Source organism: Pan paniscus, chromosome 16 (assembly GCF_029289425.2).
Source record: "Pan paniscus chromosome 16, NHGRI_mPanPan1-v2.0_pri, whole genome shotgun sequence".
NCBI classification, from domain to species: domain Eukaryota; kingdom Metazoa; phylum Chordata; class Mammalia; order Primates; family Hominidae; genus Pan; species Pan paniscus.
In genome coordinates, this window is record NC_073265.2 from 59,818,358 (window position 1) to 60,078,655 (window position 260,298).

Below are 260,298 nucleotides of genomic sequence, written 5' to 3' on the forward strand. Positions count from 1 at the left end.
GGGTTTTCAGTTGGGAGAGAAGTGTGACAACATGACCCAACTTGTATTTTTAAAGCACAGTACACAGTGACTGCTAAGTGTAAATAGACTGAAGATAAGCAAGAGTGGATGTGGGTAAACTAGGTTGGAAGCTGTCTTAGTTTGTTTCCTATTGCTATAACAGAATACCACAGACTGGGCAATTTATAAAGCAATTTATTTCTTATGGTTCTGGAGGCTGGGAAGTCCAAGGTCAAGGGGCCATACCTGGTTAGGATCATCTGCTAGTGGGGACTCTGCACAGTCCCAATATGGTACAGGGCATTACATGGTGAGGGGGCAAGAGCAGGGCCAAATTGGCTTTTCTTTTTTTTTCTTTTTTTTTTTTGTTTTTGACAGTCTCACTCTGTCACCAGGCTGGAGTGCAGTGGCGTGATCTTGGCTCACTGCAACTTCCACCTCCCAGGTTCAACCAATTCTCCTGCCTCAGCCTCCCAAGTAGCTGGGATTACAGGCACGTGCCACCACGCCCAGCTAATTTTTGTATTTTTATAGTAGAGACAGGGTTTCACCATGTTGGCCAGGATGGTCTCAATTTCTTGACCTCATGATCCGCCCACCTCAGCCTCCCAAATTGCTAGGATTACAGGTGTGAGCCACTGCACCCAGCCCAAACTGGCTTTTATAACTGACCCACTTTCATAATACTAACCTATTCCTATAATAACCCATTAATCTATTAACCAGTGGATTAATCCATTCATGAGAGCAGAGCCCTCATGACCCAATCACCGTTTTTGTTTGTTTGTTTGTTTGTTTCTTGAGACGCAGTTTCACTCTTTTTGCCCAGGCTGGAGTGCAATGGCGCGATCTCGGCTCACTGCAACCTCCGCCTCCCAGGTTCAAGTCATTCTCCTGCCTCAGCCTCCTGAGTAACTGGGATTACAGGTGCACGCCACCACTCCTGGCTAATTTTTTTGTATTTTTAGTAGAAACAGGGTTTCTCCATGTTAGCCAGTGGTCTCAAACTGTTGAGCTCAGGTGATCTGCCCACCTCGGCCTCCCAAAGTGCTGGGATTACAGGCATGAGCCACCACGCCTGGCCCAAATCACCTTTTAAAAGCCCCGTCTCTTAATACCATTACATTGAGTTTCAGCAGGGACAAACACCCAAATGATGCAGAAGCCACTGTAGCTATCCTGGTGAGAGACACAGGTGGCTTGAACTAAGATGGTATCAGTGGAAATAATGCAAAATGACTACATGGAGGTATATTTTAGAGGTAAAATTTGATGATTGATTGATTGATTGTGGAGGGTGAGGGTTAATACTATGTGAAGGATGATCCCAGGCTTGGGGCAGGCTGATTTGGGATGAACATGAGTTCAGTTTTGGATAAGCTCATTTAGAGATAGATGTCTATGAGATAAACAGAGATGCTGACATAAGTAGCATGTAGAATTTATAATATGGCATTCAGAAAAAAGTTCTGGGCTAGTGAAATAAGTGTAGGATCCATTGGAAAGTGAATGGAACTGGAAACCATGGGAGGGGGTGAGATCATTTAGCAAGAAAGTGTAAAATGAAAAGGAAGATGGTTCAGGAGCAGGCCCAGAGGGTTCCAACCATTAAAAGTAGGTTGGAAGAAGAGAATCTCTAAAGGAAGCTAGGAAGAATTAATCAGATGTGAAGAAGGTAAAGCAAGAGAAAGGAGAAAGAAGGCCGTGTTTGGTGATGTGGAATGTTGCTGAGATATCAAGAAAGTTGAAGACTGAGTATCGCTCCTTGGATTCAATGAAGCAATTGATAGTACTGGTAATGAAGATTGAATCAAATTGAAGAGGACAGTCAGTCTGTCAGTCAGAAAGTCAAATAGTGTTATTAAACATGAGCCTGTGCCAAGCATATTTTTGGATACCACAAATACAACAGGAAAGAGATAGACACAGCCTTGCTCTCCAGAAGCCTATATTCTCATGAGAGGGAAGGAAGAAAGAGCAAACTTGGCTGCCGAAGGGAAGGATCTGTAAAAGAGATGAGCTTAGCTATAGAGGAAAGGGAGTACGCAATGAAGTGAGTTTCTAAGATGAAACCGAACATGTGTGGAAGATGTGGCCATTGCCAGGAAGAGGGGACACTTTCTCCACCCCAGCAAGATGGAAGAAGAAAGCGATGAATGCAGACAGACCTTTGCCAAGATGGCTCAGGAAGCTGGGAGGGTTTCCTTCTTGCCAGATTTTTCTATCTATAAAAGAGATGGGGGGTGTCCATTAGCTGAGGGTATAGGGGGTGGAATTTGAGGATGAGTGGTGAAGGAATGTAATGGCTATTTTGGAGAAGAGGGTGCAGTGAGCTAACTGAAATACATCATGAGACTTCCAGGAATTGTTGAGAATCCCAAGTGCATTGGTGATTTGTGAGTTTATTATGATGCCAACAGGACCAGTGGTGAGAGTTTCTGCAGCAACTCTTAGCCACCCAAAGGCAGCCTCAGAACAGTAGTGTTGGTCAGCTTCATCTGGAACTGAAGTTTAGCCAGGCACATGCATTAGGACAAAGGGGCTAGGACACTCGGGGTATTCGTCAGAGAGTCATCGCAAGGGGGGAACAAAATAATCGAGTGTAGATCAGGAGAGATGGGCAACATAGGGTCAACAGGAGGAAATTTGGGAGAGGGTCTGTAAGTCAGAGGTCTTGATGAGGTTGACGAACAGTTGCACTGAAGAAGCCTGAGCAGGTAAGCTGGAAGATTAGTCAAGGTTGGCTAGAGCATCTGAACTAGTGATTTTGGAGATCATGTGGTTTGGGATGATGACACTGACTCCTCTATGACCTGACCCTAGGAGTGGCTGGATGAGGTGGGAGTGACAAGTAGATCACTGGGGTCCAAGAATGAACAAGTCAGAGTGTTGGCTGGGCCACCCATGTAGAGGCTACAATTGCCTGTGATGGTAGGAGCTGATGGGGAGAGACTGATCCAGGACCTGCTGGGCAATCGCAGGAAACAGCTGGTGGGCTGGTGGGTGATCCCAAGGTGGAGAAGGACAGAGCCACATGGCAGAAGTCTTGAAGGAGGGGGGCGTTTTACAAGACACAAGGAGGCACAGTGGAGACAAAAAGAAGGCAGCTCCACTGGATCGGAGAGAATGCCCACACTTCATTCACTCTATGGCTGCAGGGAGATGGTGTCCTTGAGAACAGCCCAGCCTCAGTTAAGGATGGGATGGGGGCCGTAGGTGGGATTCTCTGGGAAGCAGACTGGGACAGGGTTTAGTGTTCAGGGTGTTTATTAAGAAATATTCTTGAGTTCAACACCTAAGGGTGTGATGGGGAGGAAGCAACATCGGGCAGAGAGAGAAGTAGAGCTGGGATGCAGGCCCTTGGCTAACCCCACAGGGAGCTCTGGAGGGAAAATGGTCCATCCATCAGAGTTGTCCTGCACTGAACCAAAATAACCAGGTTTTTATACCTTCACATTGATTAGACATCAGACATGGCATGCCCTTGGGCAAGGCAGCTCTCTGCACCTAAGGTGGTCTCCCAGGGTGCTAACAGCTAAAGGCAGGCCACTGGCCACCCTGCCAGCTGCTGGGGCAACAAGTCCCTCCTTGATGGAGAATCTGGGTGGTGCATCTGCATGTCCCCCTGCAAGTAATGAAGGGAGTCGTCTGTCCACTGAGCAGAAGCCCTGAGGCCCAGTCAGAGGGTGTGAGGTTTGGGAAGGAGAAGAGTGGGTACTGTCACGTGTGAGTAGTTGAACACAGTTCTAGAGCACTTCGGAAGCACAGCCCCCAGAGCTAGCAAAGCCGGGGGTGGCTGGAGCATGGCAGACAGGAAGTGAACAGACTTAGACTGCAGCCCACATTCTGCCACTAATTAGTTGTGTGACCTTGAGCAGGTCCCTTGACCTCTCTGGCCTTAGACTCCTGAACAGATAAATGAGAGGAAGAGAGAACCTAGACAATCTCTGAGGTGTATTCGGAGCCAATCTAAAGGAATCTCTCAACCTAGAAGGAAATCACTGGGGTGGGGAAGATTCTGAAGCCTGCTTTCCCCTCCCAGAAGGTCCCAAAAGGCAATCCAGGGCCACCCAGGGTGCTCACTGTGCCCAAGCCTGCCACTCCCCGCTGCTCCCTCTCTCTCAGGCTCTAGCTGCAAATTGGTTCACATGATGAATGCAAAGCTGCCTGAATCACTCATAGGATGGCTTGAGAAAAAGCAATTAAATGCTTTCTTAATTGTAGGATGGCAAGAGGTTAATGAGTTACTATAAAAACCAGTCCCTACCATCTGGTGGCTGTCACCAAAGCCCACATGCAGGGAGAGATCCCAATTTGTAAGACAGAACAACAGGATCACTCCAAGTCAAGAGAAGGGATGCAGGCATGAGGTGCTGAGGCTGGGGGCCCCGAGCTCCAGAGCCCAGTTAGCATGTCCCTGGCAGTCCCAAGTCCTAGCTGCAAGGCGGTTCAAAACCAAGATGGAGGAAAACACAGACAGGGAGCCAAACATTTATCAGTTCAGACCCCGTTTTTCTCTAAGATCCAGCTTTTGCAAGGGATGGCCCTGACAGCCACTTTGCTCACCATGAGCCAGGAGAAGGAGAGAGAGAAGTGACAGACTAAGGGAGAGCCCGGCCAAGCTGAGAGAGGGACGGACAGCGGCAGGGACTGGCAGGCCCGACGAAGACAAAAGACAAAACAGCCCAGACAGACAGAGACAAACGGAAAGGAGGAGAATTGAAATGCTCAGAGATGAAAACAGACGGTGACAAGTTGTGAACTTGAGAAGCAGATGAAAGGGCAGGTAATTTTCTACAATCAGAGACAGGAAAAAAACTTCTGAGGGTTTTGCTTTGTTCTGTGCAAACGTGCCTTCAGTATTCCTCAGCCCTCTGCGTTATCAAGAGAAATGGCCCTTCTCCCTCGGTGGACGTGAAGAGGAAATATAGAGCAGGTAAACCCCTCCTCTGCACACAACCACCATATGCACACATACACACCTTTGAGGACAATGGGAGCTTGCTCCTGCAGGTCTAGGTCTTTTTTTTTTTTTTTTCCCATGCCCCAGAGTAAACAAACAAACAAAAAACAGGGATCTACAGCTGGAAGATTCCAGCATCTCCATTTTCCACATTATCTTGAGTCTTCAATTTTCTTTCTCCTCCCTCCTACTCCAGTCCATTTGGCCAACTCCCTTCTCAGGAGACTGCCCCTGTGGTACTGGGAAGAGAAGTTGGACCAATAATCCATTCATTTTACGAGAGATTAGAGATTCCCCTAAAATCTGTATGAGAACTTAGGAAGAGGGTTGCTGGTGTTGCAAAATAAAATGAGAGTTTGAAATTCCTGATCTACACTCTGTATTCAACCAGTATAAGAGTTGACCATAATTGTCTCTTTAATTTCCAACAATATTCCAGAATCCCAGGGCTGTGTTGGGCCAGCCTCACCTATCCAGCTGGGTTCTCTGGGGACTCATGTCACCTCAGCCTCCCAGCAGAGGTATGCCAGGTCTTTGAAAAGCTGCCTGATTCTGGTGTCAGCAGCAGCCAGGGTCCAGCAGCTGCACAGCAGCAGTGCCAGTAGGCGGCATCCAGGACCCAGCAGGGTGCCAGCAACGGTGTCCTCACTGGCCTGTTCTGGGATATGATTCTGCCTTTTGTTCCTGTACTTTTGAAGGCCTGAGTGCTCCTCTTTCTGGTGATTCTGTGAGCCACTCAGTAGCTTTTCTGCTTCAAAACAAAAAGAGCCAGCATGCACACACATGCACTCATGCCAAGAGCAAGAAAGAGAGACGGAGACTAGGGGAGAGGGAGAAGTTTAGAGAGATGGAGAGATGCAGAGATGGAGAGAGAGAGACAGAAACAAATGGAGAGAGACAGAGACAAAGAGACTGGAGTGAGAGAGAGACACATAGAGACAGAGACAGAAGGAGAGAGAGACACAGAGATAGAGACAGAAACAAATGGAGAGAGATAGAGACAGAGACAAATGGAGACACAGAGATGGAGAGACAGACAGATGAAGAGACAGACAGAGACAGATGGAGAGAGAGACAGAGACAGATGGAGAGAGAGAGAAACAAATGGAGAGAGAGAGAGACAGAAACAGATGGAGAGAGACAGAGAGATAGAGACAGGGGCAGACAGGTGGAGAGAGATGGGGAGAGACAAGAAAGACAGAGGCAGAGACAGAGAAAATAAGACCCTAGTTCTTAAAACTCAGTCATTAAGTCATGGGCACTGGTCTCAACCCCTCATCTGCTTCCTCTGGACTGAGCCCCCTCTCCCAGCCACACTCCTTGGAGTCCCCGCCAGGTCAGACTTTGAGTTTTGTCCTCTGGCTTTACATCTCACTTCTCAGGCTGCAACCAATACCAATACCAATACCCCCTGCTCCTTTAGCAGCCTCCCTCCTACTGCTGCTCCACACCTCCCCTGACACCGCATGCCTGTGTACACAAACACACACAACAGTACACACAGCAACTCGCACACACACAACTCACACACACACAACAGCTCACACAACTTACACACACACCACAGCACACACATAGCTCACACACACAGCACACACAACTCGCACACACAACTCACACACACACACAACAGCTCACACACCACAGTGCACACACACACCACAGCACACACAGCAGCTCTCACACACACACACCACAGCACACACACACAATAGCTCACACACGCCGCAGCACACACACAAACCACAGCACACACACACTACAGCACATACACAGCACAGCATACACACCACAGCGCACACACACAACAGCACATACACACCACAGCACACACACCACAGTCCACACACACAACAGCACATACACAACAGTGCACATGCACAACAGCACACAAATAGTTCACACACACAGCACACACACACGCCACAGTGCACACACATACCACAGCACACACACACACCACACACCACAGCACATACACACCACAGCATACACACACCACAGCATACACACAATAGCTCACACACACTCCATACACACACACGCCACAGAACACACACCACAGTCCACACAAACAGCACATACACAACAGCTCACATATACCACAGTATGCACAACAGCCCGTGCACACCACAGCACATACACACCACAGCACACACACAACACATACACTCTACGACACACATACACACAACACACACCCCTCCCCCCCCCTACACACAAACATACACTCTTATTTTTGCCCATTCCATCTGGCATTTTCTGGAAGTCATTGCTGGAAGTTGACGCGTTCCACCCTCCAGTCCAGGCTGCCTGTGTTCCGTCCTCCACAGCAAGCCTGCGGGTGCAGGAAATGAGAGGCCACAGGGTTGTGGGCTGGAGACAGGAGGGGAGGGAGGGGAAGGCAAGCAGCAGTCCGAGTCTGAGCTGTCACGTGGAGACAAATCAAATGCCACCGCAGAGTTTACTCAACGAGTTTAAAACATGGGAAATGAGCACCCCAAACATTGGACCCAAAGATTTTCCTCTCAGTTACCACTTTTGAGGAGTAATTTCCACCCAAGTGTGGCGTATGCACAGCCAGGTGTCGCTGCCAAACCATTTGATGCCCCCGAATTCCTTTTGAGGCACCACCTGCCTTTCTTCTTTGGCGCAAGCTGGGTGCTGCTTTGTGAAGAAGGCAGCTCAGATGTCTCTTGGAATGAATACATCAGAGGAAAGAGTTCAGTTAGAGGACTGATCCTGAACATTTCAGTGAATTTCAATAAGCTCAACCCCGTGAGAAAACACTCAAACAGAACAAGCCACCCGCAGATGAGTCTAAAACAAAATATAAACAAATGCAAGATGCCGGGGAACATTCTGTGTACACCAGTGTCAGGGAGCTCAAGGTAAAAGACAGCTGGCTGCCGAGAGGTGAAGTTAAAATGCGTGTGTCCCCTAGACGTAGCTCCCTCAGTGACTTGCCATGGGTGGCTGCTACCACTCCTCTCAACCCTGGTCCTAACCACCCGATCACAAGTTCACACCGGTCAGATACCCAGGGCTGGCTGCTGTTGATGCGACTCCCTCTGACATCCTCTGGCGTGGCAGGTAAGGACTGGGGCCCTGGAGTAAGAAGGCTTGAGGTTTGAATCCTGGCACCATTGCCTGGGGACCTGCCTGCCTTCTCTGTGTGCCCACTTAAATGGGGATAGGAACCGTAACTCTCACCATATTCTTAAGGGGATTAGGTAAGTTGATCTGTATGAAGGTGTATCAGCCCAGGTTCAACCAAAGAATAGAACCAGTAGGAGATATAGATTAAGAGATTTATCTCAGGGGATCGGCTTATGCAATTGTGGATCTGGCTAAGCAAGTCTGGAATCTGTAGGGCAGCCCATCAGGAAGGGCAGGCTAGAACTCTCAGGCATAGGCTGAAGCCACCGTCCACAAGTAGAATTTCTTCTCCTTCATGGAAGCCTCAGTTCTACTCTTAAGGCCTTTCCATTGATTGAATCAAGCCCACTCAGATTGTCTAGAATAATTCCTTTTACATAAAGTCACTGACTTTGGACTTTAATGGCTTCTATAAAAGACCTTCACAGCAACACCTACATGAGTGTTTAAATAACTGGAGACCCTGGTCAGGGCAAGGTGACATGTAACACTGACTGTCACAGAAGGATTAGCACAATGGCTGGCTCATGGTAATTATCCACTCAATAAAGCTCAGCTGTGATTTTTTTTTTTTTTTTTTGAGGATTCTAAAGCATTCACTGATGAAGTTGACAAAATAAGTCAAGCATTTCCCCTTTTTAGTTCTCATCATACATGGCCAATAGCGCCCTCTTCCTCACTTCCAAAATCGTTCCAACTTCTTTGGAATTCCTCAGTTCCAAAGAAGGCTGAAGGCTCATCCCAAGAAGCCAAAAGGAAGGTGACTTATTTTTCAGACATTCTCAGCCACATTTCCTGAACACACTGTGCCAGACTAGCACCACGGTTACAGATACAGATGCAGGTACATGTTGGTCCCCACCCTCCTGGATCCTGGGTGCAGGGTCCCACTCTCCTTCTGTTCTCTTCCTTGACCAGATGCCTCCCGCTGGGCCTACTGCAGTACCCAGGGCCTCCTCCTACAGCTGTCCCACAAAGGCTCTGGACCAAAGGGGACAGGCAGGTAGAAATCCAGCCCATGCTCTGATTGGTGCATCTGCCCAGAGGGCCACCTTTTCTCATCACTCAGAGGAGCCATGAAAGCTAGTGATGGCCAGTGCAATGCCTGCATGGCATAGCTGAATTTCTACCGGGTCCTGACTCTGCTTGTCTTTGAGAAACAGGATGCCTGCAATAAAAAGTTCCCTTTGTAACCAGACCAACTGAGAGTGGTTAGAGCCAAGATAGCCCACCCTCAGGCTTCATTCTAATCTCATCTCCTTGCTAAATGATGCTCCCACCAGTGCCATGACAGGTTGACAATCACCATGACAATGACTGGAAGAAGCCATCAAAGGACAAAAAGGAAGGCAGCCCTTCAGCTCCAAGGCAGTTCACCACCCAATTCCAGAAAATATGGGAATATTCCTCCCCTGGCTTTTAACATCCAACTACTTCATGAGAGAAAATCCTATATTCTCACCCCTTCACCCCTCACTTGTTGAGAGGTCGATTTGTGAGCCAGGCTCCCGCTCCTCAATTCCATGGCCAATGAATCAGTCCTGCACTGCTTGACACTCACTTTCGGCTTTGTGTATATTGGCTTCATGACACCAAACAGGGAAAGACCCCATCTTTCGGAGGACCAGCTTTGTCCCCTGGCAGCACATATAACCACAGACCATTCTCCTACTGACAGAAGGGGGTTCCTCCAGGAGGCCACATTCTCTTTAAAAGGGAACGTCCCATTTCCAGCCACAGGGTTCACATGTGATGCAGTGAAGAGCATCTCTCAGCCTCCCAAAGCAATTCTCAATTCTCATCTACAGGGCCTCCTAAGCACCGATCTCGGCGGCCACTGCCCTCCCTTGCACATCCCCAATTCCCCCATCCTGTTTCTTTCCAAGTCTCAGAGAAGTGATGCTCTGCCCTGTGGCCATGGTCATCCCACACCTGCACCTGAGCCCGAAGCTGGTCTGCTCACAGGCATGGGGATAGTGCCCACTAACCTAGGATGAACCAGTCCCCAGATCCATGATGAGCCTCCTAGTCTACCTTCGTTCCATTCACGTTTGCCCCGATGAATCCATAAGTCCCCAGGAAGTCCCCCATGCCCTTTCCAGAGCCTGACTTGGGTTATGGCAAACCTGGGGTCCAGTCCCAGTTCTCCTAACTTACTAGTTATAAGAGCTTGGCGAAGTCAATTAACCTTTCTGAGCTTGAATTCCTCCTCTACAAAATAAGGATGATCATAAAATTCACTCCAAGGAGCTGCCATGAGAAACAAGTGAAATATTGCATAAGAACTGCCTGACAGCCAGGCGTGGTGGTTCACACCTGTAAACTCAGCACTTTGAGAGGCCGAGGCAGGCAGATCACCTGAGGTCAGGAGTTCGAGACCAGGCTGGCCAACATGGTGAAGGCCCGTCTCTACTAAAAATACAAAAATTACCCCGGCATGGTAGCACATGCCTGTAGTCCCAGCTACTCAGGAGGCTGAGACAGGAGAATCGCTTGAACCCGGGAATCAGAGGTTACGGTGAGCCAAGATCACGCCACTGTATTCCAGCTTAGGCAACAGAGTGACACTCCATCTCAAAAGAAAAAAAGAAGAAAAAAAAAAAAGAGCTGCCTGACACATGGTATCCAATCTATCTCCTGCCTGCCCAGCCTCTCTGGCTGATCTCGCTGCCTACCCTTCCTCCAACCTTACCTTTATCAGGTATGTGAAACCCACACTGAACCCATCTGACTTTATGATATCCTAGCTCCAGCCAAGTTCACCCCCCTTTGCCTCACCATGGCATTGGGTAAAAGAATGTGTTTGGCCTGGCATCTGGTGGGGAAGGCTTCCAATAAGCAAAGCTTGAATTCAGAGTTAGGATCAAAGTGGGGAACATGGAGAGTTTTGTCACAGGAACTCATTTCATGGGAGAATGAGAAGCAGGTGTAGTCTCCCCACTCCCCCCTCTCGTCTCCTGCCTCCAACAATATGGGGGTGGTGTAGAGGACCCCAGTCTATAGGGAACCCACGCACAGGAGGAAGCACTTTGCCACCTGCCAAGCACTGTATCAATGTTCGTCATGATTAGAACTTAATTCCTGCCAGCTCCTTGGAAACACAGCCCTCTAGGGAGGATGGAGCTGGCTCTTCCTACCTGGCCTTGGAGAAATCTGCTTCTCTTCAGAATCTGAGCACAGCAGCTAAAGAACTTCCTTCCAGATGTGGAACCGTCAGGACCCTCACCCCTTCTGCTGCAGAAAGGTCTAACCTGGGCAGGTTTTGAAATCTCAGCACTGCTGAGATCTGGGGCTGGATGATTCTTTGTGGTAGAGGGACTTTGTGTGCATTGCAGGATGTTCAGCAGCATCCCTGGCCTCTGCTCACTAGATACCAGTAGCACTTCCTCCCCAGTTGTAACAACCAAAAGCATTTCCAGACATTATAAAATGGGGAGCAATCACCTTTGACTGAGAAGCACTGGCCTAGGCCTGTCCAAGCTGCTTTACATGGCTCTCATGGCCCACTGTGGCCTGGCCACTGCCTTCCGGCTTCAGCACTTACCTCTGTGGCCAGGTTGTGCTGAACTACTCTGAGCTTCCAGCAGCATGCACCAGACAGTCCACAGAGCCCCAGGTGCCTGCCATGCCCGGAGCATCCCTGTGTCAAGCGGCTATAGATCTCGTGGCCACCAGCAAATGGACCAGGATCTCCACCCTGGACTTGCCTCCTATGCCATCCCCTAATCAACTCAGGGCACTTCAATTGTATGGTGACTCCCCATCCCTGACCAGGGTTGCTCTCTGGGTTTGGAGGATTGGAGCAGGATGTCATGGAAACAGGATACTGGGAAGAAAACCAGGACAGAAGCAAATGCAGCATGGATGGCATGGGAGGCAGAAGCTTCCTGGAATCGACAAGATGGCCAGTCCACCCCATCAGCCCCTTCCACGTTGTCTACAGAGGCAATAGGCCACTTTTTCAATCACGGATTTTGTTGTTGTTGCTGTTGTTGTTGTTGTTGTTTGAGCCAGGGTCTCACTCTGTTGACCAGGCTGGGGTACAGTGGCATGATCATAGCTCACTGCAGCCTTGGTGATTTATCTACCGCTATATAGCAATTCAGCTCTGCTTCCAAACTGAGATTTTTGTTTCTGGCATAAACTGGGTGTTATTTTTCAAGGATGTATTCTTATCACCAGATGAGGTCATTTTCTATTTTATTCAAGTCAATCGATAATGAAAACTAAATAAAAACAAAGGACTGAGAAGGCAGTTTTCTTTTTTAAATCTCACTACTTTTTTGGAAGAAACTAATCTATTCCCACTTCCCCTCCAGTCATCACCACCAAATTAACCTTTTTATTTTTTTGATAATGCAGACATATATATAAATAATATAGGTTATACTCACATATATTTTAACCAAAATGCAGTTATGCTACATCTTGCTGCAATGTGCTGTTTTATCACTTAACATTTAAACTTTATCTGTGACCCTTTCCAAGTGGGTGCCTCAGGAAACCCACTGTCTCATTCTAATGCCAGCTCTGACTTCTCACAGCTGTGTGACCTCGTGCAGGCTAATAACCTTTCTGGGCCTCTTGTGCAACATGTGGATGACAACATTGCCTACTTCATAAAGTTGTTGAGAGGGTTAAATTAGGTGACATATATAAAACACTCAGATCAGTGCCCAGCACAAGACAAATGCTCGGAAAACAGCTCTTACTACACGAGTCTACCTCATTTCTTTCAGAGACTAGAATTTCATTGCCTAGATATTCCTTAATTTATCTGACCCATGTTCTTTGATGGAAATTTAAACTTTTAGAAACTTGGCTCTTAAAATAAGCAGTAATACAGTGAATATCCTTGGACATATATCTTTATACATTTATGCTACGATTTTTGGAGGGTAAATTTCTGGAGGAGAGACCGCCAGATTATTCAGTAAGCACATTTTAGGTTGATATGTCTTTTACTAAATTTCCCTTCGAAGGTGTGTGGCACTTTACCAGCAGTGTGTGTGTGTTGTGTTCATTTCTTCATTCTCACCAATTCTTTTTAACTGGACAAGCAAAAACTAATGCTGCATTGCTGTTTTCATTTACATTTCTTTAGGCATTAGTGAGGCTATCTTGTAATTGTTTCCTCTTTAATGAAATGGTTGTATATAATGTGTGTGTGTGTGTGTGTGTATGTGTGTGTGTTGACCACTTGTCCATTTTTGCTGTTTCTGATCAATTTGAAGGAATACATTCTATAGTGTGGACATTCACAGTTTTCCTGCTAGAATATGTAGCAAATACTTTCTCCCAGGCTGTAATTTATGTTTTGATTTATTTAAGGTACCTTTGATGATACAGTTTTGGTTTTTTTCTTTTTAGGTGGTCCAATCTGCCAAACTTTTCTATTGTGGTTTCTGGGTTTGGTGTTAGATTAAGAAAGGCCTGGTCGGGCGCAGTGGCTCACACCTGTAATCCCAGCCCTTCGGGAGGCCGAGGCGGGTGGATCACCTGAGGTCAGGAGTTCGAGACCAGCTTGGCCAACATGGTGAAACTCCGTCTCTACTATAAATACCAAAAATTAGCAGGGCATGGTGGCAGGCGCCTGTAATCCCAGCTACTCAGGAGGCTGAGCAGGAGAATTGCTTGAACCTGAGAAGCAGAGGTTGCAGTGAGCTGAGATCACACCATTGCACTCCAGCCTGGGCAACAAGAGCAAAACTCCATCTCAAAAAAAAAAAAAAGTCCTTTTCCCCACCACTACCCTCCCAAAACACACACACACACACATACAGTTTGTTAATAATTTTATATTTAATGTGCAGTTCTTTAATTTATCTGGGACTTCCTATTGTGCACATTACAAGGTAGATGCCTGATTTTATCCTTTTGCATGTAGATAGTGATTTCTGCCATAGCTCAAAGTGTCTCTAGACTCCAAGTGGCTCCCCTATAGGACTAAGGCTCTCTGAACTTGAGTCGGTCTAGCCTGGGCAGGAAGGTGGGCTGCCGAGGAAGCAGTTCCCTCCCCCGTCCTTCCTCCCTTTCCATTTATTGTATCCAGCGACAGCCAGCGTTGGAGGCTTCTCCACTCAGACAGCAGGGGAGCAAGAGGGCTGCCGAGAGAGCTGTGAACACTACATCACTTGAACACAGCATTACGGGAATGGTCAGAGCCTGAGCTACAGTTGTCCTGGGAACGCAGTAACTTATGTGCCCAGAGAAATCATTTTCCTGGAAGATGCATTTTAGGCAGCACGGAGGCTCAGGTGACCCTTATATCATCTGGTCACAGGTTTCTGTGGATTTACGCATGCTGGCTTCCCACAACAGAAAGAAATCTAATTACCGGTGGAATAACTTACAGGTAAGGGGACCTCCAGTGGGCGCCCAGCCTGGCTGTAAATCCTCAGAGCTAGATCCTGAGGAAAGTGAGCTGGTGCTCGGACCTGGACACCTTGCAGCTCAGAGGACAGCCACCACCTCGAACCCGGGGCTGGGTGGGAGAGCAAATGGGTGGCAGAGCACATGTGGGTTTCCAGGGCTTGGAAAGGTAAAGAACATCAGACTGGGCCTCCAAATGCCTGGGCTCTTTCTGCTACTAACTGCCAGGATGACCATAGCTTCTCATTTAACATATTTTCTCAGTTTCCCTGTGCTAGATTATTGGTTAGCAGGTATTAAGCCACATCCCAGGGGCCATGTGATATACTTTAAATACATATCCCCAGTTTGCACAACAGCCCTGGAAAATGAGAATTAGGATTCCCATTTGACATATGTAGAAACAAGATCCAAGAGGTCAAGTGGATTCGTTCAGAGTAACTTTGGAAGAAAGTGGCAAAGCTAAAATTGCAATCCTCTCACCCAAGCCTCACACTGCAGCGTGTTCCACAGGATCCATGTTTGTGAGTGTGGTGGGCAGGGCCCTGTGCTGCTGGGGGACCTTAGAATGTGCATGAGGAAGCTTCCCTGGGCCTCTCACAAAGACCTTGGGGTGACTCCCAGGACTTCTCCCTCCCTTGGCCTCGGCGTGGCCTTTGCTCCAGTGACACGTATACAAGGCAGCCATGGCCTGGTCTGCACAGTTGCCCGGCATCCTGCTCCAAGGCCTTCTGCCATGCCAAGAACCACATCCTTCTCTGGCTATGCGTAAAGATGAGAGGGCCGGGCACGGTGGCTCATACCTATAATCCCAACGCTTTGGGAGGCCAAGGTGGGCAGATCATGAGGTCAGGAGTTCGAGACCAGTCTGGCCAACAAAGTGAAACCCTGTCTCTACTAAAGATACAAAAAATTAGCCGGACACGGGGTCGCACGCCTGTAATCCCAGCTACCTGGGAGGCTGAGGCAGGAGAATCGCTTGAACCCTGGAGGTGGAGGTTGCAGTGAGCCGAGATCGCGCCATTGCACTCTAGCCTGGGCTATAGAGAAGAGACTCCATCTTAAAAAAAAAAAAAAAAAAAAAAATGAAGAGAGTACGCAGGCCTGCCCAAACAGCCCAAACATTGGCAGGGGCCAGGGAAATTGACAAATGGGGACCACATACCATGTGTCTACATGTGTGAGTCACCACTCAGGCTGCCATCTCATAACACATGATGTTCTGCTGCTACCTTGACCCACAAATACCTTCATAACAATTTTAAAGGATGAATAAAGTTGTGGTTTTAGACTGAAAGTCTTAGCAATATCAAAGATGGATTCAATTATTGTACGTGTCTGTGCAGCCCATTGATGGATGGGCTGTTGATATTTGGATGAGTAATAAAATAGAGACATAATCCATATATTATTTCATATTAATATACACTTTTTGCCTTCATTTTAGCAAAGTCTTCAAGTACATTAATCCTTACAAAACTTTGTTCCACTGATAATAATTGTCAAAGATTTAAAAATAAAGTATAACTGTATTCAAAGAGAATAAACTGTGATTATACTTTTATTTTTTAAATATCTTAAAGTTATGTACAAATTGAATATTTTTCAAATATGATTTCAGCAAGTTATTTTTCTTCTAAAATATTCTAAATTGCTATAAAAAGCAAAATATAAATCATAATTAATGGATATGAATATTTTTAACCGAAGGTACTTAAAGCTGAAACAAACATTTAAAAATTAATTAGATATTAAATATTTTTATACAAATAAAAATTTACAATTCTAGTATTCAGTATATGTTTGCCAATGTTACACTTTACACGTCACATCTTGAGCTGCATACATAGTAATTTAAGAGTAATATGAATCATTGATTATTGCAAAATATGCCTCAGCATCCACGTGCAAGTGTTGTGAATTCTGTGTTCTTTCTTATCTCCAGAACCAGGAATTAGAACATGCAGAGAGGCAAGAAAATGAATGTTTGGCACTACTGGGAAACAATAATTTGTTATACAAGAATCTATTGCATTCAAGCTGAGAGGAAGGATTTGACAAGCTCATTAATTTGCCTTTTCTCTTACCCAAGCACTTCTGCTCAAATTCTCCCTGTTCTCCAAAGCAGTGTCTCTGAGGCTGTTGGAGTGAACAACACACAGCCTTCATGGTGTTTGATGCAGTTTTCCAGGACCCAAGGCAAGAAATGTGCAGAAGGGTTTCCCTGGGGTCTGAATGGTGATAGTCATGAGAGCTGGTCCTTAGAGTTGCAGGTTGTGCTGGGCTAGCATTGAGCTTCAGATTCTAAGTGTCGAGGCAGCCATGCGTTCTTTTGTGTGTGTGTGTGTGTGTGTGTGTGTGTGTGTGTGTGTGTGTGTGTGTGTGTGTGTGTGTGTGTATGTGTATGTGATATGCAGGGGCCTCTAAAGTATAAAGCACAAAGCACAGGCTCCTCTATTCAGTGGCTCCCAGTGGTGTGGAAAAACAGAGGGTTCAGAGGAGGGTTGGGGTCCCCAAGACCACACCTAGGTTTGACATTTCTTTGGAAGACTCAGGAGACTCAGCATAGAGTCACACTCATGGCTATGATTTATTATAGCAAAAAGATACAGCGCCAAATCCACAAAGAGAAAGGCCCTTGGGGCAAAGTCTAGAGGAAACCAGGAATAAGTTTCCAAGAATCCTCTCCCAGGGAGTTGCACAAGACAAGCTTAATTCTTCTAGCAAGGAGTAGTGAGAACACATGTCAAATGTCTACCAAGGAAGCTCATTAAAGACTCTGTGCCCAGGGTTTCTGTTGCCACTAGAGGGGGAGCTGGTTACATAGGCACCCCTATGTCCAGCACATACCGCAATTCCAGACTCTCAGAAGGACAGTGCTGTTCCACATAAAGCATATTGTTGGGACAGCTTAGGCACGGTGAGCCATTCTTATTAGGGAATGGTGGAAACCCTCCTGAAATCCAAGTTCCCAGATGCCAGCCAAGGGCCAACCTTTCAAAGCAGGCCTTTCCAAGGAGATCAGTCTCAGGCAGCTATGGTGACTCTCTGAACAAGAAGTAACTGGGGTTAAAGGTGGAGGAAGGAGAGCCCTTTTAATTTCATCCACCTTTTAAATTCCATTTCCTGAGGCAGAGGTGAAAGCCGTTGGCCTGAGCAGAATGAGCATTGGAGACCAGCTTCTGGCCTCACACAGATCCATCCAAGCTGTCACGTGCAGTCTGATGTGTTCATTTTCACCTGGAATAACATCTGCTGTGTACAACGTAGACCGTAATTTATTTATCTAGTCTCCTAGAGGATACTAACAGTATGACAGCATTTTTATTAAGCAAACCTAAACAATATGCTGTTTAAGAACGTCATAGGTGGTTATTTTTAAATGCAAGGGAATTCAGAGTAACTCTTATCTGAGGAAGGGAGGGAGCCATGGGCTGAGATCAGAGAGGAGCACACAGTTATTAGTAATGTTCTTAAGGTGGGCAGTGAGTTCACAAGTTGACTTTATAATTATAGTTCAGGCCGGGCGTGGTGACTCACGCCTATAATCCCAGCACTTTGGGAGGCCAAGGTGGGTGGATCACCTGAGGTCAGGAGTTCAAGATGAGCCTGGGCAACATGGTGAAACCCCATCTCCACTAAAAGTACAAAAATTAGTCAGACATGGTGGGACGTGCCTGTAGTCCCAGCTACTCTGGAAGCTGAGGAAAGAGAATCTTTGAACCCAGGAAGTGGAGGCTGCAGTGAGCCAAGATCGCACCACTGCACTACAGCCGGAGCAATAGAGGGAGAGTCCACCTCAAAAAACATAAAATAAAATAATTATAGTTCATAATTTCACATAAGTGATGAATACATATGTTCTTTCAAATGTACCAAAAATATGCACTAAAGCATTTTAACTTTTTTTTTTTTTTTTTTTTTTGAGACGGAGTTTCACTCTGTGGCCAGGCTGGAGTTCAGTGGCACAATCTTGGCTCACTGCAACCTCCACCTCCCGGGTTCAAGTGATTCTCCTGCCTCAGCCTCCCGAGTAGCTGGGACTACAAGTGTGTGCCACCATGCCCAGCTAATTTTTGTATTTTTAGTAGAGACAGTATTTCACCATGTTGGCCAGGATGGTCTCAATCTCTTGACCTCGTGATCTGCCCGCCTTGGCCTCCCAAAGTACTGGGATTACAGGTGTGAGCCACCGCACCCGGCCAGCATTTTAACTTTTTAAAATTTACCATCTGGGTAATGGTGAGGTGCCCTTCCTAACTATGGAATTCTCAGGGCTGGCTACCATCAAAACCAACAAACATAATTTAATTGACATAGAAACCCATTATCATCTCCAATCAAGTGACATCAAGCTTAATATTTTTTATTACTGGCTGCTCATTTTTCTCACTGAGGATCTCATTTTGTGAATGAATTCAATTTTGTGAATCAACTCAATTTTATTACTCAATATTTTATTGTTTAATTCTTAGGGGAATAACATTTCATTTTCAGTATCTTTATTTTTACAGTTATGCTTTATTTATGATAAATGACTCTGGTCTTCTATTTATGGTAGAGATGCAAATGCTTCCTTTTAAAATAAGTTTACACAAGCTAAAAGTTGAGACAAATTAAATACAAACATTAATCAAATGATGGCACAAGCAGTATAGGAATGTGACGATAGTTGTCAAAGAGTTGAACGAAAGTGCTGGACAACACTGGCTGGTATGCAAATATCTAGCATCCAAGTTATCTTTGCTAGATCCAAAGGGGGGCCAGAGAGTTACAAAGATGTGTATGTGTGTGCTTGTGTGCGTGTAACACGATCTTTTTCCTCAGAGAGTTTCCACCTAGGAAAGCAACACACTTACCAATAAGGAAACAGTCACTGGTAAGGCCTCAGTGCCAGTACCTGCAGGAGGCACACGTCAACCTGAAATCGGGAAAGGGCCAGGCTTTTAAGAAGACAGGTGTGAAGCTACAAGTCACAGTGCCTTTCAAAACTCTTCCTAGATATTAGGCTGCAACCAACCCTAGCACTTCCAAGAGTACAAACTTATGGATATCCCGTTGGCATCACTGGTTTATGGTACTGTATAGGCGTTTCTAATTTTAAAATAATAAGCCAGCAACATCCGGCAGGATGTAGTAGGGGGCTGTCCCATCTCTGTGCTGTGTATGTCAGGGCTTGCAGAGAAAAGCCCTACGAAGCACGTCCATCCTACCTGCCTATAGAAACGAAGAGCACTGTTCACCAGCTATGAACCACATGTCAAACACACAGACATACATAGTATGTGATGATCATGCTATGTAATGATACCAAGCTCTAAGAGGTAAAGAGCTCAGGAAAGGGATAGTTCACACTGCAGGAGACTGAATCCGAAAAGGCTCATTAGTCATTATGATTCCTATTGCCTAAAACAGTGCCCAGCACATAGTAGATGTTCAACTGATACTTGTTGTAGTAGCGAGTACGGAAGTGGAAGGATTAAGCTGGCCATGATGAGAGGCTGAATAACGGTCCCCACAAAGATCCATGTCCCCATCCCTTTCATGGAGCCTATGACTACTACTTTACATGGGAAAAGGGATTTTGCAGATGTGACTAAGTTAAGGCTTCTGAGATGGGGAGATTACCCTGGATTATCCAGATGGGCTCCTAATGTAATTATAAGTATCTTATAAGAGGGAAGCAGAGGAAGATTTCACTACAGGGAGAAGAAAAGGCAATATGACCACTGAGGCAGAGACTGGAGTGATGTGGCCAGAAGCCAAGAAATGCCTGCAGCCCTGAGAGGCTGGAAGAGGCCAGGAAAGAGAATTCTCCCCGGGAGCCTCCCAAAGAATCACAGCCCTGCTGCCACCTTGATCTAGGCCTATAAGACTCAGTGTGGATTTTTGGCCACAGAACTGTAAGAGAATAAGTTTCCGTTGTTTTAAGCCACCAAGTTCGTGGTGATTTGTTACAACAGTACAGGAGGCAAAAGCAGCCACGATCTGGGAAGAAGGTAGAGTGAGAGGGAGCTGTGAAAGCTGTCTGGGCAATGCCAAGGACATTAGAGAGCCTAGGGGTTTTGAGCTGAGGCCTCCTAAGATGCAAACAGAGCTTGAGAAAAATGAATCTGCCTTGGCTGTGCAGAATGGATCGTAGGTGGAGAGGCCAGAGGCAGGGAGCTCTGTCAGGAGGTTCTTAAACAGCTCAGAATCGCAGGGCTAGAGACAGGCCCCGGGATTAGCAGTGGAAAGGAGAGAAGGAGACCAGTACAAAAGAAATTTCAAAGGCAAAATTGATGGCGCTTAGTGAAAGGTTGAATATAGCAGATGAAGGAGAAATTTCTTCCAGCTGTTAGAGCAGACACTGGCAGAGAGAGGGAAATTGCAGCAAAGGGGGAGACATTTCTAAATGTTTCTAACAATGTTGAGCGGGTTAGTCTAAACTATAGCAGTGCCATGAACTGAGCTGCTCGAAGAGTTGGAGAAACAACTCGTGGATCAACCCTTTTTATGGCTGGCCGCCGGTGGCAGGAGGAAAATACTATTGCCTGGGCTCCTTGTTATAAAGTGTGGAAGAATTCTTTCCAGAATTCTTTCCTCCCTTGACCTCTCCTCCCAAGGCCTCGATTTTCAGTGTGGAGGTGGGCAGGGGAATGGAGTGGAAGAGAAGGAGAGGAGTGCAGATAGAAAGTAAAAAGGGAGGAAAAAACAATAGCATGGGTCAAACATGGCATAGATATATCCCAGCTGCCCTCTTGCCCAGGCACTGACCAGTCTCAACAAGCCCGTCAGAATGAGGTCGACGCCTTCACAGCTCCATCGGCAGAGCCCTCTCACTGGGTGCCACTTCCATCCCTGTAGACCTTGAGCGTAAACAACCTTCTTGCCAGAAATGCAAGTGGATTCCGGCATGGTGGAGGACTGCAGAGCAAGGAGAAGTCAGTGGATTGAGCAGGAATTGAACTTCAAACATCTAATTTAGGGTGTATCCTAAAACCAAGCACTACCCACAGCAGGGAGCACTGCCCCAGAATAGTAATCCGTCAACCCTAGAAGCCATCTCCAGAGATCTGGGCTACAGATTGGGAGAATGTGAATCACAACAGTGCCCTGCCCCATGCACTCTGTGATCACCGGCCCCCACTGGGGAATTCTGCCACAATGCCTCCACCAACTATATCGAGAAATTCTCTAAGAAGGCCACAGCTCTGAAGCCTGCCTTTGTGCAGGAGCTGTCAAGTCTCATGGTTCAGCTTGGCTTGGTAAGGGGGAGAGAAAAGGGAAAGAGTTCCCTGCATTTACCACTAGTTATTTACTGTGCATCTCCTGTGTGTCAGGCACCTGCTAGATGCTTAGAATACTCAGTAAATAAGACAAGCCCAGCCCCTGTCCCCATGATGCTGATAAATATTATCAAAAGCAGCCTTTGAAAAAAGCCTGAGTGGAAGCTTGAATCAGAACCAAATCTCTATTTTCCAAAATGATTGAACTGGCAAACATGCAAATGTTCTCAGGACCAAAACAGGATTTTGTTCCATTTGAGTCTCTCCTCTCTCCAGGGCCTCAAACAACCTGCTGAACAACAGAAACTCACATGGCCTGATCTTCTGACAAAGTCCTCTGACAAAGTCCCCTGAGGAATTGCTGAGATTACTGAGAAATCAATTTGATTACACCATTTTCCAGCAATATTACCCTCTTCCTTTCCCAAGCCCCTTCACAGATTCATCTGCTCATTTGACAATGATTTATTGAGTGCCCGGCCTGTGCCAGGTGTGGATAAAGGGTGTGGCCCTGCCCAGTGGGGCTGCCAGTCCACAGGTGCACACCATTTGTATTAGTCCATTTTCATGCTGCTGATAAAGACATACCCAAGACTGGGTAATTTATACAGGAAAAGGGGTTTAATGGACTTACAATTCCACATGGCTGGGGAGGCCTCACTATCATGGCAGAAGGCAAGGAGGAGCAAGTCATGTCTTACATGGATGGCAGCATGCAAAAAGAGAGCTTGTGCAGGGAAACTCCCGTTTTTAAAACCAGTAGATCTTGTGAGATTTATTCACTATCATGAGAGCAGCACAGGAAAGACCCGCCCCCATGATTCAATCACCTCCCAGAACACATGGGAATTCAAGATGAGATTTGGGTGGAGACACAACCAAACCATATCACCATTCGTCAGCTCTTGGCTGGGGGACAGGACAGGAGTGACAGCCCTGATCAGACAGGCAGAGAGCTAAGGGTAAACCTGAAGAGGAAAAAAGCCCAGGGTTGGAAAGTGGCAGAGCTGGGGGAAAAAAGCCCAAGATCCCTAATTCCTATTCTAACACGTTCCTCCAACACTCTGTCCAATTTGGCCACTGAGAAACTTTCATGGATGGGCCGTTAGAATTTACCAAGTGTATTCACATCCATGGTCTCAGTTGAGCCCCATGGCAACCCTAAGGTGTGCTTTTGCACCCCCATTTTACAGACAAGTAAATGGAGGCATAAGAAATCTCAGGATTTGTAAAGTTAACCAGCTGGTAGGTTGCCAAATTGAGGCACAAACCCAGGTCTTGTGATTTCAACGTTAGTCTCCTTTTCGCTGGACATCAAACTCTAGCTCTTTGTTCCTGGTATCTTGTCCCCCCACACCAAACCACCAAAAATCATACACACACCCCAATCCCCAAAATAATTAAGTTAAATTAAAAACAGAAATGTCTTTCTCCACTCTAAGATCTGGCAGCAGGCAGCAGGCAATTCTCCCGGGAACACTTAGTGATTTCCAGGGGGAAATCTGACCATCACTAACGTCCAAAGACTCCACCGTGGTTTCAGTTAGGGGCCGGAGCGCTCTGGTACTGGAGGCGAGGGAACAATGGACCGTGCTCCAGGAGAGAAGGTTGACCTCTCTCAGAACCCCCTCTGTTCCTGGCTAATATGTCAATAGCCTCTTAAATGGAACGTTATGTGTCTGGGATTTTACTGTCAGACCCACCCCTTTTTGGTAGGGTTTAGCTTTTTTTTTTTTTTTTCATCTAAAGTTGATTGCCTCTCTCATTATCAAAGCCACCATCCATCTGTTTCCACTTTCTCAAGGGCTGTAGCAAGGAATAGAGCTGGAAATGTGTTTTTACTTGAGGTTTCAGGATTCCCCCTCCTCCCTGCTTGTTGAGGGTTGTTCAAGTTTTAATGTTGTCACTGCAATATGATCTTCCAGTAGTGGGTGGCCCGGCTGTGCCATTTGAAACTAATTTACAGCTTCATCTGAGACTATCGTCACTTGAAATTAATTAACCAGAGCAGACCAAAAGTTTATATGATGGGGGGAGGAGGAGAGAACTTTTACCTCGTAAGAAAAGACTCCCCAGACTTTGCAAGATACTGTCCTTGGGTACAAAGAACAGTCTTTACTTTCCTATCTACCCACCGCTTTTTTGAAACTAAAACACACACATAAACCATAAAAAATTCAGGATGTTGTTTTCTGAAAGCTTTCTTTGGGAAGATAAGAACTCTGTGGCAGTTTTCACAGACCCAAGCCGTGGCTGTTACCAGGAAGAAAGGTGAGTAGACTTATCACCAGCTGATAGGGATTTCTGCACCCCATAATGAATGCTAGAGATGAAAGAATGGGGAAGCAGGAAAGAGTTGGGTGGGCTGGGCAGGTCTCGGGGCATTTACCACAGTGCCATACAAAACAGATTCTTCCCAGGCTGCAACGGGGAGACATCCGTGCCTCTCACATTTGGTAAGTATATAGTGACCCCTTGTTATGTGCCAAGCACTGTGGGTGAAGGAAACACCCTCAAGAGGCTTATATGTTTCATCAAAATGACAACCAATACTTGTAAAGCTCTTGGCAGTCTACAAAGCACTCTTACATACATTCCCACTTAATTCTCACCATGACCCCATGAGGCACACAGTACTATCATTCCATTTGATGAGGAAAGAAGCCAAGGTTCAGAGAAGGCAAGAGCTTTTCCCTGGGTCACACAGTTGGGAAGTGATGGAGCACGAATCCAAACCAAGGTCGGTAACAAAAATCAAATCCTCTTTCCACCAAACCTATAGCTAGGGCTTATAAACACAAAGCAACAGGGACAAAAGGGGCATTAAGTCTTGAGGTACCCCCACATGAATGTGATTAGGAGTCAGCAGGCATCTTATTTTTCTGCAATAAAGGGTTCCAGCCACTGCCATCATGAGATTTGAGCTAGTGATGTGGCCAGAAAAGGCAACTCTCTGACCAGCTCTAGGGAGTTCTGGGCCCTCAACCAGACATAAATCTGTGGGTGACAAAACTATGCACATCATTCTTGGCCTCAATTTGACTTTCTAAAGCTGAAACATGCAGAGTGTTTGGGCGGCAACAGATTATAATCTCTCTGCTCTTAAACACCAACGAGTATGTGAAAGTAATTTGAGAGCCATTAATGGATGCTTGCATAATGCCTGGCTCCTACTAAATACTGAAAACACACTGGCTCTGATTGTTATTCCCCAAATCCTCTCCCTCCTCGAGTCTCAGAGTTGGAAGGAAGGGACCTTAGACACAAAGATTGGTCCCTGATCCAACCAAAAATATGGATATCTATTATAGAATTATATAATCGATTGTAACAGCTAACATTGGGCACTTACTGTGTGGTAAGTGCTCTTCTAGTATTTTGAGCAAATTAATTCTCAGGACAACCCTATGAGGTCTTTGATTACCCCATTGGACAGATGAGGAATCTGCAATAGAGATCAGTGACATATCCTCTTGCCCAATCAGGATTCAAACTCAGGCAGCTTGCCTCCCAGGGAGAGCCCTTAGCCACGATGCTATTCATCCTGTCCAGGTCCTCCCTAATGTGCTGAACAACTGAGCGTGTAGCCTTTGCTTGCACATCACAGTAACGGGTGCTCACTACCCATGGAGGCAGGCTCCTTTTGCAAGACTGAGGATTTAAAGTGGAAAATTCATCTCTATGTTGAGACGAAGTTTCTTTTCTCTTTTTTTTTTTTGAGATAGAGTTTCACTCTGTCACCTGGGCTGGAGTGCAGTGGCACAATCTCAGCTCACTGCAACCTCTGCCTCCAGGGTTCAAGCGATTCTCCTGCCTCAGCTTCCCAAGTAGCTGGGACTACAGGCACCCACCACCATGCCGGGTTTTTTTTTTTTTTTTTTTTTAAGTAGAGATGGGGTTTCACCATGTTGGCCAGGCTAGTTTCAAACTCCTGACCTCAGATGATCCGCCCGCCTCAGCCTCCCAAAGTGCTGGGATTACAGGTGTGAGCCACCACACCCGGCTGGGCCTGAGATTTTGCATTTCTCACATGCCCCCAAGTGATGCTGATGCTGTTGGTCCAAGGACCACATTGTGAGGAGCAAGGGTCTAGCTCAGAGTAGGGCTGAGCAGGCCTGCCACCTATCTCTGTAAACGGTGTTTTATTGGCACACGTCTAACCCATTGGCTCCCACATTGTCTGTGGCTGCTTCCATGCCACAATTCAGTTGAGTGGTCGTGACAGAAACCATGAGGCCCACAAAGTCTAAAATGTCTGCCCCTTTATAGAAAAAGCTTGCCTGCCCTTGCTTAAAATGACCACCCTTCAAATTTTGAAAAGCTCTGCCCCGTCCTCCACCCATAGCCTCTGAGCCATCTCATCGCAGGCTGAACATTCCAGGCTTCATTACCCCTCCCATCAAGTGCCCTGGGCATCCTGGTGTCTAACCGTGAGCACACCCAGGTTTGCCAGGACCCCCTCTGAAGAAAGAGCCTCATCCCCCAGACACTCCACTATAGGAGTAACTGAGACTATTCACACCCTGATCCCAGGGTTGTATTTCTCTTCGTGGGAAGGTCAGCATGTGGCGCCTCCGTGGTCCTGCCGAGCCTTCTGCCCTGGGTCTCAGCCCCCGAAAGACATCCTGCCCTGCTCCCTGGCACTCTCTCCCTCCTCCTCTCCTTCCCACACTCTCTGCTGCCCCACTGGCTCTTCAGCTTTCTGCTGAACAGTTGACAGTAACTGCCACCGGATGCTGGTTACCACTCTGATACTCAGGCCATTAGGAAGTTGGCACCCAGGCCACTGCAGAATAGGCCTTCCATTCTAGAGGCTATCAGGGGAAGCTCTACGTGGTTCTGTCCTTGTGGAGTAGGTGTATCTGGCCCCCGGCTGCTCTCAGAACTAGAAGGCAGGATCTCAGGGCTGGGAGATTACCAGGAGTCTTATTAACCACTGCGTCTGTGACCTCAAGGCCCAAGCTCACTACATGGGCATCTCTAGTGACTAGACATGGCTCAGAGGGGTCTCCTTGCAACTCAAGGGGGTGGCCTTAAAGACACGGCCCTGCCCTTAGGCAAGGCAAGAAACCCCTTAGCTGGAGTGATCTAGGACTGAGAAGTTTCTGATATGCTCCACACCTTTTTATTTCTTGAGACGGAGTCTTGCTCTGTTGCCCAGGCTGGAGTGCAGTGGCGCTATCTCAGCTCGCTGCAACCTCTGCCTCCCAGGTTCAAGCGATTCTCGTCCCTCAGCCTCCCAGGTAGCTAGGATGACAGGCATCCACCGCCACACCCATTTTTTTTTTTTTTTTTTTTTTTAGTAGAGACAGAGTTTCACCATGTTGGCCAGGCTGGTCTTGAACTCCTGATCTTAGGCAAGCCACCGCCTCAGCCTCCCAAAGTGCTAGGATTGCAGGCATGAGCCACCAGGCCCAGCCCACACCTGCTTTTTAAAAAATTCGTTTCTGGCAGCTATTGAGCATTTAAAATGTGGCTCCCGTAAATGTAGTCCTGAAAGACTACATTTATTTTATTTAACTGTAAAAAGCCACACATGATGAGTGGCTACTAGATTGGACAGTACAGTATCTAGCTCAGGTATAAAATTCACACATCAAATTCATTAGAATTTGATCTAATTCTGTGACCTCAAGGACGGAGCTCACTGCATGGGCATCTCTAGTGGCTGGGCATGTCTCAGAGCAGTCTCCTTGCAACTCAAGGGGGAAGCTTTAAAGACCTGGCCCTGCCCTTAGAGGCAAGGCAAGTTCATTAGAATTTGATCATTTCTACTCTTTGGGGCTTGGTCAAAAATTTCCCCTGGGAGAAGTCACCTATGGAGCTATTCTGAGTCCCTGGTTCCTCCATATGAAACAAGGCACTAAGAATAGAGTTAATTTGGGAGGCCGGAAAAGGGGGCCCTGGAAGTCACAGGAATCCAGGAAAGAAGGAAAAGAACAAGCTCAGGCCAATTGGAGATCAAAAACACCAAACAAATAACTCTGCCAACCTGGGGACCCCGCTAGGACCTTGGAGGTGGCCAATCCAGTTGGAGGACATCAATTTCTACTTGATAATTGGAAGGAAGGGAAGGAGGAAGAGAAGGAAAGAAGGATGTAGGGGAAAGAGCCATTCCTCATTGTCCTGACCCTCAAGGAATTTGTAATCTAGTTCAAGAAACAGAATCACAATAGCTGAAACCGCTGGAGAACAATGAGGTGCTAAGTTGTGGCACTGCCGTGTCTAAAGCAGAAATCCCAGGACTGGGGACATGGGTGGGGGCTGAATCACACTGAAGAAGTGGGAGTGGGCTTGGGCAGGAAAACAAACAGATTTCATTTGGACTACAGGGAAAGAGAAGACACCCCGGACAAGAGGCAGGCTGGGACAAATGCAAGAGGAGGAGGCATCAGGGCTCAGTGGCAGCAGATCCCGTGCCCCTGATTAGGGTGAAGGGCTGGGGTTGGGGGAAGAGAGGATGAGGGTGGGGTGCCAAGGCGAAGCTGGGCTTGGGGGTCCTGGACAGCACAAGGGCGGGAGTTTGGGCTTCAGTCGTTTTCTAGCTTTCTGAAAAGGAAAAAGAAGTTGTCCAGGGCTCCTGCAGAGGCTCCTCCTGCAAAGTCCGTGCAAGCAATGCCAAGGGTCAAGGGGTGGGAGGAGCCAGTGGCTGAGCCGGTGGGTCCTAGCCCCCTTGTGCAGGATGCAGCTCCTGTGGCTGCTCTGAAAGCAAACAGCCCGGCTAAAACGTCTTTAGAACCACTCCGCACTGCGGTGAACCTTCCTATGCAAGCGCCCTCCCTTCTCTCTCTCCTTTTGAAGGTGTCAGACTCTGGCCAGCTCCAGCTCCTTGCCCTGAACCCTGCACCGGCGTTTCCCATTTGGCACATCTAATTCTGTGGTCGAGTCTGCTTCTCATAGGACCCAAAATAACAAAAGAGGGATAGAGAATTCTATTCTCTCCAAAGAGATTACATCCTCCTTGAGGGTTGAGGGCTCTCCACGACCAAAGCAGCCCCTGACAATGTCTGCCTCTGGAACACAGGAAGTGCTCAAGGCACAGGAAGTGGGGCTCAGGCCACCAGGAGCAGGGGTGTGGCACAGGCAAGCTTCACACTTTGCCAGAGCAAATCCCAATGATGGCCCCTGCCGGCAGCCTCCCCTACCCTGTTCTGGGCCCTCCCCTTTCTGGTAGTGACCCTCCCCAGTTTTGAGCAATGAGCACGCTCATACATCAAAGTCCCCTGGAGAAAGTGAGGCCAGCATGCTCGCACCTGAGACTCACCCCCACGCTGCTCAAATATGGGCACCAAATGTTGCAAACTTTTGATCCTGAAGCGATAACAGAAGTGTGAGGAATGGACAGGAGCACAAGGAGACCACAGAGAGGAACCAAAGCCCTGGTCATGTTTTTCGGGGAGCGGGGAAAGAAGGGGAAGTGGAGGGGGTAACTGTCACCCCCCAGTCCCTCCTCTGTCACAGGCTGCATTGCTGAAGAGGAGTCAAAGGCCATCGGGGAAGACACTTCCACAAACCTCACTCACCCACCAGGCTCACTAGCTCCATCCTTCAAACCCAGAATTCTCAACCTCAGCACCAATGATACTTGGGCTGGAGATCCCTTTGCTACGGGGGCTGCTGTGTGCATTGTGCCACATTTAGTAGCATCCTTGGACTCTACTGACCAGGTGCCAGGAACACTTCTCTAACTCCAGTTGTGACACCCACAAATGTCTTCAGATGTTGCCAAATGTCTCCTAAGGGCTAAAATCATGCTGGTTGAGAAGCACTGACTTAAATCATCAGAAATCCCACTTCAGACAGAATAAAATAAATACGTCTATGGATTGTGTCTCTTCCATATCAACCTCCTTACACTCAGGGCTAGCCAGATCTCTGCTAACCTGAAACTCCCAAAACAGCTCTTTCCTGGGCTAGGCCTGGAGGTTCCCAGCTCATCCCAAGATCTGGCACCTTCTCACTGTGCCCATCCCCCTTTTATCAAATCCCATCAGCTAGGCAGCCCAGCCAGCCCAGCAGACAGCCCCAGAGGTGCTGCCTGGATATAGTCTTCAGGTTGTCTCACTTATACATGCCAGTGGTTTCTGGCATGGATCAATAATATAGCTCTGCTTCCCCTCACTGCATTTTTTATTTTTATAGGTTTAGGGGATACAAGTGCAGTTTTGTCACACGGATATATTGCATAGCCCTCACTGCATTTACAGGAAACTAATCCAAGTGGGTATCACATCACACTCACTGCCCATTGCTGAACGCCTCTTGATTTATTTATTCATTCAACAAATAGTTATTGAGTTCCTACTAGGTGGCAGGCACTATGCTAGGAGCTAGGGACATAAGTGTGAATCCAATAGACACGGCCCTACCCTTCCCAGCGGGTAGAGGTGCAGGCTCTGAACTCTGACTCTGGACTCCAAGAAAGGTGAGAATAGATAGTGTAGGATATAAAATCTGCTTAGCATGGTGCCTGGCACATGGTAAGGTAAAAAAGAGCTCACCCTGTGGTAGGGGTTGACGTTGTTGTTGTTATTCAAGATGTTGCAGCCTCGTGGGAGACAGACCAATTTAACATGCAATTACATCAAGTGTGATAAATACCCTTGGAGACAGATGCATAGAACTCATTTGGGGGTAACCTATGAGGTTCAGGGATGTTTCTGCCAGGAAAAAGTGCTAGTAAGTTCAGATCTGAAGCTTAAGTACGAGTTAGCCCCTCTCCCCACCAAAAGTGAGGTGGTCAGGAGGGTATTTGCAGACAGAGGGAAAAGCATGTGTTAAGGCTCAGACACCAGAGCATCACAGCATGGCAGGGGTGGGCTGAGAGTGTTCAGCGTGACTAGAGCATGGATGCTGATGATGTGAGCAGGGCTCACACCAGTCACTCCTGTGAGCCATATTAAGGCATTTGGACTTGACCCCAGAGCAATGGGAAGCCATGAAGAGTTTGGCAAAGGAGGAGTGTGATCATATTTCATTTACAACATTCACTCTGGCTGGAGAGGGAAGAAACATTGGAGAGACAAAGTTGGCCACTGCTGTAGTCTCCCAATGAGAAGGGATAGTGGCCTGGCCCAAGGAGTAACAGCAGGAACAAGAAGAGGTGGATAGAGCAACAGATTTGTGAGTGACACAGTTTCAGGCACATAGTAAATGACTAATCACTAGCTGGAGAACAAGTACACAAGTGAGGAGTAACAGTTAGATCTTTGGAGGACCATGTAGAGCCTCAGAAGACCTCCCAGCAAATTATGTAACATCCAGCCCAGGGGGGGGCATCTATGGCCTCAGAAGATGAACTGAATGCTAGGCAGCTTCAGGAGACTGATTAGAAACAAAATAGAAGATGCCTTCCTCCCTACATAGGCAGTCTCCCCTTTGGCAGTCGTGATCTGTACTGTCAGAGAGAGAGGATGAATGAGGAATGTCAGGGCAGAACAACAAAGCGTGCCACGGCTTCAGGGGCTGCCACATGTGGAGAGGCTCAAGAAATCAGAGTCTGGAAAGGCAGGAGCTGAGAGGGACCAGATCAAAGGCTCCCAAAAGTCCTGCTGCAGTCACCTATGGCTGACCAATGACAGATGAGCTCACACAGGTAAAGGTATTACATAAGGTGTTCTGCAGGTGTTTGGGGTCTCCAGGATGGACTGGGCACAAGCACATCCCCCAGAGTGCAGAACTTCAGCTTGGAGCTTAAAACAGGAGGTCTGGGGGCCACTACAAGAAAGGCCAAATTTTTAAAAATATTAATTTTTAATGATGTAACAAATTCTCATAAAACATTTAAACATTACAGATAAGGCTAAAGTCCCTCAGCACCCATCCCCAAATCTAGCCCCTTCTTTGCCTCTCCCCAGAGGTTCCTATGTTTCCAACTTTTTTTTTTTTTTTTTTTTTTTGGTCTCTCAGGCTGGAGTGCAATGGCATGCAACCTCCGCCTCCTGGGTTCAAGCGATTTCTCCTGCCTCAGCCTCCCGAGTAACTGGGATTACAGGTACCTGCCACCACACCCAGCTAATTTTTGTATTTTTGGTACAGACAGGGTTTCACCAGGTTGGCCAGGCTGGTCTTGAACTCCTGACCTCAGGTGATCTGCCCTTCTCAGCCTCCGAAAGTGCTGGGATTACAGGCTTGAGCCACCGCGCCCGGCCCTTTTCTATTTATTTACGAATGGGTATATACATACCCAAAGAAAGTGTGTCATCTTGTAGGGAGTTTGCTTGCTTGCTAATTGTTGCTGTGAATTAATCTGTCCTTCTGAAATTTACTATTTTTCATTCTACAACATATCTGGAGATTTGCCCACATGGGTATATAGGGCTCTATGTCGTCCTTCCTAACCATAGCACGGGATCATATATTATACTATGTTGAATTTGGCCATTACCCCATCATGGGCACTTTATATAATGTGCAGAAAATCCACAATATCTTACCCTGTAAGGATACTCAGGGCCAAACACAGAAGTTTCTTCAAAAAGCTCAACATAATGGTAGAGTCAGGAGGGGCCTCAGGGCGAGAGGCAGGGGAAGTGGGGGTTAGTCCTCCAGCCTCAACAGGGAGGACCCCATTCTGGGCAATAGTTATTAATAAAATGGAAGGTTGAGAAGAGTTGCAGTGGGTGAGAGAGGACAGACCAGTTGCTTCATGCTTGTTCATGCTTGGCTTGACCGATACCACACGCTGAGTGGTAAAAGAAGGTTCTCCTGGCCTTCCCTGGGGGTGGAATTACAACTCAACACTGGGGCTAAACCCGATTTCAGAACTCAAGCAGAGAGAGCTCCTCCTACCATGTTGGCAGAAGGGAAGACGGGGGTGGATGCGAGTCAATAGTCTCCATAAATGTCTTCATTGGGCCACGGCTTACCTGCCTCCTCACCCACCCCAGCCACAAGCACACACTCCACTTGCTTCTCCAAGTTAGGGGGCCAGAGGGGAAGTGTGGGAGGCTTTTGATTGCCATGGCTTCTGTATTGAGTTCTCCTTCAGATCACACCTGAGTTTAGACGACTCAGCCCAGGCTGGATCCTATAAGACATGTCCCCCTTCACTTAACAGATGGGGAAATTGGGCTTTAGGAGAGGAGAAATAAGCCCAAATCACAAGCTAGCAAGGGGCCACAAGCCTTTTGACCCTCGCCCGCAAAGTAAAATCAATAAATTCCACCTGGATTCCTTTTCAGCAAAACGCCGTCAGACACCCGTAGGCAATTCTTTTCTAAGTGGAATCACTTGTGGCTTAGGCCTTTGATGTGACTCATCTGGGCAGAATCCCTGTAAACAGTGGGCCTGACCCGCGAGGACTTGGGGGCTGCTCGGGTCAGAGCCCCGCGGCCCCCGTCACAGACCCCGGGGATCTGGGGAGGGGCGTCAGGCCTCCACCAAAGAAACAGCAAAGACAGAGCAGCGGGACCCGGGCGAATCCGCGCCCGTCCCTGCCCAGGCTGCCCGGGTTCCGCCGCTGGGCGACCCCAGCATTTCCTTTGAAGTCTGAAGCTCTCTTATCCCCGGGCCCCTGCCTCCCGGTACCGCCGATGCGCAGCGATTGCCAGGCAGGTCTCCGCCGGGCTGGGAGAGCCGCCGCCGACCCTGTGCGGGCCCCTCCCCTTTGCCCGGGTGCGCCGCGCCTTTGCCCCGGTGCGCAGCGCCCCCTGCGGACCGAGCGTGGACCCCTTTCCAGCCCGAGCAGGGTCGCTGCCGCGGCGGGCACCAGAGGCCGAGCCCCGCGGGTGAGGACCCCTCCCCCGGCAGCAGCAGGTCTCAGGAGCGCAGGGTTTCAGCGTCAAGGGGTTCTGGGTTCCAGGCGGGACTGGACAACTTGGGAGCTGGGTAGCTGGGACGCGCTGGTCCCCTCTGTGAACGCGCTCCATCCGCAGATGGAAACCCCCTCCCCCCCTCGACCCCAGCCCACAGCTAACTTCCCGAGCTCTCTGAGAACCACAGCAGTCGAGGTAACGTCTTTGGCAGCTCCTCTCCTCCCCGTCCCCAGTCTCTGCACAGTGCCCTGTCACCCCAGGTAACCTCACCCCTCCCTCCCCAGGGCCTCCTGTCTCTCTCCCCGCAGCCTCCCCTAAACTCTGACCTGTACAACCACGGGTAGTTGTTGCGGAGCACTTACTTGAGAGTCAGGAGATTGGACACCAGTCAGCTCAGCCAGCCTTTTAGGGCATCGCTCTGTTCCCCAGGTTGGAGTGTCCTGACGCAATCCCTGTTTACTGCAGCCTCAACCTCCAGGCTCAAGCGATCCTCCCGCTTCAGCTCCCACCTCCGCAGTCCCCCAGTAGCTGGAACTACCGGCACCGGCCACCACAACCGGTTAATTTTTGTATTTTTTTGTAGAGACGGGGTTTACGCTATGTTGTCCAGGCTCCTCTCCAACCCCTGAGCTCAGATGATCCGCCTGCCCTGGCCTCCTAAAGTACTGGGATTATAGGTATTGTGTCCCGAATTGGTGGGTTCTTGGTCTCACTGACTTCAAGACTGAAGCCGCGGACCCTCGCGGTGAGTGTTACAGCTCTTGAGGTGGCGCGTCTGGAGTTTGTTCCTTCTGACGTTCAGACGTGTTCGGGATTTCTTCCTTCTGGTGGGTTCGTGGTCTCGCTGGCTCAGGAGTAAAGCTGCAGACCTTCACAGTGAATGTTACCGCTTTTAAGGCGGCGCGTCTAGAGTTGTTCGTTCCTCCCGGTGGGCTCGCGGTCTCCCGGGCTTCAGGAGTGAAGCTGCAGACCTTCCCGGTGAGTGTTACAACTCACAAAAGCAGTGTGGACCCAGAGTGAGCAGTAACAAGATTTATTGCAAAGAGCGAAAGAACAAACCTCCCACACTGCGAAAGTGGACCCCAACTGGTTGCCAGTGCTAGCTCGCGCAGCCTGCTTTTATTCTCTTATCTGGCCCCACCCACATCCTGCTGATTGGTAGAGCCCAGTGGTCTGTTTTGACAGGGCGCTGATTGGTGCGTTTACGATCCCTGAGCTAGACACAAAGGTTCTCCACCTCCCGGCTAGATTAGCTAGATACAGAGCGTGGACACAAAGGTTCTCCAAGGCCCCACCAGAATAGCTAGATACAGAGTGTTGATTGGTGCATTCACAAACCCTGAGCTAGACACAGAGTGCCGATTGGTGTATTTACAATCACTGAGCTAGACATAAAGGTTCTCCAAGGCCCCACCAGAGCAGCTAGATACGGAGTGTGAATTGCTGCACTCACAAACCCTGAGCTAGACACAGGGTGCTGATTGGTGTGTTTACAAACCTTGAGCTAGATACAGAGTGCCGATTGGTGTATTTACAATCCCTGAGCTAGACATAAAGACTCTCCACGTCCCCACCAGACTCAGGAATCCAGCTGGCTTCACCCAGTGGATCCCGCACCAGGGCTGCAGGTGGAGCTGCCTGCCAGTCCTGCGCCATGCGCTCGCACTCCTCAGCCCTTGGGCGGTCGATGGGACTGGGCACTGGAGCAGGGGGCGGTGCTTGTTGGGGAGGCTTGGGCCGCACAGGAGCCCACGGAGGGGGTGGGAGGCTCAGGCATGGCAGGCTGCAGGTCTCGAGCCCTGCCCCGTGGGAAGGCAGCTAAGGCCCGGCGAGAAATCAAGCGCAGCGCGCCGATGGGCCAGCACTGCTGGGGGACCCAGTACACCCTCCGCAGCCGCTGGCCCGGGTGCTAAGCCCCTCACTGCCCGGGGCCGGCAGGGCCGTCCGGCTGCTCCGAGTGCGGGGCCCGCCAAGCCCACGCCCACCCAAAACTCCAGCTGGCCCGCAAGCGCTGCACGCAGCCCCGGTTCCTGCTCGCGCCTCTCCCTCGCGCAAGCTGAGGGAGCCGGCTCTGGCCTTGGCCAGCCCAGAAAGGGGCTCCCATAGTGCAGGGGTGGGCTGAAGGGCTCCTCAAGTGCCGCCAAAGTGAGAGCCGAGGCAGAGGAGGCGCCGAGAGAGAGCGAGGGCTGTGAGGACTGCCAGCACGCTGTCACCTCTCAGTATGACCTACGTTGGACAATTCAGTTGCCCCTCTCAGAGCTATTTCCTCCTCTTTAAAAAAGGAGAAGATCTGCTTGGGTCTGGCACTCCTCATTCCAGTTCACTCTCCAAACTCCATGCAGAACTAGGAGCACGCATCCCTATTCCCCTTGCCCAGGGATGCCCCTGCCCCTCCTCCTGGACTAAATTAGTAAAGAGCACCACCAAACCTCATCACCCAGACTACAGAGCTGGGACAGGCAGTATAGACTCTCCTGCTACATCCTGAGAGTCTTCAGAGACGCCTCCCCACCCCCTACCTCTCTGCCTTCTGTCTAAGCAAAGCCACCCCCACATCGCTGCCGGAATGGCTGTGCAAAACACAGTTCAGACCAGGCCACTCCCTGCTTCAAACCCTTCAGTGCCTCAGCCTTCAGAATGAAGGCCAAGGTTCGTACCCAGGCAGAGAGAACCTTGACCATCGACCCCTGCGGATGTCTCCAACTTCACACCCCATCCCTTCCCACCTTAGACTGGTCCCCATAATACAAAACGGCCTGTGATTCCACACACTATCCCTCACTTACAGGGTCCCCTTTGCAGAGGACGCCCTCTTCCCTCCCCACCCCACCTCATGCCATAGACACACTGTCCTGTGATTAACTCCTGCTCCTGTGCCTCCTCCCCACCCCACCTCTGCTTCAAAGCCTCCTGTGCTTGCTTCGATTGCTTCCTCTAACCACATTATATTAAAATGTAATTCAGTGTTCTTGTTGTTCCAATTACTTATCTGTCTTCCCTTCTAAATTGTGAAGTCCTCAAGTGCTGTCTTATTCATATAACCCAGATGATTCCTGGGATCTCCCAGCCCACTTAGTTCTAGTTTAGATGAGTTTGCAGTAGACACGGCCAATTGCCCACCCAACAGCCATTTTCCAAGTCATCTTTAATGATAGAATCTTGATTTTGTTCAGGAAGACAATAAGCCCAGCTAAAATAGTCTCCTTCCCAGATTCTCTTACCACGAAGTGTGGCCACGTGACCCATATGTGGCAGAAGTCACTGGATGGCACTCCCAGAAAAGCTTTTCAAAAGAGGATACATTCATTCATCTGTCCTTTTTTCCCCTCCCTGTTCTTCTTTCCTGGAACATGGGCGAGATGTCTGGAGGAGGAGCAGCCATCATGCAACCAAGAGGACAGAAGCTGCACACAAAGGTAGAACAGCAAGTGAAAAGGAACCTGGGACCCTGGTGACAACTTCCAGACACTGTACCAGCCCCTTGATTGTTCAAACCTCTCTTTGGAGGTTTTTCCTCTTACTTGCCGAAAATTGCAATCATAACTGGTACAAACACAATTTCCTCACCCAGAAGTTCAAAGCTCTCCCCTACAAGATGTCTGCCAGCTCCCAGTGGGCTCACATTCTCCTGATCACCACTGACATTAAGCTCCTGCTCACTTTTCTCTTTAACTCTGGAACCTGAAGTGGCAAACCACTAGACTTCCATTTTTACAATTTCACAGGAAGCATTGCAGAGGGAGGTGGGTTAACTGAAAATGTTTTATAGTAAAGAGACAGACAGAGGCATGCCACATTGCAACATCTCACACATGATGAGACAAAGGAGTAGGAAGCCTCATTCTTAGAAATTCTTCAGCCACCCCAGCCCCCTAGAGAAAAGATCTTGACCACATCAGCCCATTGTGGTCCCCAGCCTCACACCCTCTGACTGCCCTCTCTCTCCCTCTCTTCTCCTCTGATCCTCCCTTCCCAGCCCTCCTATGAGTAAAAACCAAATTTTCATGTTCTCATGCATGGCAACTTAACACATCATTCCTGTGGCTTGGACTCCTATATGCACCCTCCCCCTCTATCCCAGTGGCTTACCACACTATTATTCCAAAGACAGTTGCCTCTCTATGGGAAACTGTTACTAGACGGTAGGATCAGTAATTTTTCACTCTTACCACATTTGTCTTTCCAATATACAGTAAAGGGACTCCATGAAGATGGGTCATATGAATGGGCCAGAAGGGAATCTTGAGACACCCCCTCGCCTGCCATGAGCCATCGCCAATACTCACCTATTTTAAGAGGTGCCTTGGATTCAGATTCAAAGGAATAATTCTCCTGTAGAAATAGCAGACCAAGTGAAAGGAAAAGTTGCTGTGAAGGCCAGGCAAGTGCAAGACGTGACAGATAAGCACAGCGATTCTCTGTCCATGTGCAAATCACATTAGTCTCTGGGCTCAGGTTTGCCAAGAAGAACTTAGACTGAAGTTAGAAGGAAATTTAAATCTCATCTGTAAAAAAACTAAGAATGATATGGACCTCTTGTAAACTGGGGATATTTTTTCATTCCAAATACTATGCCTGGTTGTTGGGTTTTTTTCCAGTCAATCTTGGTAAATTTATTTTATTAATCTTTTCAAAACACTAACTTTGAAGTGGTATTGTTCTTTTATTGTTGTTGTTTCTTTTGTTTGGTTGTTTTTGTTGTTGTTGTTGTGTTGTTTTGTTGTTGTTTGCTAGAGTCTCACTCTGTTGCCCAGGCTGGAGTGCAGTGGCATGATCTTGGCTCACTGCAGCCTCCGCCTCCCAGGTTCCAGCAATTCTGCCTCAGCTTCCCGAGTAGCTGGGATTACAGGCCTGCACTGCCACACCCTGCTAGTTTTTGTATTTTTAGTAGAGACGGGGTTTTGCCATGTTGGCCAGGATGGCCTCGAACTTCTGACCTCAGGTGATCCTCCCACCTCGGCCTCCCAAAGTGCTGGGATTACAGTCGTGAGCCACCACGCCTGGCCTGAAGTGTTTTTATTATGTCGACTGTATGCCTATTTTCTCTTTCTTCACTTATCTTTATTATCACCTTCCTTCACTTTCTGTTTTTATTCTAACTCATTAAGTTTCATGTATGCCTCATTAATATTCACCTGAATATTAATGAAGAAATGAAGAAAACCTTTCTTCATTTCTAATATAAGTGTTTAATGCTAGGAACTTCCCTGTAAATACTGCTCTGGTGGTATTATCATGTTTTGATGTGTAATATTTTCATTAATGTTCAATTATAAATATTTTCTAATTTCTATTATAAGTTTTTTAACCCGTGAGTTGTTCAGTGTTCCCTTTTCTAACTTCCAAAATAATGGGAGTTTATAATTTCTTTTCATTGTGGTTGTTGATTTCTAACTTACTTGCATTATGGTTAAATAACATGGCCTGTATAATAACACTCCTTTTGAAATTGTTATGGCTTGCTTCATCACTTTTCTCATGATAAATTTTCATAAATGTTCCACATGTGCTTGAAAAGAACAATGGGCCCTTTCAGAGGGTGGAGGGCGGGGGGCGGGAAAGGATCAGGAAAAATAATTAATGGGTACTAAGGTTAATACCTGGATGATAAAATAATCTGTACAACAAACTCCCATGACACCAGTTTAACTGTGTAACAAACTGACATGGTTTGACTGTGTCCCCACCCAAATCTCATCTTGAATTGTAACTTCCACAGTTCCCACGTGTCATGGGAGGAACCCAATGGGAAGCAATTGAATAATGGGAGCGGGTCTTTCCTGAGCTGTTCTCGTGTTAGTGAATAAGTCTCACAAGATCTGCTGGTTTTAAAAATGGGAGTTTCCCTACACAGGCTCTCTTTTTGCCTACTGCCATCCATGTAAGATATGACTTGCTACTCCTTGCCTTCTGCCATGATTGTGAGGCCTCCCCAGCCATGTGGAATTGTAAGTCCCATTAAACCTTTCTTTTCTAAGTTGCCCAGTCTTGGGTATGTATTTATCAGCAGTGTGAAAACAGACTAATACAGTAAATTGGTACCAGTAGAGTAGGGCGCTGCTGAAAACATACCCAAAAATATGGAAGAGACTTTGGAACTGGGTAACAGGCAGAGGTTGGAACAGTTTGGAGGGCTCAGAAGAAGACAGGAAAATGTGGGAAAGTTTGGAACTTCCTAGAGACATATCGAATGGCTTTGAACAAAATGCTGATAGTGATATGGACAATGAAATCCAGGCTGAGGTTGTCTCAGATGAAGATGAGGAACTTGTTGGGAACTGGAGTAAAAGTGACTCTTGCTATGTTTTAGCAAAGAGACTGGTGGCGTTTTGCCCCTGCCCTAGAGATTTGTGGAACTTTGAACTTCAGAGAGATGATTTAGGGTATCTGGCAGAAAAAAATGTCAGCATTGAAGAAGTGACTTGGGTGCTGTTAAAAGCATTCAGTTTAAAAGGGAAACAGAGCATAAAAGTTTGGAAAATTTGAAGCCTGACAATGTGATAGAAAAGAAAATCCCATTTTCTGAGGAGAAATTCAAGCCTGCTGCAGAAATTTGCATGAGTAATGAGGAGCCGAATGTTAATCCCCAAAACAATGGGGAAAATGTTTCCAGGGCATGTCAGAGGTCTTCACAACAGCCCCTCCCATCACAGGCATGGAGGCTTAGGAAGAAAACATGGTTTCATGAGCCGGGCCCAGGGTCCTGGTGCTGTGTGCAGCCTAGGGACTTGGTGCCCTGCATCCCAGCCACTCCAGCTGTGACTAAAAGGATCCAAGGTACAGCTTGGGCCATGGCTTCAGAGGGTGCAAGTCCCAAGCCTTGGCAGCTTCCACGTGGTGTTGAGCCTGTGGGTGCACAGAAGCCAACAATTGAGGTTTGGGAACCTCCACCTAGATTTCAGAGGATGTATAGAAACGCCTGGATGTCCAAGTGGAAGTTTACTGTAGGGGCAGGGCCCTCATGGAGAACCTCTGCTAGGTCAATACAGAAGGGAAATGTGGGGTTGGAGCCCCCACACACAGTCCCTACTAGGGCACCACCTAGTGGAGCTGTGATAAGAGGGCCACCGTCCTCCAGACCCCAGAATGGTAGATCCACTGATAGCCTGCACCATGGGCTTGAAAAAGCCACAGACACTCAATGCCAGCCTGTGAAAGCAGCCAGGAGGGAGGCGTTACCCTGCAAAGCCACAGGAGTGGAGCTGCCCAAGACCATAGGAACCCACCTTTTGCATCAGCATGACCTGGATGTTAGACATGGAGTCAAAGGAGATCATTCTGGAGCTTTAAGATTTGACTGCCCTGCTGGATTTTTGGACTTGCATGGGGCCTGTAGTCCCTTTGGTTTGGCCAATTTCTCCCATTTGGAATGGTTGTATTTACCCAATGCCTGTACTCCCATTGTATCTAGGAAGTAACTAATTTGCTTTTGATTTTACAGGCTTATAGGTGGAAGGGACTTGCCTTGTCTCAGATGAGACATTGGACTGTGGACTTCTGAATTAATGCTGAAATTAGTTAAGACTCTGGGGGACTGTTGGGAAGGCATGATTGGTTTTGAAATGTGAGGACTTGAGATTTAGGAGAAGCCAGGAGCAGAATGATATGGTTTGCGTCCCCAACCAAATCTCTTGTTGAATTGTAACTCCCACAATTCCCATGTGTTGTGGGAGGAACTCAGTGTGAGGTGATTGAATTATATGGGCGGGTCTTTCCTGCTCTGTTTTCGTGATAGTGAATAAGTCTCACGAGAGCTGATGGTTTTAAAAACGGAAGTTTCCCTACACAAGCTCTCTTTTTGCCCGCTGCTATTCATGTAAGATGCAGCTTGCTCCTCCTTGCCTTCCACCATGATTGTGAGGCCTCCCCAGCCATGTGAAACTGTAAGTCCCATTAAACCTCTTTCTTTTGTAGATTGCCCAGTCTTGGGTATGTCTTTATCAGCAGCATGAAAACAGACTAATACACAAACCTGCACATGTACCCTGAACTTAAAAAACAAAAAAGAAAAGAATGTGTTCTCTATTTCTGTGTAAAAGTCTATTAGGGCAAACTTCATCTTTGTGTTGTTCAAATACTCTAAATTTTTGTTAATTTTTTAATCGCACAGATTAATAAGAGAAGAAAATTAAAATCTATTTTGACTGTGAATTTGTAAGTTTTTTCTTATAGTTCTGGCAATTTTTGCTTTATATATTTTAATGTTATTTTTATTAGGTTTATTTTGGTTTAGAATTGTTACATCTTCCTAGTGAAGAATGTCCTATCATTATGTAATGGAACTGTAAGTCTGAAGTTATCCTTTTTTCCTTAAATACTATTTTTCTTCTATTAATATCACCACATCATTTATTTTCTTTGGCTTAGCATTTGCCTGGTATATATCTTTCTAGCCTTTTACATTCAGCTTTTATGTATGCTTATATTTTAGTTATGTCTCTTGTAAAAAGCATATAAACTGAATTTTGCTTATTTAAAAAATAACTCCAAAAATCCTTGTCTTTTACCAGAAATTTTAGTTACTTTACATTTATTGTGACTGTTGGCATATTTTGATTTATTTTTGTTATCTTATTTTGTACTGTACACATTTGTCCCATTTTTTTCTCTTTTTCTTATTTGGTTTCTCTTTCCTTGTCATTTTTTTGGTGGAGGGAGGGTGATTGATTTGTTTTTCTCACTCAATTTTTTACCTCTGTTATTATAGTAGCTACCCTAGAAAGTTCAACAAGTATGTTTAATAGTGTCTAAAGCTAATTAGTATCCTTACCCCTTTTCTGAAAAATTCATGGATTTTTAAATACTTAACTCTGATTACACCTCCCAACTTGCAAGTTACTGGGATCTACTTTTTATCCTATTTTTCCTTTAGCCAAAAAATAGACATTATATCTTATTTTATACAATCATTGCATATTTAGATATGACCATACATGTTCACCAATTTCTTGCCTCTTAATTCCGCTTTGTATATCATATCTGAGATCTGGGATCACATCTGAGATCACATTCCTTCTATAGGAAGTATATTATTTTAGAATTTCCTTAAGTGAAGATTTGCTGGTTTCAATTTCTTCATTTTTTGTCTAAAAATGACTTTATTTTGGCCTCCCATTTAAAATATATTTTTGCTGACTATTGTATACTCAGTATTGTGTATAAAACTGTATTTTAGACTGTTATTTTCTTTCAACAATTTTTCTATTATCTTCTGGTTTTTATTCCCCTTGCAAGGGTAATTGTTTTGTAGGTAATTCATCTTTTTCTGGCTGCTTTTGTAATCTTTTCTTTGTCTTTGGTGTTCTGCATTTTTCCAATGATATGTCTAGGGGTAAATTTCTTATCCTGCTTGAAATTCAGAGCATCCTAGTTCTAAAGTTTACTGTCTTTCAACAATTCTGGAGAATTCTCAGCTATGATTTTTCTGTCTTCTCTTCTGAAACTCTGATTAGAGATTACTCATCTTCCATGTTGCTTAACTTTCCTTTCATACTTTCTGTTGTCTTTTCTCTCTGGGATACATTCTAGGTAATTACTTCGGATCTATCATCTAGTTCATAATTCTCTCTTCAGCTGCTTCTAGTATATCACCCATCTACTCAAATTTTAGATTTCAATTGCTATTTCTTATTCCTGAAAGTTTTATTTGGTTCTTTTATAATTCATCTTGGTTCTTCCTTTGATATTCTATTTTCTTTTTTCCCTTTTCAAAGTACTTATGTTCTTTTATCTCTTTCTTCGCTTATTTTCAAGTATCTCTTTCATTTCTATAAATGTATTAAACATACTTCCTTAATACTCTGTATCCATTAATTCTGATATGAAAGTCTTTTCTGGACTAATTCTGCTGTCTGTTTTTTCTGCTGGCTCTTGCTCATGGTGTAATTTTTCATGCCTATTTTTTGATTTTTGACTGTGAGCAGAAATTCATTGGAATTTTATCTGTGGGGATTCTTTGAGCCTAGGGTTGAAGTTGTGTTTCTCTGGATACTTTACATTTGCTTCTGCCAGCAATTCAAACCTAAGACTGCTTTAAATTCAATTCTCTGTTTAAGGTATTTCAGACCATATAAGCAGAATGAATTTGGGCTGCAGACCTACAGGGCCAGCCTGCAATTATAATTTCACAAAGAATACTTTTTCTTTCCACCCAGTGTCCAGTCTTGTCAGGCAAGGGCAAGTGTGCCTGCTGTCCCCTCCTTCCTGGACATTAGACATTTACCTTTACATTAGAGACACAGCCCTTTTGAGTCCCAGCTCTATGTGAGGGTCTCTATTAGATTTATCAGCCTGAGTGGAACTAACATTTTACCTCCCATACCATACCCAGCTTTCAAAAACTGAAGTTCAAGGCCATTGTTTTTGGCATATACCTTCAAGGTGAACTGGCTTTTCTGCTAGCTTACTTATCTGCCTTCCCTATTATTGTTATGACTGTTGTTGTTATTTGTCTTCTTTTTCTTTTGTTTCTGTGCATTCATTATTTTCTTATCTGCCCAGCTCTTCATTTAAAATCTTTTTTTTTTTGTTCAAAACCATTTATCCAGTTGTCTTTTTTTCTTAACTGTTTTCTTCTTCTAGGATATAATTCAATGTGTCCAATTCACCAAACTCCCTGAAACAAAGTCTGGAAACATTTTTAGATTGGGCATAGTTGTCCCCAAATGGATTCATGATTCACATTATCTTCACCACCTAGGTCCCACAATCACTGCAGTGACTTTATCGCATTGCTTTCATGCCTCCTTCAGCTTTACTAACACCAGACCCTGTGGATGACAAGTGACTTTTATCTTGTCTTTGAGGAGCCCAGGAACTGCACTAAAATTGCAGAAATAACAAAGTTCTTCAGAACATCTTCTAATAGTGATCATGATAGCTAACTTTTAGTGGGCACTTCTGAATGCCAGGCATTATGCTAAATGTTTTGTGTGCATTATCCCATTTCATCACCACAACTGCACTATGAGGTAACACAATTATTATACCCATTTAAAATATAAAGAAACTGAAGTACAAGTGGTTACATAAATCACCCAATGTCACCAGCCAGGCAGGGCTGAAGTTTGAACCTTAGTCTGTCTGACTCAGAACCAGAGCTCTTAACCACTGGCTAAACTGTATGAGTAATGGCTCTTCGGCCACAATGATCAACAACTCACAAAGTGGGTGAGACTAGTATGGGGGGGAGGGGTGGCTGCAATGGAGCCAAAAGCCCATTGATCCCAGAGCACCTTCAGCCTTCAGAAGTCTTTAAAACTAGAGATGTATTCTTTTAGAGCAAGGCATTGTGTCTTCAACCTTTTACTTCCAGAACTGGCAGCACAGAATGATTATTAAAGGAAGACAGAAAAAAGACTATTAGGTATGTGCCTTTGCTATGTACCAGATACTGAGCCAGGTGCCTCCACATCAACCCTGTGAAAAGAATATTCTTACCACATTTTGCAGATGGAACAATTGCAGCTCTCAGAAGTTAAATGTCTTACGATGAGTGGGCCCAAGATTCAGATCCAGAACTTATTTTAAGCCCATGGTCTGTCTTCTACACAATACCGAAGATATTGAGGCAAAGGAATGAGATGTTAGCCACAAAGGTATGAGGATGAAAAGAGAATCAGAGAGACCAGGCAACCATCAATTAGGGGTTTGAGGTCAGCCATTGCCCCCAAACTACATATTGACAAGGAAAGGAAGGACACTTTTGCTAAGGACTGATCTTCCCTAGAGGAACTGCTTGGCTGGAGCCTGTTCAGCCTTGGTGTCCCTGGGAGAGGAGAGAGGCAGTCCTGCCCACAAAAGCAAGTGGGTGCTCTCTGGGACACCCACAGGTGCCCTCAGCCTCAAAAGGATATCCAGGTGGTGTCAAGCGCTCCCAGGGAAGCATGGATTCTGTCCTCACTCTCAAGTCACTCGTAGTCCATGAGCAGCTGGACAGAGGCCAGGAAAGGCATCTACAGGGGCAGGAATCTGCAGAGATTCAGCACACAAGGGCTGGACAGGCAGCAGTCGGATGCTGTTTGGCACAGCTGAGACAAAAGCTTCACAGAAAAGGGCCATTTCATTGTAGTTTAAATTATTTTTTATTTTAATATGCAAGAAAGAATACAGAATGGGACCAGGCACGGTGGCTCACGCCTGTAATTCCAGCACTTTGGGAGCCCAGGCTGGCAGATCACTTGAGGTCAGGAGTTTGAGACTAGCCTGGCCAACACGGTGAAACCTGTCTCTACTAAAAATACAAAAATTAGCCCAGCATGGTGGCGGTCGCCTGTAATCCCAGCTACTCAGGAGGCTGAGGCATGAGAATCACTTGAACCCAGGAGGCAGAGATCGCAGTGAGCCAAGATTGCACCATTGCACTCCAGCCTGGGTGACAGAGCAAGACCCTGTCTCATAAAAAAAGAAAAAAGAAAGAATACAGAATGGGAGGAATGACTACTCTGACAAATGGTAACAAAAATAATGCTAACCTTTAATGAGCCAGTGTGCGCCAGGCATGATGGTAAGCATTTTACATGAAAAGGATATTCCACATTTTGAAATCCCTACAGCCAGTGCTTAGAGCTGATATGAAGGAGAGACCAGATTACATGGTAATTTCTAAAACCTGAATTTTAATTCCAGCTGCAGCATTAATAACTGTGTGACATCAGGCAAGTAACTTAACCTCTCCTGGCCTCAGTTTCCGCATCTGTAAAATGGGTTTATACTATATCTGCCTCTCTCGGTTATTTTAAAGATTAAATAATTCATGTGTAGAATTTCCACAAATCAAGCATTACAAAAAATACTTGTTATTGGTAATATTGGTTATAATAGTAATTAATATTACAATAACTTTTATATCTAGGAATCTGTGTCGACAAATTTGGGCAAAAAGGAAATATTTTATTTACCAGCCTGGGTGGAAGATTACTATGCCTATTTTCCATAATTTAGCTTAAATGCTAAGTCTATACACCCTCTTCCCTTCTGCCAAGCTGGAAGATGTTTTAACCCCAGCCATTATTGGGGTCTCACTTCCTCCTCCCATGGGGCCTGAGGCACTGGGCATGGTGGGAGGAGGCTCTGGTTATCTGCCCACATAGACTTCCTCTGAGATGTATCTAGAAGCCTTCGCTGCTAGGACCCCCAAGGTTGGAACTCCCTAGCATCCCATGTACCCTGAAGTCAATCCTCCCCAGGGTGTGACACTGCCCAGAAGTAGGCCTGGCTAGGACACAAGAGCCTTTCTCATAACCAGCCTCCAATGCCAGGGAATTCTTCCCAGCCTCTTCTCCTGAGACACCAACTTGACTCTCAACCTCCCTTCCTTTCACCTCCCCCTCAGGCCCTCTGACCTTCTGCAGACTTGGCTTTGCATAGCAGAAGCCTTATAGAGATTTCTTTTTCCCACCTGGCCACGTAGCTCCCAGGAGGCATTGAAGTGCACAGTTACCTCCCTGCTTGACCGGGGGACAGGAAAGAGGGAAACCCAGCCAGGTACTGACACCATCTTCCCTCCTGTGGCCTCACCTGTTTGCAGAGCCTTTCTTCAGCTCCAGCTTGGCGGCTCCTCAGAATCAGCATTTCCAAGCTCAGCCTCATGCTCACCCTAAAGCATTTTCCTCTTTAGAGCCTATGGCTGCCATGCACCCTTGCCCAGCAGATAGAGATGCCGGCCACCTGAGAAGAAAATGATTAGAGTAGCCTTTCCCTGCAGGAAAGAGTAGGATTAGAGTAGCTCCCCAGCCACCCGCTAGGCTCAGGCCTCCCACTGCAGCCCTGGCCAGTCATGTTCAGCCCCTGATCTTTCTGCTTCCATGTGCCGCTTCTCACTTCCACCCACAGACCCTACCAAATTGTCCTACATTGGCTCTTAGCATTGAGTCTTCCTAGTCCACAGACTTCACCTGGTTCCTCAGCTACCTACTGAAGACCCAAAACTGATTCTAAAGTTTATATGGAGAAGCAAAAGACTGAACAGCTATACAGTATTGGAGGAGAGCAAAAGTGAGAGAACTTAAACTTACTGACTTCAATTCTTACTATAAAGCTACAGTAATTGCAGTAGTGTGGTATTGATGAAATAACAGACAAACAGATCAATGGGACAAAATAGAAAAATAGATCCACATAAATACAGTCAACTGATCTTTGACAAAGGAGCAAAGAAGCTTTACAATCAAGAAAATATGTCTTTACAACAAATTGTGTTGAAACAACTGGGTATCCACATGCAGAAATATGAATGTAGACACAGAGCTTCCATCCCTAAGAAAAATTAACTCAAAGTAGATCATAGACCCAAATGTAGGGTGCAAAGTTGTAAAACTCTCAGGAGATAACACAGGAAAAAATCCAGATAACCTTGGGTTTCATGATGACTTTTTAGTTATAATACCAAAGGCACAATCCATGAAAGAAATAATTGATGAGCTGGGCTTCATTAAAATTTCTGCTCTGCCAAAGAAGACACAGTCAAGAGAACAAGGAAACCAGCCACAAACTGGGAGAAAATATTTGCAAAGGACAGATCTGATAAAATACTGTTATCTAAAATACACAAAGAAATCTTAAAACTCAACAATCAGAAAATGAACAATCCAGTTAAAAACTGGGCAAAAGAGCTGAACAGACACTTTGCCAAAAAAGACATACAGATGAAAAACAAGCAAATGAAAAGATGTTCATATCATATGTCATTAGGGAATTGCAAATTAAAACAACAGTGAGATGCCACTACACATGTATTAGAATGGCAAAAATCTGCAACACTGACACCACTGAATGCTGATGAGGATATGGAGCAACAGGAACTCCCATTCATTGCTGGTTGGAATGCAAATTAGTAAAGCCACTTTGGAATACTGTTGCAGTTTCTTATAAAACTAAACATACCCTTACTATATGATCCATCAGTCGTAGTCCTTGGCTTTTATTCAAATGAATTGAAATTTTATGTGCACATGAAAACACAGATGTTTATAGCAGCTTTATTCATAATTGTCAAAACTCTTAGAAGCGACCAAGATGTCCTTCAGTAGGTGAATGGATAAATAAACTGGCACATCCAGACAATGGACTATAATTTAGTGCTTTAAAAAGTGAACTTTTTACTTGAAAAGTACATGGAGTGGCCTTAAGTGCATACACACACACACACACACACACACACATATATATATATATATTTTCGAGATGGAGTTTTGCTCTTGTCACCCAGCCTGGAGTGCAGTGGCACAATCTCGGCTCACTGCAACCTCCACCTCCTAGGTTCAAGTAATTCTCCTGCCTCAGCCTTCCAAGTAGCTTGGATTACAGGTGCCCACCACCACGCCCAGCTAATTTTTGTATTTTTAGTAGAGACGAGGTTTCACCATGTTAGCCATGCTAGTCTCAAACTCCTGACCTCAGGTGATCCACGCACCTCGGCCTCCCAAACTGCTGGGATTAGAGGCGTGAGCCACCACCCCCAGCCTAGTGCATATTACTAAGTGAGAAAAGTCAATCTGAAAAGGCTACAGACTGCATGATTTTACAGATGACATTCTGGAGAAGGCAAAACCATGGAGACAGTAAAATGATCAGTGGTTGTTAGGGGGGTAAGAAGGGAAGGAAGGATGACTAGACAGAGCACGAAGGATTTTGAGGATGGTGAACTATCCTATATGATGCTATAATGATGGATACATGTCATTATCTATTTGTCAAACCCCAGAGAACGTACAGCACCAAGAATGAGCCCTGATGTAAACTATGGACTTTGGGTGAAAATTGCATGTCACTGTAGGTTCATAGATTATAACAGAGATCTCTGTAGTGGGGGATGTTTTTAGTTGGGGGGCTGTACATGTGTGGGGGTGGAGGTTATCTGGGAACTCTCTGTACTCTCAATTTTTTTTTTTTTTGTGGACATTAAACTACTCTAAAAAAGAAACTGCTCTATTACAAAGAAAGAAAAGAAAAGAAAGTGACAGGCCCAGATCAGGTAGCAGTTAGCTCAAGGTTCCCTGTGAAAGCCAGAGGGTCTCTGTGGTGCATTTCAGATCTCATGGCTCTTACCCACAGGCACCCCTGGGGTAACCCTCAGGCCCAGGATCTAATGGTAAAGGTGGCAATGCTGTTAAGAGGACAAGTCTCCCATGTCAATATCAGAGGCTTCATAGGAAAAGAGTGGGACCCTGAGGCCTGGAATGGGGATATTTGGGTAAACAAGACTGAGAATTTGGAATCCCAGATGGCTTGAAACACCAAGGCTGGAAGAAGCTCCCTCCCCTTTGTTAGAGAAGAGTGGCCTCCTGCTGCATGGAGACCATGCAGAAACCTCACCTGACTCAGGTTCCTCCCCAAATGATGCCTGACCTCAAGATCTTCCCCCACCATCAATTGCTGCCTTAGGCCAATAACCAGGGTCAGGATACCACACAGTCCAAGCAGAGAAACACAGCCTCACATGGGAACACATGTGAGGGCGGATCTTGGGAGTTTAGGCTCAGTGTGGTTGGCTAAAGATAAGGCTGAATGTCTTTTATATTGACTGATGAGGGAGCACGTCATAACTCAGGGCTCAGTGTCTTGACAAGGACTCTGGAGCCAATCCTAAGATGCTACTGATGGCTTCTTCAGGCCTGGACTCAAGGAAGGACCCCTGCGTGGGAAGTCAGCACCCAGCTGCCTTGGCCCTCAGCCTATTTCCTTTCCCCATGAGACCCCACTTCCCTACTCCTCAGCCCCTGCCCCTCTGGACAGGGCCACCTCCAGCCACTGTCCCCAGGTGGGATGCCAGACTCTAGCCAACTCAGCCTCTAGGGCTGCAGGGCTGGGCCATCCAGAGGACCTCCCTGCTTGAAGGGGTACAAAGCCCCTCCCTCAGAATGGACCTCCAGGTTCAGTATTTGAGCACCCTTGCCCCACTGTAGCTCAGAGCTCCACCCTCTGTCCCCTTCTCCCATTGAAGACCCTCAGCCAGATGGACCTCTGCTGCCCCTGTTCCTCCCAAACACCCCAAAGGACCCACTGCCACCTCCTTGAGTGCTAATCAGGCCTCCAAACCCACCCGACAATCAGAGACATGTCTCGTGGAGCCCAGTCAGCTGTGGGTTGGCCTGGAGTCTTGTTTGGACTTATAGTTTTCAAAAGGTTGTCAGATGTAAGTTGTTCACTATTCCTTAGTACACAGCACACGCTCATGGGCCCATGCAAGGCCGCTCTATCTGGTATTTCTCTTCACATTCTTTTTTTTCTTTTTGCCCCATAACCCGGATACTAGCACCTTTTCTGCTCCTCAGCCCTTGTTTTGGGCCAGCACTCTAGTAGTTTTGCTATAAGTCTTCAAATTTGCATGCATGCAACCTGGTAAAATGAGCTTTATACGTGTGTGTTTTTAAATTACATAAATAGCATACTAGAAAAAAAAAAACTCTGTGGTCTAGGAGGTGGAGATGCTGGGATGTTTGGCGTAACACTGAGAAAGGAATAGCATTCTCAGGAGGGTGGGAATGGCAGAATGCACTTGTTATGTGAAAGCACAGAGCTCACTTTCTTTCCTCTAAGCAACCAGAGCCCATGCCCCCTGTAAGGCAATAAAAATGGCACAGGACAGGGGGCCGCCAGCACCCTTTAGGAGTTCAGTGGTGGTGGCTGTTTTTTCTGGGACAGGACAGGGTTGAGGGTCGCAGATGCTGCCGTGGACCTGGGGGGCCCGGAATCCTAGGTGGGGGCGATAGGATTCCAGACAGGCTGATGCTGAGGAGAGCATTTACTCAGCAGCAGGAAGTGAACAGAATGACTGTAACAGGCAGCAAGGCTGGAGTGGCAATCAGGCCGCCCCGACCTGCGGCAGTCTTGGTGATTGCCACCTGATCATGCTGTTCTTCTGAGGGGCACAAGAGTGTCATCTGACTTATATAACAACAACTACAACAAAAACCATAGAGAGCTGGCAAGCAGAAGCTGCCATCAGCTGCCCCAGTAGAGTACAATGGCTCTGTACACAGCTTCCAGATCTAAGTCAGTTTACAGACATGGGACCCACCACTTGAAGGGGAGGCCAGATCCCCTCGAGGAAGGACCCTGTAATGCCATCACAAGTATATGTGATAAATCATTTCCTGATCCCTTCCCAAAGAGTCCTGCAGCCAGTTACTTGATAACTGCACTGGAAAAGGAGAACAATCAGACTTTTAGAGGAATTCTGGACAGGGGGGTCTGAGCTGACACTGATACCAGGGAAGCCAAAATGCCACTGGGGCTGTCCAGGTAGGACTGAGGGCTTGTGCAAGGCAGGAACTGTGGGATGGTAGCAGGAGTGGACCCTCTCACATCATGCCCACGGTCTCCCTGCAAAATGGGGTCATAATAGTACTGTCCTCATAGAATTGTGAGAACTCAATGAGATGCTCATGAGAAAAGACCGCATAATCAGCTTGGCCAGTGAGATACATATATATATATATATATAGAGAGAGAGAGAGAGAGAGAGAGAGTTATATATAATATTTTATTTATATTTTATATAAATGTGTATATATATATATATATATATGTATATATTTGCTTTGTAGCTTTGCAGTAAGAAAACTGGTCCATAAACCATTCACAGAAAAGCCAGAAAGTTAAGAAATACTGGGCCAACAGTCATCTTAGTTTGCCAAATGAGGGCACCACCCTTACACCCAAAGTTTCCTACAGGAAGGAGCCATGCCTTCTCCTCAGCCTTGCCCAGCAGTCCCTGGCTCCAGGCAGGCTTGGTCCTCTGCTCTCCAATCTAAGAGTTTGTTTTCCCTTGGCATCAGCGTGGAATGGCTCACACCTGACTAGGAATCAGGTGCTGGAGGCCCGCCTCCTGGTTTTCCCCCAGCCAGCTGCATGATGCTGGGAAAGTTCCTCACCCCTTCTGGGTTCCTCAGTGTAAAATAAACAGGTAGATCAGAGGCTCACCAAGGCCTCTTTCATACCCAGAACCTACAGACTTACCTAGGCCAAACCCCAGTGAACGCGTCTTTGAGATCTCAGCATCTCTCAATAGAAGATGGGGTGAGCAAATCAAGCAGTTCAAAGAAACTAACCGTAGTTATAATTGCCTCCTTGCAAAGACCTTCAGAGTGTCTCAACTTACCTAACACGAATGAACAAATTGTTCCTGCTAGTGGATACCCCGCTAAGTTCTTGAGTACACACAAGCAGAGCAGAGAGGCCCTATGGGACGTTTGCTGTGGAGCCTCCGCTGTACAGTCCGCTTCCCCCCAGGAGACTTTAGCACACCTCTTTTCTCCCTTTCAGTCTGTGCTTTCAGCCGCCTTTTAATTCTTCAGCAACCCTGAACGTGCTGTTTGTGTCCTCATTGTGGTGCTGTTTGCCAGCCAGGCAGGCAGGGAGGTTGGGGGAGAGCTGGAAGCCACGGATGCCCCAGCGAGTCATGCTGTCAATTCTGTGCCTCAGTCCCGTCTAACCAAGGATAAGCCAGTACCTTGGCAGCCCAAGAAGCCAGTCCTTAGGCAGACGTCTGCTGCCCGCAGGAAACTCTCAGAGCAGCCACGCTCTCCTCTCAAGACTTTTGGCAGAGCCCCCGCCATTTCTTCATGTTAATAATGAAGAAAGAAAACCCCTCAATGAATGTGCAGTGAAATGAATCTGCAATTAACTTTAAATAAGCTTAAAATCCCATCGCAATGCCCTCCCTTGGTATTTTTATGGGAAATGGTTTTCAGTAGATATGCACACCATAAAGATCCTGAAACGTACGCTAGACAAAATCCTCTTAGGCATGCTAAAGGGTAATTTGGTTTTTCTCAAAGCTACATTAAAAAAATAATAATAAGGGATAGAAATAAGCCAGCTTTTAAGAAAATATTAACGGTTAACCTATAAACCATCCCCCAAAGCAATCTCCCTACTCAGGAAATTTAGCATATGGCTTTAAAAGCTTAACCCTTTTGCTTTTTCACATCTTTATGCATCTCTTACTTAAGCGGAATCACTTAAAATCTCTTATCACAAGGGGCTTAAGAAGGCCTTTTCTTATGGATCTAAAATCAGCAACAACCCTTAGGCCAGGGGGGTCATCCTTTTCGGGGTCTGCCCGGCTGCAGTTCAGCCCCACCAGCCTGGGAGCTGCAGGCCTGACTCAAGAGGAGCAGCCGCTCCAAAGCTACAGGAAGCCCTTTTTCTTCCCAGGCCTCTGGGACAGTTTCCAGCTCTGGTTCCCAGCCCACTGTCTGTCCCCTCCCCCTGTCTGATCCCAGGCCAAACCTTGGCTCCAATAATAACAAAGAGGCCCAGAAGATGAAAAGCTGAAGTCCTTTCCCTTCCAGCTGAAGCCAGGTGTGATGTTGGCAGGGAGAGGTTCCAAGCTTGGCCAAGCCAGATGAAGGCATGCTAAAGCAATAACCCAAAAACGAGCCCCACATGGGGCCGGATGCCCAGACCTTTCACTTATTTCACTATAAATGAGTTTCCTAGGGCAAAGTAATTTCTTTCTTCAAAGAAAATCGCAGTCAAAGGCCAAAGAAGAAAAGGCGGAGCGCAAGAGGGAGGAGGTGAACTGGGGACCACAGAAAGACAGCAAGAGAGGAGCCCCTTGGTGGATATTCATTCCAGGGCTTTCCGGAGAGCTCAACCAAGCCCATAAAGAACTCGCTGGCCTGTAAATGGGCACTCTGATGTTTGCAATGATCAGCCCCAGAGTTTTGTCCAGCCTTTGGCTGACAGTGTGTTTCTCAGCAGAGAGACAAGCTGTTGGGATGTTTTTCTGACCTCCCAGAGAGCTGAACATCCTGATGCCCTAGGGACTGGCAGGCTCCCCAGGGAGGTGTCCAGATCCTAAAGAAAGACTGGAAGGGTGGGTGCAGACTGCAGGCTAGATTTGAAGGCTGCTCTCTGATCTTCCTTAGCCCTTGGTGGCTGCTCAGATATAGGGACTTGAGAAGGCAGCCTCCAGCCCTGCCTGCAGGAAACCTTCAATCTGATTTTATAATCTCAGGGTTACCTATATTTGAGCTTCTGAACCCAACCTCAAAATGAAATCCAGATGCCATGCCAAGTGCTTCTGCCTGGTCATTTAGAGTGGACAGCGCTTCAGGTTAAATCAGACTTGTGGGCTGTCCATCAGCGTGAAAAAGGGCTGATGTTTACTATGGTGGCCAGAAATAGGGACATTTCTCCCATTGCCCTTGGAAATAGCTCATTCAGGTGGGCAAAGGTGGCCTGGCTGGTGGCTGCCCCACTTCCCAAAGCCTGGATCTTGAGCCGCTATCTGGAACACAGCACACTCAGCTCCAGATCAACCACCCAAGCCCTCTGGTGAGCATCAAGCTCTGAGGCCCTTTGATATTTAGAGATCAGTTGCACGGGGAGACTGAGAAGAACTGGATTCTGAGAAAGGGTGAAAATTGAAAGAATGTGGTGCTGGCGAATCTGTGCCTCGCTCCCTTCCATTCCCACCTCCTTGCCATGTGCCTCACTGCCCACTAGAAGCCAGGAAGCTAAAGAATATCTCTATGTGACACTTCTCTAGCTCAGATGTGCACCAGACCTAGCTTTCTCCCAGCAGGTGCAGATTTGGAGGCTGGGACATGCATGGGTCTACTGCACCTCCTGGCAAGCACAGCCACGGGGGCATTTGGTTTTTCAGCAGAGGGTCCCAGAGAGTCTCTGGCTCTGTGAGTGAAGCCTCAGAGAGGCTGGGGTGGAGCCTTGGCTGAGTTAGCAGGGTCTGCAGCAGGGCAGCATGGACCTGGAGCCAGAAGTTGTAGTGAGGCATCCCAAGCACAGCAGAGGCAGTAGCGCCTGAGGTGGGCCAGTTCCTCGGTGTTATTCTAGCAGGCATTTATGCTGGGTCATATGTGGAGAGTGACAGCCATCGGATGTACCTCCAATTCCTTCCAATCTTTTTTTTTTTTTTTTTTTTGAGACAGGGTCTCACTCTGTTGCCCAGGCTGGAGTGCAGTGGCACGATCTCAGCTCACTGAAACTCCCAGGTTCAAGTGATACTCCTGCCTCAGCCTCCCAAGTAGCTGGGACTACAGGCACCTGTTACCATGCCTGGCTAATTTTTGTATTTTTTTAGTAGAGACAGGGTTTCACCATGTTGGCCAAGCTGGTCTCGAACTCCTGACCTCAGGTGATTCATCCACCTCGACCTCCCAAACTTCTAATCCTTTTATAAAAGCTAGACTTCCTCTTTGAAATCCCTTTCAGCCTGAGTTAGCTAGGGTAGATTCTGTTGTCTGCAATTAATCCCCAAATGAATCAGAAGTGAAGGGAAGAAAGCATTTCATAAAGGAGTAGCCACTCTGTCAAACACTGCAGAGACTTTAAGAGGAGCATAGGAAAGCATCTTGGATTTGTCAGCATGAAAGTTATTGGTAACCCTGATGTGCATGATTTCCGTAGGAGGCTGGAGAGTGAATGGGAAGTGAGCAAGATGAGACAACCACTGGAGAAAACTCTTCTGAGAAGGGTTGCTGAGATGCAGAATAGAAAATGATGCAACAGCTAGAGGAAAATGTGGGCTCAAGGAAGAGTTTTTTCAATATGGGAGACTTTGGAGCATTTCACCTGCTGAAGCGATGCTGCAGAAAGAGAGGGAGATAAATAATGCAAGGAAAAGAAGATATCAAAGGAGAAAAGTCTTTAACCGCAAGGAAATAGGATCCAGAGTGAGTGGAAGGGCAGGTCGTTGAAAGAAAGAAAGAAACTTCTCCATGGTAACAACCTCTTGGCATTCAAAAGATAGAGCACAGACCAGCTGGGCTGAGGGCTTGCGTAGGGAGCTGAGAGGGAGAAGGAAGAAGAAATAAGAGGAAGCCAAATTGTAAAGAGCCTTGGATGTCAAACCAAGGAATTTAGACCTCCTCCTGCAGACACTGGTCTTTGGAAACAAATGCTTTCGGCCAGAGGATGACGTAAGAACAAATATCCAAGGGAGACCCAAACCAAGTCCACAGGAAAGAAAACCATCACCAGCCTAACTGACCTGGTGTATTGCCAGTGTGTGGGCTGGCATCAGGACAGGGGTCGAGTTTTGGATTAAGGAAAGGGCAGCATGATGAAAAGAGCTCCAGCTTTGGATTCAGATAAATCTGGGTTCAAATCCCAGTGCTATTAAGCTGTGAAACTTGGGGGAAATTATTCAACTTTTCTGCACCTCTTCTGTAAAATGTGAAGAATTCCTCCTGGAATGAATGTTGTAAAGATTAAATGAGATTACATACCTGGTCTAGTAAATGCTTAATGAATAGTAGCTACTGAATCTGAATTCCTGGAAAAGGCACCTGGGGTCCACATTTTTAACACCCTCTATGAGGTGACTCCACTGTTAGGCTGTGGGGCCTACACAAAAAAGAAAAGCCCAGAAAAACTTGTCTTGGGCTTTTCTCATGACTTGGTAGATAGTAGGTGGTCAGTAAGTATTTGTTGAGTAATTAGATAAATAGATAAACAAATAATAAATAGAATATATATAGATAGAACTGGCTGTAAAAATTTATAGTCTCAATTTGGAACATTAAAATTTAGAATGTTGGTCCAGTGTGGTGGCTCACGCCTGTAATCCCAGCACTTTGGGAGGCCAAGGCGGGCAGATCACAAAGTCAGGAGTTCAAGACCAGCCTGATCAACATGGTGAAACCCCATCTCTACTAAAAGTACAAAAATTAGCCAGGCGTGGTGGTGTTTGCCAGTAATCCCAGCTACTCAGGAGCCTTAGGCAGGAGAATCGCTTGAACCTGGAAAGCGGAGGTTGCAGTGAGCCGAGATCGTGCCACTGCACTCCGGCCTGGGTGACAGAGTGAGACTGCGAGACTCTGTCTCAAAAAAAAAAAAAAAATTAAAATGTTAGTCTGGCATGGTGGCTCACGCCTGTAATCCCAGCACTTTGAGAGGCCAAGGCAGGTGGATCACTTGAGGTCAGGAGTTCAAGACCAGCCTTGCCAATGTGGTGAAACCCCATCTCTACTAAAAATACAAAAATTAGCCAGGCGTGGTGGCACACACCTGTAATCTTAACTACTCGAGAGGCTGAGGCAGGAGGATTGCTTGAACCTGGGAGGTGGAGGTTGCAGTGAGCCGAGAAGGTGCCTCTGCACTTGAGCCTGGGTGACAGAGCAAGCCTCCATCTCAGGAAAAAAAAATAATAACAATAATCAGGCTCTTAAGGGCTTGGAGGCCAGATTGTGTCTCCTCCAGTTTCATCTCTTTGGGCAATTGGTAGATTTCCCCTGGCAGCCAAGGCTCCCTCTAGGAGGGCCCTGATGGTTGCAGGGGACTGTTGTTTTCACTTTTCAGTGAACATGACATTTTGAACCCAAAGCTGGAATATTAATAAAGTCTGCATACAGACTGGAGATCAAAATGACCTGAAATTCAGGCTCAATCTGGAACAGTAATTGTTCCTGCAGTTATTTTCTGCTGACTGCTTCACAGTGTCAAAGAATCTTAAGGAGGGTGGGGATACCTTTCAGATGAGCTCAAACTAGTTGGATTCCTCTGAGGCCTGGGATAAAGTTTCAAAATATTTTTCAAATTGTGTTTGCCTGCAGCAGCTCAGTGTGATAACAATTATCATATGTGTTGGAATCCTAGCAAGTCCATAAACGGGCTCTGCGACCTTGGGCAAGCTGCTTTAATCCCTCCAGACATCAGTGTTCTCATCTGTAAACTGGGTCAGGTGTGACGCCTGCTCTGGGAGAAGTGTGAGAAATACGAGAAACGGCGTCGAATCCCTTGCCAGGGCCCTGACACGTGGTAGCTGCTCTGTCCATGCTAGTGTCACCCTCCCACCCTGACCTTCTTCCCAGGAGCCTAGAGGGGTCAGGACAGGTTCTTCTCAGAAGATGCCCACCACTCAGAAAAGTTCTCTTGCCAAAGTTTTGTCCCTACATAAATTCAGCAAGCAAAGACTCCTCTGATGCTCAAAAGAGCAACCCTTTCTGTATCCTCACCTTGGGTAAGAGTAAGTTCAATATCAGCCCCTTGCTTTACAGGAAGAGAGACAAAGGCATTGTAATTTAAGTTCCTTTTAGGGCTACAAGATAACAATCAACATTTGCAAAAAGCACTGACATATTAATTTTTTAACCTTCAGGGATTATCTTTTCCTACAGTAAATGAACTACACAGTAAGTGTATTTTCTATACACAGAATTTCTACACAGTAAGTGAACTCATTTATTTTTCTTCCCTGAAAAGGCCTCTTATCCTTGGAATGAAGAATGCAATGCAATTCCCTTCTAACCCATCTCATTCCAGGATCCCCTTGGGGACATACCTCCGCACACACTGCTCAGACCCCACTAGCATCCATCCAAACAGTGCGTGTTCTTTTTTAGGATACAGTTGTACTTTTGTCTTAAGAAATAGAAGTACCAGGATTCCTGAAAATGTTTTTTTAGACCATGCATAAAATCTCATATGTGCTGAACCACTGGATTTCCCAGCCCCCACATGCCCCCACATGCAAAAATATACCCTCATTAGACTGTCCTGTGCCCCCAGTTCCTCCACTATGGATCTAATCCTTTGGGTTAAGCATGCTTTTTTATTTGGCTCCTGGGGAGCTGGGGAGTCCTAGCTGCTAATGGCAAGGTAGTAGGAGTAAATCCCTACTCATAGATGTACCAGTGCCACACATATAATTCCATGTATTTTTCTCAGTTCAGGCCAATTCCAGTCCCTGGAGTCCTGAATCCTTCCAGAGAGTTCCTCCCTTCTGGAGCTTCCTGCCTGTCTCTCTGAGGTCATGCTGAAGTTCTGGTTTCTAACAACACTTGGGGTAGGAAGTGGACTCCAACTGATAGGTGTCTACCTCATTTGCCTAATTCACTCCCCTAGTGATAGGCCCTTCACATCCTCCCTAAGGTAAGCAACGCTATGATGGACATCTTAGCACATGTAACCTCCTGAGGCTGTCTGGCAATCAAGAGCAGATGACTAGGTCCTAGGATACATGAATACCCAGTTTGACTGCATACTGTTAGACTGTGCTCTAAGACCACTAGCATGATAAGGGCTCCCGGCTCCTCAGTCTCAAGAACATTCGGCATTGCATGGCTTTCCAATGTTTGTCAACCTGATGGGAATAATGTGCAGCTCATTTTGGTTTTAGTTTTTCCTTTCTGAGATTGTCTGTGACATTGGGCATCCCTTTATGTGCTTATAACCAGTTAGGTTTCTTCTGCTGTGAATTGCCTGTTCATGTCCTTTGCACACTTTTCTATACTGTTCTTCATCTTTTTATTGTTGATTTTCAAAAGTCACATATATTCTGTACATGACTTTATTGCTATTTTCGCCAACTTTTGATTTTGAAAAATTTCAAACTAACAAAAAAGTTATATAGATATTATAACAGGTTTACCTATTATTAATATTTTTCCACACATTTTATTTTTTGAGATGGAGTCTCACTCTGTCGCCCAGGCTGGGGTGCAGTGCCATGATCTCAGCTCACTGCAACCTTCGCCTCTTGGGTTCAAATGATTCTCCTGCCTCAGCCTCCCACGTAGCTGTGATTACAGGCATAGGCCACCGTGCCCCGCTAATTTTTGTACTTTTAGTAGAGATGGGGCTTCACCATGTCAGCCAGGCTGGTCTCGAACTCCTGACCTCAAGTGATCCACCCACCTCGGCCTCCCAAAGTGCTGGGATTATAAGCATGAGCCACCGCACCCAGACTCCACACATTTTATATCACTTTCTATACCATAGCTATAGATATATAACACACACACATCACACACACATATATACATACTATATATATAGTATATATATATACACACTATATATATACACACTATATATATATATACTACATATATATATATAGTGTGTATATATATAGTGTGTATATATATATATATTTTTGTTTAATGTAATCCAGCCCCCAGCTGACTGCAATCCTCTGGGCCACATGATAAGTTGTTTTGTTTTGTTTTGTTTTTTGTTTTTTAATTATGGTAAAAAATACATAACATAAAATTTGCCATCTTAACCATCTTAAATGTATAATAATATTAAATATATTCACATTATTGTGAAAACATACAAATATATTCTGTTGAAATATTTAAAAGTAAGTTGCTGAAATTTTGATACTTCGCCACTAAATAGTTCAGTGTAGATCTCCTAGGAACAAAGGCTTTCTCCTACATAAACCATAATAAAATTTCCTCACTGAATACATTTAACATTTATACAATACTAATGTCTAATAAAGAGCTTACATTCAATGTTATCCATTGGTCCCAATAATTTTTAACATTGTAAAAATCACCTCCCAACCTGTGACCTATTTTTTAATTTCATCTATGAACACCTTCAGGTAACAAAATGTTTAATTTTGCTGTCATCAAATATGTTCCTTTTTTCCCCTAAGGGCAGAGGTTTTGAGGGTCTTACATATGACGTTCTTGGTTATCCCTAAATAACAAAGATATTTTTCAACAATTTCTCCTTTTAGCTTTATAGTTTCACCTTTAAGTTTCACCCTTAAGTCTAAGGGTAAGAAGTAAGAATTCAATGTTTTCTTCATAGTGAACAAGTTTTTCCAATGCCATTTAATAACCAATCTGTTATGTCCCAAGTTACGTGTGGCAGTCTCTTAACACTCCCATGTATATGGCCTGTTCTGGGACTTCCCATTCTTTCCATGTGTCTATCTGCCCATTTCTGCGCAGGAACCAGGCTATTTTCATTTCTGTGTCTTTGCCTTGTGTTTTCCTATCTTTCTGTCTGACACATCAGTGTTTCTCTTTTTGCTCTTATTTTTTAAACTTAATAGCTATTGGGAAACTTTTATTCATCTGTATAAATTCTAGGTTGTTTTAACATCTTCAGGCATTCTGCCCATGGCCAGCCATTGTAATAACCTAGGTACACAGCTGCCCTGCTGGCCCTGACCTTTCTGCCTCACAGACTCCTAAATTCTATGTGGCAGAGTTACACGTGATGATTCTGTTCCGGAAAATCCATTTCATGCCATACCACAAAAATCCCCAAGTTTCTCCTGAAAGTAAATAAAAGCAAGTACTTGCAAGGCACAGTGGCTCACATCTGTAATCACAGCACTTTGGGAGGCCAAGGTGGGCGGATCACCTGAGGTCGGGAGTTCAAGACCAGCCTGACCAACATGGAGAAATCCCATCTCTACTAAAAATACAAAATTAGCCGGGCGTGGTGGTGCATGCCTGTAATCTCAGCTACTCGGGAGGCAGAGGCAGGAGAATCACTGGAACCCAGGAGGTGGAGGTTGCAGTGAGCCGAGATTGCGCCATTCCACTCCAGCCTGGGCAACAAGAGCAAAACTCTGCCTCAAAAAATATAAATAAAAATAAAAAAATAAAAAATAAAAACAAGACTTTAAAGTGGCTGTGAATCTCAATTCACAAGTTCAGATATGTAAGAAAGAACACTTTTTTTCATATCCCAAAACTGAATTGAATTTCTTTTAGGAGCCCCTAGTCTGCTGGAGTAGCAGAAACACCATTTCAGTTAATTTAGGGACTCTTCCTACTTTCTCTGGGGTGAATTTACAAAGGACTTGCAGAGAACCAAGGCTCCAATGGGAGGGGTGATCTTTTAAGTCCTCAATATCATTGAAGCGTGTCACTAACTTGTCCATTGTCCCATCTAGTCCTCAGTCAGTGGTCCTTAAAAGTCTCTCTGCTACTTCTGTTCCACTCTCAAGCTCCTGGCAATCATTCTGTTCTTGTGACATAAGAATTGAGAAATGCTGTGAGATCTCATCTGCCTAGATGCTCCATACAACTGAAGCCATCAGTTCTCTACGATCTTGCCACCCCTTAAAGCCCTACCAGGAAACACAGACATAGGTGCCCGTATTCTCAGATCCCGCAAATCTGTCAGGGCCTCACCAGGGTTCATTCTCTTCTCCCTGGGACCCAACAACAGCTACCTGTCTGTATTAGTCATGGTTCTCCAGAGAAACAGACTCAATAGGAGATAGATAGATAGATAGATAGATAGATAGATAGATAGATAGATAGACAGACAGACAGATAGATAGATAATAGAAAGATAGATAGATGATTTCTTCTTTTTTTGAGATGGAATCTCGCTCTGTCACCAGGCTGGAGTGCAGTGGCACCATCTCGGCTCACTGCAATCTCTGCCTCCTGGGTTCAAGTGATTCTCCTGCCTCAGCCTCCTGAGTAGCTGGGATTACAGGTGTGCACCACCACACCCAGCTAATTTTTGTATTTTTAGTAGAGACAGGGTTTCACTATGTTGGCCAGGATGGTCTCAATCTCCTGACCTCATGATCCACCCACCTCAGCCTCCCAAAGTGCTGAGATTACAAGTGTGAGCCACCGTGCCTGGCCAAGAGATTTCTTATAAAGAACTGGCTCACATTCACACAATTATGGAGGCTGAGAAGTCCACAATCGGCAGGGAGGGCTGGAGATCCAGGAGAGCTGATGTTTCAGTTCAAGTCTAGAGGCAGTCTGCTGGAGAATCTTCTCTTGCTCAGGGGAAACGGGAATTTTTGTTCTATTCAGGCCTTCAACTGCTGGGAATAAGGCCCACCAACACTATGGAGGGCAATCTGCTTTATTCAAAGTCCATCAATTTAAATGTGAATTTCATCCAACACACCCTCACAGAGACACTCAAGATAATCTTTGACCAAGTATCTGAGCACACTGTGGCCCAGCCAAGTTGACACAAAATTAACCATCACACTCTCCTTGATTAATGCTATATCAACCAGGATCCAGTCAGGCATTCCAACACAGAAGCTTTATATTTTTACAGACGTAATTCACATACCCTGAAATTCACCCATGTAAGGGAGTTTTAGTATATTCAGAATGTTGTGAAGCCATCACCACTATCTAATTCCAAAACATTTTCATCAACCCCCACCCCCTACAAAATAACTCATACCTGTTAGCAGTCAACAAGGGGATTTAATATAGGGAATTGGCTGGATGGATAGCAAAGGACTGAAAGGAAGAAAAGGAACACCTGTTATCATGCAAACGTAGTAACTGCAGGAAACAGCCACCACTCCTAGGACTAGAGGAACAGAGGGAAAGGGCTGGGGCTATTAGAACCCAGAATCCTGGAGGACGCCCTCACAAAACTGGGACAAAGACTTCTCAGAAAAGGGTAACGGCCTGCTGGTATCGGTACCTCAAGAAACTCGACGAGGGGGTTCACAGAGCTGGGACCTAGATCTCTCAGGAGGGGGCATGAGCTAAATGCGGCTGCACCACAAGAGCTCAGAGGGAAGGTATAAGTTAGGACTTGGTCTTCTTAGGAGAGGGTGCTACCTGGATGCTGCTGGTAACTGATGGGGTGAGATGGGCTGATTGTGGGAACTTAGCAAAACGAAGGAAACTGGAACCAACTCCACTGCTGGGATAACGGTGACAGGAACAGCAAGCATGGGGAAGGAACATCTCTTCTCCATCTTCCTGTTGTCTGGTCTCCTTTTAGCATCCCCTAGTATCAGGACCTAACAGGGAGCAGCTGGCAACAAGGAAATTGGGTTGCAAAGTCACAGCCTCACCATTGCAGAGCTGAGCACAGAAGAGTTCTTAGGAGCTGGAGATGGTAGCTTTATAACACCATGCCTCCCTACTCTCTCCATCTAACCCCAGCCCAGGGAGGGAACATTCTAATCTGGAGGGTTGGATGACAACCTATCTTGCTCTTTACTCATCTTATTAGTCCATTCTCACACTGCTATGAAGAAATACCTGAGACTGGGTAATTTATAGAGGAAAGAGGTTTAATTGACTCACAGTTCTGCATAACTGGGAAGGCCTCAGGAAACTTAACAATTACGGCAGAAGGGGAAGAAACATATCCTTCACATGGCAGCAGGAGAGAGAAGTGCTGAGCAAAAGGGGAAAAGCCCCTCGTAAAACCATCAGATCTCATAAGAACTCACTCACTGTTATGAGAACAGCATGGGGGTAACTGCCCCCGTGATTCAATTACCTCCCACCAGGTCCCTCCCACAACATGTGGGGATTATGAGAGCTACAATTCAAGATGAGACTTGGGTGGGGACACAGCCAAACCATATCACCCATGATGTTTTCTTCCAAATAATTAGTCTCTGTTGCAAGTACTTTTGTAATATATCATCTTCCTGATCTAAGAGCCTATTAGCATGATTCCTAGAGACACCTGGGAAGCTAAGCTTGGTTCTAGCCCACAGCACTGGGTTTAGCCATACATGGAGACTGGGCTGTTTGGGCATGGGGAGGCAAAGGATGATAAAAGAGGATTGTCTTTGTGCTTCAGTGGATTGAATAGAATGGAATGTGGACTGTATGAAATATGTTGTCATATTCCATGTAATGCAACCCTGAGATTGATGAGGGGCATCTGGCTTATGTGAGGTGGTCCCCAACATATAATTACACTAACTGCCTGCAGGACTGCACCAGTTTTAAAGCTGGAAGTATCTTCCCAGATTAAGTAGGTAATGACAACAGCACCAGTTTTAGTAAATAGAGCTACACTCACCCTCAGCACATGCAGCTGGCACAAATGGAGCAGTCAAGCTTCTAAAGGTCTGATGTGAGCCCCACATGGACACTGTCATGCACAAGCATGAGCCAATCACGTGTGCACCTCTACCTGTCTCAAATAACATTGCTCTTCTCTCCAGCCTGTGTCCTGACTGCATGGCCCCTTCTGTTTACTTTAGATAAGTAAACACTGTTTGATTTACCCACGGAATGTCTGTGTCTGGATTTTCCTTTAATCTAAGTCCACTATTGACATTTGTCAATACAGTATAGTGGTCGTGTGGTTTTTCCATTACCTGATGGGCTTAAGTTTTGAAATGTAAAAAGTTGGGGTGTGGGGGGATGTTGTTTTTTCTTTACATTTTCGCAATCATCTCCTCTGCAGAAGGAATCAGCACAGAATGCCCTAGTTGCTTCACAGTAGAAGATGGAATGGAGAAGAGACACATCCCAGTTGTTTTTTTACAGTTTTATTTTTTAATATTATATACATCAAGTTCACAAACAAAAACGTGCAGTTACATCATGAGCATCCATGTAGTCACCATCCAGGGCAAGAAACAGGACATCATCAGCCCTCCAGAAGTCCCTGGGTGCTTTGTTGCTAGCATCAATCTTCTCTGTACATGTAGCCACCCTGTTGACTGTGGGATCTGGACTGTGTCAACTTGGCTAAAATGGAATTAGGCTTCCTGGAATTCCTGAGTTACTTGTAAAATAACTCAACTAGATTTGTTCCTTCCCTACTCCACCCCACTCCCACCACCTAATTTTTATTTTCTTTGCAAGATGGAAGGCAGAAGTGAACAGCAAGTTTTGTATCATAAAGGCTGTCACAGTTAGATGTGGTGACAGACAGACACAGGTGTCCCTGTCCTTGTCCTCCCAGGCTGCATATCCAGCTCTTCTTTCCGAGGCAGGCCACGCTGAACCAACAGTTTTCCCAGCTCACCACTGGATATTTGGCTGCCAATCCTCAGGTGTGGTAGCTATGCAGAGGCCCTAGTCTTCAACTGACTTCTTCCCTCCACCAGCCCTTCACAGTCCTACTCCAGCAGCCTCACGTGCCTGATTTCTGGATCTTCTAGAAAGCTCTGATGTGTTCACTCCATGACAAACAGACCTTCAGATGGTTGTTTAGTAGCTTTTCTCTACCTTTGAACTCTTTTTTGAACCTATACTTCCCCAGCTTCTCTCGTAACTGCATAGGGTCTATTTCCTCTAGTTAGAATGAATGTTGCATTCTACAATATTCACAGGGTTCCACTTCCCTGATGGAACACTGACTGATACAAAGATTTTCACAATAATTACTTTCTTCTTTTTCTTTATAGTGTTATTATCAATGAGGCACGGGTTCATAAATACTCTAGTTTTGCCTGTTTTTTTTAAGAATATATAAATTCTTACATATATTAATATATTATATATTATATCATTATATATTATTATACTATTATATAATATATAATATATAATATAATATATATCATTAATATATATTATATATTAATTATATATTATAATTAATTTATTATATAATTAATTATATAATTATATAAATAAATAAATATTGTATAATATATAATTATATAATATATATTATAATATATATTATATATTACATATTATAATATATGTAATATATTACATATATTATATATTATAATATATAATATATATAATATTATAATATATATATAATATATAATATTATATATAATATTATAATATACAATATAATATATAATATTATATATAATATTATAATATATAATATAATATATAATATTATAATATATTATATATTATAATATATATATTATTTAGTATGTCTTATTTTGTGTCTAGCTTTATTTACTCAACTTTATGTTTGCAAGATTCATCCATGCTGTTGTTTGAATCTGTAGCTTATTCATTTTCTTTGCTGTGAGAACTTCTTTGTATGAATAACTCACACTTAATTTTTCATTCTATTGTTGATGAGCATTTGGGTTGTCCATTTGGACTATTATGAATAATGCTGCCCTAAACATTCTTGCACATGTCTCGGTACATCTATGTATGCATTTTTGTTGTATATATATTTAAGGGCAGAACTGCTGAGTCATTGAGTATGTGTGTCTTTGTGTTTAGTAGATAAAAATCTAACTATTTAAATGTCTTTTTACCAGTCTACATTCCAATCAACATCGCAATTAGTATTACCAACCTTTTCATTTTAGCCATCCTGTCTGGTGGATGCCTAGGTGGACACTCATTTGTGTCTTAAATTGCATTTCCCTGATAATGAGGTGCATACATCTCCATATATTTATTAGCTATTTTGAAGTTTTTCCTGTTCATTTTTCCATTAGGTGTGTTTTGTTTTTTTCATTGATTTTGAATAATTCATAATATATTTTGAAAGTAAGTGAATGTATCTTAAATATGAGCCCATTTCTGTCTTAAGCATATAGTTTGATGAGTGCTGACACACATATAAATCAGTTGTTGAGGCTGGATGTGGTGGCTCATGCCTGTAATCCCAGCACTTTAGGAGGCCGAGGCAGGTGGATTACTTGAGGTCAGGAGTTCAAGACCAGCCTGGCCAACATGGTGAAACCCTGTATCTAGTAAAAATACAAAAAAAAAAAAAAAAATTAGTGGGGCATGGTGGTGCACGCCTGTAATCCCAGCTACTTGGGAGGCTGAGGCAGGAGAATCACTTGAATCTGGGAGGCAGAGGTTGCAGTGAGTCGAGATCACACCACTGCACTCCAGCCTGGGCGACAGAGGGAGACTCCATCTCAATAAGTAAATAAATCAGTTGTTGAATAGTGTTGGAAGTTCTGACCAGGGCAATCAGGCAGGAGAAAGAAATACAGGGTATTCAGTTAGGAAAAGAGGAAGTCAAATTGTCCCTGTTTGCAGATGACATGATTGTATATTTAGAAAACCCCATTGTCTCAGCCCAAAATCTCCTTAAGCTGATAAGCAACTTCAGCAAAGTCTCAGGGTACAAAATCAATGTGCAAAAATCACAAGCATTCCTTTACACCAATAACAGACAAACAGAGAGCCAAATCATGAGTGAACTCCCATTCACAATTGCTTCAAAGAGAATAAAATACCTAGGAATCCAACTTACAAGGGATGTGAAGGACCTCTTCAAGGAGAACTACAAACCACTGCTCAACGAAATAAAAGAGGATACAAACAAATGGAAGAACATTCCATGCTGATGGATAGGAAGAATCAATATTGTGAAAATGGTCATACTGCCCAAGGTAATTTATAGATTCAATGCCATCACCATGAAGCTACCAATGACTTTCTTCACAGAATTGGAAAAAAATACTTTAAAGTTCATATGGAACCAAAAAACAGCCTGCATTGCCAAGACAATCCTAAGTCAAAAGAACAAAGCTGGAGGCATCACGCTACCTGACTTCAAACTATACTACAAGGCTACAGTAAACAAAACAGCATGCTACTGGTACCAAAACAGAGATATAGACCAATGGAACAGAACAGAGCCCTCAGAAATTATACCACACATCTACAACTATCTGATCTTTGACAAACCTAACAAAAACAAGAAATGGGGAAACCATTCCCTATTTAATAAATGGTATTGGGAAAACTGGCTAGCCATATGCAGAAAACTGAAACTGGATCCCTTCCTTACACCTTATACAAAAATTAATTCAAGATGGATTAAAGACTTAAATGTTATACCTAAAACCATAAAAACCCTAGAAGAAAACCTAGGCAATTACATTCAGGACATAGGCATGGGCAAGGACTTCATGACTAAAACACCAAAAGCAATGACAACAGAAGCCAAAATAGACAAATGGGATCTAATTAAACTAAAGAGCTTCTGCACAGCAAAAGAAACTATCATCAGAGTGAACAGGCAATCTACAGAATGGGAGAAAATTTTTGCAATCTACCCATCTGACAAAGGGCTAATATCCAGAATCTACGAAGAACTTAAACAAATTTACAAGACAAAATCAAACAACCCCATCAAAAAGTGGGTGAAGGATATGAACAAATACTTCTCACAAGAAGACATTTATGCAGCCAACACATGAAAAAATGCTCACCATCACTGCCCATCAGAGAAATGCAAATCAAAACCACAATGAGATAACATCTCCACCAGTTAGAATGGTGATCATTAAAAAGTCAGGAAACAACAGGTGCTAGAGAGGATGTGGAGAAATAGGAACGCTTTTACACTGTTGATGGGAGTATAAATTAGTTCAACCACTGTGGAAGACAGTGTGGCGATTCCTCAAGGATCTACAACCAGAAATACCATTTGACCCAGCCATCCCATTACTGGGTATATACCCAAAGGATTATAAATCATGCTGCTATAAAGACACATGCACACGTATGTTTATTGCGGCATTATTGACAGTAGCAAAGACTTGGAACCAACCCAAATGTCCATCAATGATAGACTGGATTAAGAAAATGTGGCACATATACACCATGGAATACTATGCAGCCATAAAAAAGGATGAGTGCATGTCCTTTGTAGGGACATGGATGAAGCTGGAAACCATCAGTCTGAGCAAACTATCACAAGGACAGAAAACCAAACACCACATGTTCTCACTCATAGGTTGGAACTGAACAATGAGAACACTTGGACACGGGGGGGAACATTACACACCAGGACCTGTTGTGGGGTGGGGGAAGGGTGGAGGGATAACATTACGAGAAATACCTAATGTAAATGACGAGTTACTGGGTGCAGCACACCAAGATGGCACATGTATACATATGTAACAAACCTGCACGTTGTGCACATGTACCCTAGAACTTAAAGCATAATAATAATAATTATAATAATATAAATAAATAAATCAGTTGTTGAAAAGATTACCCATTATCTAATGAATTATCTTGGCAACTTTCTCAAAAAGCAATTACTCATATATATATATGAGTTCACTTCTCAACTCTCTTCTGTTCCACTGCTCTATATGTCTATATACCATGCTGTTTTGTTTATTATAGCTGATAGTAAGTCTTGAAATCAGAGAGTTTAAGTCCTCCAACATTTTTCTTCTTTAAAAAATGTTTACCTGTATAATGAACCTGCACATCCTGCACATGTACCCTGGAACTTAAAATAAAAGTTAATGAAAAAAATTGTATTTGTTATTTATGGTTCTTTGTCATTTCAAATTTTAAAAATCAATTGTCAGTGTCTGGTTTGAAAGTTTGCTTGGATTTACATTGCTTCATATATTAAACATCCCATTTTGGAGAGAATTGACATCCTAGCAATGTTGAGTCTTATGATCCATGAACATGGTATATATGCCTATTTATTTAGATCTTTAATTTCTCTCAGCAAAGTTCTTTAATTTTTACTGTACATATCTCTTGTATTTAATCCTAAGTTTTATGTTTTTGACATTGTATTAAATGAATGTTTTTAGGATATTTTCCACTGGTTTGCTGCTAGTATAAAATAACTATCAATTTTTGTATATTATACTTGTATCCTACAGGTTTGCTAAATTTGTTTTTTATTTCTAATAGATCTTTCATAAATTCCTTGGAGTTTTCTACATAAACAGTCATGTTACCTGCAAACACAGGCAGTTTTACTTCTATTTTTCAATCTGTATACCTTTTATTTATTGTCCTTGTCTTATTGCAATGGCTATAACCTCTAATACAATGTTAAATAGTAGCAGTGAGAGTTACATCCTTACCTTGTGCTCAGGCTGAGAGGTAAAGCATTCACTATTTCACTATCAAATCAACCATGGTGTTAATTGCAGGTTTTTCATATAGATGACCTATAGAAATGTGAGGAGGATCTCTTTTTTCCTACTTTACTGAGAGATTATTAATGGATTTTAAATGTTTTCACTTGCATTTTCCACATCTATTAAAATTATCATAGTTTTTCTCCTTTCTTTATGTTGTTAATATGGTGAATTACATTGATTGATTTTCAAACATTAAGCCAACCTTGCATTTCTAGGATAAATCCCATGTGCTCATGGTATATTATCCTTTTTATATACTGTTGGATTCAATTTGCTAAAACTTTTTTTAGGAATTTTATGTCTATGTTCATGAGGAATATTGGTCTGAAATTTTATTTTATTTTATCTTTGGAATATCTTTCACAGATTTTGGTATTAGAGTTATGCTAACTTCAGATAATTAAATAATTGTCCTACTTTATTTTCTTAAGGATTTTATGTAAAATTGGTATTATTTTATTTTATCCTTGAATTTTTATAGAATTTACCAATAAAGCTATTTAAGGCTGGAATTTTCTTTGTGAAGAGTTTTGTGTGTGTGTGTTTTGTTGTTGTTGTTCTTAAGAGACAAAGCCTTGTTCTGTCACCCAGGCTGGAGTACAGTGGCATGATCACTGCAGCCTTGAACTCTTAGGCTCAATCTTCCCACCTCACTTCCTGAGTACCTAGGACCATAAGTGTGCACCACCATGCTTGGCTAATTTTTTAAAATTTTTGTAGAGATGTGGTCTTGCAATGTTACTCAGTCTGGTCTCAAACTCCTTGCCTCAAGTGATCTCACCTCAGCCCCCCAAAGCAGGAAGTTGTTTTAAAAAAAAATTAAATTTATTTAATAGATATAGGCTACTCAGAGTTTCTGTTTCATCTTATGTCAGTTCTCATGAATTATATTTTCAATTTTGTCTATAGTGTTGAATTTGTTGGTATACAGCTATTTATAATATGCCCTTCTATCTTTTTAATATCTGTAGTATCTGTATTAATTAATTAACTTTCATTTATTCCTGGTGTTGGTCCTTTGTCTCCCCTCTATGACCAGTCTAACCAGGGATTTACCAATTTCATTCATCTTTTCAAGGAAACAACTTTGGCCTTGTTAATTGTTTATATTACCTGATCTCTTCTCTACTGATTTTTGCTTTTGTCTTTATTGTTTTTTCCTTCCACTTATTTTTGGTTTACATTGCTCTTTTTTGTTTGTTTGTTTTCTCTTAGCTCTTTGGGCATTGATTTTCAACACTTTTTCCTTTTCTTTTTTTGCGATGGAGTCTCACTGTGTTGCCAGGCTGGAATGCAGTGGTGCGATCTCGGCTCACTGCAACCGCCGCCTCTCGAGTTCAAGCAATTCTCTTGCCTCAGCCTCCCGAGTAGCTGGGACTACAGGTGCACACCACCACGCCCAGCCAATTTTTGTATTTTTAGTAGAGACAGGGTTTCACCATGTTGGCCAGGATGGTCTCGATCTCCTGACCTCGTGATCCACCTGCCTCGGCCCCCCAAAGTGCTGGGATTACAGGCGTAAGCCAGCACACCTAATAAAAGGATTTAAATCATTTTCCTCTAAACACTGATTTAGCCAAATCTCACAGATTTAGATGTTATTTTCATTATCATAATGTCTGAGATTTTTATTATTGTTATTATTATTATTTTGAGATGCAGTCTCACTCTGTCACCCAGGCTGGAGTGCAGTGGCACGATCTCGGCTCACTGCAACCTCCGCCTCCTGGATTCAAGCAGTTCTCCTGCATCAGCCTCCCGAGTAGCTGGGACTACAGGCACGTGCCACCACGCCTGGCTAATTTTTGTATTTTTAGTAGAGATGGGGTTTCACCATGTTGGCCAGGCTGGTCTTGAACTCCTGACCTCAGGTGATCCACCCGCCTCGGCCTCCCAAAGTGCTGGGATTACAGGCATGAGCCACCGTGCCCAGCCTAAAATATTTTTTAATTTGGGGGAATTTCTTCTCTGACCTATGGGTTATAGAAAACCGTATTGTTGAATCTCCAAAACGTGGGTTTTTCATAGATGTCATAGTTGTTGATTCTCATTTAATTCAATTGTGGTCAGAGAACATGCTCCAAAAAGCCCACATTTTGAATTTACCTCTCTGGGTTTCTGTCATCCTCCAATATGCTTCTTTATCATATCAGCTCACTGGAGCCTACATGTAGATCTTTTAAAAAAATATTTTGTCTGGTTTTCCTTATTGTGCTAATGGGGAGAATTAATCCAAATGATCAAGTAATTCATTATCAGAAGTCACTATATATGCTTTTCAAACATGTGTCAGACAAAACCAATTGTTTAACATAAAAGTTAAGTCATAAATCTTTTGGTGGAATTTTTCTGCCTGGGATAGATTGGCTCTTTCCTTAAAACATGAGTCAAATGAAGTTTGAGACAAAGATATTTTCTCCCTGTCCTAGAACAAACTTCAAAATCAAGTTAGGCATTCTTTTTACAAGAATTTCCAAGAGATGCTCAAATTGAGGTCCTTTTTCACAATTGTTCTTCATTGCCTATTTAGTTTATAAGAATGTCTTTGACATTAATTGCTGAGGAAGGAGAAATCTCACTTCTTCCTCTTCTTCTTCCATTCCTTAGTCTCTGTTTTATCAACCTAAAAAACTAATTTTGGACTGCATTCCTTTTCAACAATTAGATATACTATTTTCTAGAACTTCTACAATGCTCTATCTAGTCCTACAGTTTTCCTCAAACCCCGATGTCATTGTTAGGAGGGAAAGATTATTCTCCACTCGTTTATCATTCTATGTGGAGGGGCACCATTCTCTGTAACACTTCTGGCCTCACTCCAACTGGTGAGTTAGAAAAGAGGAACTGGGAATGTGCACTTCAGCTTCTTCTGTCCTCTCTCTCTGGAACAGGTTGCCCCAAAGAAGCACACGTTCTGCTATGCTCCTCCAAGAACAAAAATTCACAAGCTAATACTTTTGGGTGGGTATAATTATCAAAGTCTGATAGATTATTAAACCCAAATGTCAGGTTCATCATTAATAAGGGAACTATTCTGCTGGCTCCCTTGAATCCAATAGATATGCCAATCAGTTCTCTTCCTGAAGTGATCCCAAAGGAAAAGAAAGCATTATATCAAAAAGAAACCAGATGGATGGATCACCTGAGGACAAGGGTTCAAGACCAGCCTGACCAATATGGAGAAATCCCATCTCTGCTAAAAATACAAAAATTAGCCAGGCATGGTGACGGGCGCCTGTAGTCCCAGCTACTCAGGAGGCTGAGACAGGAGAATTGCTTGAACCCGAGAGGCAGAGGTTGCAGTGAGCCGAGATCACGCCGCTGCACTCCAGCCTGGGCAACAGAGCAAGACTCTGTCTCAAAAAAAAAAAAAAAAAAGAAAAAGAAAAAGAAAAGAAAAAGAAACCTGCCCTCATGTATTTATCATAGCACTAGTCACAATAGCAAAGATATGAAATCAACCTACGTGTCCATCAAGAGATGACTGGATACAGAAAATGTGGCATATTTACACATGGAATACTATTCCACTATTAAAAAAAAAAGAATGAAAACATGTCTTTTGCAGCAACAATGGATGGAACTGGGGGCCATTATCTTAAATGAAACAATTCAGAAACAGAAAGTCAAATACCATATGTTCTCACTTATAAGTAGGAGGTAAATAATGTGTACACAGGAACATAGAGTGTGGAATAATAGGCATTGGAGACTCAGAAGGGTGGGAGGGTGGAAGGGAGTGAGGGATAAAAAATTCCTTAAAGTGTACAATGTACATTATTTGGGTGATGGTTGCACTCCAAGCCCAGACTTTACCACCATGCTATACACCCATGTAAAAACACTACACTTGTACCCCTTAAATTTATGCAAATTTATAAAAAAGAAAAATAGAGGTTTTCAGTCTCCAGTGTGGTGTAATAGGACAGAACTGAACCCAAACCCAGCTTTGTGACTTTAGGCAGACGGTGGTTGTTCAAAGTCCCAGTTCCTTCCCTTGTGGAAACAGAGACAAACAATGACCGTCTTCAAGGGCTGGTAAGTGGGTGACATACTGGCAAGACTGAAATGTGGTGAGTACTTGATAATGGTAACTATTTTTTTGAGACAGAGTCTCACTCTGTCACTCAGGCTGGAGTGTAGTGGCATGATCTCTGCTCACTGCAACTTCCGCCTCCCAGGTTCAGGTGATTCTCCTGCCTCAGCCTTCCAAGTAGCTGGGATTATAGGTGCCAGTCACCACGCCCAGCTAACTTTTGTATTTTTAGTAGAGACGGTGTTTCACTATGTTGCCCAGGCTGGTCTCGCACTCCTGGCCTCAAGTGATCTGCCCACCTCGGCCTCCCAAAGTGCTGGGACTACAGGCGCAAGCCACCATGCCTGGCCTCTGATAATGGCAAATTTTTTTCTTCCAAAAAACTAGCCCAAATTTCCTTGATTATTTTAGGAAGTCTCAGGGAAGACTCTCAATAATACTGAAAACCAAAGAAACAGGAAGATTGGCAGAAACAAAACAAACAAGACAAAAACAACAGCGTTTAGAGAAGGAATGACCCAGTAAACATCTTCCATTTCTACAACTTGATGCTTTGCCAAAGGGCTCCTCTCACTGTCATTTGATTTGAGCCTTACAATTGCGCTATGAAACTGATGGGCCAAATACTACTGGGTCCATTTGGAAATGTGAGGAAACTGAAGTCAAGAAATCATGTGATGATTGCTCACAGCACCTCAGTGTCTAGTCCAATCCATTGCTCCTCGGGAACCCTCGACATGTTCTGGTCACTCTGAAATGATGGCCATCAAGATGCCACCCTCACACATATATGGCACTTTGCAATGTGCAAATGGCACATTTATTTTCTCACTGAGCTCTCACAGCAATGATTTCCGGCCATTTCACAAAGAGGAGCCCAAAGCTTCAGAGAGGCTAAGCAGCCAACCCCATATCACACAGCCGATGCAGAGGCTGAACTCGGGTCTTCTGGCAAGGCTGGGGCTCCCGTGCTCATGGATTTTAATTACACTAGGGCAAATGAGGATACTGAGGGCAAGTGAGGAGGTGGACTGGTGTCAGGGCGAGAACAGGATGCACATTTTTTCAGCCCTGGAGGAGCGCCGCACACGAGCAGCTCTGGCTTTTGTGGTCACAGCAACTGGCACAGCCAGCTCTCTGCCCAGGTCATTTAGTATAATCTGCAGCATCGTTGTGATTTATTGATAGCTTTTATTCCCCACTGGGACGGCATGAAAATAATCAGATGAATAATGAGCTTGTGAAGATGGATGCACTCTGAGCCAGCTCCCGCAGAAGGGAATTATACGCTGGGATTCTGCCTGGAGCAGCACAGGACGATGGATGTTGCTGCAGAAAGCTGGGCCTCATTTGCTCCTTTGGCAGTGAGTTGCTTCTCTCTACAGACACAGAGAGCTTAAGAGGTAATAGTGCTGGCATGTCCCTGTTCCAAGAGTGGAAATGAGATGAGCATTGATGGTCTCAGGGATGGAAAAACAGAACCTCATCCTGGGGGTTAGTGGTAGGAGGCATAGCTGCACTTAACCCTGTGGTCGCTAGCAGGAAGGCCACCCACTGTGAGGTTTTGCAATGGATGGGTAGCCACCCTGCATGATCACGAGCCTGGCACGTTCCTGCTGGTGCAGCCATGCTGTTTCAGTTATCTGTCGCTGAATCACAAACCACCCCAAAACTTAGGGCTTTCAAACAACAGTCATTTTATTACTCGCAATTCTCTGGGTCAGAATTTGTGTGTCTCAGCAGAGATAGCTTATCTCTGCTCCAGTTGTGTTGGCCACGGCAGCCCAACCAAGGCTGAAAGAGCCACAAGGGCCTCTCTTCCTCTCTTGCTTGCCTGGGGCCATGGTGCTGGCTATCTACTGGGCTGCCGCAGTTCTCCTCCATATCATCTCCCTCCAGCAGGACAGCCTGGACTTGTTTACATGGCGCTGGGTTCCCAGAGTGAAGGTGAAACTGCAAGTCCACTTAAACTCAGGTTCAGAAGTCCCAACCGTCACTTCTACACGTTGTCTTGGTCAAAGCAAGTCACGAAGCCAGCTCAGATTCAAGGTGGGGAGAAATAGGCTGCCCCTCTGGAAGGGAGGAAAGCACAGTTACTGTGAAGGGGTGGACATGGGCTGTGATTCACTGGGGCCAGTCAGAAGCCGATTCTGAGATGGAGCTTGGTGAGCAGAATTTTTGCTAGAGTGTCTTTGGGACGAACGCCCGTGGAAGGGAGAGCTCTGGAAGGAAGGAGTGGACAGGGAGAGAGATGGAGCTGTCATCAGGTTCACAGAGAGCCTCGGTGGATGCCGCAGGAGCAGTGAAGCTTCAATGGTCCGTCAGATCTGTCCCAAGGTGGGCCAAGGTGGTCAGGACCTCGTATGCCTGCACCAAGGATGTAGGCACCCTGGAAAGGGGCATGACCTTGGCTGAGGCAGTCCCTGAAGGCTGCCTGCCCACAACCCTCCCTGCATCTGACAGCGCTGCAGGCGGCCCTCACAATGTCCATCCAACCTTCTACCACACTTGCCTTCAAGAAGCTACCTTCCTCCCCAGCCCCACAGCTCCCTCAGTTCCCATCCATACCGCTGCCAACCCAGAAAATGCCAGATTTCCCCTGACGCCTCCTCCCATCCTTCCAGGTCCCACTGACCTCCTCAGCACCCCACGATGTCCCTGTACCCTCTCCTTCCTCCCCGAGCCCTCTCCCTCCTCCCTGCCCTAGCCCTGAAGCAGCCTCCTGACCCCATGTCCTCACTTCCGCCCTTTCCCCTTCAAAACCAGTGCTTCTGCAGCAGCCCCAGCCTTCCTTAGAAGACAGAAACATGCCCCCGAAGCTTTCCTGTTTAAAGCCCTTCCCTGATCCCCATCACCTCAAGGCCAAACCCCGGCTTCTCCACATGGCTTCCTGGTCCTGGCACATGACTCCAGCCGCAGCTCCCTTCACATTCAACCCTGACGCTCGGAGGCTTCCAGAGATCTCTGTCTCTGAGCTGCCACACAAGCTGTTCCAAGTGCCTGTGTGCTCTGTCCTGTGGTCCCCTCCCTGCCTCTGTCAGCACCCCACATCCCACTCTTCATGCAGCCCACTCTTCTGCTAACCCTTTGCCCTGGGAGCCTGCCCCAGTCAGCCCCGGAGCCCACCACATCCCTCACAGGCCCACCGCACCTCCGTTTCCCCATCCCGGCTCTCTGCACATAGGGCACAGGTGCCAGTGATGTCTGTCTCCCATCCATCAGGTCATGGGCCCCACAGGGCGGGCCCAGGTTCACTGCACCTCGGGGCCCAGAGCACAGCACCCTGCAGAGCCGCTGCTCAGTGCATAGCAGGGGATCCGCCACCTGTTCTCTGTGCCAGGCTGCTGAACTGAGAGCTGAAGGAGGAATGAGGAAGGGAAGAGAGGGCTGCAGCCTAGTCCTGCATTAGGTAGACAGGCCTCAGGAGAGGGGCACACTCCAGGGCCAGAAAGCTGCTCTGGAAAACAGGCCTGGCCCACAGACAGTCCCGTCCACAGGGCACAATGAGTGCTTCACCTGGCAGCCCAGGACAATGGAGGCTTGGAGGATGCCCTGCACTGGTGGACAGGCTGTGGAAGGCGTCACGTCCCTTAAGATAATACCCAGATTCCACTGTCTACTGGGATTTTCCCTGAACATGGTACAGACCTCAACATTTCGTGTTATGGGGTGAAATGCACAGTCCATCTTTCCCCTGCCCCAGAAGAACGCTGCCAACCCACAGTGCCAGAGAACTGCCTGTCATTTCTCCCAGTTCTTACTAGGGTCCATGCCCTGGCAATGCACTTTATGAGGATTATTAGCCTCAGTTTTCAGGCTAAGAAACTGAGGCTCAGAGAGGTTAAGCAGCTTACCCAAGGTCTCCAGAATTAGGAAGTGGTAAACGTGGGGTTTGAAACCAAGTCCTGTCTCCTGTCCACCATGAACACCTGACACTTTGCACAAGGCCCAGGCAGGGAAGTCTGCGAGAGTCAGAGAGTGAATGCCTATGGAAGCAGCCCACCACCAACGAGAAAAGATCACAAAGCTCATATTTCTAACCTCTGTGAGCCGCTCTGCCCAGGATTGAAAGGGAACTTGGAAACCATCCTGGCCAACTACCTCCATTTATATTTCATTTTATTCTGTGGGCCCTCAGGGCTATGGTTTTAATATTCATTTATGTTTCTATGTGAACATCTGGTCCACTGCTTTTAAACACTTCTAACTGCTGCGTCCACTGTGGTTTACTGCCCACTGCTGCAGGGACAGAGGCCCAGGTTACAGCTCGCTCCACAAACTCCACTGCAATGGACACCTACAGTTGTGTCTCTGTTTTTAAAGGTGAGAAAACAAGGTCTAAGGAGTGGAAAGAGGTTTGCGGCCAGTATTTATCCAGGGTAGGTATTTCTAGTTAGCTCTTAGCAACTCCGGGGAAAGGGGCATTTTTCTCTGCCAATATTTGCATGTCCATTCAGAAAAGAACTCCAACTGGCCCTGCTTGGATGTTCACACCCTTAACTAGTCCCTGTGGTCAGGGACAGGGCATCCTGGTTTGGAGTGAGTGAGGCAGTTATTTACCTGCCTGTAGAGGACAGGTGGAAAAGGGGGAGGACATTTAGCTCTTCAAAGAAAAATAGCAGGTGTCCACATAGGGACCTACGAGCTTTCCCAAACTGAGGACACCAGTGCTGGCCATGGGAAAGGGACCTTTGTTGGGGTGGAGGCACAGGGGAACACCTGAGGAGTGAAGCTGTGATGGGGCTCGGGGCTGCCCATCCGGAGGTGTGCATTTCCCTGCCTGTGCTCCCAAGAAGGAGCCCCAAATGTTTCTCTGGTCTCTCTAAAGTGCTCAGCAGGGAGCAGCAAAATTACCAAGTTTAGCATAAACTCCCCTCCCCACCTTGTCCCAGGACAAAGTAAAGAGCTGGTGAAACTGCTCACAAACATTGCCAGGTGTGCACAGAAGCAGGCACACAACAATGAGAGTCTCCGGACCTGGGGCAGGGAGTCCCATCCTGCCAAATGCAGAGTCCTATCTTTGTTGACAACTTAATCTCTCAGAAAGTAGGGGAACAAGAACAACTGCTTCCACAGACTTAATTGTGGTCAACAAAGAACTGGCTGTTGAAATGGCAAAGAAAGGAAACTGAGAAAACATAACCATCCACTCAGAATGTGCTTGTGGACTAGGTATGTGCCCAGAGCTGCCATTTGCCCCTTCTATTTTGGACACCTGAGACCTTGCACATTAGGTATGGGCAGGGCCACCTGGAAAAGTCAGATTTAATGCCTCCAGAAGCTGCCCACAGTCATCTAGGGATCGAAGTTTGGTGAATCAGTACCCCAGCCCCCCAGCTTCCTTTTCCTTTGTCAGACAACTCTGCAGTGTGCTCTACAGGATCTCCCAGGGGTCCCCAGCAGGTTAAGCTTTCATTGCCTACAGCAGTAACTTGCATGATAACACACACACAGCAAGCAGTAACTTGCACACACACAGTGGTAACTTGCATGATACACACACAGCAGTAACTTGCACACACGCAGCAGTAACTTGCATGATAACACACACAGCAGTAATTTGCATGATACACACACAGCAGTAACTTGCATGACATACACACACAGCAGTAACTTGCATGACATACACACACAGCAGTAACTTGCATGATACACACACAGCAGTAACTCGCATGATAACACACGCAGCAGTAACTCGCATGATACACACACACAGCAATAACTTGCATGACACACACACAGCAGTAACTCGCATGATAACACATGCTGTATGCACTTCATTTCCTTCTTGTCTCTCGTCTCCACTCCTTCAACCATTTCCTTTCTTAAAAAACTATTTGCACTTACATCCTTCTCTCAGGTTTTATGTCTGGTGGGACTCAAACTAAGACAATGCAATAGCTACAAAAGTAAATTCTAGGAACCTGGAGACATAGTAGTACAGTGAATAATTGGATAGGCTTTATAGTCAAACCATCTATGCTTGCATACACCACTAGTGTGTAAATATTTAATATTCAAACAATTGTTGTATATAAACTTTAGGAAGTAGATTTCAAGAAAGGCAGAACTGGAAACTCTAGAAAAAGGAAGGTGACTCAAGAAGGAGAGGAGACTTGTTAAAAGTCTGAGAATAGAAAAATAATTCATTCGTCAGAGGTAACCACAGAAATACAGTGACTTCCCAGGACGCCATCCGGGGAGGCCAGGTGTTTAAAGGACAAAGGGCAGAGGGAGTAGTCATGAGCCAGACAGAGAACAAAGGCCCCCTGCCCCAGCCTGCAAGATGCTGGGGAGACCAAGCCCCAGAATGCGCTGCAGCTTGCAGATATCCCAAGGACAATAGAAAGAGCTTTGTTAAAGTATGCCCCAAACAAAACAGAGAGGGAGAAAGGGACACACTGGCGCTTGGAGCGGAGTGTGCTGTTCACGGGTGATGGAGAAAAAACTGAACTATTCAACTCCCGTCTTACTCCTGTCTTTCCCATCAAAGCAAACTATTTAAAACATAAAAGGTGAAGACAAACAGAGTTAAGAGGAAATCAGCAGTCAGCTAAAATCCCAGCAGGCTCTCTGGCTTCGCAAGTTTCCTAGACTGGTAGACAGACATGCGGGTGAGCCAAGGAGGCTGGGCTTGGGCTCAGACGCTGACAAGCTCTCTTGGTCAGCGGGGCAAGTGATAACCAGAAGTGGGCTGCAGGCTCTGGCCTCAGCCCCAGTGTGTTTTCCAAGAAACTGAATGAAGATACTAAACACAGGGCTTATCACAGAGATGCCTCCAAACCAGCGGGTCTCAACAAGGGTGATTTTGCCTCCCCAACAAGGGAAACTTTGGCAATGTCTAGAGACCAATTTTGGTAATTGCAACAAGGCTATGGTGGGGGTGCTACTGCTATCTAGAGAGTAGAGCCCAGGGATGTGGCTGAACTTCCTGCAAGGCACAGGGCAGGTCCCATGACAAAAATTTATCTGACCCAAGATGTCAGTAGTGCCAAGATTGAGAAGCCCTACTCTGAGAAACCCCCCTCAAGAGATGGCTGTTGAGTGAATTAATGAGACGTTGAGCATCCACTATGTGTCCTGAGAAAGCACAGATGACTAAGACACATTCTCTCCGCTCACGAGCTCATACTTTCTTCCAAGAAACAGATACAAGTGGCTGTGTTACAGTATACAACATGCTTTAATGGAAACGCTATGGGAGCAGAGACCAAAGAACCACTGATCCCACTAAGCAAGGCATGATTTGAGCTGGGTCCTGATAAACAAATGGAAGTTTGGCAGAAACACAAAGTGGGGATGAAGGGCGGATGGAGGCATTAAATGTGCCTGGTGTGTTGGGGACACCTCCTCTTAAGGAGAAGCAGCTGGAGGGGGGCTGGGGAGGCGCTGGATGCTGCGGTAAGGCCTTGGCTCTGTCTCACAGGCACAGGGTTCAAGAAGGTTAAGCAGAGGGTAACACAGTCAGATCTATTTCTTTAAAATAAGAATATATTAGGGCCCGGTGTGGTGGCTCACGCCTGTAATCCCAGCACTTTGAGAGGCCGAGGTGGGCGGATCACGAGGTCAGGAGTTCGAGACCAGCCTGACCAACATTGTGAAACCCTGTCTCTACTAAAAATAACAACAACAACAACAACAAAAATTAGCTGGGCATGGTGGCGGGCGCCTGTAATCCCAGCTACTCAGGAGGCTGAAGCAGGAGAATCACTTGAACCTAGGAGGCAGAGGTTGCAGTGAGCTGAGATCGTGCCACTGCACTCCAGCCTTGGTGACAGAGCGAGACTCTGTCTCAAAAAAAAAAAAGAATATATTTATTATCTCTGGTTTTAAAAAAAAAAAAAACTTCCCTCCAACAAATAATTAGCATAACAATCACCTTTGTAAATCCGCCATGATGACCTCACACCAAAACACAGTGGAATATGCTGGAACCTTGGAGAGCACGCCAAAACACTACTCTGTCCACCCTCACGCACCCCTCCCTTGCCCTGTGCATGTGCCAGATGTTTTGTGTACAATTTAATAATTTTTACTAAATTCGTGGAGTTGTACCACCATCGCCATCATCCAGTTTTAGAACATTTCTGTCACCCCAAAGAGTCCCCATGTGCATTTGCACTCAATCCCTATTCCTACCCCCAGCCCCTGGCAACCACAAAGCTGCTTTCTGTCTCCATCGATTCACCACTTCTTGACATTTCCTATAAATGGAATCATACAATATGTGGTCTTTGGCCTCTGGCCTCTCTCACTTAGCATGATGTTTTTGAGGTTTGTTGTGTGGTAGCATGAATCAGTGGTGTGTTCCTTTTTATTGCTGAATGATATGTCAGTCAGATGTCTATTTAAAAGACTATGCTGGTTATAGAATGAAAGATGGGGTAGGAGGAGGAAGAAAGTAGAGGCCAAGAGACCAGTTAGGAGACACTGGTTGTTGTTCAGGCTGAGACAAAGAAGGTGTGAGTTGGTAGAGAGGCTGTGGGCATGAAGAGAGAGGACTGGGTGGGAGGTTACAGGTCTGGAAGCAATTAGTGTACAATAGGACCACTGGGGAGGCTTGACCAGAGGCCAGGAGCTACATAGGGAAAGTGAGAAGCCCAGGAGAGGTCTGAATTCCCACAGGGCTAAGAAACAGGACCTGAGCTGATTGCACCTCTGGGCAGATTCATACCTGGCTGAAGGAACAGAGTGCTCTAAGGACCCACCGGCCCTGCGGACCCTCCTGGTGGTCTGCTGCCAGGCTGGCTCCTTGGGCTATTGGGATGAAGACAATGAGAACATGTTTGTAAACTGTGCAGGTGACACAAATCTGGAAAGAACAGCAAATTTGGGATAACAATGTTCAAAAACATCTTGGCGGGCTCCAGTGATGGGCTGTGGCAAAATCTGGGCAGCTCCACAGGGGTGAGACCTAGTGGATTATGAGTCTTCTGGTTACCTGTCTGTCTTCCTAGGATGCTGTGAGCTTTGTGAGAACAAGAACAGTGTCTGCAGGACACAAGGAGTGTCATCTGAAAAGGACCCCAACAACTTGCTCTGGGTCTCAGCTCTGGGGGTTTCCCCAATAAAACCTGATCCCTAACCCATACTGTATGATGTGCAGAAATTTATCCCAAGCCCTGGTAACTCAACAGGTGGTCATCACAATAGTGACGTCTTCTTCTTCGTATCCATTTATCAAACAACTGTCATGCCAGCCCATGGACAACAGAAGGCACAGACCCCTTGGATGATGGGCACCTTCACTAAACAGAGTCAGCTCAGATTTCCAAATACAAGTATTAAGCAGAGGCCCCATTACTGCACTCTGTTTACGGTGTCCTCATTCTTGGAAACTGGAAATTCTGATAACATTTACTGCACTGTCTAATGATATAACTAGCATATGCTCTCTGAGGCAGATCTGGAAAATATAAGCAAGATTAACTTTTTGATTAATCTCTCTCTCAATACAGAATACATGCTCAGCATATTCATTCATTCATCCATACACATAGGTACACAGACACACAGACACACACACACATACACACCACAGATTCTTTCTACATATTTGGGATCAACAGTTTGGCTTTTAGTTTCAAATTAAAAACATTTTTCTGTCCTTAAGACTCTTTGAAAACAGTCTGTGTACTCAGGGCATCACACCCCACCCTATGCAGGTTCCATGACTGATGTGCCCATTCCCCTCTCATTGCCGTGTAGGTGGTTTTGGATTTGGGGACTGGCTTTGGTAAGCCTAAGTCTGCAACCAGCACATCGGCTGTGTCTCTCACGTGAGCCCATGAGTCCTTCCCCCTTTAAGCAACCTTCTCCCAGAACCTGCAATCCTTCCTCTTCTGGTCCCCTTGCTCCTGGGTCTGTGTGTAACTTCCCTCTGTTCCTCACCTCAAGGGCAAGTTATGCCCTAGCCCCCTGCTTCCCCCCAGCCAGCTAGCTTCTGTGACTTCACATCTTCACAGTCCTGCGAGACCACAAAAAAGATCCTTCCTGGCTCTCTCCTGCCATCTCCTGCCCACTCACATCTCTAGCTCCCTGGCTGAAGCAGTACAGTGCTCGAATGAATTAGAAAAGCAGGACAAACCTAAATCCATGTGAAAACATGCAATAGGTTTCATTGTAAAGTCCCATGGTTGCTTTGTTCTCAGCTATCTGCATATGACATTATGACAAGCCTGATTTAGCATCTGGAAAGAGACCTAGAGGCATAATTGGTTAATAAGCTAAAGAAGAATCAATAGTGGAATGTGGCTGTCAAAAGAGAAAGTTAGGCTGGGCGCGGTGGCTCACACCCGTAATCACAGCACTTTGGAAGGCGGGTGGATCTCGAGGTCAAGAGATCGAGACCATCCTGGCCAATATGGTGAAACCCCATCTCTACTAAAAATACAAAAATTAGCTGGGTGTGGTGGCAGACACCTGTAGTCCCAGCTACTTGGGAGGCTGAGCCAGGAGAATCGCTTGAACCTGGGAGACGGAGGTTACAGTGAACCGAGATCATGCCACTGCACTCCAGCCTGGCAACACAGCGAGACTCCATCTCAAAAAAGAAAAGAAAAGAAAAGAAAGTTAATGCCATGCCACTCACAGCCACCTTCGTGTACCATGTTCGGGCTCAGGACCAATAGGGAAGGCACAGGAAGGCAGATTTCTGGTCAAAATTAAGAAAAGGCTTTGTAAAAGGGGTTGACTCTAATGAAACGGACTGGCAGTGAGTTGCCCACCACTGGCGATGTATATGAAAATATGGTATTCATTATGCACCAAGATTTTCTTGCTTCCCACATAAATGTATGACCCACACTTCTTAAGAAGTGACTACAGAAAGAGAAAACAGTCTATGGGAAATGTGAGCTCTGGCTTCTGTGTGAACCTTGGAAAACTGCAGTGAGGTGTGTGGTTGCTCCCTGAGGCGGGTCCTGAACAGGCCCCCAAGGAATGCTTTCACCAGCGCTTGGGACTTGACAGAGGGAGGCAGCATTTGATCTCATTAACTAGGACAATCACAGGTGGGGGCACAGCGTCCTCCACTCTCCCTGAGCCCTGGGCTAGGAGAGGCCAAGGCCCTATCCCCAACCCCCACGTGGCCCATGATGTTTTGCTGCAGCCCCTGCACTGTCTGTGCCCAGATGAGCCCCAGCAACTCCAGCAGATACTCACTTATCACTCATTCAACACACGTTTCCATCCTCTGGCCTGTTGCGGAGAATGGTTTGCAAGGGTGGTACACTCTTAGGTATACCTAAGAAAATGGTTCCTTTTACCTTGGGGAGAGGCATCAAGAAAGCAAAGTCTTACTGGGTCAAGGCAGCGGACGTGTGAGAGGGCGTGTCTGCCAGAGAAAACAGCAAGTGCAAAGGTGCGGGAAGTGGAGGGCCTTGGGACAGGGCTTGGGGAGGAAAGCATACAATGTGGCCAGTAGCTTGGCTGGTTGGGGCTGAATGGGGGTGAAACGTGAAGCTGGGGAGGCAGATGGGGTTCAGAAAAAGAACAGCCATGCTAAGAAATGGGTTTTAATCTCCAGGCCGTGGGGAGCCGCTGAAGGAATGTAAAGAAGATAATGATGGAAGCAGATTTTCATTTTCAAAAGACAATCTGGTAACACTTCACAGTGAAGTGGAGAATGGATTGAAGCAAAAGAGGCTAGACACAGGATGGCCAACTGAGGGGAGACTGTAGACATTCACATGAAAAGTGCCCGGTACCTTCACTAAAGCAGTGTGGTTTGGGAGGAGAAAGAGGGAAGGCTTCTATCTAGAAATATTGCAGCATGGTTACAGGTGGGTATACAGAGCAGGATGGATTCGGGTGGACTCCCATGCTTTCTGACTTAGGCAGCTTCAGAGATGGTAAAGTTATTTCCCGAGGCAGGGCAGTGATGATTTCAGATGTTGTCTTGTTGCCCTTGCTTATGGGAATATATGTCTTGATTTGGATTAGAAACCAATAATGTCCATGCAACATATATGATATTTCTCAAGAGTGTTGGATGCCACGTATCTGAGCCACTTCCTTGGTTTAAAAATTTCCTGCATGGTAAGGCCAGACAGGAAGCTTGCTTTACCTGGATTCCTTGCATGTGGTTGTCCTGGGTTCAGCCAATCAGCTACTCCTGTCCTGGACTTTAAAAAAGGACATGGCGACATGAAGAAGCAAGAGCCATGAGACTCTCTAGCAGGGGCAGGGGCTGCATCATCATGGAGTTTTGGGCCTCAGGGCTGCCACATTAGCAGTGTCCTCCTGCATCAAGTCACAGTGGTGCCAACAGTAGCTGCAGTCTTCTCACTCAACCAGGCCTGTGGCATCATTCAAGTAGCCCCTGAGCCTAGTACTCCAGCCCTTCTGGTAAATCTGTAAGCTCCCATGCAATCTTTCAAAAACTATTTTTTCTCCCTAAATTAGCCAGAATTGGTTTCTGTTGCTTGTAATTAAGAACCTTCAATGTTACAGACATTGAAACCAGGAGTAGTTGTAGGCAACAGATCCTGAGGGAAGTGGGGAAATTGTGGCAGGGTTTGAGGAGGTGAAGGCTGTGAAACTCTAATATTAAGCAATGGGATTCTGGCAGTCCATGCATACAGAGAAGAAACAGTAGATTAAATTATCACCACTTTATACTTAGAATGAAGTACTGATTGAAGACAAGGCTGTAGGGTACTGTGATAGGCAGGATTATGGCCCCCAAAGATCTCACACCTTAAACGCTGGGACTGGAAATACGATGCGGTATCATGCCCATAAATATGTTACCTTGCATGGTGAAAGAGACTCTGCAGGTGTAATAAAGTTTGCTAATCAGCCAACCATAAAAGAGAGATTATCCTGGATTATCTAGGTGGGCCCAGTATAATCAGATGAGCCCTTAAAGCAGAAGAACAGGGCAAACCAGAGAAGTTGGATGCCCAGGAAGGGTTTGATGTGTCATTGCTGGCTTGAAGACAGAGGGGCTACGTGTCAAGGAAGGGGACCCCAGTCCTACGACCATGAGGAACTGAATTCTGGCAACAACTGAATGAATTTGGGAGTGGATTCTTCCCCCAAAGCCTCCAAAAAGAAACACAGCCCTGCCGACTCCTTGGTTTCAATGTTGTGAGAGCCTGAGCAGTGGACTCAGTCACACTGTACCATACCCCTTACCTACAGAACTATGAGATGATAAGTGAGTGTTGTTTTAAGCCACTGAGCCTATGGTGATTTGTTATGCAGACATAGAAAACAAATACAGGTACTAGGGAGGGGTCATTGTCAGAGAAGAGATGAAAAGCCTAAAGAATTCAAGGACTGTGGGGTGGGTGGTTCCTTCTAAGGGCAATGACCAGGTGAAAGAAAGGACAAAAGTTCTGATTCCTGAGTTCTTGGTCTAATGGGCTCCACTTGCCAGTAGCAGTGAGCAACCTAAGACATCACACAGCACCTCGTGGAGAAGCTGGTGTTTTTCTATCCTGAAACACACTTGGGCTTGCTTTCACACAGCACCTCGTGGAGAAGCTGGTGTTTTTCTATCCTGAAACACACTTGGGCTTGCTTTCACACAGCACCTCATGGAGAAGGTGGTGTTTTGCTATCCTGAAACACACTTGGGCTTGCTTTCACACAGCACCTCGTGGAGAAGCTGGTGTTTTGCTATCCTGAAACACACTTGGGCTTGCTTTCCACTCCCATTGTGCTGCTGCAGCACAGCCGTCTGCGGACTCACCTCACACAGGCTTGGTATCAAAAACAACATTGCTTTTAAGAAACCTATTTTTCTGCAAAATAAAAAAAAATGGTTGGTGGTCTTCATTCATTAGTTTTACCATGTACCACATACCCGTAGGCAGCTGGCCTTACAGAAGGATGCATTAACATATTGCAGACTCAAGTGACAGCATCAATGGAGAGACAACAGCTTTTGAGGTTAGGGTGCTGATCTCCAGGGTACAATGTATGCCTTGAACCAGGAGCCAGTACATGGGGCCTAGAACCAAGGGGTGGATGTGGAAATGTTGCTTGTCACTGTCACACCTAATGATCCATTCACAATGTTTTTGCTTCCTATCCCTACAACTCAGGGCTGTTTGGGTTTAAAGGTATTAGTCTTGAAAAAAGAATGCTTCCAACAACAGACACAATGGTTTCAAAAACATGGCCATTTCAAAAACATGATCATTTTAGCTCCCCATAGTACTGTGGTTGTAACAAAACTACTACATCATGCAGGCAGAGAAGGGTGAAGATGGAACCTAGGAGTCTCCTGGGACTTCTCCCAGTACCTTGATGTTCAGTGGTAAAAATGAATGGAAACTCTAGCCAGTGGCACTGAATTTTAGTGTTTGCTAATTTCCTTGATGTAAAAACCCCCACCATAGCCAATTTCAATCTATCAACATGTCATTACTGAACATGCAGTTGGGATAAGATGCACGGCAGCACAGCATTATACAGTATTTCTACTATACATATAAAGACATACATCATCTCAAAAGGAAGGATATATGCTAGTAAAATAATTAGAGTGATGAGTGCGGGGGTATTTATTACATTTGTTTTTAATAAACTGTATTTAATTGTAGGCTTATATAATTTAATTTTTGTTTTGTTTTGTTTTTTTGGAGACGGAGTCTCGCTCTGTCGCCCAGGCTGGAGTGCAGTGGCACAATCTCGGCTCACTGCAACCTCCGCCTCCCAGGTTCAAGCAATTCTCTGCCTCAGCCTCCCAAGCAGCTGGGATGACAGGCACCTGCCACCATGTCCGGCTAATTTTTTTTGTATTTTTAGTAGAGACGGAGTTTCACCATCTTGACCAGGCTGGTCTTGAACTCCTGACCTCATGATCCACCCACCTCAGCCTCCCAAAGTGCTGGGATTACAGGCATGAGCCATTGCACCCAGCCTATAATTTAATTTTTAATAATGGCTGTTTTTAACAAATGCTCATAACATTGTTGAAAATTTACTAATCCACTCTCACAAGCTGGTACAAGATAGATCCAGCACACCACTGACAAAGCTATTCTATAGAGAAGTCACTGAGGTCCTAGATCCCTTACAAATGAAGGTTGGGGTCACCTTTCCTAGTTAAATAATCCAGTTGGTTGAGATTCTAGCTAAAGACAAAGTGGATCCTAAATATTGAGGAGGAGAAAAATCACCAACACCAATTCTGGCCTTGGGTTCAGTTGCAAAAACTAAGGCTACCCACATTTTTTTTTCCTTCTATATATCTATTGATGAGTTTTAATTTCCTTTGTCTTCCCTTTCATTATCCCTCACTCTTGGGAAAGGTGACTTTACAATTTAGTCTGTAAATCAGATCACAGATTTTTGAGAGAGAATGTGACATACGTCGAGGAGAGCTAGACAGCCCCAGAGACCCTGAATGTGGACTTAAAGCTGGTCACAGTTCTTTCTTTTTTTTTTTTTTTTCAGAGACAGAGTTTCACTATTGTTGCCCAGGCTGGAGTGCAATGGCGCAATCTAGGCTTACTGCAACCTCCGCCTCCCAGGTTCAAGCTTTTTTCCTGCCTCAGTCTCCCAAGTAGCTGGGATTACAGGCATGTGCCACCATGCCCAGCTAATTTTTGTATTTTTAGTAGAGACGGGGTTTCACCATGTTGGCCAGGCTGTTCTTGAACTCCTGACCTCAGGTGATCCTCCCACCTTGGCCTCCCAAAGTGCTGGGATTACAGGCGTGAGCCACGACACCCGGCCAGAGCTGGTCACAGTTCTTATGAGATGTTGGATTGCCTCCCTTCAGGGGAATGGATGAATTTGGTTTTTATGATATGATGGGTAGGAGGGAGGGATTTTTGTTTTGTCATATTTTGGTTTTGAAGTATAAATGTAGAAAGAAGAAATGTTGATAAGGTAAAATTTCTAAATAACGCACCATCTCATACTGCAAACTTGAATATAACACAACTAGTGATTGCCGCTGTCCTCTGCCCAACCCCTGTTTAAATGCAGGCAGGCTAAATTTCTTATCCTCTGCAGCAGGACTGAGAAATATGGAGGAAGGATGAAGCCAAGTAGGAAATAGCAGACACCAGGCAGCCCTTGTTTGGGAAGGATGAGAGATGGAGATTATGCTCCTACATCCTTGGTATTCTCCCCGGATCAGGACAATGAAATGGGAACCAATCAAGTGGGAGAGTTTTAGAAGCACTGTAACTGTTCTGGAATCCATTCCGACTGCAGAATCCACAATCATTTTCTTGATATTTAAGCTAGGGGTTGACAGCTGCCCCAAATGGTACCAGATGGCACCCGGGACCAGGACACAATTAAATCCTGCAGTAGGACTCTCAGAACTCTCGTCCAGCTAGCTGTGCTGTCTCACTCGGTTATTTCACAATAATACAACCCCTCCTTCTATAAGCTTTGATTCGTTTTGGAACTTACTATGGCATTAGAGCAGGGTTTATGGTATCAGCTACCAAAGGGAAGGGCTTTCATAGATATTTGTGTTTTGTTTTTAATTTTTGGCTTCCCAAAGCTTGAGCCCACTTGTGTAATTAGGAAATTCCCACCTTATGAATCTTAGTATTCCCACCTTATGAGTCTTATGAAGCTGTGCTGATAATGCCCAGAACCCACTTCTCCAGCCTCCTTTGCAATTAGTGTATAAGCCACATGGCCGAGGAATAGCCTGGATGGCAAACCTGCCCTGAATCTGGCATTCAGTGGTAACAATGGCATCTCCACCGAGCCCTTCTGACGGTTTGGCTGGATAGCCTGCATACAGTCTTTCCATCTTTTGAGTGATTCCTGAGTTACCTAATATTTTTCCAATAATTACTTTTCTTCTTAAATCAGACAACTATTTTTGTAATTAAAACCCTTAGTTCATGCTACACAAATATATTCTAAGGGGAAGTAGCAGAGTCCCATTTCAACTTTTGGACCAATGACCCAGGAAGTAAGGCAGGCCACTTGGAAAAACTATGGAATTCTTTTTGAATGAGTCTGCTTGTAATGTCACTCTGCTACTTCCTTGGTGAGCTATTTGAACTCTCTGCCTTTAACCTCCCCTTTGTTCATAGGGCTCGTCCTCCAGTCACTACTGTAGAGGCAGGAGGGGAGCTCTTATATCCATAGCTGCTTGATTCCCCCTGTATTTTGTCTTTCTGTTAATGCACATAAGCACATCATAGACTACATAACAGCAGTGTGAGGAGTTCAATACATGCATGTAGACATACATCTCAACCAAACTTAGTGCCAGAAAAAGCAACTTCAAAATTCATAATTCAGCGAAAACAAGAAGAACATGGTCGGTCCAAATGCCAAGACAAGCTCAACAATCACACCAGGAATAGAACCTCATAAAACTCTTGTGCTAAGAAGCAGTTTTGTAATAATCAAAGCATCTCTCTTTTCACTCAGGTCTAGGTACTGAGGTTAAGTTAGTTATACAAGGTCACACCAATAATTAGGAGTATACCTAGGAGCCAAACTCAAGTCTTGTTTACATTTGTACATTTCACAAAACTTTATAAATTCTCCATCATTAAATATGTCCTGGATTATCTAATCTACACACACACACACTGTCCAGTAAGAAGAAGAAATTTCTGCAGAAAGTCTCAACTTCCAATGAGCCCACTAATCTCTAAAAGACATGTCTTACTTGATTTAATGTTAACTTCTCCCCACAATGCATTCTCTTCCTCTTCCACGCAGTTCTATTTTGATGGATCCTGATAAGCCTTGTACCTAGGAAATTCTTCCAGGCTAGTTTTTCCACTACAGGCGCTGGCGTTTCCCACTGACCATCATCATAGCCGGTGCATAATGAGCCCACCAAGCTCTTGAATATGTCCAGAGCCAAATGCAGAAGAGAAAGGACTGACCTGGGCCACTGTTCAGTGTTTTACTGTAACACAAAACAATAGAAAGTGCTCTTTTATTCACTCAAGTCCTAAAGGTGCTGTACTCTGGATTAAAGAGGTAGCTTGGGGCCAACAGAAACCCCAAAAGACTCATGTTTTTCTTTGGCCTTAGGAAGCTCAGACCTGACTTTGTAGGCCAAGTTTGGTTATGGTATGAGGACTTTACACTTAGCTTTATCTTAATCCTCAATTGCCTAACATAATTACTTTTGTCTTATACATATTTCTGTAAGTCATTGTTTATTTTTCTGAAGAACAAGGTAAATTACTTTCACCATTTTTTTTTATTTTGAAATAGTCACCAAAAGTTTTCAAGATATTACAGAGAAGTTCAGTGTGCCCTTTACCCAGTTTCACTAAATGGTTACATTTTACATAAATAATCAAAATCAAGAAATTGACACTGGTGCAATATGTATATGTGTAGTTCTAGGTCATGTTCTCACATATGTAGATTCCTGTAACCCTGGAAGCACCCTGTAATCAAGATACACAACTATTCCATCCCCACAAAGATCCTTCCTGCTATCTCTTCATATCGTACCCACTCCCTTCACCCCCCGTGTATTAGTCCATTCTCAGACCACTATAAAGAAATACCCAGGACTGGGTAATTTTTAAAGGAAAGAGGGCTAATTGACTCACAGTTCTGCATGGCTGGGGAAGCCTCAGGAAACTTATAATCATGGCGGAAGGAAAAGCAGGCGTGTCTTACGTGGCAGCTGGTAAGAGAGAGAGTGTGTAAGAGCAAGGAAAACTGCTTTATAAAACCATCAGATCTCATGAGAACTCACTTACTATCATGAGAACAGCATGGAGAAACTGCCCCCATAATTCAATCACTTCCCTCCCTCCACACATGAGGATTACAATTCAAGATGAGATTTGGGTGGGGACACAGACCCAGACCACATCACCTGGCACCCACCAATCTGTTCTCCATTGCCATAATTTTGTCATTTTGAGAATGCATATAAATCAGTTCATGTAGTATGTGAAGGTAAATATATTTTTGAAGTACATTTATTTTTTCACTCATCTTTTTTTCTCTAGATCATTTTCATTTACCATTTTATTAACATATCCACTTATTCAAGCAGAAGACTTGGCTGGGAAAGCCACCACTGGAGAGATTCAAAATGTTCTAGGATCACTCTTACTTCACTGTAGCACATAATTTGGGTAACTTACACGTAAAAATTTAATAGATGATAGGACAGATAACTATATCTTTATTCTCTGTGGCAGATTTGATAATGGCTTCCCAAAGATGTTATCCATACCTTAATCCCTAGAACTTGTGAATGTCACCCTGTATGGCAAAAAAGGACTTTGCAAGTGGGATTAAATTAAGAGTTTTGAGATGGAGTGATTATCCTGGATTATCCAAGTGGACCCTCCTAAATGCAAGCACGTATTCATATAAGAGGGAGACAGAGTGGAATGTGACTACAGACAAGAGAAGAGAAGGCAATGAGACAGTGTGACCATGGAGACAGAGGTTGGAGTGACACATGCACAAGCGAAGGAATGCCAGACGCTACCAGAAGCTGAGAGGCAAGGAATGGGTCTTCCCCAGAGCCTCTAGAGGAAGTGCAACCCTGCTGACACTTTGACCTAGTGAAACTGATTTCTGACTTTTGGCCTCCAGAACTGTGAGATACTACATTTCTTTCATTTTAGGCCACTAAATTTATGGTAATTTGTTTAAAGTGCTCATAGGAAATGAATATACTCCCCAACAACTAAGATGGTGCCTTTCTGATATATTGCAAGTGCTCAAGAAATGTTTCATGAACTTCATTGAGTTCAGAATGAAAGAAAAGGGTTTTTTAAAGGGAATTTCTGAAAGGCTTAAAGGAAGGAGGATTTGGGTTGTCCCTTGAAGAATTAGGTAAATTACAATAGGAAGAAATGGAGCAAGAGATTATTTCAAGTGGTGTGAATAAGATGGGCAAAGCAAGGAGGCAGGAGAGCCCAGTACTATGAGGGCAATGATGCTGGGATATTGTCCCAGCTTGGCTGGAATAAAAAAGGTCCTCGCTGGGAATCAGTGGGGGAAGCACCACAGTACAAATGGCTAGCTACCTCATTGATCAGTGCATGTATGGGTTTTCACTGGCTTTCCTCCAGTGCAACTAATCCTGCCAATATGGGAGACTCTCAAATGATTCTTCTAAGACCCGAGCATAAGCAGCGGTGTTCTGTAGTGTGCTGTAGAAATCCCACTTCAGTGGATCCACTTGGCTCCCCTGCCAGGAAGCCATTTGGAGCCCAGTAGGATAGAAAGAATGTGTTTGCTCCTCTGGGAGATGGCTCTGTCAATTACTGACCAACTGTTATCATTGTCTTAGTTACCATTCTGTAATAGTTCTAATGCACAAATTTCATTCATTAGCTTGGTATGGATGTGGTAATCCATACAGCAAACGGATGGGCTTGTCATCTGTCTCCAAAAACTCCAACACTCACTTCACTCCTAGCATCCAAGAAGAAAAACACGGTCAACTCTATTTAACCCAGTATCCTGTTTGGGCTCCGTTCATGAGCCCATCAGCACATCCATTGCATAATGATAATCAGTGTTGTGATGTTGTTGATGATCCTGAGATACTATAAGGTCTTGACAGTCCTTGTGAATTCTCAAAGGCAAAGTACATTTCTTCAACACAGTTTCTTATTTAACAGAATTCTGTGTTTTAACCAGAACATTTTATTCTCTGCCCACACAGCAATCTCCAACTGGCAGGCTTCCCAAATTCATGCCTATTTATCCAAGATTGCCTTTTGTTTTCTCAAGAGCAATTGCAGAAATATTTGGAACTTGTGAGAGTATGGATTTTGGAATAGAGGTAAAAGATAGGTAGACTAATGGAACAGAATGAAGAGTCAAAAAATAGCCCCAGATATATATAGGAATTTGATATGTGCTCCAGGTGGCATCACAAGTTAGTGGAGAAGACAGAGAGCACTGAATTAAAAAAAAAAAAGATAACTGAATTCAACAAACTGTATAGCAATTTGGACAATAATTAAACTGAATCTATCCCTCACACAATAGCATAAAACAAACTCCAAGTGGATTATGTGTTTAAATATAAAAAATATCATACAAGCACTAGATAAAATATGTTGGGAAAGAATGTTTAAGGTGTAACACTAATGTCAGAAATCATAGACTGACAAATTTAACTGTATACAAATTTCAAATTTCTGAATGAGAGAAAAACAGTTAAATGACAAGTGAAAAAAATCAGGGGAAAAACTGCAGTCTATATGACAAAGAGTTAACATTGTTTTACAGGTAATTCTTAAATTAGCTACAAAGGTTAAAAGCCATCATTCTTTCTCTCTTGCCCACATAGTCCAATTCAATTAAGCACTCTTAAGCCCAGACTCTTAAAACAAGGATTGGAAGCCTATTTATTTGATGCCCTGGACAAAGATGGAAGTGGCCCCAAAATTCTGCTCCATTATTATTTTTTGAGACAGAGTCTCGCTCTGTCGCCCAGGCTGGAGTGCAGTGGCGCAACCTCAGCTCACTGCAACCTCCACTCCCAGGTTCAAGCGATTCTCCTGCCTCAGCCTCTCAAGTAGCTGGGATTACAGGTGTGTGCCACCATACTTGGCTAATTTTTGTATTTTTAGTACAGACAAGGTTTCACCATGTTGGCCAGGCTGGTCTCGAACTCCTGACCTCAGGTGATCCACCCACCTTGGCATCCCAAAGTGCTGGGATTACAGGCATGAGCCACCGCGCCCAGCCAATGCCCCATTATTCTTCCTCAGAAAACTCTTCCTTGGAATAGATGCATCCAACATATTGGAAAAGATAACATCAAAGCACAAAGAGTGATTATCTGTAGGCTTGGAGTGAATTATTTTTGCCTTTTTCCTATCTGTATTTTCTGAAATTTTCTAAATTGACTATGCTTTGGAAATTAGAAGGAAAATTTATCAGCCCAGGTTCTTAATTATAAGCAATAGAAATCAATCTGGCTGTTTTAAGCAGGCAGGGATTTATTTAAAATGTACTGGCTATCTATAGAGAAGGTAGAAAATCAGGCTTAGGCCTGAGCAGACAGAAACAAGTTTCCAAATTATACTCCAAAGCCTGTCGGTGAGAAAACAGCTGTTCCACCAAGCATGAGATGTTCATCTTTTGACCACCTCCATCTCTGCACTAGGAACCTGATCGTGCAGTAACCCCAACTGTCGTTGCTGCCAGAAAGACGAATATCACCCTTGCCTCTTACCGTTGCTTAGTCCCCTAGTCAAAGTTGAGGGCACATTTGGCAGAATGTGCTGGCCTGGGTCATGTGCCTGCACCCCAATACCACCTCTGTCAGGGAAAAGCAATTGTTTGGCATTTTCAGCCTCTATAGTGAGCAGATGTCTCCACATCTTATCAAGACTCATAAGGCAGAGAATTCCCAAGAGGTAGAAAGGTGGTTCGTATGCTGCGTGGTCAAGAGAACAGTAAATGTCCACTACACACTACACTTTTAGAAAAAGATGTTTATAAAAATACAGAGAAATGGAGCACTCTAAGGAAAGCAGTAACAGTTCAGGGAGAATTGTGAAGGGGTTGAGCATAATTCAGGGAGAGATGATGCCTCTACTTGTTGAAAATCATCTTCCTCTCCCCCTAAAATATGAATCATTTCCCTTCATTTTATTGTTTTTCCTAAGATTATCTGCCAATTAATACATTATTGGGGGTTAAACATGCTTTTCAAAAATAGTGTACAGTGGGTTATCAATAACTTACAGCCAGTGTGAATTAATTTAGTCACACTGATTTTTAATTCCTGCCTCAAAGCTATACCAATTCCTATCTTTGAAGGAAGTGAGCGAGAGGAAAGAAAACAAGAGCACATGCACTTAGGGCCTAGATAAGAGGGTACAAAAATGGGGGACTTACGGTATGGTGAGCATGTTAATGAAAAAATTATTCAGTGACATTTGTGAAAGCACATTAAGAAGGTTTTATTCAGGACCATCGTGTTAGGATAGGGACCACTGCAACAGAGTTTGCAAAAGTGGAGAGAGACTGGGATTGACTCTGAATATAGCATGGGCAAGTGGACATTTATAGCCAAGGAGCATGGTTGGAGGGGTGGTCACTGGATGGGAAATTTCTACGAGACAACATCAGGAGTAAGGCTCAACTAACCCACAGGATTCTTACTGAAGACAGATGGGGTGATCAGACATCACCTGTGGAAGGTGGAGTATGAGGAATCGGATCAGATGTCAAGAGTGATCAGCTTTCAAGGGTGAGGGCTCTTGCTAAACTGACTTGGTAGGGTTCTTTGCTAAAACTGGGTTGTACAAGGAAGTGCACAGATGGGCCTAGGAGAAGGTTGAATAGCTTGACTAAAGTTTGGCCAGGCAAAGAATTTTTGTCATGTGCACAGAAGGCCAGAAGGGAGTGACACAGAAAATGAAAAATAAATAAAAGGCAGGCAAAAAACCAACCAACCAACCAAAAACAACAGATACAGATATCTACTTAAGAAATTTGTTTGAAACATCTGTGACCCAAGAATAAGGCAAGAAAAAAAAAAAAACACGGATTTTTCCTTATGGACTCAAAATGTGGACTATTACCCTGGGTCAGTCATCTCATGGACTACAAATTATTCCAAAATAAAAATGTTACTAAAAATAGCTTTCTTACCATTAAGTCCGATGGAAGCACTTTAGGAAATGTGCCATTTTTATCCCACGGCATGTGCCCTGAGGCACTGCGTACTCCAGCTTGAGATGTATACCAATTGATGTGCTGGCCCCATGGAGAACACCACGCCAATTTCGGAACCAGGAGTAATTCTGTGTTCTGCCTGACACCGTGCCTCACATATGTGATGTTTTCATCATTACATTGGCCACTAGGAAGTTGAGAGTCAAACTGAGGTCAGCCCCAGAAAAGCAGGATATTACAATGTTAAATGGCATATTTCCTGCATAACAAGCTGCTGCTTGTTTTTCCTATCCTTTTAGTATTTATCATCCCCATTCTCCTCTCCCATATTAAGAAAAAAAAAGTCAGCCATCTTAAAATCCTTTTTATAATGAGGAAGGGCAAAAATAATAAATATGCATATTGACATTTGCTTGGAAACCTAGAATATAAATTCAAGGCACTAGCTCTTTATTCTGGTTAGACATCAAATCACAATTAAATCTTCCTCAAATTCTCTGTTGTCCTGGTAACTGCTCTCTACTTAGAGAACATGGAGGGCGAGATTGCCCAAAAGGGTCTGGAAGGAGAGCAAGAGCTTATTAAGGAATTCTTTCTGATGTTCATAACCACACAACAAGCTGTGCCAGAACGACAGCGCGGAGCTGGAGAAAAGCCCTCCTTCAGGTTATCCCAATTGCTGTGATATATTTTAGGCTCTGCCGCCGTTAAATGCTATGTACATTATAATAATGAGATTGGCCATGGCACACCAAAAACATTGACAATAAATAGTATTTTGGATAATCAGATTGAAAATCCTCTTAAAACACATTTGACTCTAACAGCTATATTTAGACTTAGATGAACAGTGGCTGGGGGATTTTAAGTGTCAATTGGTGTGAATGAATAAAGATGGTTTTAAAGGAGCTATATTGCTTAGGGATTAAGGCCAACTGGAACAATTCACTTAAAAAAAAAAAGCCTCCACACTCAGGAGTGCAGCTCACATTTATCTGATTGAGGCAGATACACTTTAATCCTTAGGACTTGTATTGGTAGTCCTGGGATGGTTCGTCTCTCCATTTGTACAAAGCATAAATGAGATCTTGCAACTCCTGTAACTGAAGACAATGTTTGCAGCAACAACAAAGAGGAAAAAAAATTTAAGTAGCAGTCATTTTTATTTTGGCTTAACAGATTTTCAGCAGGAAGACTCTGAATATGAATCGGCTTCATTTTTAAATCCTGAAGAAAATTTCTGAAGCAGCCCATAAGGTGCCACTTTAGTCAGAGGCAATTTAAAAAAGCCTAGAATAGCAAGAAAGAAAATCACCAAATTTGTTTGGACATTGTAGGGGGAAAAAGTTACAAATTATATTAACTCCATTCTCACATCCTCCCTGAGTCTATTTGCTTTTATACTCCTAAAACTCTTCCCCTTTTTGGAGGTAGGAATGGGGCAGGAGGCATGGTGTAAATAGTAAGAAAAACTTACATTAAGATATTGGTTACTTCCAACAATGGGATTGTGATAAGCACTTAATAAAGAGAATGGTGCAGACTTTCTTCCAATAGGCAAGTGATTCTTCTCAAGGGTCAAATTCCACTCTCTCATTGATAATTTGAGCATTGCTAGAAAAAGTAAACACTAGAACTCCTCTCTGGGTCTTTGTTTTCATGGTCCTTAAGGACCACTGAAGAAGGCATTTCCAAACTTAAATTCCTAACAATATATAGCAACCTTAAGAATCCTGGAAACTACTAGAAACATAGTTTCTCTAAGTGAAATATCAACAAAGGACATGTACCTACTTGGATTTCCTGCAGGTACCACTTTTAAAGTGGGATTCACCATATTCTTCTAGCCAGTAAGCAAGCTACTTAATGATGCATAAAACTAATTATTGTAAGACTGAATCTGTTTGGTAGCTGTTCACAATGTGGAAAATCACACTTTTTCATGGCCTATTTTCTTTTAAAATGTGTGCCCCTTTCCCATCCTTAATGGGTTCTGTATATGTAAAATAAATACTCTTCGCAGCAGGACCCTGGCTTCGAGGCCTTAAAACCCAATAAAAGAGTCCTGTAGTTTAATGGTCCTTAAATGCTCAACATCTTTTTCACTTAATGCAAAATCCATCTGATCTAATAGCTGTGACTGAATTATAGATATATAATTTTTTTCTATTAAATGTTAATCTTCTGACTTGGCAGAGCAATAGACGCTCTAAATTATTAAGAAGGCAATAACCTCTCTAAACTCTTTCCAGAATTCAGAATATTCCCAGGACTGCTATCTCAAAAAAAACTGCGAACTTGCTTAAAATGTAAGTCAGGCCGGGCGTGGTGACTGATGCCTGTAATCTCAGCACTTTGGGAGGCTGAGGTGGGTGGATCACCTGAGGTCAGGAGTACAAAACCAGCCTGACCAAGATAGTGAAACCCCCATCTCTACTAAAAATACAAAATTAGCCAGGCATGGTGGTGCATGCCTGTAATCCCAGCTACTCGGGAGGCTGAGGCAGGAGAATCACTTGAACCCCGGAGGCGGAGGTTGCGGTGAGACGAGTCCGAACTGCGCCAGCCTATGCAACAAGAGTGCAACTCCTCAAAAAAAAAAAAAAAAAAAAAAAGGCCTATTAAGTACAATTTGATGCCAAATATCAATTATAAGGGGCATTGTTTTTATTGATGTCTCTTCCATTATTTTACTGAATGGAATATATATACATATAAATTAGACTGAAATATATACATATATATGAACTGGAGAAGCAACCCTCACCAGTGTTGCTCTTTTTCATTTACATATGACATTTTTGTAACCTTCTCTTTTTGGTTGAATTAATTTATCATCAATGTTTGTTCATGCAGGCATAAATAATGAAAATGCCTCTAATATATAAGTGATGTCACATGCCCAATTACACTGAACACAAGCACCCTCACTGCCCAGGGAGTCTTGTTGGAATGCCATCGCTGATACAGCTTGATCTTTAAAAAAAAAAAAAAAAAAATCTGCACATTCATTACTCACTTGAGCCCAAAGGTCAATATATTCAGTAATAATCAGAAACCATGCTAAGAAGCAGGTTAATATTTACCTGGAGAGGCTGGTCTAAAGAGTCCTGTTTCAAATAGCTAAGATCAAAACACGGGAAAGAACTGAATTTCCAGCAACAGTCTCAGGTTCAGTTTCCAGTTGAGCGGGGAACAACACTGAATGAAATGACAGTTGAAATGTCTATACTAATTTTCATTTCGTATTTTGTGCGCAACCTATTTTATGGTGCAAATTCTGCCTTTACTCATCCAGTGCTTTTTATCCTCCCTCTGAACTTATTCATAAAACTTAGGGGCCAAGGGTAAGATCTAGGTCAGCCACATCTTTCATGTTCATCACAGGCATTCTCTTTCAACCCGTATTTTGGTGCCAGAGGAGCTACCATTACTTTGGTGCACAGAACCAACAAGAAAAAAGATCGCAAGGTTGCAGAATCCAGTGATGAAAACAGAGGCAATAAGAAGTAACTGTCTTCTACCATGGTGAAGCAGATGTCAAAAGAAGCTTGTAACCACTGCTAGGGTCTGGCACTCCTGCAAGCAGGCACTGATGTATCTAGTCACCATGAACACCAAAAATTAACTAGAAACTCTTCCCTTTTTTACTTTGAAATGAGTCGGTCAAAGACATGAACATTCAGGTAGGGTAACAAGCACATGTGTGAGAACAGTTTTTAGGTCCTTGTCAGAGGAAAGCTGATAACACTGGAGAAAAAAAAATGCTCATGTTCTAAAGCTACAAGATTTTTAAAGCAGCAATGAGCCAATGCATTTATAAGAAGAGTAGAAAATTGTAAACTATAAAATTTGGTTAGGGTCAAGAGAAAAGGTTCAACTAAAAAGCCATAAAAAAGACAAAGCTAAATTCATCTGGAATTCTAGAACAATGCTGATACAGTTAAGTGATTATAGTCACCATAATATTAAAGATTTAAGATGTTCAATGCATGAATATTTGATTTTATTTCAAAAGACAATTATTTATAACACTGACCCTCTATCAAAAAGAATATGCTTTTCTGATGGGGAAGTGACAAAAAAAAAAACTACACAGAACAAGAGTAATAAAGTTCTCAAGTAAGGATTGCACTCCAATAGGAATTGAGTGATTCTCTCAGAGAGCACTCATTACATCTTAGACAACGTCACTCTTCTTTCCTCTTGGCCATATGTTCAGGTCTCATAGTCTTTCTGAACACAGAATGGCAGTGGCCAGCATTGTCCATTATCTATGTTCCGCTTGTTTACTAATTAAAAAGCTTTGGTCTTCAGTGTTGTAAACGCAATTTCTGCCTTCGATATCAAAAGGTGAGTGAATGAGACAAGATTAGCTGAAGGAAGTACTTGATATTTTACTCCAGATAGCTGAATGAAAATGGGTATTCTCCCTTGTACTTTGGAGTCCATCGTTTCCTACTCCCAATGCTCTCACAGACAGTAAATAAAATAGTTTAACTCGCAAATCTTTTACAAGGATGTTCAAAACAATATTCTAGAGAAAACTTTATTGATGGTTGAAAACAAAATAAAATACACATAAGGTTCCCTTCCCATCTCTAATATGGAAAATAAAACACTTAATATGAATACTCAGTTTTAAACTTTGCTCTAAGTTTTATTTTATTTTATTTTGAGATGGAGTCTTGCTATTGCCCAAGCTGGAGTGCAGTGGCGAGATCTTGGCTCACTGCAACCTCCGCCTCCCAGGTTCAAGCGATTCTCCTGTCTCAGCCTCCCGAGTACCTGGGACTACAGGCACCTGCCATCATGCAGGGCTAATTTTTGTATTTTTAGTAGAGATGGGGCTTCACCATATTGGTAAGGCTGGTCTCGAATTCCTGACCTCAGGTGATCTACCTCCCTCAGCCTCCCAAAGTGCTGGGATTACAGGCATGAGCCACCACCCCCGGCAACTTTTTTAATTTATATTTTATTTTTTATTGAAATAGGTGGCCCAAAACTTGTGAAAGAGAACTCATGCTGAAGGACGACATTAATCATAATAATTAAAGAGACAGATATTGCTTATGTAAACCATATAAAGAATTAAAAACAAATCCAATTCTGACTTTCAATGTTGTTTCAACACTGAAAAAATATGATGGCTTATTCTTTGGTATGAGAAGTCATTTTGATGGTATTTTTACCCTATTAAACAAAAATGGGATTTAAAAATCTGGTTTGGGATGTTCAAAGATAATTGCTAAGGCAAATTTTGCAATTTGAGAAAACCTAACTGCAATGATCCATTTATTCAGTTATTTGTTAATACTCAAATTAGTAATTTTCACTCTGAATGGTAAATAAAATGTTAATAAAAAATAACAAGACATATAAACTTTCCCTAATGAGATGCAGTTAATAAAAACGGTTGTTTACTTCAGAGTATTTACTATAAACATGTCCACTTATGTTATTTTATTGCTATCTATATACTCTTTCAGTTTACTGTATTACTGTACTTTTCTCTAAAACTTTAAAAATCTGTTATCTAAAATCAATTCTCTAATGCTAATTTTGCAGGAAAACTGTATTTCACATTATTAATCTCATTAATATAACTTTCCTATAAATAAGCATGAAACATTTGGAGGATGCATATATAATGAGTGCTTGGTTACTATAGTAGCAAATGTCAAACTAATTGCTAAAAAAAGTCTAAAGGTTTTCACACTTTGAAAAATCTAGTATATCATCTATCATTATTCTCCAACATTGTGGCAAGAATAGTCACCGCAAGTAAAAATTAAGATACTGTTGTAGAGATTAAGGCAATTTTATTATAAATTCCTGATATATTCCACCCCTGCCTGTTCTTAATCTAAATGTAATTTAGCACTGCAAACCATTTATGAAAATAAATTTATTTTAAAAGGCATAAAAGTTATTAGTGTAAAAAGAAAAAATATCTATACCTACAAAAAAGGCCAAAGACACTAATGAAGTTACCTCAGTAAAGATACTGTAACATGTAACTTGGCCAGCCAAGTTACAACACATTCCTCACAACTGTATTATGTCTCAAGGTTCTGAGGATCTGAAAGGTCTTTTGATCCACCTGAAAGTGGCCACCAACCAAATTAATTTCTCTGAAAGATATCTTTAAGCAATTATTTCAGCCTAACCTCGCTTCATATGGACTCACTCAGATGGCTCATGTTTTATTAGGGACTTGAAGGTTTAAAAATATGTAGTCAATCCAGGGCAAAGTTATGTTGTTTGCCTATTTGTAAAATTAACACATACAGAAAATAAGATTCAAACTGATATTGAAAAAGACTAACATATTCATCTAATTTTAAAAAAAAACCTACCAATAGAACAAAATATATTTTATTTTAATTATACCAGCACAGTAAGGCCCAGAAAGACCATGGAGTTGCACAAAGAATGTTCAGCACCAGCAAGATAAAACAGATACTGGCAGTCAGTGCTAACTGCTAGCACACAAGCCCCTGCCGCATTTGTATGATCTGGAGCAGAGCCTCCTGAACATCTTCATCCATGTGACCCTTCGGAGAAAGAAGAAAGAGGAGCATTATTTTATGTCATCTTTGTTTACATAAGAATTCTAAAGATAAAGCTTTTACAGAGCATAACTAGTCATTGATTCATCAAATGCTAAATCCTCATCATTGTGATTTCTAAAGGAATTACTGGAAAAGGGAGTACAGCCCTATCATGAAAATAAGATCAATTAATAAGGAGTGCACGGCCGGGCGTGGTGGCTCACGCCTGCAATCCCAGCACTTTGGGAGGCCGAGGTGGGTGGATCATTTGAGGTCAGGAGTTCAAGACCAGCCTGGCCAACATGGCGAAACCCCATCTCTGGTAAAAATATAAAAATTAGACGGGTGTAATCCCAGCTACTCGGGAGGCTGAGACAGGAGAATCGCTGGAACCTGGGAGGCAGAGGTTGCAGCGAACCAAGACTGTGGCACTGCACTCCAGCCTGGGTGACATGGCGAGACCCCATCTGAAAAAACAAAAAGACTAGTGCACAACAGTTGCTCTAACTTCCTTTACCAGAAAACAAATGGATAAACCTCCCTCTTTCTCTTTTTTAATAACAGCCTTGGATGATAGGGGCAGCATAAGTTATAAATGAACAAAGTAAACTACAAGGAAATCTGTTGTTGTTGCTGCTGAGGTTTTTTGTTTGTTTGTTTAGAAAACTAACTGATGGCTGAACATGGTGGCTCACACCTGCAATCCCAGCATTTTGGGAGGCCAAGGTGGGAGGATCACTTGAGGCCAGGAGTTTAAGACCAGCCTAGACAATACAGTGGAGACTGTCGCGAAAACTTAAAAAAAAAAAAAAAATTAGCTGGGTGTGGTGGCATGTGCCTGTAGTCCCAGCTACTTGGGAGGTTGAGGGAGGATGATCACTTGAACCCAGGAGTTGAGGCTGTATGAGCTATGATTGTGCCACTGCACTCCAGCCTGGATGGCAGAGCAAGAATCTGTCTCCTAAAAAAATTTAAAATTTAAGTAATTGATTTAAAAAACCCATATTTATGTTTTTACGTAAATAAGATTATATAACACATACTATTTTGTAACTTGTTTTTTTATGTAGTGTCACAGAAATCTTTCCCTTGAGCTACCCAATTATTTTAAATTATTGTATAATATCCACTGCATGGACATATTACATTTCTTTACCCATTCCCCTAACGATGGACATTTAAGGTATTTCCAATCTTAATGGAAAGATTACTAGAGAAGAAATTGCTGGGTCAAAAAGCAGTCTCAATTTTTAATTCTGTTAAGTACTACAAAATTTCCCTCTACAGAGATTATAACAATCTGTACACTACCATCAATGGAGTAAAAATGCCCATTTCCCATACACTCTGGCTAACACGATAGACTATAATCTTGTGTAATATTGCCAGTCCCACAGGTGAAAAATGGTATGTTCTTATTCATTTGCATCTCCCCCATTACTGATGAAACCAAGTATCTTTTTTACATGCATGTTAGCCATTTATATTTTTAAAAAATACTTTAAACTTAAAATAGTGGCATGAGTTGATTAAATGCAACTCAATATGGTGGGCTTATTAAAATACTGCACCCCCTCCCAACACACACATTTTTTTTTTCCTGGAGTACTTAAATAGGTTTCAGCACAACACTTCCTATTAATATGAAAAGTTTTGCTTCCAAAATCTGTTTCTATAACAGCAGGATGTTTACATTTCAAACATTAGCCATAGTTGACTGAACTGAATTTCTCAGTTAACTTTATGACGCCAGAAGGCAAGACTATTTCTGATGTCAATTGCTTTTGTTATGTTTCATTAGGACACAGTAGAAAATAATTTCAAATTCCGGAAGTGCATATTATACAAAGTGGAAAGGCTTGTTAGTTTGCTGTATTTTTCATTAGGAGCAACCTCTTCCTCTCATGGCCAATACTAGTGAGTTTCTCAGCCTCTCTAATACAGATTTTCTGCTATTTCCCCACTTGAACTTCCTATTCACTGTCCCTCAATAATCTTCTCTAATAATTGCAATAAACTTTAAGATTCTAGTTTATCTCTGATTTGCTCAAAAGAGAGTAGCTAAGATCCCTTGTTCTATCATATCATTCATTCTTTTTCATTAGTTTCCCCTCCATTTCCTATAGAAAAGGCAGGTCTGTTGATTTTAAGAATTTGATATCATAAAGTATCTTTCTTTTTATTATTTTATCTAGTTCTCTTTTTAAAATTGATCTTTTTTTGAAACTTTCTCTCAACATCCATCTTTCCCTTCTTCATTTTTTGTTTTTTTTTTTTTTTTTGCTTGTTTTTACAGTGTGGCCTAACACACTTCAAATACAAATAATTCCCAGGATCTCTGTCATTCTAAAATTTGTTTCTTTTAGTACATTTTCTTCCTGAAAAAAAATCTATTCTGAGAATTTTGAAGATGCTGCTCACGGGGTTTCTACAGGAAATTAAGCATAGTATCCTTTATATGTTAGTAATTTCTTAGTATGATTTTAACAATAACTTTCTCAGTACACCCCTAAAAAAGGGAATTCATAATGTTATTCCTTAATTAATCCTTGGCTTTACCAAGCCAAGTTAAGGCTTGGTAAAACAGATCATTTTTAATTACTACAATCCTATACACATAACACCCTGCTTGTCACTTTTGTACTTTTCTAGTATTCAAAGCCATTCCCACTCTCCTGTTAGATGACAGCCACACGTGGATGTCAAGGCATTATCTCCAGCTAGCAACACCATTAACGTGTGCTACCATCACATGTTACCAAACTGTCTATAAACTGAGTGACAAGCAGATGGAGATGACACTAAATTTAAGATGTTGTGTTGCCATATAGCTTTGTAAATTTTTCTGGGAGATCCACAAACAATGATTAAAAGAAATATAATTATTTTTAAATAAGCATAGGGGGTGCAGCTACTTTAAACATCAATTACTTTCACATAAATTTATTTGAAAATAAAAAATTATTATCCCTAAAGCAATATTCTTTCCAAAGGAGAAGCAGTTCTTTACCTGTGCAGCACTAAGAAGGTGTGTCCGATAAATTGCAATTACTTCTTGGTGCTGTCTGTCAGCATCCTAGAAATGTGGAAAGATGGACAGATGTGACTATCAGCATTCACATTTCCAAACTTTGGACAATGCTCAGGCTTCATGCTACAAAACTATTATTATTATTAAGGCGATCCTGCTACTTCTAACAACAAACTACCTTGGACCTACCAGATGCAGAATTCCAAAACGTAACAATATAAACTTCTGTAAAGAATGTGTGGCTAATGACAGTAATGCTACTTTCCCTAAGCAACATCAAATTATTGCTTTAGTTCATATCTAGTGCCATGAACTTCTGAAGACACTTATCACATGTCTGGATTATTGCAAACGCTTCCCATCCTGTCTTACTATCTCCACACTATATTCCTTACCATGCCTCTGAGACTAAGGTACCTATTTCCTCACATCACTTTTGGCTCAAAAACCTTGAGTGACACTTCTTTACATACATGAGAGAATCCAAATTCATCAGTTTGGTTCTCAATGACTTCCACAGTTTGGCTTCAAACATTAACTTTCAAATACAGCAGTCCCGTCTTATGGCAGTTTTGCGATGAGCAGTTTCACTTTCTCTATTTCTGTTGCCCATGGTATAATACAATAAGATATTTTGAGATATAGAGAGAGACCACATTCACATAACTTTTATTACAACATATTGTTATAATTGTTCTATTTTATTATGTTGTTATTACTCTCTTACTGTGCCCAATTTATAAATTACTCTTTATCACAGGTATGTATATCTGGGGGGAAAACATAGCTTATATAGGGTTCATTCAGCAGGTCCTATCCATGGTTTCAGGCATCCACTGGGGATCTTGGAACATACCCTCAGTGGATAAGAGAGGGACTACTCTACAGGCAGGGCTTTTACTGCCCTCTGGCCATGCCACTTGTATTCCATCTCCACGCTTCTTTTACACTATTTTCTTTAGATGGAAGAGCCTCTACTTTCCTTTCACCTACCAAAATAGCATCTACGTTACAAGTTCAAGCCAGGTACTCCCTTCTTTAAAAACTAGCTTCTACCACACCACTAATCTTTCCTTCCTGGAAACCCCTATCACTTAGAATCTGCATTCTCAATTCTACATTTGACATCTCTCATCTTGTGATTTTTACTTTTTATGAATCTGTATTTTGCCTCTCTAACTACCCAGAACTCCTTGGGGACAGGAATGGCATACTTTCTTTATCCCACTTAGCACAGGGTCATGAACATAATAAACAATAAACAAATATTTCCAATTATTAAAGGGACACTATACTCTTTGGATAAGATCCAAATCCACAATTTGCCATCCTTAATCTGTAGGCCTACAGTGTTAAAAAATAAACACTAAAAAAAAACAAAACAAAAAACCTTTCTTCGATTAAAAAATAACTCAAACAATTCTATGAAATAGGGAAACATCAGCAACAATTTACATGTGACTGGGCCGTTTTACTTAGCATTTCAATGTGTATTAGTGCATAATTAAAAGCATAGTCCCAGATACTCAGGAAGCTGAGGCAGTAGGATCACTTGAGCCCAGGAGATCAGCCTATAGCAAGATCCCATTGGAGACAAGCCTAAGCCACATAGAAGACCCCATCTTTTGACAAAATTCAACAACCTTTCATGCTAAAAACTCTCAATAAATTAGGTATTGATGGGACATATCTCAAAATAATAAGAGCTATCTATGACAAACCCACAGCCAATATCATACTGAATGGGCAAAAACTGGAAGCATTCCCTTTGAAAACTGGCACAAGACAGGGATGCCCTCTCTCGCCACTCCTATTCAACATAGTATTGGAAGTTCTGGCCAGGGCAATCAGGCAGGAGAAGGAAATAAAAGGTATTCAATTAGGAAAAGAGGAAGTCAAATTGTCCCTGTTTGCAGATGACATCATTGTATATCTAGAAAACCCCATCATCTCAGCCCAAAATCTTCTTAAGCTGATAAGCAACTTGAGCAAAGTCTCAGGGTACAAAATCAATGTGCAAAAATCACAAGCATTCTTATACACCAATAACAGACAAACAGACAGCCAAATCATGAGTGAACTCCCATTCACGATTGCTTCAAAGAGAATAAAATACCTAGGAATCCAACTTACAAGAGATGTGAAGGACCTCTTCATGGCGAACTATAAACCACTGCTCAACGAAATAAAAGAGGATACAAACAAATGGGAGAACATTCCATGCTCATGGGTAGGAAGAATCAATGTCATGAAAATGGCTATACTGCCCAAGGTAATTTATAGATTCAATGCCATCCCCATCAAGCTACCAATGACTTTCTTCACAGAATTGGAAAAAACTACTTTAAAGTTCATATGGAACCAAAAAAGAGCCCGCATCGCCAAGTCAATCCTAAGCCAAAAGAACAAAGCTGGAGGCATCATGCTACCTAACTTCAAACTATACTACAAGGCTACAGTAACCAAAACAGCATGCTACTGGTACCAAAACAGAGATACAGACCAATGGAACAGAACAGAGCCCTCAGAAATAATGCCACATATCTACAACTATCTGATCTTTGACAAACCTGACAAAAACAAGAAATGGGGAAACCATTCCCTATTTAATAAATGGTGCTGGGAAAACTGGCTAGCCATATGTAGAAAGCTGAAACTGGATCCCTTCCTTACACCTTATACAAAAATTAATTCAAGATGGATTAAAGACTTAAACGTTAGACCTAAAACCATAAAAACCCTAGAAGAAAACCTAGGCAATACCATTCAGGACATAGGCATGGGCAAGGACTTCATGTCTAAAACACCAAAAGCAATGGCAACAAAAGCCAAAATTGACAAATGGGATCTAATTAAACTCAAGAGCTTCTGCACAGCAAAAGAAACTACCATCAGAGTGAACAGGCAACCTACAGAATGGGAGAACATTTTTGCAATCCACGTATCTGACAAAGGGCTAATATCCAGAATCTACAATGAACTCAAACACATTTACAAGAAAAAAACAACCCCATCAACAAGTGGGCGAAGGATATGAACAGACACTTCTCAAAAGAAGACATTTATGCAGCCAAAAGACACATGAAAAAATGCTCATCATCACTGGCTGTCAGAGAAATGCAAATCAAAACCACAGTGAGATACCATCTCACACCAGTTAGAATGGCGATCATTAAAAAGTCAGTAAACAACAGGTGCTAGAGAGGATGTGGAGAAATAGGAACACTTACACTGTTGGTGGGACTGTAAACTAGTTCAACTATTGTGGAAGTCAGTGTGGCGATTCCTCAGGGATCTCAAAGTAGAAATACCATTTGACCCAGCCATCCCATTACTGGGTATATACCCAAAGGATTATAGATCACACTGCTATAAAGACACATGCTGCTATAAAGACACATATGTTTATTGCGGCACTGTTCACAATAGCAAGGACTTGGAACCAACCCAAATGTCCAACAATGATAGACTGGATTAAGAAAATGTGGCACATATACACCATGGAATACTATGCAGCCATAAAAAAGGATGAGTTCATGTCCTTTGTAGGGACATGGATGAAGCTGGAAAACATCATTCTCAGCAAACTATCGCAACGACAAAAAACCAAACACTGCATGTTCTCACTCATAGGTGGGAACTGAACAGTGAGAACACATGGACACAGGAAGGGGAACATCACACACTGGGGCCTGTTGTGGGGTGGGGGGAGGGGGGAGGGATAGCATTAGGTGATATATCTAATGTTAAATGACGAGTTAATGGGTGCAGCACACCAACATGGTACATGTATACATATGTAACAAACCTGCACGTTGTGCACATGTACCCTAGAACTTAAAGTATAATAAAAATAATAATAAATGTAAACAAGTAATCAGTTATTATTCTATTTTCTTGATGAGAAAACCAAGAGTTAAAGGGAATGTTCCTTGCCACTTCCTTGTAAGTGGCAGGACTTAGACCAGACCTTCCAACATTAGCTTCTAAATCCAGGCACTTATCCTTCTATATAAGGTATAAAACCATAGGAATGCCTCTTTATTCACAAAGATAAAAGATTATTTTAAAACCTCCTTTAGTTTAGTGGACCAATATTTTAGAGAGCACCTTGCAATGAGAAAGATGCTGGATTTGGAGTCAGCCAGTTCCAGGTTTATACCCCAGCTGAATGACCCCAGGCATCAAATATGTTATTCTTTGTTTCCTTAAGAATTAAATGGAGGGAATAAACCTGCTTTGTGAGATCATGATGAAGATAAAGTTTATAGATAAAGTACGTAAAATGTTTAATATGGTGCCTGGTGTATAGTAGGCATCAAATAAGTATTATTACACCACCAGTATAGGTAACTTTTCGTATATAAAAATAATCATATTCTTGGATCCGAACATAGCTACAGATCACTTTAATTTCTAAATGAGCCTTACAAACTAACTACAGGGAGCCAGCACATATTCCTGCAAAGCCCCGTGTGCCTGGTTACTCACGGCCAGCTGTTGCTCCAGAGATTTCACTTGGTGCTGCAGAGTGTCAATCAGCTGGCTCTGCCTCTTGGTGGGGTTCCCACTTGTGTAGGTGAGTTGGGAAAGGCCATTGAGTGCCTGTTTTAATCTTTCCACATCATTAAGCAGTTCAGTTATCTTTAAAAAAAAGTTGTAGGAGAAATATATTATTCACTTATCATGTACAATGAACATCTTTGTACAGAAATCATTCCTTTTTGGAGACAGAAGCTTTATCTTTATACACCAGAAAATTGAGGTATGAATATTGCCAAGACTGTTACCAAGGATGTACACAATATGTAATTTATAATTAAATCCCTCTCCAGAAATTATTTACAAAAGCAATACCAAATTAAGAATAAATATTACATATATCCTAAGATGTGAGTATAAACATAGTCTTACTTTTAGCTAACATATAAGCATCTACGAAGGCACATGAACTATCTTCCAGGTAACATACGGAACACAGGAAGGGAAGGGGGATTCCCAGCAACAAAGTGTGAAAAGTAAAAGGGTGTGGCCCGTGTAAGTCTAGGATTAACATATGTTCCTTTTTCCTTTCAAGAGTTGTATTATTTAAGACCACTTTGTTGTAGAGAGAAAAAAAACAAGGAGGCTTGTTTATAGGAATAGGAAGTGCCTAGAAACATAGCATTTTTCCACCCTGCTTTAAAGTCAGACAGAGTCAACTTGTATGAGCTTGGCTAATTTACTTTTCTGAGCCCTAGATTCCACATTGGTGAAAGGTGGACAATCGTTCAGAGTTAAGAAAATCAGGTTGGGCACAGTGGCTCACACCTATAGTCCCAACACTTTGGGAGGCTAAGGCAGGAAGATTGTTTAAACTCAGGAATTCAAGACCAGCCTGGGCAATATAGCAAGACACCACCTCCTCCCCCACATTTTTTTATTGAAAAATAATAATAGAAAAAAAACAAAGAAAATGAAATGCAATTACATGCACCCGCTCAATAAATGGCAACAAGTAGATATTAATAATTAACTCTTATATATTACTATATATATTCATAGGTACCTTCTGAACAAGCTTAGAGCATTTAAATTCTCTATCACAGAGATGGTGTGCCAGAGGACAGTATGTACAAGTACTTTCCACTGGGGAGGGCAGTCTGTGTCTGTGTTTACTCCACTGTATCCCCAGCACATGACATGCAGAAGGCATTTAATCATTACATGTTGAATGGATAAAACTGCAGCCAATCTTTATATGTCATATCCATAGTAAAAACTTTATGCAACATCAGTATCAAAAATATTGTTGAGTACCTATTCTGTAAATTGTACCATGAGAATTAAAGATAAGATGGAAAGTTAAGTTATAAACCCTGCTCATAAAAACTGATTGGGAAGATCAACTACATAATTCTAACAAGGTAATATAAATGTTTTAAATGGATGGCAAAGCCACAGTAAAACATCCACCTTAGAGGAGGAACTGTTTACTATAGACTAGATTGGACAGTGAGGGCTTTAAGAAGGAGGATAACATGTTAATGAATGTAGAGGATTCAACTCAGTAGAAAGGAGGGAAAGGACATTCTGGGTGAGGGGATGTAGACTTTCTAGTCTGTAGAAAGACATGAGCAACAGAACATAAAATGCATTGGAGGGCTCAGTTTACTACTATGGGTGAGTACCGAGATCAACTCTAGATGCTCCCCAGTGTTCTTGGTTTCTTGCAGCCCAGAAAGAGAGCTTCCCCACCACCCTCTTCCCCATCTTTCACATGCCACAAACCCACTGGCTTTTGACTCTTCATGTATGAGACAAGTGAGCCTTAAGTCTCCCCATCGTTCCTGAATTCTTGGCTAGAACAGCTAAAGAAACAGAAGGAAAAATGCTTTTGACTTTTGTGTTACTTCACTTTTTTTTTCAATTCGGAATTTTTGCACACAAGTTGCTCAACTGGAAAGGGTCACTTTGTTAATACCTGTGTCTACTTTCCTGTGAGATTCTGTGGTAAAGAGCACTGCTCTGAGGTTTCCAACACATAGCCATGCAGACTACTTTGTACCTACCTTATTATCTTTTGCTTCTATTTGTTTAGCAGATTCTTGTATTCTTCTTTGTAACTCTGTGATTGTTGTTAAGGACTTATCACATCGTTCCTTCTGATCCTTAATTTCTTGCTCAATGCTGAAATGCAGTAATTCCTTCTCATCTTTTGCAGATATTTCCTTCTTTTTGGCATGCAAAACTTCCTCACATACTTCCTCATACTTTCTATTCAGATTGGCCAATTTTTCATTTAAGCTAGAAATCTGTGTCTCCAAATCACTTTTTGTTGCTTTATATTTAGACAAGTCAACTACCTCTCTAGTCTCTAATTTTTTTAATGCTTGTTTAGTATTCTGAACCTCAGACTGAAGTTTGGAGACTTCTTCCATTTTGTTTTGGCTTTCTTCTTCCTTTTCTCTCAAGCTGGCTTTTATGATTCCAACTTCTTTCTCAAATGCTTCTTTAATCTGCAAATGCTCTGCCAGGGGTACAGAAGAGTTCTTTTGATTCTCCAACAATTGATGCAGTTTGGTCACTGTCTGCCGCTCTTTCTCGTAACACCTTTGCATACTCTTCAGTTCTTCCTTTAGATTTTCAATTGTGCCATTAAGAGATTTTTTCAGAGCCTCAACCTGTTCCAATGGAACATGTTGTTTTTGCAAAAGATTTTGCACTGCAAGTATCTCAGAAGTCTGTTTGGCATTTTCTGCTACTAGCTTCTCTTTCACATTCTTTACTTCCGTGTATTTCTGTGACAAGTCTTTTAACTGTTTGTTTAGCTCGTCTGTTTTTCTGCTTAATGCTCTTTCCATTTCATGAGACTTCTCAGTGAGAACTGTCTTATCCCTCAAATCTTTCTGAAGGGTAAAAATCTCCTTCTTTAACTTGTCATTCTCTTGCTTGTTTTTCTTGACTTCTTCTTCACTGACACTATACTTTCGTGTCTGCTCTGATAACTGGTCTTTTAGTTCTTTCTCTGTTGCTTTAAATTTTCTCTCGCACTCCTCAAAGCTGACAATTGGGGCGTATTTTACCTTAATGCATTCTTGTATTGTGTCGAGCTCCTTCTTCTGGGCTTTAATTTCGGCATGCAGTGTCACAATCTCTTCTTGGCCTTTTCTGTAGTTGGCCAAGATTTCAGCATTACTATCCTGCACCTTTCTCATGCTCTGACTTAGCGAGCTCATCTTTGCCTCGTGCTCTGCCAGGCTGATGTACTCAGCTTTTATTTGGTTCTGAGTGTTTTCCAGGTTTCTTTTCAATATTTCATTCTTATCTTTTATTTTTACAAATTCCTGATTTATATCTTCAAATTTTTTCTTCACATCTAATAATTCTCTGTTAGTTTTGGCTAACGTGTCATTCAGTGCCATTTTAACCTCTTCATGGGTTTTAACTGGCATATACTGATTACTCATCATCTTCTTCAAGTTAGTGTTTTCAGATGTGAGAGCGTGTATTTTCTCCTGGTCTTCACCACATTTTTTCTTAAGTTCAGACAGCTGTTTCTTAAGTTCAACAATATTGGATTTCAGAGCTGTTATCTCTTTTTCATGTTTCTCAGGAGGTATAAACACAGTTTCTAGGCGGCTTACATCCTTACTTAAGCTGTCATTTTCCAGTAGCAATTTCTCCATTTCCAACTTCTTTTCTGTATATTTTTGTGTTACATCTAAAAGCTTTCTATTAAGATCATCAATAATTGCATCATGTGACTTTTTCATGTCTTCACTTACTTTTAAAGGAACATAATGATTTTTCATTTCAATTGTTAAGTTATGTGCTTGCTCCTTGAGGAGCTTATTATCCAAATAAACTTTTTCAATTTCCTTTTGTAGTGTCTGATTTTTCAATGTTAACTCAGTGATCTTCTTCCCAAGTTCTCCTGATTTCTGTTCTAATCTGCTCTTAACCTGTTCATGTTCCTCTGGTTTGACGTGCTGAGCAAGCTTGGCCTTAACATTCTCAAGTTCTCTCTTTAACTGTCTAATTTCACTAAGTGATTTTTCATGTTCTCTTTCCATTTCTACTAATTTTTTTGCTTTCTCATTCACTTCATTTGATAATGAGCTCTTCATGTTTTCAAATTTTTCAGCTGGAATGGAAAGGGCCAACTTCGCTAACAATTCTTTTGCCTGGCCTTCCATCTCTGTGACCTTTCTTCCTTTCTTCTCTCGCTCCATTTCACACATACTAAGTTCCTTCTGTAATCGCTTATTTTCTTCTATCAGCTTGCCTTCATCCCTCTTAAACTCTTCTACTATCATCTCATTTTGTTTGATTTGGTTTCTTAATTTCCCCACTTCTGCTGAAGCACCTTCATATTTTACTTTCAAGTCTTTCAACTGATCCTTCAGTTCCTCGGTTAGTCTGTGATTCCCTGAGGCTGCTTCACTTGTTAAGTGTTCTTTAAGGGCAAGAAAATGGGTCTGCATTTGTTTAACTTTACCTTCTGACTCATACATCCTCTTCTGCACATCTTTTAATGCATCTTCTAATTGCTTTATCTGTTCATCTGAATCCTCCTTGACCCTTTCACATTCTAATGCTAAAGCTTTGCATTCTGCCACTTTGTGTGCCAGTTCATTTTGGAGCTTCAGTCGGTCTTGTTTTGCTGACTCACAGAAAGTTCGCATTGCTTCTAACTCTTTCTTTAAAATTTCATTTTCAGAGTATGACGTTTGACTGGGTAAAGATAGTTCCAGAGGTCTTAACATAGATCTGCTTTGCATATGGGCTGGTATACCTGGGGAAGTACACTGAAAAGAAAAAAAAAAAAGACATCAATCACAAAAGCCTAAATGAGACATTTACTATACTTATTTGCCAAACTTAGAGAAAGTTAGCACATCATCAGGAATCAAAGGGTTTTCAGATTAGGTAGTAAGATGGAAAAAAAATCACAATGCTGATTTTTGTGGTAAGGAAACAGTTCTGGATATGATTTCCTTAATACATTCACAACATTTTGAGAGTTCTGTTCACGTAAGTCTATTTCTGGCAGAACAAGGGAAAATGGCCATGGCTACTGGGTGCTATTTTGTCTTTCTTCCCCCATTCATTAACACCTACCCACACTTGAATATCATCAACTTTATCAAAACATATTTATTATTTCTATGTTTTATGGCACATAATGTGCTTAGAACTTTAAATTCTGAAGAAAACCATCGTATCCTTGAATAAAAACAAGTACTGCGATTTTAAATTTGCAGATAATTTCATAGAATTATAGATATAACTAATAAGATTTTTGACTTCTGCGTACCTTCACTGTTAATCCAACAGAATATTCTCTGAATTATAAAAATACCACGAAAATAGACCCAGCTAGTTATCAGAGTTGTCAAGAGAATGATTGGTCACAGCCAGCACCAGGGAAAGAGAGTCTCCCAATAGACAGAAAACACCTGGAGCTGGTGACAGCAGCTTCCTGATAAGATCTCCGGAGCTGGGTGAGCAGGCTCAAGCATGCGCACTAAGAGGCAAAATGGTGGATGTATGACCTTCTTCAGGGAGCATTTGACTGGTAAAGGAAAATAGCCCCTAGAGAGCAGGTGCACAACCTTAGTAAAGGCACTACACATGTGGCCCCTCCTAAGTGCTGACAGGCCACTATGCATGCAGATAGCCTGCCCCCAAGAGAAGAATCAAGGGAGGAGAAATGCAAACCCCAAAACCAAGCCAGTGCATAAAAATCCCAAGCCAAGGGCTGAACAGGGTACTGGGATCTCTCAAGCCGCCCACTTGGCCTTCTTCCAAGTGTACTTTGCTTCCTTTCGTTCCTGCTCTAACACTTTTTAATAAACTCACTCCTGCCCTAAAACTTCCCTTGGTCTCTCCCTCTGCCTTAAACCTACTTCTGCCCCTCAGCTGAATCCTTTCCTCTGAAGAGGCAAGGGTAGAGCTTGCTGCAGACCCCTACAGATTTACTGTTAGTTAAATCTGAACTGCCTTTCCCCTGGATCAAGAGGAAAAAAAAAACCAAAAATTATATTTTGAATTATTCATATCTGTCTTCCCCTTTATATGGGCAAATATGAAGAGTTAACTAATCACTGTTAATGAACAGAAACTTAGCATCAAATGCAATGAAACTATAATTCAAATCTCTTACTATAACCACTATCATCAAAAACACTCTAGAGGGCACCAGAAACAGCAATATCTGCTTTTATTAAACTCAAGAAAGCAGGACCAACTTGTCTTTGATAATGAAAACCTCACTCTACGTATATATACTTAATGTACAATGCCGCTTTCTCCTCTCTTTATAAAGGCACAAAAATTTTCTTTAAATGTTTTTTAAAATTAAAAAAAAAAACAGTTATTACCTGTGAGTCTGCCATATACATCTGACCTTGTTTAAGAAGCATATCTTCTTTTCCTAAATAAATGCAAATAAATGACATTTTAACTTCAATATCCATACTAAAGTAGGCTAAACATTAATTTGATGTTATTTCCTTTATTATTCAAATAAAAGTGAAGCAAGAGGTACAACACAAAAGTATCCTCATTCTAAAATACCCATTTTCCCCTTATTATTTCTATAAACAGAAGTACCTACAATCTACTGAACAACAGATACTAGGTTGGTTTTATTTTTTTCTTATTTTTTTCTATGCTCTCTCTCAGCAGAATCACTAAAACTTCAGAAACATTGAGGACTCTTAAACTAGGCTACATGATAATAAAACATATATCTTATAATCAATCAAAACAAAAATGATGATTTAAATTTATAGCATAAATATTACTGTTGTAGGAGAGAATAGTTTAATAGTCACTAGGAAACAAACAAAAACAGATTTTCTAGAGAAACTGTTTAACATTGCAGAATAAAAACGATTATGTAGGGTCTAAAAATAATTCATAAATGTAATTTTAAAATGCCTACTTGCATTAAGACCGATTTCTCCAAATTAGAAAACTATGTTTATGTTCTTTCCATAAAAAAATGAACCCTAAATATCACAAGACAAATGTCTATGTCTACTAATCAACAAGGCAAATTCGGTAATTCATACAATATACAATTTTAAAATACAGGTAGCTAAGGAGAATCAGAGCTTCAGTAATTATCAGAATATGTTAGAAGTTACAATAGTCATCTTAACGTCTTCCTAGTTCCATGTGTTGATGAAGTTTAGCAGCAGGAATATCTTGTACAGTTATTCCTGTATAGTTAAACAAGTAAGAATAAACATTCTTCTTTGCTTGAACTAGGTGAACTGTAATGATGATCCATACTTTTATACTTACGGTTACTGAAATGACTTCCTGATCCTAAATGATCACTCTGAAATCAGAAGCATAAAATATTTTAGGGTGAATGCTGCCTCATTTTGTTAAATTCTGTATCTATTTTAGCTCTAAATCATGCAGTCATTAAAACTACATTTTTGACATTCTTGTTTCTCCAGAGCATTATTCTACTCAAACCCACAAAAAGAAACAACACTAGCAACACTTAGAGAGATCAGCTGGGAATAAGTACTTCACTAAGCATTTTAATAAAAGCAGCCAAGTGTTTTAAGAAAAAACTTTATTGCTCAAAAGAAAAAAAAAAGTGAGCCCTAAATGAACTGAAACAACTTTCAAAGACTACTGTTTGCTACTGCTTTACCTCAAAAGGAAGGAAGTGGCCACATTCATGTCAATAACTCATTTTACTTTACCACTGTAGGAAGCAGAAACCCTACCTCATTGACTATGAAATATCAACATAACCCCTTCTTCCAGAGTTTATAAAATACCAAGTACTTTGAAAGTAAAAGAAGAGAGAGAGCAGGAAATGAAACTGAGGCAGAGACCTACACATAGTAATAAATCCATCAATCCATTAGTTAGGAAATAATAGAGAACTCTAGCTACAGTGAATCAAAATATACTGGGTTGCTCCTTTTCCCAAGTAAGCCAAATACAAAGAATCTAATATATAAATTAAAATACTACACTTCAAGGGTAAGAATAGGCCAGGCGCAGTGGCTCACACCTGTAATCCCAGCACTTTGGAAGGCTGAGACAGGCAGATCACTTGAGCCCAGGAGTTCAAGACCAGCCTAGGCAACGTGGTGAGACCTCATCCTTACAAAAAAATACAAGAACAAGCTGGGTGCGGTGGCTCATGCCTGTAATCCCAGCACTTCAGGAGGCTGAGGCAGGTGGATTGCCTGAGGTCAGGAGTTCAAGACCAGCTTGGCCAACATAGTGAAACCCCGTCTCTACTAAAAATACAAAAAATTAGCTGGGTGTGGTGGCGGGCACCTGTAATCCCAGCTAGTAGGGAGGCTGAGCCAGGAGAACTGCTTGAACCTGGGAGGCGGAGGTTGCAGTGAGCCGAGATCGTGCCATTGCACTCCAGCCTGGGCAACAAGAGTGAAACTTCGTCTCAAAAATAAAAAAATAAATAACAACAAACACACACAAAAACATTAGCTGGGCAGGGTAACCCAAGGTACTCAGGAGGCTGAGGTGGGAGGATCACCTGAGCCCGGGGAGGTCAAGGCTACAGTGAGTGGTGATTGCACCACTGCACTCCAGCCTGGGTGACAGAGTGAGATCCTGTCTCAAAAACAAAACAAAACAAAACAAAAAACCCCAGAGTGAAATGAAGAGTAAGGACAGGCAGATGTAGTTCATATTTGTATATTTAGGTGTATCAGTCCTAAAAGCTACATACCAAACTCTGAAGTAGTTGACCATGATAAAACAGTCCACAATTCCATAACTAAATTAATGCTACCTCCATTAATCATTAGTGCCCCCACAGTATGAAAAAATACCTATAAGCTTAGTTAAGCTCTTTGTTCTATGGAATATTTAATACTAAAGTTTACAATAACTACTAAATGGCCTCATACATGTATTAGGGGGTGCTATGCACATAAGGAGTTCAAAAAACTTAATTTGGTCTTATTATCTCTATTACTCAAATGAAAACAAATATAAAAGTTGTAACATAAAATCAGTCTCATTCTAAAATATCCATTTTCCCCATATTTTTATACATACAAGGGAAATAGCTACATGTTAAGTTATTATACATAACTCATAACAGTAATTCCTTTGACAGTTAAGCTTTTTTAAGCATGTGAGATAATACAGCAGTAGATATTCAATGTTTGTAAATGATGAATTCTTAGTAGTTTGTTGGTTGGTTGGTTGGTTTTGAGACAGGGTCTCACTCTGTTACTCAAGCTGGAGTGCAGAGGCATGATTTCGGCTCATTGCAGCCTCCACCTCCTGGGTTCAAGTGATTCTCCTTCCTCAGCCACCCATGTAGCTGGGATTATAGGCATGCACCACCTCGCCCAGCTAATTTTTATGTTTTTGGTAGAGATGGGATTTCACCATGTTGCCCAGGCTGGTCTCGAACAACTGAGCTCAAGTGATCCAATTGCCTCGGCCTTCCAAAGTGTTGGGATTACAGGCTGAGACACCACACCCAGGCAAATTCTTAGTAGTTTTTAATGGTTGCTGTTATAAATACTGGGTCACATACAAAGTGGGACCTGTAATTTTCTGTTTGAAAGTAAAAAATCATATCTAGCATAAAATTTCATCACAATGAATACGTAGTGACTGAGGAAAATGTCCCCATCATACTGAATGGGAACAGTTACAAAACAGGATGTACTATATGATCCCACCTGTTGAATGAGTATATAACACACAAATTATGTACAAATGTCTGAAAGGATTTCAGTCAGGTGCTAGCAGAGTTAAGATTATAGGTGTCTTTTGCATCTGCTTTCAGTTTAAATACACTTTCTTATTTTTCTAAAGTAAATAAGTATTTTTATAAGAAAAATAAGTTACTTTTATGACTATTGTAAGTTATAGACTTGACATTTTAGACAAATTGTTTGTCTAAAGCTACAGAAAAACATCTTTTTTTTTTCTTCCCCTTGAGACAGAGTCTCACTCTGTCACCCAGGCTGGAGTGCAGTGGCGTGATCTCACTCATTGCAACCTCCACCTCCCAGATTCAAGCAATTCTCCTGCTTCAGCCTCCTGAGTAGCTGGTGTTACAGGCATGTGCCACCACGCCCTGCTAATTTTTGTATTTTTGGTAAAGACGGAGTTTTGCCATGTTGGCCAGGCTGGTTTCAAACTCCTGATCTTAAGTGATCCACCCACCTTGGCCTCCCAAAAGTGCGGGGATTACAGGCGTGAGACACTGTGCCTGGCCTATACCTTACACTTAAGACATGCGAAAGTCTAGCTCCTAGAAGAAATACATACATAAATAGTACCGAAATTATATTATACTTTGATTAATACTTAAAAGGCCCTGTATATACTCCTAAATTTTCTCATTCAAGTAATTCTAAGTGTAAAACTAGCATTGTAGTTAAAAGCACAACAGATGCTTGGGTTCAAGTCCTGACTCTGTCACTTATTATTTGTGAAACCCCTCATGGGTAAACCTCTCTGTGCCTCAACCTCCTTACCTGTGAAGTCAGGTAACAATAAAACTTATCACATAGAGTTGATTTCTTTTTTGATGTACGACAAGAATGCAAAGTACATGGTCAGTGCTATTAAAATATTAGCAATCACCAGTTTCACAATTAACCTAAAAAAGAGTCTTCAAATGTGAAGAAGATAGAAGCCACTACAGCTAGATCATTCTTTGGGTTATAAAATGGTGTTTCTGAATAATCTTGAAAATTCAGTCACATAAATATGTACACATATTAAGTGTGTATAATACAATGAATTTTTGCATATGCATACCTTTTGTAATTATACACAACCCAGATTAAGATATAAAACACTTCCAGGACACCAAAAGTTTCTTCACACACCTTACTCAGTAACCCCTCACCAAACGGCGGTCTCTATTCTAATCTCTAACATCATAGATTAGTTTTATCTGCTTTTGAACTTCATAAAAATAGAATCGTGCAGTATGTACTCTTTGTGTCTGACTTATCTCTTGCAACACTGTCTGTGAGATTCATACATGTTTTATATTATTTTTCATAATGCACACATAGTTTTTTATTTACAAAGAAGAATATTATTTTTGCTATGGTCTGAATGTCTGCCAAAATGTGTTGAAACTTAATTCCCACTGTGGTGGTATTAAGAGGTGGGGCCTTTTGGAAACTGACTAAGTCACGAGGGCTTCACTTAGGCTCCTTTTTGCCCTTTCGCCTTCTGCCAGGTGAGGATGCAGCAAAAGGCCCTCACCAGTCATGAACGCCAGAGCCTTGATCTTGGACTTTCCAGCCTCCAGAAATGGGAGAAATAAATTTGTTCTTTATAAATTTTCTTTATTTTGTTACAGCAGCACGAACGGACTAAGGCACTCTTTTAGTGTACTTTGGGGCTGCATTCACCAACAAAGACAAAAGATTCATGCTGAATCAGCTGCCTTCAGTGATGCCCAGTGATGAATCCTTTCTGAGATAATCCTGGACATATCATCATTCATTTATATGAATGCTTTTTATTATCATTATACTCACTGCAAATTTACAGGTAGAAATATGATGTTTTAAAAAGGTAAGGATGGACAATGAAGAGAAACTAGAATGACACTAAATGTCAATTACATGCTAGTCAATTTAAATGATCTCACTTAACCTTTATAACTATGTGGAGAAAGAGACAATCACCTCAGTTTTGCCAAAGAGGCAACAAGTTTGAAGACTTTAAATAAGCAGCCCAAGGTCACACTATAAATAAGAGATTTATAATTCAAATTCAAGTCTGATGCCAAGAGCCTTACCATTACCCATTATGAATTACAGGAAATAATTTAATCTTTCTATACCTCAAAATATTTAAATCTATTTTTCAGAGCCTCAATAGTCCTTAAGCTTTCTTCATGTTGCTTTTCTTTAGCTGCCAAAAGGGACTTCAGCTTTTCTCTCTGAAATGAAACAGAATAAATAGAGTAAAATCACCCTGTGCTTGGAATTGGATTAAAAATGTGTTTTAGAAAACGTGAATTGGAATTACATTGAGGACTGGAGTTAATGAATTCTCCAACCTGGTGAACTTTAACTACTAATAGAGTTGATAATTTCTACAAATATACTAATGAAACATACAATATCTATAAACAAAATCATAAAAAATTCAAATCTCTGTTTTCAATCTTAATGTTTTCAGACATTTTCTTTATGTTTAGAATTTTATATTATTTTCAGGACAAGTTTCACAGAAAGTAAGACTTTCAGAGGCAATAACAACAAAATGCCTACAATAATCTATGCCACTACATTCAAAACATCCTTTTTTAGTCATGTATAGATTTTGAATTTCCCTTTAATAACCAGAAATAGAATCCTGGTCTCTATCTCAATTCAGGACTTAAACCTTTACTACTATATCATCTTCAATTCCTAAAACAATTTTAATGGTTTAAAATGAAATGTCACCCTACCTCGCTTTCCAGATCATCAGCAACCATAACTTCCTAAATTTAAAAAGAACACAAAATATTTTAATTCTTAAAAGCCTATTTTAAAAGGCATGAACTTGGCAAAGATATTTTAAAAAGATTGGCAAATGTCTTTAAGACTAGGGCCAAGGATATGAGAAGAAAATTATGTACAATTCTGTTGTATGAGTTGTCATTCATTCTTCTCACTATCCAAATTCAGAAGCACTTCTGATTCTCTTGAGAACCTATCAACCACCAAGTCCTACTTGTTCTTCGTCCTCATATCTTCGGTCTACTTTTTCCTCTCCAATCCCATGGCCCTAACTATAGTTCAGCCTTTTGCTTTTGCATATGTTCAATTTTAGGAAAATCTAACATAGATAGCAAGATATTAAAGTGATACGGAAAATTAGAATCACAAGGACACAGCTGTACCAATCACGCAGTTACTTCTTACTTTTGAAATGCAAATATCACATAAGATTTCACCTGTGGTAAGTCCTGTACCTAATAAAATGTATATTTAAAGAGCAAACTGATGATACTAGATTTCATATATATTCTACTTTCCCTCTAAAAAATGATTTATGGATATTTCTTGTATTTCCAATTTTTTTATACAACAAGGAATATATTACAGGTCACTGTTTCTGTGATTTTGCTCATCACAGTGTTCTCTGGAATGCCCTCTGATTCCCTCTTACTTCCTTCAAAATTCACCAGAAGTACCATCTCCCACAGGAAGTGCCCCCCTCAGAAGCGGCAGCCCACAGTGATCTCTCCTCACTTCCCTGAACATTCTTTACACTGTCCTTACTTGTTAGCTTATGGTACTTTAAATGTAAAATTTCATGTAAAAATCCTGGTCCCCAGTAAGATTTAACTCCTCTAAAGTGCAATGAGCTAATTTTACCTTCTTTAGCACAATCATTAACAATTTGCTATTGATATAGTAAGACAGTTTTTTTATTTTTCTATTATGCAGATTTATTTACCTCATTCAGCTGTAACTGTAAACCATTGACTTTATCCAAAAGTATTCTTTGTTCTTGCTGAATTTTTCTCAACCTCTCTTTCAAATCTTCATTTTCAATCTCCAAATCCTTAAATAATAAAGACAACAAGGTGCCAGGCCAATCTTAAAAGAGCAAATTCTTAAAGGAGAAATTTTTAAAAGCAGTTCACTACCATACAGGTACATACATATGTAAAACACTAAGTACAAAAGATACAATAATTTCAATGATATGCCAATGATTTAAAATCTACAGATCAAAAATAAAATAGAAAATTACTATCCTATAATAGCTAATAAATACAAGTATATACTACAAGAGGGCAAATCATCCTAATTCCAATAAAGAAAAAATAAAAAGCATCTAGACACAGAAAAGAGCAAAAGAATATGCCATTTTAACTTTTGCTTAAGACCTCCCAAATTTATGAGACTCTTCTAATCCTTTTGTTGAAATAATCATCATTTTCAGTGCTCTGGTAAAAGATAAAGGCTCGAATTTAAGAACATAGTTCATTTTCTTACACTACATAGTAAAATAAGAAAACCCAAATAAAATGCTTTTATTATACTGAAACAGCTATTCAATTTATCATTTAATGGTGTTTCAGTCATAAAATTAATTATGGGTCCTTCCTCTAAAATAATCCTCATAATATTCTTTGGAAACTTTGACCAATATAAAAGCTAAAAAGTACTGTGTGGTTAGTTTAACAAAATTATTTTTCTCAATCAAAATAGAAAATACTTTAAGAAAAAAATCAGATTTAATTTACATTAATGATCATTTTTAATACTATAATTTTCTAAAATAAACACAAATGTATGGTTTACATCGCAAAACAAACACATTTAAATCAAATAGTTATATAAAGTTGCTTTTTCTAATATATATTAAAACAATGCTTTCTACACCATACTTCTAGCGTTATATAATTAAATTTTATAATACTGGACTCAAACATTGATAACAAAAGTCAATTCTTAAAGAAGAGATTAGGCAGCCGGGTGTGGTGGCTCACGCTTGTAATCCCAACACTTTGGGAGGCTGAGGCGGGTGGATCACCTGAGGTCTGGAGTTCAAGACCAGCCTGGCCAACATGGTGAAACCCCCGTCTCAACTAAAAATACAAAAATTAGCCAGGCATGGTGGCACATGCCTGTAATCCCAGCTACTAGAAGGGCTGAGGCAGGAGGATCACTTGAACCTGGGAGGCAGAGGTTGCAGTGAGCCGAGATCATGCCACTGCACTCCAGCCTGGGCAACAGAGCCAGACCTCATCTCTAAATAAATAAATAAATAAATAAATAGAAAGAAGAGATTAGGCAAAAAAAAGAGAATCACAAACAATTTTAACGAGCTTCCCTTTCTTTGCCCCACTCATTTCACCCATTCTCTTGCTTCCTCTCTTCTCTCTCAATCCCACTACAAATACTGGAATTGTTTTTAAAGGAAGATACCATTATTTTTTTCTTTTTACCTGAATATTTTGATGCTCCCTCTGATGTGACTTCACATTTACTTCATCTTGCATGTGTGTCAAATTTCGCTTTGGTAAAACATAAGAAAACACGGGTCAGCAAGTTTAAGAATACAGAAAAGTATATTTTCCTCAATTGGCAATACACCCAGTTAGTGATTTTCAGTTTATCCAACATTAGCTGCACATAACACAAGGTGGCAGTGTTTCTATTTAAAACTCCAAAATGGAAAGGACCTTTAAGACTATGTTTTAAATAAATCAAGTATAACTTATTTAAAAATACTAAATAATAACAAATTTTAAAATATTATTAAGGATTTATTTTAACTAAAGTCACAAAATTTTAAAAAGAATTTGTAATAAATGCATAACAAAAGTTGGGCTATAAAGCACTGCATTGCCAACTACTCCTAAAAGAGCTCAATTTAAAAAAAAAAAAAAGGAAGAGGAAGGGGAAGTCACATTAATTTGTAAAGACAATACGGAAATTATTTACTTCTCCGAGCACCACCAAAATAAAATATCAAGAGGTATGGTAAGGAAGAGACAGACAGTCCCTCTGACCTGAGCAATATAAAAAGGTCTTTAAATAACTTGGTTGGGTGTATGTTCTGTTTTTGTAACTTACTGCTTTGAAACTTTATTCCAGCTTAGAGATTTGCTTTAACAAAAACACAACATAATTATTAAACAAGAGAATAACCCCCCTTTTAAAAAAACCAAAATGATCTTTAAATCTCCACAATAACTAATGTAGAAAGCTATTTATTTCTTCCTAATTAGGTTAAAAAAAAAAACTAGTTTTAATTCTTCGAGATGATTTTCTCATGTTTTGTATTATTTGTTTACCTTTGCTTGATCAAGTTTTTAAACTATCATTCAAATGAGTTTGGATCTAGAACTAGAGGAACAACTCCCATTTAAAAAATATTCTATATCCACAATTTGGCCCTAACTATGTTTACAGCCTCATTCCTTCTACCAAAGGACTGTTCTTCAAGTGGAATCTGACATCTTCTCACAGCTCACCTGATCATACCACTTTCATTCTCAGCCTTCACTTCAGCATCCTCACCCACTGCCTCCACTATATCCTAACTCAGACATACTAAATCAACCGCATCCTTTAATTAAGATCCATCTTCCTGACAAGCCTTGTTATTAGCACACTAAAAGAACCTCTCTTGCACCTCTGGCTCCACTTAGCAGCGATCTGATCACGTGCACCACTGATTGGGGTGCACACGTCCTGCCTTCCGCCATCTGGTAGTCACTGGTGGGTACATATCCATAGTCCTTATCATACAAGGTCCTTCTTAATCTAGCCCTTTGTTACTTTAGCAGCCTCTTCTGCTCCCTCCACGATGGGCACATCGCTCCTGTCACACTTGTCTGCTGCTGCCCGCCCCATGAACATGTCTAACCTGCTCCCTCATCAGGGGCTGGGCACCTGCCCTTCCCTCAGCCTGTGAGGCTTCTCCCACAGACCTCCACCCACTCCCTCTTCATCCCTTAATTCTGTTTTGTTTTTCTTCACAGCATCTGCTATGATACTAAATATTCCTTTGCTTATTGTTCATCTCTCACTAAGCTAGGAGTTCCATAAGGGCAGAGACTTCGTACACTACAATATTCCCAGCACTTAGAACAGTAGTTGGCATGTTGTAGATGTTCAGCAGATATCTGTGAACAAACAACTGAGTGAGTCTTACATTTGCAACTATACTGTAGGCTTCTTGAAAACAGAGATTACATGTGCCTTAGTATTAAAAAAAAAAGTCCTATTTACAGCGTATATTTAGTAAGTGTATTCAATAAATGACGGAAACACAGTAATTAGGAGCAGTGTGTCTTTCTGTTCCTAGTAGAATATTAACTCCTTGTATTCACTTCCATATTTCCTAGAGCACTGAGCAGAGAACAATTCCCATGTTAATATTCAGTAATTCTTTTTATTTTAAATATCTATATATTTCAGAAATCATTTTTCTCTGATTCTGTGTGAGATGGCTAGTACAGTCATAGCGGTGTACATTTTTTTTCACTCCACTCACACTTAGGTTATATGAGGCACAGGGAAGAAGGCTGGAACAGTTGCTCCAGATGGAAAAGTGTCAACAGACATGACCCATATACGAACATATTAATTCAGATGGATTGAAAAGGAAAACAAGCTTCAATATAACTTTCATGATAAGTGCAGCAAACCACCACGGCACATGTATACCTATGTAACAAACTGGCACATTCAGCACATGTATCTCAGAACTTAAAGCAAAATTTTTTAAAAATGTAGCTTTCAGATTCAGGTGACAGGTACAAAAATGACACAGGATGATGATCAGAATTGCTCAAGGTACCTGATTACTTTCTCTTCAGGGTTTGCAAATGCTTAGGTTCCTCTCACTAGAGAAAAGCTGAAAGCCTGGAAGGGAACAGTCAGCAGGAGAGGAAAGCTGCCTACACTAGCTTTTGAGCCACGGTACTGTAAACCAACCCTGCTTACTTTAACACAAATAGATTAGCAGAAAACATAAGACATTTCACAAACCGGGATATCAAAACAGGGTTAAATAGTAATTTAATAATAAATGTAGTGCAAAGCATGAATTATTTCAAGTGTTGTTATTCCGTAAAGTCCTCAATTAAATACACACAGAAAAAAAGACTGAAGAAGAAATAAAAACGCTAACAGTGGCATTGAAATCACAATATATAATCAGTTTAGAACTCTGTTTTCTTCATTTCTTAATTACACTGGAAGAATTTTCCCATAACAGTCAATATTTTGTCCTGTTATTAAGGGAGACTGGGGGAAACTGTCTATGATCTGCCAAGCTAAAGTTCATCATTTAGCAAGTCACAATGTCTCCTACTTGAAAAAACTGAATGCTCACGACCCCAATCAGGAGGCTATCTCTTTCCCACTGGATACCTTCATTGAAACTGAGATCTAATGTGTCTCAAGCTAAGTGATAGTATCTTGATAGGACCTCATGATCTAAGTATCCAGAATCTACAAGGGCTTGATTAACTGAGAAGAGAGATAGAACGCATTCAAACTCAGAATAGTTATGCTAACTATTAACTAGTTTTACTAAGCACTTTAAACTATACAATCCATATAATTATTTAAAATTAAAATTAATATCTACCTGTTGCAAAGATGGCCCTTTCTTCCAAAGTTCTCTCCCTAAGATTTAGAGAAAAAGAGAAACAACAAAATGGCAGGTTAACTTGGGGTAGGTACGCATTCCCTAACTATACAATTGAGTCAATATTAAATAAATAAACTTTAGAGTTTCCTCTAAAGCTTACAACTTTTTAGTTTTATTTCTAAAATGTATGCTTGAAACAATAATGACATCTCACTTTTGCCTATCAAATTAGCAAAATTTTTATAACAATATTCAAGTGGGTAAGATTAAAGACTAAGGATGGGAGGCAGGTAAAAAATGGGAAATTTATTTAGGCTGGGTATGGTGGCTCACACCTGTAATCCCAGCACTTTGGGAGGCTGGGGCAGGAGGATCACTTGAGGCTAGGAGTTCAAGACCAGCCTGGGCAACATAGCAAGACCCCATCTCTACAAAAAAAATATAAAAAATTAGCTGGCCATGGTGGTACATGCCTGTAGTCCCAGCTACTCATGAGGCTGAGGCGGGAAGATAGCTTGAGCCCAGGAGTTTGAGATTGCAGTGAGCTATGATGGCACCACTATACTCTAGCCTGGGCAACAAAGGGAGACCCCATATCTAAAAAAAAGGAGGGGAAGAAAATTTAAAAAGCTCCTAAATTGGAAGGCAATTTGCCAACATAGACCAAAGGCTTAAAGAAATGTGCATGCCCTGAAACTCAGTGATTCAATTTCTAGGAACCGACCCTAAAGGGTAATAAAAATATACTAAAATATTTATGCATAAGGACAGTCACAACCTTTGTGTATTAATGAATAATTATAAATAGCTTAAACACTACATGTAGAAAACTGCTTTATTAAATGAAACTTAAATAAATGGAATCTCATACACCAATAAAAATCATACTATAGAAAAACTATTTTTGAGGGAAAGGCCTTCAAAATAGGTTACATAAAAAAGTAAGCTACAATTCAGATTTACAGGTGAATTCAATTTAATGGGAAAAGACTAGAAGGATATTTCTCAAAATGTTAACAGAGGCTTCTCAGTGGTAATGAGTGACTATTCATTGTGCTTTTCTGTATGTTCCTGTTTTTTTAAAAAAAAAAAACATAAAAAATCATGGCATAGGCATTTGGTAAATATCAGCTGACTATTTTACATACATGTTTAAACAATGATTCTTTAAAACTTTGTAAGTATAAAAAGTTGGGAGGTTCACCCCTTTTCATCAAAAAAAAAAAAAAAGTTAGTAAAACACTTGACTCTTCCTTCTCAGTTCTGAAGTTATTCCAGTGTCTTAGTGTTCACTGGATAAACTAGATTATATATGCAACACACACTGCCTCAAAGCAAGTGACCATAATGTAAGTAAGCAAATCCATGTTGTAGAGGGAGATGAACCAATACTGTTTATCAGTAAGGAATGTTTTGCTTCTTATAAACTGTAGTTCTACTACCTAAGTCTTTTAAAAAGTGGCTCTTTGTTAATGTGGACTTTTCTAGTTACAGAAAACTGCTGATACCTTTGTTGGTATTTTCCGATGCAGTCTTCAACAAGGTTAGAATGTCCAGATTGTCACCAATTCTTGCATAGTAAGAACTATCATGGCCAAGCGCATCCAGCAAGCTTATATCAGCACCATTTTTAATTAAGACTTCTACTGCATCTCTGCAACCATATTCGCAACCTAGCATGAGGGCAGTTCTAAATGGAAAAATGGAAGAGCAAAAGACTGAGAAAACTCCAAGGAAATATTGCAGAAATATTCTGCCCTATTGTTGAACACTGTCTTAGTGTTCACTGGATAAACTAGATTATATATGCAACACACACTGCCTCAAAGCAAGTGACTATAACGTAAGTAAGCAAATCCATGTTGTAGAGGGAGATGAACCAATACTGTTTATCAGTAAGGAATGTTTTGCTTCTTATAAACTGTAGTTCTACTTGAACACTAAGACATGCTCCCTTATTGAAGAATAGACACTACTTTAAGAAGTCATGCCTGTTACAGATATAGATTTTACTTTATATTCATTGCATTTATAAAAACATTTGCTTTGTCTTCTATATCCTTATATCCTTTAATTACTTCTACTACCAAACCAACCTCATTTATTCCACTTCTTCAATGTCCTACACGTAAATAATCACCACAAAAATTTTCCACAACTGATACTGTCACCCCATGTGATCAAAACCCAACTTTTTCAGTCCCTTCATGAACTGAACCACATCATGCAAACCTCCCCTAAGAATCCCTTCTCCTCCAAGAGAAGTATCAGATTCCATTCCTGATGTTCCTGCTTAGAAGAACCTTGATTCTTCTACCTGGAGACCTTCACATCTTCAGACTACAACTAACGCCATGCAACATGGATCATTGCTTTATTCTATTGCAATAGAACCACTGGCACTCAAACATCTCACAGTACATCAGCAAATACTAATCATGCAACAAAATAATTGTCATGAAAATCTAGAAGGACCCTAGAAATTATTTTGTCTAATCCTCTATTTTTTAGGATGGGGCTAACCAACACGTAATGAAATGAAATGACATATCCTATATTTAACTCTGTCTTCAATTGTGAATATTGGATCTCTTAAGGAAACTGACTCTTGCCTTTTCTCTGCTATGTATGCTGTGTTTCTCATATTCAAGCCTTGTCCCCCAACTCCCCTGTAGTTGCTGATAAGAAATTCTGTACAAAACAAGCATTAACAATGTTTTTGTTATTTAAAAAATGCTACATATAAAACAGGAAAAAAAGAAATGAATATAAAGTATTAGAAACTAAGGTTATAAATTATGTTGAAAACCATCTGCTATTTAGTCTATACAATATACACTGCCCTGCTTCATTGGCTTTTTGTGAATGCCCAATGAAAAAACATAGATAAAGTGCTTTGAAAAATGTGAGAGCTATAAAAAATATAAAGCACTGTATGTAGATCAACCAGATTATCCCTCTGTGATCCTAAAATTAAATTTAACTTTTTTTTTTTTTGAGACAAGAGTCTCGCTCTGTTGCCAGCGCAGTGGCATGATCTCAGCTCACTGCAACCTCCGCCTCCTGGGTTCAAGGAATTCTCCTGCCTCAGCCTCCTGAGTAGCTGGGATTATAGGCACGCACCACCACATCTAGCTAATTTTTGTATTTTTGGTAGAGATGTGGTTTCGCCATGTTGGCCAGGCTGGTCTTGAACTGCTGACCTCAAGTGAGCCGCGCCCAGCTGTAAAATTTAATTTTAAAATCCAATTTTCTTCATCATGCTTGGAATCAGATGATAGTATCCACAAAAACAAAGTAATATTAAAAAGCCACTTCTTAATCACGTCTTTTTTTTTTTTTTTTAAATATTTAAAGAGGTTTATTCTGAGACAAATGTTAGCAACCATGGCCCATGACACAGCCTTAGGAGGTCCTGAGAATGGGTGCCGGAGGTGGTTGAGTTACAACTTGGTTTTATACTTTTTAGGGAGACAAAAGTTACAGGCAAAGGTATAAATCAATACATATAAGGTATACATTGGTTTAGCTCAGAATGTCAGGACATTTCGAAGTAGGGGCTTCCAAGTCAAAGATTTCCTGATTGGGAATTGATTGAAAGCATTAAGCTTTGTCTGGAGAATTGAAGTCAATATAAAGAACTGCTTGAGTTAAGATAAGGGGAGTTGTAGAAGCCAGGGTTCTTTTTTTTTTTTTTTTTTATACTTTAAGTTTTAGGGTACATGTGCACAATGTGCAGGTTAGTTACATATGTATACATGCGTCATGCTGGTGTGCTGCACCCATTAACTCGTCATTTAGCATTAGGTACAGAATTTCCTCCTTTGAGATGCATAAAGAAAACAATTACAGCTATAAAATCTGACAACTAAAGACTATTTTTTATACTTTTATACTTCTAATAAACTACAAACAATAGAATACATGTTTGGAAGAATAAAATTAAGTCAAAAGAAACCAAAATTTTTACTAGTAACTACAAAAATCCCAGAAATTTTAGTTTAATTTATTTTAATACTTGAATTAAATGGAAGGGGTGTGTTTCAGATACTTTGTGACCATAAACTTCGGAATTGTAATACAACAAGCACCATGATACATTAGACCTACAGACAGAGATAGGGAGAATTCTGGATAGAAATTATTAGAGCACACCAACTAAAATAGTATCAAATACAGAAGCAAAAATAAAGCAAGGGACCTCTGCAGTACAGAAATGGACAGGTTCAGAGTAGGAGATGGCACTGTACCCTGGCAGAGTAAGGAGAGAAAACACCTTGAGAAAATCTATACTGACACATGTCAAGTTCCAGAACACTCAAGAACCACTTTACTCAAAAGATTCACTAATGAAGAAGTAACTACAGATGTACTTTTTAAATTCTTCTCCTATGTATCTTACTTGCACCCATTTCATTAAAGAGTTTTTTAAGCTTAAAGCACCTGGGATGTAATTCCTCTCTCCTTCAGTTCTTTGATCCAAACATAAGGCCTAATCACTGCTTTTATTCACATTAACCCTGTCATCTTCCTCTATTTCCCTCTCCTTCTTTCTTCAGCAGACTCTGAAGAAAACTGACAAGTAGATGTTAATTCCAAGGAAAAGCAAGCCAGGGAAGGGGAGAACCCACGGGAAAGAAAGGCCAAGTCAGAGAACAGACCTGCTGCTTTGACTTGGCCTTTCCATCCCTGTGTATCCAGCTGGTATCTGGGAGCCATGATAAAAGAATTACCTGTTTTGTTTGTCTCTGGAATTAACATCCGCTCCTCTATCTATCAGCAGTTGACATATTGTTGGCCTACTCATCTGAGTAGCCAGAACAAGTGGTGTCCGCCCATCCTAAGCAACAGGAAAAATAAAACAGCATTAAGACAACAGATCTCCCAAAATGTAGAAGTTAGAATGCATGAGTTGAAATGAGAATAAACATAAACTAACTTACTACATCTTTGGCATTCACAGAGGCCCCATGGTCACAAAGCAGCTGTATGCTAGAAGGACAATCTGCCATTGCTTTAAGGAACAAAAGAAAATGATAAATGGTGAACATCTGTTGGTAAGACACATGGTGTTTTTCTAGGTCCATATAAGGAATAAGTTCTTCAATTTCTAAATTACCAAGCTTCACATCCTTCACTCTTAGTTTAGCATTATAAGCATCAATTTTTCATCTGAAAATGGATTAGACAAGATTATAAATTGTCTACAATTTATTAGGACCAAGGAATAACGTCAACCTTGTAGAAGACAAGAACACACTACTATTCTAAGGATAAGCACAGACAATAAAAATCAAAGCTAAATTTTGTACTTACAGTATATTTTTAAACATGGCTATAACTGACTTGATCCTTGAAGTGTTGGCTCAGTTTTTTTAAAGAATCATATCCATTTTTTATAGAATAGTCACAGTAAGTAAAGTATGAATCATACAATTCATATTTCTCATAAAAGCAGAGATTGCAATGTCTACCTTTATGCAAAGTAAGGTCATTTTGCTAATAATTATAAAATCACATTATGCTTCTTTGACTAACACTATAGTTCATATTTATATTAGGAAAAATTATTGTTAAATTCATAAAGTAGGATTATGTTTACAATCCCCATGAATTTTTTAAGCCTTATGAGTTGACATAAATTATAAGCACAAAAAGTACTGACAAAGTGAGCATTCTTTTTTTATTGGTGAAATAATAGAATTAAACCAAACGTAAGAAAATCAAGTGAATTTTCACTTTTCGTCTCTAATCCAGCAAATCTTTTATATAAAATGTATCATCAGCTTTAAGAAAAAGATAAACTGAACCTGAATACATTAATTCAGGAACTGTAAAATTAGCGACCCTTTAGGTCCAATTATAAATGAGAATTTAAAAATGTAAAGCATAATAAATTCCAGAGTTTACAGATTACTAGATCATGAAGAACCGCTTAAAGCCAAAAAGAGAAAACTGCATACCACCCAGAAATCCTAGACTTTGAGCTAGATGAAGTAAATGAGTTTGTTTATATATCCTCTCCTTTGGGAGTATGTGGGAAGTAGGGGCTTTGGAGATATTTGGAAGGCCAGAGAGTTGAACTGTAGCAGAAAATGCAGTATTTTACCAAAATTTGTTCTCCTCTTCTTCTACTATAGAGTAGGTTTCGGAATATGACTAGTCACCTAGAGAGTTTATTTCTGAGCCTCCTTTGCAGATAAATATAGCCAATTGATTTTGCTCCTATCAGTAGAATATGAATGGAGAATAATCTACTACTTCCAAGTCTGAGTTCTAGACTTTGGGCATGTATTCCACTAGGCTCTCTCCTCCTTCCTGCTAGCTAGAATACGGCTACGACCACAACTCTGCTTCAACCTTGCAGTTAAGGAAGATACTCACAGGTAAGTGGAGAAACAAGATAGAAAGAATTCAGTTTTAAAATGACCATGAGTGACCTGTCAATATATATCACTCAACAATTTTTTAAATAAGCAGCTGATATTGGAGTTCTTTTGTTATAGCAACTTAGTTTCCATCCTAGCTAATGCATCTAACTAATAAGTATAAAGATTTCAATTGGTCAAGTTGTACCAGTTTTCAAAGCAGGGATAATAAAATATATGGTTAACTTACAGGGGTCATTGTGAGGCTCAAATGATAATGGAAAAATGCTTTGCAAATACAGTAATACCCTTCTATATTAAAAAAAAGAAATGCATTGTGCGAGAAATTATCATACAAATAAAATACAAAAAGCAAAATTTTTAAAAATTAAGGTATAAAATTTTGAAGGAAATTTGAAGTGTAATATGTCTTCAGTGCAGACCACCTTAATCTACTGCATATATTCCATATACATGAAAAGAGAAAGTAGACTGTTTTTTTTCCTTTGGCCTTATAGTTAAATGTAGGAATATCAGACTTAGCAAGAGGTCAGGCTATCTTACATTCCAAAAATAACCTAAATATATAACTTTTTTCAAAGTACTTTAAGACACGTAAAGAATAATGCAAATAAATTTAGACACACAAGTATAATAAAATCTCTAAAAATCAGTATAAATCTCTTTTAAAATATAGCACATTACAGTGATATGAAATTCAGCACTGACATCTCTAAAGGAAAACAACTACCACCATTAATTAAGAAATTATTATGTGCCAGGCACTACTTATGATTTGATTATACTTATTAATACTACTTATTGCAGTAGTATTATTAACTTCATTTTGCAAATGAGAAAAAAGAGGTTCAGACATGTTAATTAGGTAAACATAGTTTAAGGAAAGTCTTCTTCCCATTTCTCCAATTCCCAAAGATATGAAACACACACACGCACACACATTCTCTCTCTGTTTCTCTCTCTCTCTCTCTCTCTCTCTCTCACACACACACACACAGCTTGGAGCTCCTTGTGAGCAGGATTATAGTTTATCTACCTTTGTACCTTTAGTATCTAGCAAGCTGACTGGCCTGTAAATACTGACTGAATGAATCTTTTTAAGCGGTATAATCTAATAAATCTCTAATTTGTGCAAACAGGTTTTTAATATTCTTTGTTTCTCCATGAATTATATAAATATCTATGTGTTAAAACCCTGAAATTAATTCAAATGACTAGACATTTTAACAAATATTTGTATCCAAGGGAAACCACTGCTCACCTGCATCGTGAAGTGCAGTTCTTCCCTGCAGGTCTGCATGCTCAGTGGGACAATTGTACTGTTAAAGTAAAGAAAACTTAGTAAAGTAGGAGAGTTTTATTTTAAAATTAGATATCCAGACTCAGATGAACAGCTGTTATTTAATCTTAAAATATTCCACTTATCAAAGAAGCTAAAGACTATCAGACAATCCATGAAATATTCTGACATGGAACAAATACAGTAACATTATATAACTAAATTAACAATATTTCACCAAACAGGAAACATATGGTACATTATAATGAATGGCATGAAATACAGGAAAATATGTATTGTTTGGGGTTTTTTTTTCACCAAGAATTAAAACTTGAGATACTGAATCAGAAAAGCAGGTGAGTTCTGCTATGAAACTTAGTGAATATGTTTATAAAAATGTATGACTGAAATATTTGATGGGAACTTTAGCCAACTAGTTAGAATTTTGTGGTTATCTGATTAAAAATGTAATAATATTATGTAGTATAAGTTATCTGTGTTTGAATAGAAATATACAGGTCCTATGTTGTATTACTTTATCTTCCACGATAGTCTAGACAACAGAAAATTCCAACCTTCAGCTATGTCAACAGGAAGGTCAAGCCTTTGTTATTTATTTTTAATACACTGAGTTATGCAACTCAATTCCCTCAGTTTTTGCTCTTTATTGTTCACATTCCTTCACAAATGATGGAAAAAATATGTAAGCTCATAGTCAAAGTTAGTTTACTATTCTCTTTGATCTAAAATTCCAAAAACACATTAAAAGTACATCTATGATTTGTTGTCGAAATAATAAAGCTAAAGTATTAACCACTTCCACTACCTGTAGAAGTTTTTGTAGGCACAATGCATGTCCATACTTAGCAGCCAGGTGAAGAGCATTTCTCCCTATAAATAATTTAAGATACATGTGAAGGATTATTTTCTTCATATGTAAATTGAGGATTTTTATAGAAATATGATTCTTTTTTCCCAAAACTAGTTGACAACATACTTAATCTGTAAGTATACTTTCAGTTTCCAAAGATGTTTCATCTAGCTTGATATTTTAGTAAGAGATGATATACGTACCAAAACAATGAAGGGAGAAAGAAAAACTAATTATAGAAATCTATAACAAGCAGGAACTTTGTTGTATTCACTACTACATCCCCAGCATGTAGAACAGTACCTAAAACACAGCAGATAATTAAATACTGGCACAGAGAAAAGGGAAAGGAGAGAAAGACAATGAGGAAAGAAGAGAGAGAAAGAAATACCAAGATTTCACATTACATATCCAAATAGGCAGTGTGGACGCTGAAAAATTGAGAAAGTTAAGAAGCGTAAGGCATAGAAAGGGTATTCCTTAACTGATTTTTCATGCTTTGGCTAAAATTCAAAGTTTATTATGTAATTCTATCTCTGAAAATCAGACAACTCATGCAAATATAATTTGTATAAAATGTGCGTTTTAAAGGAAATGCCAAAGGGGGTAGGGAGGAGAGGTTACCAGGTAATCTGAAAGGTTAATTCTGAATACCAGAAAAGAAACTTGTAGGAACTATCTACCTCCAAACCCTATTTTTCCTAATTATATTTCTTTATACAAACACCTCTTGGATGGTGAAAGATATAAGGATTTAACCAGGCTATTCCAACTTCTAACATTTAATGCTCTTAATTTCCCTCTAATCTCACAAACTTCTTTTCTTTTCAATTTATTCTTTTAGAGACAAGGTTTCACTCTGTCACGCAGGCTAGTGTGCAGCCTCATAGCTCAGTACAGCCTCGAATGCCTGGGCTCAAGCGATCCTCACAGCTCAGCTTCCAGAGTAACAGGGACGGACTATAGGCTCGTGCCACCATGTGGAGCTAATTTGTTTAATTTTGTGTAGAGACAGGGTCTCACTGTATTGCCCAAAGTGGTCTTGAACGCCTGGCCTCAAGCAATCCTGCTGCTTTGGTCTCCCAAAGTAATAGGATTACAAGCATGAGACATCACACCTGGCCACAAACTTCTTAAAATATAATTTGGGGGCCGGACACTGTGGCTCACATCTGTAATCCCAGCACTTTGAGAGGCCTAGGCAGGTGTATTGCTTGAGCCTGGGAGTTGAGACCAGCGTGGGCAACATAGTGAAATCCCATCTCTACAAAACATATAAAAATTAGTCAGGTGTGGTGGTGTATGCCTGTAGTCCCAGCTACTCAGAAGGCTGAGGGTAGAGGATCACTTAAGCACAGGAGGTCAAGGCTGCAGTAGCCATGATTATGCCACCACACTCTAGCCTAAGTGACAGAGCGAAATCCTGTCAGAAAAAAACAAAAACAAAAACACCATAATTTGATTTCACAAGTAGACCTTTTTGCTAGAAGAGTAATTTATGTTTTATTCATCTTGGAGGGATAAATAAATTGGCTTTCAACTCTCTGGTCACTTCCATGTAGCTGACTAACCAGGTTGCAGAACAAAACATAGTGAGTCCAGGTCTTTCAGGTTTTTCAATAAGTACAGATACAATACATTCAACCACACCCAAACATTCTCTAATTACAAGTTAATCAGATGTGATCATTTCAAATTTCAATTTGCTCCTGTTCATGGACAAGTGTCCCAGAAACATTTCACATTGTGAAAAGTGACTAAAATAACTGTCATTTACATGTAAAGTAAGAGATAGCATGGAGTGGAGATGGTAGGGTTAGGCACAGTGGCAACAGTACCTGGTGTTCAACAAAATGCTACAGAAACTTGGTCACATAAAAATGTCAGATCAGGGATAAGGAAATATCAAATCTAGCCACTTGAGATACGGCAGCAAAAAATCAAGGAAACACCAGATCTAAAGCATACCAACATAAATTACAACACAGGTGCATACCTGGTAAGACCTAAGTAACAAATATCTCAAAACTGCACTAATTTGAAACCTGGTCATTTTAAATACACTTTAATATTAAACAGCACTTAAGATAATACACATAAAGATGTGTATTCACATTGTTCAAATATCTACATCTGGATTATAACAGACATTATAGCAATTGAGAAAAGACCCTTGTATTCAATAAAGGACAACTCTAGGGACAAACATTATAAAACCTATCAAATGAAAATATAAATAGCAGCAAAAACAAAAGACAGAAGAGTTAAACACGGTATGTTGGGGTGCAATATATGAAATAATGTCTGCTGAGCTTGGGGAAGCATTTGAGCTTGATCTGCAAAGAAAGAAGGCAAGCAGAAGTCACTAGATTAGCCACTAGGCAAAATGTCCAGAGCAGAAAGAATACAGACAAAAACAAGAAAGATACCGGTTTGAATTGGAATCCACACAATAAATAAAGTCTTAAGAGCTCTGAAGAGGTAAGGTTAGTCCAAAATTTCTAAAAATAAATATTCTTCTACATCAATGGAAAGCATATATAAGCAATAAACACATTTCTTTGTTCACTCAAAGGTAGCAGATAAATTGAATTTGGTCTTCTTAGAATCTGATGTATTCTTAAGTAAAGATTTACCTCACTAATTCAATTGTGATCTGTCTCCCTCTCCCTCCCTTCCATTTCTAAACACAATGCTGGGTAAAAGTAATGTATTTATTTGCCCCTACATGGAATCACAGGATAAAAAACTGTAAAAACTAACAAACAAAAGCCTTTTAGTTCTGGGTCAACTCCTGTATTTAATAGAAAAACAAAGTATAACTGCAAACAACTAAGCTGTCAACAGTCCCAGAGAAGTGAGAATGTTTATCCTGATAGATAGAAAACTAGCACTCTCATGGAACAAAAGAGATAGTTATATTCAAATACTTAAAGGTCTACATTTGATGTACAAACTTCTTTGATGTACAAACCTTTGTTGTAAGATTTTAAAGGACAGACAAAGGTACAAATAAGTGTAAGCAGAAAACTGAGTGAGAAATATATTTCAATTCTCTATAAAAAATGATTTTTTAATAAATATAGCTAGGCACAGAATGGGTTCCTTATGAGGCATAATGGTTAAGAATACAGATTCTGACTGCGACTTAGCTACTGAAGGGCCTTGGGCCAAATTATTTAACAGCTCAGGGCCTCAGAACTTCTCTGGGTTCTGAGAGAATAAAATGAATGAGAATAAAATGAATGGGTAAAGTGCTTAGAAGAATAGCTATTAAATGTTATATACATGTCAGCTATTCTTGTTATTATTGTTGTCCTTGATGATAATGCTGTTAGGTGGCAGTTAGTTCTCCATCACAAGAAACATCCAACCAAATGCCAAATGGTCCCTAATGGTTCTTCAAAATCTGAGATTCTAGGATTCTGTAACACTACTAGGACCTGCACTAGAATTCAGGTCTCCAACTGCTCGTCAGTAAAGCAATCCTTTCTCCTAAATTCCCTATACTTGACCTCTCCCACAATACCTCAGAAGTAAACTCTTTCTCAACTATTTTAAAAACAGAAAATTGAGGACATCTCTCTTTATATCACATTTAGGTCTGAATAAAAATGTTAGCAGTGGACAATGTTTGTTTTCGCTTTATGTTTTATAATTAACTATGGAGGCAAACATACCTGCAGTGTCACTGGTTGTAATATCAACTCCATGTATAAGGATGGCATTCAAACACTCAAGATTCCCCTTTGAGGCCACAACATGGAAGCTAAACAAAAAAAATATATATTTGTTGTGCTAAGGAAACAACCAAAGGTCACCTTAAATGCTACATTAATGTCACCCTTTTTCAACACACACACACGCACACAAACACACACACATTTTAAAGGCTACATTAGAACACCTATATATTTAATTAAAATTAAAAAAAGAAACCTATCTCATTTACATAAGGGGCCAATACTTTCTAAAAAATACCTGCTTAGAACCAATGAAATATACTAATGTGCAAAAGCCTTAATAAGAGAAAATTTATACTATAATATCATTAACTCTAAAGTTTATAGCAAAAGCATTGCTGCTTGGATCTTAATAAATGCACTGAAAATTTTCTATCAGATTATTTTATTTAGTTTCAAATAGTTTCATTATTTTATTTAGTTTAGCAGAATGCTGAGGCCAAAGACAGATCCAAACACTTACCTCTTCTCTTTAGAATTATCAAACTAAACCTGCTTAGAAAAGCCTTCAAAACAACAAGCTAAACTACCCTTAAAATCACAAAAGAATCAGCACCTTCTTCCCAAACATTACCAACTACCAACTAATTCTTCCTTTTGTTCAAAGGCCTGGGCTTGTATGATTGGCTGAAGTTTCACATGAACAGGAATAACTGAGTAAGTTTCCTAATAAGGCAAGTTAAAGTTAAAAAACTAACTTTAAGCCATCAAGTATTCAAAATGCTAGTTAACAATATTTCATTATTTATTTAGTCATCTAATATTTTATTAATCAACAAACATTATAGAAATATTTTGTGTGCAATGAGAACTGACATTCTGTAAATCTATGAATTATGCTGAGTTTAACAAAAAGAACTGCCACTGACATTGAATATTACTCTACAAATCCAAACAGGTAAATACAATAGTTGCTGGCAAAGGATGTCGAACTCAAGTAGAAATAGAACTGAGGCCTTAAGTAAGTGCAATAACCATTCTAGAGATGCCAGGAAACAAAAAATGTGAAAGTGCTCAGCAGGTGCCAGGATACAGATACACTCTTGTAGCCCACTCTCAGCAGAGGTCTTCCCTGACCACACCATTAAAATTTTTTACATTTTCCCATTCACCAAAACCTTAGTACTCCTAGTTCCCCCAATCCCTGCCTTTATTATTCTATATAGGATTTAATATTTTATAATAGAATAAATTCATTACTTTATTCTTTATAGTCTATCAATCTCTTCCCACTCAACTATAAACTCAATGAAAGCAGGGATTTTTGTCTAGTTTTGCTTCCTATTACATCCCCCGAACCAATAACAGTGCCAGTCAAATGACAAACCCTCAAATATTTGAATATCTGCATGCTTGGAGACAAAATCTGAAGATAGCTTACAAATTCGTTTCCAGATATTACAAGACTCAGTCTTGCGACGCTATTAGTATTATGATGGATATAAATGCAAACTATAGACAAAGCACTACCAAGTAAAGCAGGTTTGTGTACAATCCGAATTAGAAAGCTGTTTCTGGTAAAAGGAATATAGTATTCTTAAGAGTCAGGTAAGTTCTCCTTCTACTAAATTAAATCGCTATAAGGCTGAGTATCTCTGCCTTATAATCTCTCTGCCACAATGAAACTGGGAATTATACTATGCAATGCACCATTAGAACCTTTTGAAGAATGCTAATTTCCTTTAGCAAAGGTAGTCTCCCAACAATCTTAGAGATATCATTGTTTTGTTGTTTGCTTGTTTTCATTTCTTAGCTCACAAAATGTGGAAGACCTCTTTCTTCAAAAGAGGTCAACATTATAATGATGATGTACAAAAGGGCAGAAATCACAACAAATCTACAATGCATTAGTAATGCTGATGTGCTATAAATAGATGTGCTTTGGAAAGAAGATACATCAATCATTAAAACATGCAAAGAATTGTATAGGAAATATGAAAAATTGCTTTATAAAAAATACTATTTTGCAATTTAAAAATCAACTCTATGTTTTCTTCCTTTAAAAACAAGACATGGACTTCTATAACAGGAGATATATGTAACCTGGACAAATGTTACTACTGAGGACAACTAGAAAAGCTGCAAAAAATATGAGACATATGCTTAAAGGTGTCAGCGAGCTAACAAAATAGTAAAAAGTTACTAGGCCAAGATGCAAGGTAGGAAGAAGGCCCAGAGAAGTGAGCTTAGTATTTCAGGCCACTTTTTCCCTGGGAACATTTGCTGATTCCAGAGAAACAGGAGACTGAACAGCACTTTGACAGCCTTGAGGAAATGGGGAGACACAAACTGGAGTCCACTGTTCTCCAAGTAGCAATGGAATCCTTGGTGAACCTTCCCCAACTTGGATTGGGCCCTGGAAGGGCTGTACCTTAGGAGAGAGGCGAACGGAAAGAAAACAGATCCTTGTGGTAACTATGGCTAGGCTTCAAATATTTCATTTTTGAAACCAAATTGAGCTCAAGAAGCACATGTTCTTTTGTCTTAAATTTAGAAATAAATTTCAAAATTAAAAACAATCATTTGAAACAAATTGTTTTTGTAATTGTAAATACAGAAAATAATTTGTAACATGTCCCACACTTGACTAAATACAACATGCTTTAATTAAGAATACAGTTTGTGTGTGAGTAAAAAAAGGGAAATACTTTATTCTATGAATCCTAGAAAGAATTCTACTCTTGGCTGGGCACAGTGGGTCACGCCTGTAATCCCAGTACTTTGGGAGGCTGAGGTGGGCAGATCACCAGAGGTTGGGAGTCCAAGACCAGCCTGACCAACATGAAGAAACCCCGTTTCTGCTAAAAATACAAAATTAGCCAGGGGTGGTGGTGCATTCCTGCAATCCCAGCTACTCAGGAGGCTGAGGCAGGAGAATCGCTTGAACCCGGGAGACAGAGGTTGCAGTGAGCCAAGATTGTGCCATTGCACAACCAGCCTGGGCAACAAGAGCGAAACTCTGTCTCAAAAAAATAAAAAAATAAAAAAAATTCTACTCTCTATGATGAAAACTTCAAGACTAACACTCCTCAAATAGTTCAAAAACTAAAGTTCACAGTTCATCAAATTACACCATTATAACTGACTATTTAATGTCACTCAAAATTGAACCTTATATCAAGAACTCCAAACAAAAACTCAAGCCACCAGTCACTCAAAACATTCAAAGTATGAATGGGCAGAACTGATTTCAGTGATATAGGTTTCACTGAAAAGTTCCATCCCAAAAAAGATTCACTTCATCTTTTAACATCTTAGCATTTGAGAAAAAAGAAACATGAAGAGCAATATCACTTTTGGATATTAAATTTTCACAATTTATGCTGTGAGCCCTATAAATAGCTTAAAATTCAGTAATGGGGCAAGATTCAAAATAACCAGTGTTTCCATAGCTATCAAACTGCTACTTGATAAAAGTGAAACATTATGAACTTGAAACCTTTCCAACTTTATTGCTCTTAAAAACTACTTAATTTATAGTCCTGCTGTTATCTTTACTATATTTAATATCTAAGCATTCCAAGGCAGTGACCCATATCACACATTAACTATTCACTTCCTAATATTCATTTCTATATTTAGTATCTGGTTTCCAGTTATAATATTCTGAATAAATTCATGCAAGTAAAGACTGAGAAGAATTTTAGGAAATGAGACTTTTCACCTCTAACTTTGAAAGGGTTCCCAGATAAGGTTTTAAATGCTATAAGTATAGAGGGTCATAACAGGGACTAGATCTACCCTTTAACCCAACTGCTCCCCACCTACAACAAGGAGGAAAATAATGAAGATTTGAGACGGGGAAGGGGAGAAGACAGACACATCGTTCATAAGCATATATACAAGCCAACAGTTCTCCTCAGTAACAAAAAAACAAAAGGGTGGGATTATTACCTGTATCTCCCTAAGCCACGGTAGTTATCCTGCCTCCTTTCTGCTCTAAGCATTCTCATTTAAGTGAATTACCCAAGTATAAAAATGGATTGGGGGTTGGGAGAAAAGACAGGGTAATTTACAGAACTCTTCGAAGACACAAAGCTTGGGTTCACATTCCAGCTCTGTGACTTTACCTGAAATGAGACCAAAGTATTTAACCTCTGTAAACTTTTTCCCACTTCTTTTATCAGGCTGCTTCAAAGAGCAAATATGATAAGGAATATAAAAAGGCTTATAATGAAAATGCACCAAATAACCACAGGCTGTGGTTTGCCACTGGGCCTAAACAATTCTAGACCACTGGATAGTATTCTAGTGTTCTCTCTCTAGACTGGAAATATTTTAAATTGAGAACAATTATTAGTTTGTTTGAAAGATTTTATAGTGCAGGTTTTGGCAGAATTTCTTAATAAGTAAGTTGATAACTACAATTCACAAGTTTCATTTGTATCCCAAGACTATCCAAATTCCCTTCAGACATGCTTTTATCATCAATAATACTTACACAGATCTGCCTTCCACATCTAGTTTGCCTGGATTGACCCCCTTTTTAGCAAGGATTGAGGACACTTTTTCTACATCCCCCCTTTCTGCTGCTTTCATCAATCGGTCATCATATTTATTCCAATCTGCTGCATGCTACAAAAAGGAAAAAAAAAGTAAATATGGCATACTACATTAGTTAAGATTTTCTAAAGAAAGAAAAAAGAGAGAAAGGAAAGCAGTACTGCATAATACATCACTTATTTTCCAGTTGCATTCCAAATTTCCTTCTCCCTTCTGTGCTAACTTCATTAGGAGAGCAGAGTTATAAAATCTTCCCAAAACACATGATATACAAGAAACATTTAAAATTATACTTTTGAGGGAAAGCATGTTTCTTTTGTTCTCTGTCCAGTTCTCTTTGCCTTTGAGGCAAAAAAGGAAATCAATAACTACTGAACACCTACCCTGTACCAGGCACTAAAGTCCCAATCAACCCTAGTAAACTAAAATTATCATCTCCATTTAGCAGATAAGAAAAGCCAAGGCCCCAGAGACAGTAAATGTCTTAAGTGTTCAAAAGCCCAACCATGACTTCTATAGTTCCAAAATCAGTGTGCTTTTCCCATACCCTTTCAGATTTCAAATCACACTTTTAGATTTGGCTCTGGTTACATAGCTCCTAGGACTCTTAGATGCAGTGGAATTCTACATACATTTTAAGAAACTACCCACCCCCCAACACAGACATTTATTTAAAAAGTACTGTTGGAAATATATTTATTGAGGCAAATTTTATATATATATATATATATATATACACACACACACACATTCTATAGAGAAAGCAATTCATTATGTTTATATATTAGAATAAAATAAAACTTTTACATAGAAAAAACTAAAAATGACAGACTCTAAAGTATTAACTGCTTAACATCTAAAAATATTAAGATTACAGGTTACTTTCATTTTCTCCCTTTTTACATTCCACATGTATTGTTTTTATAAAAAATAGGTTTTTTATTTTAATAAAAATTCTGTGTATGTGTATTTAGATTAAAGGTGGGGGTTTTAAGAAGGATGTCTCATATAACATACATTTTAATCGTATCAAGGTTACCTCTAACTTTAGAGAAAATACATTCAAGGTATTCTGAAGCCAATAACCTAGATCTTTTCTCAATAAGCATAAATGTCAGAAGATAGAACTAAAATACATGTTACTTAAACAGGTGAGATTTTAGCCTTTTAAAATATTATACCAATTTACTAGTAAATTCTGTGCTAAATCCAGTATTATTTCTAGAACAAAAAAAAATCTGGATATTTTTCACTTAACTTACAAAATGAATCCTATGGCCACAAATACCCTAACAAATCTGAGAAAAAAACTGAATCACCTGTATATCCTCTAAATGTTTGATCAATATAATTTTATATCTACTATTCCCTATAAACCAAAAAAGAAAAGTTAAAAAAAAAACACCATCACTAACTTTCTTGTTAAACAAGTAATGTAAAATTAAATACTTGATGTAGAAAATGAATATGAAAACTGAATATGAAAAAAAGACAAATACATTAAAATTTTAACTCACTTCTGAAATTTAATATTTTAATGGAACCTGGTTCAAGTACCTACACAGATTTCAGAATTGTCTCTAAATTACTTAAATTTGGTGATGAACCTACTTCCTCCTAACTTCAAAAGTTTAAACTGCCAACTATGAGTACAGAATAACCCTACCTATGGGCTCCAAGTCTAAGCTACATTTTACGCGTCACCTTTCTTAAGCTTTAAAACAAAAACAAAACAGTTTACTGACTCTAATTTGGGGAGTGGTCGTGGACATAAGCTTACAAGACATTGTGTTTTCAAATGCCTAAAGGATTAAATCATGTTTAACACACAAATGCTTGTTCTAGATTTGATTAGTCTATCCTTACAATTAAAACAATCTCCAGTTTATTTCCAAGTAAACTTGCTGGTGGAAAAAAGAGCCATTTAAATCACCACAAAGTTGTAAAAATCAAAAAATAAGGCTTTCTTTAAAGATAATTAAATGTGATTAAAGTCTCACATTATCATATGATTTTCAGTTCTACACCAAGCACCATTTTCAGCTCTGATTCACTGTCAGTTAACAGTAACACTGTACAATTATTAAGATTTTATCATGTGCTTTTTAAACCCAGAGAAAGAAAGAACTTTTGTTTACTATTACTAACCCCAATCTGCTAATCAACTTAATCAAGAAGAAAATAATAAAGCAAACCAAATTAATAAAACAGTAGTGCATTTTAAAAGAACACAGTTCAGAAAGTCTAACCAAGAATCTTTTGTTACACTAGACTACTGGGATACCTACTCTGTTCTTAGGAGTACAAGAAAACCAACAGTTCATCATAGACAGGATTTAGTTTCTTGTTGCTAATGGCAAACTACTTTGCATTAAGTTACAAATCTCTGTAAGCTCACAAAGCAAACTCTCAGACAAACTCCTGACAAGTGACTCAGTCCCTCACATGCTGTGCTACACTTAGCTTGGATCTCTAACGATATTTTCTTCGTCTTCAGGATCCTTCTCCGCCTTCATAACGCTCGAATATTATCTTCCTTGCAATGCAGAACTTGATTAAGAGCAGCCCCAAGTCAGGTACAGTAACTCTATCTATTTCTTATTCTTTAGAAGCTAGCTATCTTTCAAAGTTGTCCCTTTGAGGGACCCCACTGGAAAACTTGAACAGCACTCTGCATCCTGCTGCCTCAACACTGCAACACAGACGCTGCAGTGCATGATAAAACTGTCCACATCCGAATTGTCCGGTAAACAGCGTGGAGCCTGTCTCCCATTGGTTGAGTTCTATTTTAGATTCCATAGGACTTGACAGCTGAATGATAGAAAGGAGCAGCTAAGAATATATTGTAAATGCATGCTTTTCCTCTGAGTAATAAATTTCAGGTCTACTGGGGAAAATGACTCAAACATATTGTAAAACATGCTTATTATATAAAAACAAATTGTGTGACATAATGACAACATTTTAAGAGACAAATTTGGTTATTCCACAGAACAATATTTAAAACCAGTTTCAGTCTTAGGATCATCTAACATGAAGTTATAATAGCCCTGACAAACAGAATATAAAATTCTATTTTAAGCAAACGTGTCACATTTTAATTTAAGGAAACGCACACACAGTAACACTTTCAAATTTTCTCCATTTTATTTTGTACCCCTATCAGTCTCTCTGCATACAACCAGGTTTCAGCTTACAACTGCTGCCAGTCTGTCTCCTAGCATGTTAAATGAGAAGAGCCAGAGGCACTGCCAAAACATTAAATAGAATACATCGTGATGAATACTTTTCAACAAATTTTAAATTTAACTCTGTACTTTTAGTTTCCAAGTTTAGCACCCTGCCTAATATAACAAGTAAATATTTTATCAGTGAAAAGTCAAATTACCTGGATTCACTGGATTAAAAAAAAAAACTGGTTAAACACTAAAGGAGGCAAATACACATTAAACAACGAGCTAGACTATTAAAAAAATCTCCATTTGGGGACAAAGCAGATAACTTCTCTGCATTCTCTACAATAGCATACTTGTATCAACATTTCTTACATTACCAAGGCCGGTGCAAATTCAGGGCGGTTTTTTTGTGGTGGTGGTTGTTGTTGTTTTTTAACCATGTTCTCATTACCACAATAGCATGAGAATAATTTACACTTCCTCTAAAAAGACACATTTGTGAAAATTGTTTCATGGGAATGCAAAACATTCCAACACAAGTGTTTACAGGAAGGAAGTAGCTGCTATATTATAGATCATGCTGCCAGTTAAAAATTCTGCTATGTACCTCCACAAGAAATCTGTTTCCTACTAAATTTACAACATTAGGCCCATATTCTAATTATAAAATATATAAGGGTCATATATCATATCTCATTTTTGAAACAATGATTATTTTTTCCCCCAAACCACGAGATATCACAATGGATTCATTTGGCTAAACCCAGAGACTCCGCCCAGTCTATGTCACCATTCTTTGAGGAAATCTGTGTTAGAACTCAGACCTTGTCCTTTGGGTAACAAAGCAAGCACATTCTTTCTAGAAATAGGACAGCAAAGGCGAAGGAAGAGGGAAAACAGTAACAAATAACTAAAGCCATATAAGGAGCGGCCCATGCTCAGGAGATAGGATTGTGAGTCCTAGTATTATGGATGTCCTGAGCTGCCTGCCACCTCCCCAGCCTCTGTGGCTTAATCTTCTGTGCCTGCTTTCACACCTTCCTTCATAGCTATTTCCCAAGAGCCCTACGCAAATTCCCACCTTTGCTGTCCCCTGTACCTATAAGGTTCTTCCCTCCCCTACTTTCAGCTTCTTCTCCAATGTCACTTCCTCAGAGAGGGCTTCTCAGACCTCTGCATCTAAACGGCCCCGTGTCCCACTCTACCCCACCACTCTTTATCCTTGCACCGTTTTACTTTTCTGCAGGGAGCTCATCAGTATCTGCCATTACATCAGATGTTTATCTGTTTATTAGCTTACTGCCTGTCTCCTCAGCTCCCCTCTAATTTGACTATATCTAAGGTTTCTTCTGTGTCTGGTTTGAAACTATAAAACTAATTTTTCAATAAGTAACTTGGTAGTCAGTCACTAGATTCTCACCCATCTTAAGAACCAGAATCCACATCTGCTTCATGAATCCTCTTTCCTCTTGGACTAAATTGTTAAATAGGCTAGATCTGTAACACATATTTACCAGCAACATTGTTCCCCAGTAAACTATCCACATTCAGATAACAAGTATCTATTGACCTGAGATGAGGGCAGTTAGCCCATGAGTGGTTCAGCTGATTGCAACTGAGCAAACAGATCCTACTGCTCATGGTCGATAAAAGATCCTTCTTCACACATACTCCTGCATATCCCACACCGCAAGTCTTTCTTTACCAGCCTACAAATCCACTGGACTCCTCAAAAAGCACTTTAGTTAAAACACATGTTCTTCAGAATTTTGCCTGACTCAAAAGTCTACCTGCTGTATGTATACTAGTGGGATAATTTATTTATACTTTCTAGGCACCAGTGCTCTCAACTACAAAGCAAGGATAACAATAGAGAACCTATATGTGTAAAATCAAATAGCTAATAGATATGAATGATCTCAGCACCATGCATGGTAGATGTTTATGCCCAAAAATGGTAGGCACTGGCGAGAGTCACAGGTGCTCCTGCTCCTGGGTCAGAGTTACTCTTAAAAGAAAAACTTCAGCTGAATTAAATTTAAAGTTGTTTAATTGAGCAATGAACCATTCAGAAATCAGGCAGCCCACAAAATCACAGCAGATTCAGAGAGACCCCAGGGATGCCTTGTGGTCAGAACAAATTTATAGATTAAAAAGGGAAGTGATGTGTAGAAATCAGAAGGGAGGTACAGAAATAGCTGGATTGGTTACAGGATGGCGTTTGTCGTATTTAAATACAGTTTGAACACTCAGCAGTGTATGAGTGGTTGAAGTATGTGACTGCTGGGATTGGCCAAGACTCAGCTATTGTTACGGGCGCATACTCCTAAATTAGGTTTTCAATCTTGCCTACCTATTAAGTTAGGTTATGGTTCATCCACAAGGACTCAAATATAGAAGTACAGAGTCCTTCTCAAGGCATATTTAGTTTGCTTTAATATCACTAATCAGAAAAACACTCTTTAAAAAATTAACAAAGAAGTGGCCGGGTGCGGTGGCTCACGTCTGTAATCCCAGAACTTTGAGAGGCCAAGGCAGGCGGATCACCTGAGGTCAGGAGCTCGAGACCAGCCTGACCAATGGGGTTTAGTAGAGAAACCCTGTCTCTATTAAAAATACAAAATTAGCCAGGCATGGTGATGCATGCCTGTAATCCCAGCTACTCCAGAGGATGAGGAAGGAAAATCGCTTGAACCCGGCAGGCGGAGGTTGCAGTGAGCCAAGATCGCAGCATTGCACCCCAACTTGGGCAACAAGAGCGAAACTCCATCTCAAAAAACTAAAATAAAATAAAAAAATAAAAATCCAACCAAACCTCTAGAAGTAACAATTTACAAGAAATACAGGGGACAGAGAAATATAATAAACTATATCACAAAGATTGCATCACAGGATGCAAACAGAAAGATCTACCATCGAGTAAACCATGGTTTCTTAAGCAAAATACGGCAAGATTAAAAAGACAGAATTTAACCTATAAATTAAAAGTGACTTCAGAAACCTATCAAGCAATCATAAGTCACAGAACTTAAGTACCCTGATTAAACAAACTATATTTATAAAAATAAAACAATTGAGAAAATATGACTACTGACTGGATATTGGATGGCATTAAAGAATTATAGTAAACTGAGATTTCTGATGTGATAATCTTATAATTATTTCTGAAAATCCCCATGTTTTAAAAATACATACTGAAATATTTTTAGATCAAATGAATCAAGTGATAAGATGCCTGGTATTTGCTTCAAAAATCATCAAAACAATCAGAGGGCAAACCTAATCTAATAGCACATTTAAAAGATTATACACCATGATCAACTGTATAATCTTTATTCCTGGAATGCAAGGACGTTTCAATATATGAAATTCATTGTAATATACCACCTTAATAGAATAAAGGACAAAAATCACAATGATCATATAAGTTGATATAGAAAAAGCATTTGACAAGACTCAACATCCTTTCATGGTAAAAATACCCAAAAAACTGTGACTAGAAGGAAACTGCCTCAACACAATAAAGACCATATATGAAAAGCCCACTGCTAACATTATACTCAACTATGGAAAACTGAAAGCTTTTCCTCTAAGATCAGGCAGAAGACAAAGATGCTGCTCTGGCCATTTCTATTTAGCATAGAACTGGAAGGCCTACTCAGAGAAATTAGGCAGGAAAAAGAAATAAAAGACATCCAAACCAGAAAGGAAGAAGTTGAAATCATCTCTGTTCTCAAATGCAATGATCTTATTTGTTAAAAAAAAAAAAAAAAACTCTAAAGATTACAGATACAAACATACTCATACACACAAACAAAACAAAAACCTGTTAGAATAAATTCAGCAAAGGTGTGGGAGAGAGTACACAAAAATCTGTTGCATTTCTATATAACAACAATGAACAATCCAAGACAAAATTAAACAATTCCATTTACAATACCTTCAAAAATAATAAAATACTTAGGAATAAGCCTAGTCAATTAGGTGAAAAATTTGTACACTAAAAATGACAAAACATTTTTGAAATTAAAGAAGTGACAAATCTAAAGACATCCCAGGTTCACAAATTTGGAAAACTGAATACCGTTAAGATGTCAATAACACCCAAGGCAATCCAGAGATCAGTGCAATCCCTATCAAAATCCCAATGGCATTTTTGCAGAAATAGAAAAGTAAATCCTAACATTCATATGGAATCTCAAGGGACTTCAAATAGGCAGTCTTGAAAAGGAAGAAGAAAGTTGAAGACCTCACACTTCCTGATTTCAAAGCATATTATGAAGCTATAGTAATCAAAACGTGTCATAATGGCATAAAGACAGACATATAGACCAGTGGAATAAAGTAAACAGCCCACAGATAAACCCTCATGTACTAGTCAAATGATCTTCAACAAGGTGCCAAGAGCACTCAATAGAGAAAGAACAATCTCCTCAACAGTGTTGGGAAAACTGGATAGCCACATGCAAAAGAACAAAGTTGGACCTTTATCTTACATCAGATGCAAAAAATGACTCAAAATTGATTGAAGACCTAAACATAAGACCCCAAACTATAAAACTCCTAGAAGAAAACACAGGAGAAAACTTCGTAAATTGGATTTGGCAATGATTTCCTGGATGTGACACCAAAAGCTCAGCTACAAAAGCAAAAATAGATCAATGAAACTATATCAAACTTCTGTGCAGCAAAAGAAACAATCAACAGAATAAAAAGGCAACCTACAGAATGCGCAGAAATATTTGCAAATCATATATCTAATAAGGGGCTAATACATAAATTACATTTTTAAATTACTATGACTCAACAACAACAAAGATTTAAAAATGGGCAAAGGACTTGAATAGAAATTTCTACAAAGATAATACACAAATAGCCAACAGGCATAAAAAGATATGTTCAATGTCACTAATCATTAAAAAAAAAGCAAATCAAAACCACAGTGAGATATAACCTCACACTCATTACGAATGCTAACATCCCAAAATAAGGAATAAGAAAAGAACAAGTGTTAGCAAGAATGTGTAGAAATTAGAACCCTTGTGCACTGTGGGGATTGTAAAATAGTGCAACTACGATGGAACACATATGGTGATTCCTCGAAAAATTATAAATAGAACTACCATATGATCCAGCCATCCTACTTCTGGGTATATATCCAAATGAGTTGAAAGCAGGGTCTCCTAGAGATATCTGCATATCCATATTCATAGTAGCATTATTTATAATAGCCAAGAAGTGGAAATAATCCAAATGTCCATTGATGGCTGAATGGATAAACAAAATGTGGCATATGCATACAATGGAATACTATTTAGCCTTAAAAAGGAAGGAAATCCTGTCACATGCTACAACATAGATGAATCTTGAAGACATTATGCTAAATGAAATTAGCCAGTCAAAAAAAGACAAATACTGTATGATTTACTTACATGAGGTACCTAAAGTAGGCAAATTTACAGAGACAGAAAACAATGGTGGATATCAGGGCTGTGGCAGGAGCAGAGGTGGGGAGCTATTGTTTAATGGGTATAGAGTTTCAATTTTGCAAGATAAAGTTTTAAAGATCAGTTGCATAACAATGTGAACATACTTAACACATGAATTTAAAATGGTTGACAGTAAATTTTTATGTTTTCAGTATAATTAAAAATAATAATAAAAACATAAGTGCAATCTCTCACAATACCATCTTTTTTTTTTTTTTTTTTTTTGAGACGGAGTTTGTTCTGTCACCCAGGCTGGACTGCAATGGCACAGTATCAGCTCACTGCAGCCTGCAACCTCCACCACCCAGGTTCAAGCTATTCTCCTGGTTCAGCCTCCCGAGTAGCTGGGATTACAGGTGCACACCACCCACACCCGGCTAATTTTTTTGTATTTTTAGTAGAGACAGGATTTTGCCATGTTGGCCAGGCTAGTCTTGAACTGCTGACCTCAAGTGATCTGCCCACGTCGGCCTCCCAAAGTGCTAGGATTACAGGTGTGAGCCACTGTGCCCGGCCAGCCTATTGCATGATTAATACTAACAAATATTAATTTTTTAAAATCAATCAGGGGTTTGTGAGTATAGATAAAACAAGATTGGCCACAGGTTAATAACTGTTAAAGCTGAGTTACAGGTTCATGAGAGTTCATTATAGTAAACTATTCTCTCAAGTTCTGTAATTTCATTCACCGTTAATAAAATGGCTGATGTATACATATTTAAACTGCAAAACATCGTTATCACCAATGCCTTTCACTGAGTCATCAATGTGGCAGGAAAAGCAGCACGTCCTTTCCACTCTAATCCTTTAACAAAAGATATCTCTCTGCTTCAAAAGAAAGTATTAACATATCAACATATCTTGGTGAGTCCACAGTCATATACTTACAAGGCAAGCCCCATAATATCAAATGAAAGCCTTCTAAAAAGAAGCAGTAAATTTTTTGAGGGGTATTAATGTTTACCATATATTATAACAAGTAAATTTCTACAGTCAGTTATTATGTTGGTTTGAAAAAGAGACATTCATCCCATTCAGAAAGCAGCAAGCCAAAGTATCTATGGTAAAAGACAAAATATAGTTGTTTCTAGAGAACAAACATTTTAACACAAATCAGTTATTTCACTTGGTAGATCTAACTGGATAACGTTAAACTCTAAATCAACATAAAAGAAATCACAAGTTTTGACATTGACTCTCATATTAATATCAATTAGAAATTTGTAACTATTCCAGATATATAAAATTTGAATTTGCAAAGTAATGTATGTTTAGTGTAGAAAGCCTAGAATACATTTAAGTGTATAAATGAAAACAGAGATACCCCATAATTCCACCAGGCAGAAATAACCATTATTAAAAACTTTACGTCTAGACTCTTTTCTGTTAAAAAGTCTAAACAAGATTTATTTAAGCCTATGAGTCCAATACTGAATATTAATTTATTCAATATTTAAGACAGAAAGTCTCCTAAGAAATTTGTAGATGCAAATAAGTAAGTAGACTTTAACATATATGCAAATCCATATGAAATACCTTATACTGTTTAATGGCTAGTCAACAAATCATAGCTAAAATGATTAGGTAACTAGTTTTAGCCTAAAGGTAATTTATATAGGATGATAGCAAAACTTTGATAAAAAAACTGCTTAAAGCCAAGAGGAGTCATCCCGAACAAAAGTATCTAATTCACTGATCTTAATAATTTTGGTGTCATGGATCCCTTTAAAAATCTAATGAGGCAGGGTGTGGTGGCTCTCGCCTATAACCCCAGCACTTTGGGATCACTTGAGCCCAAGAGTTGAGACCAGCCTGGGCAACATGACGAAACTCTCTCTCTACAAAAAACACAAAAAAATTAGGTATGGTGGCACACACCTCTAGTCCCAACTATTTGGGAGGCTGAGGTGGGAGAATCACCTAGTCCTGGGAAGTCGGGGCTGCAGTGAGCCAAGTTTGTGCCACTATATTCCAGCCTGTCTGTTACAGCAAGACCCTGTCTCCAAAAAATAAATAAAAATAAGTAAATAATAAATCTGAGGAAAGCAATGGACCCTCTTTTTATTTATAATTGCATATAAGCACTCTGTGAGATAGGAAAAACCAAACTTTTCCCAACTCTCACACTCACCACAAAATACTTCCGTGACCAAATGCAGAGAGGTTTTCCCCACTTACAGAGCAATTCTCCAGCACACAACATCTGGGTCTCCTACAATTTAACTCATTTTTGACACTAGCTACCTGGAGATAGTGTCAGATCGCACAGACCTACAGACTCAGTCCCATAAGACTGTCACTCCCACCCTTCAGATGCCAATTGCAAGCCCCAGCTTGTGACCTGTGCTTCTGACCAACTGCCTGTAAATCAGGGTTCCCATGACCCATGATTAAGTTGCTAGAGCAGCTCACAGGACTCAGGGAAACACTTTACCTATGCTTACTCATTTATTGTAAAGGATGTTACCAAGCTTGCAGATCGAAGCGATGCAAAAGGCAAAGAATGTGGGAAGGCGTGAAGGGCTTTCTTGACCTCTCCTGGTTCACCATCCTCCAGGTGCCTCCACATGTTCAGCAACCAGGAAGCTCTCTGAACCCTGTCCTTTTGGGGCTTTCACGGAGGCTACATTGCATAGGCATGACTTTTTACATCACTGGCCATTGGTGATCAACTCAACCATCAGCCCCTTTCCCCGCCCCTGAGGCTGGAGTGGGCTGAAAGTTCCAACCCTCTAATCATGGCTTGGTCTTTCTGGAAGACCAGTCCCCATCCTGAAACTATCTAGGGGCTCCCAGTCATCTCATTAGCATACAAAAGGCACTCTTATCTCTCTGGAGATTCCAAGGGTTTTAGCAGTTGTTTGCCAGAAACCAGAAACAGGGATCAAATATATCTTTCTTGTTACATCATAATATCAAAAGCACATATTCAGAAAAATTTATATTTATTTTCAAAGGGTTCATTGACCTCCTTTGCACAATATAGAATCCATAAACCCCCAAAATAAAGTTTTAAACCCTAATATAAGGAGAGGCAGCAAAAAAATGTGTATTTTACATAATGTTTATAAAATAAGTACCAAAGAACTGCCAGAAGCCTGGATAATTCATTTGTTCAATAAAAATTAGGCCGGGCACGGTGGCTCACACCTGTAATCCTACCACTTTGGGAGGCCAAGGCGGGCAGATCACTTGAGGTCAGGAGGACAAGACCAGCCTGACCAACATGGCAAAACCGTCTCTACTAAAAAAAAAAAAAAAAAATTACAACAACAAAATAATTACTAAACACCTATGCGCAAAGGGATATAAATATTTCACTCAACATTCAAATATGTATGATCAGTTGATAGTGCCAAGCCCCATTTACAGTGCTAGATATACCAGGGGAAGAAAATAGACATGATACCTGGCCTCAAGCAGGTGACAGGAATTAAACCCAGTTACTTTCTTCAACTGATCTCAAAGTATAATAAGGCAGACAAGACAGATACATATATAAACATGCACAAAACAATTACAGTATACTATAACACCACCACAATAATTATGTGTGAAATACTGAAATAGTTCAAAAGAGGGAAAGTCAGAAAAGTTCTATAGAGATGACTAACCTATCTATTAAAAGGTAAGCAGAAAATCACCAGGTTTGAAATATCATCACAAATTTAGGAAACGACAAACACAACGTATGGCCTTTTATGGTCTACAAAGCACTTTATATTCATGATATATGTATCAATTAAAAGCTACATGCAAATGACTCAGAAACACATCTGCAACCCAGGTTCCTCTAAGCTCCAGGCATATATATATATATATATATATATATCTCCATATACCTTCTTCATGATTCTTCTTGAGTGTTTTAAAAGCACCTACATGTCCCAAACCAAAAACATGCTCTTCCTCCTGAATTCTGATCCTACTCCAAGTTTCATTAACACAGCAAAGACACCAGAATCCATCTGGTTGTGTGTAGACAGAAACCTAGATATTAATCTTGACACCTTCCTTTCCTTGGTCCCCATCACCAAATCCTGCTGATTTTACCTCCCCATCTTACTGAAATCCATCTGCTCATCTCCATGTCCATCAAAGTTACCCTATTCCAAGTTAGTACCATCCCTCACCAGGATGGCTGCATTTATCTCCTAAATGGTTTGTTCTCGTTCATTCTAGCCCCTTTCCTTGTGTTCTCCACACTGCGGTCAGTAATTTTTCTAAAGAGGAAACCTAATCATACCACCACCACCACTTCCCTATATCCTGTCCCACCTCAGTTAAAATCCTTTCAGTAGCTTTCTATTGCTTGTAGGATAAATACAAAGCTCTTTAATGGAGCCCAAAAATCCCTGCACAGTGCTGCCCTCACTTGCCTCCTTATATCATACGGAAAGTTAACCCTGTTTCTCATTTTATACATGCAGAAATGGAGTCACTAGGAGATTAGGGGATTTGGTCTGCTATAAGGCAACTGTAATTAGTTGCAGAATGATTAAAGAATCCTGTTGTTTTGACTTCTTGTCCAGTGCTCTTTGTACTAGTTAAGCTATTTCCATTTCTCTAATCATCTGGAAAAAAATCTTCAATGTAAAAGTATCTTTTTAAAATTTCCACATAATAAACTTAGATATCCTTTATAGCAAAAAGGATGAAAACTTCCATATTTGCATATGCAAACTTTTATGAAGCATCTACTACTGTCAGGCATGGAAGACAGCCCAAGTCTCTCTTCCCATGGAACTTGATGTTCTAATGAAGGAAGATAAGTAAGCAACCAAGGAAAACAAACTATCACGTAAGAATAGGGAAGGAGAGCCGGGCGCAGTGGCTCACGCCTGTAATCCCAGCACTTTGGGAGGCCGAGGCGGGCGGATCATGAGGTCAGGAGATCGAGACCATCCTGGCTAACACAGTGAAACCCCGTCTCTACTAAAAGTACAAAAAATTAGCCGCGCGCGGTGGCTGGCGCCTGTAGTCCCAGCTACTCGGGAGGCTGAGGCAGAACGGCGTGAACCCAGGAGGCAGAGCCTGCAGTGAGCCGAGATCGCGCCACTGCACTCCAGCCTGGGCGACAGAGCGAGAAAGAATAGGGAAGGAGATGTGATGAAAATGCTGAGAGTTGACTGTTAGGTTGGGTAACTGAAAAAGGCTGTTGTAAGAATGTGATCTTGACGGTGATAGCCGAGTGACAAGGAATTTACATCCCAGACAGTGGGAACAACTAGTGAAAGGAGCTTGGATGCCTGAAAGAAGGCCAATGTAGCTGATGCATAATGAGTAAGACAATCCCAGGATGAGATAAGAAGGCAGACACCACCAGATCTATAATATGGGATTCCTCAGTTTTATCATAAACATTTTTCAAAAGGGACTTCTTGAAGGATTAAGGCAACTGTAGTTTCATGAAGTTCTTTTGGTCACTTTGGAATCAAGTCTACAAAAATAACTCATCCTGACATACTATTTTTTTTCACTTCCAAGAATTTATATTGAGCAATATTACCAGCTGAATCTTAACTTGCTTTGAAATGTTTATAAGATGAATCAATTACCTTAATATAATAGATATCTTATATACCTCACCCACTTCAAACCTAGAAATCTAAATAAACTTTACAATGAACCATGCTAAAAAAACTACCATAAAAATAGCACTCCCCAAAACAGAGTTTCATAAAGTCACCATCCTCCAGATAAGGCTCCAAGAAAAGAAAGTCTTCTCCAATGGGAAAAATATATATCCTAAATAAAACTAAACATCACTGATGTTTAGGCAAATTCCCCCAAAACACCTAATTAAAAAAGTACACAGGCTTCTATAGTACCCTATAATTACCAACATTCTCTGTTACACAAGCTCTATCACAATTCAAAACAGCAGACAGCAAAGCTTACGAAGCATAAACATTCCTTGAAGATTAGGCTGCACAATTAAGAACTGTTCTACAGTTCACTGGATTGATGATGGCTAGAAATATTTCCCCCATTCCATTTAGTCCAAAGGTTATTTATTACTCCCACTTACATAACAGCAAATTAGAGCTTATGTAATAGAAAAGGAAAAGAATGTTAAAATATACCGGGGAAACAAAAGCTGTACAGCCAGCTTCTTTCTCCCTGACCCCTGACTCTCTTCTCTTTATTATTTCCCTTATCCTTAGTTAATTATGCCTCATTCACTTCTGTTATCCTTCCACTGTATGATTTGAAAGTATGTAGTTTGGACTCAATGGAACAAACAGAAGAAAGGGAAAATTATATCCTATCAATCATTTTCCTGACCAAGGCAAGAACAGGCTTAATCTCACTTTACCGGATTCTTCTACATAAAAATATAAAGGACAAAAAAGATGATGATGTTTTAAATAATAAATCTAACCTCTTCAGCATCTAAAGTGGCCATGAAATCTGAAAAAAAAATTGAAGAACTGGAGTCAGAAAGACTCAGAAACCACTGCTTTGCCAAGATTTCCTAACCACCCGGTTTGATTCTATTCTAGTCTGTTGTACAAATACCAGACTGTCTACCCCTCCCTAATGCAGGTATTTGTTACTTTATTAGAACTGTCTGGGCACTTAAAACAGTTTATGTAAAATATAGACAAGATGTGGCTTCTCCACGTTTAACAGTTATCATTTGTACTGTAATATTACTTATTTTACCCTTCCTCAAGAGGAGATGCATTAAATTACTAAGTAAATATATACATAGATCTTAAACAGAACACATTATAATGTGTATCATACAAGAATGAAGCTTTCAGGCTGGATAAGATTTTGTTTAATATTCCCTTAAAAATACTACACAATTGGTTATTTGGAAAAAAAAAATTTTTGTTCCTTGGTATTTTTTGAAAAGTGTATTCAACAAGAGTTCTTAAAAAGCCTAAATGTCATAAGTAAAATTTTTTAAATATAAAGCTAAAAACCAAGGAGGGTCACTGTGCCTTCTATCCCTATATATACCAATGAACACAGTAATAGTTACGGTGAATTTTAACAAATATTTTTGCCAATGTTTGATATGTATCTCAAAACAGGAGAGTTTTAGAAAGCTATGTTTATTCTCAACAAAGTAAAAGGCAAAATAGATACACTTATTAAAGAGCCTCTGATGGGGTTTGATTACAATAAAAACAAACAAAAGATATTTTTGTACCTTTGGCTTTGTAAAGAAATATTAATTAAACAAAAATAGGTTCGCTACAACTCAAAAGACTCTTCAAGTACTAAACTGAAAACAAACATTACACTATTAGCCAATATTTTTATAATGTAAAATGGGAATTATAAGGTTATATATATAAAAGCAGAGGGTTACAGGAAAGCATATGTTTTTGTAAACATATTAAAAGTTAGCTGCTCTTCCTTTTATTTATTAAATGAATAATACTTCTGCACCAATGCGTAACTTTCCCCCAAACGCAGCTATTTCACACAGGATTTCCTTCCAGTGAGTCTTAATATATGTCTCCCATATTAAAAATACACGGCCAAATTAATAATGAGAAAGAATGTTTGTTCTCATATTTAGATCTATAATAAAAACACAGCATTATAAATAAGGATTATATTTCAAAATTGTTTAGAAAAAACCTCTTAAGTGTTGTATATACACAATTCTTAAACTTGAAGAAGAACCCTTCAAGTTAAGTCAATCTGTTATTTCTACTTTCCAAATGGGATATAAAGGAACTAATTTAAGGCGGTGGATGATGCAGTGGATGATGCAGCCACTATCCATTTCTTTCACTGCTATAAGCCCAGCCCTTTGCAATGTGATTGTGCCACTCCTGTCATCAAGAAATGACATTTATTTCCTCATCCGTTGAATCCTTGAATCCGGCCTGGACTTGTAACTTAATTTGACAAATACAATGTGGCAGAAGTGACCTTTGTAGCAGATCCTGCTGCTTCTGCTCTACTCTGGGAATGCTGCTAGCACACTGTGAACAAGCTAGCCCCCTTGAGGGTAGGAGAGCATGACAGAAAAAGAGCCCAGCCACCCAGCCACGCCAGCAAGCATCATGTGCCAGACATTATCAGTGCTGCCATTTTAGACCATCCAGTCCTCGTGCAGCCACCAGACGACTGCAGCCACATGAGTGACCCCAGACAGACCAGACCGGCAGAACAACCATGTAGCAGAGTCCAGCCCAAATTGCTGACCTACGAAGTCATCAGCAAATAAAATAGTTGTTATAAGCCACTAAATTTAAACCTAGGACTGCCTGAATCTAGAGCCTAGATTCTCTCCACTAACTACAGCTGCAAGTATTCTTTGGTTTAGAAATACAAACATCTTACCTCTTGTAGTCTAATTCAATTTTATAGATATAAGAGCAGCCAAATTGAGAAATAATAGTTTATAATTTTTTTATCCATTATCTAAAAATAGGGGATGAGCTGGGAACAGAAATGTCTTTTTACCCTCCTAAAAGAAGGAAAATAGATACAATATTAATAATATTATGCTGATAAAATTTTATTAGAAAAAGTACTTTTTCCTCTTTCCCAAAGATATGCAAGTATTCATTTAAAACCTAACAGTATTCATCTATGTTTTATCAATAAAAGCTGAACTCAGCATCTGATCTAAAAGACAATCTGAATGGCCATGCAATAGAAACTAAGAAGTTAATAATTTTTATTAATAAATTTGTGGCTTCAAACAACGAAACATGGCTGGGCACAGTGGCTTATGCTTGTAATCCTAGCATTCTGGGAGGCCAAGGCGGGCAGATCACCTGAGGTCAGGAGTTTGAGACCAGTCTAACCAATATGGAGAAATCCCGTCTCTATCAAAAATACAAAATTAGCCAGATGTGGTGGCGCATGCCTGTAATCCCAGCTACTCGGGAGGCTGAGGCAGGGGAATTGCTTGAACCCAGGAGGCGGAGGTTGCGGTGAGCCGAGATCACACTATTGCACTCCAACCTGAGCAACAAGAGCAAAACTCTGTCTAAAAAACAAACAAACAATGAAACACTGCTACTACTGTAATGTCTAATCAGTATACATTCACACTTGAATGGAAACACTAAACTAGGCATGGACCATAACAGAGCAAGAACCATAAGAGCCTTCTCTATGTGTAACCTTTAGAGTTTGGCAAACTTTTTCAGTAAAAGATTACATAGTAAGTATTTTAGACTTTGCAGGCCATGTGGTTTCTGTTTTAACTATTCAACTCTGCCACTGTAAACTAAAACAGCCATAGGCAATATGTAATGAATAAGCATGGCTGTTTTCCACTAAAGCTTTATTTATAAAAATGGGCAGTAGGCCACAGTTTGCCAACCCTTGTTTCAGGTACTCACTGAACTTTGGCAAGAAGACACCTAGTTTATTGGCTCTGATCAAGCTAATCTGCATGCTGCCTTCTCATAAGACCTACCAGAAAGTACTCTCCATACTCATATTTTACTATCTGCAAAATTGCACAATGTATATGTGATGGTTAAATTTTGTGTCAGTTTGGTTCTGCTATGGTGCCCAGCTGTTTGGACAGATACAAGCACAGATGTAACTGTGAAGGTATTTTGTAGATGTGATTAACATCTATAATCAGTTGACCTGAAGTAAAGGAGATTACCCTCTATAATGTAGATAGGCCTCAATCCCTTAAAGGGCTTAAGGGCAAAAACAGGATTCCCAGAGAAGAAGCAATTCTACCTCAAGACTGTAACATGAAAATCCTGCCTGACTTCCCTGCCTGCTCTACAAATTTCAGATTTGCCAGTACCATAATCACATCAGCCAATTCCTTAAAATAAATTTCTTTATACACACACACACCCACACACACACACATATATATCCTATTAGTTTTATTTCTCTGGATAACCCTGATTTACATACTAGGTTAGTATATCCTTACATTTAAAAAGGGATATACTCTGATTTTTTGGTACATCAACAGAAAGTTATGATATATTGTATTACTATTTGAAATTATTTATTCTCCTGCTTCCTTACAAGGTGAGAGAGAGAGACAGAGGAACGGGGGGGAGGGAGGGAGAGGAGGGGGAGAGAGGGAGAGAGGAAGGGAGAGAGGGAGAGAGAGAGAGAGAATGTGTGTGTGTGTGTGTGTGTGTGTGTGTGTTAGGAGTTGACATCCCTAGGTTATTGCTTTGGGGATCAGCCATGTGATATGTTTGGCCAATAGAATGTGAATAGAAGTGAGGTACAATGCATGTTACCAAAAGCTTTAAGCAGCAATCTGAGTTACAGCCAGCCTTCTTGCTGTAGTACTTTGTGAAGAGACTGGCACATATCTTACGAGGGCTGTTCCTTCAGCCTTGGTTCCCAAATGAGAAAAAGTCTGGAGCAGAGCCACAGGTCAGGGCAGAACTGAAGTTGAATCACGGTCTATAATATAAAGTTAGTGGGAAATATAAGTTTGTTATCTTGAGAAGCCACTTAAATTTGGAGGTAATTACTATAACATGGCTGAACACTGCAAAATTTGGTACCAAAAGTGGGGTGCTACCTTAACAACAGCTACCACCAAAAATAATTTTAAAATATGTGATATAGGCTTTGAAACCAGGTGGCAGAAAGCAAGAAAACTGTTACTGGAGAATGGAAAAATAGCAACCCACATAAAGTGGTGGTAAATAAAACTGTCACATAAAAAATTGAATAACTTGGCAAAAAGATTATAAAAGCTGAACTTCAGTTGTCATTAAGTAGATTTAATAAAGTACCATTAGATTAGCTCATTAAAGGAAAAAGAAATCCCCCAGTCATAGGAAGGAGGAAGGAAGGGAGGAAGGAAGGGTAGAAGGAAGGGAGGAAGGAAAGAGGGAGGAAGGAAGAAAGAGAAAGAGAAGATGAAGAGAAGGAGAAGGAGAAGAGAAGAGAACAGAAGAGAAGAGAAGAGGCTCAGAAAAGGGGCCTATGTGCAAGTAAGGATAAAAAAAGAGAGAACCTGAAATTCCTGGACTTGCAAGGTAGAAACTCCCAACTATTTCCCATTTCCAACAAGTAAAAAGTGTTTACAAAGGCCAATTATGACATAAACCCAGGGCAAAGACCAAATCATAAGTGTAGCCATCATAGTGTCTAAGGCCTTTGAATTAATGCTGCCCCCAGTAAATCCACTCAGTGGAACAAAATGGCTTGGTGGGGGATTCCCCCGACAGGCAGCCTAAGAATGTGGACCCACGGAAGCTCAATAAGCTCAAGATACCTGTACTGAAAACCAAAGTAAAATGCACATCTCAACGAGTTGAGGATGTAGCTACTGGCACATGGCTCTGACTGAAATCAAATAGATAAGAAGAAAAAATACAACCACCAAAACATCATTCTGTTTGAATTAAGGAAACATTATTCTTCTAGATTACCTTTGGGCCCTTGATTTTCTATAGGCAAGAAGTGGGTTGAGAAAGGTGTTCAACCCTTATAACACTCCCTGACCAAGAAGAGCATATCCTCCAATACTCCGTTCAAAAGTAGACAAGAATGATATATTAAAGGAAACACCTTACAGAGTACCCACCCAAGAATCATGGAAAACAACAAACTGGGTGAATAATCGAGGAAAATCCCCTAGGGCCAAGAAAAGTTACCCTTGCTACATTTATCCAGTAAGATTTTCATTGCTAAGGACCCACAATTGTTATGTGCTTCCTTTCTTCCCCCTTATTTATTTATAAATTGTTTGAGATACAGGGTGATATGGTTTGGATCAGTGTCCCCACCCAAATCTCATGTTGAATTGTAATCCCCAATGTTGGAGGTGGGCCTGGTGAGAGGTGACTGGATCATGGAGGCAGATTTCTCCCTTTGGTGCTGTTCTCATGAGATCTGGTTGTTTAAAGCATGCAGCACCTCCCCTCTTTCTCTTCCTCCTGCTCCAGCCATGTAAGATATGCCTGCTTCCCCTTCGCCTTCTGCCCTGATTGTAGTTTACTGAGGCCTCTCCAGAAGCAAATGCCACTATGTTTCCTGTCCAGCCTGCAGAACAGTGAGCCAATTAAACCTCTTTTCTTTATAAATTACCCATTCTCTGGTATTTCTTTATAGCAATGTGTGAATGGACTAATACACAGTGTCTTGCTTTGTTGCCCAAGCTGGAGTGCAGTTGTATGATCATGACTAACTGCAGCCTCAAACTCCTGGGCTCAAGTGATCTTCCCACCTCAGCCTCCCAAAGTGCTACTACAGGCATGAGCCACCATGCCCCACCCATTCTTCCCCTTTCTTAACAGGAATGTTTATTGTGGATATCCTGTCTCTGTTCCACTACTGGGAGAGATGGATGGCAGAACTGGTATTTTAGTTCATTGATCTCTGGATCAAGAAAATCTACATAGATAAAAGACGTAGAAATCCTAAAGAGGTTTAGACTTCAAGACTAATGTTATTGAAGGAAATTCTTAGAGTATTTTCCTTGAGGAAGAGATAAATATATTTTGTATGCCGAAGCAAAGAAAGTCAATATTGGTGATCAAGAGGAAAAACTGTGGTAGATTATATTACTGTTTGGTATTTACCAGCCCTGTCTTTGAAGAATATGCGCCCCTGCACCTCACTGACTCTGCACCTGACCATGTGACATGCTTTGGCAGTCATGAAGTACTCCACTCCTGAGCAGAAGATTTAACAGTATCACAAGTTACAGCCAGCCCTGAATTCTGCTCACTACCATGAAAATGGCAGGTAGAGACAGAGGATGCTCCATCATTCTGGATCTTAGGATGAAAATGTGGAGTGCAGCCACTTGCACAGTCAGCCCAAAGCCTACATGTGCCATAATGCTGACAAACCACCAAGATTTGGAGATTGTTTCTGCAGTGAAGTTGATTAATACAGAAATCAAATGAAACAAAAGGTTAAAGGGGGAGGAATGGCGTTACATACAAGTATAATTCTGGTAGTTGAATATAGTGTGAGATGCCTTAGGTGGCAAAATGAGTACAGTTAGTGAAGTAAAGAACACCCATTCCCATTCTGTTTCTAGAATGGCTATGGGTGTGGGTAAATATAGATTCTTTAAAGGATAAATCAGTTCAGTTTGGTTGTTGGATGTGATGGGTGGCAAAATATAAAACTACAGTTGCGGCTGGGCGCGGTGGCTCACGCCTGTAATCCCAGCACTCTGGGAGGCCGAGGTGGGCGGATCACAAGGTCAGGAGATCGAGACCATCCTGGCTAACACGGTGAAACCCCGTCTCTACTGAAAAATACAAAAAAATTAGCCGGGTGTGGTGGCGGGTGCCTGTAGTTCCAGCTACTCGGGAGGCTGAGGCAGGAGAATGGCGTGAACCCGGGAGGCAGAGCTTGCAGTGAGCCGAGATCACGCCACTGCACTCCAGCCTGGGCAACAGAGCGAGACTCCGTCTTAAAAAAAAAAAAAAAATTACAGTTGCAACCCTAATAAATAAACTTTTATTAACCCAGCGCTTTGCACAGTCCTCAACTATAATCAACACAGGCTTTTATTACCATCTTCATAAAAAGAAAAGAAACTTAGAGTAAGTTCAGTCACCTGCCAACATTACACAGTTACCAAGGAATAGTTAAAACTCAAACCTGAGATTATCTAATTCTAAACTTTAAATTTTTTCTATACCATGCTGTCAAAAAACAAGGGTACAGATTATCTGGTAAACATTCAATTAAAGTGGTTACCTGATTTTATACCATTTGCCCATTAGATGCAAAAGAAAGGTGATTCCATGAACTCAGTTCTAAGTCTGAATCCTATTTAAAAACATTCTGTATCTCTATTCAGTAAGTTCTCTTAAATTTAGACTATACTAATTCAGAATTCTGAAAACTCAGATAAGGGATGGCCTATATTTACCTTTTTGATATGAAAAATATTTCCCAGGCAAATTAATAATGCATTCAAATGATGGGTGATGCAGTTTGGGTGTTTTAAACACTTTATAAACCCCTTAACGGCCTTCAAACTCCTTATATTTACTATAAATGTCATTTTTATTATACAATAACATATAGTAGAAAAATAATACTAATACAAACTCAAAAAAAGAGGAAAGGAAGGCAAGAGGGAAGAAAGAGGGAAAAGACAATCTAGCAAAATCACTTTTCTTTTTTTGAGACAGGATCTCACTGTGTTGCCCAGTCTGGAGTGCTATGGTACCACAGTAGCTCATCGTGGCCTCGATCGCCTAGGCTCAAATGAGCCTCTCACCTCAGCCTCCTGAGTAGCTGGGACTACAGACATGTGCCACCACACTGAGCTAATTTTTTTATTTTTAGTAAAGAAGAGGTCTTGCTATGTGGCCCAGACTGGTCCTGAACTACTGAGCTCAAGCAATCCTCCTGGCCTCCCAAAGTGCTGGGATCCGGCCTGCAAAACCACCATTAAAACAGTAACTTTATTTTTTGTTATATGTCTTTTCAAACTTCTTTTCAATATCTAGACATACATTAAACTTTTAAGTCAAAATGAGAACATACTATACACATATTCCACTTTAAGGAATATTCTTAATATGAGTTCACTGGAATTGCTTACTGATGAATATTCCTGACTGAGCATTTCAAAGCTCATTAAAATCTCAATCTTTCTGGCTCCCTCTGGTGGCAACTAAGAGAAGCTATTTTTTTCTTCAATTCAGTTTGAAAAAAATTAAGGTGGCACCACTCAGAAGCACTAACTTATCATTACTAAAAACATCTTTAAGAACCTATCTGAATATGGAATTTGTCCAGAAAGAAAAAAATGGACAGTTTTTGAGTTAATTTCTATTAACCAACAGGGATTTGACATCAGAAAAACCTGGACAGAGTTCCTGACTTGACATTTGTTTGCTAGTTGACCTTGATCAAGTTACTTAGTCCCCCTGAGCGTCAGTTTCCTCATTTTAAAAATAATGCTAATAAAAACCACTTCATTTGTTATTAGAGTTAGGGTTAATATATGTGTACTCTGAAAATGCTCCACAGTACTGACACAGAAAAACAGTAAACAGCAGGTGCAGCGGCTCACGCCTGTAATCCTAAACTTTGGAAGGCCTAGAATGGAGGGTCGCTGGAGCTCAGGCATTTGAGACCAGCCTGGGCAACACAGTAGACTTTGTCTTCACAAAAAATTAGCCAGGCGTGGTGGTACACATCGGTAGTCCCAGCTACTCAGGGATACTCTTATAATAGACTTATTGTTCTTAAGACCAAAGTCCTTAATGACGTCTAAGATCCTCCATGGTCTCGCCCCTCCTTACCTCTAAAGTATAATCTTGAAATGGGTACTCTCCCTCTAGCCTCCAATCTCTTTTCATAGCGAAGTTCTTCAAAATTACCAAGTTCCCTCACAGAGTACCAAGGTACAGTGCTACTCCCTTTGTGCTTCTTAATCCTAACTCATTTTTCAGATCTCATCTCAACTTTTTCCTTTCTTTTTTTTTTTTGAGACGGAGTCTCGCTCTGTCGCCCAGGCTGGAGTGCAGTGGCGTGATCTCGGCTCACTGCAACTTCCGCCTCCCAGGTTCACGCCATTCTCCTGCCTCAGCCTCCCGGGTAGCTGGGACTACAGGTGCCCGCCACCACACCCGGCTAATTTTTTGTATTTTTAGTAGAGACGGGGTTTCATCGTGTTGGCCAGGATGGTCTTGATCTCCTGACCTCATGATCCACCCGCCTCGGCCTCCCAAAGTGCTGGGATTACAGGCGTGAGCCACCACGCCCGGCCTTGAACTTTTTCAAAGAAACTTCCTCTGACTCCCCAGATTTTGTCAGGCCCTCCCTGTTATATATTCTGGTATATCTCTACTTCGTACACTTATTACATAGAGCTGTAGCTTTATATTTTAAGTGTGTTAGCTTTCTAATCCTGTCTCCCCCCACTTTTCTGTCTACAAATTTCTCAAGAGCAAGGAGTACATGTTCGAGCTTAGCACTCTATTTGTCTACATAGAGTAGGCACTTAAGTATCTGTTGAGCAACTGAATAAACTGAAATTAACAAATACTGCAATTAAAGAATTCTTTCTAAACCTACTTCACATAAAAGATGGTCATGGAAATGTAAAATAATATTCCAAATACTATGCTCCATATTTCTTCTCAGGCTATCTAGTGTTCATAAAGGCTGATAGAAAATAATACTCAGAAATATATTTAACCCATACTCACAGAAAAAGTTACACCCTTCAGAGAAGAAACTTTAAGAGCACAGAACCTAAATATATAATGATAGTCCTTTAAACATTTCAGTTTTAATTTTTTTTCAAATTTTAGTACATATGTGGTTTGCTTTCTGTAGCAAATATCTAACTGAAAATGTGTCTGAAAATGGAGTGTTTTTAACTGTACTACACAGTTTTACTTTTCAAGGAAAACTGGTGAATGAACTAGCACAGCTAACAATCACTCGCTAAAAGGTGTGCTTCATGGCTTCCTTGGAAGGTATGCACTGAACTATTTTAAACCAAGGCACACTTATAATTGCCTCAAAGAGTGTGACCTTTTTATAGATTAAACTCTTTCTCTATATAGTAGGCATCCCCAAGCACATAGTAAATTTTCATCCCAAATGGCTTTGTTCTCTATTCACCTGCACCAAGCCAGAAAAAAAAAGATATCTAGAAATCCCCAACCAAAGAAAGTTACAAAGTTTGCAATACTCTTGGCCCAGAAGTTTGAGACCAGCCTCAGCAACATAGCAAGACTCTGTCTCTACAAAAAAAAAAAAAAAAAAAATTTAACTAGCCAGGTATGGTGGCAAGCACCTTGTAGTCCTAGCTACACCAGAGGCTAAGTTGGGAGGATCACTTAAGCAAAGAAGGTTAAGGCTGCAGTGAGCCATCACCATGCTGCTGCACTCTAGCCTGGGCAACATAGCAAGATCTCAAAAAAAAAAAAAAATCTTCGTTTGATGGAATATTTGATAGATTTATCTGATAGATTTTTGGTAAATCCTGTGACTCCAAAACAGCAATTATTTTTCCCCAAAAGCTGCATAATGATATAAAAAATCTAAAAATTAATTTCTTCCCCTGTTAGGTTAAAGGAAAATAGAGTTTAAAATATAGCTCATATTTATAATAGAATAAAATCCTTGAGGATCATCTTGTCCAGGAAAAGTAAATATTGGTACTATATGTGGCCTCCCTCCCATGGTGAATATGGATAAATCAAGCTTAGCACTCTTTCCTCTGACCAAGAATGTCCACAGACCTCCCAGGTTCCTTAGGATATGGCACTACTCAGTAATATAAGAAAAGCATAGTCATTTTAATTGTCAGAGGGAACATTTGCCATCAATGGTTGTGAAAGGAAGTAGCCAATACTTTAGGAAAACTTCCCTTCTCCCTGTCTGAAAAGAAAATCTTTCAACTTTCACAGTGTCCTTCTAACCTTAAGGAGGACCTCTCTTAATTCTCCAGTCTCTAGGAAGGCAGATAACTGTGATCTTATTAATAATATGTTTCCTATGTTATCATTGAACCAAAAAATAAAAACCAAGAGTGGGGATACAAATGTACCTGAGTGAAAGCAGAGGTATATTAAGAAGGAAGGTTTTCAAGAATTCTGGCACTGGCCATGCAGAAACAATCCAAGGAAGATGAAGGCGACACCAAGTCATCAAGATAACTTTGCTAGAAGAAAGAATCTGAAATGTACCCAACACATAGAAATGATAAACACTGAGGTGATGGATGCCCTAAATATCCTGACTTGATCATTAGCCACTCCATGAATGTAACAAAATTTCACAGGTACCCCATAAATATATACAAATATAATGTATCCAAATAAATAAATAAAAATAGGATGACTTTAAACATCTGAATCTTATTCATTCCCACTGTTCTGCTTGCATCTTCTCTAAGCAAGCTTCCGACAAACTTGCTTTCCTACAGGAAGTGACTGGATGGAAGTATCCTGCCCCTCAACCAGCTATTTAGTTCTCATTATACATTAATAAAATGATTTAATACATCAGTGAACTTTCAGGGTAACTCAGCACCCCCAAATCCAATCAAGATTGAGTTTCTGCTTAAATAAGCCTAAGGTAAATTTACCAAGATGACAAAAGGCCTTCACCTGGCAACAAAGGATTGGCTCTTCCCCAACAAAACTTCTCAAACTTTTACAAGACGTATATCTGAGCAGCATGGAGGAAATTGTTTAAAAAAAAATGTAAACAGCACTGATTTTCTCATTAGCTTAGAATTAGAAGCATATTCTTTGCTATTCGTGTATAAAACTAAATCTCTCTAAAATACAGATCTTAAAAATATGTATTCACGACTTTCTCCACTTATTTTCATTTCATTTGGCTTTACTTTTTCTTCTGAAATAGAAATAAGATCACAAAGCTCAGCATCCTGAAAAGGTTTTAAGATCACATGTTAAGAAATAAACACTCAGAAAACTAATGAAAGGGAACAGCCGAAAAATTAACAGCTATGGGATGTGGTATTAGAGAAGACATTTTTTCTTTATATGTTCGGTACCTTCTAAATTTTCTACAATAAATATTGTTCTGTTCAGCCTCCTTTATTTGGAAGGAACAAGTACCCGTCCAATTTATTTGTGATTTATCACAAAGTTATGCAAAGAATCACAAAGGAAATCTCACAGAAAATAATGGGAACCACAACTGAGCTGAGCCCTATAAAGTCAGGAGCTAGAGGGTGGCCTGGGAGTCAATTCTGTTCTGGGAATCTCAAGCAGAGGATGAGTGGTGATGTGGCCAGTGCTCAGCCATGCACGCTGCTCAGAGCTCTAATCCACATGCTCTTCCACTCTCACTATCAGCTGGAAACATTCTTTTTTGCCTCCATCTTAAACTCTAAATTCCTTTCATTTTAAGTATAAGGCTGTAGTATAAGAAGGTTAGAAAAACATGCAGCTTTTTCTTAAGGGTTAAATTTAATGCTTTTTAGATTATATAAGGAAAACATAATCACAGCTTTTAAAAAGATCCAACAGTATAAAGAAGGGTATATAAAAAGGAAAACCTCCTTCCGCCCATTCCTCTTCCCTGGCATATTTTGGGGAGAAGAGAAAGTAATCTATGACAGAAAAATTTATAATTAATGCATGTTTCCAAAAATCACAAAAATATTATTTAATAAACCACAATATCCTATAACTTTTTTCTCATTTTATTAAATTAAAAATTGCTGTATAACCAGAAAATAGATAATCAAAAAGCAAAAATAGTTCACTTTAAAATTACTTGATACTGCATACTGCATAAAAAATAAGAAGCACTTTAAAATTGATTGGTTCTATTTTAAATAGACATTTTTATTAACTTTACTGTCCATGGAGTAGATACGTTTACATTAACAACCTATTTATAAATTATATAAAATGCCTCATCATTGTGGAAATATTTCAATTCCTATTAAACTTTTTATTTGTCTCGTTCAGGTTTAATTGGTTAAAATTAAAATAATTGTGAAACTGTTCTCAAAAACTAAAAACACCAAATAAACATAAGGCAGTGATGTTTAATGTATTAATTACTAAATATCTTAAACTGTTCTAGAACTTCTACTTAATATAGCCAGTAATCAGTGGTTTTCAAACCTTTCTAATTTTAAAATTTTTCTTAAAAGCCTTGAAATGAAGAAAGAAAGAAGGGTGGCTCTGTTTGAAAGTAGGGCCTCTTCACTGCCTATATTCTTTCCCTGAACCACCTAAGGCTCTTCACAGAGCAGCTCAAAGTGTAGTAGACAAACCGTTTTCATCAAAATAACCTGGTGCATAACATTAACCAAACTAACCAAAACAGCATTGATACTGGTACAAAAACAGACACACAGACTAATGGGGAACAGAAGATAGAACCCAGAAATAAAGCCACACTCCTATAAACATCTGATCTTTGACAAGGCTGACAAAAATAAGCAACAGGGAAAGGACTTCCTATTCATTAAATACTACTGGGATAACTGGCTAGCCATATGTAGAAGAATGAAACTAGACCCCTACCTTCACCATATACAAAAATGAACTCAAGATGGATTAAAGACTTAAATGTAAGATCTAAAACTATAAAAATCATAGAAGAGGCCAGGCGCAGCGGCTCACGCCTGTAATCCCAGCACTTTAGGAGGCCAAGGCAGGCAGATCACCTGAGATCGGGAGTTCGAGACCAGCCTGACCAACATGGAGAAACCCCATCTCTACTAAAAATACAAAATTAGCCAGGCGTGGTGGCGCATGCCTGTAACCCCAGCTACTCAGGAGGCTGAGGCAGGAGAATCCCTTGAACCCAGGAGGCGGAGGTTGCGGTGAGCCGAGATTGCACCACTGCACTCCAGCCTGGGAAACAAGAGCGAAACCCCATCTCAAAAAAAAAAAAAAAAAGAAAAAAAAAACATAGAAAAAAAACCTAGGAAATACCATTCTGGAAATCAGCCTTGGCAAAACATTTACAACTAAGTCCTCAAAGGCAACTGCAAAGAAAGCGAAAATTGAAAAGTGGGACCTAATTAAGCTAAAGAGCTTCCACACAGTAAAAGAAACTCAAGAGAGTAAACACACAACCTACAGAACAGGAGAAAAGAGTCACAAACTATGTATCCAACAAAGGTTTAATATACTAAATCTATATGTAACTTAATGCAACAAGCAAAAAACAAATAACCCTATTAAAAAGTGGGCAGAGAACATGAACAGACACCTCTCAAAAGAACACATACAAGTGGCCACCAAGCATATGAAAAAATGCTCAGCAACACTAATCAGAGAAATGCAAATCAAAAACTGCAGTGAGTTACCATCTCACACCAATCAGAATGGCTATTATTATAAAGTTAAAAAATAACAGATATTGGTAAGGCTATGGAGAAAAGGTAATTCATATATACTGCTGGTGGGAATGTAAATTAGTTCAGCCACTGTGGAAAGCAGTTTGGAGATTTCTCAAAGAACTGAAAATAGAACTACCATTCAACCCAGCAATCCCATTACTGGGTATATACTCAAAGGAAAATAAATCGTTCCACCCAAAAGACACCGTACTTGTATGTTCACTGCAGCACTATTCACAATAGCAAAAACATGGAAGCAACTTAGGTCCCATCAAGAGTGGACTGGAAAAAGAAAATGTGGTACATATATACTATGGAATACTACTTAGCCATAAAAAAAGAATGAAACCATGTCTTTGCTGCAGCTTGGATGCAATCAGAGGCCACTATCCCACGCAAATTAATGCAGAAACAGAAAACCAAATCCCACATGTTCCTGCTTACCAGTGGGAACTAAACACTGAGTACACATGGACATAAAGATGGGAACAAAAGACACTAGAGGGCAGACAGAGGGATGGGGGGAAGGGCTGAAAAACTGCATACTGGGTACTATGCTCAATACCTGGGTGACAAGATCAATCATACCACAAACCTCGGCAACACACAATACACCCAAGTAACAAACATGCATATGTACCCCTGAATCTAAAAGTTGAATTTTTTAATGCAGATTCATAAACAAACACCATTCTAAATCTAAATCCATCTCTAAAAGTGTTGTCTAGGAATATATCTGGGAACCTAACATTCCTAAACCCCTTAAATATAGGAAACTATTTTAAAGAGTCTGAAGAATTGATGTTTATTCTCTCAATTAAAAAAAAATCACCACTAACCAAACTGGGATTATACTAATAGTCCTCCAGCTTGCTTCTTTTTACATATTTTGACATCTTGGCATGTCACATATATGTAAATATGGACAATTTGCACATTCCAAATAATAATTTACAATTTCCTACAACTAGAGAAAACAATGTATTTTTGTTTGTTTGTTTTTGAGACAGGGTCTTGCTCTGTCACCCAAGCTGGAGCAGTGGTGCAATCATGACTCTCTGCAGCCTCGACCTCCCAGGCTCAAGCGATCCTCCCACTGCAGCCTCCCAAGTAGCTGGGACTACAGGTGTAAGACACCAAGCCCAGCTAATTTTTTAATTTTCTGTAGAGACAGGGTCTTGTTATGTTGCCAAGGCTGGTCTCAAACTCCTGTGCTCAAGTGATCCTCCCACCTCAGCCTCCCAAAGTGTTGCGATTACAGATGCAAGCCACTGTGCCCAGCTGAAAACAAAGATTTTTAAAAAAGAAATGAATAACAAAGGTTTTTTTTATACTTTTGTAATTTCAAGTACTTTTAATTGATTTTCGAACTTAATGTTGGGATTATAATAGTAATATTATACTGATAGATGTCTTTAAGGGAAACACCTCTGGTGTGGAAACTGAAAGTTAATGGCCAGATTTCTAAATGGGTTTAATTTTCATGTTTTAGAAATAGTAACACTTAAAAACAAGTTTGAATGTTTCACATCATATTTTACATCAGTCAAGTAGCTGTATATAAAGAATAATTTGAATTTGGCACAAGTAAGTAGTTTCCATACTTCTTAGCATGCTTCAAGTATTTACGTTTATAGTCAGATTCTTTAGAGCAAACTACTCTAAAAATTATATTTTATTATACTACACAATTGGGATAAAATATGTTATACTGATTTTAATAGAATGCTTAAGTATTCAACATGCTTTTTTTGGGGGGTGGGATGGAGTCTCACTCTGCCGCCCAGGCTAGAGTACAGCCGCGCGATCTTGGCTCACTCTAACCTGCACCTCCCAGGTTCAAGCAATTTTCCTGCCTCAGCCTCCCGAATAGCAGGGATTACAAGCACTCACCACCACGCCCGGCTATTTTTTATATATATTTTTTTAGTAGAGAGGGGCTTTCACCATGTTGGCCAGGCTGGTCTCGAACTCCTGACCTCAAATGATTTGCCCACCTCCCAAAGTGCTGGGTACAGGCGTGAGCCACCGCACCCAGCCTCAACCTGGTTTTAAATAATATTTTCTGTATTTGAGAAATTATGGAACTTAAAGTTCAACAACTTTATCATTTTAATGTAAGCCTGCAGTCATCTATATTGACGTGTTTATTCTAATTGTAGTAAATAAATGCTTATACTTGTAAGCTCTTGGCTGATGGTGACAGAGCTCATGACCTTTGCTTATGGCAGGGCTTGGCATTTTATGTAACCGGAGTTTCAGTTTACTAGTTATCAAATGCTAACTCAGGACACTCTTTGGTTATAAAAGGTATGAGGGTGTCTCGTATCCATCCTATTATTTTTTTGAATTTCAAGGATATTGAAAATGTTTAATAATGAGCAGATCTGAGATCCAAAACAGTTATAATGCTTTAAAACCATTACTGTTCTGAGCTGATAACTTAATTTGAATAGGTGGCCATCGGGGCTGAGTGTTTGAAACCAAATGTCTTAGGAAATTTCTGTCCCTTTTAAGTGTAACAGTACCCTACTTGGGAACTATTCCTGTATTCTCAACAGATTAAAGAGTGGGCAACTTCATCCGTAGTATTATAAATGTGTACATTAAAGAATAAAAGATTGTGTTGTTTTTCTTGAAGTCTAAGTCTTAAATTTTATATTAAATTCTAACAAGTTTTATTCAGTTCTAAATTTGCACAGTATTTTTTCCATATTTAAAAACTTGGCTGGGCACAGTGGCTCATGCCTGTAATTCCAGCACTTTGGGAGACCATGGTAGGTGGATCACCTGAGGTCAGGAGTTCAAGACCAGCCTGGTCAACACAGTGAAACCCCATCTCTATTAAAAATACAAAAAATTAGCCAGGCATGGTGTCGGGCACCTGTAGCCCCAGCTGCTCGGAAGGCTGAGGCAGGAGAATCGCTTGAACCAAGGAGGCAGAGGCTGCAGTGAGCTGAGATCGCGCCACTGTACTTTAACCTGGGTGGAAGAGTGAAACTCCATCTCAAAAAATAAAATAAAATAAAATAAAATAAAAACACTTGTTAGTCTATTTGCTTATATTCATACAATATAACTATTGCTATATATAAGACATTTGGATTTTTTGAATGTCATCTGTACCTCAAGCATAGCCTTTTACTTCAAGTAGAAGTAGAGCATCAGCCACAGTACTTACACAGACACCAAACCACATTTCCAGGCCCACTCTACAATTCAATAATTTGCTTGCTTAGACTTTTCCAATAATAGAGACAACACAGCCTTACACATTTTTGCAACTTGTGATTCCCTCCCTACATCTTTCCGGGACTTCCCATTAATGTTTTGAGGGGAAGATGAATTTTTAAATAGACCCATAAGTATATTATTTTTTAAAAACCAATTTTTCTATTTTATTATTTCTTAAGTAAAAGACTATAGAAAAAGGCAAAAGAACATTTTTTAAATATCCTGGAATAAACTTCATTTATATTATTCAGTAAAAATCAGAATTACAATCACTTATTTTTCTTCCGGTTTCTGCATCCTGGACTATTATAATAATCTATTAATTGGTCTCCCTGCTTCTGCTTGTACCCTTGCCTCCCCCTACAGTTTATTCTCCACACAGTTGTCAGAATATTCTTTTAGACCATGTCAGATCATGTTACTCCTTTGTTTTAAAACCCTCCAGTAGTTGGTATTCTTGCCATAAATGTTTAACCTAAACCTAATAACTAGTAAGTAATCAAACCCAAATTGTAGGAAGTTCTTTTAAAACAAAACAAAACACACCTGGCCTGGATTATTTAGATTGGCATTCAAACACAATCCAAAATCTTCACCCATACATGATCCAGACCCCTAAGAGATCACTGACAATAATCTCCTTCTACTTTCTCCCTCTTGCTCACTTTAATTTTCATGGCTTTAAAACATGGTTTTAAAACATGAAGACAAATAAAATCTCATCTCGGGATCTTTTAACATGCTATTCCCTCTATCTGGAATTATTATTTATTAGAGGAAAAAGCAGAAACATTTATCCAAAAAAAAGTATTCTATGTCTATTGCTGCAAAACTGAAACAGTGATTTAAAATAGCTACGATTTATTATTGCTCATGACTCTGCAGGTCAACTGAGCAGTTCTGCTGGGCTGGGCCAGGTATAGTAATCTCGGCTGGTTCATCTCATGCATTCATGCTTGTGTCTACAGTCAACTAGTAAACAGGTTGGAGGTTAGATGGCCCAGCATGGGCTTGTTCCCAAGAAAGAATGGAAACATGAAAGACTTTTTGAGATGCAGGTTCAACATCACTTCTAACACATTCTATTGTTCAAAGCAAGTCATGAATCCAACCCATATTCAAGAGGTAGGGAAACAAAGTCACATTGCAAAGACTATGGATCCAGGCAAGGGTAGAGAAATAGGGCCATTTTGTAATCAATCTACCATCTCTTAAGAGGACTATTTTAAAACAGTGGTTCATCTAAGATGGGAGAAAATGAAATGCACAAAGGATAAAAACTATACTTTATAAATCCTATAAGGCAGGGTTTCTCAATCTTGGCACTACTGACATTTTGCGCCAGGTAATTCTTTATTGTGAAGAGGTTGTCCTGCACATTGTAGGATGTGCAGCAATATCTATGGCACCTCCCTACTAGATACTAGCAATACTCCTCAAGCTTAACAACCAAAAACATCTCCAGACATTGCCAAATGTCTCTTAAGGAACAAAATCACCCCTAGTTGAGAACCACTGTTGTAAAGGGATGAATAAAGGGATGAATTAAGGGAAAGACAACTCGGTCTTACAAACTGGCTTTATATTGGCAAGAATATAATTGCTTTAAAAGGCTGTTAAAATGATTCTAAAGTGCAAACTTTATTTACAGGCATGTATGATATATACCAAATTTTCAATAGCTGACATATTAAAAATTCAAAGTTTTATTGACAATTCCTAGGCCACTCTCAATTCATATAATTTAATAAAAAACATTACCATACTCTTGAAGTCAATATAAAAGAAGATAATGGTGTCAGATGTTAAACTAAATTAATACTCCTGGCTCTAGATTTTGATATGTGGTGTATATATAAGCCCCAGATTGCAATAAACAGAGTTGTTTCTCTCTAACTGCCAAATATAAAATTCTGTCTTACAACTCTATCTCATCTCCAACCCTTCTCTTCCCAGTTCATGCATGACCCTGGCAATTTGCCTCCCAAATCCACTTCTCATTCTTATCATCAATAACAAATGTAAAACACAGCACAGAAAACTGCTGTAAAAAACAACAGCAGTAGAAAGTATTAATTTTTTAGTAAGTACAACAAATCAAAATATACCTTAGAGAACTTTTTTAAGTCAAAAAGTTAGAAAACCTAGAGTAAAAAGCAACCAAGAAATATTTGTTAATCTAAATTGTTTCCACAATACTTATGTTGTTATGAAACTCTATATATAAATCAAACTACTTTAAATACATAACAAATACTGTGAATCTTATAATATTGTAAATTGTAATCTTGTAATTTGAGAATATTATAAACCAAATATTCTCTAACATTCATGTGCAAATCTGTGATAGCACTGGCCAAGTAAAGTCATATATACAAGAACCAATTTAAAAACTTTCTTTTGGGCCAGGCACAGTGGCTCACACCTGTAATCCCAGAACTTTGGGAGGCCAAGGTGGGAGGATCACTTGAGCCCAGGAATTCGAGATCAGCCTAGGCAACGAAATGAGGCCTTGTCTCTATTAAAAAAAAAAAAAAATTCAATCTATCAATCAAAAAATCAGCTGGGCATGCTGGTGTGCACCTGTGGTCCCAGCTACACGGGAGGCTGAGGCAGGAGGATCGTTTGAGCCCAGGAGGTCAAGGCTACAGTGAGCCATGTTTCCTGCCACTGCACTCCAGCCTGGGTGACAAAGCAAGACCCTGTCTCAAAAAAAAAAAAAAAAAAAAAAAGCCCTTCATTATGGAGTTTTAGGGCAAAAATAATAGTTTCTCCCTTAGAGAAAATAAAATGGGGTAACTTGCTAACGCAGTAATACACAAAAGAGCTGGGCTGGCCGGGCGTGGTGGCTCACACCTGTAATCCCAGCACTTTAGGAGGCCCAGGCGGGCAGATCACAAAGTCAGGAGTTTGAGACCACCTGGCCAACATGGTGAAACCCCGTCTCTACCAGAAGTACAAAAATTAGCCAGGCGTGGTGGTGGGCGCCTGTAGCCCCAGCTACTCAGGAGGCTGAGGCAGGAGAATCGCTTGAACCTGGGAGGCAGAGGTTGCAGTGAGCCAAGATCACACCACTGCACTGCAGCCTGGGCAAAAGTGCTCAAAAAAATAAAAATAAAAATAAAATAAAATAAAAATAAAAAGGGGGGGCTGGGCTGAGAGTAGGGAGAGGAAAGTGCCTACGGTGCAAAATATATAAGGAGGGACTCACTGTCAAGGCCAGGCAATAAGCCAAAATGTGAGGCAAGAGCCTGCTGTTCTCACTTCACCTCCAGTCCAGCAGGAACTGCACTTAACAGCAGGCAAATAACACAGCAGGCTGATTTCTGCACTCCCAAGGTCTGTCCTGTACTAAGCCTCAGCACTTACATCTTACTCTTCACTATCTCTGTGTCCCTTCAAAGAACCACAAGGCCTATCTACATGTGCTAGATCAAACAGGGATCTGGGGCATGTGCTGATTCCCTGTTTGATACATGTGCTAGTACCAAACAAGGAACTGGGGAGCCCAGCAGAAAGAAAGGGTCATCAACAAGCATACAACTGGGATACTTGCCAAAGTTTTGAAACTATGAAGGTGGAAAAGAGGGGCATTCCAGGAAGTTTCCAAAACTCTGTCCTTTATAAAGTTGGCTTTGTGTTTAAAAGTAGTTTCTAATTTAAGCATGTGTATTCACAATTTCAATGAAAATGTTATTTTAATCATTTTTTTCTAATTATTGCTATTTAACTGAATCAATGTTATTACCCATGAACAATGAAAAGCAATAGTATACTATGTGATTAAAACGTTAGTTTTAATAAGTCAGTAAATGCAAAAATGACTACAGAATAGGGTTTCATCCTCACAATGCAAAAGTATTCCTTCACTACTTTTGGTCCTCTTTCAGGAGTATCTTCAATACTAGCAGTTAGAAGCAACCACAAGAAATTTCACCTTACAGGTTAGAATGAACAACAAAAACCTACCTGATAGCCTCCATGCATTAAATGAGATAATTTGTCCTAGGATACACACAAACACACCACCACACCCAAAAGTGTTTACAATGGATCATAAGTGTAGTTCCTTCCTCTTTTGTGACTCACCCTTTTCCAGGATGTCAAAACAGTTCAACAGCAGGAATGTAATTAGATATGAGCAATTAGAAAACTTGCTGATCTATTTTCTCAATGTGCATACAAAAAAAGTTCTGATTAATACAGCCTAACTTACAGAACTCCCTGCAATACAGTTCTTTCATTAAGGCTAAATTACTTAACATGATTATAAGTAATAATAGGCACAAATCCTTTCACATCTTCATTTTAAAGGCCATACATAACATAAGCAACTTGAAACCCATCTTTCCAACTGCCACTTCTACTACCTCCACACATAATCTATTTTCAAAAGCTATTTCCTCAGCAAACTAGTCAACTGGTGAGTGTCAAGGAATGTAGGATTTTTAGTTTATTACCTACAGGTTTTAAATAACATTTATCTTACTGACATATTTAGTAATTACATAAAATTAAGGAAAACACACGTTTTTCACATCTAACACTTGACAGCAAGAGTCTTTTAGGTACATGAATTTGCATGTTCCCAGTAATAAATTCCCAAATAAAATTAAGTTCTTAGTTTTACATAAATGTTTATTATAAGTTGCATTAATATATTTTAATTATAAAAAGGAGTATCATAACCAAAAAATGAAAAATAAAAAACATTTCATAATTCTACCATAACTCCATAACTATGATCTTTGTATATCCCCTGCAGGTCTTTTCCCATGTGAATGTTTCATATGACTATTATCAGGTTGTACCTATAATTTTTATTTTGTTTTTTTCACTCATGAGATTTCCATTTCTTCCATAGCATTTATTCACATGGTTGCCAAGTGGCCTTGCATATCAATTTTCTATCGCCATATAACAAACCACTACCAACTTAGAGGCTAAAAAACAACATTTATTTAAAATTTTTCAGTTCTGTAGGTCAGAAGTTTAGGTGGAGCTGACTGGGTTCTCTGCTTGGGGTCTGATCTCTCAAGGCCAAAATCAAGCTGCCAGCCAGGCTGGGTTCTTGTCTGGAAAAGAATCTGCTTACAGGCTCGTTTGGTTGTTGGCAGAATTCAGTTCCCTTAAGGTATAGGACTGAGGTCCCCGTTTCTGATGGGTTGTTAACCACAAGCCTCTCTTAGTTCAAGACCTCTCACATTTCTTCTCACATGGCCCCGTCCATCTTCAAGCCAGCAACAGGAAAAGTCCTTCTCATCTTTCAAATTGCTCTGACTTGCAGTTCTGCTTTGAGCCAGAGAAAACTTTATGTTTTTAAAACAGCACATGTAATTAGAATAGGCACACCTAGGTCTCCTTTTTAAACTAAAGTCAAATGATTAGTAACTTAATTACATCTGCAAAATGTCATTTGCTATGTAACATAATATAATCATGGGCATATTTCCTCATCATATTCAAAGTCCTGGGGATTCAGGTGGAAAATTAAGGCCATTTTTAAAATTCTGCTTACCACATCTCTGGATGTGTATTTTTCACTGCGCGTTGCAGTCAAAAAGCTTAAAGAGCATCTAGCCACTGGACTAGAAAACTTTAAGGTCACTTCCAGTCCTAAAATTCTAAAAATCTAACATGTAAAGCTATTTTTTTAATTGGAAAGGAAAAACAATTATGCAAATTTCAAAGTTAGTTAAATCAAAAAGGGTGCTGAAGATTTTCTTTTCCTAGTTTAAAATAAAAAGGATATGTTTTAACAAAATTGTCATTTTGGGAGGGCCAATTTCTAGTCCCAGTAAGAGGCTGAACATCTAGAGAAGAATACAGCATGAAAGTGAAAATAAAAGTTGGTGCCAAATCATAATGCCTGGAAAAGCCAAAAGCAAAAGACTCTGAACCAGTGGCAATTTCCACACTACAAAACTCCAGTTTCATTTTAAGTATAAAGATTAGAAAAGGTAAATAGGCCAAATGAAAAACTAGGTCATAAACAGACTGTTCCACCCAAGGTTCATTAACAAAAACTAGGACGGCAGGGCACAGTGGCTCACGCCTGTAATTCTAGCACTTTGGGAGGCCGAGACGGGTGGATCACGAGGTCAGCAGATCGAGACCATCCTGGCTAACACGGTGAAACCCCGTCTCTACTACAAATACAAAAAAAGTAGCCAGGCACAGTGGCGGGCGCCTGTAGTCCCAGCTACTGGAGAGGCTGAGGCAGGAGAATGAATGGCGTGAACCTGGGAGGCGGAGTTTGCAGTGAGTTGAGATTACGCCACTGCATTCCAGCCTGGGCGACAGAGCAAGACTCTGTCTCAAAAAAAAGAAAAGAAAAAAAGAAAAACTAGGATGAAGGATACAAACCTTAGGCTGTTGGGTCTCTTAACATACAGGGATCCAGCTGACTGCCTTTGGTATAAGACAGTCCCCATCCCTACCACATAAATCTAGCGGAAGGAAGGAGGGAGGGAGAGAAAAAAGTACCTCACATATACCCGATGCCTCATAAATATTTGTTGAGTAAAGTTATAAGATAATAGACTATAAACTTATTAGCCTTCAGAAACTTCACCTCCCTAGCCAGAGAAGAGAACTATTTCTAAATTTCAGCTATTAATGGAATAAAAGCTACCTATACCAAGCAAGGCTGACACTGGATCAAAGGTAAGACAGTCTGCAAGAGGGCTGGATAATGGTCCTCAGGGGTGACAGAAGAAAATGGGAGCAGGCAGTGTTAAGACCAAAAAACAGTCTTAACAAATATTAGTAGAATTGAATTTTGCTGAAATTTTTAGCTTCAAAGTAATTACAACTTATATAATGGCAAATATACAAGTAGATACAGTGTCCTCAACAGAATTCCCAAGACTTGTTCTCAGCAAAATTAGTCAGGATTCTGCCTACTGGTATTAACCAGTAGAAAGAACACTTTGATAGCTATGAGTGATACCATAGAATGAGAACCTCATAACAGCCATACAGAGAATACTAACCATAGCTCCAACTCTCCATCAAATACACAAGTGTAATGTTTTCCATAGCTTACAAAACACTCTTAAATCTAGAGTTCTCATTCATTGCTCTACTCTATAATAAAAATTTACTGGGGAAAAATATGTATTTTGACCTAGGAATACAACTTACAAGGGATGTGAAGGACCTCTTCAAGGAGAACTACAAACCACTGCTGAAGGAAATAAGAGAGGACACAAACAGGCCAGGCGCAGTGGCTCACACCTGTAATCCCAGCACTTTGGGATGCCGAGGCAGGCGGACCATGAAGTCAGGAGATCAAGACCATCCTAGCTAACATGGTGAAACCCCTTCTTTACTAAAAAAAAAATACAAAAAATTAGCCGGGCGTGGTGGTGGGCACCTGTAGTCCCAGCTACTTGGGAGGCTGAGGCAGGAGAGTGGCGTGAACCCGGGAGGCGGAGCTTGCAGTGAGCCGAGATCGTGCGTGCCACTGCACTCCAGCCTGGGCAGCAAGACTCTGTCTCAAAAAAGAAAAAGGGAAAGAAAAAAAAAGAGAGGACATAAACAAATGGAAAAACATTAATCATACACAGGAAGAATCAATATCATGAAAATAGCCATACAGTCCAAAGTAATTTACAGATTCAATGCTAGTCCCATGAAGCTACCACTGACTTTCTTCATAGAATTAGAAAAAACTACTTTAAATTTCATATGGAACCAAAAAAGAGCCTACATTGCCAAGACAATCCTAAGCAAAAAGAACAAAGCTGCAGCCATCATGCTACCTGACTTCAAACTATAATATAAGGCTACAGTAACCAAAATAGCACGGTACTGGTACCAAAACAGGTATATAGACCAATGGAACAGAACAGAGGCCTCTGAAATAACACCACACATCTACAACCATCTGATCTTTGACAAACCTGACAAAAACAGGCAGTGGGGAAAGGATTCCCTACTTAATAAATGGTGTTGGGAAAACTGGCTAGCCATATGTGGAAAACTGGCTAGCCATATGCAAAAAACTGAAACTGGACCCCTTCCTTACAACTTATACAAAAATTAAATCAAGATGAATAAAAGATTTAAACGTAAGACCTAAAACCATAAAAACCCTAGAAGAGAATCTAAGCAATACCATTCAAGATATAGGCATGGGAAAAGACTTCATGACTAAAACACCAAAAGCAATGGCAACAAAAGCCAAAACTGACAAATGGGATCTAATTAAACTAAAGAGCTTCTACACAGCAAAAGAAACTATCATCAGAGTGAACAGGCAACATACAGAATGGGAGAAAATTTTTGCAATCTATCCATCTGACAAAGGGCTAATATCCAGAATCTACAAGGAACTTAAACAAATTTACAAGAAAAAAAACAAACAACCCCATCAAAAAGTGGGCAAAGGGTAAGAACAGACACTTTTCAAAAGAAGACATTTATGCAGCCAACAAACATCTGAAAAAAAAGCTCATCATCACTGGTCATTAGAGAAATGCAAATCAAAACCACAATGAGATACCATCTCATGACAGTTAGAATGGCAATCATTAAAAAGTCAGGAAACCAAACAGATGCTGGAGAGGACATGGAGAAATAGGAATGCTTTTACACTGTTGGTGGGAGTGTAAATTAGTTCAACCATTGTGGAAGACAGTGTGGCAATTCCTCAAGGATCTAGAACTAGAAATACCATTTGACCCATCAATCCCATTACTGAGTATATACCCAAATGATTATAAATCATTCCACTATAAAGACACATGCACACATATGTTTACTGCAGCACTATTCACAATAGCAAAGACTTGGTACCAACCCAAATGCCCATCAATTTTAGGCTGGATAAAGAAAATGTGGCACATATTCACCATGGAATACTATGCAGCCATAAAAAAGAATGAGTTCATGTCCTTCACAGGGACATGGATGAAGCTAGAAACCATCATTCTCAGCAAAGTAACACAAGAACAGAAAACCAAACACCACATGTTCTCACTCATAAGTAGGAGTTGAACAATGAGAACATATGGGCACAGGGAGGGGAACATCATACACTGGGGCCTGTCAGGGGGTGGCAGGCAAGGGGAAGGCTAGCATTAGGAGAAACACTTAATGTAGATGATGGGTTGATGTGTGCAGCAAACCACTATGCACATGTATACCTGTGTAACAAACCTGTATGTTCTGCACATGTATCCCAGAACTTAAAGTATAATTTTCAAAAAAAATGTATTTTGTCACCTTTACACTGTTCCATCTCACTTGTGCTGTATTCAGCTATTCAACTCAAAATTACTTTGTGCAGAAACGAATGGTGTTTGTTTTTTCGGTTTTTTTTTTTTTTTTTTTTCAGATGGAGTCTTGCTCTGCTGCCAGGCTGGAGTGCAGTGGCGTTATCTTGGCTCACTACAACCTCCGCCTCCCAGGTTCAAGCAATTCCCCCGCCTCAGCCTCCCTTTTAGGGGTTATTTTTGGGAGACAAGGTCTTGCTCTATTGCCCAGGCTGGAGTACACTGTCATGATCATGGCTCACTTCAGCCTCAACCTCCTAAACTCAAGGGATTCTCCTGCCTCAGCCTCCCAAGTAGCAGGGACTACAAATGTGCACCACCACACCTGGCTAATTTTTTTTAAGATGGGGTACATTTCCATTTATATTGTTCTAAAGCTTTCAAATATTTCCATTCTTCCTAGTAGCTACAATCTCTGGTAGGGTAGAAAAGCAAGTGGTATTGGCCCCATCTTGTAAGAGAAATAATTGAAACTTATTGAGATAAAGTGATTAGACCAAAGTTTTTCAGTAGCAGTGCCTGGACTGAAACCAAAATTTTCTGACATCCTGTCATCCTTGATCTTTCTGCCTATTGAATATCTCTACTTAAATAGTATTGACACTAAAATGAAAGATGACATTTTTTAAATTGCATCAAATTTCTTTTTATTTATATAGAAAAAATAAAATAGAATAATTTATGTCCCAGAGAAACACTAATCTTATCTTAAAAATCTGACTGAAATAATATATTCTTAAATACAAGTCCAGGTGATTCAGTTTAGAGAAAATGAATTATCTAATTCATATAATTCTCAAATATTCACGAATATATGCTGAATTTTTTGTTTACGCTTTTTATGCAACCTAGTGCCTGGCATAGTACTGTATGTATACACCTACACCAAGCTAGGCTGACACTGGACCCAAGGTGGGGCAGTCTGCAAGGGGGCTGGATAATGGTCCTCAAGAGTGACAGAAGAAAATGGGGGCAATTTAAATGGCTTAATATTTAATTAAGAACTTCAATAAATTTCAATTCTTAGCTGTAAAGAAAAGTCAAAAAAAAATTCAACCCACAAACAGGAAAGTATTTACTTAGCAGCAGAATACAGAAATTGAGCATCTCTCTAAGTGTAGTCTATACACCACTATGCACGTGACCCTCCTGCTGGCACAAGGACAAACATGGGTGACACAGTCTTCTGGCAGTTCCTTCTACAGTTCCAGAGTGTTCTGCATCAGTCTGCAGCAGGGACAGATGCAGCAGTGAAGCCTGGGGCATGAAGTTAGAAATTAAAAAGGAATAAAAGCCCAACAGAAGCCAGCTCCAAAGCTCCGGTACTTGGCTCACCCTAATGACAGGACAAATTTATAGAGTGCAGGTCCTTGCATACAGCCTGCAGTCACATGCCTGCACACCAACATTCTCTTCCTACCTGCCCCTACCCCTCTCTTTCCCTGTTCATTCTACCCCTCCCTTTCCCTGTTCATTCCCTAGAGATGCTCATCATAGAAATGCTCTCTGTAGCTCAGAGGAACACTAGGCTCCGACTTCATACACTGTCCTGCATACAGTTTCCTTTCTAAATAAATGTACTGATATTTAAGTGTTTATAAGTGAGATATTTAAAAGAATATTCCAATTATTAATAGCACCAGTATTTCATGGATGTGACAAAAAATCAAGATAATGCATTAATATTAATGAAGTTTGTAAAAAAAATTATTTCTTCCAGCTCTGCTTCATCTTCACAAGTCCTATTACCCTTAAGTTTCCTCTTAAAACTAACTTTAAAAGTTAGTTTCAAATATCACTCATATTGTAGATACATGCTATAGTATTTAATGGTAAAATATCATTCTACAACTTCCTTCCAAATGGTTCAGTGAAAGATATGAGTGTGCATTTATTATGCTTTTATTATACATATATAGAGTGAATGCACCAAAATGTTAACTTTCGGATCTAAGTAGCATGCAGGTGGATCCTAGTTCATTGTGCTATTCTTTCAAATGTTATGTATGTTTCAATTTTTTCATAACAAAAAGTTGGAGAAAACAGGGCCGGGCGCGGTGGCTCACGCCTGTAATCCCAGCACTTTGGGAGGCTGAGGTGGGCGGATCACCAGGTCAGGAGATCAAGACCATCCTGGCTAATATGGTGAAACCCCGTCTCTACTAAAAATACAAAAAATTAGCCGGGCGCGGTGGCGGGCGCCTGTAGTCCCAGCTACTTGGGAGGCTGAGGCAGGAGAATGACGTGAACCCGGGAGGCGGAGTTTGCAATGAGCCGAGATCACGCCACCGCACTCTGGCCTGGGCGATAAGCAAGACTCCGTCTCAAAAAAACAAAAACAAAAACAAAAAATTAGCCAGGCGTAGTGGTGGGCACCTGTAGTCCCAGCTACTCAGGAGGCTGAGGCAGGAGAATGGCGTGAACCCAGGAGGCGGAGCTTGCAGTGAGCAGAGATCGCACCACTGCACTCCAGCCTGGGCGACAGCGCAAGACTCCGTCTCAAAAAAAAAAAAAAAAAAAAAAAAAAAAAGTTGGAGAAAATAAATTAGCTACCTGCTAAAAATCTGTGCTTATAAAGATTATTAGCATAGTAAGTTAAACTTTCAAGGGTATTTATCAAACATCATCATCAGAACATTGAGCTATTCACCCGAACTGAATATAAATATGTGCACTTCAAAAAAAATAAAATAAAAACACTAAATTGCTAACATACAGGAAGATATGGACAGTGCTCTCTCTCTCCCTCTTACAGCGTAATTACCATTCAATCAGGGACTGAACAGTGCATCAAACCCAGGACATTTGGAAATCACAAGGGGCTAGCAGGCTGGGTTTCTGACCACGTGTCTGTTGACTGTGACTTTGGTAAGTCACAACTTCTTCAGGGTTTCAGGTGGCCTGTGTTTCTCCAACTTGGGCCCTCCTCTCCATCCCTTCCAGCATTGTAATGATGCAGGCCCTCACTAATTCTTGCCTATAATATTTCAGCAGCTTCATAACCAATCCACCTGTCTCCAGGCTAGACCCTCTCAAATCCATCCTCAACAGAGCTACCACAGTAATCCATCTAAAACACGTTTGATTTTGGAATTTCCCACTTCTGGAACCACAGGAAAAAGTCCCAACAACTCTTGAAAATGGCCATTTTTAAAGCTATTCCAAGATCTATCCCCAAACCTCCTCTACTTCCTACTTCCCACCCAATCCCCTTGCTATTGTTCTAGGATCCTCCCTTGCTATTTTTCTAGTATCCAATTTCCCCCTCACCCAGCTCTGAGCTCCGTGATATTTCCTCTTCTCTATGCCTTTGCTCTTGTTGTTAACTCTGAAAGAAATTTAACCTTTCCTAGATCACTCCTATCCACTTCTTTCAAATCTCAAGAAGCTCACCCTGGCCAGGTGCGGTGGCTCACTCCTATAATCCCAACACTTCAAGAGGCTGAGATGGGAGAATCGCTTGAGCCCTCAGGCATTCGAGACCAGCCTGGGCAACACAGTGAGACCCCTGTCTCTACAAAAAATAAACAAAATTAGTCAGGCATGGTGGCGTATGCCTGTAGTCCCAGCTACTCACTTGCTGCAATGAGTCAAGACTGTGCCACTGCACTCTAGTCTGAGTGACAGAGCAAGGTCCGGTCTCAAAAAAAAAGGTCACCCTACAGATTGGTGTCTCAGGAGCTAGAGAAGAGTAGGTGGAAAGCAGTTGCTTAATGGATACAGAATTTTCTTCTAGAGTGATGAAAATGTTTTGGAAGTACGTAAAGATGGTGGTTACACAACAATGTGAATGTATTAAATGTCATTGAATCGTTCACTTTAATATGACTTATTTTATGTTTTGACAATCTCATCTCAATTTTTAAAAGACAGCAGCAGCAGCAGCTTATCCTACAAAAAAAACCCGCAATGACTCCCCACTCTTCTGCCCCAGACTAGATCAGTACCTTGTACAGTCCTCTATCACAGCACTTATTACCTTATATTATCTGCTCATGGAGGTCCCCCACAAAACTATGAGCCTTTTCTTATCTTCCTCATCTTCTCACCCTGCAGTGCTTAGCCCAAGTGCTCAATAAATTTTTTTCATAATTGAAAAATAGAGATACCACTTATCTCCCTCAGGAAAAGGGCTAAAGCAGATGGACTTTTGAAGATCTAGGCTATATAAAAGCCTATTAATTGGAAAGGAAAAGATTAGGAAGATTCCTGTCAATCTGGTTATAAAGGACAACAATGGCATGACCTCTGGTAAGACTTTTCAGTTAGCAATATAAACATGTATTGAGTTACCTATATAAAGCACCGTATTAATATGCAAGCCTTTAATATGCCTTGTATCATTTAATGCTCACAACTACTCTATGAAATAAGTATAACGATTAATCCTATTTTCCAAATGAAGAAACAAACATATTTAAGTAACTTGCCTAAGGTCACAAAGCTGGTTACCAGGAGTGGCAAGGCTCACACCCAAGACGTGCAGGCTGCAGAGTTTGACCCTGTATCATCAATGTGCTAACCTGCACCTTCATGCTGCTCCAGGTATGGTTTCAAGAGCTATGAATGGACATTCTCTGGCCCACAATTTGTCTTTTCTAAGACTAAGAAACACTTCATTTTCCTTGTTTACCTACTTATACATGGCCATGAATGCTATTTATATTTCATAAAGTGCTTTTTTAAAATATAAAATGTTAATTTTTAAAAAAAAACAAAGAGAAGAATCATTTAAAAAGGATTTGTCATTTAAAAACCTCTAACGTGGCCAGGCACAGTGGCTTATGCCTGTGGGAGCCAGCACTTTGGGAGGCCGAGGCGGGTGGATCACCTGAGGTCAGGAGTTCAAGACAGGCCTGACCAACATGGAGAAACCCTATCTCTACTAAAAATACAAAAAATTAGCTGGGTGTGGTGGCGCGTGCCCATAATCCCAGCTACTCGGGAGGCTGAGGCAGGAGAATCGCTTGAACCTGGGAGGCAGAGGTTGCGGTGAGCCAAGATCACGCCATTGCACTCCAGCCTGGGGCAACGAGAGCAAAACTCCATCAAAAAAAAAAAAAAAAAAAAAACTTCTCACGTGTAAATCAGGAAGTGTTTATGGGCTATTCTTATACACGGCTGAAAAGATCAGAGTGTACTGGCTTTACTACAACCACACCCACAGGGCCTCCCCACTGGGACTCATTTTCAAAGTACCTCAACATCTGCACAAAGTAGGCACCCTGCTAATGCGAAAACCATATGAAATAACAGCATGCTGGAAGAAAAGTTAAACACTCCTACTTTTTTAAAAGTTTAGAAAGCATGATGTATTATATGTGTTCTTGTTCTCTCTCCCCTCCCCCCCACCACTTCTCTCTCTCTCTCTCTCTCTAGAGCTCTCTTGGAATGTCTCTCTCTAGTAAAGAGAAAATGTCACAATCTGGTAAGAAGAAAATTAACCAAGAGTCAATGAGATTTTTTTTTTTTAAATGATTTGTGCATCTGCAAGGGAAAACCTTACTACAGAGGTAATATAAAAAACCTTGACAATATATAAATATGGTCAATATTAAAAACGCATCATCTCCTCAAAAGTGTACACAGTTGTAGATACACACACACACACCCCTCCAGATAAAACCAAGGATGACAGTATAATATACTGGGTAAGTATACATGCATACAAAGCAAAATGACAGAAGGGGCAGTGTGACAGTATTAATATCTAACAATGTAGAATTCAAAACAAAAGTTATAATGCAACAAATTAGAGGCTTTTATACGACAAGTTACACTCTACAATGAATATAAAATAGCCAAGAACCTTAATGTATCAATTATCACAAAATTAAATACATGAAACAAAAACTGTTTTAAATATCAGGGAAGGTAACAGAAGCACAGCTATAGTGAGACAGACGGCTCACCAAGTAGCAAAAATAAGGATGTATAAAGCTCTTACAGATCAACATGAACAGGGCATCAGCAGAAAAAATGGTCAAAGAAAATGAACAAACAATTCCTAAAACAAGAAATGAACGCAGCCAATAAGCACAGAAATATGTTCACCCTCCCTGGAAATCAAAAACATGGATTAAGCCAAACTATTTTTTTCTATCACATTTAAAAATGTTTTAAATAACAGAATCTATTATTGGAAGGATATCAGGAATGCAACAATTCCACATATCTCTGGAGGGAACACAGATTGGTTTTGGAATTTCCCATAAAATGCCTCCTTTCTCCCCTTCTCCAATTTTTTTGTATATATGGCTTAAGGTGTAAATCCCATAGCATTAAATTTGAAACATCAGTTCACAATGGTAAGGACATGGGTTCCAAAGCCAGGCTACCTAACTCTTCACTTATTAGCTATACTGTCTTGGGCAGGTAAATTATTTAACTTGCATCTGAAATGATGGCAATAGTACCTACTTCTTACGGTTGCGGTGAGGATTGAGTTACTAGCACTTAGAACAATGCCTGGGAAATACATGCTCAATAAATCTTGGCTATCAGCACATGGATTTCTCACAAGCAGTTTCTTTCTAAGTAACTCACTAGCATTTACTGAGTACTTCTAATTGGGACATTTGTATGTGCTCAAATAATTTCAAATTACTTATAATTTTTTTTGTTGCTGTTGAGACAGAGCCTCGCTCCGTCGCCCAGGCTGGAGTGCAGTGGCGCGATCTCGGTTCAATGCAAATTCCGCCTCCCAGGTTCACGCCATTGTCCTGCCTCAGCCTCCCGAGTAGCTGAGACTACAGGTGCCCACCACCACGCCCGGCTAATTTTTTTGTAGTTTTTAGTGGAGACGGGGTTTCACCGTGTTAGCCAGGATTGTCTCGATCTCCTGACCTCGTGATCCGCCCACCTCGGCCTCCCAAAGTGCTGGGATTACAGGCGTGAGCCACCGCTCCCAGCCCATAATTTTTAAGTACAAAGTTTATTAGAACAAAATATAATTCAAAAAATTATACATATATCAGCCAGGCATGATAGCTCACGCCTGTAATCTTAGCACTTTGGAGACCAAGGTGGCCAGATTGCTTGAGCCCAGGAGTTCAAGACCAGCCCAGGCAACAGGGCAAAATCTGTGTCTACAAAAAATACAAAAATTAGCCAGGCATGGTAGCATGTGCTATAGCCCCAGCTAGTCAGGAGGCTGAGGTGGGAGGATCACCTGAGCCCAAGGAGGTCAAGCCCACAGGGAGCCTTGATTGTGGCACTGCACTCCAGCCTGGGCGGCAGAGTGAAACCCCCATCTCAAAAAAAAAAAAAAAGTAGACATATATCATTGCTATAGAATCAAGACAAATAAATGCAGAGTGAATAACAAAGAGAGAGCATGGTATATTTATCTATTTATTTATCTTGAGACAGGGTGTAGCTCTGTCACCCAGGCTGGAGTAGGTAGGTGCTACAGTGGCACAACTGCACCTCACCATAGCCTCAACCTTCTGGGCTCAAGTGATCCTCCTGCCTCAGCCCCCTAAGTAGCTGTGACTACAAGTGTGCACCACCATGCCTGGCTATTTTCTGGGGGGGGGGGGGGGGGGGGGGTAGAGACAGGGTCTTACTATGTTGCCCAGGCTGGTCTCAAACCCCCAGGTTCAAGTGATCCTCCCACCTTGGCCTCATAAGTGCTGGGATTACAGGCATGAGCCTGTACAGCATTTTTAAAAAGAGAATCAGTGGTTTATGGCATAGTTAATGACATCATGGGCGATTGGTTCTATTCTTATCAACTATATTTGGTTTTCTTTTTGGAGGGGGAGGGGGGAGATGGAGTCTCACTCTGTCACCCAGGCTGGAGTGCAGAGTGCAATGGCTCAATCTCGGCTGACTGCAAACTCTGCCTCCCAGGTTCAAGCAATTCTCCTGCCTCAGCCTCCCGAGTAGGTGGGATTACAGGCACGCGCCACCATGCCTGGCTAATTTTTGTATTTTTAGTGGAGACAGGGTTTCATCATGTTGCCCAGGCTGGTTTCGAACTCCTGACCCCAAGTGATCCGCCCACCTCGGCCTTCCAAAGTGCTGGGATTACAGGCGTGAGCCACTACGCCCAGCCTATATTTGGTTTTCTACAATGAACATGTATGACTTTTGTGGGACAGTCATTTATCCTAACTGGTTGAGACATTCACCTGCGCTCTCTCAAGGATACCTGGCCAGGTCCCATTCAATTACAGACAGTCCCCAACTTATGATGGTTAGACTTAGGATTTTTTGACTTTACAACAGTACAAAAGCTACATGCATTCAGCAGAAACTGTACGTACTTTGAGTACCCATACAACTATTCTGTTTTTTCACTTTCAATAGAGTATTCAGTATTGAATTCATGAGATATTCAACACTTTCTTATAAAATAGGCTTTGTGTTAGATGATTTTGCCCAACTGGAGGCTAAGTGTTCTGAGCATGTTTAAAGAAGGTTAGGCTAAGCTATGATGTTGTGTAGGTTAGGCGTCTTAAATGCATTTCAACTTACAATATTTTCAACTTAAACTGGGTTTACCAAGACATAACCCCATAATAAGTCAAGGAGCATCTGTATAAAAATACAACTCATCGATCCTTTGCCAGTGCCTTTGGTCACTCAGCTACATCAGTTCATCTTCTGCATATCATCTTGGAGACTGTATCATTTGAAAATAAGTCAATGTCAACAATATTTAGGATTTCTGACAATAAAACAAAGCCAACAGACAAAACTGTTTGTGTGACTACAAACAATCCAATTTATTCTTGTGTTTTGGGGCTACATTTTTAAGCCTGGAAGAGACATTATCTTTTCTAACGATATAAAAGCTATATAAAGCTTTTAATTGTATTATGATTAAGGAAAATAAGGCAATGAGTATTATATCCTATTGTTCCATTTATAATTTCAGGCAGCGCATTTCAACCATCCATTTTTAGGCAAATTCCCCACAGAAATCAATTTGACTTCCTTTGCATAAATAAGCACGTGCAGGTGGAAATTTCAATAATATGCTGTATCCTTTAGGTGGCAGGACAAACATTTGCAAAACTGTAACAGGACAGTAAAAGTTTCCATATGATAGTGATGAAACAATACATGTTATAACGTTCAAATCTATTATTCTTGGATCTAGTTTACCAAAGATACAAACATAAGTTAAATAGGGCTGATAAAATCAAAATTTTGCTGGCTATTAGCTAATTCAAGAGAGGAAGGGAGAAGCAGAAAGATGAACTTATAAACTCACTAATAGGATAATTTCTGAAGATGAAACTTTCATGACTAGTCAGTTCTCTCTAAACAGTGATTTAAACTTGTCAAGTAATTTAAATTTTAATTCAAGGTTAAAAAAAAAATGAATGAGGCCGGGGGCAGTGGCTCACGCCTGTAATCTCAACAATTAGGGAGGCCGAGGTGGGTGGATCGCCCGAGGTCAGGAGTACAAGACCAGCCTGGCAAACATGGTGAAACCCCATCTCTACTAAAAACACAAAACTTAGCCAGGCATGGTGACAAGAGCCTGTAGTACCAGCTACTCGGGAGGCTGAGGCAAGAGAATCGCTTGAACCCGAGAGGCAGAGGTTGCAGTGGGCCAAGATTGCGCCACTGCACTCCAGCCTGAGCGACAAGAGGGAGACTTATTCTCAAAAATTAAAAAAAAAAAAAAGAATGAATGAAAACCTTCCTTTACCACAATCCCCAAGCTGCACGCCCTCTAACTCCCTATTTTCAATAGAATTCTTATTTGAAGATTTGTCTATGCCTCATCTGTGCCATCCTCTACCATAAAACCAGAATTAGTTTCCAAATCTGATGCTCCCTCAGCTGTATAATTTCACAGCTCCATACCACTGCATTTGCTCTTCTTTTGCTTGGAAAGCCACTGAAATTGTCTTTCTGGCCCAAGCTCACACTCTACCTTTCAACCTTTTTATGGGCTCACTCTACACTCTATGTGCCCCCACAGCAATTTATACCGACTTCTATTATAACTCTTAACATGCCATATTCATTTATTTTTTATATCTAGCTCTTAAAATTCTTGAAGGCTGTGACTAGCTCTTTCTAATTACAGTACAGAAATTTTAGGACATACGCTAAATACAACAGTATCACAAAAGTGAATAAGCATCATGAACCACCCAGCCGCAATTTTTTTTTTTTTTTTTTTGAGATGGAGTCTTGCTCTGTTGCCCAGGTTGGAGTGCAATGGCATGATCTCAGCTCACTGCAACCTCCGCCTCCCAGGTTCAAGCAATTCTCCTGCCTCAGCCTCCCAAGTAGCTGAGACTACAAATGACCATGCCCAGCTAATTTTTGTACTTTTAGTAGAGACAAGGTTTTACCATGTTGGCCAGGCTGGTCTCGAACTCCTGACCTCAAGTGATCTGCCCACCTCGGCCTCCCAAAGTGCTGAGATTACAGGCATGAGCCACTGTACCCAGCCCCAAATGCAGTTACTAACTCAAGACCAATCCTATTGCAACTATACCCCCAACTTACTATCCCCACCCACCCAAAGATTATTTTGAAGGAAATCCCAGACTCCAAAATATTTCTTTGAAAGATAAAGACTCAGCCGGGCGAGGTGGCTCATGCCTGTAATCCCAGCACGTTGGGAGGCCAAGGCAGGTGGATCACCTGAGGTCAGGAGTTCAACACCAGCCTGGCCAACATGGCAAAACCCTGTCTCTACCAAAAATACAAAACTTAGCCAGGCATGGTGGCGGGCAGCTGTAATCCCAACTACTCGGTAGGCTGAGCCAGGAGAATCACTTGAACCCGGGAAGCGGAGGTTGCAGTGAGCAGAGATCACACCACAGCACTCCAGCCGGGGCAACAGAGTGAGACTCCATCTCCAAAAAATAAAATAAAGAAGGATAAAGACTCTTTATAAACACAGCCACATTACTACCACTGTCACATTTAAATGTTTCAAATAATGCGATATCATCAAGTATCCAGCTGATGATTATATTTCCTCGATTGTTTCACAAACTTTTACTTTTTACAAGTAGTTAATCAGGATCTAAATAAAGTCCATCACGGCAATTGGCTAGTATGTATTTTAATCTCTTAAATCTCTTGTAATCCATAGGTTTCTCCTCTTTTTCCTTTTCTTACAATTTATAATTTTTAAGAAACCATTTCATTTTTCCATAGATTTCCACAATCAGAATTTTGCTGATTGCATCCCTATCTTCCTTTGTTCCCTGTATGACAATAATCAAAATCATGGTTATAGCTTAAGGGTGATTATTTTGGCAAGACTATTAATAGGTGGTAATAAGTATTTCCACCACAAGATACATTATGCCAGCTTGTCTTTCTTTTTGAGACATTAGTAGCCTCTGATAATCATGTCTATAGACTCTAGATTCATTAATTCATTAGGAGCTGTAAAGTTATGATATACTAACTCTATCACCCCTTCTTCATATATTAGCTGGGACAGAATACATGATATACTAATTACATCATCCCTTCTTCATCTATTAGTGGCAGTAAAGTACACCTAAAACAGACACTTCCTCTTATCAGCTATTTGGCTACCTTGAGATACACTTCTCACAGGAAATGCACAATAAATGTTTTATTATTTCCCTTTATTTTCCTGATCTTGAAAGAATGCATCACTTTCCTAGCATCCTCCAAAAGTCAAGAGTTGTTTTTATTCTTTTGGTCATCATTACAAACTCATGGATTTAAGGATTTCAGTGCACTACAGTTGCTATTCTTACTGATGATCAAACTGTCCCATCTTTGGGCAACTGAGAGCCTCTTGGAGTTGGCTCCAGAGTCCTAATCTTTGACAGCCTCTTTACACTCCAGCATGACAAGGGGACTCCAAGTTCATCCTCCACACTTTCTGCTTTCAACTTGGAATTATCCATTTCTTCAAAGAGGACCTAATTAATCCATTATTGAGCCTATGTGTTCCATAAATGTTTTCCAAACTAAATAAGGCAACTGCTGAGCAAAGTCTACTTCCTGAACTAATCATTTTTAATTTGAACAATGCATATGATGCACCACAAGTATATATAATCATTACACCATCCTTATTAAAAAACTAATTAAAATCCTTTACTCATCACCTAAAGTTCCTGGACTCATTATGCACCAAAAGACCCACCAAACCACTCTGCTTTGGTATTACAATAAAATTCAGCAATTCAAATCAACATAATGTTCTGAATAAACTTGCTGCAGGGTGAGGGTTGAAATCAAAAACTATAAAAGGAGGGTTTCTTTATTGTAATCCTCCTTCAAGAAGCACAAGAAATTCAACGCAGGGATAACCATAGGAAGTTGTCTGAATACAGCTTTAATTAAGGTAAGCATTTTTAATTTAAGGTTGGAATAGTTAATGACAATGAGTAAACAGTGCTTAAGTATCATGAGTTTAAACTAAACATAACAATTTCTTATCTTATTTACATTACCCAAAAGTCGCTGTTATGAGAATAACATTAAGATCTTTTCAAATGCACCCAAATCCCTCAGTGGAAAACATAAAGCCCTCATTCTCAAAATCAACAACTAAAACAAAATCATGTTTAATCCTTTATGCTTTCTAAACATCTCAAACTAATGTTATTAGTGGAAACAGAAAATGTTTTTGAAGATTTTTTTCAGTTGCTATATTTGTAACTCTAAATTCTTTTAGAAATACCAGTATTTTTTCGCAGTGCTGAGGCATTATAGCAAGATGCTTTAAAACATATTTAGTTCTGATTTATAAAATTCACTGCCCCATTTTAAGAGCAGCCTAGAGAAAAGGCAGCAAAAATAATCACTACAGAACCTCTCAGGTCAGAGATTACTTCTACAATCAAGGTACTCTGCTACGACTTTTTGTTTGTTTGTTTTTGGAGACAGGGTTTCCCTCTATCACCCAGGCTGGAGTCACAGTTCACTGCAGCCTTGACCTCCTGGGCCCAAGTGATCCCCTCACCTCAGCCTCCCAGGCAGCTAGGACCACAGGCATGCACCATCACGTCGGGCTAATCTTGTATTTTTTGTGGAGATAGGATTTCACCACGTTGCCCAGGCGGGCCTCGAACTCCTGGGCTCAAGCAATCCAATTTAAAGTGGAATCCCCTTCTAAAATGTCTGCTTACAATATTTGTTTGCAGCACTTCTACTACTTCTGGAATTACAGTCCCTTAATTTATATTAAATTTCCTAAACTAGGTGAAAATGGAACAAGCATATTCTCACTATACATATAACTGAACACACAACCAGATCTGGTACAGTATTTATAGTCATCTAATTATCCCTTTTAGAAATCCAAAGCTCCAACTTAATAAGTGATTAAAAATAAATGTAACAGGCTGGGCACGGTGGCTCATGCTTGTAATCCCAGCACTTTGGGAGGCCAAGGTGGGCGGATCACCTGAGGTCAGAAGTTTGAGACCAGCCTGGCCAATGTGGTGAAACCACCTCTCTACTAAAATACAAAATGAGCTGGGCATGGTGGCAAGTGCCTGTAATCCCAGCTACTTGGGAGGCTGAGGCAGGAGAATTGCTTGAACCTGGGAGGCGGAGGTTGCAGTGAGCCGATATCACGTCATTGCACTGCTGCCTGGGCAACAAGAGTGAAACTCCATATCGAAAAATAAATAAATAAATAATAAATGTAACAATAAAAACACTCTTCATTTATGGTTAACAGATGCAGCCATCTCCAGATTTGCTAGTAAAGGACTAATCCACAAATGTAGTTTATCCAGAATTTGTAATTGTGAACTACATTTATATGTGTACAAACATTCCCATTTAGTAAACTCTAAATTCACTGGCATATTTATAACAATAGTACTATTCAGAATACTTAAAATTACTACTTTTGCCCATAATCTGCACATAATTCTAATTTAGCATGCTAAGCTAATATGCTGTATTCCACATATTATGTAATAAAATACTGCATATGTCACATACCTCAGTCTACTGCTGTGTCTTCTTCAGATAATAAGCTTAAATACACAAAGGAAATTATTTATGAAATAAACATTTTAAAATTTTATCTCAAATCAAAGTTGTGCAAAGTAAATAGTGACTATTTCCAAAATAATTAAATGAACAGTTTAAGACCCAAATTAAGTACCCATAGAGGAAAGAGAAGAAAGATGTACTTTACACCATAACAAGTATCTTATGTATCAAAGACTTAAATGTAAAAAAAGAAAAAAAACTAGAAGAAAGTTGGGGAGGGGGGTTGTTTAATATTAAATATCGCAGAGCGGAAAGGCCAAGATATTACATAAACCTAAAAATCATAAAAGGTTATAAATTCAATTGTATAAAAATAACCACCTTCTCTGCACAGCAAATGCCACCATAAAAATGTCTTAAGACAAATAGCCAATTAAGAAATATTATTATTCATATGAAAAGGGCTAATTTCCCTGATATAAAGTATATACAAATGAATAGGGAAAAATATCGACAACCCAATAGAAAAATGGAAAGGATAGGCCAGGCGCAGTGGCTCACGCCTGTAATCCCAGCACTTTGGGAGGCCGAGGCGGGTGGATCACAAGGTCAAGAGATTGAGACCATCCTGGACAACATGGTGAAACCCTGTCTCTACTAAAAATACAAAAATTAGCCGGGCATGGTGGTGCACGCCTGTAGTCCCAGCTACTCAGGAGGCTGAGGCAGGAGAATCACTTGAACCTGGGAGGCGGAGGTTGCAATGAGCCGAGATGGTCCCATTGCACTCCAGATTGGCGACAGAGCGAGACTCCGTCTCAAAAAAAAAAAAAAAAAAAAAAACAGAAAAAGAAAAATGGAAAGGATAAACTGTTCTTACCTATCAGGCTAGCAAAGGTCAAAAACTTTGAACAGACTTCTATTAAAAGCTTGGAAAACATTTCTCATATGTTGGTTCCATGATGCATGAAAGGAAACTTGACAATATCCTTCAAAATTACAAATGCACATATCCTTTAACCCAGCAATTCACTTTTAGGAATTAATCCTACAGGTACAGACACACACTTGAAATATGAATATTAATCACAGAATTGTACATTACAGCAAAAGATATGAATGGGGAGGCTCTATTTACAGTTTAAAAAAAAAAAGGCCAAGATATGAAACAGCAGCTACAGTGTGCTAGCATTTCTATAAAGGGTGACTATATTCATATTTGCTTGTATATGCTAAGCTCTCTCTGGAGGAACATGCAAGCAACTGTATCATCAGTGGCCTCAGGAAGTGGGGGCAGGGTGGCTGAAGCAGGGGTTAGGGAAACACGGTGTCGATATTTTGTTGTAAATATTTTTATTCCTTTCCAATATTAAACCATGTGCTATATTACCTCTTCAAAAAATAACTGTTTTTAAAGGCAAAAAGAAAAAAAAGAGTGGCCCAATCATACAATAAATACATATACATGTGACCAAATCTGGGATTATGGTTTATAGATTGAAAAGCAGAAAGGATCTATTTCTCCTGTACATGTGTTTTATTCTATCAATGCTTGGTTTGGTTTTATTCATCACTACAGTTTTATTTTAAAATTTTACAGAATTCATTCTAAGTTTTATTCCTCATTACGCTTTTATTTTTAAATTGTACAGAATTTATTCTAATATTTAAACAGAAATGTTTGCTTTTTCTACATAAATAGGTTAATATCATGTTTATCTTTATTATGTCATTTTGAGAAAAACAGAACGCTCAATTGAGTGCTGAAGATTTAAGCTTAGAGATATGCACTTTATGTTCCAAATGCATAAAATGCAAACTATCATGCTGATAATACCTACTAAATACTCTGCATTTCTAGAAAACTGGATAAAATTAAGGCATATAAACCTCCAAGTGGGATGTACATCCTTAGTGCAAATCAAACACAACCAGGGAAAACAAAGCTAATAAATCTAGAAACTTGTATCTTCTATAAGGCTAAAAACACAACTTGCATTACAGAAGTAGAATCTTAACTGTAATGAACTCCAATATCACTAAATGACATTTCTGCCAGTTACTTTTTTTTAAAAAAAAAAGTGAAACAAAGTAATCTGTTTTCTATGAGCTTATAAAACGACTTCATGCTTTATCAAAGAACATCGATTATGTCATCTGAATCTACTCTCTTTTTTTGAAATAGGAATTTAAGTCTAGTTAGTTCCTCCACAATTTCCTTTATGTCCAAGTAAAATAATCCTCGATATAGGTGGAGAGAAAGGCACAACTCTGAATTAACTCAAAAAAGCAGAAGCAGATTAATTAGTATTCTGATAAAAAGAATATAATCCTTTGGTAAAATCTGCGTTGAATTGTAAAGGTTCATTTTAATTACCCCAACTAGGTAACTGTGCAGTTGGAGCATAACAACTCCTTTACGTTCGACTCTTCCAAGACTTTGTAAGTGGCACTTATTTTAATGATATAGAATTTTGATGATATCGCCATTCTTGTAACGTGACAAATTATCTAAATCACAACATCTGCGGTCAGGCTGTTTTTCAAGATTTCTGTTCTCCTGCCAACTGAAGAGGCCCTGACTACTCCTTGGCGCGCACACTGAGGCCGCGCTGCAGGTCAGCACCGAAAGCGCCCCGCACGGATCCCGCCCCACAGGTGCGATTTACGCAACCCACATCACCACCACCCCTCCCAACTTCACCACCTCTAGGGTCACCACCCTGTGGGGTTTTGTCTTTACGACTAAGCCGATTCCCTCTGCCTCGCTGGGGAATCAAACTTCCCAGTGACAACGACAGCGGCCAGCACGGGACGTCCACCAGCCCGGCAGGGCTTGACGCTGTCTCAGACCCGGGGAAGGTCCGGAGTCCGGGCACGGTGGCGCGGGGTGCGCAGCCCTGCCCACCTGCCCTACCTGGTGCGAGCCCCGGCCCCGGGGACTGGGGAGCCAACACGGCCGAGCGGGCGTGGGCAGCAGGGCGAGCGCCGGGAGAGGAGAGCGACGAGGGAGGTCAACGGAAAGAGCGGAGTAGGGGTGCCAATTGAGGAACTTTGGATTTAGGAGGAGGGGGCCAGAACCGCCGCACTGAGGTTTCTTCCAGAAGTTCGGAGGCTTGGGAGAAAGGGGTGGGGAAGAGACCCGTAGAGGCTCGGGTGCGGCGGCGGGGAGGATCCCCGGGGTCTCTGGGCTGACGGAGTCTCCGGCCTCAGAGAGGAGTCGCCAGGGCCGCCGAAGCCGAACTGGCAGAGGAAAAGCAGAGGAAGGCGGCGCGCTAACTCGCCAGCAAAGGAGGGCTGCGCTGCTCCCGGAGCGGAGCGCCTCGCAGCCCGGGCCGCGGGACTCACCGCGCTGGCGGCGGCGGCGCCAGACGACGCGGGGCCGGGCACGTCCTGCCTCCTCAGGCGGGACTTGAGGCTCTTCATGGCTAACTCCTGCCTGGCCCCTGCGCGAACCTTAAAGGCTGCAGAGTGCCAGCGCGCAAGGAGTAGACAGCAGCGGCTGCAGCAGAGGCGGCGCGGGCTGTACCAGCCCCACCTGCCTGCCACCTGGGGGCCCCGGGCAGCAGACGTCGACGGGCCTGAGGCGGGGCTCCCCTCCCGTAGCCAATCGACCCGCTGCCCTGGCGGGGGCGTGGCAAACCGCGACCAATCGGAATGCGGGAATGGGGCGGGACTTCCCTTTTAAACTGAGTAACACCCTTCCTCTCCCCGCTGGAGGAAAAGTTTGGGAACTTTAGCCCGGGAAGGGGCGGAGGAGGTGGGCGGCCAGAGGCGTGGAGATGCGCGCAGGCCGGGCTCCAGGCCACCGGCGCCCGCCCACCCGGAGCTTAAGATCTAGAGAGAGCACGGGGTCCCGCCTTTGCCACCTCTCATCTTCCCGGACTCCCCTCCTCTTTCCACCCACGCGCTCTTTACCAAGTAAAGTTCCTTCCCTTCCGTCTGGTCTTAGAAATGACTCTTGGTTACCTGCACACAGAACAGCTTTCAGGAGCAACTTCTTTTCAGTCTCTTGTTTTACTACCAAATCCTGGTGCCTGGAAACCACCACACGCATCAAAAATTCCAGAAATAAACAGTCTCTAAGAAATAAGGTGCTGATTGTGCAGAAAAACGTACAGTTAAGAAAGACCTTGAAAGACGTTATAGTAAGTTACAGTACAAGTTACGTGCTCGATTATTTGTTGAGTGAAGAATTCGCCGTATTGGAAGCAAAGGGACGGAATGGGGGCGGGGCGGGAGGGAGGAGAAGAGGTGCCATCAATTAAAAATGACTCCCACAGCCAGTGATTTAAGTTGTCAAAAAAAGTTACGCCCTTTTTTCTTCAAAAAGGTTTTTTGTTTTCTGTAGAAACACATTACATGTAAACGTATACGATGAAGTTAAATCATCTTACCTAGAAATCTGGGTTAGTAAAAATTATTTAAGAGGATGAAGAAACAGGAAGGTGCTCAGCACCCAATAATTTGCTGTTCGTGTGACATCTTCAAAAGTCTTCTTTGGAGTCATTTTTCCCCCCAGCAAAACGTTTATCGTAGCATGCATCCATTTGAAAAGACAAACGGTCCACATTTTCTGACTAACAAAGGACTCTTTTTTGTCTGAAAGGTCAGTTGCTCTCTTTAGAGTTTCTTTATAGTAACGCAAGGTTTTCTTCAAATACTGTAAGAAAGTTTTCAGAATTTCTTGGAGAGACAGCATTCAAAGACTGTGTTAATCCTATACAACAAGTAAATAACAACTAACTACCCAAAAATATTATTAAATTTCATCTTGATTAGATCTTTGGAAGAAAATTTTCTTTGATTCCTCCCCCTTCCTCTAGATCTCCAGTCATTTAGTTCTTGTTGGCTCTTTAAAGTGTCTGTGTATGGTCAGTTATTCTGTTCTCACTGCCACTGCAGAGCCAAAATTACCTCATACCCGGACTATTATTACAGAAGCTTCCTAGCCAGTCTCTCAACCTTCAGTCTCTTAATTGTCCCATCACCAATAAATTATCAGCCATCATCAATAAGTCTTACAAAAATAATCCTCTTGCTCAAAAGCCTTCAGCAGCTAATGAATAAAATCTAATTCTTGGCATTTAAAGCTGTATAACGTGGACGCGACCCTGTTCTCTAGCCAACACCGCAAGCGAATTACTCTTCAGCCCATTCTCCAAACATGGGTCATGGCTTTCAATTTCCACATCTTTATGCATACTGATCCCTCCCCCAATAATCTTCTGTCTGTCTACATTCGTCTCAGAAAATCCTACTCCCCCAAGAGTGATTGGTAGGGGATGTCGGGGGCTTCTGGAATACTGTACTATTCTCTGTGGGTGCTGGTTACATATCTAGTGTTTTCAGATTGTGAAAATTCAATGAGCCTGTACTGTATGCAATATATTCTCTTTTATGTGTGTGTTATGCTTTAACAAAAAGTTTGTTTTTAAGTGTATGTCCCTTCCAAGTGCCCTCCTCTCTATAGAACCTTCCCTGATCAAGTAACTGGAAGTGATCTCTCCATCCTCCAAATAGTTACAGCAATTATACCTCTCATATGATACTAACACATATGAGCTGAGCAAACCTTATTTCATTACTGGACTTCAATTTACTTAAAATTAGGGAATAACTGACATATATTTGAATTCCCTAGAATGCTTAGCATGTTATAGGTGTTTAATAAATATTTCTGAATGAATTGATGCATTCTTATTGACTACTATAGCAAATTATGGTTGTTTGTTCTATGTATTTATGTGACACAGGATTGGGATTCCCCCTATTGTGAACACAGATGGAATGATCTGAGGCTATGGTCCTGCTCAGATATTTGTGTCTCAATCAACTCCTTTCTCTGGGCTTAAGATAAGCACCCATTTACCATCTAGTCCTCTGACTGAATCTTAAATGTTAATTGCTTACAAGAGCACTGTCTCAATAATTGGCTCTTGAGTTATTAATTGCAGTGTTATGTTGTACTGGTTGTCTCCTGTAACATCCAAGTTATCATAGTCCTGGTGACTGGCCTCCTTTTCTGTTGTTACTGGATAAAGCAAAGGAAACAGACAGAACCACAAGTATAGTTTGCATCAGGTTCCAAAAATGTTGGGCAAGTTATTTTTATGAACTGTCTGGATGATGTCCCCATGGTGTCTGTGTCCAGTGGCCTTTATGGATTTTTCCAGCCTAGAAATTTGCTAGCTGATGTCTGCTTATTCCCATTTGAGAGCAGCTAAGTAAATAGCACTGGTCTGAATATTCAGTAAAGCTTTTTTACATTGATCTGGAAGCTGCCTATATGAAGTAAAGTCACTATTATTAGCATTCAACCAGACAGGTTGGGTTTTATTTTGTTAACTCTTATCACTATTATTTATTTTTATCTTCCCTTCAGAGCAAAGGGCACTTATCAAACCTAGATGACCTTTTGTTTGTTATCACACTGAGCCTATATAAAATACTTTTTTTTGTTTTACTTCTTATTTTTTCCAATATTTATTTATTTACAATATATACCAGGAAGGGTAATGCATTTTTTAAAATTACTTTACTAGATTATATATACACATGGTAATCTCAAATAATACAAATGGAGCAAGTTGATCTGCTTACCACCCCTGTTTTGATCCCTGCTGTCAAGGAACTTGTGTTCTGGATTAGATAACAAATGTGTAAGCTGTATGCTAACACATACAGTTTAACTGGACAACCGCTTACTGAATTGTGTAGTAAGATTGCAGATGGTATTTAGGGAAGGAAAAGATCAACAGATAAGTTTGCCTGAAGGGAGGCTATCCAAGGTTGAGTATCCATTCAATGAATACCAACAGGTGAGAAGTAATACCAGATAGGCAGAGGATACCCAGGGGACCTGCCAGAACAGGGAAGAGAACACAGTCGACAGATGCTTACTGATAACTCAGATGATGATAACGGCAAAAACGATGACAAATATGATTTCTCAGAAAAAGAATAAAGAATCCACACACAGGGCCGGGCACACTGGCTCACGCCGGTAATCCCAGCACTTTGGAAGGCCGAGGCGGGTGGATCACAGGGTCAGGAGATCGAGACAATCCTGGCTAATATGGTGAAACCCCGTCTCCACTAAAAGTACAAAAAATTAGCCAGGCGTGGTGGCAGGCACCTGTAGTCCCAGCTACTCAGGAGGCTGAGGCAGGAGAATGGCGTGAACCTGGGAGGTGGAGCTTGCAGTGAGCCGAGATGGCGCCACTGCACTCCAGCCTGAGCGACAGAGCAAGACTCCATCTCAAAAAAAAACAAAAACAAAAACAAAAACAACAACAATAAAAAAAAGAATCCACACACAGGCCTGGCATGGTGGCTCACACCTGTAATTCCAGGACTTTGGGAGGCCAAAGTGGACAGATCACTTGAGGTCAGGAGTTCGAGACCAGCCTGGTGAACATGGTGAAACCCCATCTCTACTAAAATACAAAAATTAGCTGGGCGTGGTGGTGGAAGCCTGTAATCCCAGCTACTGGGGAGGCTGAGGCAGGAGAATCGCTTGAACCCAGGAGGCAGAGATTGCAGCGAGCCAGGATAACGCCACTGCACTCCAGCCTGGGTGATAGAGCAAGACTTCATCTCAAAAAAAAAAAAGAATTGACATACAAAGTCTAAAATTTACACATAAAATGAGTCCTTTTCAAACATAAAGATCTCCTTCCAGACAAGCTTTAGTTATGAATTCTATATCCAATGACTTCCCTCTTCATTTTCAGAACTTCTTGCTGTGCCGAGTAGCCCTGGGGACCCAGTGAACAAAGCCAGTGAATAATTTCATGAAGGGGCCCATGACATCAGTCATTCTCTCAGATGCCAAAGCAAATGGCTGGCAGAACCACGTGTGGCCACAGAGTCATGAGGAAAGGCACTTCTACCCAGAAGTCATAGGCAGCCCAGGAAATGAGAGACCTGAGGCAGTTCTCACACCCTCTTCTCTTGCCACATTGAAAACTAAAACATTGCATAAAAGAGCTTTAAAAAAATAAATAGGTCATCTTCGGCACTAACTTTAAAAGAATCTGTATTTTTAGTAAGCTCACCAAAGGCTGCATCTTAGAAAACTAGAATGAGAAGAAGAAAAAGGGAAAGAAGATGGTGTCTGTCTGCTCCACACTCATGTAAGTTTTCTTAGTTACTCAGCACTAAAATTTCAAGTGGTATCAATTCCTTCTTACAGAAACAACTTCTTTCATCTCCCCTGTTGAGGATTGTTATGCGTTTAGCTATAGCAATCTTGAGTTTACCACTTATCTTCCAAAGAAGGCTGCTTTCTACCTCTCTCTGTCTTCCTTGGCATTTACAGACTGTCATTCACTTATGACATATCGAGTGTGCCATTAGTTTCGATACTGAAAGAAAAATTGAAAAAACAGGAAGGATCATGGTTAGGAACAAAACTAGACTTCCCCAGCATAATTGACCTTATACCTAAAAGCAGTTGAGATAACCACTGTGTTTTCTTCAGATTCAGGTTTAACATCAAGTCTTGATTACACACAATCCAGAAGTACCCTTAGCTTCACTTTAATGATAAGACTGATGGCCCTGAGTGCTTATGGTTGAAAGGCAAAAAAAACCTCTTGATTGCCTCTTTTAAAACAGGCTACTCAGCCTGGAGCCCAGATAAACACCAGGAATTTGGTTCTGGGATCAGTAACCATCTGACTCCATAGTAAACTTTCCTGGACCTTGGAGTTTTCTTATCTTGGCCAGGATACCAGGATATGTGCAATGAGCCGAAAAACTTTCAAAACTTCAGCACTGTCAAATAAGTTGGATAGAAAAGTTCCTTGCTTTTAAACTTAAAATATGGCAGATAAAGGCTATCTCTATAGATTTTAAATGATGGTTTTACTTGTCCTGCTTGTATTTTTTCCCCTCCAGATTTCCAAGGAGACTTTAAAAATTCTGGCAAGGTGTTCGATACTCTTAACTGAATGATCAGTTACGAGTAAATTACATGGCTGGTTCAATACCACCAGTTACTCCATCACAACCTTTGCTACTCATCCTAACAGAAGAACACGGCAGACAGAATAAGTTAAGATAAATCTCACTTTCGGGCCCAGCACGGTGGCTCACGCCTGTAATCCCAGCACTTTGGGAGGCCGAGGCGGGCAGGTCACGAAGTCAGGAGATCAAGACCATCCTGGCTAACACGGTGAAACCCCATCTCTACTAAAAATACAAAAAATTAGCCGGGCGTGATAGCTACTCAGGAGGCTAAGGCAAGAGAATGGCGTGAACCCAGGAGGCGGAGCTTGCAGTGAGCCGAGATGACACCACTGCACTCCAGCCTGGGCGACAGAGCGAGACTCCGACTCAAAAAAAAAAAAAAAAAAAAAAGATAAATCTCACTTTCAAATGTACTTGGGAAATGACCCGAGCTTTATGGTAGATGATGAACAATGACTTTACAGTCATTTAAATTGAAATTGCTATTGACTACATTGGTTTCAGTTATGGGAAAGGGAAAGGGAAGGTCATAGGTAAAATCTGGATATAGAAATGTTATAATAAAGTTATATATAAACATTTTTATTATATTTTATATCATATAAAATTATCAATAATATATGTTTCAAATGTGCTATTTGGAATTCTTTCATCAAATATCCTTATAAATTAATACATCTTTAAGTAAATCCTGATTTTTACATTAAAAAGGAACCCATATAAGTGTAGATAAAATGTGTATTTTAGGCCAGGCACGGTCACGTCTGTAATCCCAGCATTTTGGGAGGCTGTGTCAGGTGGATCATTTGAGATCAGGAGTTCAAGACAAGCCTGGCCAATATGGTGAAACCCCATCTCTACTAAAAATACAAAAATTGGCTGGGTGTGGTGGTGGGCGCCTGTAATCCCAGCCACTCAGGTGGCTGAGGCAGGAGGATTGCTTGAGCCTGGGAGGCAGAGGTTGCCGTGAGCAGAGATTGCGCCATTGCACTCCAGCCTGGGCGACACAGCGAGACTCCCTCTCAAAAATAAGTAAATAAAAAAGAAAAGTGTATTTTAAAAGGTTAATTTAAAAAAATACTTACTGCATGATATAATACATGGTTGATTGATTGATTGTTTTTTTAACATTTGATTACCAAAAGAACCATTCCCTTCCCTTTCTGGAAGGAAATAGTTCGTGAAAATTATTTTCTGCATGCTCCTTCTTCAAAACTACTTGAATCAATGTTTGTTTTCATTAAAAATTAAAATATAATTTTGTACCCAATTGTTAAGTAATACTTAACTCCAACATTTATTTGGCAGAAATATTTAAATTAAGGTGCAATTCTTATATACAGTAGCATTATTCTGCATTGCATTTAGGCCATCAGGACTATTTTAATAGCATATTTTATTCAAAGAGATTTGTCCACTCTTATGTCTTCATGGATTAACCAGGTATATATATTCTTTACATCATCTATATCTATTTAGTACAAATATCAAAAAATATTTGATAATAATGAATCAGTGTATGCTTTCCCTCTTGCTGTTTTATGAATGTTGTTGCCACAAACAAAATATTTAAAGTAGCCAATAAATTAAAATACCAACACATGCTGAACTTCAAAAGAGCTACATTTTAATTTTGCCAGGCTAGGGAGAAGCATGTTTTATGCTCCATAAACTTCAAAACCCTCCCTGGACCTAAACAATAATTAAGAACAGTTCCTTTGAACCTTAGAAGGGTGTAGTCCATGAATTTACTTGAGATCAAGACATCGCATTTTAAGGCTAAACTAAAAGGCGTATTTCTTCTACTACTGAGACATTGAGCTCTAGGAGAACAATAAACTCTCAAGATCCATGAACTTTTTGGCTCATAACTCTGAAGTGACACTCATCAAGTCAACAAATACAAAAAAGCCTAAAACCCCTAACACCCAGAGGGTTGAGCTCTTTTTAGGCAAGTCAAACCCCAGCTAAAACTACCTTGGGGAATTCCCAAATATGAATCACAGCAAATCACCTAACAACAATAGAGGTTGCTCATAAACTCTTAGAGCCAAAGAGCTCCCATTCAATACTACATGACTCCAAGTCAACATTCCTTGACAGGTAGCTGTGCGGTCTATGCCAGAATGTTAACACTTTGAATGCTTTTGTTTAAATCACAATTCCATCCAGAAAGAAATTGAGGCAACTTGTAACAAATTTCATTACCATGCTTCCTGACAACAAAGGGAGGAAATCAACCTCAGGAAGGAAGAACTTATGTTCACTATTGGAGATACCGTGATATTCATCCTTGAGTTTGAAATTTGGCTTTTAGCTTCCTAATAGCCAAGGCAAAACAAAAAATAGAAACTGACAGTGACAGCTTTGAAACCAGAAAAGGAAAAGGCACTGAACATTCTCAACAGAGATAATGCTTTCCTGCTGCTACATTCTGCAATAAATTTCTCATATGAGTGTGCCTTTACTTACAGAACAGTGAGCAGTGGAATAGATAATACCCTCAACAATTAGAAATATCTTTGTTGGGTGTCCAGAGTGTTCATTCCTCCAGCAAGTATTGGTTATCAGATGATGTGTGAGATGATACTGAGGAATCAGCAGGGAACAAGTAAACAAGCAAATAAGTAAGCGACCAAGATCAATTCAGAGAATGGTATATGGGGAAAATAAAAAGGGCAATGTGCTAGAGAACAAAGTGGCAGGCAGGGATGGGGAGAATGATTGTAGATTGGGTAGTTGAGGAAAGTCTTTCTAGAAAAGTGACTTTGAACTAAGGTCTGAATTACAGAAAGGAGCCTGTCAAGCATAGATGTGGAGCCAGAACACTCCAGGCAAAGAAAACAGCAAATACAACGGCCCTCAGCAGTGTGGTATGGCTTGGCTTGTTGCAGGAGCATACTGAAGGCCACTGTGGCTGGAGCATAGTGGGAGAAGAATATGGGCAAGAGGAGGTTGGAGAGACAGGCTGGGGCCAGCACAAAGAGGGCCTAGTGGACCAAAGAAGGATTTCGAATTGTGTTCTGATAGGAAGCTAACGAAGTAGGGGATGATGTGATCTTATTTATATACTAAAAAGATCTTTCTGCTGCTAGGGAGATAACTAATCATAAACGACCAAAGGGGAAAGCAGGAAGGCATGAGCAGGACTGGGATATAGTCTAGAAATAGAGCTGCCTCACTGGTAGACTGGATGCAGGGAGTAAGACATTAAGAATCTAGGTAGTAAGATATTAAGAATCTAGGGCGCGGTGGCTCACACCTGTAATCCCAGCACTTTGGGAGGCCGAGGCGGGTGGATGGATCGAGACCATCCTGGCTAACACGGTGAAATCCCGTCTCTACTAAAAATACAAAAAATTAGCCAGGCGTGGTGGTGGGCGCCAGTAGTCCCAGCTACTTGGGAGGCTAAGGCAGGAGAATGGCATGAACCCAGGAGGCGGGGCTTGCAGTGAGCCAAGGTTGCACCACTGCACTCCAGCCTAGGGGGCAGAGGGAGCCTCCATCTCAAAAAAAAAAAAAAGAATCTAGGTAGATGGTGCTGCTTACTGAATGGGGATGACTATGGGAGCTATGTTTCCAAGGGAAAGTCAAGAGTTCTGTTTGGTCATATTGGTTTGAGTCACCCACTGAGCATCCAAGTGAGGATATATTAAGTAGGAGGCCTAGATAGCAAGAGTGAAATTCATTAATTTGGAAGTTATGGCCAAATAAATGTAATTTAAAGCCATGAGGCCAGATAAAATCTGTCATGGAAGAAGAGGGCCAAGGGCCTAGATGTGGGTACTGCAACATTTAGAAATCAAAGAGAAGGCTGGGTGTGGTGGCTCATGCCTGTAATTCCAGCACTTTGGGAGGCCAAGGTGGGTGGATCACCTAAGGTCAGGAGTTTGAGACCAGCCTGGCCAACATGGTGAAACCCTGTATCTAGTAAAAATACAAAAATTAGCTGAGCATGGTTGTTGGCACCTGTAATCCCAGCTACTCGGAACGCTGAGGCAGGATTGTGTCACTGCATTCCAGCCTAGGCGACAGAGCAAGACTTCATCTCAAAAAAAAAAAAAAAAGAAAGAAAGAAATCAAACAGAAAAAAAAAGGTACCAGCAAAGAAGACTGAGAGGAAATGGCTAGAGAATAGGCAGGAACTAGACAATGTGACACAGCAGCCAGGAGAGGATGGTTTTTCAAAGATCAACCCTACCAAATACCACTGAAAGATGGAGAAGCCCAGAGACAGAGGAGCGACCACTGGGTTTGGCAGCACGGGTGTTATTAATAGCTTTCACCAAACAATTTCCATCACTTTTGGGGAGAGAAGCTAATGAAAGTAGACTGGAGAGACAATGGGAGGTGATAGGGTGTTCTGAAGGAGAGCAGAGAAATAGGGATAGCAGCTGGATAATGACAAGACATCAGTGGAAAGTTTTTTAGTTTAAGGTGGGAGAAACTAAAACATTTTTTGTAGACTGGGAGGAGAATGATCCAGTAGAGGGGAAAGGACTAATGAAACAGAGAAGGGGACATCTGTAGGAGTTAAGTCTTTGAGGACAAAGGGGATTTGATCCCTCAGTTAGGAGCTTGGACATGTCATCTGCAGTAACAGGATAAAGGCAAAAAGATGCAGGTACAGATAAGTGTACGGTGGTATATTCAGTGGAAGGAAAAGAAGAAGGTCCAAACTGGCCTGCTTCTATTTTCTCATGAATCATGATCATGACTTTACAGGGAGATGGGCAATGAAGAAACACCACTTTTGGAAATTTGAGGACAGATAAGAAGATATGAAATAGCCAATATTTTTCAGTCTTACTATTCCAAAATATCAACTTGGTCTGCCTGATCTATGAAATACCCAATGTGATTCTGAGAGTGTGAAGAATTTCTCAATTGGTAATTTCTCAGTCTTTCTACTAGCAAAGGGATTAGCTTGTACAGGGACTGCCAATATCTAAGCCATCAAATAGTAAATGCTTAATTAATGTTCCTAAGCTATAGAAGGATTGGCCAAAGCATTTCTTCACCAAAGCATTTCTTCACCAAAGCACCACATCTCACCCTTTTCTGTATGTATACCCCATAGCACAAAGTACTGCTATTACTATTACTACACAATCACTAAAGTTTATTGAGATATTACCATGTGCCAAGCACTGTGCTAAGTTCTTTACATGTATCTCTTTTAATACTCCCAGCAAAGAAATGAGCAATATATACTACTATTATCCTAGTTTTATGAATGATGAAGCTGAAGCTTCCAAACGCTAAGTTATATCAATATTAAAGACTGGGCTGGGCACGGTGGCTCACTCCTGTAATCCCAGCACTTTGGGAGGCCGAGGCGGGCAGATCACGAGGTCAGGCGATCGAGACCATCCTGGCTAACGTGGTGAAACCCCGTCTCTACCAATAATGCAAAAAATTAGCCAGGCGTGGTGGTGGGCGCCTGTAGTCCCAGCTACTCAGGAGGCTGAGGCGGGAGAATGGCGTGAACCCGGGAGGCGGAGCTTGCAGTGAGCCAGGATCGTGCCACTGCATTCCAGCCTGGGCAACAGAGCGAGACTCTGTCTCAAAAAAAAAAAAAAAAAAAAAAGACCACATGCAGTTGTCCATGAAATGGGAAGGACAGATAATTAACTATTATCAATCATGTCATGTAGTTATGAGTGGAGTTGTATAAATAAGTGTAAAACCAAAACCTAGTAAGGTATTTATGCTTGTAAATAGTTTGCCCATATAGAAAAAAACCAAGACTTGATTAAAATGATTTATACCTATAATGATTCACTATTGAAAGTTAAAATAGGCTGGGTGCAGTGGCTGACACTTGTAATCCCAGCACTTTTGGAAGCCAAGGTGGGGGGATTACTTCAGGCCAGGAGTTCTAGACCAACCTGGGCAACATAGTGAGACCCCATCTCTACAAAAATAAAATAAAATTAGCCAGGCATAGTAGCACACACCTGTAGTCCCAGCTACTGGTCAGGGGAGGCCAAGGTGGAGGATCACTTTAGCCTGGGAGGCTGAGGCTGCAGTGAGCCGAGATCATGCTACAGCATTCCAGCCTGGGTAAAAGAGTGAGACCCAGTCTCAAAAAAGAAAAAAAAGAAAATTAAAATACTTCAGACAGAAAGTCCCAACTGAAAAATGGAAATTTGGGAAACCCTGTTGACAGAACAAGGTCTATTGAAGAAGAGACTCAACCAGTAGTATACTGGTAACCTATTAGACAGCTGTTTTTTTATAGGTGGGAATTGGGGGGCTAATTTATAGCAATCGCCAATTTCAATGGTATAAATACTTACACCATGGAATTCAAACTGTCAGTGTGACATTAGTCATCCCTCAAAAATTCTTGAAAATCTACCAGTCAGCTCTTGTGAGTCAGTTCCAGCACTCCACTGGAAGAAGCTAATATGAACCCTCTGGCACCACCAGACCTCATGTTCCCTTGGGTATGTCTAGCAAGGATCACTTTGGGATCTCAGAACTGCAGTCAGCCTGAGGTTTTAGCCCTTCTCCTATGGACCAAACAAATGAAGTAAAAAAGGAACACCGGGCATGAATTATGCTGATTCTAATGTATTTTTGATATTGGAGTTAGGAATAGGTATGAGAGACCATCTTGTTTCAGTCTTTGCTTTTTGCTTGTGTTTTCTCTCTTTTTTTCCAAAGTATTCAAAAGATTAATTGAATAAAATATAATCAGATATTAAAATGAACATTAAAAACTGGATATAGAGATTGTCAGAGTGGTCACTTCTGTGTTTCAACACGCTTGTGTGATTCCATGCCTGTATTCCTAAACAGTACTTACACAGCTTCCCCATGTGAGCGCCTGAGAAGTTGGTGTTGATTTATTTGATAAGTGACTGAGTTTTGTGTATGAAAACAATTCACGCATAGAAATTTAACTTAATGCCATCTTAAACAAAGGATTCATTGACCTAATTTCAAGCTCATGGGTGATTGTTATGTGAACTTTCAGAATTATGTCTTTCCAGTTTCATTCTTGATTCACAACCAAACAGGTATGGTTTAGACTGTAGGATTGAAACAAGGGTCTAGGGTAGAATCAAGTTTTCTTTCAGACTTGTCCCACAGATTTTTAAAAATATCAGAGCTCCTGGTGTTATATGAACACTGCATTCTTTTGTCACCTCCAACAAAAAAACTAATCAATGCTGCCTAAAATTGAGATTCTAGATAAATATCTCAAAAAACAAATGAATAACAAATAATGTTATTAAAAACAGGGAAAATTTAAGCAACATGAGAACTTATGACAGAGAAAATTAATTTATTTATTTATTCATTAAATATTTGCTGAGTATTTACTTACTAAGTGCCAGGCACTGTTTAGAATCTTTGGGATTCATCATTGCCTCCAAAGGACAGAGGTTCCTGTTTTCCTCGGATATATCCACATGACTAATTGCCTTACCTCCCTCAAATGTCTTTTTTTTTTTTTTTTTTTTTTTTTGAGATGAAGCCTCACTCTGTCACCCAGGCTGGAGTGCAGTGGCGTGATCTCAGCTCACTGCAACCTCCGCCTCCCAGGTTCAAGCGATTCTCCTGCCTCAGCCTCCCGAGTAGTTGGGATTACAGGCAAATGCCACCATGCCTGGCTAAATTTTTGTATTTTTAGTAGAGATGGGGTTTCACCAGGTTGGCCAGGATGGTCTCAAACTGCTGACCTCAGATGATCCACCTGCCTCGGCCTCTCAAAGTGCTGGGATAACAGGCGCGAGCCACCATCCCTGGCCTAAATGTCATTTTTTTATGGAGTCTTTGACCTATTCTGCCTTCCCCACCCCTGCCGCTTCTGAGTCCCCTAATTTTTTTTCCATAGCACTGGCATACATATCACCTTCTGAAACACTAAACTGATTATATATAGTGTATCAAAAAGTTATAAGTGCTAGACTGATTGGAACAGGGTGAGAAAGGGTAAGAGAGGGAGGAAATGACCCAAGAGATATAGTAGGAGCAGGAGTCTAGATCATGTAGTGCCTAGCAGGGTATCAGAAGGGCTCAGGCCTTTTATTTGAGGGGCATGGGAAACCACATCATCGTTTTGCAGTAATCCAGGTGAGAAGCAATGGTGACCAGACCAGGTTAGTAGCAGTAAAGAAATGATTGGATTCTAGACAGATCTTGAAGGTTGAGCCAACAAAAATGAATGCGAAATGTGAGAGTCAATTATGCATCTGAGCGCCTGGAAGGACAGAGTTGTCATTAACTGAGATGGGGAAGGCTGTGGGTGGAGAGGGTTGTGGGGAGGAAATAGAGAAGATCAGGAGATTGGTATCAGCCATGTTTATTATGAGATGTCTATTACATATCCAAGTGAAGATGACAAGTAGCAGGTTTGAGAAATGATTCTGGAGGCCAGGAGGGACATATAAGATGGAGAGATAAATGTGGGAGTCATCAACATACAGCTGGTAGGAGACTGCATGAGGTCACCAAACGAGGAAATATAGAGGCCAAGGACTAAGCTCTGGGAAACTCCAGTATCAACCAATTGGAAGACAAGGATCCTATAAAAGAGAAGGAAAAGTGCCATACAATGAAGAAAAAGGAAAACCAAAGGGTATGGAGCCCTGGAAACCAAGTAAAGTATATCAAGGAAGAGCTCATGGTCAGCTGTGTCACTGCTGCTAATCAGTGTGCTGGGTGAGGACTGAAATTACCATTGCATTTAGCATGATGGAAGCCATTGGTAACCTGGACCACGGGCAAGTAGTGTTGAGGGGGAAGTGAGAACAAAAGTGACTCATTGGCTTTAAAAGGAAATCGGAGGAAAAGAACTGGAGACTACATTAATAAGCAACTTCTTCAAGTTTTGCTGCGACGGGGAGGGAGGAAATGAGGCAGAAGTGGTGGAGAAATTTTTCTAAGATGGGAGATATTAACAGAATGTCTTCAAGCAAATTTTATATACATGGTTACAGGTACACACCCCAACTTTAGCACTTGTATTATTCCATTTACATGTTTGTCTCCCCCAATAAATTGTGATAATATATACATTCTTCCAGCCTGGGCAACATGGCAAAATTCCATGTCCACAAAAAACACAAAAATTAGTCAGGCATAGTGACATGGGCCTATAGTCCCAGCTACCCAGGAGGCTGAGGAGGGAGGATCACCTGAGCCCAGGAGTTCAAGGCTGCAGTGAGCTGTGATCGTGCCATTGCACTCCAACCTGGGTGACAAAATGAGACCGGGTCTCAAAAAAAAAAAATATTGAGAACAGGAACCTTTTTTTACTCAAACTTTACACGCCCATAGGCTAACCCAAAGTACTCGTTTTGTATCATAGCTGCAGCAAACCACCAGAAATTTAGCAGCTTAAAACAACACAGCTCTGTAAGTTAGAAGTCTAACACAGTCCTCACTGAGCTAAAATCAAGCTCTGGCAGAGTGTTCATTTGTTGCCTTTGTCTGCTTCTAGAGGCTGCCCTCGTTCCTTGGCTCATGGCTCCTTTCTTGTCTCCAAAATCAGCATCCTTCCAACTCTCTGACCATGTTTCCACAGTCACATCTCTCTCTGACTCTGAACTCAGCTAGGAAAGATTTTTTTATTTTAAGGAGGCAGGTGATTAGATTGGACCCACCCAGATTATCCAGGGTAATCCCTGCATGTCAAAGTCCTTAATTTAATCACATCTACAAAGACCCCTCTGCCCTGTATATGGTAATTTATTCACAGGTTCTGGGGATTACAACATGGACATCATTGCATGTCATTATACTGCCTATTATATCTGGCGACTCACACATAAATAAACAAATGTCTGGAATACAAACCTTATATGTTTTTTCTCTCATGGCCATTTGTCATACTGCATTCCAAAGGCCTGATTTCCTTAAGAAATGTAATCTCTGTATGAGAGCAGAAACTGTTTCACTTTTGTTCTTCACTGTATTCCCAGCACCTAGTACAAGACATGAAGTAGATGCTTAATAAATATTTGTTGAGTGACTGAATGAATAAATAAGTGAGTAAACCTATTCTATCATGTGAGCTGCCCTAGCCGATCTCTTCTTTGGGCTCAGCAGATAATCTCACTCCCTTAATGGAATGTGGCTCCTTCTCCAGGAGCGGGGTCAGTTTATCTTCCCTGCCTTGTTACTTCTTTCAGCGTCTGAGTCTACCTTTAGCACATCTTTTCCCTGAGGCACCCACTGAGTTCATGCCATCTGCTGTGCTAATTCACATTAAGCTGTCAGTGACATTATGACGGAAGGACATGTTTAATTTTTATAAACATGGAAGGACATACTTACTTTTTAAATTAATTTTCATAAATGTAATATATACATGGCATTGTCAACCCCGAAAACCTGAGACAGGTCTCAATTAATTTAGAAAGTTTACTTTGCCTAGGTTGAGGACATGCGCCTCACAAGGTCCTGACGACACGTACCCAAAGTGGTAGGGGCAGAGCTTGGTTTTATTTCTTTTCTTTTTTTTTTTTTTTGAGATGGAGTCTCCCTCTGTCACCCAGGCTGGAGTGCAGTGGCGCGATCTCGGCTCACTGCAAGCTCTGCCTCCTGGGTTCAAGCGATTCTCCTGCCTCAGCCTCCCGAGTAGCTGGGACTACAGGCGCCCACCACCACGCCCAGCTAATTTTTTATATTTTTAGTAGAGACGGGGTTTCACCGTGTTAGCCAGGATGGTCTCGATCTCCTGACCTCGTGATCCGCCCACCTCAGCTTCCCAAAGCGCTGGGATTACAGGTGTGAGCCACCACGCCCAGCCCCAGAGCTTGGTTTTATACATTTTAGGGAGGCATGAGACATTCAATATGTGTAAGATGTACATTGCTTCAGTCCAGAAAGGTAGGACAGCTCAAAGCGGGGAGGGCGCTTCCAGGGCATAGGTAGATAGGAGACAAAGGATTGCATTCTTTTGTGTTTCTGATTAGCCTCTCCCAATGAGAGAGTCAGATATGCATTTACCTCAGTGAGCAGAAAGGTAACTTTGAATAGAATGGGAGTCAGGTTGGGCCTGGCGTGGTGGCTCACTCCTGTAATCCTAGCACTTTGGGAGGCGGGCGGATTACGAAGTCAGGGGATCGTAGACCATCCTGGCTAACACGGTGAAACCCCATCTCTACTAAAAATACAAAAAAAAAAAAAAGTAGTCAGGCGTGGTGGCAGGCACCTGTAGTCCCAGCTACTCGGGAGGCTGAGGCAGGAGAATGGCAAGAACCCGGGAGGCGGAGCTGGCAGTGAGCCGAGATTGCACCATTGCACTCCAGCCTGGGCAACAGAGCGAGACTCCGTTTCAAAAAAAAGAAAAAAAAAGAAAAAGAGAATGGGAGGCAGGTTGGCTCTATGCAGTTTCCAGCTTGACTTTTCCCTTTAGCTTAGTGATTTGGGGGCCCCAAGATTTATTTTCCTTTCACAGCACAAAAAGTTTTAAGTACAAAAGCACATATATTGAAAAGCAAATTGGTGTTCGCTCCTGTTCCTGATACCTAGTTTCCTTCCAGAGGCAACATCTTCTACTCGTTTGTTTGCTTGTTTTTGTTTATTTTGAGGGAAGAAGTCTAATCTAATAGGCATACTCTATGCACGTGCAACTTTTTTATATAAACACAGAAGCCTCCTAAAAAAAGAAAATCCCTTTTCTACACCTTGCTTTTTAATTAACAGTATCAATCTTTCCAACAGTGGCTTAGCATATCATTAAATAGAGGTACAACAACTTAGCAAACCTTTATAAATCAGGCCCTCAAGCGATGACTTGAGTGTGGCAGAATTTCAGCATTCGAGGCAGAGAGAATATGAGCAGTCCTGTGTGTGGGAAAGGCAATGGAGACATCTGTAGTGTTGGTGGGGCACTTGGAAGCCTAGATACGTGTCACAAGAAAATCTCAAGGAAAACAACGTAGACAGGGTTGCAATGACTAGAAGGGAGCAGGAATGCAGATGCCAGAAGAGGGAACGCCAACAAAAGGCAAAAGGAGTGGGCGCTCAGGGCTCTTCACAGCCATCTGCACCCAACCTGTCCCGATGCCCCGATGCATCTTCTTTTTCTTTTTCTTTTTTTTTTTTTGAAATGGAGTCTTACTCTGTCACCCACGCTGGAGTGCACTGGTGTGATCTCGGCTCACTGCAACCTTCGCCTCCCGAGTTCAAGCAATTCTCCTGCCTCAGCCCCCTGAGTAGCTGACATTACAGGTGCCCACAACAATGGCTGGCTAATTTTTATATTTTTAGTAGAGACGGGGGCATCACCATGTTGCCCAGGCTGATCTCAAACTCCTGACCTCAAGTGATCCGCCCACCTCAGCCTCCCAAAGTGCTGGGATTACAGGCCTGGGCCACCGCGCTTGGTACCGATGCATCTTCCTCTACTTCTCTGAGTGCCTCGCCCCTCTGAGCAGGAATGTTTCCTCTCCCAGCCCCTAGCCCTAAGCAGGCACATTCCAGGACCTTTGCTCATGTCCTCTTGCTTCCTGGGATGCATTTGAAACCATTGACACACCCTCCCTCCTAAGCTCTCACCTGTCTAGTTCTCTGGGTCACCTTGCTCTACTGGTACTTCTGCTACCTCTCTGAACTTTCTTCATTCTCTAAATTCATTAGTTAGGGCTACCATAACAAAGTACCACAAGCTGTGGCTTAAGCAACAGAAATGTATCATCGCACAGTTCTGGAGGCCAGAAGTCTAAAAGCGAGGTGTTGGCGGAGCCATGTTCTCTCTGAAAGGCATAGAAGAGAATCCTTCGTTGCCTCTTCTAGCTTCTGGTGTTTGCCAGCAATTCCTGGTATGCTGCCCTTGTGGATGGGTTGCTCCAAGTTATGCCTCCATCATCACATGGCTGTTTCTCTACATCATCTTTTAATAAACATGTCTTTTTCTCATCTTATGAGGACACCAGTCATATTGCATCTTACTGCAGTATGACCTTATCTTAACTAATTATATCTGCAATGACCCTATTTCCAAACAAGGTCACATTCACAGGTACCAGTGGTTAGGACTTGAACATGTCTTTCTGGGGGACACAGTTCAACCCACAACACTTCCTGTAAAACAGTGGTCTACAAAATAGGGCGGGACCCCTCTCAGAGTGTATGAGATAATCCTTTGAGAAAAGGGAAGAAATTTCTATTTCTACTTTTTTTTCTAAAAGATAAAAAAATTAAGCATTAATAATATTTAATATGTGGACTGATAACGGTGGCCTCTCCTGTATTCTGTTTGTCAGAGCCCCTTGTCATGCCCAGTGAGTGGTGAAAGCTAAAGGAACAGTAGACTTTCCTTAGCACTGAGGGGATGACAATGGGGCCCCTGATTCTTGTTCAATTTCAGCATGTCGCCACATATTGCAATTGGAGTGCTTTCGAATATCACTAATGTGGCTACTTTTATGAAAACAAGACCTTTAAATAGTAGACTGTTTACACTACTTTGTACTGAGATGAAGCATGATCATAAAAGTACTTTAAAATTCAACTTAAACTTGAGGTTGCACTCTATTTTACAAAATTACAAATTTTCCAATTTTGCTAGTCTTTTTTCATGATGGCAAATAACAATAAGTAGTATGCTACCTAGCAAATGGTATGGAAAAAACAAAACTTCTGAGTGTATCCCTTCAAGATAAATGCAATATTTTAACAATGAATAAGAAATAGATTTTTTTTCAAAAGGCACTCATGAGGAGAGCATATTGAAAATGGAGATTTGAAAATGTTTCCATTGTTACATAAAATAACCACGTTTCTTTCCAAAACTCTTATAGCCTTCCATTTCCAGCAATAAGGAAGACAAAATGACCTTAAAATTCTCATGCTGGGCGGGCACAGTGGCTCATGCCTATAATCCCAGCACTTTGGGAGGCTGAGGCAGGTGGATCACCTGAGGTCAGGAGTTTGAGATCAGCCTGGCCAACATGGTGAAATCCCATCTCTACTGAAAATACAAAAATTAGCTGAGTGTGGTGGTGGGCACCTGTAGTCCCAGCTACTTGGGAGGCTGAGGCAGGAGAATCACTTGAACCCGGGAGGTGGAGGTTGCAGTGAGCCGAGATCATACCCCTGCACCCCAGCCTGGGCAACAGAGCAAGATTCCATCACAAAAAGAAAAGAAAAAAAAAAAAAAGAAAGAAAGAAAAGAAAAAGAAAAATGAAAACTATCACGCTATAAAACATTTAGTGATGTTGAAAAGAATAATTATTGCTAATGAATAACAGAGTTTCTAAGAAAGTCAGGGCAATTCCCAGGGCCAAAACCAAAGAAGGAAATAAAGCCCAGAGCTGCCAGTGCAGTCACTGCAGCTTCCTGGTAAAGCCTGGAGGCAGGAGACACCACCTTGGGGTGGTGCCTTGAGGAAAGGTACAAATAAAAATAAAAATTTCTATTTCCAATTATTTTCTTTCTAAAAAATGCAAAAAAAAATCGCTTCTCTAATATTTCATATGTGGACTGATACCGGTGATCTCCTTTGCATTCTATTTGTCAGAGCCCCATGGCATGCCCTGTAAGTAGTAAATGCAATATTTTACAGATATATTTTATCAGGTATTTTATCAGAAAGCTGAGTCTTCTGTGAAAGAACGCCCTGGAAAACATCCACCCGCCAGCAAAGGGACACCTGGGGAAGAGTATCAGTGGTGGAGTCACAGCTCACTGCAGCCTTGACTTCTCAGGCTCAAGAGATCCTCCCACCTCAGCTTCCCGAGTGAGTGATTAGCTGGGACCAAAGTGCTGGGATTACAGGCGTGAGTCACTGTGCCCGGCCGGTATTTCAATATTTCACTTAAACAATGTGAAGAGCAGAAGTTGAATATTATAGCAGCAAATCCTCTATACTACCAAATGCTTAGTCCACTGATATGGAAACCACAGGTTCATCTAAATGATGGAGAAGTCTGTAGAATGATGTTTCCTTCAACAAAGCCTTACAGGATCCAGCAAGTCTTTGAAGTCATGCATGCTCATCTTCCTGGCATCTGTCCTATGCGCATAACACATCTGCAACTGACTGGCTCAGTTCAAACCTAAGGTTAGCAAATTCAGAGCCAAGGGACCAGTTAGTCTATGTTTCTCATTCTGTAGCCACATCTTAGCCTATTCCCATTGCACTTTACATACAACTTCTACCCATTGCTAAACATTCTTCGCTAACTTTACTGCCAGGCACAAATCTTTCTTTGGCCATTTCAGCCTATGGGCCTTTTTCCCTCCTGTAAACTTTCATCACATTTTCTGTCACTCACCTGATTTTTGATAATATTTGGTTTGATATTGACTTCACTGGATCTTATTTCCCCTCCAAGTTACTTGCTGTCATCAGGAAGCATATTGAAATCTTTGGCATCTTTTATTTATTCTTTTAGAAGCTTAGACCCACCTCTGTCCTTGGTATAGATGTTTAGTTATTATGTAACTATTATACTAATCATATAATTATATATACAATATAGATATATGATCATATATGTACATGATTATGACATGTTTAAAGTTTTGAGGTGAAATGCCATCCTAGCCAAGATTGGTTTCATTCTGAAGAAATTTGTTAATTATTGAGGAATAGAGGTGAGGAAGGTGTAGAAGAACAGACTAAGATCATATCTAACCTGTACAATACAACTTACTCACTTCTTTCATACATTAAGGTTAAATTTCAAAGAGTCATATAGCATAGAATGACAGCATGCTGGTTATCGATTTATCACTTCTCATCTTCACACCCCCTCTCCACTTCCCGTGCTTGTGATACTGGTGCTGAATCCCAGAAACATTTCTCTTCACGTGATGACATAATGTTAAGCTTTGTCAGTGGAGGGTTCTGGAGGGATACTGCAGGAGAAAGGGGCTTCTCTTCCTGGTTCTCAGGTGCTTTCTTTTCTTCCTCCTCCAGTGGCTCTCCTGTGGTCAAGGGTGGGACTCACCCCCAGCAAGTTTCACTTTAACCCCACAGGCAGCTTCTGGCAAGTTCCACAAGTGTCCTGGTTCTTGCCTGCCAACCCCAGTCTGTCACACCCAGCAACTCCCTCCACCATTCATTGGTGACAGCTATACCTTCTCTGTAAGGTCTCTGTCTCTGCATCGGGATGGAGACTCTCCAAATTTGTCCCTTTCTTGGGTTCTCTGTTTCAGCCCTAGGGTGGACCCTAAGCTGCTCCCTCTATCTGCTAGTCCTGTATTCTTCAGAGTTCACTTTACCCTTTAATAGCTAACTGCCTGCCATTAGTTAATAATTTTTTTTTTTTTTTTGAGATGGAGTCTCGCTCTGTCACCCAGGCTGGCGCGATCTCAGCTCACTGCAAGCTCCGCCTCCCGGGTTCATGCCATTCTCCTGCCTCAGCCTCCCGAGTAGCTGGGACTACAGGGGCCCGCCACCACGACTGGCTAATTTTTTGTATTTTTAGTAGAGACGGGGGTTTCACCATGTTAGCCAGGATGGTCTCGATCTCCTGACCTTATGATCCACCCGCCTCGGCCTCCCAAAGTGGTGGGATTACAGGCTTGAGCCACCACGACCAGCCAATTTTTTTTTTCCCCAGATGGAGTCTCACTCTGTCGCCCAGGCTGGAGTGCAATGGCTCAATCTCGGCTCACTGCAACCTCTGCCTCCAGGTTTCAAGCCATTCTCCTGCCTCAGCCTCTGAGTAGCTGGGGTTACAGACACGCACCACCACGCCCGGCTAATTTTTGTATTTTTAGTAGAGACGGGGTTTCACCATGTTGGTCAGGCTGGTCTCGAACTCCTGACCTTGTGATCCACCCGCTTCAGCCTCCCAAAGTGCTGGGATTACAGGCGAAAGCCACCACGCCTGGCCCTAGTTAATAATTTTTTATGTTAAACTTTTGTTCCAAATACTGCGTGATTGCTGTCTCCTAACCGGACCCTGAAGGATACAGATAGAATCAAAAGGAACCATTTTCTACAATTCCATCACCTTATGGGTGAGGAGATTGAACCAGAGGTGCAGGGAGAGGGACCAGAAAAGCAAATGTCTTGCCTTTCACACAGTGAGAGGTGGAGTTAGAGGTGGAAGCCATATCACCTAGTAGGCAATATCAGCAGTGGCTACACTATACGCACATAGCTCAATGGCTGGAATATAAGACGTGTTGCATAGAAATGTGTTGAGTGAGTGAATTAATGAATTATGGCTCTGAGGGCAAGGTTTGGTTGGGGAAGTTCAGGGAAGAGGAAGCATGAAGGTGAGAGTCTTTCATAATGATAAAGTAAGTTATCAGTGAGATAAGAAAACTATGCAGGAGAGACCAAGATCTCTTGGCAGATAATTTGCCAGTTACTTCTTAATGGAACAGACTAACCCAGCAGCTTGACTTCAGCCCATAGATGATCTGGTGATTTGGGGTTGATTTTTTTTTTTCTTTTCTTTTTCTTTCTTTCTTTTCTTTTTCTTTTTTTTTTTTTTTTTTTGAGACAGAGTTTCACTTTTGTTGCCCAGGCTGGAGTGCAATGGCATGATCTTGGCTCACTACAACCTCCGCCTCCTGGGTTCAAGCGGTTCTCCTGCCTCAGCCTCCTGAGTAGCTGGGATTACAGGCACCTGCCACCACACCCGGCTAATTTTTCGTATTTTTAGTAGAGACGGGGTTTCACCATGTTAGCCAGGATGGTCTCAAACTCCTGACCTCAGGTAATCCACCCACCTCGGCCTCCCAAAGTGCTGGGATTACAGGCCTGAGCCACCGCACAATCCCCCCAGTGACTTTTCAGATCACCCAGGCTGCCCAAATATTTACCAGATGGAGGCAGCTTCCCTGGAAGGGTTCCCAACCTAATTGGTTTGTGGCATCCAAGAGGAGGCAGCTCAGCCTGTCGTGGGCAACATGGTGAAACCCCATCTCTACTAAAAATACGAAAAATTAGCCGGGCGTGGTGGCAGGCACCTGTAATCCCAGCTACTCGGGAGGCTGAGGCAGGAGAATCGCTTGAACCTGGGGGGCAGAGGTTGCAGTGAGCCAAGATCGCACCATTGCACACCAGCCTGGGCGACAAGAGCAAAACTCTGTCTCAAAAAAAAAAGAAAAAAAAAAGGAGGCAGCTCTCTGTTGTGGCCAAAAATCAATGGCAATAAAGGAGGCCCCTCCAGAATTGGCCCCATCTCCCACCCACTCTCTTGAGATCCCCACAACCCACAAAGCAGTGGTTTGGATTTTGTAATTAGCAGTTTGTCTTTAACAACCATGGTTTTAGCATTGCGGGTGCCAATACAGTTTCTTTGAGGCATTGGCCAGGACCCAGGCATTGCTCCTAATTTCTAATTAAGGCATGTTCAGATAGTAAGCGAATAAAGATCAGTCTAGCATTTCAATTAGAACAGGGTGGTGTAATGGATTCGGCTTGGGCAAACTCCTTTTAGACAAATTGTTTTGACAAGTTCAAGAAAAAGGAGGGGATTCTAGGAGTAACAAGATCAAGTGGAAAGAACACTAGCCCTGAAGTCCAGCTCTTAGAGGTCAAGTCCCAGCTCTGCTGCGAACTAACTGATTGTATGATCCTGGCCAACTCACTTCACTATTGAAGCATCAGTGCTCTCTTCTGTGAAAGTTTCACCTAAACAATTTCTGGACCCCAGCGACATCTTAAGAGATCATGGGATTCAGGGCACATCTCCTCTTCATCCACTGCCACCTTCAAAAAATTGACTTCTGTATGTTTCAGAGTAAATGTTGTTCTTTAAGAGTAAGGGTTTCACAGCCAGGTGCATTGCCTCATGCCTGTAATCCCAGCACTTTGGGAGGCTGAGGCGGGTGGATCACCTGAGGTCAGGAGTTTAAGACCAGCTGGCCAACATGGCAAAACCCTGTCTCTACTAAAAATACAAAAATTAGCCAGGCCTGGTGGCAGGTGCCTGTAATCCCAGCTACTTGGGAGGCTGAGGCAGGAGAATCACTGAACCTGGGAGGCGGAGGTTGCAGTGAGCTGAGATCTCTCCACTGCACTCCAGCCTGGGCTACAGAGCAAGACTCCATCTCAAAAAAAAAAAAAAAAAAAGTAAGGGTTTCACTTTGTGCCTATCTTGGAGCAAATGACCAAAAGTGTTTCTCTTATGCATGTATTTGTTCAGTTACTCTCTGAGCACCTTCCAGGAGTTGAAAGAAGTGCCTGAGTACTAATCCTTTTTCAGGCTCACACACGCAAACCCCTCTACATAGTTTTCCAGCTCAGCAGCATACTCTTAACTCCTCCTTTTCTGTACTCATAGCAGTCAGCATCTGTTCAACTCATTTCCTAATCTATCCCATAACCTCTCCTTCACTCTGAAGTTTAGCCATTAAATTGTTACCTCATTTCTCAAAGGCATTTGCCATATCTCTAACCAGATGTGAGATCTGAAGGGCAGAAACTGGACTCTGCACTTCCTACCTCCCACAGAATCTAATTCAGTGTCCTCCTCATGGGTAGTGCTCAATTAATGGTCCTTAATTGATGGGTCCATTAGCATTGTGGGTGTACAAAGGCATATAAGTGGACGTTCCTGTCCTCAGGAAAGATTCAGTGTAATTGAGGGAGATGGTGAGACCTGAAGAGTTAGGTGACAGTTGCAAGCAACAACACCAGGACTGTGATTCATTGTCAATAAATGCAATAGGTCAGTGGTTCCCAACCTTTGGACCCTAGACCTCTTGTAAACTATGGGTTATGCTAAGCATCACAAATCCTTATATCTGTAAGATAACTCAGACATGTCTCAAATGGTAGTCTCCTCCCCCCTTATCTATGGTTTGGCTTTCCGACGTTTGTTACCCACAGTCAACCAAGGTTTGAAAATATGAAATGGAAAATTCCAGAAATAACCAATTCATGAGTTTTAAAACGTGCACTGTCCCACTTTATCCAGCCTGGGATGTGGACCCTCCCTGTGTTCAGTGGATCCACACTGCAGACACTACCTGCTCATTAGTCACTAGATAGCCATCTCTGTTATAAGACGACTGTCACGTATCACGGTGCTTGGGTTCAAGTGACTCTTATTTTACAGGATAACAAGGCCTTGAATAACGTTGTCCTCTTTTTTTTCTTTTTTTTCTTTGAGTTGGAGTCTCACTCTGTCGCCCAGGCTGGAGTTCTGGAGTTCAGTGGCATGATCTCAGCTCACTGCAACCTCCGCCTCCCGGGTTCAAGCAATTCTCCTACCTCAGCCCGGAGCAGCTGGAATTACAGGCACTTGCCACCACACCTGGCTAATTTTTGTAATTTTAGTAGAGAAACCTGTCTCAAACTCCTGACCTCAAGTGTCTACCTGCCTCAGCCTCTCAAAGTGCTGGGATTACAGGCATGAGCTACTGCACCCAGCCTCTGTTATAATGTTGATAAGAAAAAAAAAAAATAGATTCTTGTCTGGGGCCGACATCTGTGTGGAGTTTGCTTGTTCTCCTCATGTCTGCGTGGGTTTCCTCCCACATCCCAAAGATATGCACATGAGGTGAATTTGCATGTCTACCTCATCTCAGGATGAGTGAGTGTGGGTGTGAGTGTGGGTGTGGCTGCACGCTGTGAGATAATGGCACCCTCTCCAGGGTGGGTTCCCACCTTGCACCCTGAGCTGCTGGGACAGGCTCCAGCTACCCATGGCTCTGAACTGCAATAAGAATGTAAATAATTATCTTACTTGCTTTTAATAATGTTTCTTAAATACATGCATAGCTCACATTTATTGTAAGGTTTAATATTAGTAGTTTGGCGTATATTTAGAAGTTTGATGACAGTTTTGTCACCAGAAATATGCTGAGGGAACTTAACTATTGTTTGTGTCATTAACCTATGGTAAAATTGATTTCCTTATATGTTGTTTCACTTAAAGTCCTAGTTTCTTTTTTTCTTTTTTTTTTGAGATGGAGTTTCGTTCTTCTTGCCCAGGCTGGAGTGCAGTGGCGCAATCTCGGCTCACCACAACCTCCGCCTCCTGGGTTCAAGCGATTCTCCTGCCTCAGCCTCCCAAGTAGCTGGGATTACAGGCATGCGCCACCATGCCTGTAATTTTGTATTTTTAGTAGAGACGGGGTTTCTCCGTGTTGGCCAGGCTGATCTCAAACTCCCGACATCAGGTGATCCGCCCGCCTTGGCCTCCCAAAGTGCTGGAATTACAGGCGTGAGCCATGGCACCGGGCCTAAAGTCCTAGTTTCTGAGAACCTATTGATGATGTTAAGTGAGGACTTACTGTACTTAATGGCCCCAAAGCATAAAGAGTAGTGGTGCTGGCAATTTGGGTATGCCAAAGAGAAGGCATCAAGTGCTTCCTTTGAGCGAAAAGATAAAAGTTCTCCACTTAATAAGGAAAGAAAAGATATTGTATGATGAGGTTGTTTAGATCTATGATAAAGGCCAGGCATGGTGGCGCACATCTGTAATCCCAGCACTTTGGGAGGCCAAAGCAGGTGGATCACTTGAGGCCAGGAGTTTGAGACTAGCCTGGCCAACATGGCAAAACCCTATCTCTACTAAAAATGCAAAAAAATTTAGCTGGGTGTGGTGGTGCATGCCTGTAATCCCAGCTGCTCAGGAGGCTGAGGCACGAGAATCGCTTGAACCTGGGAGATGGAGGTTGCAGTGAGCCCAGATTGTGCCACTTATCCCAGCCTGGGTGACAGATCAAGGCTCTGTCTCAAAAAATAAAATAAAATAAAATAAAATAAAAAATAAAAATACCATGATAAGGAGTTTGTACTAGTTTGGCTGTCACACACCAAACTGCAAAAGTTACTGCCACAGTGTGTGGTAAGTGCCTAGTTAAGATGGAAAAGACATTAATTTTTGTGGGTGGAAGACATGTACAGAACATGTTTCAACTGATGGCAATTGGGTTTGGTATTATCCAAGGTTTCAGGCATCCATAAAGGGTCCTGGAATGTGTCTCCCACAGATAATGGGGGGACTATTGTACTTATTTTTCAAATATATGTTGTGATTGGCAAAATATATAGCCTCTTAAAAGCCTAGGATTTCATGCTATCCTTTGTTAATCGTGAACATTTAAGACAGATGCTACTCTTCCTGTCCCAGGAACTTTAAAGCTGTGGGTTATAACACAGACATGGCCAATTCCATGAACCATACCACACACAACCAGTCCCCCAAATGGCAAAAAAAAAAAAAAATGGTATAAATAAACCCTGATCACAAACATGTGAATCTCTTAAGGCGGTGGACGGACCTCAAGTTCCTGAGGAACGTGTGCTTCGAAGCACAATAAGAAGGGTCTGAAGAAGATGCAGGCCAGCAATGCTCATGAGTACCAGAGCCAAGGCTATGGAGGCCCTTGTAAAACCCAAGTAGGTTAAGCCTAAGATCGTAAAGGGTGTCAGCTGCAAGCCCCATCAACTTGCCTGCAGTGCCCACCCCAGGCTTGGAAAGTGTGCTCATGCCCACATTGCCAGGAGTCTCAGGCTCTGCTGACCAAAGGCCAAGGCTCCAAACAAGGCTCAGACCATGGCTTCAGCTCCAGCCTCAGTTCTGGCTCTAGCTCAGGCTCCCAAACGTGCTCAGGCACCCGTGAAGGCTCCCGAGTAGAGGCCTGTGTCTGCCAGAATGAGTACAGAAGGACTGGTGTGACCTCTGGGCTGCTGTCTGCTTGGGGCTGGTGCCCTCCTGTGCTATTTGCATGAATAAACGTGAGGAAAAATACATACATACATACATACATACATACATACATACATGCTAAAAGAATAATTATGCAGGTTCTGTGAACATTTTTTGAAGTTAAAAACCATCATGCTCAAATAGAGTTTGTTCAAACTACTGGCATAGATGGCTAGAATTTAGAAAACAAAGTGAACACTTTAGTCTAGGTGGTTCAATAGATTTTTTTTTCCCTGCAAAAGGTGGGATTTGAACTCAGCTTTGAATAATGAGTAAGTTTTTAACAGCAAGGATATGTCTGAGGTTCAACCCATTTCAGGTGTCCCAATATATATGAAAGGAGAAAGCTTCATACCTACATGTTATAATTCTCTTCCTGACAGGCATACCTCAAGATCAGTTGAATTGGAGCACAGCTGGATGGAGGCCTCAGGTTAATTAACTTCCTTTGAGAGCATCCAGAAAATTAGCAAAGACATGAGAAACCATTCACTCAGGACGACCAATCAGCCAGGACACTCCGAAACCTATTAAATCAGATTTTTAATCTTCTAAGCCTGTAGACAACTGTGTGACATCAGCCACATCCTCAAATCTTAAGGGAAACACGAATACAAGAATACATGTGTGCAAGGAATCATGCATAAAAGGATTGTGCCTTCAGATCAAGTCCAACTGTTTTTATTTGTCATCAAATGTGAACGGATATATGGGTACTAGTCCCAGGAATGCCATAAACTAGCAGTGAATCACTTCTTGAATAAGCCACCTCATTCTTCTAGACTTTGATCTGATAAAGGGAGGGATTGGACCAAAGAATCTTTAAGGTCTCTTCCTACTAGCATGTTTCTTTTTTTTTTTTTTTTTCTTTTTTATTGATCATTCTTGGGTGTTTCTCGCAGAGGGGGATTTGGCAGGGTCACAGGACAATAGTGGAGGGAAGGTCAGCAGATAAACAAGTGAACAAAGTTCTCTGGTTTTCCTAGGCAGAGGACCCTGCGGCCTTCCGCAGTGTGTGTGTCCCTGGGTACTTGAGATTAAGGAGTGGTGATGACTCTTAACGAACATGCTGCCTTCAAGCATCTGTTTAACAAAGCACATCTTGCACCGCCCTTAATCCATTCAACCCTGAGTGGATACAGCACATGTTTCAGAGAGCACAGGGTTGGGGGTAAGGTCACAGATCAACAGGATCCCAAGGCAGAAGAATTTTTCTTAGTACAGAACAAAATGAAAAGTCTCCCATGTCTACCTCTTTCTACACAGACACAGCAACCATCCGATTTCTCAATCTTTTCCCCACCTTTCCCCCCTTTCTATTCCATAAAACCGCCATTGTCTTCATGGCCCGTTCTCAATGAGCTGTTGAGTACACCTCCCAGATGGGGTGGTGGCCGGGCAGAGGAGCTCCTCACTTCCCAGTAGGGGCGGCCGGGCAGAAGCGCCCCTCACCTCCCGGACGGGGCGGCTGGCCGGGCGGGGGGCTGACCCCCCACCTCCCTCCCGGACAGGGCGGCTGGCCAGGCAGAGGGGCTCCTCACTTCCCGGTAGGGGCGGCCGGGCAGAGGCGCCCCTCACCTCCCGGACAGGGCGGCTGGCCGGGTGGGGGGCTGATCCCCCCACCTCCCTCCCGGACGGGGCGGCTGGCTGGGCAGAGGGGCTCCTCACTTCCCAGTAGGGGCGGCCGGGCAGAGGCGCCCCCCCCACCTCCTGGACAGGGCGGCTGGCCGGGCAGGGGGCTGATCCCCCCACCTCCCTCCCGGACGGGGCGGCTGGCCAGGCGGGGGGCTGATCCCCCCACCTCCCTCCCGGACGGGGCGGCTGGCCGGGCAGAGGGGCTCCTCACTTCCCAGTAGGGGCGGCCGGGCAGAGGCACCCCTCGCCTCCCGGACGGGGCGGCTGGCCAGGCGGGGGGCTGACCCCCCCACCTCCCTCCCGGACGAGGCGGCTGGCCGGGCAGAGGGGCTCCTCACTTCCCGGTAGGGGCGGCCGGGCAGAGGTGCCCCTCACCTCCCGGATGGGGCGGCTGGCCGGGTGGGGGGCTGACCCCCCCACCTCCCTCCCAGACGAGGAGGGAGGACGCTCCTCACTTCTCAGACGGGGTGGCTGCTGGGCGGAGGGGCTCCTCACTTCTCAGACGGGGCGGTTGTCAGGCAGAGGGTCTCCTCACTTCTCAGACAGGGCGGCCGGGCAGAGACACTCCTCACATCCCGGACGGGGCGGCAGGGCAGAGGTGCTCCCCACATCTCAGACGATGGGCGGCCGGGCAGAGACGCTCCTCACTTCCCAGATGTGATGGCGGCCGGGAAGAGGCGCTCCTCACTTCCTAGATGGGATGGCGGCCGGGCAGAGACGCTCCTCACTTTCCAGACTGGGCAGCCAGGCAGAGGGGCTCCTCACATCCCAGACGATGGGCGGCGAGGCAGAGACGCTCCTCACTTCCCAGACGGGGTGGCTGCCAGGCAGAGGCTGCAATCTCGGCACTTAGGGAGGCCAAGGCAGGCGGCTGGGAGGTGGTTGTAGCGAGCCGAGATCACGCCACTGCACTCCAGCCTGGGCGCCATTGAGCACTGAGTTAACGAGACTCCGTCTGCAATCCCGGCACCTCGGGAGGCCGAGGCTGGCGGATCACTCGCGGTTAGGAGCTGGAGACCAGCCCAGCCGACACATCGAAACCCCGTCTCCACCAAAAAAATACGAAAACCAGTCAGGCGTGGCGGCGCACGCCTGCAATCGCAGGCACTCGGCAGGCTGAGGCAGGAGAATCGGGCAGGGAGGTTGCAGTGAGCTGAGATGGCAGCAGTACCGTCCAGCTTCGGCTCGGCATCAGAGGGAGACCGTGGAAAGAGGGGAGAGGGGAGAGGGGAGAGGGGAGAGGGGGGAGGGGGGAGGGGGGAGGGGAGAGGGGAGAGGGAGCTCTATCTACCACACAGTCCTTCTCTGAATATCTAAATCGACTTTGTCCCTACTAGCATGTTTCTGCCTTTTGGATGATGACTATGATGAGCAGAGCCATCTGTTCCCAAGGAGCTGGCTGGTGCCACTGCTCTACCCCTGTGTTCTAGGAGAAGTGGATAGAGGATTTGCCGAGGGAGGTGAGCAGAGGAAGAGATGACTTCCTCATTTGATGTGGAATAAGTCTCAATAGGCTGTCATTTCCATAACCATTTCATAAAAGTTGTTTCTTTGCAAGAAGTAAAGCTTCACTTTCTCCCTTTTTTGACCTGTCCCTTTAGGCTAAAATTTGCCGGTGAACCTGATCCATCCCTCCCTCCCTTCCTTCCTTCCTTCCTTTTTCCTTTTTCTTTCTCTCTTTCTCTCTTTCTTTCTTTCTTTCTATTTTTGAACTTGATTTCACTCACACAAGAAATGCTGCCTATTCACTCCCTACACTGCTGGGAGGAAATCATGTAAGATGACCCAGCTCTTTCAAAAAATATTATGGCATGAAAGATCACAATGCTTAAAAATGTTCATAGCCTTTTATCTTATAATCTTACTTCCAGAAATCAATCTGAAGAAAGTAATTCTAAATGTCATTACAGATTTAGGCATGAGGATGCTTATCATTGTGTTGTATAACTGCAAAAACTGGAAGCAACTTACACTTCCACAACAGAGGAATGGTGAAGAAGTCATGGCATGTTGAAATGATGAAATATTGTGTTAACAAATGGTGTTCGACAGTTTGAAATAGAGACTTGAAGACCACTTATTTCGAAAAATGGTAAGTCAAGAATATGAGACACAAAATTAGGCTGGGCGTGGTGGCTCAAGCCTGTAATCCCAGCACTTTGGGAGGCTGAGGCGGGCGGATCACCTGAGGTCAGGAATTTGAGAACAGCCTGGCTAACATGGCAAAACCCCGCCTCCACTAAAAATGCAAAAATTAGCTGGGCGTGGTGGTGCATGCCTGTAATCCCAGCTACTTGGGAGGCTGAGACAGGAGAATCCCTTGAACCCATGAGGCAGAGGTTGTAGTGATCTGAGATCTTGCCATTGCACTCTAGCCTGGGCAACAGAGCAAGACTCCATCTCAAAACACACAAAAAAAAAGAAAAAAAAAAAAAGAAAAAAGAAAACTCACAGGGCAGGAGACCCTACCAGGAAGATAATTGTGGGGCTCCCCTAGAAGCTCTTCACCCGTATGGGTAACCCTGAAGAGATGGAACATGTGCACACTCATTAGTGGATCCATGACCTGCCAAAGTGGCCCAGGCAGAAGGTGCTCTGCTGTGCTTGTCACTAAATTTAGACTACAGGTGGCAGGAAGGGCACAGGAGGAAGGATTAAAGATCCAAGAGGGTGGCTGCTTAGGATGTTTTAGGAACCTAAATCTGGGTTGTGCTGTTGAGTGGAAACACCAGTTCCAAACATCCCAGCCAGCTGGTGTGGCACTGTTTGTCCTGAGAACTGGAGGTGAACACTCCCTTGTCCACACAAATACCCAGCCTGCACACCACCAGCAGGAGTCTGCTGAGACCAGGAGCCAACTGGCCAGGCAACCCCACTAGAGACTCTCGGAGTGCTCTGCTTGCTCTTGTAGGCTGGCTGTTCCCAGCTGCTGGGAAGTCAGATCCCACAGGCAGACGTTGCAGGCAGCCTGGACAAAGCCTGGGAAACACCTAAGAGAACTTCCCCTTCATTCAAACATCTGGCATAGAGGTGAAGTGTGAGGGCTCTGGAGTGAGAGCCCTCATACTATTGTCTTCCAGCTCTTCTACTAACTAGGCTGGAGGATAAACCTTAGATAAGCTGCTTGATTGCCTCACTTTCCGCAGTTAGCATGGAACCTTGGACCTGACATATGGTGGATGCTTGACAAATGCTGTCGAATGAAGGACAAAGAGTAGGATAGGGTGGGCCTCATCAAGCAGACCCCTGAGGTAGGTTCACAGGGGCTTCTCCCCTTTGGGAAGAGACACATGGTGTGTCATGCATGGTTCCCTGCTCTCCCACACCCCTTCACCGCTCAACTAAGAGGGAATCTCCTTCTATCCATGCAGGCATGTTTCTGGCTTTCCTCTTGGTGGGCAGGCACACATCCACAATCTAGGCCACAATTAGGCATGGCTCAGTTTTGTCAGGGTTTGGGGCTGCAGAGTCCTCACCATCGGTTGGTGGGAGCTTCTTTCCTACATCGGTCTCACAATCTTGCTTCCTCTAACATATTTCCATCTTAGCCACAATGTTATTATATTATCTTTAAGAATGTAGGAAAACCCTCCCCCCTAATTCCCACCACCCCTACTCTGCCTCTGGTCACAGGCGATGGAGTCCAGGCTTGAGCCAAATGTAACCAGCCCGCAAGGGTCAAGAGGGCCCCAGGGGGCCTTAAACATACAAGGAAAAAATAAGAGCACACCAAGGCCCTCCCAAGGGGCAGCCGAGAGAATGTTGAAGCCCACGCAGAAGTTCTTTAACAATTGAGAGGGGGTGGGAGAGCCTCCCTCAAGGGTGACTGAGAAGGATAAATAGGAAAACCAGCATTCAAAGGAGAGGATGAGGGAATGGAGGCTACCCCCAAACACCCAGGGTGAGTGGTTACGCGAGATCTCACAGTTCACCCACAGCCCTCTCTCATTCTAAATCTCTCTGTGACCTCTGAAGCTACAAGTTTCTCTACTTTTAACCTCTTGAGTAGAGACAGAGGCATGTCAGGCGTGAACCACAGTAACCAGTTCACGATGGAAATTCAAGGAGAGGGAAACATCTCACAAATTGCTGCCCGGGCTTTGTGGGTGGAGGGGCTGAGGGAGGGTGGGGACGGGAGATGGGGTTTATCCACCAGCTGATCAAGCCTACCAGCAGCAAGTCCTCCGGGTGTTGGGGATTTGGGGGCTTCTTCCCAGGCCAGTGTAGCTAATTTAAGTCATCTGTGTGCCGAAATTCAGTTAAAATGGAGTTTTAGCAGAATTCTTCATGTGGATGCTGTGGTTAAACAGAAATTCCTTTTCAATGATGTTTGAACAGTGAGTCAAAATAAGGCCAGTAATAAGCTAGTGATGAGTAACTCCAGGACAGAGCAAGACCTGGGTGGAGAGGATGTTTATATGGAGCACACGGGCCAAAGTAGAAGGGAAATGATTCCTTCTCCAGGTCTCTTAGCAGGAGGTAGCCTCTTGCTCTCCTCCCACCCACCCCTGTTCTATAGGGATTATTGTTTCCTTACAGAATTCCTGAGCCTGATTGAACGTCAATGATCATAGTCAAGGATCTGTCTTTTTCAACATAAAATTTCTTTTATCGCTTTTTCTTATTAAAAAGTACCACTGCTCCACAGGCGCGGTGGCTCATGCCTGTAATCCCAGCACTTTGGGAGGCCGAGGTAGGTGGATCACTTGAGGTCAGGAATTCAAGACCAGCCTGGCCAACGTGGTGAAAGCCCATCTCTATTAATAATACAAAAAATTAGCTGGGGGTGGTGGTGCACACCTGTAATCTCAGCTACTCGGGAGGAGAGAATCTCTTGAACCTGGGAGGCAAAGGTTGCAGTGAACTGAGATTGAACCACTGCACTCCAGCCTGGGCTACAGAGCAAGACTTCATCTCAAAAAAAAAAAAAAAAAAAGGATTACTGCTCATTACAGAAAAATCAGAAAATACTAATACAAGTAAAAAGAAGAAATGTTAAAGTATTCATAATCTCTCTTAAACATCACTATTAATGCCACTTTAGATTATTAGTATGCCTTCCTAGGTAAACATATATATATATATATATATATATATGTAACATATTTGGGTATATATAAAATATATGATACACACAAATGCACTTTTTTCAAAGAAAAACAGGTCTGTCCTGTAGTATGGCTTTGTGCTGTATTTCTCCTCTTTTACCTAACATTTCCTGTGGCTGTAGATACATTTGCCAGCATCATTTAGTGGCTGCATATTTTCCTACCACCTGAAGTACTAAGTTGATTTAGCCAGTTCCCTGTTGTTGGACACTTAGGTTGTTGCAACTTTTTCTCGATTATAATTGTAATGAACATCCATGCAGCTAAATCTTTGCATAAATTATTTTTTTTCATGCCTCAGGTTTATTTGTACAAATAGCACAGGACGACACCAGCCCCATGCAGATGGCAGCCCGGCGGGGGGGGTCGCACCAGTCCTTCTGTCCTCACGTTGGCAGACAGAGATCTCTACTCTGAAGCCTTTGTAGGGGGACTGGGCACCTTTGGGAGCCTGAGCTGGAACTGAAGCCGGAGCTGCAGCCTGGGCCTTGGTTTGATCCTTGGCGTTGGCCTTTGGCTGGCACAGCCTGAGCGCCTTGGCAATGCGGGCACAAGCGTGCTTCCCAAGCTTGGGGTGGCCAATGTAGGCAAGCTGATTGAGCTTGCGGCTGACACCCTTTGGGATCTTGGGCTTAACCTCCTTGGGCTTTACGAGGGCCTTGATAGCCTTGGCACGTGCACTCGTGGCCTTGGCACTGTTGGCCTGCATCTTCTTTAGGCCCTTCTTGCTGTGCTTCTTGGCAAAGGGCATGTTCCTCAGGAACTTGGGATCCACCCCCTTTAGAGACACCGATCTTTGTGACTGAGGTTTCTTGATACCATTTCTGTGCCGTTTTTGGAACTGGTCATGTGTGTTGTGGTTCTTGGACTTGGCCATGTCTGCACCGTAAGCCATGGCTCCCAAAGCTCCTAGAACCAGAAGAGCTTGCATAAATTCTTAACCCTTTCATTGGATAAATTCCCAGAAGTTAAATTGCTAAAGCTCCTTCATATTTATATGTTGGGAAAAATAAACCCAGACATTGGCCTAAAACACTGAATTAACACTAAAAGGTTACCACCCTTCAGTGGGGAGTTGGACAACCCATGCCAATGAGCTCCAGGGGCCGTGCTGTTTGCTCTGTACAAGGAAGAGACTCTCCATCCTCATGTGACTGTTGCAGTTACCAGCTGTGAAAATGGAAGCCACAATTATAACTTCTTGTAAAAGCAAGGGCTCTTCATTAAAAGCCATCTATGGGAGTTACCCATCTTCTGGATCCTCAAGTGTGGGATACTTTGGAACGCATGTATGTATATCAGACCTGTCATACTTACCTTCCTTTAGCATGTGTGGACATTGCATCCTTCTTTCTCTTCTCTTTGCATACCTTCTTCTGCTGCTGGCCACAGGTGAACGGTTTTTGGAATTCTGTAGGAATGTCCTGGCCCATTATCAAATAGTGCCTGCTTCTCACTTAACACCTCTGCCCTTGAGGATATTTGGAGTGCAATTCAAAGGCCTCAGAACAGAAGCACAAATTGTCATATCTAGTAGAAAGCAGATCAAAGCTGCATGAGGTGGCTCACACCTGTAATCCCAGCACTTTGGGAGGCCAAGGTGGGCGGATCACTTGAGGTCGGGAGTGCGAGACTAGCCTGGGCAACATGGTAAAACCCTTTCTCTATTAAAAATATAAAAATTAGCTGGGCATGGCAGCAGGCACCTATAATCTCAGCTACTCAGGAGGCTGAGGTACAAGAATCTCTTGAACCCAGGAGGCGGAGGTTGCAGTGAACCGAGATTGTGCCACTGCACTCCAGTCCAGGTGATGGAGTGAGACTCTGTCTCCAAAAAAAAAAAAGAAAAAAAAGGAACAGGTCGAGATCCCCACCCCCACCTTAGAAACACAATTTAAACTGAGTCAGCTTGTGGCTAAATCTGTAAGCTAATAATCCTCCCCCAAGGAGAATGGCGGCTGGGTGAAGGGTTGCTGGGGCAGGTAAGGATTTGTAGAGGAATACAAGTGGGGCTGTAGCGGAAAGAGGAAGGTGCACATTGAAGTTGAAAGAGAGTTGGCTTGGGAGTGAGGAAAATGGGTTCCAGTTCTGCCAACGACGTGCGGTGTGTCTTTGAGGAAGTTGCCTCCCTACTCTGCTCCTGTTTCTTCATCATTTAACCAGGTGCTACCATCCCGTCCTGTTCTCACTACTTTGCTCTTTTCCTCACTCATTTAATAATTTTCTAGTAACGTGGTTCAGAGCATTGCTTCATGACTTTTGACAGTCTTTTACACTTTCTGAATCTTGTAGATGGGCTGCCCAGTAACTGATCGCATCTGAATGCCTTGGAGAGTTAGCAAGTCAACCTCTGGCTTTCACTATTGTCAAAGCCCTTCAGTTTCCAAAGCCTCTCCTATAGCAGCAAGCTCTCGTTTATAGGTGAACATGCTCCCTTGCTTTTAAAGCCTAGAACATGGGGGCCTCCGGGAGCTAGGAATGTCCACCTTATGTATACCTGGAGAATTCCCCCACTTCTACTCACTTTCTGCAAGGCCTTTGGCCACCAGGAACTAGAGAGTTGGCAGATAGATTTCATCCAGCATGCCAGCCTAATCAAGTGGTGGTAGCTGCCTCCACGGTCATACTGAAAAGCACTCTAAGGCCACTTCCATTCTCAACCAGAAAGATTGCCACGTCTGCCACGAGCAAGGAACATGGGGAGGAGATGCCATTACTGCCATTTCTCGCTCTTCCTGACCTAGTTTATGAGAATCAATAAATTTGCAGATCTCAGCTTTCCAATAGGTTCCTGTGCTCCAGGGTGGGGATACAGAAAATCATCCCTCTCAGGGAACATGAGCTTGAGGAGAAGATGACCAGTACTGTAAAAGGAGGTGTGCGTCTCACTCAAAACCGTCTAGCAGCATGGAGGTGAGGTGTCTCCTCTCACCTGGACACTGCGTTTTCTCAAACTGTGTTTCACCCTTGGTTGGTGGCTTATCCTCCCCAAGCCTTCTCTGGATGTTAATTTTAACTTTTATCCTGTTTTATTTTGAGTAGGTAAGGTGAGAACTCACAGTGAAAGTGGCTTCGAGCCTCTGTTTTCCAGCAGGAGAAACTAGCTGGACCACTATGGGCTGGAAGTTGGGACTTCAAACACAATCCATTATTTTCTGGAAGGAAAATGTTTAGAAGCTAGCACCGAGGGCAGGGTTTGATGTGTTCTCCTCATTCTTTTGATGTGAGTGGAAAGTAAAAGAAGTGTGGGGTAGTTATTAGAGGAACTCTAAGGTGGGGAGCAGAAAACTCCAGAAGGATTTGTTTGTTTGCTTGTTTTGAGACAGAGTCTTGCTCTGTCACGAGGCTGGAGTGCAGTGGCACGATCTTGGCTCACTGCAACCTCCGCCTCCCAGGTTCAAGCAGTTCTCCCTGCCTCAGCCTCCCGAGTAGGTGGGATTACGGGCGCCTGCCACCATGCCCGGCTAATTTTTGTATTTTTATTAGATATGGGGTTTCGCCATGTTGGCCAGGCTGGTCTCGAGCTCCTGACCTCATATGATTCACCTGCCTCGGCCTCCCAATGTACTGGGATTACAGGCGTGAGCCACCGCTCCTGGCCTCCAGAAGGGTTTTGAAAGCAGGCTTCCTAGAACTGGAGCTAGCATGCATCTGTGTTCGTGGCAGTGTGGTCTACAGGGCAAACCAAGGCGTGGAATCAGGAAGCCAGAGCTCTATCTTCAGCCTTGTCACCCATTGAAGAAGTCAACTCGCCTGTCTGGGCCTCAGTTTCCCCATCAGTTAAAACATGCCCTGCCCACCTCAGTTTTGGGAATAATCTGATGAGAGAAAGGATGTGAATATTTCTTGAAAAAAAAAAAAGCTAAAGAGCTATATAAATGGAAGGCATGATTGTTTGTTTTCCTAAGTGAAGCTGTCTCTTTGCCATCACTGCTGGAGAGGCCGTTTGGATTGTAAGTATTTGGCCTCTGAACTTTCATTCTGGACTGGAGCAGCTGTGGGTGGCAGGAATGCAGAGAGGGAGGAAATATCAGAGTTAGCAAGCCTGGGCCTCAGTCTCAGAGTTGGCCAAGTTTCTAGGGGAAAAAAATAATCTCAAGTGGCTCTTTGTGGTCATGAAGGATACACTTATGCAATTGTTTTCAATATTTTAAGAGTCTGAAGAAAAGCTTTAAGGAACACTTATCCCAATGGAAAGCAATAGAGTTCCTCATTCAACCTAGACCGAACAAATCTGCATAAAATGGCGAATAGAAGAAATTATCTAAATAATTCAGCACTCCCCTTTTTTCTGGCACACACACATACATAAACACGAGGATTATTTCACCCACAGTGATTCCACTAGGGCATTTGGTGTGTTCTTCTTCCCCCTTTCCAACAAGTTAGAGCTTTTCCACTCTTCAAAGCTCTTCCCAATTGCTTTGTCTTTTTATACTCAGTGCCAAGCACAGTATAGTAAGCACTCAGGAAGTTTCTGATAAACAAAATACCATCCTGTCTGGGGTATATCTGACCATAATGGCTCCCAGCAAATCATGCCTCTCTCAATCCATGTGCTTATGGAGTCCCTTTCACACTGACTCTGGGCTCCAGCACATAACTTGCTTTGGCCAAACGGACCTTAGCAAACACATTATTTTTTTTTTTTTGAGACAGAGTTTCACTCTTGTTGCCCAGGCTGGATTGCGATGGCGCGATCTCGGCTCACTGCAACCTCTGCCTCCCAGGTTCAAGCGATTCTCCTGACTCAGCCTCCCTAGTAGCTGGGGTTACAGGCATGTGCCACCACGCCCGGCTAATTTTGTGTTTTTAGTAGAGGTGGGGTTTCTCAGTGCTGGTCAGGCTGGTCTCGAACTCCTGACCTCAGGTGATCCGCCTGCCTCGGCCTCCCAAAGTGCCGGGATTACAGGCATGAGCCACCGTGCCTGGCCAACAAGCACATTATAAGTAGGGACTTGAAATGCACTTATACACTGAAACATAAATATCATGTGAAGAAGTCTAAGTGAGCCTGCTGCAGATACCTGGCCAGCTCTAATGACGAGCCATGTGAATGAGGCCATGTTAGAGCGTCCAGTCCTCACCAAACCACCAAATGATTGCAGCCAGACAAAGTCAGCAGAATTGCCCAGCTGAGCTCAGCCCAAATTGCTAAACTTTAGAATCATGAACAAGTAAAATTGTAGTCTTAAGCCACTGAATTTTTGTGTGTTATGGAGTAATAGATCACTGGGATGCCACTTCTTTTTAGAAAATTAATAGAAACCTTTAAGTCAGTAATGGTAAATATTATGTTATAGCTCATCTATCGACTTTGGTAGTGTTTTTTTGGATGACTGCCATAAGAAGAATTTGAAGGCTAAATTAATGGAAAAGAAAGGCAGCTGGGTGCAATGGCTCACTCCTGTAATCCCAGCATTTCGGGTGGCTGAGGTGGGTTGATCACCTGAGGTCAGGAGTTTGAGACCAGCCTGGCGAACATGGTGAAACCTCGTCTCTACTAAAAATACAAAAATTAGCTGGGCATGGTGGTGCACACCTGTAGTCCCAGCTACTCAGAAGGCTGAGGCAGGAGAATCACTTGAACCTGGGAGGCGGAGGTTGCAGTGAGCCGAGATCATGCCACTGCACTCCAGCCTGGGTGGCAGAGTGAGGCTCCATCTCAAAAACAACAACAACAATAAACAAACAAAACAAATGGAAAAGAAAGCCAAATTCATTAGTGGTGTGTGCAAAGAACATGGGCAGGAGTGGAGACAATATATATGCTAAATATTTGCCATTCTTGTTCCATATTATCAATCACAGGTCAATGAATTTAAAAAGCAGAACTATTTTTTTTTTTTTGAGATGGAGTTTCGCTCTTGTTGCCCAGGCTGGAGTGCAATAGCGCATTCTCAGCTCACTGCAACCTCTGCCTCCCAGGTTCAAGAGATTGTCCTGCCTCAGCCTCCTAAGTAGCTGGGATTACAGGCACCTGCCACCATGACTGGCTCGTTTTTGTATTTTCAGTAGAGATGGGGTTTCACCACGTTGGCCAGGCTGGTCTCAAACTCCTGATCTCAGGTGATCCGCCCGCCTCAGCCTCCTAAAGTGCTGGGATTACAGGTGTGAGTCACCACACTCGGCCAAAAAAGCAGAATTATTAAAGTTGAATGTTAGGTGGGCCAAGACAACTGGTAAGGAATTTTTCCAATGAGTTAGGTCACATTTTCCAGAAACAGTGATAGTGAAGGCAGAACACCTTGAGTAGATGCAACCAGGCATTATTTATGTCACTGGAGAACACAATTATATACTGAAGAGGCTCACAATTTGGGACTATTTGGTCGACTAGCAGGTTACCTGGGGCAGTGTGAGAGTGCGTTTACCATGGCTCCATGGTGTCATCAGCCTCGTAGGTCCGGAAACTCAGTGCTGTTAGTGCATCCAGAGCTGATTGGACTCTTGGGAACAGACCTACAAGAACCATGTTCATGAGAGACTGACAGCAAAATGAAATGCAAAGATGTCCTGGGATACGACAATTCTTATCTGCTCCCCAGACTAAATTAGTCATCAGAAAGGCTTGGTCCTGTGAAAAGGATGGAATGAAAAGAAAGGAAGTGGGAAGACTCAGAGGGAATGTTTCACATGAGTCAAGAAGGCCGGATGGAGCATCTCTGCCCCACAACAGTGCTCTTTCCAGCAGTGGGAAAAGCCCTGACCTCAGGCCCAGCGCCTCTGTCCCTTGAGCATAACTAGAGGCACACTGACCACTTGCAGACATTGATTCCCCTTCTAACATCTCTGCAGACCTCATTTCTTCTGGGAGATCTGCTTCCTCCAACACATTAACATAATTGATTAGGCCATTGCTACTTTTCTTTTTTTTTCTTTTCTTTTTTTTTTTTTGAGACGGAGTCTCGCTCTGTCGCCCAGGCTGGAGTGCAGTGGCACGATCTTGGCTCACTGCAACCTCCACCTCCCAGGTTCACGCCATTCTCCGGCCTCAGCCTCCCGAGTAGCTGAGACTACAGGTGCCCACCACCATGCCCAGCTAATTTTTTTGTATTTTTAGTAGAGACGAGGTTTCACCGTGTTAGCCAGGATGGTCTCGATCTCCTGACCTCGTGATCCGCCTGCCTTGGCCTCCCAAAGTGCTGGGATTACAGGCGTAAGCCACCGCGCCTGGCGGCCATTGCTACTTTTCTGTTCAGAAACACCTTCTGGGGATTACACCATAATTAGAATTTTGTTTTTCCAAATCCCTGATTATCCATTACCACTTTGATTTATTTTATTTATTTATTTATTGTTTTGAGATGAAGTCTCGCTCTTGTCCCCCAGGCTGGAGCGCAGTGGCACGATCTCAGCTTGCCGCAACCTCTGCCTCCTGGGTTCAAGCGATTCTCCTGCCTCAGCCTCCCGAGTAGCTGGCATTACAGTGCCTGCCACCACGGCCAGCTAATTTTTGTATTTTCAGTAGAGACGGGGTTTCACCATGTTGGCCAGGCTGGTCTCAAACTCCTGACCTCAGGTGATCCGCCCACTTCAGTTCCTCAAAGTGCTGAGATTATAGGCGTGAGCCACCGTGCCTGGCCTACCACTCTGATTTATAAGACATCTTACGCTTTTGAAGATTTCCATATAATGCAATGATTTTGTCCATCCATCCTTATATCTATTTTTTCTATTTCATCTGTTTATTCAATAAATTCCTAATGTACACTCAGTTGGTACTGGAGGAGGTTAAGAGGAGTAAAGCATGGCTGTTGCCTCCAAGGAGCTTCAGAGGTGAGAAAAGAGATAGGAGTCTAGGTGAGAGACCAGCCCTAGATAAGAACAGGGAAGAAATGAGAACATTCTGCCTAAGGTGGAGCCGGTGTGGTAGGGAAGCAGTGGCAGGTATCAGAGAAGGAGAGATGCTAAAGACAGAAAATAGATTTAGTGGCTGCTTTGCGAGTGGGCAATGAGGGAGAAGGGACCAGGATGATAAAAATGAACATCAACTACTAAATATTTAGTGTCATCATCATCATTATTAACAGACTGCATTTGTTTATTTGTTTTGTATTTTTTTTGAGATGGAGTCTTGCTCTGTTGCCCAGGCTAGAGTGCAGTGGCGCGATCTTGGCTCACTGCAACCTCCACCTCCTGGGTTCAAGCGATTCTCATGCCTCAGCCTCCCGAGTAGCTGAGATTACAGGCATCTGCCCCCATGCCCAGCTAATTTTTGTATTTTTAGTAGAGGTAGGGTTTTGCCTTGTTGGCCAGGCTGGTCTCAAACTCCTGACCTCAAGTGATCCACCTGCCTCGGCCCAAAGTGGTGGGATTACAGGCGTGAGCCACCGCACCCGGCCTAACAGCCTGGATTTATTAAACACTTCCATCATACCAGGTGTTGGGAACAGGCCCCCAAAATCTGGCCATAAACTGGCCCCAAAACTGGCCATAAGCAAAATCTCTGCAGCACCGTGACATGTTCATGATGGCCATAACACCCACACTGGAAGGTTGTGGGTTTACCAGAATGAGGGCAAGGAACACCTGGCCTGCCCAGGGCAGAAAACCGCTTAAAGGTGTTCTTAAACCACAAACAATAGCCTGAGAGATCTGTGCCTTAAGGGCATGTTCCTGCTGCAGATAACTAGCCAGACCCACCCCTTTATTTCGGCCCATCCCTTCGTTTCCCATAAGGGATAATTTTAGTTAATCCCATTTCCCATAAGGGATACTTTTAGTTAATCGAATATCTGTAGAAACAATGCTAATGACTGGCTTGCTGTTAATAAATACGTGGGTAAATATCTGCTGAGGCTCTCAGCTCTGAAGGCTGTGAGACCCCTGATTTCCCACTTTACACCTCTATATTTCTATGTGTGTGTCTTTAATTCCTCTAGCGCTGCTGGGTTAGGGTCTCCCCAACCGAGCTGGTCTTGGCAACCAGGCACTGTTCTAAGCACTTTATAAGCATGAATTCATTTAATCCTCACAACCCAATGAACCAGGCACTGCCATATGTCTGTATTTCAGGTGAGGAAATGGAGGCAGAGAGAAATAAATAACACGTCCAAGGTGATGCAGCTAGTCAGAGGCAGGGGCGGGGTAACTCTCTGGTATCTAAGTGTCCAAGAGGTTGTCTCCCACAAAGATAGGAAACTGGAGGGAGATACACATAATAGTTTTAGAAATGTGTGATTTGAGATGCCTGGGGTCATCCAGTGGAGAGTTCCAGGAGGGAGTTGTATGTATAGGAGGGAGGCCAAGGAGAGCATCTGCCTGGAAATAGTTTAAACACCACCAGCATCTCCGTGTGGCAGTGGAAGCTGTAGGTCTGGTGTGGAATATCACGGATGGGGCCAAGGTGAAGACCCAAGAGTGAAGAGGCATTAGGAGGAAGAGGACCCAGATAGGGATTGTGAAAATGAGTGATTAAAAAGCTAAGGTATGAACCAAGAACAAGCAGTATCATAGAAGGTGAGGGAGTGAAGAGTTTCCAAAATCAGGCAATGCTCAAGTGCATCAGATACCACCACCAAGACAGCATTCAGATGAAGCTTGAAAAGCAGCCACTAAGGTAGACATTCAGGAAGTTTGACAACTAATGGTCTTGACAAGCACAGTTTTGTGGCATATGAACTCTAGCTCCCAAAGCACCCGGATCAGTGGTTTTCAAACTCTGGTACAAGAGAATCTTTTGATGGTTTAAGGAAATGCAGATTCCTGGAACCTATGAACCTGGGTTCATAAGGTTGAAGGCCAGGCCCAGGAATCAGAACTGTTTAAAAGTTGCCCCACCAGGTGATTCTGACATCGGTGGTTTCGACAAGCATGGCCCTGAAGACACAGCATTTCTTTTTCTACCTGCCCCAGGTTCTGGTTTCTTATTAAATGATCTACAACCTCTCTCTGGGAAATCAACATATGAATGGCCAACCTTTCAGTTCACACCTTCCCCCAAGGGCTTTGCACACTTATGTGCATACACAGAATAGGTAAGAAAGATATTTATACCTGACAGAAACACTTATAAGTAAGTATAAATACCTATAAGTAATCCAATGAAAGAGGAGACTAGAATAATAAAAATGGCTCTCAAATACATTTATATTTACTCTTCAGGACAAAGTGTAGAAGGAACATAGAGGAAAGAGTAGTAAACTCAGCTTGGAGGTGTTGGCTAAGGCATTCCTGAGAAGGTGACATTTGAATTAGGCCTTGAAGGATGAATAAGAGTCCATGAGGCAAAGAAAGGGAAAAGGATTCCAGGCAGAGGAAGAGCAGGTGCAGAATTACAGAGACATGAAGGAGCACAGTGGTTTCGGGAAAGGTGAGAACTGCACTGTGGCTGGAATAGAGGAAACAGGGGGTGGAAGAGAGGGTGTAGAAACAAATGGAATAATGGTGAACCAAGTTGGAAGGCTTCATTGGGCAGCCCTTTGGCGGGTCATCACCCTTAGGTATTTGGGCTTCATCTTGAAAGAAATGGAGAGCCCACACGGTTTTCAAGCAGGGACTTGTAAATTTGATAGCTAAGGATATCAATGGTAGGAAGGCTAGGAGACCTCTTCCTGTTCGACTCTTCCAGCATCCAGCAGAAGAGGGATCTCTACTAGAGAGAGAATCCTGGAATTCACATGGTACTTGCAGACACAGCTTTTGAGTTTGTTTCTTCTAAGCTATGAAACCTAAAGATTCTAGTTTTGGAAATGAAGCATGGGAAAGAGGAGGGAGATAAAGAGGGGGGAGAAATAACATTCAACTCCAATTCCTCAAAGGAAAAAAAAACTATAATGTCTCTTTATCGAAACATGTATTTAAAATAATCACAAAAAATAAAGTTCAGTTTTTGCAGAGTGGGCTACTGGAGGAGAACCATAAATGACCAAAGAACAACAAAGCAGAAAAAATAAGCAGAGGAGAAAGAATATAAAAACAGGAAGTCAGCAGGCAGCAGTTCCCCATGAGGTCACTGGCAAAGGCCCAGGGGCCTCTTCTCTACAGGTCATGGGTGGGGAAGGGAAAGCTAGAATGCAGGCCTTTTCTCATAGCCATGGGCACCGAACAGGGCAGAACACAGGGTCAATGCCAGACACACTTGGAAATTTTCAAAAACTGTTTCTATGTGGGATGGGGGTGGGGTGATCTCAAGGCTGCCCCGCTGGAGGCAAAGAAGCCTGGTTCAAATCAGGCCCCTCTGGGCCTGCCATTAAGCGATTATGTGACCTGGGCAAGAGCCTCCACCTCTCTGGCCTGTTTCCTCACCTGGGATTTAGTATGATTGGCAAGGCCTCCACGCATGGGTGGCCAAGGGGCATGTTGAAATCCACTGTGCACTCTGGCATGAGCTGAAACCAGGAAGAACAATTTTTCCAATTTATACCAAAACATTGTTCTGCCAGCCAAACCCACAGCCTCCGGAGATGGGACCACTCAGAGAGGTCCCTTTTTCTCCTTCATATGTAGGAATTTCGTGGGCAAACAGTGGCACTGAAGTGAGGTGGTGTGGAGGCACAGAGGACCAGGTCGGAAAGAAAGGGTGAAGCCACCCTGGGGAGAGTCTTGGATGCCATGATAAAGAATTTAGACTTGTTCTTGAAAGAAATGGAGAGCCAGATCTGCCTAAGGTCACTTGCCTGCCCCCAAGGCCTTCTCCTGGCCACTTGCATAAGGGAGAGCCCCTGCTTACACCGACACCCCACTTCCCAACACAGCAGGCTGTCTCAGCCACCCTGGGGGTGAGTGCTGGGTTTTGGCATGAACTTCATTATGCCTGCTGCGATGGGAAGGAGCTGAAACAGTTCCAGCACCCACTTCCATGTCCAACCTTACCTAGGCCCACCAGGTACACAGCCCAAAGTAGGGGGCAGCTAATGCCCCATGGTGTGAACTTTGAGCAGTGAGAGACCCAAGTAACAGATAGGTTCTTGATGCTTCTCCCTAACACACTGCTCTGAGGTGCAATGGCTTTATGTGGCCTCCCCAGAGACTCTAGTGTGGCTTGGTGATTCTTTCTATTTCATGGGGTGCCACAGCCAGCTTTATTATCCCACTTTGTTGGTTTTCACTATTTCTTTTTTTCTTTTCTTTTCTTTTTTTTTTTTTTTTTGAGACAGAGTCTTGCTCTGTTGCCCAGGCTAGAGTGCAATGGCATGATCTTGGCTCGCTGCAACCTCCGCCTCCCAGGTTCAAGCGATTTTCCTGCCTCAGCCTCCCGAGTAGCTGGGATTAAAGGCATGTGCCACCACGCATATGCCACCACGCCCGGCTAATTTTTTTTATTTTTAGTAGAGACGGGGTTTCACCATGTTGGTCAGGCTGATCTTGAACTTCTGACTTCAAATGATCCACCCGCCTCAGTCTCCCAAAGTGCTGGGATTACAGGCTTGAGCCACTGCACCTGTCTGGTTTTCACTATTTCTCTGCCTCATTTCCTCTTCCTCTCACACTTCATAAGCTTTATCATGTGAGTGCTGCCTTTTTTTTTTTTTTTTTTAGGAGAAATGGGTTATGATAGAGGGCCAGGCAAGGTGGCTTATGTCTGTAATCTCAGCACGTTGAGAGTCTGAGGCAGGTGGATCACTTGAGGTCAGGAGTTCGAGGCCAGCCTGGCCAACATGACAAAATCCCTTCTCTACTAAAAATAAAAAATAATAAAAAAAATATACTGGCCATCTTGCTGGCCCTGTCTAGTGAGGGTTTGCCACATTCGTAATGTTACATTTCTTGCTTTTGAGTATGTTAGAACAAACTCATACTCCTTACAAATATTTGGGCAGCAGAATCAAGAGAGCATGGAGTCAAACAGGCCACTCTTCGAATCCTAGTCCCATCGCTCACTATCTCTGTAAAGTTCTCTAAGAAGACCTGACTTCTCCATCTCTTAGTTTCCTCCTCCATGAGATGAAGATAATCAAACGTACTCCATTGAGTCAGTAGTGATCAAATTAAATGAGATGATGTATGTGGGTTACTTAGCATATTGCTGGACATACAGGATGAGCTGGCAAGGGTGTTTTTGTTGTAATGATTAGGAAAATTGAAGCGTAGGAGACTTTTGGGTCAGTGTCCTGGGAACAGCAACTGCAGAGAGGGACTGCAGGACTCGGGCCTGAGAGAGGGGCAAAACGCCAGCGGCTGAGGCCAGTCTGAAAGATTTCCCAGACTAGATTCCAAGTGTGGGGATGGGGAATGACATGAACAATAATCCAGGTCTCCTCTGGAACCCATTTCATCTCCAAGGCTGCATAGACCCACTGAGCCACCCACGCTGACCTCAGCCCGGAGCAGATCTGCCTCCTATCCCTGAATGATATTTCCACCGCTGCTCCTGTCCCCATTTTATCCTTAGAAAGAACAGGCTTCTTGCCTGCTTGTTTTCACTGTGGCCTTGGTATTGAAAGCTAAAGGCATGATTTGGCAGAAGGTAAAGCCCGGGGCAACCTAGGACAGAGGCTCTTGCTGCCCACAGCCTCAGCAGCCTGCAGACACATCTGATGCCAGCTTGGATGTCAGAGACTACAAGGTCATTGTCACACGTGCATGGTGGTGCTACCACTTGAGCCCTTTGTTTATTTTTATTGTTCTACTGCTACTGGTGGTAACAGACTACCAGTGGGGAAAGGTGGGAAGGAGAGGGGAAGAGATTTCTACCCCTTCCCCATTTCCCTGTGTCTTTACTGCTGCCCCACATCTGGAGCTAAGCAGTTGGGTTTGAGGGAACTGAAGCAGGCTGGAGAATGTGGTACTATGGGTCATAGACAGGCTTAAGGGAGGCCTTTGTTTTGTTCTGTTTTTGTTTTTGTTTTTATGTTGGAGGAGCGTGCACATGGAAGGAGCCAGAGAGAGAGAGAGAGAGAGAGAGAGAGAGAGAGAGAGATGAAAGCTGGTAGAGCAAAGACCCCGAGGAAATATGTGAGGGGTGAAGGCGCTGGAATCCAGGGCACTGGGGAGGAGATTCTGGTGTCTATATAGATGGCACGCCCAGTTCTCTGACACTGGTGGGGAGGATGTGAGGGCTGGCAGACCTAAATATTTTTGTGGGAGGGAGGCTGGAAGTAGAGGGATTTCATGCCAGATGGTCTCAATTTTCTTTCTTTCTCTTTCTTTCTTTCTTTTTCTTTCTTTCTTTCTCTCTCTCTTTCTTTCTCCTTCCTTCCTTTCTTTTTGACAGAGTCTCGCTCTGTCACCCAGGCTGGAGTGCAGTGGCACGATCTTGGCTCACTGGGTTCAAGCAATTCTCCTGCCTCAGCCTCCTGAGTAGCTGGGACTACAGGCGCACGCCACCATGCCTGGCTAATTTTTGTATTTTTAGTAGAGACAGTGTTTTGCCATGTTGGCCAGGCTGGTCTCAAACCCCTGACCTCAGGTGATCCACCCACCTCAGCCTCCTAAAGTGCTGGGATTACAGGCGTGAGCCACGCGCCCAGCCAGGCAGGATGGTCTCAATTTTTGCTGGGAGCTAGGAGGCAAAGCCATCTGCTGAGAGGAGACTTGAGGTAAGGATGGAAATTAAGGAGTAGTGGGGAAGGTCTGGAATAGCCATCGTGGGGACAGGAAAGGATGCTTCCTAGAGGCAGGTCAAAGGATTGTACAGATGCACTGAGGACTGTGAATTTACAATTTATCCCTGAGCAGCACTGAGCAGTACAGACCTGGGGTCCAAAAAGGTAGAGGATGGGATTAGCCCCAGAATTGCTACCTATGGATGAGACCTACAGACATTACTGTGGAAAGTATCTTGAGCAATGCTTCATGTCTAAATAGTTATTAAGCCCAGACCTTTCTAATTCATCTCCTGGGAGCAGTCAGAAGGTAAGTGGCTCAGTCAGAAGATAAGTGGCTCACACCATCGGGCCATCCCACCCCCGTGTGCCACTTCATCTTCCTCTGCCCCCAGGGTCAAGTGACTGGTATTGCGGGCAGCTCAGATGCTGCAGGAGCAGATGGCCAAGTAGGTAACCCCTGCCTCTTTGGCATGATCTGTCTGTCTGTGACCCCTGCACATGGACCCCAGGGGCCACACACAGCCAACACAGAGCGGGGGCCCTGATTGCCTGAGTTTATGGGCTCTTTAAACACCAGGCTTATAGTCCTTCATGTAGCCGGGCCCAGATCTCAGTCAATCAATCAAAAGCCGGTCATGAGATGTCACTGTGCTTCCTCTCCAACACATGGAGAAGGCCAGCCTCCCTGGTGCCAAGGCCAACATCCCTGGACCCAAGGCCAGCTTTATTAAGTGGAGCTTGTTCTCAGAGGTCTTATTAATTGATATACACCCAAATGTATCTGTGTTTCCACAAATCAGTTGTTTCCCAAAAGTCCCCCTGTGGATGAAAAAAGCTAGGGAAGAGGGTGACTTGGAAATATGTCTCCTGGCATAAGGCAGATGATTTATTGGTAGAAAAACCAAATTGGGGTCATTTACTGTCCTTATATAAAATAGTTTCATGCTTGGTACTGACCTACCTTTCCAAGATCCTGTGAGCATACAGATGTCAACCAAGCAGCTCAGCCTTCTAGGAGATACATGAGCCGTGTGAACTCACTATGTTCTCACTTTTTTTTTTTTTTTTGAGACAGGGTGTTACTCTGTTGCCCAGGCTGGAGTGCAGTGGTACAATCACTGAAGCCTTGACCTCCCAGGCTCAAGCAATCCTCCCACCTCAGCCTTCAGAGTAGCTGGGACTACAGGTATATGCCACCACACCCAGCTAATTTTTTTAAAATTATTTTTTGTAGAGATGTTGGTCTCACTATGTTGCCCAGGCTGGTCTGGAACTCCTGGGCTCAAGCAATCCTCCTGCCTCGGCTTCCCAAAGTGCTAGGATTTACAGGCATGAGCCATTGCTCCTGGCTCCACTTATTTAAAAAGATAAAGGGTGAAAAATAAAAATCGAGGAAAACTCACCTAGCTTCGTCGTTTATCAACCGTGCATCCCTTTCATTTTGGCAGTTGAGACTTGAGCATTGTTCTAGAGTGAGTCTTGAAATGTTGCCATCTTGTGGTAGAAGAGAGTAACTGCTTGTTTACTCTCTGGTCGTATTTATTTCAAGTACTGTATTTGTTGAGGTCCGCTCTGTATCAGGCACTGTACAGTAATTGCAGTCATAACTTTACATTAAGAATAAGGGTCGGCTAGCCGGACGCGGTGGCTTACGCCTATAATCCCAGCACTTTGGGAGGCCGAGACGGGCAGAACACGAGGTCAGGATATCGAGACCATCCTGGCTAACACGGTGACACCCCCGTCTCTACTAAAAATACAAAAAAAAATTAGCCAGGCGTGGTGGTGGGCGCCTGTAGTCCCAGCTACTCGGGAGGCTGAGGCAGGAGAATGGCGTGAACCCGGGAGGCGGAGCTTGCAGTGAGCCGAGATCGCACCACTGCACTTCAGCCTGGGCGACACAGCGAGACTCCATCTCCAAAAAAAAAAAAAAAAAAAAAAAAAAAAAAAAAAAATAAGGGTCTGCCTATGCTGTGGGAGCCTCTTCCTGGGATTGGTGGTGACTGACATTCCAGACCCTCCATACCAACTGCATCGTGGGAAGCCAGTACCCTCACACCCCATTCTATTTGAGGTTTTACCCAGAATCTTGGATGCTGAAAGGAGCCTGATGGAACAATGCTGCCTTAGTCTGCATCATTCATTTCAGGTGAATCAAAAGGTGACTTTTTCCAGCTGTGGCAATTTCCCAGCCCTACACATCAGTGGTTCTCAGTCCTGGCTGCACATTGGAATCACCTGCAGGCTTTTAAAAACCACAATGCCCAGGCTTTACCTCCCAGAGACTCTGATTTAATAGTGCAGGGTGAGGCACTGGTATTTTTATAGCTCTCTGGGTCAGGAATGAGAGATGCTATAACATTTAGGACGGGTCAGTCATCACCATTTTTATTGCTATTATAACTGGAAGAATTACCCTCCCAACCTTCCTGCATGCGCATACACACACAGACACATACATACACACACACACACACACACCTCTGCCCCCTCACCACATTGGGACAGAAATTGGAGAACAGCATGCATGGCTCCATCATCTAAAAACTTCATTTGTCTCTCACATTATAAATAATACTTTCCAAGCTTTTGGAGCAACGGAGGCTGGGGGTCTTTGAGAAGCTTTACAAGTTACTAGTAAAGATATATGGCCAACAGGCCCCTTTTCTTATTCTTAGTCAGTCGAAGGGAGCACCATTTGAAAGTAGGATGGATGGAAAATTGAGCAAAAGAATACATTCTGGTCACCAAAACAATGTAAAGTGAAACTCCAAGGAACAGCCTGATAGAGTATGGACAGTTTGGGAAAAAAAAGGTTTGTTTTCTTTTTAAGGGTAAACTCTATGCTATTTCTGGGAATTAATGTTTGTCAGGGGAGAGTGTGTGCATGCACCGACTATTATTCTAGGAGCATTAGGAGGAATAAAGACATCTCTTTTCCATTCACTGTGGTAGGGACAACTTAAGGGGAAACAAGCATGAATCCCTGCATCCCCCACAGCTCGTCTGGCTCTGAGGGACTTGGAGAGCCCAAGTTTGTCTTGGACCAGTTTGATGAGCTACCAGGTGCAATTCTGAAAGGAATAACTAAGACTTGGCTAAATAAACTCTCGGGGGGAGTTGGGTAGGGTGTGGGAGAGCCTTGTGTGACAGACCAGTCCCTGTAGGTGGGAGGTGAAGTTTCTCAAACACAGGAGAGGATACATACCTGTCTTAGTGGACTTTTTGCTGCTACAACAGAATACCATAGACTGGGTAATTTATAATGAACAGAAATTTATTTGGCTCATGGTTCTGGAGGCTGGGAAGTCCAAGATCAAGTTGCCACATCTGGGAAGGCCTTCTTGCTGTCATAACATGGCGGAGGGCATCACACAGGCAAGAGTGCACACACGTGAGAGGGAAGGGGGCTGAAGTAATCTTCTCATGAGGAACTCATTCCTGCGATAATTAACCCAATCTCATGAAAACAGTATCAATCCACTCATTGGGTACAGCCCGCATGGCCTCATCTCTTAGAGGTCCCACCTCTTAATACTGTTACACTGTGGATTAAGCTTAATGCCTTTTGGGGGACACATTTGAACCACAGCAACATTCCAGAGGGGGAAGGTTTGAAGGAGGCTGTGTCTCTGAAAGGAAGGTAGATATAAAGTCAAAAGAACAAGATTAAAAACTGAAAGACACCACCTAAAGAGTCTCCAGTTTTCCATGGAAAACCATTCAATGAAATGTTTAATTCATTGAATGGTTTTCCTTGGGAGCACAAGAAAAATGGTATTGATGGCCATTTAAAACTTTTCTCTGATATGTTGTGACTTTCTTTAATTTTCCCACCTTGAGTAAAGTTGGATATATTTATTCACTTTTGTGTGGTTATGTCATGAAGACAGGAGAGACACATTTGCTGCCTCCCAATGCTCGGAGATCATTGCGCAGGAAGCAGCAGGATGCTGGGGCAGGCTTGCCTAGTGATGACCTGAACCGGGGACCACAAGGAACCAAGAGCTGCCAGAAGACAAAAGAGCTCAGAGGGATGGAGGCCAGGGGAAAACTTAGATGTGGGAGTAGGAAGACAACTCTACCCCACCACCACTAAATACAGGAGCACGTGACCCTTAAGAAGAACGGGAAAGCTGCCATTTAGGTTACAGCATAAATTCCTTCATTACTGAGATAAAGGTGTGAACCCTGAATATTTGATACAAGTCTCAGTTCATCTAGAAAGTCTATTTTGCCAAGATTGAGGACGCAGGC

At 41.9% G+C, this 260,298-nt stretch overlaps 2 protein-coding genes across 9 annotated transcripts; both read right to left on the reverse strand.

Moving 5' to 3' along the window:
• Positions 1-104,775: 104,775 nt before the first annotated feature.
• UACA (uveal autoantigen with coiled-coil domains and ankyrin repeats) lies at positions 104,776-206,832 on the reverse strand. 8 transcript variants are annotated; one of them, XM_063596761.1, is made up of 20 exons: positions 206,583-206,679; positions 203,241-203,275; positions 147,315-147,448; positions 142,811-142,899; positions 139,086-139,150; positions 138,242-138,299; positions 135,535-135,605; positions 135,325-135,431; positions 132,100-132,281; positions 130,589-130,626; positions 127,431-127,499; positions 125,930-126,037; positions 124,935-124,967; positions 124,320-124,418; positions 119,795-119,831; positions 118,864-118,916; positions 114,550-117,288; positions 112,490-112,642; positions 107,978-108,043; positions 104,776-104,970 (listed from the first exon to the last, which is right to left on the reverse strand). In XM_063596761.1, exons 3-20 carry the CDS (start codon positions 147,410-147,412, stop codon positions 104,899-104,901), a joined length of 4,137 nt encoding a protein of 1,378 aa, XP_063452831.1. In that variant the 5' UTR covers positions 147,413-147,448; positions 203,241-203,275; positions 206,583-206,679; the 3' UTR covers positions 104,776-104,898. The 8 variants fall into 8 exon arrangements, with proteins under 8 accessions (XP_063452831.1, XP_003818584.5, XP_034794937.2 ...); XM_003818536.8 differs by lacking the exon at positions 203,241-203,275 and having other exon boundaries at positions 206,583-206,816; XM_034939046.3 differs by lacking the exons at positions 203,241-203,275; positions 206,583-206,679 and adding an exon at positions 149,665-159,708.
• Positions 206,833-206,970: 138 nt separating this feature from the next.
• LOC100977913 (uncharacterized) lies at positions 206,971-242,443 on the reverse strand. Its single transcript, XM_063596498.1, has 4 exons — positions 241,863-242,443; positions 240,058-240,139; positions 209,148-209,268; positions 206,971-207,271 (listed from the first exon to the last, which is right to left on the reverse strand). The coding sequence occupies exons 1-4, from the start codon at positions 242,424-242,426 to the stop codon at positions 206,971-206,973; spliced, it is 1,068 nt and encodes a 355-aa protein (XP_063452568.1). The 5' UTR covers positions 242,427-242,443.
• Between the last annotated feature and the right edge of the window lie 17,855 nt (positions 242,444-260,298).

Coding starts and splice junctions, on each gene's coding strand:
- UACA (XM_003818536.8), bottom strand. CDS start 206,660: ATGAAGAGCCTCAAGTCCCGCCTGAGGAGGCAGGACGTGCCCGGCCCC. Junction 130,627..132,099: donor ATCGGAAAATACCAACAAAG/GTATCAGCAGTT, acceptor TCTAAATCTTAG/GGAGAGAACTTTGGAAGAAA. Junction 119,832..124,319: donor ATAGATTTAAATATTTTGAG/GTATAGAAAGAT, acceptor TTCTGATTTCAG/AGTGATCATTTAGGATCAGG.
- LOC100977913 (XM_063596498.1), bottom strand. CDS start 242,426: ATGGCCAAGTCCAAGAACCACAACACACATGACCAGTTCCAAAAACGG. Junction 209,269..240,057: donor CGCCTGTGACCAGAGGCAGA/GTAGGGGTGGTG, acceptor TGCTTTATCCAG/TAACAACAGAAAAGGAGGCC. Junction 207,272..209,147: donor ATTATTGAGACAGTGCTCTT/GTAAGCAATTAA, acceptor GGTGGTTTCCAG/GCACCAGGATTTGGTAGTAA.